Source organism: Anabrus simplex, chromosome 13, assembly GCF_040414725.1.
Source record: "Anabrus simplex isolate iqAnaSimp1 chromosome 13, ASM4041472v1, whole genome shotgun sequence".
In the NCBI taxonomy this organism is placed as follows: domain Eukaryota; kingdom Metazoa; phylum Arthropoda; class Insecta; order Orthoptera; family Tettigoniidae; genus Anabrus; species Anabrus simplex.
In genome coordinates, this window is record NC_090277.1 from 2,690,819 (window position 1) to 2,979,176 (window position 288,358).

Here is a 288,358-nt window from a genome sequence, read left to right on the forward strand (position 1 = left end):
AAAAAGCACGTGAGTTTGTTTCCAAACAAGAGCACGTGAAATTTTTCAATTTGCCGCCACCACATTTCAAACTAAAGAGGGCAGCACTATGCTCTGTTGATTAAAGATGGCGGATGGTAGCTGTCAAAAAAGCACGTGAGTTTGTTTCCAAACAAGAGCACGTGAAATTTTTCAATTTGCTGCCACCACATTTCAAACTAAAGAGGGCAGCACTATGCTCTGTTGATTAAAGATGGCGGATGGTAGCTGTCAAAAAAGCACGTGAGTTTGTTTCCAAACAAGAGCACGTGAAATTTTTCAATTTGCCGCCACCACATTTCAAAGGTATCCAGCTAAAGATGGCAGCACGGTGCTCTCTTGATTAAAGGTGGTGGATGATAGCTAACAGAACTTTTCAAATTGCCCGCTACTACATGTCATAAGGAGGGCAGCACGGTGTTCTGTAGATTAAAGATGGCGGATGATAGGTGATGAAATTGCCCGCAGCACGGTGCTCTGTTGATTAAAGATGGCGGATGACAGCTGTCAAAAAAAGCACATGGCTTTGTTTCCAAACAAGAGCACGTGGAATTTACCGCCACCACATTTCAAACTAAGGAGGGCAGCACTGTGCTCTGTTGATTAAAGATGGCAGATGACAGCTGTCAAAAAAGCACGTGAGTTTGTTTTCAAACAAGAGCACGTGGAATTTTTCAATTTGCCGCCACCACATAGAGGGCAGCACGGTGCTCTCTTGATTAAAGATGGCTGCTGTCACGTGGAATTGTCTGCCACCACAGGTATCTTGCTAAAGAGGGCAGCACTGAGGTTTGCGATGCGAGATGGCTGCTGTCAAAAAGAATTTTTCAAATTATCCGCCACCACATTTCAAAGGTAAGTAGCTAAAGAGGGCAGCACTGTGCTCTATAGATTAAAGATGGCGGATGACAGCTGTCAAAAAACACGTGGCTTTGTTTACCTCGCGCTAGTTAGGTTAAGTTGGTAGCACTAAGGTTTAGACCCGTCAAGATGGCAGCACTGCCGATGACAGGTGACGAATTTTACAGCTACTGCGATATAGAGGGCAGCACAGTGCTTTGTAGTTTAAAGATGGCGGATGACAGCTGTCAAAAAAGCACGTGGCTGTCAAAAAGCACGTGGCTTTGTTTACCTCGCGCTAGTTAGGTTAAGTTGGTACCACTAAGGTTTAGGTCCTTCAAGATGGCAGTACTGAGGTTAGCGATGCGTTGTTGTCTGTCAAAAAGCACGTGGCTTTGTTTACAAATCTGTCAAAAAGCACGTGGCTGTCAAAAAACACGTGGCTTTGTTTACCTCATGCTAGTTAGGTTAAGTTGGCACTACTGAGGTTTAGGCCCGTCAAGATGGTAGTACTGAGGTTTGCGATGCGTTGTTGTTGATGAGAGCTGTCAAAAAGCACGTGGCTTTGTTTACAAAACTGTCAAAAGCACGTGGCTGTCAAAAAGCACGTGGCTTTGTTTACCTCGCGCCAGTTAGGTTAAGTTGGCACTACTGAGGTTTAGGCCCGTCAAGATGGCAGTACTGAGGTTAGCGATGCGTTGTTGTCTGTCAAAAAGCACGTGGCTGTCAAAAAAACACGTGGCTTTGTTTACCTCACGTTAGTTAGGTTAAGTTGGTACTAGTGAGGTTTAGGCCCGTCAAGATGGCAGCAGTGAGGTTAGCGATGCGTTGTTATCGATGACATCTGTCAAAAAGCACGTGGCTTTGTTTACAAATTCAAATCTCCCGCCAAAATTCAAATTTCCCGCGGGCGGCGGCGGCGGCGGCGGAGGAGGAGGCGGGCGGAGGCGTGCGGCGGCGGAGGTGCGGCCGAACTCTCCCATTATACTACTTAGATACATCAAACAGAGCAACTACCGACCAGAGCACAAGCATTGGGAAGCCATAAATGAGTTAATGGTAATTGTCTTTCAAAGCAATGGAAACCCTAGGCAGAATGAGTTGGATACCTCTAGTACTATCAGGTGTAGGGAGCGCAACAGTGTGTCATCGACAATCATTCCACAGAGGCACGCAAAGCAAGGAATAAACAAACACAAGGTAAGCACCAAAGTAGTATAATACAGGGATTCTGCGGCCACCACTACCACCGGGCTCCCAGAGGCCTCCTCCACCTCCACCACAGCCAGGGGCCTCCCAGAGGCCTCCTCCACCTCCACCACAGCCAGAGGCCTCCTCCACCACCCGCGGGAAATTTGAATTTGTAAACAAAGCCACGTGCTTTTTGACAACTGTCATCGACAACAACGCATCGCTAACCTCAGTACTGCCATCTTGACGGGCCTAAACCTCGGTGGTACCAACTTAACCTAACAAGCGCGAGATTTGAATAGGTAAACAAATCCACATGCTTTTTGACAGCCACGTGTTTTTTGATAGCCACGTGCTTTTTGACAGACAACAACGCATCGCTAACCTCACTGCTGCCATCTTGACGGGCCTAAACATCAGTAGTACCAACTTAACCTAAGTAGCGCGAGATTTGAATAGGTAAACAAATCCACATGCTTTTTTTGACAGCTGTCATCCGTCAATTTAAACTACAGAGCACCGTGCTGCCCTCTTTATCGCAGTAGCTGCAAATTCATCACCTGTCATCAGCAGTGCTGCCATGTTGGCGGGCCTAAACCTTAGTGCTACCAACTTAACCTCACTAGCGCGAGATTTGAATCAGTAAACAAATCCACGTGCTTTTCTGACAGCTGTCATCCGCCATCTTCAATCTATAGAGCACAGTGCTGCCCTCTTTAGCTACTTACCTTTCAGATGTGGTGGCGGATAATTTGAAAAATGTTTTTTGACAGCAGTCATCTTTGAGCACCGTGCTGCCCTCTTTAGCTAGATACCTGTGGTGGAAGACAATTCCACGTGACAGCAGCCATCTTTGAGCACAGTGCTGCCCTCTTTGTGGTGGCGGGAAATTCCACGTGCTCTTGTTTGGAAACAAACTCACGTGCTTTTTTCTGACAGCTGTCATCCGCCATCTTGCATCACAAACCTCAGTGCTGCACTCTTTAGCTAGATGCCTTTGAAATATGGTAGCGGCAATTTGAAAAATTCTATATTCTCTTGTTTGGAAACAAAGATACGCGCTTTTTTTGACAGCTACCATCCGCCATCTTTAATCCAGAGAGCACCGTGCTGCCCTCTTTAGTTGAAATGTGGTGGCGGCAAATTCTACGTGCTCTTTAGCTGTCATCCACCATCTTTAATCAAGAGAGCACCGTGCTGCCCTCTTTGTGGTGGCGGTTAATTTGAAAAATTCTATTTGACAAGCTGCCATCTTAAATGAAAAGATCATCACGCTGCTATATTGCGGGTAATTTTTACGTCACAGCTGTCATCCACCATCTTGCATTGCTAACCTTAGTGCTGCCCTGTTTAGCTACTTACCTTTGAGGCGGACTATTTGAAAAAATCTATTTGACAAGCTGTCACCCGCCATCGTGCATCGCAATCCTCAGTGCTGCACTCTTTAGTTGAAATGTGGTAGCGGATAATTTGAAAAAAATCTTTTTTGACAAGCAGCCATCTTTGAACACCGTGCTGCTACCTTTATCGTAGTAGCGAGCAATTTAAAATCTAGATGCTTTTTTCCAACAGCAGTCATCCGCCATCTTTAATCAAGAGAGCGCAGTGCCGCACTCTATGTAGTAGCGGATAATTTGAAAAATTCTTTTTGACAAACAGCCATCTTTATTCAACACAGTTACCGCTATCTTACATCGCTTACCTCGGTGCTACACTCTTTAGTTGAAATGTGGTGGCGGTAAATTCGAACAAGTTTAATCATACATCGGGGGAGCTAGAGTAAGCACGTGCTGCAGTGATGACGTCATCATACATGTTTAGACTTGTCCCTTTTCTTAAGAGTAAGTCGGTGTAAAGGAATGTGGTGGCGGTAAATTCGAACAAGTTTAAACATGCATCGGGAAAGCTAGAGTAAGCACGTGCTGCAGTGATGACGTCATTGTGCATGTTATACCTGATCGTTGACTAAAAGCTTTAGTCTTCGAGAAACAGTGATAGAGTGCCTCGTGAGTGGACTCAAGATCCTGTTTTGTCAGAGCTTCAAACGTGTAGTTTACATCATGAACACGTGAGTTTAGGTAGAAGACCTTCTGTGAGGCAGTGCCGTTCATGTCAACTAATTAAACTGCATCACGGACCTAAAACTAACGAGTTGTCTTCGCTTATTAACACTTATCATGGCTGTGGAGAGAGTAAACAAGGAAAAGGTGAAGAAACGTGCTGGGAAAAAGATGAGGACGCATGTTGGGCGTGGACTCATTAATAGAGTGATTGATCTTCTTTTCTTCGTGCTTCATCTCCCCTGCGGCCCTAGAACACGTTCGCCTGACACGTAGTTACATGCTGCCTGCATAGAGTATGTCGTGTAGCTGTTAAAATCTGCTTCGTAAAGTTATGCTCTGTGTTTGTGTGTGTGTGTGTGTGTGTGTGTGTTATTACCTAGTGCTTTAGCTGCTCAGAAGATAGCATCACTTGTCGTTGTTACTGCAATAAAACGAAAACTGAGTGACAAAGACCGTAAAATAGACAAAAGATAAAAATGTATATATATATATATATTCTAAAATAAATAAGAATTGTCAAAACATATTACAGGTGTTGTTTAATCCTACATCATGTCCTAGTGACTTAGAAGAAAGGAAACGTAGAGGATTAAAAGAAAACACACATAAGATTTAAAGTACATCCTCTTTATTAATCCATGAATTAAAGCTGTTATTAAAACCAAGCCATTTAACATACAGTTTATTGCCACGACGTCGAATAACACGTTCAACTAAATAGTGATCAGGATATTTTGTTTTCTGCAGTTCTTCGATGTAGAATCCTCCTTCAATAGGCTGTCCTCTGAGATCGCGAAGTAAATACGTAACTGGATTAGTAAGCTTAACACTTCTGATTTGAAGAATTTCAGTGCTCCAGTTAGGTATGTATCCTTTTGCAAAGATAGACTTGTGTTTGCTGATGCGAACAAAATCACCTTCTTTAAAGCGATGGCGACGTGGATCAGCTGTTTTAATTACAAGATGAATAGCATCTAGACGAGGTGTATTCTTTGTAACAAGACGTGGCTTTGTTCCGATAGTGCGATGAGGTGTATCGTTGTAGGTAGATAAAAGTCTAGGTAGCAGATCAATCCAACGATACGAACCTTACGCTGTACATTCTCGCCACATCATTGTTTTGAGTGTACGATTAAAGCGTTCTACAACACTTGCCTTGAGATTGCTGAACGTAGAGTAGTGTTGAATGCCAAGTAACTTGAGGTAAGAAGAAAAATCCTTGTTATAAAACTCTTTACCTTGATCAGTTTGAAGAAGCCTTGGGCAGCGTTTCGATTCTTCAACAATATGTTTAAATGCTTCTTTAACTTGAGCTGCTGTTTTAGAACGCATGGGTTGTGCAAAAGCAAACTTCGAGTACACATCGATAACAGTAAGTAGATACTTATACCCCTTATTACTAGAGGCATATGGAATCACTTCTACTAAGTCTGCTTGCCACAGATCATCTTTTCCTCGTGTAATAACGCGTCTGCGACAGTAGGTGCGACGGGCTGGTTTATGTAACTCATGTGCGATGTTTACCTTTACAGGTGAGATCTTCTCTTGACGAGCCATTACAAAATAATACCGGCATAACGTAGTTCTCTTTCTATTTCTAGAATTTCTGATCCGTGACCAGAGTGACCAGCCTCTTGCGATGCTCTTAAAAGTTGTACTCGTTCAACGAGTAAGTTTGGGTCATTCCAGTATCTTACATCCACATACGGCAACAAAGGCTTGTAGATAACATCAAGACTACGTGCAGTCGGAAACAGCTTAGAAATAAACTCACTATACTTGTAAATCTTATTCGCATTTACAGCTTCTGTTCTCTTGTAATTACGTCGTGTTGCGTCAGTTGCAAAAAGTATTGCTTTATATTTTTTAAGATCATCTTGTAAAATTATATCCTTGTCAGGTATTCGTGAGAAAAGAAGTTCTAAGAGTCCTTTCGTAGGTTTATAGGTAACACCTTTTACAATGAGTTTGTTGTTATTAATCTTAACATTTGAATTTCCTATCCAGAAACAGTCATCTTCGTAGCGAATACCGTAGGTAGTGTCAGTTTGTCTTGTAAAACGTTTTTCTATATAAGGCGCAAAGAGAGATCCATAGGTATCTTGAATAAAAGTTCTAAACTGATTGCGATACTCTGGTGTAATCATAACCTCAGACAAAGAAGGTAAATTTTGCGTCGATGTAGTAGGTGTTTCAGCAATAACATCTGTAGTTAAGAACTCAACACGCTTAGATGGTGATGTATCATTAAGTTCTTCTTCTTCTTCTTCCTTATCTTCCTCTTCCTCTTCTTGATCTACATCCTGCTTCTACTCTTCCTTATCTTGTTCATGCTTTTCTTCTTCTTCATGCTTCTCTTTATGATATGATGTTTGCATAGAAGCAAAACTTGAAGTAGACTGCGGTAATGAAGTAGAATTAAAAATTTATTTGAGTGGTGTACTTAGTTGTGTTCTTAAAAATAAATTCGTGTCTGCTTGAATACGTTTAAGCTCTTTAAATTTCCGTCGAATATTGTTTCGAGCTTGGATGATATGTTTTGTGATCTTCTTGCTAAATGTTAACATGATGATGGTTTTTAATCAAGTAGTTACTGTAATTCTGTGTTAATGCATATAAAATGATGGAAACCCATGCGATATCGTCCATACTGTACATCACTTTCTTTATCAATAACTAAAAAGCTGTAACGGTGTAATGACCAACATTTAGCACACATACGTTTAAAGTCATCGAATGTCATATCAGTGTTAACATGATCGTTATACACATGTCGCATGTTGCGCCCATCTTGCCGAAAAAGCACAATAACATTTGCGTTGTCGTGTATCAACTGCTTAGGCACACGAGAATAGGTTTGGCACAAATAGATGCAATCAACATATTTATGCCGACTCATACTAAAGAATGCACGAATAACGTTTTGCTGTTCTGTTGCGACATCATCAAAGATCATAAGAGAATTAGGAAGCACATCGTCTGGTGATGGTACTTGCTCATGCGAATTAAATTTAAAATATCTTATTCCATCTTTAACTAGATCGTGCATTACAGTTTGTAGAATAGTATATAGCGGCTGATAGAGTGACTTTGCGAAAACGTAATATTCTCGAAGCGTACACCATTTACAGAAGTAATAAGTGTGAGTAAAAGATTTCTTTTACCACATCCCGATGGACCTGATATAATACATCGAACAGTGAAAGGAAACAACGTTCCATGACGTTTTCTTGTAGTTGTACTAGAACTAGGTAAGAGATGTGGTACGATGTCGGTAACAGGTAGCGTGTCTTGCTGCTTTATAATCTTCATGATAACTGAATCATAAAGTACGTAATAGTAATATATATATTAAACGAAACAAGAGGCAACGGTTAGTTTATGATTTGCTCTTGACTAGTAAAGTCGTGTACAGCATGGTGAAACAACGATATCCAAACGACATGAAGACGAAGAAGAAAGTAAAAACTGTCGAATGGAAAGATGTTATAAAGGCTGCGCAAAAAGCTATTCGAGGGGAATACAATCATCGTGTAGCTGTTACTAAGGCGTTACGCGCAGCAAGAGCGAGAATTTCTCCAAAGTGCAGAGCAATATTTAGTAAACGTGCACGAATTATTCCTGTACCAAAACGAGGAGGATTTCTTCCTGCGCTGTTTGCTGGCTTAGCAGCTTTAGGGTCATTGCTAGGTGGTGCTAGTGCTGTATCGAGAACTGTCAAAGCTGTAGAAGAAGCGAAACAACAGTTGAAAGAGAGTGAACGTCATAACAAGACGATGGAGGCAATTGCGTTACGAGGCAAAGGTGTGAACATGAAGCCAGCGCCATACAAGAAAGGGCTTGGTATCTACATTTCTCCAAAAAACGTCTACTGAATGCACTGCCACATCGAGCTCTAACGCATGATGAAGTTTTTACGTTTACTAAACAACTAGGAATTCATTATTTTCGAGGAGTGTATATGCGCGATCAACTACCAGCGCGCCCACGTGAACATGCAAGTGTCGTAATTAACTTGGACGACAGTCGTGGACCTGGAACACATTACGTTGCTTATGTAAAACGTAAATCTAAAGTATGGTATTTTGATAGCTATGGAGACTTACCTCCTCCTTTTGAGCTCATACGTTATTTCGAAAGCAGTGCAGACATTGTTTACAATAAAAACCGTGTGCAAAACTTTAATACACGCATGTGCGGACGATTATGTCTTATGTTCTTATATCAAACCCAGACAGTAGAGAAAGTGCATTAGTGTCTACGTGATGACGAACAGTGAAAGAACGTTTGCTGTACGTGGAGAAGGACCTGAAACATCCGTCTATTTTAATCCACCAATCGAACTTGGTTATCAGCCGCATAGTCTCGGACTAGTATCGTTTGAAAGCTACAATGGAAACTATAATGTGCGTGATGGTGCAAACAAGTTCTATTACGATGAGTATGTGCTAGCACTACCCTCAGGTAGTTATACAGTAGACGATATTCACGACTATATTGAAAGTACGTCAATTGATCAGTTTGGGGAAGATAGTTTTAGTAATCATAATTACAAGTTCTCAATCACTATAAGCAACATTACACGTAAATGTGTTATTGAATCATCATTTAAGATTGACTTCAAATCACAACCTGATTCGATTGGACCACTGCTTGGATTTTCATCGAGGGAGCTCCTACCGAACGTACGTTACGAGTCTGATCAGCCTATAAAACTCTTCGATGATTATAATGTGAACATTACTTGTAATATTATTACAGACTTGAATAGTAATCTACAACCTTCGCACGTCCTGCACGACTTTGTTACAGAGGAACGTGGATATACTATTTGTGAGAAACCAGCAGTAGTTCTTTATAATCCTGTGTCTGTAAAACACATTAGCAACATTACTCTTAGACTTGTAAATAAACATAATCAGCTTATTCATTTAGATCAGCACGCGTACGTAGCTTACAAACTACATCTTAAACCAGTATGAAAACCATCTATAAAACACGGTGTACATTCCGAAGACATACTACGTGTGCAGAGACTCATCGAGTTAACAGATACCCATAAGCAGATACTCCATGATTTAGGATATACACTACTAAAACAGAATGGAAGAAATGCTAGACATTACGAATACAGTAGAAAGTCGTGAACGTGTAGTACGAAGTGAGTGATGAAATTCATTTTATTATTAATCGGCAAGATGTATACACCTTACCACACGAAAGCTACCTCTATATTGAAGGACGACTAGAAAAGTCGGATGGAAGTGGACCAAGCACATCACAACTAAACAACCATACTCTAGCTTTTCTATTTTCTGAAGCGCGATATGAAGTAAATAATGTTGAAATAGATCGAACGAAGAACGTTGGTATTACAAGTGCAATGAAACTCTACCCTTCTTTCTGTGATGAAGAAAGTAATCTCTTGCGAATGGCTGGATGGTGTCCAAAAGCTACTAACCACTGGATGATTAATGAGGATGGTACTTTTACGGGTATGTTATCACTGAAACATATTTTTGGATTCGCAGAAGACTTTACACGTATTATAATCAACGCAAAAACAAGAGCTTATTCTAATCCGTGATCGAAGTGATTACAATTCTCTTAAAGCAGTAGAAAATAGCACTGCATAGTATACTGTGGCGGATTCCACATGTAACCTTATCTGATCGTGAAAAATTTCGATTGCTCAAGATTGTAGAAAATGATACACCATTACCTATACGTTTTAGAAGTTGGGAGCTGCAAGAATATCCTGTGTTACCACCTACATACAAGCATAGCTGGGCTGTTTAAACATCACGTTTTACTGAGAAGCCCTTGTATATTATTTTTGGATTTCAAACTAATCGTAAATTCAATCACGAAAAAGATAGCTCACTGTTTGATCACTGTAAATTAAGACACGTTAGATTATATCTCAACGGAATTACGTATCCCTACGAAAACATAGACTTTAACTTTGAGAAAAATGAGTTTGGGATGCTCTATGACATGTTTTGTAAATTTCAATCATCGTATTATCAGAAAGAAGATCGTCCGCTATTTACACCTCAAGAATTTAAAAATAAGGCACCGGTTGTAGTTATAGACTGCTCTTATCATGAAGAATCTGTAAAAGAATCTCCAGTTGATATTCGTTTAGAATTTGAAACATCTGAAAACATTCCTGCTAACACAGCAGCCTATTGGCTTATTATTAAGATGAGTGATGTTACTTACCAACCGCTAACGAATATTGTTACGAGACTATAAATAAGAATAGCTCTTTATCATTTTCATTAATGTGTGCTTCGACATCGTACGCTATGGAACAAAACTGCAAATGTGCATGCTGTTTGCATGCTCATACGCAACATCTTATTTATCTTACACGAGTGAGGCTATTAAGATGTTCTATAAACATAGATCGTCGATGCCGAAACATCTTATTCAATACTTGCCACCAGGATTTTTATCTACGTACGCTGCCTCTTACGTACATAATTTTTTGGGCATCCTTCCTCTACACAGTAAGATGTCGATCGAAGTAGCTTTATGCAGAACTTGTCAACGACATTACAAGCATCGAGGAGAAAATGGTGATGATGATTGGGATGGACCAAATCCGAGGATTGAACACTGTACACAGTGTATGAATGAACTTTCTCTAGTACCTCATGATGATGATGATTCCGAAAAGGAATAACAAGAAGGTAAGAAGTATATGATCTTCTCTGTAAAGCATAACATACTTAGTATAATATATTTCTAAATGTTTTGTTTAATTTGAATGTTGCAGGAGGCATTTCAGAAGCATACGTTGTTAAGAAGCATACTAACCTTGTCAGCAGCAAAAACGAACACTGTTGTAGTACATTTGTAAATACATATTTGATCTCATTCAAAAATGATGTAATTATTGCATTGCTTTACACCGCTTACTTTTAAGAAAAACGATCAGGTCTAAACAAGCACAATGACGTCATCACTGCAGCACGTGCTTACTCTAGCTTTCCCGATGCATGTTTAAACTTGTTCGAATTTAAGGCCACCACATTCCTTTACACCGACTTACTCTTAAGAAAACGGACAAGTCTAAACATGCATGATGACGTCATCACTGCAGCACGTGCTTATTCTAGCTCCCCCGATGTATGATTAAACTTGTTCGAATTTACCGCCACCACATTTTAACTAAAGAGTGTAGCACCGAGGTAACGATGTAAGATAGCGGTAACTGTGTTGAATAAAGATGGCTGTTTGTCAAAAAGTATTTTTCAAATTAACCGCTACTATATAGAGTGCGGCACTGCGCTCTCTTGATTAAAGATGGCGGATGACAGCTGTCAAAAAAAAGCACGTGGGTTTGTAAAGCACGTGGAATTTACCACCACCACAAAGAGGGCAGCACGGTGCTCTCTAGATTCAAGATGGCGGATGATAGCTGTTAGAAAAAGCATCTAGATTTTAAATTCCTCGCTACTACGATAAAGATAGCAGCACGGTGTTCAAAGATGGCTGCTTGTCAAAAAAGATTTTTTTCAAATTATCCGCTACAACATTTCAACTAAAGAGGGCAGCACTGTTCTCTCTGGATTAAAGATGACTGCTTGTCAAAAATAATTTTTCAAATTATCCGCCACCACAAAGAGGGCAGCACGGTGCTCTCTTGATTAAATATGGTGGATGACAGCTGAAGAGCACGTAGAATTTGCCGCCACCACATTTCAACTAAAGAGTGTAGCACTGTTCTCTCTGGATTAAAGATGGCGGTTGACAGCTCTCAGAAAAGCACATGGGTTTGTTTCCAAACAAGAGCACGTAGAATTTGCCGCCACCACATTTCAACTAAAGAGGGCAGCACGGTGCTCTCTGGATTAAAGATGGCAGATGGTAGCTGTCAAAAAAGCGCGTATCTTTGTTTCCAAACAAGAAAATGTACAATTTTTCAAATTGCCGCCACCACATTTCAAAGGCATCTAGCTAAAAGGTGCAACACTGAGGTTTGTGATGCAAGATGGCGGATGACAGCTGTCTGAAAAAAGCACGTGAGTTTGTTTCCAATCAAGAGTACGTGGAATTTCCCGCCACCACAAATAGGGCAGCATTGTGCTCAAAGATGGCTGCTGTCACGTGGAATTGTCTGCCACCACAGGTATCTAGCTAAAGAGGGCAGCACGGTGCTCAAAGATGGCTGCTCTCAAAAAGCATTTTTCAAATTATCCGCCACCACATTTCAAAGGTAAGTAGCTAGAGGGCAGCACTGTGTTCTATAGATTGAAGATGGCGGATGACAGCTGTCAGAAAAGCACGTGGATTTGTTTACCGATTTAAAACTCGCGCTAGTGAGGTTATGTTGGTAGCACTAAGTTTTAGGCCCGCCAAGATGGCAGCACTGCTGACGACAGGTGACGAATTTGCAGCTACTGCGATGAAGAGGCCAGCACGGTGCTCTGTAGTTTAAAGATGGCGGATGACAGCTGTTAAAAAGCACGTGGATTTGTTTACAAATTCAAATCTCGCGCTAGTGAGGTAAAGTTGGTTCTACTGAGGTTTAGGCCCGTCAAGATGGCAGCAGTGAGGTTAGCGATGCGTTGTTGTCTGTCAAAAAGCACGTGGCTGTCAAAAAGCATGTGGATTTGTTTACAAATTCAAAGCTCGCGCTAGTTAGGTTAAGTTGGTACCACTGAGGTTTAGGATCGTCAAGATGGCAGTACTGAGGTTAGCGATGCGTTGTTGTCTGTCAAAAAGCACGTGGCTGTCAAAAAGCATGTGGATTTGTTTACCTATTCAAATCTCGCGCTAGTTAGGTTAAGTTGGTTCCACTGAGGTTTAGGCCCGTCAAGATGGCAGTACTGAGGTTAGCGATGCGTTGTTGTCGATGACAGCTGTTAAAAAGCACGTGGCTTTATTTAGAAATTCAAATTTCCCGCGGGAGGTGGAGGAGGCCTCTGGGAGGCCTCTGGCTGTGGTGGAGGTGGAGGAGGCCTCTGGCTGTGGTGGAGGTGGAGGAGGCCTCTGGGAGTCCGGTGGTGGTGGTGGACGCAGAATCCCTGTATGATACTACTCACCAAATAGGAATAGATGGATAAGGCTTCCGGAAAACACATAACTCCGGAGTCATATAATCAACCCACGTAGTAAAAAAAACCGAGACATTCCTCCCACAATAGTACACCCGATTAAGACAAGAAAGTTAATGAAATACCTCAATTAGATGACTACTGGGAACATGACGCATCAATAAACCCACATCTTACAAAACAAATAGTCCCAAAAGGGACCTCGCCACAACGCGGTTTTAAAAATAAGTGATATGCGCAGATTCACACTGTTGCCCAGACGCAAACACGACCACTTCCCCACAATCAGGAGAGTGGGAATATTACATACACAAGGTAGGTAGCGAAGTTGGTGGTAAAAATTCACCAGGTAACATGTAAAAGAATGGATTAACTCCACTAAGGGATCACTAAATTAATTGGCAGGATGACTCCAAAAGCGAAAGCACATAGGTAGGGAATAACACGCTCAACTATCCAGAACGCAGAACGGAAATCAGATAAATCAACAATATCTCCGGATTTTAGAAAATTAACAGAAAGAAAAAAACACCTGAGGAGGTAGGTTTAATTAACAATATCATAGAAGGAAACAAGGATGATATGAGCTTATGCGGGAAATCACAATTTTCACACACCAACTACACGAGTTGCAGACACATACTACATTATTAATTTCCATCGTCACCAAAACAAAATGGTTCAATCAAAGGTGCACTAACACCCACCAGAGTGCAATAACACAACTAAATCCCACAGAAGCAACGGTAACCCACGCCTAGAGTCAGAACATGAAGACACTCCACAACAACATGCCACACGGCAACTTAACAAATGCATGATGCAATAACTCACCATCACCAAACCAAGCACAAAGGCAAAAGAAGATGAACTTCTCAGGTTATTAATCCATGCACGAACTCAAAATAATATCAACAGATGGAAGATGGTCACTGACAACAGCCCAACTCGCACAGGACGATATTACAGTAGCATAGTAGTGCATGAAATTAAATATCACAAAATCCATGACTTTAATAGTGTACAACCAAATACCACCAAGGTAGAAATTAGTTCTACAACAAGATAAAATTTCAAAATGAAAAGGCTATTTCATGTAAGAAATACATGGAGATTACTTGGGATAGGCATACTACCAACAGTCCCCTGAACAAATACGAAGAGGGCTACACAACCATTAGAAATGAAGAGGCTCGGAAACCAGTAGTTAGAGATGGAAAAACCGTAAAGATCCAGGATTCATGCACAAAGCAAACAGTCTACCAACACCAACACAGATTAACAGGCCCAAAGATTTTGACCAAGACAAATAACTGCAGCGACTGATCAGCAACAGGTAGCAGTATAAATATTCGAAGCTTAAACAACGGTACATAGAGATAGTGATCATCGAAAACCGATAGTAGGCCCCAAATAAAATACAGAATTAGATATTAAACCCCATATCCAAGCAAAATTTTGCTACAAGGGGTGAATGAAGAAACAGAGCAAGAATAATTTTCAAGAGATAAATAAGGATAAGTTTACCAAACCAGAAACAAATCAAAGATATGAACTGATTAAGGCCTACGTTTAAATCAAGCATCCAGTTAGTTAAATCTCAAACTTCTATTTTTTAAATAATATTTTAGAAACAATCACCCAGGATAAGAAATAAAATCGAGCAACCAGTGGTCCAGAAGACTACCGAATGGACACCCTGCACAGGAGGTTAAATACATATGAACAGAACACGGTCATAAAATATTTGCCATACCACAGTACGAGCAGAAAAATGACGAAAGGCAGACCCGAAGAATTCATTATCAAGTCCTACTCATAGCCAAGGCAGATTTGGCATGATAAATAAAAATCTAAACTCAGCAAACTGAAGATATAAGGTGTACAGGTCAGATATATTATTGGTAACGAACCCCCCAAGAAACAGTCATGTGAAAAATTCCACACACCACCAAACCACCATGTTCACACCTGAAACAATAGCAGTACCCAAAAAATAGAAACATATCAAACTTAGGTTAAAAAGTCACAGAAACGTGTACCGAAATGAAAACCGCCAAGTACAACTACATTAAACAGAAAGGTGATAATTTTTCAATTAGCTCACTGAATTGCAGTTCTCAGTTGTATGTCGATTTCAGCACCCAAGTCCTTCACCCAGCAGAATCCTAAAGGCAGGGAAATAGGGGAATAATACTGTACATTAACCAGGCTTAATTTGAGACAGGTGGACAGGCCTAATTCTTTTAGCAACCGGATCACTCACTAACATTGATACTAGGGACAGAAATTGCAATACGGTGCAAGGACCTTGATACCTAGGCGCCAGCTTGGCAGAAAATGTATTAACTGCTTTACTGATGGGGTAACATTTAATGAAGACTGTATCACCAACCTTCACTCTAGTTGATTTCCTACCCAAATTGTACCTTTTCTTGGCTTTCTCATATGAGACGGACAGATTTTGCTTTGCTTCATCGCAAACCTTCCGAACATCATGTGATTTAGACAGATCAGGCAAAAGATCATCAATACCAAGTACATTTGACATAGGGGAATATGGAATGTAAGAAAACATAAGGGACATGGGCGTTTTACCATGAGACTCATGGATAGCCGAGTTGAAAGCATGAGCTAACCAATGTAGACAGGAGTCCCACTTAGACTGATTATTGTGATAATATGCTATCAATGCAGACTTCAAATTTCTATTTACTCTCTCGGCATAAGATGGGTTTGGAATAATGGGGTGGTTGTAACATGTGAAATCCACAACTCGAATAGGTATTTCCTAAACAGATGACTAGTGAACGCACAGGCATTATCAGACACAAGGAACTTGGGAGGGCCAAAAGATGCAAAGATATAATTTAGACAGTTAATAGTTGTCCGAGAAGTGGTAGACCTAGTGGGAAAGATCCAGGTAAACCGTGAGGACGCATCGACACACACAAAAATGTGGGTGCTCCCCAGAGAAGATCGAACCATTGGTCCCACGTAGTCGATGAATAACCCCTCCATTGGGCGAGAAGCTTGTGAGGATGATAACACACCTACACGGTTGTTTAGACTAGGTTTATTGATGGCACAAATTTTGCAAGACTTAATCATGCTTCTGATGTCACTGTCCATCCTTTTCAAAATGAAAAAATGTCTAACTTTCTGCCTTGTTTTGAACATACTTACATGACCTCCAATTGGAGAGTCGTGATAATACTTGAAGATAACCGGTACTAGTACCTAGGGTACAACAATTTTGAAACTACGGTCTCCTCGACCCTTACAACACAGAACACCCTAGACTAGAGCGTAAGGCTTCACTAAGAGTTCCATTACTAATTTTAGTGATGATCTCGTTTAATTCAGGGTCATATTTCTGATGATCTTCAAATTCATGGTAAAGTAAAGGTAGATTAGAAAGGATGGCACTAACTCCGACTACTTTACTTTCATTAAAATTTACAATATTAGATTTTTCCTTAGGACAAGGTTCCGCATCAAGCATTGAGAATTAAAGGCAGAAATCCTAAGTGCCCAACGAGTAATCCTTCCAGTTCTTTTGGGCCGGTTCAAAACCCACGACAAAGCCTGATTATCCATCTCGAGGTCAAAATTTACATGTTCAACAAAGGGCCGAAACTTTTCGAGGGCGAACAGGACAGCAAGGCATTCCAACTCGTAAACAGAGTATTTGCTCTCAAGATCAGTTAGGATTTGGGAGGCATATGCAACAGGCCTACGTCCATCCTCGTACTCTTGCAGGAGTACACCCGCAATAGCCTTTCCAGATGCGTCGGTCTGAACAATAAAGCGTTTAGAAAAATCAGGTATGACCGAAACAGGGGCGTTCGACAGAGCGAGCTTCAACTTCTCAAAAGCTTCTTGTTGGAGAGGACCCCAAAAGAACTTCACATCTTTCCGCCTTAAATGATTGAGAGGTGCAGCTACCTCAGCGAAATTGGGAATAAATTTCCAGAAAAAGTTAACCATTCCCACAAAACGGGCAATGCCTTTGACATCTTTAGGAGGCTGAAACTCACGAATGTCCTGTGTCCTAGATTGATCAATAGAAACTCCATTTGAAGACACAACGTGTCCAAGAAAGGACATACTTGGTTGGGCGAAGGCTATCTTAGATAGCTTAACGGCGAGGCCAGCTTTTCTCAAGCGTTCAAGAACTTCCCGTACATGGGTTACATGTTCTTCAAAAGTTTTAGAATACACGACCACATCATCGAGGTAGTTAAAAACACATTTAAATTTAATATCAGAGAGGATAGAATCAAGCAAACGTGTGAGAACTCCAGCACCAGAATTCAAGCCAAAGGGAAGTCGAAGAAATTCATATAAATTCCAGTCAGTGATGAAGGCAGTAAGTGGTACTGACCTCTAAGATAAAGGGATTTGGTAGTAGGCCTGGTTAAGGTCCAGTACTGTGAAAAACTTTGCCCCAGAGAAACACCCAAAGCAGGTGTGCAGGTCAGGTAACGGAATGGACTGAAGGACCACCTTCTGGTTTAATTTCCTATAGTCCAGAACAGCCCGGAAGCCACCAGAGGGCTTGAGTACAAGGAAAACAGGAGAGGCGTATGGAGAGGTAGAAGGTAGGATAACCCCTTCTGCAAGCATGTTCTCAATATTTTTTTTCAATTCCAGCATACGTGGAGGAGAGATTCTATACGGAGGAGATCTCACAGGTTTGGTACCTGTTAGTTCGATATCATATTCAAGAACATCAGTTACCCCTAACTTACTGGTGAATACTTCAGGAAATTCGCTACAGAGAGCACGGATTTCTTCAGCTTTTTCTTTACAAAGATGATCAAGTTCTAAGTCCTTAATATTACTGATTTCATCCGGTACTGATTCAGAAACACAATTGACATTTAAATTACCCCTAGAACCCTCAATCAAATTAAATTTACAGGTGGGGAAGAATTTAAAGAACAATTTTCTGTCTTGAAGATCAAGCACTAGTCCAGTTTTGGACAAAAACCCAGTTCATAAAATCATACTACACGAGAGGTTAGGTACCACAAGGCACGATATTTTCCAGGCATAATTTCCTATCCTCAATTTCACCTTAGCAGCCCCAAGAATTTCCACATTATTACCGTTAGCAGTAACACATTTTACCTCGGAAGGTTGTAAAGCAGGTAACTTACAAGCACATTTCATTTTAGAATACCAAGCAGAATCGATTAAGTTCACAACGCTTCCCGAATCAATTAATGCAATTAATGGTTCATTGTTTACTTCAGCCCTAGTGAAAATACCTTCAGACACAACATAACCGCATATTTTGTTGCAGCTAAGAGGGCAAATGACCTCATCAGAATTCCCTACATTTCCAGAAAGTAGAAATTTACGAGTCCGGTTATTAGTTCTCAGTCATTTATGGCGTCTTTGAAATGAATTAGGGCAAAAACTTTTAGTATGTTGCTTAGAGCCACAAAGATAACAAACATCATGTTTACGACCTTTAGATGGGCATGAATTCCTTAGATGCTCAGCAGAACCACACACAAAAATGTTTTTAAAATTCACATTACAGGGTACATTAGCATAGCCAGAACAATTAGAACTGGTAGGAGGAGGAGCAAGGTGTACAGATCGAGATTCGTCTCCGTGCTTCACATCCTCTGCGAAAGAACACGCAGCTTCCAATTCAATAAAGGTGGTGGGGCACTTTATTAGGGAAAGATAGGATCTGTACGAGGGGGATATTCCTTTTAGGATACGGCCAACCATTTCCTCTTCAGGGACCGAAATCCTGAATACTTTACAAAAGAATTTCAAGTCAAGGATGTAAGCTAGTAAATTTTCATGCAGGTATTGAGGTCTAAAGCAATGTTGTGGAATAAGGCTAGGAAGAGCTAATGAAGGAATAACTTTTTCAAGAACTAACCCATGAAACTGACTAATACTGAGGTTCTGCGAAATTGCTTCAGAAATCTCCTTTTTCAAAATTCCTTCACAATGTGAAAATAAGGCACGATACATGCCCAAATCATCCACAGAGTTAACATTAGCAGACTCTGTCATTTCCATAAGGAATCTTAAAAATCTATGACACTCCTCGATTGAGTTAACGGAAATTCTTTACACCGTGAAACAGCTCTTTCAAAGAATTATGAGACGCACCACTTAATCGGGATAAGACAGTTTCTAGTACAGGAGTAGTTACGCATCATGCACTTTGGTGAGAAGAAGTAGATAAATTTTGATTTACACTATCATTAACATTATTATTAGGAATAGTAGTCCTATCAGAAACAGACAGATTCTCCATTTCCCTACTTGCAATTATCAAATCAAGATCAGCTGACATATAGAAGCTAGACTCAAAAGTCTGATACATTCACTAATAAATTCTCCATCAGGTTTCAAGGTGAGGAGATCCTGGATGCGCCCAGAAAGGTGGTACACCATAGCCTTGAGCCGACTGACTTGAGACTTGGTAGGTTGTGTTTCAGTAAATTCATTTTTAATTATTGAAATTTCTTTTAAAGATCCATTAATTAAATTTAAAGACTCACCAGTCTTGGAGTAATCAATATTAGAAAGGTTAATCGGCACCTGCAGATGAGTAGAAAGTAAGGAGGCACACTCCGAGACAGTTCCCACAGGTTCTAAACCACGAACAGCAAGTTCATACAGCAACACCGACTTGCGAAAATGATGAGGGTGGATTACCGGTCGGGCCATGACGAAAGACAATATGAAACAAAACAAGCCAAGCATGGAATAAGATGGTTGCAATTCTTCTACAAGCACATATTACACCAGTTTAACACCATGTCCTTAGTTCAATCAATTAGTATCTGATACCAGGCAAAAATAAAAGTCAAGAGAGGACGCAAACAACCTCCAGGTAGATACGAGCAGGGTACATGAATCAATAAACCCAGCTGTACCTACCGCTATACTGACCCGTACGTAGCCAAACCCAGAACACTACGATAAGGGCAGCAAAAGTATTAACAAACAAGTAACTAGCCAGTACACAAATGAGTCAGAGAAAGACCAAGGAAGAGCTGGAAGCGTAATCAGGCCCCCACAAGAACATAAACAAGAAAAGAGTAAATAACTTACCACAAGAAGTAGTAGGGTGACGCATCAAAACATGCCTGGTATCACATATCAAATTACTTAAAAGAAGTACACCAGTGTTTTTCATTCAAAGGAAAGTAGTATTAATTAGATAAATGTAAAATTGCAAATAGTAATTAGAAAACGTCCTCGTAGTAAAATAGAAAATGTAGATATTAAGTTGAAATTGAATTATTACCAAGAAAAATAAACTAATCATATACTAAGGTTATTAGGGGCCCCGTTATACTAGAAGTAATGAGATAATTAAAACAGTATCAGTTTAAAATAAACAATCTTCTTTTAGAAAACGCCAATAACCACATGAACCACCTAGTTCTATCCAAGGGCAGGCCTCGCAGGGAGACCAGTAAGTAAATTCACTATTAACACAACACGCAGGGAGAAGTTAAAAATACCAAATGAATTAGGATAATTCAAGCAGAGGTTTAAGAAAAGGGTAAGGACGAATCATCAATTAAATAGAAAGAAAACACAAGATATCAAGCCCCGAAGGGGAAACTGGGAACCAAAATCATCCACCAACGGATATTATTATTTTCAACAATCACCACACAACATCTGTTGTCATAGGAACAGGCCCACGCCTAAAACAACGCAAAATCAAAGATACCCACGGAAATAGAAGGCAGAAACAAGGGGAAAAACATATATTTAGGCCGGAAGGACCAAGAAGGAAAGAAGGAATAAAACAAGACCCCAAAATAATTAAATAAACCTACCGCCCCTTGGTTAGAGCTAAGTAGTTCAAAACCTGACCAGATTGTGGTGAGCTTAACACCAACGTAAGAATTAGAACACTATCATATTCCTTTTTCCATTTAAACAAATTTAGATTCTAATTTACCAAACCTCCAGAACAATATTACAAGGTTTCAATGACAATTATAGCACGTGATTAAACCAACGTGCACTTCAATCACATCTTATACCAAAGTTTTTTTGGAAAAGTGACCATAAAATTTAGTTGAGAGAGACCGCTTCAACGCAATAAGGTTTTAGACACATCACCTCTTCCGTACAGTCTTTGCTTTGGTTCGCCAATATCGAAAGTAGAACAGAAGCTTGAATCGACGCCACTTCATCCTCTAGTTTCAAATGCAGACAAATAGAGTGGTACATACAGTCTGTGGACGTTCTCCCGATGAAATAAAAACCAACAAATGTAGAGGGGTGGAAGGAGAGCCCTCTCACTTATAATATTCAGCCGTTCTCCATCTCGTAGTTTGGAAAGTGCTCAAGCACTAGACACCAAGTCCACGCACGATGCATCTTCTCCAATTCACCACAGAATAATGGCCGCTCTCACTAAGCAACAACTAGCTCGCCGAGGAAGGGAACTCCGCCAGTGGGTGGAGCGTCGTAGTACAAAGTTTCTGAGTAGATATGAGCACGTACAAGGTGCCTTCATTAGTTAAGATCCTCGCTCACTAGAGCGCCAACAGAGAGTAGTAGCGGAGAAGTTAAACTTGAAGTACCAAGAAACAGAATTGAAAATGATACCGCAAAGGTAGAGTTTATTTGACACATTTTCTACGCAGTTAGGCCACGTCTAAAACGTTGAGAGGAGGAGAAACAACATTTATGACATGTCCATGTCAGCCTCTCGCCCCGAAGCTTAGCTATTACTTTCATATCTGCTGCACAGTGGTCTGAAGTAACCGAAATTTTTTGTCACAGTCCAAGTGGAAACGACCACAAGTACCAAGTCCAACATAGTAAATGACCAGTTAGGTAGGATAATACCAGGAGGTAGATTAAAGTCTAGTACCACCTTAAAATCATGTTCAACAGCAACACAGAGTTCACCATTTTTCACCACATTAGGCGCTTCCGCAAAACATCCATTTACGAATTACACACCACAGTTTCTGTTTATAAAATGGAGCATTAAAGATAATAGGTTCCAAGAAGTACACAGTACATAGTCTGAATTAAATCACATCTTCAAACATTGTAGATTCCAAACAGTTTTGCATTTTGATTGCAATAGTATACACGGTGATGATAAATTCACCATCAGAGTTCATGAAGGATTATACACAACGTATCCACAGAGTTTCCTACCAACAATTAACTTTACCCAGCAATCTCTCTCGGCTGTACATTCAACATTAAGCTTTGAAATTACCATTTCATAGTAAGTACTAGTTTTCGTGTTCCAGGTTTTAAGAAATGCAGCATCTTACTTCCTTTCAAAAATCAGACTAAATGCCCGACAATACGAAGATACCGCGAACAACCAGGGAAACGAAGAGAGGGAAGTACCTCAAGATTGGTGAAAGTTTTTTTTTATAATAACCCAAGACAAAGCATAAATCTCGTAATACAAACATAAATTAGAGATATTATCAACAGACTCAGGTCTAGAGCATACCACCAACCTAAATTACACAAGAAAACAAATTAGGCTAACTAGACTACCCTCGACCAACCTTATCCACCAGCACCAAAAATCACAAGATTACCAAACATAATAGATAGCCACAGGCAAGGTACTCTTAGCCCACCACACACCAAAGGTGGAACATAAATGTCAAGATTACAGTACTTACTTCAATATACAAATAGCTCAAAACACTAAACTTAAACCATGGAGAAGAATAAGAAGTATGGACGGAACGTCCATCAAGATTTCCCACCAATACAGGGAGCCACAAGAAGAAAAACTAAATCATAAGCTCTATCGGAGAACACTAACTGACCCCAAGGTAATTACAATTAACTAGAACAATACACTAAGATACAATTCACAAATTAAACAGTTTTACATAAACGCGAGCAAGACGGCCAAGTTAAGTATGAACAACTAAAAAACAACAGACTGAGATCCACAGATCAGTGAGCCAATCATTCATTTATTTTTAAGAGCCCACCCTAATTCACCCAAAATAATTAATTAAACTCTTAAGGAAGGCAGATTTTAAATCATAGATAATTTACCTTCGCATAACCCAGAAAGAAGAGACTTTTCAAATATAGATAAGTAGTATAATGGGAGAGTTCGGCCGCACCTCCGCCGCCGCACGCCTCCGCCCGCCTCCTCCTCCGCCGCCGCCCGCGGGAAATTTGAATTTTGGCGGGAAATTTGAATTTTGGCGGGAGATTTGAATTTGTAAACAAAGCCACGTGCTTTTTGACAGCTGTCATCGACAACAACGCATCGCTAACCTCACTGCTGCCATCTTGACGGGCCTAAACCTCACTAGTACCAACTTAAGCTAACTAACGTGAGGTAAACAAAGCCACGTGTTTTTTGACAGCCACGTGCTTTTTGACAGACAACAACGCATCGCTAACCTCAGTACTGCCATCTTGACGGGCCTAAACCTCAGTAGTGCCAACTTAACCTAACTAGCGCGAGGTAAACAAAGCCACGTGCTTTTTGACAGCCACGTGCTTTTTTGACAGCTGTCATCCGCCATCTTTAAACTACAAAGCACTGTGCTGCCCTCTATATCGCAGTAGCTGTAAAATTCGTCACCTGTCATCGGCAGTGCTGCCATCTTGACGGGTCTAAACCTTAGTGCTACCAACTTAACCTAACTAGCGCGAGGTAAACAAAGCCACGTGTTTTTTGACAGCTGTCATCCGCCATCTTTAATCTATAGAGCACAGTGCTGCCCTCTTTAGCTACTTACCTTTGAAATGTGGTGGCGGATAATTTGAAAAATTCTTTTTGACAGCAGCCATCTCGCATCGCAAACCTCAGTGCTGCCCTCTTTAGCAAGATACCTGTGGTGGCAGACAATTCCACGTGACAGCAGCCATCTTTAATCAAGAGAGCACCGTGCTGCCCTCTATGTGGTGGCGGCAAATTGAAAAATTCCACGTGCTCTTGTTTGAAAACAAACTCACGTGCTTTTTTGACAGCTGTCATCTGCCATCTTTAATCAACAGAGCACAGTGCTGCCCTCTTTAGTTTGAAATGTGGTGGCGGTAAATTCCACGTGCTCTTGTTTGGAAACAAAGCCATGTGCTTTTTTTTGACAGCTGTCATCCGCCATCTTTAATCAACAGAGCACCGTGCTGCGGGCAATTTCATCACCTATCATCCGCCATCTTTAATCTACAGAACACCGTGCTGCCCTCCTTATGACATGTAGTAGCGGGCAATTTGAAAAGTTCTGTTAGCTATCATCCACCATCTTTAATCAAGAGAGCACCGTGCTGCCATCTTTAGCTAGATACCTTTGAAATGTGGTGGCGGCAAATTGAAAAATTTCACGTGCTCTTGTTTGGAAACAAACTCACGTGCTTTTTTGACAGCTACCATCCGCCATCTTTAATCAACAGAGCATAGTGCTGCCCTCTTTAGTTTGAAATGTGGTGGCAGCAAATTGAATAATTTCACGTGCTCTTGTTTGGAAACAAACTCACGTGCTTTTTTGACAGCTACCATCCGCCATATTTAATCAACAGAGCATAGTGCTGCCCTCTTTAGTTTGAAATGTGGTGGCGGCAAATTGAAAAATTTCACGTGCTCTTGTTTGGAAACAAACTCACGTGCTTTTTTGACAGCTACCATCCGCCATCTTTAATCAACAGAGCATAGTGCAGCCCTCTTTAGTTTGAAATGTGGTGGCGGCAAATTCCACGTGCTCTTGTTTGGTAAACATAGCCATGTGCTTTTTTGACAGCTGTCATCCGCCATCTTTAATACAGAGAGCACCGTGCTGCCCTCTTTATCGTAGTAGATGTAAATTCGTCACCTGTCATCCGCAGTGCTGCCATCTTTAGCTAGATACCTTTGAAATGTGGTGGCGGATAATTTAAAAAGAAAAATTCTACAGCAGCCCTCTCTCGACGCTAATTGCATAAGATGGCGGCTATACATGACTCCTTAAGGGTGCTTACGCAAGATGGCTGCTATACACAGGTTCTTATGAGACGCCCTTGGGATGCTTGCGCAAGATGGCAGTTATACATGGCTCCTTATGAGATGCCCTAGGGATGCTTGCGCAAGATAGCGACTGCTCTTATGGGACGGCTTAAGGGTCCTTGCACAAGATGGCTTGAGACGCCCTAAGGATGCTTGCGCAAGATGGCGGACACAAGATGGCGGCTATACATAACTCCTTATGAGACGCTTTAAGGGTGCTTGCGCAAGATGGTTGCTACTCTTATGAAGAATGCTAGCTTAGAGGCTAACGTGTCGTGATAGTTCGATTCATTAAATTTAGGGCTTAAATGCAAAATGTTAAATATCTCGAAAACGGAGCATCGTAGAGCAAAACGGACAAAATTTTTCCGCCTAATACGTAGGTTCGTAGTATTAGGAACAAGAAAAAACATAGTCTAATGATGAGATCAACGGTTCGATTCCTACTTAAGCCCTTTGGCATTGGCAGCTATCTATTTCTACAAGATGGTGGCTGCTCTTATGAGACACAAGATGGCTTGAGACACCCTAGGGATGCTTACGCAAGATGGCGGACACAAAATGGTGACTATACATAGCTCCTGCATGTGGTGGAGGGAAATTTGAAATTCTATGTGCTTAATCAACAGAGCACCCTGCTGCCCTCTTTAGCTGAAATGTTGTGGTGGATAATTTGAAAAATTCTTTTGACAGCTATCATCTTTAAACAAAGGCGACTATACATAGGCTGTTAAGGCCTTATCATTCTTTTTGCCTTATCATCCTTTTTGCCCTTCTGATAAGATGTAACCCCTGGGTTCCATACCCTATCACGATTTTTTTTCAGCCATATTTATGCGATAACTTGTTCGATTGATTTTTACACACAAGACGAACGATGGAAGGTAAATAATTTGAAGTTATACTTTGGCTATATCGTTTACCGAGCGAGTTAGCTGCGCAAATCATCAAAATTGTACTTTTGCTCTGAACACATCAAACAATGTTCTGATCATATGTTGAGGTTAACAACATCGATTACATTGTTCGATTCTAGTCTTGTTATGTTTCATTCTGATCTTCTTAGAACAAGGGTACCCCCTAACATGTTCTAAACACATGTTGTATTGAGTATAGTGTTCGATTCTAGTCTTGATCACTTATTTCGTGTTCTGAACACATCGATCAATGTTCTGATCACATGTTGTATCGAGTACAGTGTTCGATTCTAGTCATGATCACTTATTTTGTGTTCTGAACACATCAATCAATGTTCTGATCACATGTTGAAGTTAACAACATCGATTACAGTGTTCTATTCTAGTCTTGTTATGTTTCAATCTGATCTTCTTAGAACAAGCGTGTCCCCTGACATATTCTAAACACATGATGTATTGAGTACATTGTTCGATTCTAGTCTTGATCACTTATTTTGTTTTCTGAACGCATCAATCAATGTTCTGATCACATGCCGTATCGAGTACAGCGTTTGATTCTACTCTTCTTATGTTTCGAAAGTCTAAACATGCACAATAATGTTATCGCTGCACACGCTTGCCTTCGCGATGCAGGTTTAAACTTGTTCGATATAAAGCTATGCCTTGACATAAGAGGCGGAGGAGGAGGTAGAGAAGGAGGAGGAGGAGGGGGGATGAGGAGGAGGAGGAGGAGGAGGAGGAGGAGAATGATAAGGCCTTAACAGCCTATGTATAGTCGCCTTTGTTTAAAGATGATAGCTGTCAAAAGAATTTTTCAAATTATCCACCACCACATTTCAGCTAAAGAGGGCAGCAGGGTGCTCTGTTGATTAAGCACATAGAATTTCAAATTTCCCTCCACCACATGCAGGAGCTATGTATAGTCACCATTTTGTGTCCGCCATCTTGCGTAAGCATCCCTAGGATGTCTCAAGCCATCTTGTGTCTCATAAGAGCAGCCACCATCTTGTAGAAATAGATAGCTGCCAATGCCAAAGGCTTAAGTAGGAATCGAACCGTTGATCTCATCATTAGACTATGTTTTTTCTTGTTCCTAATACTACGAACCTACGTATTAGGCGGAAAAATTTTGTCCGTTTTGCTCTACGATGCACCGTTTTCGAGATATTTAACATTTTGCATTTAAGCCCTAAATTTAATGAATCGAACTATCACGACACGTTAGCCTCTAAGCTAGCATTCTTCATAAGAGTAGCAACCATCTTGCGCAAGCACCCTTAAAGCGTCTCATAAGGAGTTATGTATAGCCGCCATCTTGTGTCCGCCATCTTGCGCAAGCATCCTTAGGGCGTCTCAAGCCATCTTGTGCAAGGACCCTTAAGCCGTCCCATAAGAGCAGTCGCTATCTTGCGCAAGCATCCCTAGGGCATCTCATAAGGAGCCATGTATAACTGCCATCTTGCGCAAGCATCCCAAGGGCGTCTCATAAGAACCTGTGTATAGCAGCCATCTTGCGTAAGCACCCTTAAGGAGTCATGTATAGCCGCCATCTTATGCAATTAGCGTCGAGAGAGGGCTGCTGTAGAATTTTTCTTTTTAAATTATCCGCCACCACATTTCAAAGGTATCTAGCTAAAGATGGCAGCACTGCGGATGACAGGTGACGAATTTACATCTACTACGATAAAGAGGGCAGCACGGTGCTCTCTGTATTAAAGATGGCGGATGACAGCTGTCAAAAAAGCACATGGCTATGTTTACCAAACAAGAGCACGTGGAATTTGCCGCCACCACATTTCAAACTAAAGAGGGCTGCACTATGCTCTGTTGATTAAAGATGGCGGATGGTAGCTGTCAAAAAAGCACGTGAGTTTGTTTCCAAACAAGAGCACGTGAAATTTTTCAATTTGCCGCCACCACATTTCAAACTAAAGAGGGCAGCACTATGCTCTGTTGATTAAATATGGCGGATGGTAGCTGTCAAAAAAGCACGTGAGTTTGTTTCCAAACAAGAGCACGTGAAATTTTTCAATTTGCTGCCACCACATTTCAAACTAAAGAGGGCAGCACTATGCTCTGTTGATTAAAGATGGCGGATGGTAGCTGTCAAAAAAGCACGTGAGTTTGTTTCCAAACAAGAGCACGTGAAATTTTTCAATTTGCCGCCACCACATTTCAAAGGTATCTAGCTAAAGATGGCAGCACGGTGCTCTCTTGATTAAAGGTGGTGGATGATAGCTAACAGAACTTTTCAAATTGCCCGCTACTACATGTCATAAGGAGGGCAGCACGGTGTTCTGTAGATTAAAGATGGCGGATGATAGGTGATGAAATTGCCCGCAGCACGGTGCTCTGTTGATTAAAGATGGCGGATGACAGCTGTCAAAAAAAAGCACATGGCTTTGTTTCCAAACAAGAGCACGTGGAATTTACCGCCACCACATTTCAAACTAAAGAGGGCAGCACTGTGCTCTGTTGATTAAAGATGGCAGATGACAGCTGTCAAAAAAGCACGTGAGTTTGTTTTCAAACAAGAGCACGTGGAATTTTTCAATTTGCCGCCACCACATAGAGGGCAGCACGGTGCTCTCTTGATTAAAGATGGCTGCTGTCACGTGGAATTGTCTGCCACCACAGGTATCTTGCTAAAGAGGGCAGCACTGAGGTTTGCGATGCGAGATGGCTGCTGTCAAAAAGAATTTTTCAAATTATCCGCCACCACATTTCAAAGGTAAGTAGCTAAAGAGGGCAGCACTGTGCTCTATAGATTAAAGATGGCGGATGACAGCTGTCAAAAAACACGTGGCTTTGTTTACCTCGCGCTAGTTAGGTTAAGTTGGTAGCACTAAGGTTTAGACCCGTCAAGATGGCAGCACTGCCGATGACAGGTGACGAATTTTACAGCTACTGCGATATAGAGGGCAGCACAGTGCTTTGTAGTTTAAAGATGGCGGATGACAGCTGTCAAAAAAGCACGTGGCTGTCAAAAAGCACGTGGCTTTGTTTACCTCGCGCTAGTTAGGTTAAGTTGGTACCACTAAGGTTTAGGTCCTTCAAGATGGCAGTACTGAGGTTAGCGATGCGTTGTTGTCTGTCAAAAAGCACGTGGCTTTGTTTACAAATCTGTCAAAAAGCACGTGGCTGTCAAAAAACACGTGGCTTTGTTTACCTCATGCTAGTTAGGTTAAGTTGGCACTACTGAAGTTTAGGCCCGTCAAGATGGTAGTACTGAGGTTTGCGATGCGTTGTTGTTGATGAGAGCTGTCAAAAAGCACGTGGCTTTGTTTACAAAACTGTCAAATAGCACGTGGCTGTCAAAAAGCACGTGGCTTTGTTTACCTCGCGCTAGTTAGGTTAAGTTGGCACTACTGAGGTTTAGGCCCGTCAAGATGGCAGTACTGAGGTTAGCGATGCGTTGTTGTCTGTCAAAAAGCACGTGGCTGTCAAAAAAACACGTGGCTTTGTTTACCTCACGTTAGTTAGGTTAAGTTGGTACTAGTGAGGTTTAGGCCCGTCAAGATGGCAGCAGTAAGGTTAGCGATGCGTTGTTATCGATGACATCTGTCAAAAAGCACGTGGCTTTGTTTACAAATTCAAATCTCCCGCCAAAATTCAAATTTCCCGCCAAAATTCAAATTTCCCGCGGGCGGCGGCGGCGGCGGCGGCGGAGGTGGCGGAGGAGGAGGCGGGCGGAGGCGTGCGGCGGCGGACGTGCGGCCGAACTCTCCCATTATACTACTTAGATACATCAAACAGAGCAACTACCGACCAGAGCACAAGCATTGGGAAGCCATAAATGAGTTAATGGTAATTGTCTTTCAAAGCAATGGAAACCCTAGGCAGAATGAGTTGGATACCTCTAGTACTATCAGGTGTAGGGAGCGCAACAGTGTGTCATCGACAATCATTCCACAGAGGCACGCAAAGCAAGGAATAAACAAACACAAGGTAAGCACCAAAGTAGTATAATACAGGGATTCTGCGGCCACCACTACCACCGGGCTCCCAGAGGCCTCCTCCACCTCCACCACAGCCAGAGGCCTCCCAGAGGCCTCCTCCACCTCCACCACAGCCAGAGGCCTCCTCCACCACCCGCGGGAAATTTGAATTTGTAAACAAAGCCACGTGCTTTTTGACAACTGTCATCGACAACAACGCATCGCTAACCTCAGTACTGCCATCTTGACGGGCCTAAATCTCGGTGGTACCAACTTAACCTAACAAGCGCGAGATTTGAATAGGTAAACAAATCCACATGCTTTTTGACAGCCACGTGTTTTTTGATAGCCACGTGCTTTTTGACAGACAACAACGCATCGCTAACCTCACTGCTGCCATCTTGACGGGCCTAAACATCAGTAGTACCAACTTAACCTAAGTAGCGCGAGATTTGAATAGGTAAACAAATCCACATGCTTTTTTTGACAGCTGTCATCCGTCAATTTAAACTACAGAGCACCGTGCTGCCCTCTTTATCGCAGTAGCTGCAAATTCATCACCTGTCATCAGCAGTGCTGCCATGTTGGCGGGCCTAAACCTTAGTGCTACCAACTTAACCTCACTAGCGCGAGATTTGAATCAGTAAACAAATCCACGTGCTTTTCTGACAGCTGTCATCCGCCATCTTCAATCTATAGAGCACAGTGCTGCCCTCTTTAGCTACTTACCTTTCAGATGTGGTGGCGGATAATTTGAAAAATGTTTTTTGACAGCAGTCATCTTTGAGCACCGTGCTGCCCTCTTTAGCTAGATACCTGTGGTGGAAGACAATTCCACGTGACAGCAGCCATCTTTGAGCACAGTGCTGCCCTCTTTGTGGTGGCGGGAAATTCCACGTGCTCTTGTTTGGAAACAAACTCACGTGCTTTTTTCTGACAGCTGTCATCCGCCATCTTGCATCACAAACCTCAGTGCTGCACTCCTTAGCTAGATGCCTTTGAAATATGGTAGCGGCAATTTGAAAAATTCTATATTCTCTTGTTTGGAAACAAAGATACGCGCTTTTTTTGACAGCTACCATCCGCCATCTTTAATCCAGAGAGCACCGTGCTGCCCTCTTTAGTTGAAATGTGGTGGCGGCAAATTCTACGTGCTCTTCAGCTGTCATCCACCATCTTTAATCAAGAGAGCACCGTGCTGCCCTCTTTGTGGTGGCGGATAATTTGAAAAATTCTTTTTGACAAGCAGTCATCTTTAGTCCAGAGAGAACAGTGCTGCCCTCTTTAGCTACTTACCTTTTAGGCGGTTAATTTGAAAAATTCTATTTGACAAGCTGCCATCTTAAATGAAAAGATCATCACGCTGCTATATTGCGGGTAATTTTTACGTCACAGCTGTCATCCACCATCTTGCATTGCTAACCTTAGTGCTGCCCTGTTTAGCTACTTACCTTTGAGGCGGACTATTTGAAAAAATCTATTTGACAAGCTGTCACCCGCCATCGTGCATCGCAATCCTCAGTGCTGCACTCTTTAGTTGAAATGTGGTAGCGGATAATTTGAAAAAAATCTTTTTTGACAAGCAGCCATCTTTGAACACCGTGCTGCTACCTTTATCGTAGTAGCGAGCAATTTAAAATCTAGATGCTTTTTTCTAACAGCAGTCATCCGCCATCTTTAATCAAGAGAGCGCAGTGCCGCACTCTATGTAGTAGCGGATAATTTGAAAAATTCTTTTTGACAAACAGCCATCTTTATTCAACACAGTTACCGCTATCTTACATCGCTTACCTCGGTGCTACACTCTTTAGTTGAAATGTGGTGGCGGTAAATTCGAACAAGTTTAATCATACAACGGGGGAGCTAGAGTAAGCACGTGCTGCAGTGATGACGTCATCATACATGTTTAGACTTGTCCGTTTTCTTAAGAGTAAGTCGGTGTAAAGGAATGTGGTGGCGGTAAATTCGAACAAGTTTAAACATGCATCGGGAAAGCTAGAGTAAGCACGTGCTGCAGTGATGACGTCATTGTGCATGTTATACCTGATCGTTGACTAAAAGCTTTAGTCTTCGAGAAACAGTGATAGAGTGTGGAGTGCAAACATGACGAAAACATTAATAGTTGATGTGCAAGGCTTTAAAGTAAACGGAAACAAATTTGTGTTTAAAGAGGTGGCTGTGTTAGATTGCAGTGTGTTGTGGGCACCAAAACTTGTTAGTTTAGTATTTAGCCCACCGTTCCCTTACTGTTTGCAAACAGATGAAGATAAAAAGCAGACTCAGTGGATTGAAAACAATTTAGGTTTGAAGTGGGAAGAAAAAGGAATACCTTATCGTTTTCTACCTTTAATGACGAATGCACATTTGTCAAGAGCAGATCTTGTTCTTTTAAAGGGTTGTGAAAAGAAAGAATGGTTGCGTGATTTTCTACCATCATCGCGTGAAATTATCGATATGCATGAATTGGGGTGCCCATCATTTAAAACTCTTCCGAAAGAGCATAGTAAAGAAACAAGTAAACAGTCTTTACAACATGTATGCATGCTCTTTGATTGGTTGTGTTGCAGTGCATGCCGGGAAGTGAACAACATATGTAAACTGCAATGTCGAAATAACCTTAGTGTAAAAGAAACATTTGTAGAGTAAAGACATCATGTCATTTCTAACAGATACTAAGTGTAACGCAGTTGAAAAGGCGATCGTAAAGTTTTATGCATGCAAAAAGAAACTAAACACTTTTACTGAAGAAGAGTTAAATGCATTACCAAAGGCATTTTTGGTTAATGTAGCTGCGAATGCTGTAAAGAAGATTTGGGATAAGGTGCCTCGTGAGTGGACTCAAGATCCTGTTTTGTCAGAGCTTCAAACGTGTAGTTTACATCATGAACACGTGAGTTTAGGTAGAAGACCTTCTGTGAGACAGTGCCGTTCATGTCAACTAATTAAACTGCATCACGGACCTAAAACTAACGAGTTGTCTTCGCTTATTAACACTTATCATGGCTGTGGAGAGAGTAAACAAGGAAAAGGTGAAGAAACGTGCTGGGAAAAAGATGAGGACGCATGTTGGGCGTGGACTCATTAATAGAGTGATTGATCTTCTTTTCTTCGTGCTTCATCTCCCCTGCGGCCCTAGAACACGTTCGCCTGACACGTAGTTACATGCTGCCTGCATAGAGTATGTCGTGTAGCTGTTAAAATCTGCTTCGTAAAGTTATGCTCTGTGTGTGTGTGTGTGTGTGTGTTATTACCTAGTGCTTTAGCTGCTCAGAAGATAGCATCACTTGTCGTTGTTACTGCAATAAAACGAAAACTGAGTGACAAAGACCGTAAAATAGACAATAGATAAAAATGTATATATATATATATTCTAAAATAAATAAGAATTGTCAAAACATATTACAGGTGTTGTTTAATCCTACATCATGTCCTAGTGACTTAGAAGAAAGGAAACGTAGAGGATTAAAAGAAAACACACATAAGATTTAAAGTACATCCTCTTTATTAATCCATGAATTAAAGCTGTTATTAAAACCAAGCCATTTAACATACAGTTTATTGCCACGACGTCGAATAACACGTTCAACTAAATAGTGATCAGGATATTTTGTTTTCTGCAGTTCTTCGATGTAGAATCCTCCTTCAATAGGCTGTCCTCTGAGATCGCGAAGTAAATACGTAACTGGATTAGTAAGCTTAACACTTCTGATTTGAAGAATTTCAGTGCTCCAGTTAGGTATGTATCCTTTTGCAAAGATAGACTTGTGTTTGCTGATGCGAACAAAATCACCTTCTTTAAAGCGATGGCGACGTGGATCAGCTGTTTTAATTACAAGATGAATAGCATCTAGACGAGGTGTATTCTTTGTAACAAGACGTGGCTTTGTTCCGATAGTGCGATGAGGTGTATCGTTGTAGGTAGATAAAAGTCTAGGTAGCAGATCAATCCAACGATACGAACCTTACGCTGTACATTCTCGCCACATCATTGTTTTGAGTGTACGATTAAAGCGTTCTACAACACTTGCCTTGAGATTGCTGAACGTAGAGTAGTGTTGAATGCCAAGTAACTTGAGGTAAGAAGAAAAATCCTTGTTATAAAACTCTTTACCTTGATCAGTTTGAAGAAGCCTTGGGCAGCGTTTCGATTCTTCAACAATATGTTTAAATGCTTCTTTAACTTGAGCTGCTGTTTTAGAACGCATGGGTTGTGCAAAAGCAAACTTCGAGTACACATCGATAACAGTAAGTAGATACTTATACCCCTTATTACTAGAGGCATATGGAATCACTTCTACTAAGTCTGCTTGCCACAGATCATCTTTTCCTCGTGTAATAACGCGTCTGCGACAGTAGGTGCGACGGGCTGGTTTATGTAACTCATGTGCGATGTTTACCTTTACAGGTGAGATCTTCTCTTGACGAGCCATTACAAAATAATACCGGCATAACGTAGTTCTCTTTCTATTTCTAGAATTTCTGATCCGTGACCAGAGTGACCAGCCTCTTGCGATGCTCTTAAAAGTTGTACTCGTTCAACGAGTAAGTTTGGGTCATTCCAGTATCTTACATCCACATACGGCAACAAAGGCTTGTAGATAACATCAAGACTACGTGCAGTCGGAAACAGCTTAGAAATAAACTCACTATACTTGTAAATCTTATTCGCATTTACAGCTTCTGTTCTCTTGTAATTACGTCGTGTTGCGTCAGTTGCAAAAAGTATTGCTTTATATTTTTTAAGATCATCTTGTAAAATTATATCCTTGTCAGGTATTCGTGAGAAAAGAAGTTCTAAGAGTCCTTTCGTAGGTTTATAGGTAACACCTTTTACAATGAGTTTGTTGCTATTAATCTTAACATTTGAATTTCCTATCCAGAAACAGTCATCTTCGTAGCGAATACCGTAGGTAGTGTCAGTTTGTCTTGTAAAAAGTTTTTCTATATAAGGCGCAAAGAGAGATCCATAGGTATCTTGAATAAAAGTTCTAAACTGATTGCGATACTCTGGTGTAATCATAACCTCAGACAAAGATGGTAAATTTTGCGTCGATGTAGTAGGTGTTTCAGCAATAACATCTGTAGTTAAGAACTCAACACGCTTAGATGGTGATGTATCATTAAGTTATTCTTCTTATTCTTCTTCCTTATCTTCCTCTTCCTCTTCTTGATCTACATCCTGCTTCTTCTCTTCCTTATCTTGTTCATGCTTTTCTTCTTCTTCATGCTTCTCTTTATGATATGATGTTTGCATAGAAGCAAAACTTGAAGTAGACTGCGGTAATGAAGTAGAATTAAAAATTTATTTGAGTGGTGTACTTAGTTGTGTTCTTAAAAATAAATTCGTGTCTGCTTGAATACGTTTAAGCTCTTTAAATTTCCGTCGAATATTGTTTCGAGCTTGGATGATATGTTTTGTGATCTTCTTGCTAAATGTTAACATGATGATGGTTTTTAATCAAGTAGTTACTGTAATTCTGTGTTAATGCATATAAAATGATGGAAACCCATGCGATATCGTCCATACTGTACATCACTTTCTTTATCAATAACTAAAAAGCTGTAACGGTGTAATGACCAACATTTAGCACACATACGTTTAAAGTCATCGAATGTCATATCAGTGTTAACATGATCGTTATACACATGTCGCATGTTGCGCTCATCTTGCCGAAAAAGCACAATAACATTTGCGTTGTCGTGTATCAACTGCTTAGGCACACGAGAATAGGTTTGGCACAAATAGATGCAATCAACATATTTATGCCGACTCATACTAAAGAATGCACGAATAACGTTTTGCTGTTCTGTTGCGACATCATCAAAGATCATAAGAGAATTAGGAAGCACATCGTCTGGTGATGGTACTTGCTCATGCGAATTAAATTTAAAATATCTTATTCCATCTTTAACTAGATCGTGCATTACAGTTTGTAGAATAGTATATAGCGGCTGATAGAGTGACTTTGCGAAAACGTAATATTCTCGAAGCGTACACCATTTACAGAAGTAATAAGTGTGAGTAAAAGATTTGTTTTACCACATCCCGATGGACCTGATATAATACATCGAACAGTGAAAGGAAACAACGTTCCATGACGTTTTCTTGTAGTTGTACTAGAACTAGGTAAGAGATGTGGTACGATGTCGGTAACAGGTAGCGTGTCTTGCTGCTTTATAATCTTCATGATAACTGAATCATAAAGTACGTAATAGTAATATATATATTAAACGAAACAAGAGGCAACGGTTAGTTTATGATTTGCTCTTGACTAGTAAAGTCGTGTACAGCATGGTGAAACAACGATATCCAAACGACATGAAGACGAAGAAGAAAGTAAAAACTGTCGAATGGAAAGATGTTATAAAGGCTGCGCAAAAAGCTATTCGAGGGGAATACAATCATCGTGTAGCTGTTACTAAGGCGTTACGCGCAGCAAGAGCGAGAATTTCTCCAAAGTGCAGAGCAATATTTAGTAAACGTGCACGAATTATTCCTGTACCAAAACGAGGAGGATTTCTTCCTGCGCTGTTTGCTGGCTTAGCAGCTTTAGGGTCATTGCTAGGTGGTGCTAGTGCTGTATCGAGAACTGTCAAAGCTGTAGAAGAAGCGAAACAACAGTTGAAAGAGAGTGAACGTCATAACAAGACGATGGAGGCAATTGCGTTACGAGGCAAAGGTGTGAACATGAAGCCAGCGCCATACAAGAAAGGGCTTGGTATCTACATTTCTCCAAAAAACGTCTACTGAATGCACTGCCACATCGAGCTCTAACGCATGATGAAGTTTTTACGTTTACTAAACAACTAGGAATTCATTATTTTCGAGGAGTGTATATGCGCGATCAACTACCAGCGCGCCCACGTGAACGTGAAAGTGTCGTAATTAACTTGGACGACAGTCGTGGACCTGGAACACATTACGTTGCTTATGTAAAACGTAAATCTAAAGTATGGTATTTTGATAGCTATGGAGACTTACCTCCTCCTTTTGAGCTCATACGTTATTTCGAAAGCAGTGCAGACATTGTTTACAATAAAAACCGTGTGCAAAACTTTAATACACGCATGTGCGGACGATTATGTCTTATGTTCTTATATCAAACCCAGACAGTAGAGAAAGTGCATTAGTGTCTACGTGATGACGAACAGTGAAAGAACGTTTGCTGTACGTGGAGAAGGACCTGAAACATCCGTCTATTTTAATCCACCAATCGAACTTGGTTATCAGCCGCATAGTCTCGGACTAGTATCGTTTGAAAGCTACAATGGAACCTATAATGTGCGTGATGGTGCAAACAAGTTCTATTACGATGAGTATGTGCTAGCACTACCCTCAGGTAGTTATACAGTAGACGATATTCACGACTATATTGAAAGTACGTCAATTGATCAGTTTGGGGAAGATAGTTTTAGTAATCATAATTAAAAGTTCTCAATCACTATAAGCAACATTACACGTAAATGTGTTATTGAATCATCATTTAAGATTGACTTCAAATCACAACCTGATTCGATTGGACCACTGCTTGGATTTTCATCGAGGGAGCTCCTACCGAACGTACGTTACGAGTCTGATCAGCCTATAAAACTCTTCGATGATTATAATATGAACATTACTTGTAATATTATTACAGACTTGAATAGTAATCTACAACCTTCGCACGTCCTGCACGACTTTATTGTTACAGAGGAACGTGGATATACTATTTGTGAGAAACCAGCAGTAGTTCTTTATAATCCTGTGTCTGTAAAACACATTAGCAACATTACTCTTAGACTTGTAAATAAACATAATCAGCTTATTCATTTAGATCAGCACGCGTACGTAGCTTACAAACTACATCTTAAACCAGTATGAAAACCATCTATAAAACACGGTGTACATTCCGAAGACATACTACGTGTGCAGAGACTCATCGAGTTAACAGATACCCATAAGCAGATACTCCATGATTTAGGATATACACTACTAAAACAGAATGGAAGAAATGCTAGACATTACGAATACAGTAGAAAGTCGTGAACGTGTAGTACGAAGTGAGTGATGAAATTCATTTTATTATTAATCGGCAAGATGTATACACCTTACCACACGAAAGCTACCTCTATATTGAAGGACGACTAGAAAAGTCGGATGGAAGTGGACCAAGCACATCACAACTAAACAACCATACTCTAGCTTTTCTATTTTCTGAAGCGCGATATGAAGTAAATAATGTTGAAATAGATCGAACGAAGAACGTTGGTATTACAAGTGCAATGAAACTCTACCCTTCTTTCTGTGATGAAGAAAGTAATCTCTTGCGAATGGCTGGATGGTGTCCAAAAGCTACTAACCACTGGATGATTAATGAGGATGGTACTTTTACGGGTATGTTATCACTGAAACATATTTTTGGATTCGCAGAAGACTTTACACGTATTATAATCAACGCAAAAACAAGAGCTTATTCTAATCCGTGATCGAAGTGATTACAATTCTCTTAAAGCAGTAGAAAATAGCACTGCATAGTATACTGTGGAGGATTCCACATGTAACCTTATCTGATCGTGAAAAATTTCGATTGCTCAAGATTGTAGAAAATGATACACCATTACCTATACGTTTTAGAAGTTGGGAGCTGCAAGAATATCCTGTGTTACCACCTACATACAAGCATAGCTGGGCTGTTTAAACATCACGTTTTACTGAGAAGCCCTTGTACATTATTTTTGGATTTCAAACTAATCGTAAATTCAATCACGAAAAAGATAGCTCACTGTTTGATCACTGTAAATTAAGACACGTTAGATTATATCTCAACTGAATTACGTATCCCTACGAAAACATAGACTTTAACTTTGAGAAAAATAAGTTTGGGATGCTCTATGACATGTTTTGTAAATTTCAATCATCGTATTATCAGAAAGAAGATCGTCCGCTATTTACACCTCAAGAATTTAAAAATAAGGCACCGGTTGTAGTTATAGACTGCTCTTATCATGAAGAATCTGTAAAAGAATCTCCAGTTGATATTCGTTTAGAATTTGAAACATCTGAAAACATTCCTGCTAACACAGCAGCCTATTGGCTTATTATTAAGATGAGTGATGTTACTTACCAACCGCTAACGAATATTGTTACGAGACTATAAATAAGAATAGCTCTTTATCATTTTCATTAATGTGTGCTTCGACATCGTACGCTATGGAACAAAACTGCAAATGTGCATGCTGTTTGCATGCTCATACGCAACATCTTATTTATCTTACACGAGTGAGGCTATTAAGATGTTCTATAAACATAGATCGTCGATGCCGAAACATCTTATTCAATACTTGCCACCAGGATTTTTATCTACGTACGCTGCCTCTTACGTACATAATTTTTTGGGCATCCTTCCTCTACACAGTAAGATGTCGATCGAAGTAGCTTTATGCAGAACTTCTCAACGACATTACAAGCATCGAGGAGAAAATGGTGATGATGATTGGGATGGACCAAATCCGAGGATTGAACACTGTACACAGTGTATGAATGAACTTTCTCTAGTACCTCATGATGATGATGATTCCGAAAAGGAATAACAAGAAGGTAAGAAGTATATGATCTTCTCTGTAAAGCATAACATACTTAGTATAATATATTTCTAAATGTTTTGTTTAATTTGAATGTTGCAGGAGGCATTTCAGAAGCATACGTTGTTAAGAAGCATACTAACCTTGTCAGCAGCAAAAACGAACACTGTTGTAGTACATTTGTAAATACATATTTGATCTCATTCAAAAATGATGTAATTATTGCATTGCTTTACACCGCTTACTTTTAAGAAAAACGATCAGGTCTAAACAAGCACAATGACGTCATCACTGCAGCACGTGCTTACTCTAGCTTTCCCGATGCATGTTTAAACTTGTTCGAATTTACCGCCACCACATTCCTTTACACCGACTTACTCTTAAGAAAACGGACAAGTCTAAACATGCATGATGACGTCATCACTGCAGCACGTGCTTATTCTAGCTCCCCCGATGTATGATTAAACTTGTTCGAATTTACCGCCACCACATTTTAACTAAAGAGTGTAGCACCGAGGTAACGATGTAAGATAGCGGTAACTGTGTTGAATAAAGATGGCTGTTTGTCAAAAAGAATTTTTCAAATTAACCGCTACTATATAGAGTGCGGCACTGCGCTCTCTTGATTAAAGATGGCGGATGACAGCTGTAAAAAAAGCACGTGAGTTTGTAAAGCACGTGGAATTTACCACCACCACAAAGAGGGCAGCACGGTGCTCTTTAGATTCAAGATGGCGGATGATAGCTGTTAGAAAAAGCATCTAGATTTTAAATTCCTCGCTACTACGATAAAGATAGCAGCACGGTGTTCAAAGATGGCTGCTTGTCAAAAAAGATTTTTTTCAAATTATCCGCTACAACATTTCAACTAAAGAGGGCAGCACTGTTCTCTCTGGATTAAAGATGACTGCTTGTCAAAAATAATTTTTCAAATTATCCGCCACCACAAAGAGGGCAGCACGGTGCTCTCTTGATTAAATATGGTGGATGACAGCTGAAGAGCACGTAGAATTTGCCGCCACCACATTTCAACTAAAGAGTGTAGCACTGTTCTCTCTGGATTAAAGATGGCGGTTGACAGCTCTCAGAAAAGCACATGGGTTTGTTTCCAAACAAGAGCACGTAGAATTTGCCGCCACCACATTTCAACTAAAGAGGGCAGCACGGTGCTCTCTGGATTAAAGATGGCGGATGGTAGCTGTCAAAAAAGCGCGTGTCTTTGTTTCCAAACAAGAAAATGTACAATTTTTCAAATTGCCGCCACCACATTTCAAAGGCATCTAGCTAAAAGTTGCAGCACTGAGGTTTGTGATGCAAGATGGCGGATGATAGCTGTCTGAAAAAAGCACGTGAGTTTGTTTCCAAACAAGAGTACGTGGAATTTCCCGCCACCACAAATAGGGCAGCATTGTGCTCAAAGATGGCTGCTGTCACGTGGAATTGTCTGCCACCACAGGTATCTAGCTAAAGAGGGCAGCACGGTGCTCAAAGATGGCTGCTCTCAAAAAGCATTTTTCAAATTATCCGCCACCACATTTCAAAGGTAAGTAGCTAGAGGGCAGCACTGTGTTCTATAGATTGAAGATGGCGGATGACAGCTGTCAGAAAAGCACGTGGATTTGTTTACCGATTTAAAACTCGCGCTAGTGAGGTTATGTTGGTAGCACTAAGTTTTAGGCCCGCCAAGATGGCAGCACTGCTGACGACAGGTGACGAATTTGCAGCTACTGCGATGAAGAGGCCAGCACGGTGCTCTGTAGTTTAAAGATGGCGGATGACAGCTGTTAAAAAGCACGTGGATTTGTTTACAAATTCAAATCTCGCGCTAGTGAGGTAAAGTTGGTTCTACTGAGGTTTAGGCCCGTCAAGATGGCAGCAGTGAGGTTAGCGATGCGTTGTTGTCTGTCAAAAAGCACGTGGCTGTCAAAAAGCATGTGGATTTGTTTACAAATTCAAAGCTCGCGCTAGTTAGGTTAAGTTGGTACCACTGAGGTTTAGGATCGTCAAGATGGCAGTACTGAGGTTAGCGATGCGTTGTTGTCTGTCAAAAAGCACGTGGCTGTCAAAAAGCATGTGGATTTGTTTACCTATTCAAATCTCGCGCTAGTTAGGTTAAGTTGGTTCCACTGAGGTTTAGGCCCGTCAAGATGGCAGTACTGAGGTTAGCGATGCGTTGTTGTCGATGACAGCTGTTAAAAAGCACGTGGCTTTATTTAGAAATTAAAATTTCCCGCGGGAGGTGGAGGAGGCCTCTGGGAGGCCTCTGGCTGTGGTGGAGGTGGAGGAGGCCTCTGGCTGTGGTGGAGGTGGAGGAGGCATCTGGGAGTCCGGTGGTGGTGGTGGTGGACGCAGAATCCCTGTATTATACTACTCACCAAATAGGAATAGATGGATAAGGCTTCCGGAAAACACATAACTCCGTAGTCATATAATCAACCCACGTAGTAAAAAAACCGAGACATTCCTCCCACAATAGTACACCCGATTAAGACAAGAAAGTTAATGAAATACCTCAATTAGATGACTACTGGGAACATGACGCATCAATAAACCCACATCTTACAAAACAAATAGTCCCAAAAGGGACCTCGCCACAACGCTGTTTTAAAAATAAGTGATATGCGCAGATTCACACTGTTGCCCAGACGCAAACACGACCACTTCCCCACAATCAGGAGAGTGGGAATATTACATACACAAGGTAGGTAGCGAAGTTGGTGGTAAAAATTCACCAGGTAACATGTAAGAGAATGGATTAACTCCACTAAGGGATCACTAAATTAATTGGCAGGATGACTCCAAAAGCGAAAGCACATAGGTAGGGAATAACACGCTCAACTATCCAGAACGCAGAACGGAAATCAGATAAATCAACAATATCTCCGGATTTTAGAAAATTAACAGAAAGAAAAAAACACCTGAGGAGGTAGGTTTAATAGAAAAGAACTTAACAATATCATAGAAGGAAACAATAGCTTATGCGGGAAATCACAAGACCATAACATACTACACGAGTTGCAGACACATACTACATTATTAATTTCCATCGTCACCAAAACAAAATGGTTCAATCAAAGGTGCACTAACACCCACCAGAGTGCAATAACACAACTAAATCCCACAGAAGCAACGGGAACCCACGCCTAGAGTCAGAACATGAAGACACTCCACAACAACATGCCACACGGCAACTTAACAAATGCATGATGCAATAACTCACCATCACCAAACCAAGCACAAAGGCAAAAGAAGATGAACTTCTCAGGTTATTAATCCATGCACGAACTCAAAATAATATCAACAGATGGAAGATGGTCACTGACGACAGCCCAACTCGCACAGGACGATATTACAGTAGCATAGTAGTGCATGAAATTAAATATCACAAAATCCATGACTTTAATAGTGTACAACCAAATACCACCAAGGTAGAAATTAGTTCTACAACAAGATAAAATTTCAAAATGAAAAGGCTATTTCATGTAAGAAATACATGGAGATTACTTGGGATAGGCATACTACCAACAGTCCCCTGAACAAATACGAAGAGGGCTACACAACCATTAGAAATGAAGAGGCTCGGAAACCAGTAGTTAGAGATGGAAAAACCGTAAAGATCCAGGATTCATGCACAAAGCAAACAGTCTACCAACACCAACACAGATTAACAGGCCCAAAGATTTTGACCAAGACAAATAACTGCAGCGACTGATCAGCAACAGGTAGCAGTATAAATATTCGAAGCTTAAACAACGGTACATAGAGATAGTGATCATCGAAAACCGATAGTAGGCCCCAAATAAAATACAGAATTAGATATTAAACCCCATATCCAAGCAAAATTTTGCTACAAGGGGTGAATGAAGAAACAGAGCAAGAATAATTTTCAAGAGATAAATAAGGATAAGTTTACCAAACCAGAAACAAATCAAAGATATGAACTGATTAAGGCCTACGTTTAAATCAAGCATCCAGTTAGTTAAATCTCAAACTTCTATTTTTTAAATAATATTTTAGAAACAATCACCCAGGATAAGAAATAAAATCGAGCAACCAGTAGTCCAGAAGACTACCGAATGGACACCCTGCACAGGAGGTTAAATACATATGAACAGAACACGGTCATAAAATATTTGCCATACCACAGTACGAGCAGAAAAATGACGAAAGGCAGACCCGAAGAATTCATTATCAAGTCCTACTCATAGCCAAGGCAGATTTGGCATGATAAATAAAAATCTAAACTCAGCAAAGGTAAGATATAAGGTGTACAGGTCAGATATATTATTGGTAACGAACCCCCCAAGAAACAGTCATGTGAAAAATTCCACACACCACCAAACCACCATGTTCACACCTGAAACAATAGCAGTACCCAAAAAATAGAAACATATCAAACTTAGGTTAAAAAGTCACAGAAACGTGTACCGAAATGAAAACCGCCAAGTACAACTACATTAAACAGAAAGGTGATAATTTTCAATTAGCTCACTGAATTGCAGTTCTCAGTTGTATGTCGATTTCAGCACCCAAGTCCTTCACCCAGCAGAATCCTAAAGGCAGGGAAATAGGGGAATAGTACTGTACATTAACCAGGCTTAATTTGAGACAGGTGGACAGGCCTAATTCTTTTAGCAACCGGATCACTCACTAACATTGATACTAGGGACAGAAATTGCAATACGGTGCAAGGACCTTGATACCTAGGCGCCAGCTTGGCAGAAAATGTATTAACTGCTTTACTGATGGGGTAACATTTAATGAAGACCGTATCACCAACCTTCACTCTAGTTGATTTCCTACCCAAATTGTACCTTTTCTTGGCTTTCTCATATGAGACGGACAGATTTTGCTTTGCTTCATTGCAAACCTTCCGAACATCATGTGATTTAGACAGATCAGGCAAAAGATCATCAATACCAAGTACATTTGACATAGGGGAATATGGAATGTAAGAAAACATAAGAGACATGGGCGTTTTACCATGAGACTCATGGATAGCCGAGTTGAAAGCATGAGCTAACCAATGTAGACAGGAGTCCCACTTAGACTGATTATTGTGATAATATGCTATCAATGCAGACTTCAAATTTCTATTTACTCTCTCGGCATAAGATGGGTTTGGAATAATGGGGTGGTTGTAACATGTGAAATCCACAACTCGAATAGGTATTTCCTAAACAGATGACTAGTGAACGCACAGGCATTATCAGACACAAGGAACTTGGGAGGGCCAAAAGATGCAAAGATATAATTTAGACAGTTAATAGTTGTCCGAGAAGTGGTAGACCTAGTGGGAAAGATCCAGGTAAACCGTGAGGACGCATCGACACACACAAAAATGTGGGTGCTCCCCAGAGAAGATCGAACCATTGGTCCCACGTAGTCGATGAATAACCCCTCCATTGGGCGAGAAGCTTGTGAGGATGATAACACACCTACACGGTTGTTTAGACTAGGTTCATTGATGGCACAAATTTTGCAAGACTTAATCATGCTTCTGATGTCACTGTCCATCCTTTTCAAAATGAAAAAATGTCTAACTTTCTGCCTTGTTTTGAACATACTTACATGACCTCCAATTGGAGAGTCGTGATAATACTTGAAGATAACCGGTACTAGTACCTAGGGTACAACAATTTTGAAACTACGGTCTCCTCGACCCTTACAACACAGAACACCCTTGACTAGAGCGTAAGGCTTCACTAAGAGTTCCATTACTAATTTTAGTGATGATCTCGTTTAATTCAGGGTCATATTTCTGATGATCTTCAAATTCATGGTAAAGTAAAGGTAGATTAGAAAGGATGGCACTAACTCCGACTACTTTACTTTCATTAAAATTTACAATATTAGATTTTTCCTTAGGACAAGGTTCCGCATCAAGCATTGAGAATTAAAGGCAGAAATCCTAAGTGCCCAACGAGTAATCCTTCCAGTTCTTTTGGGCCGGTTCAAAACCCACGACAAAGCCTGATTATCCATCTCGAGGTCAAAATTTACATGTTCAACAAAGGGCCGAAACTTTTCGAGGGCGAACAGGACAGCAAGGCATTCCAACTCGTAAACAGAGTATTTGCTCTCAAGATCAGTTAGGATTTGGGAGGCATATGCAACAGGCCTACGTCCATCCTCGTACTCTTGCAGGAGTACACCCGCAATAGCCTTTCCAGATGCGTCGGTCTGAACAATAAAGCGTTTAGAAAAATCAGGTATGACCGAAACAGGGGCGTTCGACAGAGCGAGCTTCAACTTCTCAAAAGCTTCTTGTTGGAGAGGACCCCAAAAGAACTTCACATCTTTCCGCCTTAAATGATTGAGAGGTGCAGCTACCTCAGCGAAATTGGGAATAAATTTCCAGAAAAAGTTAACCATTCCCACAAAACGGGCAATGCCTTTGACATCTTTAGGAGGCTGAAACTCACGAATGTCCTGTGTCCTAGATTGATCAATAGAAACTCCATTTGAAGACACAACGTGTCCAAGAAAGGACATACTTGGTTGGGCGAAGGCTATCTTAGATAGCTTAACGGCGAGGCCAGCTTTTCTCAAGCGTTCAAGAACTTCCCGTACATGGGTTACATGTTCTTCAAAAGTTTTAGAATACACGACCACATCATCGAGGTAGTTAAAAACACATTTAAATTTAATATCAGAGAGGATAGAATCAAGTAAACGTGTGAGAACTCCAGCACCAGAATTCAAGCCAAAGGGAAGTCGAAGAAATTCATATAAATTCCAGTCAGTGATGAAGGCAGTAAGTGGTACTGACCTCTTAGATAAAGGGATTTGGTAGTAGGCCTGGTTAAGGTCCAGTACTGTGAAAAACTTTGCCCCAGAGAAACACCCAAAGCAGGTGTGCAGGTCAGGTAACGGAATGGACTGAAGGACCACCTTCTGGTTTAATTTCCTATAGTCCAGAACAGCCCGGAAGCCACCAGAGGGCTTGAGTACAAGGAAAACAGGAGAGGCGTATGGAGAGGTAGAAGGTAGGATAACCCCTTCTGCAAGCATGTTCTCAATATTTTTTTTCAATTCCAGCATACGTGGAGGAGAGATTCTATACGGAGGAGATCTCACAGGTTTGGTACCTGTTAGTTCGATATCATATTCAAGAACATCAGTTACCCCTAACTTACTGGTGAATACTTCAGGAAATTCGCTACAGAGAGCACGGATTTCTTCAGCTTTTTCTTTACAAAGATGATCAAGTTCTAAGTCCTTAATATTACTGATTTCATCAGGTACTGATTCAGAAACACAATTGACATTTAAATTACCCCTAGAACCCTCAATCAAATTAAATTTACAGGTGGGGAAGAATTTAAAGAACAATTTTCTGTCTTGAAGATCAAGCACTAGTCCAGTTTTGGACAAAAACCCAGTTCATAAAATCATACTACACGAGAGGTTAGGTACCACAAGGCACGATATTTTCCAGGTATAATTTCCTATCCTCAATTTCACCTTAGCAGCCCCAAGAATTTCCACATTATTACCGTTAGCAGTAACACATTTTACCTCGGAAGGTTGTAAAGCAGGTAACTTACAAGCACATTTCATTTTAGAATACCAAGCAGAATCGATTAAGTTCACAACGCTTCCCGAATCAATTAATGCAATTAATGGTTCATTGTTTACTTCAGCCCTAGTGAAAATACCTTCAGACACAACATAACCGCATATTTTGTTGCAGCTAAGAGGGCAAATGACCTCATCAGAATTCCCTACATTTCCAGAAAGTAGAAATTTACGAGTCCGGTTATTAGTTCTCAGTCATTTATGGCGTCTTTGAAATGAATTAGGGCAAAAACTTTTAGTATGTTGCTTAGAGCCACAAAGATAAGAAACATCATGTTTACGACCTTTAGATGGGCATGAATTCCTTAGATGCTCAGCAGAACCACACACAAAAATGTTTTTAAAATTCACATTACAGGGTACATTAGCATAGCCAGAACAATTAGAACTGGTAGGAGGAGGAGCAAGGTGTACAGATCGAGATTCGTCTCCGTGCTTCACATCCTCTGCGAAAGAACACGCAGCTTCCAATTCAATAAAGGTGGTGGGGCACTTCATTAGGGAAAGATAGGATCTGTACGAGGGGGATATTCCTTTTAGGATACGGCCAACCATTTCCTCTTCAGGGACCGAAATCCTGAATACTTTACAAAAGAATTTCAAGTCAAGGATGTAAGCTAGTAAATTTTCATGCAGGTATTGAGGTCTAAAGCAATGTTGTGGAATAAGGCTAGGAAGAGCTAATGAAGGAATAACTTTTTCAAGAACTAACCCATGAAACTGACTAATACTGAGGTTCTGCGAAATTGCTTCAGAAATCTCCTTTTTCAAAATTCCTTCACAATGTGAAAATAAGGCACGATACATGCCCAAATCATCCACAGAGTTAACATTAGCAGACTCTGTCATTTCCATAAGGAATCTTAAAAATCTATGACACTCCTCGATTGAGTTAACGGAAATTCTTTACACCGTGAAACGGCTCTTTCAAAGAATTATGAGACGCACCACTTAATCGGGATAAGACAGTTTCTAGTACAGGAGTAGTTACGCATCATGCACTTTGGTGAGAAGAAGTAGATAAATTTTGATTTACACTATCATTAACATTATTATTAGGAATAGTAGTCCTATCAGAAACAGACAGATTCTCCATTTCCCTACTTGCAATTATCAAATCAAGATCAGCTGACATATAGAAGCTAGACTCAAAAGTCTGATACATTCACTAATAAATTCTCCATCAAGTTTCAAGGTGAGGAGATCCTGGATGCGCCCAGAAAGGTGGTACACCATAGCCTTGAGCCGACTGACTTGAGACTTGGTAGGTTGTGTTTCAGTAAATTCATTTTTAATTATTGAAATTTCTTTTAAAGATCCATTAATTAAATTTAAAGACTCACCAGTCTTGGAGTAATCAATATTAGAAAGGTTAATCGGCACCTGCAGATGAGTAGAAAGTAAGGAGGCACACTCCGAGACAGTTCCCACAGGTTCTAAACCACGAACAGCAAGTCCATACAGCAACACCGACTTGCGAAGATGATGAGGGTGGATTACCGGTCGGGCCATGACGAAAGACAATATGAAACAAAACAAGCCAAGCATGGAATAAGATGGTTGCAATTCTTTTACAAGCACATATTACACCAGTTTAACACCATGTCCTTAGTTCAATCAATTAGTATCTGATACCAGGCAAAAATAAAAGTCAAGAGAGGACGCAAACAACCTCCAGGTAGATACGAGCAGGGTACATGAATCAATAAACCGAGCTGTAGCTACCGCTATACTGACCCGTACGTAGCCAAACCCAGAACACTACGATAAGGGCAGCAAAAGTATTAACAAACAAGTAACTAGCCAGTACACAAATGAGTCAGAGAAAGACCAAGGAAGAGCTGGAAGCGTAATCAGGCCCCCACAAGAACATAAACAAGAAAAGAGTAAATAACTTACCACAAGAAGTAGTAGGGTGACGCATCAAAACATGCCTGGTATCACATGTCAAATTACTTAAAAGAAGTACACCAGTGTTTTTCATTCAAAGGAAAGTAGTATTAATTAGATAAATGTAAAATTGCAAATAGTAATTAGAAAACGTCCTCGTAGTAAAATAGAAAATGTAGATATTAAGTTGAAATTGAATTATTACCAAGAAAAATAAACTAATCATATACTAAGGTTATTAGGGGCCCCGTTATACTAGAAGTAATGAGATAATTAAAACAGTATCAGTTTAAAATAAACAATCTTCTTTTAGAAAACGCCAATAACCACATGAACCACCTAGTTCTATCCAAGGGCAGGCCTCGCAGGGAGACCAGTAAGTAAATTCACTATTAACACAACACGCAGGGAGAAGTTAAAAATACCAAATGAATTAGGATAATTCAAGCAGAGGTTTAAGAAAAGGGTAAGGACGAATCATCAATTAAATAGAAAGAAAACACAAGATATCAAGCCCCGAAGGGGAAACTGGGAACCAAAATCATCCACCAACGGATATTATTATTTTCAACAATCACCACACAACATCTGTTGTCATAGGAACAGGCCCACGCCCAAAACAACGCAAAATCAAAGATACCCACGGAAATAGAAGGCAGAAACAAGGGGAAAAACATATATTTAGGCCGGAAGGACCAAGAAGGAAAGAAGGAATAAAACAAGACCCCAAAATAATTAAATAAACCTACCGCCCCTTGGTTAGAGCTAAGTAGTTCAAAACCTGACCAGATTGTGGTGAGCTTAACACCAACGTAAGAATTAGAACACTATCATATTCCTTTTTCCATTTAAACAAATTTAGATTCTAATTTACCAAACCTCCAGAACAATATTACAAGGTTTCAATGACAATTATAGCACGTGATTAAACCAACGTGCACTTCAATCACATCTTATACCAAAGTTTTTTTGGAAAAGTGACCATAAAATTTAGTTGAGAGAGACCGCTTCAACGCAATAAGGTTTTAGACACATCACCTCTTCCGTACAGTCTTTGCTTTGGTTCGCCAATATCGAAAGTAGAACAGAAGCTTGAATCGACGCCACTTCGCCATTTCATCCTCTAGTTTCAAATGCAGACAAATAGAGTGGTACATACAGTCTGTGGACGTTCTCCCGATGAAATAAAAACCAACAAATGTAGAGGGGTTGAAGGAGAGCCCTCTCACTTATAATATTCAGCCGTTCTCCATCTCGTAGTTTGGAAAGTGCTCAAGCACTAGACACCAAGTCCACGCACGATGCATCTTCTCCAATTCACCACAGAATAATGGCCGCTCTCACTAAGCAACAACTAGCTCGCCGAGGAAGGGAACTCCGCCAGTGGGTAGAGCGTCGTAGTACAAAGTTTCTGAGTAGATATGAGCACGTACAAGGTGCCTTCATTAGTTAAGATCCTCGCTCACTAGAGCGCCAACAGAGAGTAGTAGCGGAGAAGTTAAACTTGAAGTACCAAGAAACAGAATTGAAAATGATACCGCAAAGGTAGAGTTTATTTGACACATTTTCTACGCAGTTAGGCCACGTCTAAAACGTTGAGAGGAGGAGAAACAACATTATGACATGTCCATGTCAGTTTCTAAACTAATATGATGTTAGAGATGCCGGCCATGGGGCGATTGCACAGGATGGTGGCTATACATGGGCTCTGATGAGACGACATGGGCGATTGCGCAAGATGGCTGCTATACATAGGCTCTTATGGAAAAAGCTAGCCTAGATGCTACTGCATAAGATGGCGGCTATACATAGGCTGCTATGGCCTTCTCCTCTGTTAAGGCATGTCCCTATCGAACAAGTTCAAAAATGCATCGCGAAGGCAAGAGAGTGCGCGTGTTGCAGCGGTGAGGTCATCATTGTTGTGCATGTTTAGACTTGATCGTTTTCTCAAGAATGAGTAGGTGTAAAGAGCCAAAGGAATGCAATAAGTACAATTTGAATGCAATGTAATATTTATTTACAATGTACTACAACAGTCTTCGTTTTACTGCTGACAAGGTTAGTATGCTTCTGAACAACTTTCTGCGGCATGCGTCCGAAATTGTAAAGCTTTCTGTAACAATGAAATTAAACAAAATATTTAGAAATATATTATGCTAAGTATGTTATGCTTTACAAAGAAGACAATGCACTTCTTACTTTGTTATTATTCATTGGGTTTGTTCCTTTTCTGAATCATCATCATCATCGTTATGTACTAGGAAAAGTTCATCCATACACTGTGTGCAGTGTTCAATCCTCGGATTTGGTCCATCCCAATCATCATCACTATTTCGACGTCGATGCTTGTTATGACGTTGACAGGTTCTACATAAAGCTAAATCGATTGACATCCTACTATGGAGAGGAAGGATGTCTCGAAAATTATTTATGAAAGAAGCAGCGTACGTAGATAAAAATCCTACATCTAAAAGATCTGTCCATGGTAGCTGGTAGTATACATGAATTGTGTACGACTAATGGCAAGTAAATAATAATATCCGAGTGTATAATTTCTAATCCTCATTTACCTCAAGGTGGCTTCGCATTGGCGTTGCTTTCTCCTCACGAATGCCAATTCTCTAATATTTCGAATTCCGTTTTCTGCAGTACGAGGGTATGTCGTCTGCTAAAATAAAATAAAATATTAAATAAAAATTACCTGCTTGTGCCCCTGTGCCGCCCCTCGTGATATTATATTTCACAATTACAAACACTACACACTTAATAGATTTGAGGCTTAACAATTTGTAGACTATAGCACTATGTATTTTGGAGTGTCATCGAGCTCGAAGGGTGCAACTGTAGGTTGCTGAGCGGCAACAATATTATTCTATGCATAAAAGAGAGCAAAGATCTACTTCCTGTGTTGTTTTCTCACAATTGCACTTTTAATGATATTTTCACAAATCGAACATCCAATCAGCCATACTCCATAGTAAGTAAATAGATCATTAAGGGGAACATTTTGGGCAAACAAACTTCCAGGCACAGCAAAAATCCACGACACTTCTCTAGAGAGAGATAAGAACGTTATGTAATAATAACAATAACGTTACTGAATCACACATCCCGGCTGTTGTTTAATGAAAGACCCCTTAGAAAAACGTGGCGCTCTACACATGAAAAATGTGCGGCCTGACACGTGACTTAATGGACTGGTGACATCCACGATTGTACCACTGAGAAAATTGACTACTGTACACATCACTATGGATGGGTGTTAGCCCAAACCATGTTAACCCTACAACAACAGGGTGAAAATCGTAACATAAACGGGCGGGCTTGTTGTGATAGACACAATATCGAAATAACGTTGAAACGTACCATATTACAACATGGGCGATACCGATAGGGTCTAAGTACGTGTTCCTTGCGAGTGTACTAACAACACGGGCGATACCGATAGGGTCTAAGTACGTGTTCCTTGCGAGTGTACTAACAACATGGGCGATACCGATAGGGCCTATGTACGTGTTCGTTGCGAGTGTACTACCAAAAAGAACAAAACACCAAAGATACATAACAACAGTGTGGATGCTCACTAGGATGAGCTACCAGGTCTGTCCGAAAAGGAGTCCTTTGTGTAAACGTTTTTAATTCATTTATTAAAGTAGCTTGATCAATCTGCAGTGTTAGCGGTTGAGTTCTTCTTAAGGTAAGAGTTCTAAGAATCCTACTACCGCACTTATTACACAGAAGCAGCTATTCTGGAGACTGAGTGAGCAGGTGTTTATAATAATTACCACACTCGTTACATGAGTAAGAGAGGTTCCACACAATTCTTCGGATGAACGTAACCGTTGCATACCACAAGTGAGAATATAGAGCTTTATTGCACGCTGAGAAAATTTGACATCACATTGACATCAACAGTGTGATCGTAGCTTGGGATGACGCACCGGATGTTTTCCGAGACAAGCCTCTTCACTAAAGCTTTTACCTCATTGGGAACAATAGTTGAACATTTTCCGTTAAAAGTGACCTGGTGCATTCGAAGACTAGATTTATTGAATAACTTACCACCACGCTCTTTAAAACGTCGTAGGCACGTGTGTATAAAGATGAGATATCAGGGGAAACGCTCACCACAAGTGTGTGGAAGCTCTACAATATCTGTAAGCAGTTGTTCATAAAGCGTGCACTTATCACGAAACCCTTTACCACATTAGTTACGGGAGTTTAGACGAATAATGGTATGCATGATCAGGCGTTCCCGAAAAATATGTTTGCACAAAACGCACTATGACAGTCAAGAAAGGAGTGAATACAGGCGAAACGTTCACCACAAGAGTACGGAAGCTTACAAATGTCTTTTAGCAGGTGCCCATTGGGTGTGCTCTATTCACGAAATTTTGAGCACATTAGATACGAAAGTTTGGGGAACAGATGTTTCCGAAAAACATATTGGCGGAAAAGGTACTATAACCTTCAACACGGGAGTGTGACCAATATCAAATGAGTGTGTGTGTTTTGACAGTACATATATCACACCCTCGCACTGTATTCAGAAGATACATTAGTAACGTCAGTTTTCTGTTTATTGTTATTTTTATTCTTATCATTATTTAATTTATATATTTATTCCTAATATTTTAAACTGGAAGGTATCCATGGAGAAATTTGCTTACAACAAACGGATGGGAAACATGCTCATTTCAATTCGGAGATTTGTATGAGTCATGCGGATATCCCAGGATCCCATGAGGTGGCCTTGTTGATGTAGTCGGCAAGTTCCTATGAGTCATGTGAATAGCCCAGAGTCTGATGTGGTGGCCCTGTTGATGTCATGAGGTCCGGAAGAGGTTCAGGCCCTCCTCTTGACAGGGTCTCCTAGTCGTGATTGGATGGCCAGGATCAATCTAGACGTATCATGTAAGAAAAGGGGGAAGCTGAGGTCTATATAGGCATGTGATCAAACGACGAGAAGCATACTGGACTTGGCTTCATACTAGACCGGACTTCAAACTTTGGTGGAGAAAACTTGACTTCAAACAGCGAACGAGAGGAGATGTAACTTTTGTAGAACCTGGTCTAATTGTGTTGGTGAAGTGTGGTAATAACCTAGAACTGTGGAATGCTTAGGCACTTGGTATTGTATCACTTGTGGCGGCTTGGTATTATAACTCCCTGAGAGCTATGGAGTGCTGTATTTCAGATTTTCCATCATTTATTTTCTGGAACGGCAAGCGTGTGTTGGTCGAGTGATGTATCTTTAAACCGTGTGTTAGAGTCAGTGAAGAGAGTATTATAAAAGTACAGTATCTGTGTGATATAACTATGCCAATAATAAGAATGTGCATGTTATGTTAATACACAGAGACAGTGAAGCGTACTTGTAGATATATATGTAGATATGATTTGTTCAACGGACTGACTGCAAATGGTAGCTTGGTCCTCGTTTTAGGTTTCCCCCTGTTTTTGTTGTTATTGATTATGACGTAAATGTGGACCTTTCCAGCGATATTTGCAAGTTTATTTTATGTATATTTTGGTGTGTTGATGAGGTGAACATTCACGGATTTTGTTCAGAATATAGTTAATGATGTTAGAATCAGTGGAGTTATTGAAGTACCTGGGTACAGTACCTACCTATTTAGCCGTTTTCAGACGGTTAAAGGCTTGCAGAATATGTAACAGTACGCAGCTGTGTGTACACGCACTGGGAGAGAAAGTATTATCATGCTTTACCAAAATTCGAGAGATCCATTCTGGTGAACTCTGAGGCCCATATCACGGACATTTTGAAATATTATTAATTTATTTTGTTTAATTATGTTGGTATTTTATTCAGAGAGATTTTATTTGATGCCCAAGCTGGAGGCGATTAAGTATTTTAAACATATTTTATTTTATTTTAACCTATTGCAATGATTAATTATTAACCCGGCATTACTCGCCAGATCTTTTCGTGCGTCGTTACTCTCTAGTGAGTGCAGCGCTTGCCTTTATGTTCAAAGGCCAGAATATGCTCATATAGACATGGAGGTATTTTCACTACGTCAATGTCCACCTCTGTGCTCTGGTGATTAACGTGATTAGCTGGCACCTCCAGAGCTCCGGGTTCAATTCCCGGCTCTGCCACGAAATTTGAAAAATGATGAGGTCCACTCAGCCTCGAAAGGTTAACTGATTAGAGGAGGGTTCGATTACCACCTCAGCTATCCTCGAAATGGTTCTCCGAGGTTTCCCACTTCTCCAGGCAAATGTTGGGATGGTACCTAACTTAAGGCCACGGCCTTCCTTCCCTTATCCTTGTCTATCCCATCCAATCTTCCCATCCCACACATGGCCACTGTTCAGCATAGCTGGTGAGGCCGCCTGAGAGAGGTAATGGTCCTCCTCCCAAGTTGTATGCCCTGACCCCAAGTTTCACGATCCGGGGCACTGCCCTTGAGGCAGCAGAGGTGGGATCTCTCGCTGATTCCGACGGAAAAGCCAACCATGGATGGTAAACAGATTTAGAAAAAAAGTGGGGAAGAAAGAGTGAATGAATGAAAGAAAAAATAATTTGAGACATTTATTTAGGAACACGAGAGAGTGCAGTGGCCGCGTGTGTTAACGCGCTACGGCTATGGAGACAATCTCTACGTGCGGGAGACGCGAGGGTTCGAACCCCAGCACCAGCTGCCCTAAGAATGACTTCCTGCCGTTTCCCGTTTACACTACATGGCAAACGCCGGGACAGTTCCTATTTATAAGCCAAACCTGAATCCTTACACTTGCTTACCCAATTTCATTCGCTATCATTTTAGTGATCTTCATTAAAGCTCAACTCAGTTTGGCATCAGAAACGGCGTCTAGCTGTAAAACATGCGACGCTATATCCCCGAGGTCTTGTCAAGAAATGGGACTAAGTGGTAGAAAAACAATTTATTTAGGAACAAGAAATAGGAGTATGGACTAACTAATGCGAATATATAATCCCGCATAATAAGAAACAAACATTTTACAGCATTCACCACTTCTGTTGCTTTCAGCATCATTCCTTTAACACAGTTTGAAAATTTTGTTTCCGGGGTCGAACATTTGTAGAGGGAGCATGGAGACCCCACTTGGTAATTCCATTCTTTCCTAAAACGATACAGCCTTCAATCAACGAAGTGCATCTTCTTCTTCTTCTTCTTCTTCTTCAGAACTTGCAGACACACTGTTTCAGAGTTGAAATCACGTTCGTAACCTCATCTGTTTCATTATTATCAATTTCGACGTTCAAGTCCAAGTCCTTCAACGTTTCACCCAACCACAAATGTATCTGATCAGTGTATGCCATTATAACTTAAATAACTTCACTAACAAGAGCCACAAAATAAACATTTCACATTAACTGCAAGCACAAGACAAAGCTTGACTTATTACAATGCACGAAATGTGAGTAGCACTGTTACTCGGTATTGATCGCACCGCTCACCAAACATGCACTGCGCGCCTAATAATGGATTTGCGGTCTTGGTTTTCAAAGATAAACAAAATAACCGACACCTCCGCTTCTTAACAATCTGTTTGAAGGGTATATGGATTTTCAAACGTACAGGTGATGTAATAAACCAACAACAACCAATATACTACGGAGGTGAGTGCCTTGCTCAGCATGCGAGTAACCGCGGGTTAGCATATTAATAATGGCTCCTAGTGTGAGGTGATAAAGTATCTTATTTTATTCATACTTGACTACTTAAACATATGGGAATGGTTATTAATGATTTTAATAGTTATTCACATATATTACAGTGTGTGTGTGTGATATTGTATGTCCAGTAAAAATGAAATGGCGTATGGCTTTTTGTGCCGGGAGGGTCCGAGGACATGTTCGGCTCGCCAGGTGCAGGTCTTTTGATCTGACACTCGTTGGTGACCTGCGCGTCGTGATGAGGATGAAATGATGTAGACGACACATACACCCAGCCCCCGTTACAACGAAATTAACCAATGATGGTTAAAATTCCCCACACTGCCGGCAATCGAACCCGGGACCCCTGTGACAAAAGGCCAGCACGCTAACCATTTAGCCATGGAGCCGGACGTATGTCCAGTTTGCACTCTTCATGAAGTATATCCAGTTTGCACTCTTCAAGAAACTTCATACCACATCCATTTGGCACTATCCAATAATCGCAAATATGTGTTGTCGAATATTAGACTTGGTTGAAATACTACCACACTGGACACAAGGATGTGAACGTGCCTAATAAGCGCAGTCTTTTGTCAGGCAATTACGGCGTATACAAGCTAGTGCATAATCAACCGCACTTTTGACGAAAACTCTTACATACATCTTTCTCAACAAAGTGGGGAGGCTGCAATATATCTTAACTTGTGTTTTCAAAGACTAGATGTGGTAATATTAATTATTTCGTCGATCACAAGATATAGGACGCAGTGCAGTATGGGTAACCATGTGATGTCGATGAAGATCTTTGTTGGAAAATTACTTCGCAGCACCATCACAAGAATGTGGACGCACACATGTATGCCTAAGCAGGTGTTGCTGAAGACATGACTTCCGAGTAAATTTACTACTACATTGATCACAGGAATGTGGACGCTCACTAGTATGTGTAAGCAGGTGTCTCCTAAGACTCGACTTGAGGGAAAACCTAGTACCACATTGGTCACAAGAGAGTGGACGCTCATACGAATGTATTAGCAGGTGTTGCCGAAGAGTCGACTTGAGAGAAAACCTACTACCACATTGGTCACAGGAATGTGGACGCTCTCCAGTATGTATAAGCAGGTGTTGCCGAAGAGTCGACTTAAGAGAAAAACTACTACCACATTGGTCACAAGAATGCGGACGCTCTCCAGTATGTATAAGCAGGTGTTGCCGAAGACTTGACTTCTGAGTAAATTTACTATTACATTGATCACAGGAATGTGGACGCTCACTAGTATGTGTAAGCAGGTGTTTCCTAAGAGTCGACTTAACAGAAAACCTACTACCACATTGGTCACAAGAATGTGGACGCTCTCCAGTATGTGTAAGCAGGTGTTGCCGAAGACTTGACTTCCGAGTAAATTTAGTACTACATTGATCACAGGAATGTGGACGCTCACTAGTATGTGTAAGCAGGTGTCTCCAAAGACTCGACTTGAGGGAAAACCTAGTACCACATTGGTCACAAGAGAGTGGACGCTCATACGAATGTATTAACAGGTGTTGCCGAAGAGTGGACTTGAGAGAAAACCTACTACCACATTGGTCACAGGAATGTGGACGCTCTCCAGTATGTATTAGCAGGTGTCTCTGAAGACTCGACTTCCGAGTAAATTTACTACTACATTGATCACAGGAATGTTGACGCTCACCAGTATGTATAAGCTGGTGATTCCCAAGACTCGACTTAAGAGCAAACCTACTACCACATTGGTCACAGGAATGTGGACGCTCACCAGTATGTTTACGAAGGTGAATCTGAAGATTCGACTTGAGAGAAAATCTACTATCACATTGGTCACAAGAATGTGGACGCTCACCAGTAGGCGTATGAATGAGGAGGTGTTGCCGAAGACTCGACTTCCGAGGAAACCTACAACCACATTGGCCACAGGAATGTGCACGCTCTCCTGTATGTATAAGCAGGTGATCCCGAAGACTCGACTTCTGAGAAAATGTATTACCACATTCATTACAACAGAGTATCCTTTGTGTAATGGGATGGGTTGGCCTCTGTTCATTGTCAGAGGACACGTGTAGGTTGCATTCATTCTGAGTGGGCAAAATGCACATTACCTCACTTCCCTCTTTCAATATTTTGCAGCTACTATTACATGTACCCACTGGACTTCCGGTCATCATTGCAACGTTCCCAAATCTGGAAAACAAAAAGTTATTACATTTTACGCATAAGATAAAAAATCAAATACAATCTCCAAAAGCAAATGCAATATATGTACCAAAATTGCTTCTTAGCACATTACATAGCACTAATTTCCATTAAAGGCTCTAAACGATAAGGCCATATAGTTTCCAATTGCCAAATAAATTAGATTATACGTTTGTACTTCACCACAGCACATCTAAACAATTCACGAAAATCCAATTTGGAAGCAATGATTGTGAGAATGCTTCTCTTAGTGATTTCTTTACGTGCATTCTTCAAAGTTTCTTTGTAACAGAAGCTCGTCATACTTAGTATGCCAAATAATACATAACGTTCTAATAGCTTCATTTTAGTGAGGTTACACCTTGACAAGACTTCTCTATCAACTACGGGGACATTGGCAAGGCCTTCTGGACAATTTGACGTCCAATTTCTGAGATACGCACGTGTCAGGATGAAATTTTTGACTGAAGTTCCTCGGCTACTTCAACTGAGCTAGCACCTCTCAACATCTCAATGTAAAAACAAGAAGATGCAATAGGGTGAGATTCTGTGTGTTCGTCAGCAGGCTGAACTAGAAATCTCGGAGCAAGAAATGGGGCAGATCCTGTAACAGGATAAGGTAGTAGTCCTTGATTCTTTCATCAGAGGATTCACGTCACGCAATATTCTGAAGACTCCTGTGGTTGGGAGGAATTAACACAAATTAGTACATCATAGAAACATCAGCTGAAAGAGTAACAAGGTAAGTTCTGAACCTTAAAACAACAGAAAGGAAGTCAGGCTGAAATTCAGGGTCACCCATTTGCAAAAAGTTCAAAGCCATCCCATTTCAAGATTCACAACATCTGTCAAACTCAAATCTTGGCTTGGTTGTCATGGTAGAATCATTGAGCACATAATGATGCGGCATGTAAATGCTTGATGAGTTAGAAATCTCAAGGGCTGCAATTTCCATGTGTCCCATTTCACTGTATTCACGCATGAAATTTAAATACGGCTCTGGTCGTGGGGGATTCCTTCGTTAGACATGTGGGGAAAGTTTGTGGAGGAAAGGGAACCAGGGTAAAGTGTTATCCAGGAATTAGGTTAAGGCAGATGTTGAGGAAAGTTTCATGTCTGGAAATGTAGCAAGCTTATTTTCACTGTGTTTGAGAGTTCTAACAGCATCATGCCTGGACTGAGCTACAGGTGACGTTTCAGGACAAATACGAAATGTGCAACAAACCTGCCAGAAACATGCATTTGATCACTATTCAAGAAAATGTTCTTCACATGCCCATTCTTCACGAGTAAGAAATGGTTGAGGGAGTTCTTCAAGCTTCCAAAACCTTTCCAAGTTTGTGTAAAGAGAATCAAGATTTACAAGCCCGGCACATCGAACCTTGGCGTTACACTTAACACAAACTCAGGGATGGTGCCTGTAAATCCCCAACCAAATTTGGTCATCTAACAAGGTAGGATAACATTTCTTATGCAAATATTAAAGAAACAAAATTTCACAGTAGACCAGCTCTTAGCAAGATGTAAATAACAGAATGCTGCCTAAATATACCAACACTTAAAATGACGTCACGAACAATATACCAACTGCAACAATCCATTTGCTGTGCAAGAAGTTGGCTTGTGGTCGTATTCATGACTGCACAGTTCAATTCAATGTATAATTGACATGTTAAAGAATGCAACAAGGTTGCATGTGGACCTCCCGGGCGATACATCAGTATTACCTATAACAAATACAGGTAGGGCGCAAATCTTAGTACAAATGCCAAACTTAGTGACAATACACTAACGATAAATGACTCCGCCAGTCCAAAAAATCTTTAACTAGTACAGTCCCTCCTGAACTGTTCTTCACTGCTACACAGGCGGTGCTTAGCTGAATATTTGAGTGGGTGACACAACTGTAGAACTCTAACTTTTATATCATTATTGGGAATTGTTTGTTCTTCACAAACCTATAAGGTGAGGGGTCCATTTTACCGTGGGCACTTGTGTCGCTCACACGGTTTAGATGTTTGAGTCATCAGTCCATAGACTGGTTTGATGCAGCTCTCCATGCCACCCTATCCTGTGCTAACCTTTTCATTTCTACGTAAATATTGCATGCTACATCTTTTCTAATCTGCTTGTCATATTCATACCTTGGTCTACCCCTACCGTTCTTACCACCTACACTTCCTTCAAATCCAACTGAACAAGTCCTGGGTGTCTTAAGATGTGTCCTATCATTCTATCTCTTCTTCTCGTCAAATTTAGCCAAATCGATCTCCTCTCACCAATTCGATTCAGTATCTCTTCATTCGTGATTCGATCTATCCATCTCACCTTCAGCATTCTTCTGCAACACCACATTTCAAAAGCTTCTATTCTCTTTCTCTCTGAGCCAGTTATCGTCCATGTTTCACTTCCATACAATGCCACGCTCCACACGAAAGTCTTCAAAAACATCTTTCTAATTCCGATATCAATGTTTGAAGTGAGCAAATTTCTTTTCTTAAGAAAGCTCATCCTTCATTGTGCTAGTCTGCATTTTATGTCCTCCTTACTTCTGCCATCGTTAGTTATTTTACTACCCAAGTAACAATATTCATCTACTGCCTTTAAGACTTAGTTTCCTAATTTAATATTTCCTACATCTCCTGCCTTCGTTCGACTGCACTCCATTACTTTTGTTTTGGACTTATTTATTTTCATCCTGTACTCCTTACCCAAGACTTCATCCATACCATTCAGCAACTTCTAGAGATCTTCTGCAGTATCAGATAAAATAACAATATCATCGACAAATCTCAAGGTTTTGATTTCCTCTCCTTGGACTGTGATTCCCTTTCCAAATTTCTCTTTGATTTCCTTTACTGCCTGTTCTATGTAAACATTGAAAAGGAGAGGGGCAAACTGCAGCCTTGCCTCACTCCTTTATGGATTGCTGCTTCTTTTTCAAAGCCCTCGATTCTTATCACTGCAGACTGATTTTTATACAGACTGTAGATAATTCTTCGTTCTCGGTATCTGATCCCTATCATCTTCAGAATCATAAATAGCTTGGTCCAATCAATATTATCGAATGCCTTTTCTAGATCTACGAATGCCATGCACGTGGGCTTGTCCTTCTTGATTCGATCCTCTAAGATCAGACGTAAAGTCAGGAATGCTTTACGTGTTCCTACATTTCTTCTGAAGCCAAATTGATCTTCTCCCAACTCAGCTTCAACTTGTTTTTCCATTCTTCTGTAAATAATACGTGTTAAAATTTTGCAGGCATGAGATACTAAACTAATGGTGCGGTAGTTTTCACACCTGTCAGCACCGGCTTTCTTGGGAATTCTCCTGTCTCATACATCTTGCACACTAAATGAAATAACCTTGCCATGCTGGTTTCTCCTAAGGCAGTCAGTAATTCAGAGGGAATGTCAACAATTACAGGTGCCTTGTTCCTATTGAGGTCACTCACAGCTCTGTCAAAATCTGACCTTAAAATTGGGTCTCCCATTTCATCAGCATCAACAGCCTCTTCATGTTCCAGAACCAAATTATCTACATCTTTACCTTGATACAACTGTTGGATATGCTCCTGCCATCTTTCTGCTTTGTCTTCTTTAACTAGAAGTGGCTTTCCATCTGAGCTCTTAATATTCATACACCTAGATTTCCTTTCTCCAAAGGTTTCCTTGATTTTCCTGTATGCAGCATCTACCTTTCCCAAGACCATACAGTCTTCGACATCCTTGCACTTCTCCCTCACCCAGTCTTCCTTAGCTACCTTGCACTTTCTATCCACTTCATTCTTTAATCGCCTGTATTCTTTTCGGCCCTCTTCATTTCTAGCATTCTTGTATTTTCGTCGTTCATCAATCAGGTCTAGTATCTCTTGAGTTATCCACTGATTCTTAGTTGATCTTTTCATCCTTCCTAACATTTCTTCGGCAGCCCTACTGACTTCATTTTTCATGACTCTCCAATCTTCCTCTATTGTGTTTCCTTCAGCCTTTTCATTTAGTCCTTGTGCAACATGTTCCTTGAAACAATCCCTCACACTCTTTTCTTTCAACTTGTCTAGATCCCTACTTTTTGCATTCTTTCCTTTCTTCAATTTCTTCAACTTCAGATGGCATTTCATGACCAACAAGTTGTGGTCAGAGTCCACGTCTGCTCCTGGGAAAGTTTTGCAATCCAACACCCGGTTTCTGAGTCTCTGCCTAATCATAATGAAGTCTATTTGATACCTTCCAGTGTCTCCAGGTCTCGTCCACGTATACAGCAGTCGTTTGAGGTGTTTGAACCAGGTATTGGCAAGGACTAAATTATGATCAGTGCAGAATTCAACCAGCCGACTTCCTCTTTCGTTCCTTTGTCCCAATCCAAATTCTCCTACTGTACTACCTTCTCTTCCTTGGCCTACCACTGCATTCCAGTCTCCCATCACAATTAGATTCTCATCACCTTTTACATATTGAATTAAATCTTCTGTCTCCTCATATATTCTTTCAATTTCTTCATCATCCGCTGAACTAGTAGGCATATAGACCTGCACTATTATGGTAGGCATTGGTTTGGTGTCTATCCTGACGACAATAATTCTTTTACTATGCTGGTCGTAGTAGCTTACCCGCTGCCCTATTTTCTTATTCATTATTAAACCAACTCCTGCATTTCCCCTGTTTGATTTCGTGTTGATAATTCGGTAGCCGCCTGACCAAAAATCCTGTTCTTCCTGCCAACGTACTTCACTTATACCAACTACATCTAACTTTAGCCTATCCATCTCCCTTTTCAGATTCTCTAACCTACCACAACGATTCAAACTTCTAACATTCCACGCTCCGACTCGCAGAATGTCAGTATCCATCTTCCTGCAAAGTACATAGATACCAAAGGTTATCTTCGCTCACAAACATGCGGCGATTATCAATGTTTGTTTGTCTGTTTGAACTTTCCACAATCAGAATTGCTATCATTATCAAGTTTGCAACACTTACAATTAAAGGAAGTGCTCTTGTTTGCATTGTGACGTAAAATATTAAATGAACGACAATGAAAAAATGACCATGAATCCAAAACAATCGGTGGATCCAATTCACAATGCCTTATTTTCAGAGATAATGCTTGTTGTCCATAAGGGTCCAAATCCATGTCACTGCCCCATACAATAGTACTAATTACTGGCAAAGCAGAACCGTGGCCATCCTGCTATAGTGGTACTAATCACAGGTAATATAGACACATGGCATGTCACACATAATGGCACCACTCACAGGTAACACAAACCAATGGTGTTCCCCACATTAGGCTACTAATCACAAGCAATGCAGACCGATGGTGATCCTCACATAGTGGGGCTAAACATGGTCACCGACTAGATCAATGATGATGCTTCTTGTTTAAAGGATCCAACCCGCCAGGTAAACAGACCCTTCAACATGTATTAATTGACAAGCACCTGCAGTGAATGATGATGACAAATTAGCACGAATTTAAAACAATCAGTGGATCCGACTGACAACGCTTTAGTGACGTCACTATGCGCGTAACATTAGAAAGAATTTTGTGATAAAACATACAACTTAGCTTGGAGTCCCAACGCTCAGCCTGTTTGCACCCCGGAGTCGGCGTACTTTCCTCCTCTATAGAGCAAGTTTGCTACATGGTTTTAGGTCATATAGCCAAGAACGTCCAGTCGAGGGACGGTAGGTTCGAATCTGCAGCTCAGAAGATAGTTTTACAGTGGTTTCACAAGTTCATACCAAGCTGCTTAACATAACGTCACTGTAGTGTGAAACTCCTCTTCAAAGACTTCGTAGCGCTTGACGTCCTCCTTATGACCTCTTCCTACTCGGTACTCATTTCCGTTACTAAGTGAGAGTAAACCTCAGATATCTCTCGGACCTCTTAACAGGCAATCAAACGTACACCTTTATCGAATAGACCTAAATGAATTGCTGTTAAAATTATACTTCCTCCATTCAGATTAAAATAAATGCCTTCTTCAACACCACCATAAAGAAACAAACCCTGAAGAGTGAGTTCTGAGATAGAGATTTGAACCCTATGAACTGCAAATTCCGTAGCAGATAAATGTGTTAACACTCGTATTCACTTAGCAAATTGGTATTCATGTTATATTTTGACAGAGAATCCGTTCAACACGAGGTTCGACTATTGAGTAGTATCACTCTCATAATTAAACTTGTCTTATAATGGTCCACCAATACAATCCTATATTACCCAATGTGCATAGACTATATAGTATTGAAAAGGTGGACAATTAAAACGTAAGTTTAATTATTGTGATCACAATTCAATACGGATCAAGACCAAGAAGTTTATATCCTATGACATTGAGTAGTATGGCAAGGCAACTATGAGCTGCGACATAACAACTTCAACAAAAACCAACAGAGAGCACCATCCACGGTGCCCCGAAATTCTACACCACGATGAGGATAGCAAAGTGCGTTGGAGGAGAATGCAGGGAAGCAGGCTAGGAGCCTGAAAGACAGTGATTTTCCAATCCCCAACCCTTACACATTGCTTGCTATTGCTCCACAAGAATACATCACACTTGCATTGACTGGCAGAACACACACACACACCACTCTCAATCAGGCGGCACATCACCTCTCAATATCAGCGTGAAATTCTAGCGGAGTTTCATTTACCAGCTGCGAACCGTTCGTTGGTATTTACGCCATTAAATATCAGGAGTTAAGCAGAGGAAACAAAAACCCCACACTGCTCACATAAAGTACAACAAAGCAGTGGCACAGCAACAAACACCAGTCTTCCTGCCCCATTCTACATAGTAAAGATGAGAAATCTGAACCCGGATATCATCCACTCGTTCACAATCTACAATACAATCACCAAGTTTCCGCCCAATGCAACACGGGATTATTTTCTAGAAATTCAGTAGAGCAAAGATGGCCACACCATCAAAACATCTAGAAAGTTTTACACAGTCCTAGTCAACAAATAAGGACAGGCGCATTTTGGACAAATCCTGCAGCACAGAACCAGGCTCAACAATGCGGTGCAACTAACCACCTTTGTGTCCAGCCTCCACCTGGTCAGCGGTGGAACATGGGGTTGATAGCAGCTACACGGATGACGTTAACGCAGGCCATCTTCAGAGACAGGGACATGAAATATTCCGGGCCATTCGGAACCGGAATACTAACGGACACACCCCGCTGATGTGTATCCTGTCCTGGAATATGGCAACAATGAACCAGGTTCTAAGGGATGGTTTGCTGATCTACGTGAATTGACATCATGTGGAGGCCTCTTGGTCATCTTGACCGCAGCGCGGACACTGCGATCGCTGCCAATTCTATGATCATCCTACCATTGCTTTCTTCAAAATGTATGTGCGATTTGTAGTGTTCAACACACCTGAAGTGCTTGCACAAAAAAGGGATCACTCAAATGCAACACTTGCAGTTAAGATCATCCACGTTTCTCAGTTAAATGCAAGGGTAACCGTCAACTTTCTCCCACTCAGCCAGAAAAAGTGTCATCTACCTACCCCACCCTCCTCTTCCACTCTTTACCTCCTTCCTTTGAGAACATTCTGCAAATCATCATTATGGAGCTCCAGAATTTTCTCCCTTTTTAACGTCCTGATGTTGTGTATCAGATCGTGATGACCTTCCAGACTCACTTTGGCGGAACGTTCTCTGGGACACAAATGCACTGTGCATTATTCATCCACTGTTCTAGTAAATGAAAGTTTATTACGATAACGTGTGTTCTTAAAGGGTCAAATGACGGCTGCCCAAACAGATGTCGTGGAGTGGTAGCAATTACTAACCATAAACCCATCCCTTCAGAACAAAAATATCATTCTTTAAATGAATATCTATCTGAAAACTTAAAAATGGAAATGCAATTGGAAATCCAATAATAGCTTTAGCAACAATTTATACCTCTTGTCTATTCCCCACCACTGATATTTGTAGAATATACCGATCGCTAATACAGTACTTCCATCACGATCACAGATTTTAATATTACGTCATATACACAACAACAAGTTATGTACGATCAACTATTACATGATATCCAGAGTGTTGACTTAAACTTCCCTTCCCGCAACCCGCTCTACATCAAGTAAGAGCCCTGAATTTCCAATCCTCAGCCCTAATCTAGCAACGAACTGTGACATCACCATGCTACCTTCAATGGGACAAGACCATGTCTCTGCCCTACCAAAAATAACAAATGTACTAACAAACCCGAAGCAAAATAACCAACGTCCCCCAACAGTCATACGGTATATGCGAAACTACTGGGCAGCATACAAACAATATTAGCCACAATATGCAATAACGAACCACCTACTTCACAGCAGGAATTGCAAGATAAAGTTAAAAAATTACAATCCCCATTAACTATTGTCAACTGACTCCATATTCCTCACCACATCTCCCATTCTTACAAACCTCCCCTCCCACACTAAGCGCTCCAAACATTAAAATATACCCACGAACATCACAAGGTACCTTCGAATCTGAGACTGAAATATTCAGAAATACTCTTGGAGATGCTTCATCATTCATCAAGGCTATTAAAAAAGCGTGGGCAAATGCTCTGAATTATCCAACACAACTCACACTCGCAAATACCGGAACAAGTTAAAACAACTGACAAACATAAAGCAGCCCTACACCTATTACCTATTAATACATAACAAATCTGCACTCGGTGATAATAAAACAATGACTGTCATCTGTTTAGATCATTATAAAGTAATTTTCATACCATCTTCCTATCCCAATACCTACCATCCTGACCACGATATAATATCGGAATATTCGGGTATCACACAAAATCCTCCTTGCCCAGCCTTTGAATACCCTCCAACTCTTGACTCTGAACATCCCCCAAATGCTCCTATTACAGTCTAAGATATCAAAGACGCACTCAGGACTAGAAATTACACTGCCACTGGACTAGATCAAATTACTTACCGCCAAATAAAAAAAAGCTCCACATCCCTTCCTCCAACTCCAAAATAAGGTATACACTACAATTCTCCATAATGGATTCTTCCCCTCCCCTCAATTGTGTACATACCAATTTTGTTATTTTGGAAACCCCAAGTTCTACCATCCCAATTAAATACATATTGTTCCATATGTCTTCTAACGGAATGTTCTAAAATCTTACAAATCATGTTAGCGCAGTGTATTTACACCTATCTCGACTCCCTCCATCTCATACCTTAGTATCACGCCAGTTTCTGTCTTAGCACTCCATACATGACCATGTCTTTCATGTTTCTGTATCCATCACAAAATGTTTACCTACAAAAATATGCGCAGCACTTACCAGTCTTGATGGTCAGAATGCCTTTCAACGGACTGACTTGTAAACTCCCTCACCTTCCAGTTCCAATGACCATCACCCATTTCCTAGCCAAAATCTGTATCCGTAACACATTGTCCTACACTTTCCCAATATAAGTAGGAGTACCACAAGGTTTTCCTCTGTCACCACTTTTGTATGTCCGGTTTTGTATCAATATTACCCAACCCATACACCCACCTTGATTGTGTCAGTTTGCTGAACACACAGCAATACTGCCCGTTGAATCCAATAGCCGATACTTGAAATCCCGCCTCCAAATCTATTTCAAATAACTCGAACAATGGCCCAAGCTCTGACAAAACAAAATTAATGTAAGCAAAAAAAAATATATATATAATTTTTCCTAATCATAAATGTAGATGCCGTCCGATTAACAGACTCTTTCTACCCTTAAATAATCAACCCTCCGCTGTAACGACCACACTTACCTACTTAGGCATAACGTTTCAAAATCATCTTCAATCGAATGTATATTCGGACCAAACGTATAAAAAGGCATCCCACAGGTTTCACCTCTTCCCCTGGCTGTTGAGTCAAACCTGGGGATTAAAAGCCATGCAAATCACACCTACCAAGCACCACTTCCCTGTTCCGAGTCAGACCATAGATAAATTTAAACTCAATATGGAGTTATGGACAAATAGAGATCACATATCTCTGCTCGAGATTCTTCTTGTTATTTTTATTTCCCTCAGAAATTATGACAACTTGGCTTATTCACACACACATATATATAAAATAAGAGTTTTGTCTGTACATTGCCCAGAATTTGAAAATAATGGTATTTCTGTATCGTTCCTGTCCAAAGTAACAAGGAAATGCACACTTTTTTCTTTTCCATAATTTCTGTCTGTCTGTCTGTCTGTCTGTCTGTCTGTGTGTCTGTATGTATGTATGTATGTATGTATGCACGTATGCACACGCTTCACTAGACAACGGCTAAATGGAACGGAATGAAAATCGGTATACAAAGTCGGGAAATAAGTCGCTACAATCTAAGCCATAAATAATTTTATTCACGCTGAAAGAAATGGCAGTTTAGGGGAAGGCCTAAAATTTAATTTTCAAGTATTTGTTATTAGGGGTCCTATCTTAATAAAAATTGGTATGCAAAGTCGGACGGAGAATAAGTCGCTAAATCTAGGCTATAAATAATTTTATTCACGCTGAGTGGTATGGTAGTTTAGGGGAAGGCCTAAAATTTAATTCTTAAAAACGTACGTTATTAGTGGTCCTATCTCATTGAAAACTGGTATACGGAGTAGGAGAATGAGTCACTACAATGTAGGCTACAAATCATTTTATTCACGCTGAATGATATGGTAGTTTAGGGGAATGACCAGAATTGTATTCTCAAATATTTATATTATTAGTGGTCGTATCGATAAATACTACATAACCAAAGTTATATAGAATTAAATTTCCGACCATTTATGTCTGATACATTTTTGGCGTACCGGCTATAAATACTACATAACCAAAGTTATATAGAATTAAATTTCCGACCATTTATGTCTGATACATTTTTGGCGTACCGGCTATAATAACACAGATATTCATGAATTTGTATTTTTGTTGTTAAGTCCACATCGACGCCGAGCCACGAGAAAATGGGTTAACAGATTTTAATCGGCGAATAAGAAAATACAGTCTAAGATACAAACAATTTTATTCACCCTGAATGAAATTGTAGTTTAGGGGAAGGCGCCTAAAATTACATTTTAATACCTATGTATTATGTATTTGGTCATATCGAAAAATACTGCATAACAAAAGTTACAAAGAATACAATTTCCCATCTTTTGTGTCTTATTCAGTTTTACCGTACCGACTAAGATAAGAGTGGTATTTCAGAGTCGGAAGAAAACTAAATGTGAAGGCCAACAATATCAAGGTCAACAATAACATTACATTGACCATTGTTTGTTGTGATGTTATTTGTCTCTTTTGCTGCCTCTTAACTCCCATAGATCGTATTACTGCTGCATATCGAGTACAATAGCCTGACTGAATACTGGCGGGAAATAGCCGGGGAGTTAGAAAACTTTCTTCTTTAGCATGCCAAACCTCTGGTTGATACATTTTCTGATACAGCTGGTATGTAACACACCGGTTCTTCATAGTATTCCAGTTATTCGATCCATATTCTGACGCGCTGTTTTGAATGAGCAGTGTGCATACTTAAGGCAGAAGCTGACTTAGTAGCAGCAGCAGCAGTAGTAGTAATAGTAGTAGTAGTAGTATGGTCTGTTCTAGAATAACAATTTAGGCCTATTCCAAATTATAGCACTACAATTCACTAAATAACCCACAATTCAACCATTAAAAGAGCCGTTTCTTAACGCAAGCTTCTTCCGACTCATCGGGTACTCCCAGGAAACAGATTCGGAAAAGGGCATGGTTTGTTTGCCTGAGAGTATCCACTATTCTATCCTCTCCCCGCCGAAAATGGACGAAGACATTTCACGAATCATGGCTGTCTGCAGCTTGGTCATTCAATCTCTGGAACTTTGGACTGTTAGATCGGCATTGTAGTCCAGTTCGTTAAAAGTGAGAAACTATGTGGTGTTCCATTTGATCGAGTATTTCATATGAAAGCATTGCTTTTAATCGCGCCATTCGTACTGACGTCATTGTAATGTATGTTCATTTCAGTTGGGAAAACCAATAAGACAGTCTTTCTGAGGATGTAAAAAAGGCAGGTGGAGAGTGTCTACCATTATAATGAAAACTCCCCAACCTGACTGTGACTGATGGCATACAAGCGGGTCTACCATTACAGTGAAAGTTCCCTAACTCAGTATTCACATGAGAATAAGATGTTAATAATAATAATAATAATAATAATAATAATGTTATTTGCTTTACGTCCCACTAACTACTTTTACGGTCTTCGGAGACGCCAAAGGACAGATGTTTGGTGACATCCCCGTCCCGTTTCTGGGGTAACGTTAGGAGCTATGCAATTTAATACAATCTCGCTCACAACGTGTACACTAGAATTCCGTACACAATGTAGAATTCCGTAGCGAAGCACGAGTACATCAGCTAGTTTAAAATATGTATGAATGTATCCAAGTAAAAATATATATTTAACATTGTATCACTATGAGAAAAACAACGTTTTCTGTTATTATGTTTGCAGTGATTCAATACTTTAACAAGAAAACGATTTTTATGTCTGACAATGGGTTTCACAAAAGCAAAAGAAAACATGTTTAATCTACTTACATAAAACCTGTGATATTAGCACACAAACAAACCAAACCCAATGGCACTACAGCCCTAGAAGGGCCTTGGCCTCCCAAGCGACCGCTGCTCAGCCCGAAGGCCTGCAGATTACGAGGTGTCGTGTGGTCAGCACGACGATTCCTCTCGGCCGTTATTCTTGGCTTTCTAGACCGGGGCCGCCATCTCACCGTCAGATAGCTCCTCAATTCTAATCACGTAGGCTGAGTGGACCTCGAACCAGCCCTCAGGTCCAGGTAAAAATCCCTGACCTGGCCGGGAATCGAACCCGGGGCCTCCGGGTAAGAGGCAGGCACGCTACCCCTACACCACGGGGCCGGCGATATTAGCACACAACCACAACTAAAACAAATATCCGTACATGTAATTGGCCAACGAGTCCATTTGTTAGATCGAAATAGCCGGGCTGAGTGGCTCAGACGGTTAAGGCGCTGGCCTTCTGACCCCAACTTGGCAGGTTCGATCCTGGCTCAGTCCGGTGGTATTTGAAGGTGCTCAAATACGTCAGCCTCGTGTCGGTAGATTTACTGGCACGTAAAAGAACTCCTGCGGGACTAAATTCCGGCACCTCGGTGTCTCCGAAAACCGTAAAAGAGTAGTTAGTGGGACGTAAAACAAATAACATTATTATTATTAGATCGAAATAACTGTTAAACTAAAAAGATCACCTCTCTCTGTCATTACGAAAATATCTACCATGAAACAACACACAGATTATATATGCAAGGAACCTTCCTCTGCGGGCACAACAAGAGTGTCGTAAGATGTTGTGTAATGCAATTTTTCGGGTGCAAACACTGTAAAATTCTGTTCTAGAACCCTTCCAATGGCAAACATCATGAAGTAACGTGTAGCGTAGCTACACTGAGAAACAAGTTTACAGAGTTCAAATGTATTCTACCAGATAATTCAACTTATTTATTTATGAACAGTAAACATTCACATTTTTTTTTCAAACTAGTAGAAGAGCTGTGACAATTCTAAATCCCTGGCGTCAGCATTATCTGCTGAATGAATATGCTAACATGGCATGTTCATTAAGTTGATGTTTTCTATATTGCAAAGAACTTGTGTCAGCCTCAGCTCAATTGACTTTTGTATTTCCACGATTGTACCCTAGACGGCAGCTCCGTCGGTCGTGTGCACGGAGGATAGTTCTTTCGGGGAGACCTTTGTCTTATCTCTTTGCAGTTGATTCTTTGCATTGTTATGAGTGCTGAATTTAAAGATGGAGCCCTCGCAGATTGGAGCGGCGTTCTTATGTTATAAATGGGTTTATAACAGATTTAAACATGACCCATACTACCTTGCTTCTTATAATGTAAATTACTGATATGTCAGGTACGTTAATCTTTATTTTAACCATGCTTTTACGGTGTTTGTAAGACATTCCTCACTATCATGCATAGCTGATTGATATGTGTCCTTGCACTCAGAGCGAGAATGCATTGTGTCTGTTGTTGACGTGATAGCACTGTATTCGCGGCTGGGTCTCTGATTGATTTATTTGGTGCACTGCATTATGAAATATCTTGCATTGTATGAATGAATGCCCTGCCTCTCGGCTCGGAGATCCATTTCGGGTCGTACGGAGTGCATAAGTGATGGGTTTATGCGTGACCGTTGTGCCGCACCAAGTTTCCCTTGGTGGCGCACTTCTCTGTATGTAATACATTCTTTGACCGCTATCGACCTTTCGGTCGATTTATTCCCTGGACGTGACGTATGACTCGTTTTCTCCTTGACAGAGTGCGCTTCCGGCCATCAGCCGAAGTGCCCTCTTAGTCAGTCTTGTGTCCGCCTTCTTTGATATACGTTCGCAGGACGGTTGTAGCCGACATGGCGGTCGAGACAACAATGTACTTTTTGAGATACACGATCTTTGACCTGTGCCGTTTACATTTCCTGCAATATATTTATCTACCTGAATGCCCGGCTCTTTATCTCGGTCGCTATTTGGTGACTACCTAATGCTCTCAGCAACGCCCGACTATTAAGGTAACCCTTTTTTGTTGGCTTGCTATGGTTGCGTGGGCGTATTAGTTATGTACATTTTACCGTTAATGCTGCGTTTTGTCTTATTGCCAGTTTTCTCTGATCTTGTGTGTTCTGTTTTTTGTGTGACTTAAACCCGTAAGGATGGAGGATGGTTTTAGTCTGTGGTGTGTTTGTTTGGCGTGTATGTGGTCTGAAGTTCGAGACCTATTGCCATTTATTTTTATTCGTCGATTCTCTCATGGCCGAGCTCTTGATGCGTGACGTTGTGTTTGACGCTATGACTGGTATTCATGTTCGTCCGTGGTGAGGCGATATGAATACGTTGCAAGCGTGATGGTTACGATGAAGCTACTGTGAATATGTGGGGATGTGCCTTGCCTTCATGCGGCAATCCTTTGTTGTTTTACGCGTCTTGTATTGAGCTCATGAGTCCATGAAAGCACTTGTCTTGCTATGCGGACCTCTCTGTGTTCGTTATGTGTCTGGACAAAACTGATTATTCTACCCGTATACATTTCTTTTGGGTCTCTATGGTGTGTGTGTACGTGTGGTTGTGCTGTATGCCTGCCTGATTAACAGCATTCTCCTTTTCTTACAGTGTTATTTTTTTAAGTATTATTTACATTTTCTTATTTTCATTCCTCAGGCTATTTGCTGGCCTAATTATATATTTACGTTTGTTGCTTTCATTTGAATGAGTCTTCCTTCATTGTTAGCATTGTTTACTCGCCTCGTAACTATGGCAGCCATATTTATTCTATATTTTTTTTCTTTCTGGGATGCTGTGCTTTTCAAACGGGGGATTGTTGCGTGATGGATCTCTTCTCTGGGATGCTGGTCCATATACTTGGAGATGTGTGAGATGTTACGTGTATGTTTTTTATTTGATGTGCGTGTAAGTTCTTCCGATGTATGTCCACTGATATTAATTCATTGCGAGGACGAATGTGTCATACGTCGCGTGTATGAAATTATGTGGAGGAAGTAAATCCTATGTTACAAGTTTGTGATTGAAAGAAGCTTGTGTGACCATGTTTGATATCTTTTCAATCTGCCTCTTGATATGATTGGATGAATAACCTATACGATAAGTTTCTACGCATATCTCCGTGAGTAATATTTCAAGCTTGATTTTATTATTTTTGTTTGTTTGATCTCTTTCGCTTTATTTTCATTAATAAACCCCCATGTATTTTCACCCCGTTCTTTCATTTATCGGGAAGGGTTCTGGGTTCTTTCCGTCTCCCGCTCCTCCCTTTAGTTTATTTTGGTTCGAGTCCAGCTCCAGACTGTTTTAGTCTGTTCCAGCCCGTCCACGGCCTCGTCTCATGAGGTAAGTTGGTAAGTATTCACGGACCTGTTGGTGTGTGTATGCGTGCGTGTGTGCGTATGTATGTGTGTGCGTATGTGCGTGTGCGTGTCTACGGTAGCAGAGTGTGTGTATGAGTGAGTGTGCGCGGCGTGCGTGTGGGCGGCAGATGCTATGCAGAGCGTGGTTCGTGGCTGGAAAGTTTCACCGAGGGGCTGATTCTCGGTGGAGCAGAGCTGGATTCTTTTAAAATTAAGTCCTCCTTTTTGTGTTTATACTGTGCCATGAATAATATATATATATATATATATATATATATATATATATAAATTGATGCTATTTCACAGCATATTTTCGTTAAATCTTGTGAATAACTTTGGTTGTGAGTTTGTCATTGTTGACTGTTGCTCTTGCATTATTTATCTTATCTGTAAACAATGGAGAACATACTAGATAATGCGTGTGAAAATCCTCCCAGTGTTGATATGCAAAATAATTCAGGCACGTCTATGGAAGGTAATTCCGTTCATTCAAACTCTGATCACAACAATGCGAGTATTGCTGTAAACAATCGCCCTGATGAGTTTATCTCTAGCATGGATGTTCATACTGTAAATCGCATTACTCAGCCTATTGTGAGTGGGCCATCTCATTTTAATCCTGCGCTTGATGTTGTTCGAAAATGGAATTTGAAATTTTCCGGCGAAGAAAAAGGTTTCTCCGTGATCGAATTCTTAGAGAGAGTCGAAGACGTCGCTGCGTGTGCTTCTATGTCCCTAGACCTATTTGCCCCTGTCATCCCCGGTATGTTAGAGGGGCGTGCAAGTAAATGGTTCCGATTAAATAAATTTAAAGTCAAATGTTGGTCCGATTTCTCGAAGGAACTTAAAATTAGGTTTGGTCTATCAGACATGAATTTTGTTCTTAAACAAGAGATCCTACGGAGAACCCAAGGTCCTAACGAACCTATTGATGAGTATGCGACCGGTATCCTTACCTTGTTTAACCGTCTTGATGTTGACATTCATGAGACTGAAATATTTGATACATTTTACCGTAATTTGGCTCCTAACTACAAACTCTTCATAAAGAGATGTGAGGTAAATTGTGTGGATGATATAATCAATCTAGGGCGGGAATACGAGTCTACTCTTCAACTGAATCACTTATACCAACCCCCTCCTCCGCCCGATACCTGTTCTTTCCCTGATACCGCCTGTCGCTCTGTGTCTAAATCGGTCTCCTTTGCCCAACCGCTCTCTTCAGCGTCATGCACTGATCGTTCTGATTACCGGTCAAAACCTCCTCACTCTTTAAATAAGATGGCAGGCAGTCTTCAAAATCAAAACGTACCCCGTAGGAGGACGTCTAGGTCCATTAAATGCTGGAATTGTGGAAAAGATGGGCACGTCTTCATGCAGTGTAACTCGAAGCCCCCAGTAAAATGATGTCAGTGTGGCCTAGTTGGCGTATTTCGTGATATCTGTCCTCGATGCAATGGAAACCAGGGAAACTGATCCCGCACCCACGAGTTGGCCCGTCGTTGGTGCCCCAAACCTCTTCAAACCGCAAAGTTTGTGGTCTTCCCTTTGCGTCTCCTTGGGCCAAAATTATTTCCGGCTCGCGCTCGCTATATGCCCTTTTGGATACCGGATCCTCGAGTTCTTTCATAAATCAGTCTGTGGTAGAAGGCATGGCTTTGAAACATCTTCGAGATAGTGAATGTTCCGCAACTTACGTGTCTGCCAATGGCCATCGCATGTGTCCCACCGGACGTGTTCGTATCCATTTCAAAATTCACAATTTTTCCTGGGACTGGAATTTTAACGTTGTTCCCGATTTGACTGTCCCCTCATCCTTGGATCTGATTTCATGTTAGCCACCGGGTTATCTATCGATTTTATCAGCTGTTCATTTGCCTTTCGCTTTCGATCCAATGAAAACTTTCATTTCGAGGTTCCTTCTTGTAATAATCCGTTATGCCTTGTATCGAACGGCGTTCCCCTTATCGATCCATCCGATCTTTCCAATGACCAAGTCTCCGTGCTCAATGATCTTCTAAAAGATTTCCCTGAGGTACTTACTGCCAAATTAGGGTGTGCCAAAGAATTTTCGTACTGCATCGAACTGAAAGATCGTACTCCCGTCAGACACCCACCTTTCAGTTGCTCCCCTCCCAAGCTCGCCGCTATGAGAAAGTGTATCAACGAACTGCTGGAGAAAGGCGTCATTAGCCCATCAAAGTCTTCTTTTAGTAGCCCCGCCTTTCTGATTCCCAAAAAGGATGGCCAACCTCGTCTTGTGATTGACTATCGATCTTTGAATCGCAATGTTATATTCGACAGTTTCCCTCTCCCAACCATCGAATCTGCCCTGCAATCCTTCGGGAAGGCCCAGTTCTACTCTGTTTTCGACTTCAATTCTGCCTATTTCCAGATTCCTCTCGACCCTAGTTGCCGAGAATTTACGGCTTTTGCCACCCCCTTTGGCTTATATCAATTTAATAAAGTTCCCATGGGTATTTCAGTAGGCGGCCAAGCGCTGAGTCGCATTCTTGACTCCGTCTTCGGTGATTTAAAGTTCTCTTGTTTATTCTCGTATTTAGACGACGTCGTGATCTTTTCTGACACATTTGAGGAACATGTCGCTCATCTTCGCGAATTTTTCACTAGGTTGAAGAGGCACGGATTCACTGTCAATCCTGAGAAGGCATCTTTGTGTTCTAGAAGGATAAAGTTTTTAGGACATATCGTTTCCGGCTCCAGCATATCTGTTAATCCTGAGAGAGTGAAATGCATTCGTGAATTTCCCAGACCAAAGAACCTACGAGCTGTCCGTAGATTTCTTGGCATGATTGGATTTTATTCTAGATTCATCCCCAACATTTCTGAAATCTCAGCGCCCCTGAACTCGCTGAAAAAGAAAAATGTTCGTTTCTTCTGGAGCGATGCTCAAGAGCAAGCTTTTTGCCAACTTAAAGATGCCCTCTGTCAAGCTCCCGTATTGCACAACCCTGACTTTAACGGGGAATTTGTCCTTCAGTGTGACGCTAGTGATATTGCTGTCTCTGCTGTATTGAACCAAAGACTGGAGAACGATCATCTTGCCCCCATTGCTTATTTCAGTAAGAAATTGCTCGACTCTGAAACCAGGTACTCCACGTACGAAAAAGAATGTCTGGCTGTTGTCCTTGGTGTCGAGAAATTTCACTCGTACCTCGAACACCGACATTTCTGGATTCATACTGATAACCAAGCACTATCTTGGATGGCTGCCAATGTCAAAAGGTTAGGGAGGACTGCTCGTTGGATTCTCCGACTGTCGTCTTATAATTTCACTGTTGTTCATGTAAGAGGTAAAGATAACATTGTTGCCGATTGTTTGTCGCGCATGTTTGAAGGTGGCGAGACAACTGATTACGAGATCGGGTGCAGCCCCGATAATCATCTTCCTGTCTGCATCCTTCGAAACTACCCCTTTAGTTTTACCGAATTGTCTGAATTCCAGAAGAAAGACGATGAATGTATCCGTCTAGCCGATAGACTTTCGAAGAAGGAACAAGATTGGGAATCCTTTGAAATAAAAAGGGGCCTTTTGTGTCACAAAAGTCTTCACAATCGTACTTCTAAAATTTTCGTCCCCCAAAATCTGAGACCCATGATCTTAAATTATTATCACGATTCTCATTTAGGCGCCCATCTCGGTCAGTTAAAAACCTTTCATAAAATTTCCCGGAATTATTACTGGCCGAACTTAAAAAAGGAAGTCTTCGAGTATGTCAAAACCTGTGATGTTTGCCAAAAATGTAAGCCTGCTCAGAATACTCAGATCGGTTTTCATTCCGCCGACGTTGCCAATTCTCCTGGTGAGAAACTATTCAGTGATTTCTTTGGACCCCTAACTCGATCTCAATCTGGCAACGTGGGTATCTTATCTGTTATCGACGGTTTTTCTAAATTCATTTGGCTGTTCCCAGTTCGTAAAATTAATTCTAACGTCACGGTGAATTTGTTAACTAAACACATCTTCGGAGTTTTTGGTCCACCTAGGACGCTTGTCTCTGACAATTCTTCGGTCTTTACCGGCGCTAAGTTCCGTAATTTATGCTTCTCCTGGGGTATAAAACATATCCGTCTGAGCCCTCATCACCCTCAACCGAACCTTGTTGAAAGATTTCATCGAAATCTAAAAATCTGTTTGTCTGCCTTCCATTATAACACCCAATCCCTTTGGGATTGCTATCTCTCTTTTTCAGCCTAGGTTTCAACACTGCCATGCACGAGTCCAGCCGGTTCACTCCTGCCGAATTATTTTTGGGCAGGGTCCCCAACGATCCACTCTCTTTGAAATGGAATGTGGAGTATCTCTACGAACCCTCCCGACGTCTGGATGTCCTGGAGAAATGGAAGATAGCCTCCGAGCAACTGATTAAAGCCAGAGACAGGGTGGCCCAGAGGTATAACAAGGGAAGAATGCCTGTGCCTTTCCGCGTCGGAGATCTGGTCCTGGTAAAGAGGTTCCCTGTCAGTTCTACCATGGATCACATTAGTAAAAAGCTGTGTCGAAAGTGGTCTGAGCCCAGAAGGATCACTGAGTTTCTGGGACCTATTACGGTAAAAGTGGAGGATCTCTCCGGCCGTGTGCAATCAAAGGCGCACGTTTCCATGTTAAAAAAGTATTACTCCAGAAGTTCGTAGCATTGATTTATTTAGCACCTTTAAGATGTATTGGACTTGATAATATGGAGTTAACTTTGACTTGTTGCAAGCACGTATGCTTATATTGTTTTGTGTTTCAGGTAATGATTGCCCTGTGAGAAACACTTGTACGTAAGGAAAAGAAACGTATTGATAGCTCGACCAAATTCCTTCGAAATCCACCCTCAGTGACTGAGAAGAGGTCGGAGTGTGTTGAAGTACTGTGGTCTGAACATGTTTAATTCACTGGATTATTATCGACAGATACATATGTTTGCCTGACTTGCCATAACTCTCCTTGGAGTCAATTATCGCTCGGTGAAAGGACACTGACGCCTGCATAATTCCTAATGAATCTGTGTTTGATAACGAAAGGACGTTTATTATATTGTATATCTTCAAAATAAGGTGTAATTATGACGTGTGCATAGATGTTTTCATATTCTGTTGTCCATTTTTAATGCCTGAAGTTATTGTTAAATTGATACGCTTAGTTATAGGGTGTGTACACACTTAGTGTTAAGTTTCGCCCGTGGTAAAATGAGCCCTTCTTGCCTGATCACCAAGTAAGGACTCATTTTCGAAGGGGTGTGGGGAAGATGTGCCGCACCAAGTTTCCCTTGGTGGCGCACTGCTCTGTATGTAATACATTCTTTGACCGCTACCGACTTTTTGGTCGATTTATTCCCTGGACGTGACGTATGACTCGTTTTCTCCTTGACAGAGTGCGCTTCCGGCCATCAGCCGAAGTGCCCTCTTAGTCAGTCTTGTGTCCGCCTTCTTTGATATAAGTTCGCAGGACGGTTGTAGCCGACATGGCGGTCGAGACAACAATGTACTTTTTGAGATACACGATCTTTGACCTGTGCCGTTTACTTTTCCTGCAATATATTTATCTACCTGAATGCCCGGCTCTTTATCTCGGTCGCTATTTGGTGACTACCTAATGCTCTCAGCAACGCCCGACTATTAAGGTAACCCTTTTTTGTTGGCTTGCTATGGTTGCGTGGGCGTATTAGTTATGTACATTTTACCGTTAATGCTGCGTTTTGTCTTATTGCCAGTTTTCTCTGATCTTGTGTGTTCTGTTTTTTGTGTGACTTAAACCCGTAAGGATGGAGGATGGTTTTAGTCTGTGGTGTGTTTGTTTGGCGTGTATGTGGTCTGAAGTTCGAGACCTATTGCCATTTATTTTTATTCGTCGATTCTCTCCTGGCCGAGCTCTTGATGCGTGACGTTGTGTTTGACGCTATGACTGGTATTCATGTTCGTCCGTGGTGAGGCGATATGAATACGTTGCAAGCGTGATGGTTACGATGAAGCTACTGTGAATATGTGGGGATGTGCCTTGCCTTCATGCGGCAATCCTTTGTTGTTTTACGCGTCTTGTATTGAGCTCATGAGTCCATGAAAGCACTTGTCTTGCTATGCGGACCTCTCTGTGTTCGTTATGTGTCTGGACAAAACTGATTATTCTACCCGTATACATTTCTTTTGGGTCTCTATGGTGTGTGTGTACGTGTGGTTGTGCTGTATGCCTGCCTGATTAACAGCATTCTCCTTTTCTTACAGTGTTATTTTTTTAAGTATTATTTACATTTTCTTATTTTCATTCCTCAGGCTATTTGCTGGCCTAATTATATATTTACGTTTGTTGCTTTCATTTGAATGAGTCTTCCTTCATTGTTAGCATTGTTTACTCGCCTCGTAACTATGGCAGCCATATTTATTCTATATTTTTTTTTCTTTCTGGGATGCTGTGCTTTTCAAACGGGGGATTGTTGCGTGATGGATCTCTTCTCTGGGATGCTGGTCCATATACTTAGAGATGTGTGAGATGTTACGTGTATGTTTTTTATTTGATGTGCGTGTAAGTTCTTCCGATGTATGTCCACTGATATTAATTCATTGCGAGGACGAATGTGTCATACGTCGCGTGTATGAAATTATGTGGAGGAAGTAAATCCTATGTTACAAGTTTGTGATTGAAAGAAGCTTGTGTGACCATGTTTGATATCTTTTCAATCTGCCTCTTGATATGATTGGATGAATAACCTATACGATAAGTTTCTACGCATATCTCCGTGAGTAATATTTCAAGCTTGATTTTATTATTTTTGTTTGTTTGATCTCTTTCTCTTTATTTTCATTAATAAACCCCCATGTATTTTCACCCCGTTCTTTCATTTATCGGGAAGGGTTCTGGGTTCTTTCCGTCTCCCGCTCCTCCCTTTAGTTTATTTTGGTTCGAGTCCAGCTCCAGACTGTTTTAGTCTGTTCCAGCCCGTCCACGGCCTCGTCTCATGAGGTAAGTTGGTAAGTATTCATGGACCTGTTGGTGTGTGTATGCGTGCGTGTGTGCGTATGTATGTGTGTGCGTATGTGCGTGTGCGTGTCTACGGTAGCAGAGTGTGTGTATGAGTGAGTGTGCGCGGCGTGTGTGTGGGCGGCAGACCGTTCCGTCACTAATATGTTGCTGCTAATTGGCTGAGCCGTGCACGCTATCTCTAACATATGGAGACCCCATATTTGTGATCAGGTGAGTCATACGAGATTGTGTTCAGCTTATTTACCGTGCGACTGCTCGTGACATTTGCCGAAGCTGGCGGTGTGTATGTGTTTGTTTGAGTGTGTGGGCGTGTGAAAGGAGAGTAAGGATGACTTCTCGATCAGTTTATTAATTATTTTAATTTTTTCCTGGACCTCATGCCTGTCGTAGGTACGGCTATCCTTGTTTTCCCTTGGTGTCCGTCCTGGCCGTTTGTTATCCTGGAGGCCGCCATGTTGTTGTTTTTTCATTCGGGCTGTACGAATGCCTGTGCTTCTCGCTGGTTTTTGAATTTTAATTCTTTGGTCCAGAGATGCTGCTCTCTGTGTAAGATGTGATCTTGCGTGTTTCTTTATGTTTCTCTGGGTTTATTGTTAACTATTCTTTTCTGCTCCTCGCTGCGCTGGGGAATGATGATGTGTAGTAATTGTCGAGACGATGTGGAAATAATGATAGACGTGTGGGCTTGGAATTTCATTAAGCTCGCTGAAAGAATGATTGAATTAATCCGTGTGGATTGTAGTTGCATCACGGTATTATCTAGCGAGACTACAGTTGAAAAGAGAGAGCGTTATATTAATAATTTCAACCCCATATTTTAAAAAGAAAAGTTGTGGTCGCACATCAATGATATGATTTTCAGTTGGATGGGTATTGAACAAGTATGTGTTATCTCTTTATGATTGGTGGCTTCAATTCTTATTTGTTTTTAATTTTTTCTAATCACTTTCAATAAAACCCTCATTTGAATTTGTTATTTACTGTTAGCAGTCTTAGTGTTTATCCCTTACGGCATCGAAATGAGGGACATTTCCAGTTCAGGGCTGTGTCATTAGCCTTTCCTAGTCGGGGTCCACGCCTCGATTGTCCCGTTGTGTGCATCATTATATGTCTGATATTATCATAAAAGGGAGGGGTTTGGTTCAAATGGTAGCAGACGCATGCTCAATTAGGATATCTCCTCTGGAAAGGAACCGGACGAAATAGAACTCGAAATAGTGTTTTGTGTGCGATATATTAGGTGAGTGCTATTTCCCCTTCGATTTAGTTTTGTGAAGCCAGTATTTTCTTTATCTTAATCCTGTGTGTTATTTGTAATTGATGCATTGTTGTATTCATTTGCATGTGTGTATGTGTCGTCTTTTGTTACCGTAGAAAAAATGGCTGGAATATGGAAGGCGAGATACCTTTAAATATGAGCAAAGAAAGCGAAATTTTTGCCGGGGAAATCGCCGAGCACGAGAAAGAAAAGAGGGATGATATGGATGAGGTTAATGCATTGCTTGTGTCCGGTAGCGATAGTGGCAGATGCCCTGGCGATAGGAATGCGGTTGCTAGTAGAAATTGTGCCCTCGACGAGACCTATGTAGATATAGGTTTCCCCAATTCTAGGCCCGCTACTGACGTCGTCAGAAAATGGAAGCTCAATTTTTCAGGAGAAGGGTATAACTCCAGCGTCACTGAACTTCTTGAGCGGGTGGAGGGCATCGCCGAATGTAGCCCGATACCCCTTGACCTGTTCGTACCCGTCATCCCGGGGAAGCTGGAAGGGCCAGCATTAAAATGGTATAGGCTGATCAAGGCAAATATTCAGTCATGGGACGATTTTACCACTCACATCAGACAGCGACTTGGGTTGTCCGATATGGACTACTGCTTCAAACAAGAAATTTTCCGAAGGACCCAGGGAGTAGGGGAAGGTGTTGACGATTACGCCACCGGAATTTTAACCCTTTTCAACCGTTTATGTGTCAAGCTGCCTGAATCCGAAATTTTTGACCAGTTTTATCGAAATCTAGCCCCTGATTACAAATTATACCATGTGACCTTGACGCGGTGGGGAGGCTTGCGTGTCCCAATGATGCAGATAGCCGAGCCGCAGGTGCAACCATATCGGATGGGTATCTGTTGAGAGACCAGACTAACGAATGGTTCATCGAAAGGGGGGTAGCAGCCTTTCGGTAGTTGCAAGGGCGGCAGTCTAGATGATTGACTGATACGGCCTTGTAATAATACTCAACATGGCTTAGCTGTGTTGATACTGCTACACGGCTGAAAGCAACGGGAAACTACAGCCGTAACTACCTCCCGAGGACATGCAGCTCTCTCTGTATGAATGATGTACTGATGATGGCTTCCTCCCGGGTAAAATATTCCGGGGGTAAACTAGTCCCCCATTCGGATCTCCGGGTGGGGACTACACGAGAGGGGGCGATCATCAGGAAGATGGATACTGACATTCTACGAGTCGGAGCGTGGAATGTTAGAAGTTTGAATCGTTGTGGTAAGTTAGAGAATCTGAAAAGGGAGATGGACAGGCTAAAGTTAGATGTAGTTGGTATAAGTGAAGTACGTTGGCAGGAAGAACAGGATTTCTGGTCAGGCGACTACCGAATTATCAACACGAAATCAAACAGGGGAAATGCAGGAGTCGGTTTAATAATGAATAAGAAAATAGGGCAGCGGATAAGCTACTATGACCAGCATAGTGAAAGAATTATTGTTGTCAAGATAGACACCAAACCAATGCCCACCACAATAGTGCAGGTCTATATGCCTACTAGTTCAGCGGATGATGAAGAAATTGAAAGAATATATGAGGAGATAGAAGATTTAATACAATATGTAAAAGGTGACGAGAATCTAATTGTGATGGGAGACTGGAATGCAGTGGTAGGCAAAGGAAGAGAAGGTAGTACAGTAGGAGAATTTGGATTGGGACAAAGGAACGAGAGAGGAAGTCGGCTGGTTGAATTCTGCACTGATCATAATTTAGTCCTTGCCAATACTTGGTTCAAACACCACAAACGACGGCTGTATACGTGGACGAGACCTGGCGACACTGGAAGGTATCAAATAGACTTCATTATGATTAGGCAGAGATTCAGAAACCAGGTGTTGGATTGCAAAACTTTCCCAGGAGCAGACGTGGACTCTGACCACAACTTGTTGGTCATGAAATGCCATCTGAAGTTGAAGAAATTGAAGAAAGGAAAGAATGCAAAAAGATGGGATCTAGACAAGTTGAAGGAAAAGAGTGTGAGGGATTGTTTCAAGGAACATGTTGCACAAGGACTAAATGAAAAAGCTGAAGGAAACACAATAGAAGAAGAGTGGAGAGTCATGAAAAATGAAGTCAGTAGGGCTGCTGAAGAAATGTTAGGAAGGAAGAAAAGATCAACTAAGAATCAGTGGATAACTCAGGAGATACTAGACCTGATTGATGAACGACGAAAATACAAGAATGCTAGAAATGAAGAGGGCAGAAAAGAATACAGGCGATTAAAGAATCAAGTGGATAGAAAGTGTAAGGTAGCTAAGGAAGAATGGCTGAAGGCGAAGTGCAAGGATGTCGAAGGCTGTATGGTCCTGGGAAAGGTAGATGCTGCATACAGGAAAATCAAGGAAACCTTTGGAGAAAGGAAATCTAGGTGCATGAATATTAAGAGCTCAGATGGAAAGCCACTTCTAGGGAAAGAAGACAAAGCAGAAAGATGGCAGGAACATATCCAACAGTTGTATCAAGGTAACGATGTAGATAATTTGGTTCTGGAACACGAAGAGGCTGTTGATGCTGATGAAATGGGAGACCCAATTTTGAGGTCAGAGTTTGACAGAGCTGTGAGTGACCTAAATAGGAACAAGGCACCTGGAATTGATGATATTCCTTCTGAATTACTGACTGCCTTAGGAGAAACCAGCATGGTAAGGTTATTTCATTTAGTGTGCAGGATGTATGAGACAGGAGAAGTCCCATCCGATTTTCGGCAGAATGTTGTTATACCTATTCCCAAGAAAGCCGGTGCTGACAGGTGTGAAAACTACCGCACCATTAGTTTAGTATCTCATGCCTGCAAAATTTTAACACGTATTATTTACAGAAGAATGGAAAAACAAGTTGAAGCTGAGCTGGGAGAAGATCAATTTGGCTCAGAAGAAATGTAGGAACACGTGAAGCAATCCTGACTTTACGACTGATCTTGGAGAATCGAATTAAGAAGGACAAGCCCACGTACATGGCATTCGTAGATCTGGAAAAGGCATTCGATAATGTTGATTGGAACAAGCTATTTATGATTCTGAAGATGATAGGGATCAGATACCGAGAACGAAGAATTATCTACAACCTGTATAAAAATCAGTCTGCAGTGATAAGAATCGAGGGCTTTGAGAAAGAAGCAGCAATCCAGAAAGGAGTGAGGCAAGGCTGCAGTTTGTCCCCTCTCCTTTTCAATGTTTACATAGAACAGGCAGTAAAGGAAATCAAAGAGAAATTTGGAAAGGGAATCACAGTCCAAGGAGAGGAAATCAAAACCTTGAGATTTGCCGATGATATTGTTATTTTATCTGAGACTGCAGAAGATCTCGAGAAGTTGCTGAATGGTATGGATGAAGTCTTAGGTAAGGAGTACAAGATGAAAATAAATAAGTCCAAAACAAAAGTAATGGAGTGCAGTCGAACGAAGGCAGGTGATGTAGGAAATATTAGATTAGGAAACGAAGTCTTAAAGGAAGTAGATGAATATTGTTACTTGGGTAGTAAAATAACTAACGATGGCAGAAGTAAGGAGGACATAAAATGCAGACTAGCACAAGCAAGGATGAGCTTTCTTAAGAAAAGAAATTTGCTCAGTTCAAACATTGATATCGGAATTAGAAAGATGTTTTTGAAAACTTTCGTGTGGAGCGTGGCATTGTATGGAAGTGAAACATGGACGATAAGTAGCTCAGAAAGAAAGAGAATAGAAGCTTTTGAAATGTGGTGTTACAGAAGAATGCTGAAGGTGAGATGGATAGACCGAATCACGAATGAAGAGATACTGAATCGAATTGGTGAGAGGAGATCGATTTGGCTAAATTTGACGAGAAGAAGAGATAGAATGATAGGACACATCTTAAGACACCCAGGACTTGTTCAGTTGGTTTTTGAAGGAAGTGTAGGTGGTAAGAACGGTAGGGGTAGATCAAGGAATGAATATGACAAACAGATTAGAGCAGATCTAGGATGCAATAGTTACGTAGAAATGAAGAGGTTAGCACAGGATAGGGTGGCATGGAGAGCTGCATCAAACCAGTCTATGGACTGATGACTCAAACACACACATAAAAAGATCTCATGTCGAAAGTGTTGAAGATGTCATTAATTTAGGCCGCGAGTTCGAGTCCACATCCAGTCAAAATAAATTGTGTCGTCCACCTCCAAACCCGTCTGATTGTTCCTTTCCTGACGTTGCCTGTCGTACGCCCGTCAGATCGGTCTCTTTTGGTGCAATGCCTTCTCCGTCTCGCCCCTTTGGAATTCTGGAACGCAGGTCCAGCGTTGTGTCTCCGCCTCGACACTGTGTTAACGCCGTTCAACCCACTAATTCGCCTGTGGTAAACGACACTGCAACATGAAAATGCTGGAATTATGGGAGAGTAGGGCATGTTTCAAAGAATTGTTGGTCTAAGTCTCCTCTGAAATGTTCAAATTGTGGTCTAGCTGGTGTCACTCGACACGTGTGTCCTCGGTGCAACCCTCAGCAGAGAAATTAAGGCGCGTCAGCGTGATGGCCCGTCGTTGGCGCCTGATGTTGGCGTTAGATGATCTGGGGCCTTCCATCCTCTACACACTGGGCGAAGATATATGTAGGATCACATATACTGTATGCCTTATTAGATACCAGTTCGTGCGCTTCCGTTGTCAACCAATCCCTTGTGTCTTCTATGAATTTACAGTATCTTCAAGGCTGTGAGAGCTTGGGAAAGTTCATGTCTGCTGATGGCCGTCGGGTATGTACGGTGGGTCGAGTCAAGTGCCATATAAAATTTCATGGCCTTTCGTGGGATTGGACGTTCAATGTTGTTCCCGATCTATTTGTGCCGGCTATTTTAGGAACTGATTTTATGTTGGCTACCGATCTGTCTATTGATTTCATTACTTGTACCTTTGCCCTTCGATTCAAATCAGGCGTAAGTTATCCTTTCGAAGTCTCTTTCCAACGTGCTACTGTATGCCCCCTCTCGAAATCCCAACTTCCCAACTCCTCGTGTGAATAAACCGATAATCAAAACCTCATGTTGAACAGTTTGTTGGAAGATTTCTCTGTTTTAACTGCTGACTTGGGATGTGCTAAAAATTTCTCCTATTCCATTGAACTCAAAGATGATACCCCCGTTAGATCCACTCCATTCGATTGCTTGCCCCCAAAACTGTCGGCAATGAGAGAATGTGTTAACGACCTGTTAGAAAAGAAAGTAATCAGACCCTCCAAGTCTCCTTTCAGTAACCCCGCCTTCCTAGTCCCTAAAAAGGACGGTAGATTCAGATTTATTATAGATTATCGTAAGGTGAATAAAAACATAGTCTTCGACAGCTTCCGCTAGCCCAACATTGAAAGTATTTTTCAACGTTTTCATAGCGCCGAATTCTTCACCGTTTTCGACTTTAATTCAGCCTATTACCAAATTCCGTTGGACCCCAAAAGCCGCCCTTGCACTGCCTCCACCACTCCTTTTGGATTGTTTGAATTTAATAAAGTACCGATCGGCATCTCCATTGGTGGGCAAGCTATCAGCCGCATGATGGACTTGATCTCCGGAGATTTGAAATTTTCCTGTGTTCAATTTTCTGGAAGACCTTATTTTTTCGTCGAGCTTTGACGAGCATCTGGCTCATCTTCGCGAAGTTGTTAGTCGCCTGCGCAAGCACGGTTTCACAACAAATCCCAAGAAAGTGTCTCTCTGTTCCAAGCGATTAAATTTCCTTGGTCACATCATTCCTGATTCCGGAATTCCTGTAAACCCCGACAGGGTCAAATGCATCAAAGAGTTTCCTCGGCCTAAGAATGTCCATGGTGTGAGGTTTCTTGGTATGGTTGGTTTTTAGAGTCGTTTCATCAAATAATTTTCGGAAATTTTGGCCCCCTTAAACCTTTTTAAAAGAAAAACTGCCGTTTCGTTTGGGGCGAATATCAAGGCCGTGCCTTCGATCGGCTGAAAAATGCCCTATGTCAAGCCTCTGTGTTACACAGTCCTGATTTTTCCCGTGACTTTGCCCTGCATTGTGATTCCAGTGAACTAGCCGTTTCTGCCGTACTTAACCAATCCGATGAGGAAGGGAAACTGGTCCCTATCGCTTATTATAGTAAGCTGTTGTATGGAGCTAAGTTACGTTATTCTATTTATGAGAAGGAATGTCTGGCCGTAGTTTTAGGTGTTTAGAAATTGCGTTCCTATTTGAAGCACCGTCATTTCTTCGTCCATACGAACTATCAAGCTCTATCATGGATGAGTGCCAATGTCAAGCGACTTGGTAGAACAGCAAGGTGGATACTCCGTTTGTCAGCCTACAAATTTACGGTTGTGCATCTTCGTGGAAAGGAGTATGTTGTGGCCGACTGTCACGTATGTTCGACGGGGTAAAATAGTCTGAGTTTGAACCTGAAGAATACTGTGATCAGATTAAAAGTATTGAAGGTATCAATATCCTGCAAAATTATCCTTGGTCCTTCACGGATATTTCTGAGCACCAAAAAGATGACAGTGTCAGGAATTGTTGAAAAGAGTCGCGGAAGGGTCTCTTCGAGACAAGTCGCTTAGTGTCAAAAGAGGGTTGCTGGTTCATCGTAGCCGTAAGAATGTTAAAGGCAAAATTTACGTTCCCCTCAAACTAAGGTCCATGATGTTGCACTGCTATCATGACTCATACCTGGGCTCATTTAGGTCAGTTCAAACCTTGCATCGAATCTTTCGTGATTTCGTTTGGCCTAATCTTGAAAAGGACGTATCAGAGTATGTGAAAAGTTGCGACGTATGTCAAAGGTGTAAACCGGCGCAGTCTCCTGAAATAGGACTCCACTCCGCCGACGTCGCGTCGCACCCCGGGGAAAAGTTATTCGTCGATTATTTTTCTCCCCTCGTGAAGTCAAAAAATGGCAACGTTGGAATACTGTCCGTTGTAGATGCATTTTCTAAATTCGTATGGTTGTTCCCAGTCCGTAAAATTAACTCGAACAGCGCCGTTCTCCTTTTAACTCGGCCTATTTTTGGAGTACATGGCCCACCGAAAGTCCTAGTCACTGATAATGCATCTACCTTCAGTTGCCGTAAATTCCGTCACCTGTGTGTTGGGTGGGGAGTTAAGCATGTTTTCCTGAGCAGCCGCAACCCTAAGCCTTCTCACGTTGAAAGATTTCACCGCAAACGTAAATCTTGTCCAACTGCGTTCAACAGCGCTGATCAGCGCAGGTGGGACGAAAATGTGTCATTTTTTGCTATAGCCTTCAACAATGCTCAGCACGGGTCTCATCGACATACTCCAGCGGAACTGTTTATAGGACGAGCCCTTGCTGACACGCTGCAATTGAAATGGGACACTGCGTGTCTGTCCCAGCCATCGAGGAAGCTGTCGCGCACTTGGTCAGAGCCCGAGACCGGGTGCCTAAAAGTTGCAACCGAAGGAGAAACGTCACACTGGAAGTTGGAGACCTGGTGGTAGTAAAGATGTTTCCCATAAGCTCGGCAGCAAACCAGATCGCGGCCAAGCTGTGTTGTAAGAGGTCAGTTCCCAAGAGAATAGTGAGGTTCCTGGGATCGGTTACTCTAGTTAGAAGATCTTGTTAATAAGAGATTATCCTGGTATCGCTGGTAAAGCCTTACCTTCAACGGTGCACGTAAAACCTTGAGTTTAGTGAACAACATTGTAGTAGTAACATGATTATTCTGTTTGTTATACGACTGCCCTATTCTAAAGTCCTTTTTCTTTCAGGGAAATCACATATAGAGGAGAAAAAGGGAGAATCAAAGGAAATATCGGTGACACTGATTGCAGACGAGATGAAATAAGTAAAAAAAAAACCCTTGGAAACGTATGGATGATACGTAAATAAGACTTCCCCTTGGTTATCTGACGCCGGCTGAAGGAAGTGTTAAATGAATTACTTGACATAGACTGACTGATTGAGCGTAATATTGTTTATGACAGTAATGAACCTCAAATCGAGGTGGACTGCATTCATTTATGCACAGGTGTAATTCCATTGTAATTATGCATATTATAAGTTTTCCTAGTTTTAGTTTCGATTTTAAGGTCTCTTAGTATGTAGCAGTGCACGCACTTTAGATTTAACAATTGAAACATTTTAAAATGTGTCTCCTTCTCTGATCAACAAGACCAAACACATTTTAAACGGGGACAGCGTGAAGATGAAACATGCTAACATGGCATGTTCATTAAGTTGATATTTTCTATATTGCAAAGAACTTGTGTAGGCCTCACCTCAATTGACTTATGTATTTCCAAGATTGTACCCTAGACGGCAGCTCCCTCGTTCGTGTGCATGCAGGATCGTTCTTTCGGCGAGACCTTTGTCTTATCTCTTTGCAGTTGATTCTTTGCATTGTTATGAGTGCTGAATTTAAAGATGGAGCCCTCGCAGATTGGAGCGGCGTTCTTATGTTATAAATGGGTTTATAACAGATTTAAACATGACCCATTCTACCTTGCTTCTTATAATGTAAATTACTGATATGGCAGGCACGTTAATCTTTATTCCAACCATGCTTTTACGGTGTTTGTAAGACATTCTTCACTATCACGCATAGCCGATTGATATGTGTCCTTGCACTCAGAGCGAGAATGGATTGTGTGTCTGTTGTGGTCGTGATAGCACTGTGATCGCGGCTGGGTCCCTGGTTGATTTATTTGGTGCACTGCATTGTGAAATATCTTGCCATCGTATGAATGAATGCCCTGCTTCTCGGCTCGGAGATCCATTTCGGGTCGTACGGAGTGCATAAGTGATGGGTTTATGCGTGACCGTTCGGTTACTAATATGTTGCTGCTAATTGGCTGAGCCGTGCACGCTATCCCTAACATATGTGAGACCCCATATTTGTGATCAGGTGAGTCATACGAGATTGTGTTCAGCTTATTTACCGTGCGACTGCTCGTGACATTTGCCGAAGCTGGCAGTGTGTATGTGTTTGTTTGAGTGTGTGGGCGTGTGAAAGGAGAGGAAGGATGACTTCTCGATCAGTTTATTAAATATTTTAATTTTTTCCTGGACCTCATGCCTGTCGTAGGTACGGCTATTCTTGTTTTCCCTTGGTGTCTGTTCTGGCCGTTTGTTATCCTGGAGGCCGCCATGTTGTTGTTTTTTCATTCGGGCTGTACGAATGCCTGTGCTTCTCGCTGGTTTTTGAATTTTAATTCTTTGGTCCAGAGATGCTGCTCTCTGTGTAAGATGTGATCTTGCGTGTTTCTTTATGTTTCTCTGGGTTTATTGTTAACTATTCTTTTCTGCTCCTCGCTGCGCTGGGGAATGATGATGTGTAGTAATTGTCGAGACGATGTGGAAATAATGATAGACGTGTGGGCTTGGAATTTCATTAAGCTCGCTGAAAGAATGATTGAATTAATCCGTGTGGATTGTAATTGCATCACGGTATTATGTAGCGAGACTACGGTTGAAAAGAGAGAGCGTTATATTAATAATTTCAACCCCATATTTTAAAAAGAAAAGATGTGGTCGCACATCAATGATATGATTTTCAGCTGGATGGGTATTGAACAAGTATGTATTATCTCTCTATGATTGGTGGCTTCAATTCTTATTTGTTTTTTAATTTTTTTAATTACTTTCAATAAACCCTCATTTGAATTAGTTATTTACTATTAGTAGTCTTAGTGTTTATCCCTTACGGCATCGAAATGAGGGACATTTCCAGTTCAGGGCTGTGTCATTAGCCTTTCCTAGTCGAGGTCTACGCCTCCATTCTCCCTTTGTGCGTATCTTTATATGTCTGATATTATCTAAAAAGGGAGGGGTTTGATTCATGAGTCAGCACCCGAGGTCACTGCCCCCAGCCAAGGTCACTGACCCTACGACGTCATGACCACGTAACCGTGTCGTCTTATTTTAAACTAAGCCACGTGCTTCTGACAGCTGTCATCTTGACGGACCACAACCTCACTTTTTAAGCACGTAGGCGCTGCTAACCTCAGTGCTGCCATCATAACCGGGCTTAACCTCATTGCTGCTACCTTATGCACGTCGAGGGGCGGAATTTAAAAGCCAGGTGTTTTTGATAGCTGTCAAGGTCCTAACCACGAGGGTATTGCTAACCTCACTGCTGCCACCTTGACAGGCCCTAACCTCATTGTTGCCACTTGATGGACGTACGGTCGCGGAATTTAAAATCCATGTGCTTTTTTGACAGCTGCCATCTTTAAGCACGTGGGCGCAGAATTTAAAATCCATGTGCTCTTTGACGGCTGTCAGTTCCTAACCACGTGAACAGTGAACGCATCTAACCTCACTGTTGCCATCTTAACAGACACTAAAATCATTATTGCCACCTTAAGCACGGAGGGGCGCGGAATTTAAAATCCATGTGCTATTTGACAGCTGTCAGGGAGTAACCACGTGCACTTGTTTTGCCGCGGAGTTTAAACAAGTTAACATGGCTAACCTCACTACTGCCATCTTAGCAGACCCAAACCTCACTGCTGCTATCTTAACAATGTAAGGGGGCGCGGAATTTAAAATCCACATGCTTTTTGACAGCTGTCAAGTCGTTTGAGCATGTGCACGCGGAATTTAAACAAATGAACCTGGCTAACCTCAGTGCTACCATCTGTACAGTGCCAAACCTCACTGCTACCATCTTAACCATTTAGGGAGCAAGGAATTTAAATGATCTTGACAGGATTTAGCCACGCTGCGAATTTTTCTTGAACGATCCTAAAGCCAGGGGTTCTAATCTCAGAGTTTCACGGCTAGCTTCCTTTCTCGACATACCCCTTCCCGTTACCATCTTGGAGGTGACTAAGTTTTAAGGCAGTCGGCCTTTCTCGACATGAACCTCCACGACATAGTTTTCATGCAAGATGCCCTTCTCGACATGACCCGGCATAGTTTTCATGCAAGTTACCCTTTTTGACAAGACCCTTCCCGATAGTTTTCATGCAAGCTGCCCTTCTCGGCAAGACCCTTCCCGACAGTTTTTTGCTATTTGTTTTACGTCGCACCGACACAGATAGGTCTTAAGGCGACGATGGGATAGGAAAGGCCTAGTTATGGAAAGGAATCGGTCGTGGCCTTGATTAGGGTATAGCCCAAGCATTTGCTTTGTGTGAAAATGGGAAACCACGGAAAATCATCTTCAGGGCTGTCGACAGTGAGGTTCGAACCCACTATCCACCGGACGCAAGTTCACAGCTGCGCGCTCCTAACCACACGGCCAACTCGCCCGGTCGACATAGTTTTAAGGCAAGCTGCCCTTTTCGACATGACATTATATTAGATGGGGCTTGATTAAGGCTAGCTGCCCTTTTCGAGAATGTAACGTTACGGACGTCAGGTAAATCTATCCTCCTCCGACGGAACAGAGTCGCGTTCCTCCTCCTCCTCCTCTTCCGACGGGACATAGCCGTGTTCCTCCTCCTCCTCCGACGGGGCATAGCAGCATTCTTCCTCCTCCGACGGGACAGCCGTGTTCCTCCTCATCCTCCTCGTTACAGTTACTCAGGTTAGCTCAACCCCTCCTACTCTTCCCAGTTATGGAGGTCAGCTCAATCCCTCCTCTTCCTCAACAGCTATGACGTCAACGCAGTTATGCATGTTTAGTCGTGATCGTTATCAAGGTTACCCTCTAGTAAACTCATGCCTTTACGAACGGTGTAAACGGAGTGCGATATGTAGAACGTTTAAAGTTTAATAAAATATTTATTTACAAACTACTACTACTTGTTTATCCTATTTCTACATGTAATGTTACAATGATATCTTTGTTGTAACTAATGTGCGCCTTTACACAATAATCCGCCTACGATATAAATCGTCTTCTATTTCTTGAACCTCTCGTTCATACACTGTGTATCCAGCATCTTGATAAGCTCTTAGGAGTTTTAATCGTTCAACGAGTAAGTTAATATCTTTACTGTGTCTTACATCTGCATAGGGTAACAGAGTTTGCTAAAACGTATAGACAGTTCATGCGTAGGAAACGGAAGAACTTGTTTTGATGTAGTATGTGCTTCCGCAATGTTATCAGTAGATAAACACTTAAGACGGTTTGATTGAAAAGGAGCGGTAAAATCTTTATTTTTCTTCTACTACAACTTGCTTCTCTTCTTAAGTTGATTGCACTGCAACAGAACGTGTAGTCGGCTTAGAAAAGCTCCGATGGAAAAGAATGCTGAGTTCGTCTTTTTTTTCTTATGCATTTCCTCTTTATCTCGTTATGTGAGGTTAGTAATAGAACTTGTAGTAAGCTGAGACGATGTTACATCGTTTCGATCACGCTTCCTTATATCGCGCTTTCGACATTTAGTCAATGTTCCTATGCGTTCTACTGGTAGATTACTTAAACAAATGTGTTTAGAATTTACATGTCGTGTAGGATTATCACGTCTGTTGAATATAGCAGTGCATTGTTTGCAAGCATATATTCCGAAGTTATCCCTTACAGCTTAATGTCTTGAAAAACTCACACTACAAAGATCACACATAAACATAATAAACAAACTACAAAGATCACACATAAACATAATATATGTTTTACAGGTAGATATGATGTATAGTTTTAGACTACAACCGGCAAATAACAACTATCTATCTATAAAATTGTACCAAATAAGGAGGAGGGAAAGGGTATCTGATAATAAAACTAGATAAGGAAGAGGCATAGCTCCTTCCCTCCTCCCCCTTCTTATTAGGCTCAGGTTTACGGATAGATGTCCCTTCCCTCCTCCTCATCTGCCGTAGCTTTACGGTCAGATATCCCTCCCCTCCTCTTTATATGCCCTAGTTTTACGGACAGATGCACTTCCCTCCTCGTCTAGTTAATGCTAGGAAGCCTTTCAACTTACGAGCGAATGCATGTGACTGGGTTCGATGCTAAAAACCACATAGTACTTTACCAAAATTACGAGGTGTCATGTGGTCAGCACAAAGAACGCAGGACGCCAACGAGTAGCGCAACAGCCCCCAGAAGGGTGCCTTGTCCTACCAAGCGACCGCTGTTCAGCCGGGTGACCTGCGGTATTATATCCTCTTGCCACATAGCAACAAGTCCCCTCCTGCTAAGGGACCTAAGTAGGTGCGATCCTAGCTCAGTCCAGTAGTGTTTAAATGTCATCAAATATAACAGAATTGCGGCACCTCGGCATCCACCGAAATGCGTTAAAAGTAGATAGTAGAATGAAAAGCCAATAACGTTATTATTAAATAACTCGGAATATCTCATTTACATGTTCGTTGTGCTAATTACATAGCCAGGTACAAAAGCCCCATCTAACTGCAAAGATAAGAATTGTGCTGTTCTAGCAACGATCGGATAGGAGATAAAGGCAAGCGACCATGCTCATAATTAAGGTATAGCCCCTAGCATTTGCAGTGGCTCAGATGATGGCGGCCTCCATACTCATCCCTCCATATGCCTGGTGTGATAATAGGAAACCATCTTCAGGGATGAGATAAAGAACACCTAGTCTCCGAGCTGAACTTAGAACCCACAGCCCTCTGAATCACAGATCAGTACGCTTACCAAAGCTGCTTCCATACTCATCCCCAGCAACTGCCTGGTTTGATAATAGGAAACCATCTTCAGGGATGAGATAAAGAACACCTAGTCTCCGAGCTGAACTTAGAACCCACAGCCCTCTGAATCACAGATCAGTATGCTTACCAAAGCTGCTTCCATACTCATCCCCAGCAATTGCCTGGTTTGATAATAGGAAACCATCTTCAGGGATGAGATAAATACGTAGTTCCTGAGCTAAGAGAATTAAAACGTTCGATCTGATAGAACCCTCGGTCCTCTAAATCACAGACCAGTACGCTTACCAAAGCAGCCTCTTAGCCATGAATAAATCTAATATCATTGGGTTCAATTCTGTTACAGAGGGCATGGAACATACTGTTCTTATCTTACAGTAAAGATTTCAGTCGACGCTTACAACAGGTGCTTAGAACACTGAATGTTTGATTGTAACATTTGAAGTTTATAGATTTGATCACTAGAGACATTTAATTGCTACGGTAATGTTCACATCACTAGAATCGAACTGTAAACATTGTATGAATAGATGTTCTTTCTAGATGTATTCAATGTTGCGTGTACGAAAAGAAGTGAAGTGAGATTAAAAACTTAGTCTCCGAGCTAAACATAGAACCCACACCCCTCTGAATCACAGATCAATACGCTTACTAAAGCAGCTTCCATTCTCATCCCAGTGTTGCCTGGTGTGATAATAAGCAATCATTTTCAGGGATCACATCAGACTGAGTATAGAGGCTGCTTTGGTAAGCGTACTGGTCTGTAATTCGGAAGGTCCCGGTTAGTAGGCCAAGGCCATTCGGGGCTTGAGCCAGGACGAACCCCACGGTCGGCAGCCCCGATGATGGGTTTCCGTGGTTGCTCATTTTTACACCAGGCAAATGCTGGGGCTGTATCATAATCATGACCACGGTCGCTTCTACCGTGCGGCTTAATTCACGCAGCTATCAGCTTGCATTCGGAGATAGCGGAGTCGAACCCCACTGTCGGCAACCTTGAAGAAAGAACCCGCGGTCCTCTGAAACACAGACTAGTACGCTTACTAAAGCCGTTTCCATACTCATCCCTGCATTTGCCTGGTCTATGTGACACGTGGTCGCCAACTGCATGCCTATAGGGCACTGTACCCGGAGGCTAACACACTCTTATCCACAGAAACAGGAATAATAATACTGAGCGAGAGTATTGATCACATCAGATTGAGTATAGAGGGTGCTTCGGTAAATAGTAAGCATACTATCTTGTAATTCGGAGGGTCCCGGTTGGTAGGCCAAGACCCTTCGGGGCTTGAACCAAAATCATCTTCCGATAACCTGCGAAGGAATCGAACTCGGCCTTACAAACTATCCCATTCCAGTAACGTGCCAGTGATCAGTAACCTTAATCTCTGGGAATGTAATTAGCTGTTTACATTAATCATATGATTCAATGTTATTTCAATTGGAACTGGATGTGATAAGCGCCTGCCCTACTTGTGTCCCGACAAGGTCACGGACTACTCGAGTATTTGCTGTGTTCTTACTTCCGCTCATGTTAGCGAACAATGTACAGGCAGTATGTGTTTCGTTCATGTGTTCTTATGACTTCACGCAGTCTACACGTCTGCCAACAAAAATCTGAAGAAAAAAAACTGATATCATCTGTTCCTCCTTTATTACATGTAGGTCTGAGGTAATCAAAACTATACTAAAAATGCAATTACTGTATCTGTGTGTGGAGTGAATTAAAACTTGTGTGTTAGTGGCTCGCTCACAGCATTTGCTTGTCGTACAATCAATTCCGTGTGTGCTGTTCTCAGATAATCAGAATGTAAATGGTAAAATAAAGTGTGTGCTACCTCACAGCATTTGCTTGTCTTATTTTTGCGTGTGTTCGGTTTTACGATAGAGTGTGATATGTGTGCGTATCTTACACATCGGAGAGTATCAGTGTACAATTCTATGTAATTCCTTTACGGTATCTTTGTCGACAGCACATAAAATAAGGAATGAGGTATTTTTATTCACGGTCTCAGCTATGTGCCCCGTAGTACCGTCGTCTATGTAAGTATTGATAACCTCAGGTAATGTGTATACGTGTGTTTTACTATGCGGAGTAATAGTTGTGATTATTATGATAAACAACTCCCGTGTAAAAATCTTCCAATACCTCAACGTCTTCGTGAACCGTGTAGGAACGTAAAGTCGATGTTTTCTTAACGCGTTCGACCGTCACCAACCCGTTATGCAGTTTCCTTAAACTGTAAAATGTAAAACTACGGAGGACTTTGGCTACCAAGCGACTGCTGCTCAGCCCACAAAGGCCCGCAGATTACGAGGTAATGTGTGGTCAGCGTACATCGCTCATCACGACACGCCGCACGTGTGTTGGCCGTGCGGTTAGGAGCTTACAGCTTGCATTCGGAAAATAGTGGGTCCGAATCCCACTGTCGCCATAGTCCTTATCCAGGAGACAGTAGAAGCTGGTTACATGATGTTCGATACCCGGGGCTGGCAGTAAATCTACCGACATGAGGCTGTCTTATTTTACCACAGGACTGAGCCAGGCTCGTGTTGTTTTATACGTACATTATGTAATGCGGAACTATCTTGTTAGTTCGCTTTAAAGCCTGTTTCTAGTCATTCAGGGATAGAATAAATAAAGCCCCATCTTGTGGCGATGATAGGAAATGTGTCAGCTGCCGAAGCCTGTTGCACTCCTCTAAATAACTCAAAAATAAAATATTACCCCGAATACACAGGGCTAAGTTTTACGGACAGATGCCTTTCTCGTTGTCATTTTGGAGATTCCCAAAAAATAAGGTATTTAACGTGCAAGTAAATGTCTTGGTATTGGTCTCTAGATGACTTTGTCACGATTGAATCGGAGCATTCAGGGAGTCATTTTATTGAAACCCGGTTTGAGCAGCGGTCGCTTGGTAGGTCAAGATCCTTCAGCTCGTCTTCCTTTATTCTTAACCTCGCAAATGTAATACTATTATTATTATTATTATTATTAATATTATTATTAACTAGCGAGGTTTCGTAATTTAATAAAAATTACCTGTTTCTCGGTACTGCAGTAAGACACTGTCTGTAAATCCCTAAAGTATAAAAACTCACGCAAAAAATTGTATTTCATTTACCCCAGAACCTCTTTTTTTTTTTTTTTGCTAGGGGCTTTACGTCGCACCGACACAGATAGGTCTTATGGCGACGATGGGATAGGAAAGGCCTAGGAGTTGGAAGGAAGCGGCCGTGGCCTTAATTAAGGTACAGCCCCAGCATTTGCCTGGTGTGAAAATGGGAAACCACGGAAAACCATCTTCAGGGCTGCCGATAGTGGGATTCGAACCTACTATCTCCCGGATGCAAGCTCACAGCCGCGCGCCTCTACGCGCACGGCCAACTCGCCCGGTCAGAACCTCTTTGTACACACGTTTGTTGCATTGCATTTTGGGGCCAAGATTACCAGGCTACTGGCAGAGCTAAACCTGGAACATGCGATATGTGAGAAACAGTCCTCTTTCATGTCGAAAAAAGAAGTTTTCTTTATTTCTAAAGGAGATTCCAAATACAAACTTTCACGTCTGTAATATCTTAGTTTATGAGATATAAGTATCCTCATAAGGAGAATTCAACTCCTCCTTCACTTATTTTCAATCCCCAGCTTAAGTTGGTTTTCCGAAAACAAAAAGTGCGTGTTACTTTACCTTTAAAAGAGACTACAAATACCAATTTTCACGCCTGTAAAATGTTACGTTTATGAGATATGCTCATTATAAAAACTGCCCCACTCCTTGTTTGAGTGGGCAGCGTTGAGGTCTTCGGTTCACAGGGTTCCGGCTTGGATTCCGGGCAGGGTCGGGGATTTTAATCGCGTGTGATTAATTCATCTGTCTCGGGAACAGATTGTTTGTGTTCGTCCCAACACTCTCCTCTTCATAGTCACTCAACACACCACATTACCAACCACAACACGAACACGCAATAGTCATTTCATCCCTACACATACGGTTGCCGTCAGGAAGGGCATCCAGCCGTAAAACAGGGTCAAATACATACATACATACATACATACATACATACATACATACATACATACATACATACATACATACATACATACATACATACATACATACATACATACATTACATACATACATACACATGTATATATATGTGTGTGTGTGACACAGTTCGCACATTTCGCATAAGATGTAAATGAAACAAACGTAACGGGAGAATGAGGTGCGGACCGCGATTAGGGAAGGCAGAAAACGGCCCTGAGCTCAAGATGGGCCTCGTTATTAACCAACGAGGACGATTATAGAACACTACTATAAATGAAACGCCGAATAAACATAAGGACAGGGTTTATTAATAAATTAATAATAGAATCAACACATGGAAAAAGAAGCCAATCGAATAACAGAGAAGAAAACTAAAGACACAAACATACCTTCACAAGCGTCCCTGCCGAGATCGTGGAGTGAGCTCAACATAAATTATCATAACACACACCAAATACTTCATTATCAGCTCACTGATACAGTAGTGACCTCATTACCATTAGTATTTCGATTAAATTTGCCGTGCGCACGGTAGTACAGGCAATATCCTTCTTTCACTTCAGATTACATTATTCACAGCGCATATCTTTCCATTCTCAATTCGCGAGACAACAATAGAAGCCTCCTACTACAAAAACATTCTTACCCACGTGACCAGAGAGATCAACATAAGACGCAAGGAGTCAAGGAAGGAATCAGCCAAAAGCGCTGAGTACAGCATCTTTGGTCCAGCAATATAAAACAGGCATGCGCAGAGATACGAAAAATAAGAATACCAACATGGCCGACCGGCGGTTAGGCCGAGCCCAAACAAACACATGGCCAAGTACATAACAAATCTGTACCAAGAAAAGAAAATGGGGTACCAAAACAAAATCGAAATGAAACTGAAATAAAACATGAATAACCCAATCGATAGCCCATCTTTTACTTGCATCAGACACCAGCATTCACACGAGGTACAAATACACATCACATGACTCACCTTAACACAGCTCCAGATCTCGCATATTCAACTAATAACGTGCACTATGGGAGCACAATATAAGAGTATATGTATTTTATATAATCGGGCAAAACAGGCAGGATCGTGCACCAAATCACATTAAGCTTGAGTTTCGTACGACTTCAAATAAAACTTTCTCGACACGAAAGTCGTTGCTTCGAAGACGGCCAGGTACAACCAAAACAAATGCACCAAAACAAGTGCACCAAAAATGAGATGGGTTCGAGACCAAATTTCCAAATCAGCAGTAATCATAATATTAACCTCTCACAGTCACACACGCCATTTACACGAACCGAAGTAGAAGATGCACATCGACCGGTCATCAAGGATCGTGAAAAGAGTTATGCAAACGTAGAAATAATAAAGTGACGACTAAAGGCACATACCTGTTAAATCAATACATTACTTACGACATGAATGGTGGTAAAGGCTCATTTAAATAAATCAAAAATCCACCTAAAGCAAAGGAAGGCGATTCCACATCGTCTAGCCTCCATTGTTAAAACAAAATCACGAGTGAGGAAGGCAAAGATATGCGTCAAAAGATGAAAACAGTAGTCTCGTACGGCAAAAGATCGTCAATACACATCACGCAGAGTGCTGCGCTCTGTGGCCTATCAAGGGATATACACAGGTTTTTCCTCGAACTGAGGTCAACAAAACTTGTTTGAGTAGTTAAACATAACATATGAGAAACATACTAAAGGAGCATGGTTCAAGCGGTAGAAGAAAAAGATACTCATTTTAAAAATTCACCCGCTTTTTTATTCTTTTCACCCCATTAAGTGGATTTAAAAATGTGTGTTCATTTTTAAAGGAGATTCTAAGTACCAATTATAATGTTTGTAACATCTTCATTTTCTGAGATATATGTATCCTCCTGTAAATAATTCAACTCCTTCCTCACTTCTTTTCACACTCCCTCCATAGTGGATTTTCTGAAAACGAACATTTGTGTTCTTTTATTTTTAAAGTGGATTCCAAATACCAAATTTCATGTCTGTAACATGTTAGGTGTTTGTGATATATTGTAGATAATTTCGTTGCTGTAGAATCCTGAAGCTGACGCTGCCATGGTTTCGGCATTCCATTACTTTATCCAATTCTTAGAGCAGGGGTAATGTGGTGCCTATATACATAAGGGATGGATTTAGGGCCTTTAAACACGGTTTTCGGGCGCCTAGGGCTTACCGAGTTTTTTCTTTGCGTCGTAGGGATTAAATTGAGGTTTGTCTCGTCCTTGTACGGCAAATTCGATATTTTGTCTATGTTAGCCTATCGTTTAACATCCCCCAATCCTTCATCTCGAATCGTTTTGCAAATAAAATACGGCCCATGTTACTCAATGACAATGTAGCTTTCTGTAGGCAGTTGAAATGTGGATGTGGAGAAGAATGCAGGCGATAAGTTGGAATGAAATGAAGAGCAATACCGAAGTCCTCAGAGAGCTAAGAGAAGAACGGAATCTGCGGCATGAGGAGTTCCTTTGTAATATCATCGAAGGACAAATTGCTGGAAAAAGAGGAAGAGGACGACCCAGAGTGTCTTACTTCAAGAACCTGCTTCTGACGATGAAGTGCAAAACCTAAGCTGAGTTTAAAAGACTGGCTCAAGATAGACAACTGTGGCTGCAGCATTTAGAATATGATGGTGAGTTTTTGAGTCTATCCGCTACAAACAAATATACAAATTTTTCCTCATTATAATATTAGTATAGATATTGGCAGCCTCTGCCGAGTTTTGAACCCGTTACCCTTGAGCTGAGCAGCGGTCAGTTGGTAGGCCAAGGTCCTTCCTACGTGGTTAGGACCTGTCAGCTGTCACTTTCGCCTCCCTACAGGGTTATGATGGCAGCAGTGAGGTGTCTTAATTCAGCACCCCCGTGGTTAGGACCTGCCAGATGTCACTTTCGCCTCCCTACAGGGTTATGATGGCAGCAGTCAGGTGTTTTAATTCAGCACCCCCGTGGTTAGGACCTGCCAGATGTCACTTTCGCCTCCCTACAGGGTTATGATGGCAGCAGTGAGGTGTCTTAATTCAGCACCCCCGTGGTTAGGACCTGCCAGATGTCACTTTCGCCTCCCTACAGGGTTATGATGGCAGCAGTGAGGTGTCTTAATTCAGCACCCCCGTGGTTAGGACCTGCCAGATGTCACTTTCGCCTCCCTACAGGGTTATGATGGCAGCAGTGAGGTGTCTTAATTCAGCACCCCCGTGGTTAGGACCTGCCAGATGTCACTTTCGCCTCCCTACAGGGTTATGATGGCAGCAGTGAGGTGTCTTAATTCAGCACCCCCGTGGTTAGGACCTGCCAGATGTCACTTTCGCCTCCCTACAGGGTTATGATGGCAGCAGTCAGGTGTCCTAATTCAGCACCCCCGTGGTTAGGACCTGCCAGATGTCACTTTCGCCTCCCTACAGGGTTATGATGGCAGCAGTCAGGTGTCTTAATTCAGCACCCCCGTGGTTAGGACCTGCCAGATGTCACTTTCGCCTCCCTACAGGGTTATGATGGCAGCAGTGAGGTGTCTTAATTCAGCACCCCCGTGGTTAGGACCTGCCAGATGTCACTTTCGCCTCCCTACAGGGTTATGATGGCAGCAGTGAGGTGTCTTAATTCAGCACCCCCGTGGTTAGGACCTGCCAGATGTCACTTTCGCCTCCCTACAGGGTTATGATGGCAGCAGTCAGGTGTTTTAATTCAGCACCCCCGTGGTTAGGACCTGCCAGATGTCACTTTCGCCTCCCTACAGGGTTATGATGGCAGCAGTGAGGTGTCTTAATTCAGCACCCCCGTGGTTAGGACCTGCCAGATGTCACTTTCGCCTCCCTACAGGGTTATGATGGCAGCAGTGAGGTGTCTTAATTCAGCACCCCCGTGGTTAGGACCTGCCAGATGTCACTTTCGCCTCCCTACAGGGTTATGATGGCAGCAGTGAGGTGTTTTAATTCAGCACCCCCGTGGTTAGGACCTGCCAGATGTCACTTTCGCCTCCCTACAGGGTTATGATGGCAGCAGTGAGGTGTCTTAATTCAGCACCCCCGTGGTTAGGACCTGCCAGATGTCACTTTCGCCTCCCTACAGGGTTATGATGGCAGCAGTGAGGTGTCTTAATTCAGCACCCCCGTGGTTAGGACCTGCCAGATGTCACCTTCGCCTCCCTACAGGGTTATCATGGCAGCAGTGAGGTGTCTTAATTCAGCACCCCCGTGGTTAGGACCTGCCAGATGTCACTTTCGCCTCCCTACAGGGTTATGATGGCAGCAGTGAGGTGTCCTAATTCAGCACCCCCGTGGTTAGGACCTGCCAGATGTCACTTTCGCCTCCCTACAGGGTTATGATGGCAGCAGTGAGGTGTCTTAATTCAGCACCCCCGTGGTTAGGACCTGCCAGATATCACTTTCGCCTCCCTACAGGGTTATGATGGCAGCAGTGAGGTGTCTTAATTCAGCACCCCCGTGGTTAGGACCTGCCAGATGTCACTTTCGCCTCCCTACAGGGTTATGATGGCAGCAGTGAGGTGTTTTAATTCAGCACCCCCGTGGTTAGGACCTGCCAGATGTCACTTTCGCCTCCCTACAGGGTTATGATGGCAGCAGTGAGGTGTCTTAATTCAGCACCCCCGTGGTTAGGACCTGCCAGATGTCACTTTCGCCTCCCTACAGGGTTATGATGGCAGCAGTGAGGTGTCTTAATTCAGCACCCCCGTGGTTAGGACCTGCCGGATGTCACTTTCGCCTCCCTACAGGGTTATGATGGCAGCAGTGAGGTGTCTTAATTCAGCACCCCCGTGGTTAGGACCTGCCAGATGTCAAAAGCACGTGCCGCATTCAAAATTCTACGTCAGCACGTGGCTAAGTCCTGTCATGATGACAGCAGTGAAGATAGTGTCGTTCTCTTTTTCAAAATTCCGCGCCACATATCTGTGAAAAGCATGTGACGTGCGGCTAAGTCCCGTTAAGATGCGCACGTATACCAGATGAGCTTACATTCTCTTATACCACAGTGTGCAACTAATGTTAATCGACGCATGCACATCGACAATCGAAACATTTCAAAATGAGCTTATAATTTTTTACCCGAGATTGTAACTATCGCCAGCATACGTTCATGCATCGACAATCGAAAAGCATCGAGAGGAGTTAACATTTTCTTTTACTAGAGTGTGCAACAATCGCCTCATAATGCGCGCGCACTCCATGCTGATCTGTGCATCCCCCCACCAACTCAAAGTTGGTATAAATACAACTGCAATTCGTAGTTCTACACGGTTGCCTCGTAAGAGATGGTCGTGCCTTGGCATCTTAGCCGGGGAAATACATCGCTACGGCGGTGGAACTCTAGGGAGAGAGAGCACATCTCTCACTCACCCATCCCCTATTTCTGGTAAGGGGAGCTGGGAAAATAGGACTACCTCTCTACCCTCTCCCCCGAGCCTTGCACACTTGCGCGCCTCAGCTCGCAGGTAACTCCCGTCTATTAGGTTAGCCTTGCACACTTGCGCGCCTCAGCTCGCAGGTAACTCCCGTCTATGAGGTTAGCCTTGCCTACTTTTCCTATTCAGGGCCCCCTACGTACCTAAGGTTTGGCCCTGTTAAGATGGCTGCGGTGAGGATAGCCACGTTCACTTGTTTAAATACAATGCCCACGTGGTTACGACCTGTCAAGATGACAGCTGTCAAAAGCACATGGATTTCAAAATTCGCGCGCTCCACGTGCATAAGGTGGCAAAAATGAGGTTGGGCCCTGTTAAGATGGCAGCAGTGAGGTGAGTGAAACTCACGTTTCCGAAAAACTGAGGCTAGGGTCCGGCAAGATGGCAGCTGTCAACTTGACTGCCGTCAAAATCCATGTGGCATCGTTTGCAAACAATGTGACGTCCCGGTCACGTGATCATGACGTCAATGACCTCGGGTGCTGACTTAGCAGAAAAATGCTGACGCCTGTGATTTAGAACTGTAACAGCTCTACTACTCAAACTCTCCTTCATTGTCTAGATTTACAACAAGTTCTGTTCCTATGCTCACACCTCAAGAGGAAGAAAAAGAAATTCTCAATGATATTTACCATCAGAGTTTTTAATTTTATTCCATTCCCTAAGCGTATTACAATATCTATCGCAGTGCAAACATCTAAGCAAGGAGAGAAGCAGGATGAGGTACATAATGAAGAAGGCGATGGTAAAGACGACACTCGAGAAGGTCTCAATACCTTTTACCAACAAAACAGTTTAAATAAAGTTTTCTGCATATCAACTGTCTGCACAAAGTCTGAAATGTAAACAGCAAGCCTCTGTTGCCATATGTAGATGCAAGATCCAAACCTACTCGTAGAATGATTGTAACAGATAAAAGCTGATCAAGATTGTCGTTACACAATGTATGAAGCAGAAATAGAGCACGAATGACACTGTGTGGGTGTTACTGAGTAACAGCTTTTACAGTACAGTCAGCACAGAACCTTTCCTTTTTCTGTAGCATACAGTACACTATAATGTTGCAGAATCTTCAATAACCTACATCTCTTAGGGTGTTATCTCCAACTGTATCCGTAGAGCAGGTCTCAAGCCTGGATAAGGCAAGAGAGACACCCGAAATAGTAAGCTAGCTAAACTAGTACTTTAGTGGGAAGTATAAAATTTAATTCTTGTATAACAGCGTTAGTAGTGGTTCTATCGAAAAATGCTACATAACTAAAGATGTAAAACATAACATTTCTAATAATTTTTGGCCGAACTTGAGATTTCGAGTTTTTATACAGCCTATATTACCACAGATATTCATGAGTTGTAAGAAAATGGTTAAATAAAGTGTAAATAAAACTTGTAATGCACTCCTCATTAATCCGCACATTTTAGTCACAGCTCATTAGCCTGCACTCATTAGTAATTGCCAACAAGCCCTTGTTCCATGGCCCCCTATCATTTGCAATTACTAATTAGATCCTGCTCATTAAGTCATGCTTAACTGACACTTGCTCATTAGCAACTGCACATTGCTGATGACCACACAGTTTTCAAGTCGTAACCCTCACCTAGGCAGTTTACCAAACTTGGAAGACGGATGTGTGTTTGTATCATATTTAGAATTAATAATAATAATAATAATAACAATAATAATAATAATGTTACTGGCATTACATCCCACTAACTACTCTTTTACGGTTTTTGGAGACGCCGATGTGCCGGAATTTAGTCCCGCAGGAGTTCTTTTACGTGCCAGTAAATTTACTGCTCAAGCCTGATGTAACTGAGCACCTTCAAATAACACCAGACTGAACCAGAATCGAACCTGCTAAGTTGAGGTCAGAAGGCCAGCGCCTCAACCATCTTAGCCACTCAGTATTTAGAACTAATGACATCTTCTCAGCCTAAGTTAGTCTATATAAACTTGATACTCCACTAAGTTTTTAAGTACAATTCTGGCCATCATTCTTAAATCAGCCTTTTATGCTGATGACAGTGCAATTTTTAAGACTCGAAAAGCTAGCACTCAGCTCCTAAGTTAGTTTTAGTAGTCTACACAGACTTATAGCTATCTTTCACCACATTTTTTAAGTTCTGAACCCAAATATTAAATCTCTAAGTGAAGTAAATATTATGGTATGCAATTAGAAGTCTCTAAAATTCACATCTATACGCTCAAAAAGTTAAAATCAACAAGTGAGTGACTCCATGGTCGCTCAGTTCTGAGACCCTGAGATCGACCTCCATTACGCCCATGTAAGCAATTGTAATTGCTAGCCGTTAAATCATCTCCCTAGTCCCATATAAACAATGTATACTCACTACCTTGTATATAACTACAAGTTCAACTCCGAGTCCCCCAAGATGCCTTCCTTTACGCCCCTATAAGTATTAAATGTGACACCATTTCCCTAGTCACATTAGCAAAATGTGTAGTCCCCATCTTGATGTAAGCCTAGCACCGAGCACAGAATAACATAGAGATGGCAATGCCGAGTTTTGCGCGCATCGCGAGTCTGTTATTTTAAAACAATTCTGTAACGCAGTAGAAAAGTGTCTTAGTCATAATGATAAGCACGGGACAGTCCAGAACACTGTTTAAATCGCAGTACCGGCAGTTTTAAATTCGGAAATATGAGCTCAAATAGCCTGTTATTCCTCCTCTGCGAACCATGTGACCTTGCCGCGTGGGGAGGCTTGTGTGTCCCAATGATGCAGAGAGCCGAGCCGCAGGTGCAACCATATCGGATGGGTATCTGTTGAGAGACCAGACTAACGAATGGTTCATCGAAAGGGGGGTAGCAGCCTTTCGGTAGTTGCAAGGGCGGCAGTCTAGATGATTGACTGATACGGCCTTGTAATGATACTCAACATAGCTTAGCTGTGTTGATACTGCTACACGGCTGAAAGCAACGGGAAACTACAGCCGTAACTACGTCCCGAGGACATGCAGCTCCCTCTGTATGAATGATGTACTGATGATGGCTTCCTCCCGGGTAAAATATTCCGGAGGTAAACTAGTAACTGAGCACCTTCAAATAACACCCATTCGGATCTCCGAGTGGGGACTGCAAGAGAGGGGGCGATCATCAGGAAGAAGGATACTGACATTCTGCGAGTCGGAGCGTGGAATGTTAGAAGTTTGAATCGTTGTGGTAGGTTAGAGAATCTGAAAAGGGAGATGGATAGGCTAAAGTTAGATGTAGTTGGTATAAGTGAAGTACGTTGGCAGGAAGAACAAGATTTTTGGTCAGGCGACTACCGAATTATCAACACGAAATCAAAAAGGGAAATGCAGGAGTTGGTTTAATAATGAATAAGAAAATAGGGCAACGGATAAGCTACTACGACCAGCATAGTGAAATAATTATTGTTGTCAAGATAGACACCAAACCAATGCCCACCACAATAGTGCAGGTCTATATGACTACTAGTTCAGCGGATGATGAAGAAATCGAAAGAATATATGAGGAGATAGAAGATTTAATTCAATATGTAAAAGGTGACGAGAATCTAATTGTGATGGGAGACTGGAATGCAGTGGTAGGCCAAGGAAGAGAAGGTAGTACAGTAGGAGAATTCGGATTGGGACAAAGGAACGAAAGAGGAAGTCGGCTGGTTGAATTCTGCACTGATCATAATCTAGTCCTTGCCAATACTTGGTTTAAACACCACAAACGACGGCTGTATACGTGGACGAGACCTGGAGACACTGGAAGGTATCAAATAGACTTCATTATGATTAGGCAGAGATTCAGAAACCAGGTGTTGGATTGCAAAACTTTCCCAGGAGCAGACGTGGACTCTGGCCACAACTTGTTGGTCATGAAATGCCATCTGAAGTTGAAGAAATTGAAGAAAGGAAAGAATGCAAAAAGATGGGATCTAGACAAGTTGAAAGAAATGAGTGTGAGAGATTGTTTCAAGGAACATGTTGCACAAGGACTAAATGAAAAGGCTGAAGGAAACACAATAGAGGAAGAGTGGAGAGTCATGAAAAATGAAGTCAGTAGGGCGGCTGAAGAAATGTTAGGAAGGAAGAAAAGATCAACTAAGAATCAGTGGATAACTCAGGAGATACTAGATAATGAACGACGAAAATACAAGAATGCTAGAAATGAAGAGGGCAGAAAAGAATACAGGGGATTAAAGAATCAAGTGGATAGAAAGTGCAAGGTAGCTAAGGGAGAACGGCTGAAGGAGAAGTGCAAGGATGTCGAAGACTGTATGGTCTTGGGAAAGGTAGATGCTGCATACAGGAAAATCAAGGAAACCTTTGGAGAAAGGAAATCTAGGTGCATGAATATTAAGAGCTCAGATGGAAAGCCACTTCTAGGGAAAGAAGACAAAGCAGAAAGATGGCAGGAGCATATCCAACAGTTGTATCAAGGTAACGATGTAGATAATTTGGTTCCGGAACAAGAAGAGGCTGTTGATGCTGATGAAATGGAAGACCCAATTTTGAGGTCAGAGTTTGACAGAGCTGTGAGTGACCTAAATAGGAACAAGGCACCTGGAATTGGTGATATTCCCTCTGAACTACTGACTGCCTTAGGAGAAACCAGCATGGTAAGGTTATTTCATTTAGTGTGCAGGATGTATGAGACAGAAGAAGTCCCATCCGATTTTCGGCAGAATGTTGTCATACCTATTCCCAAGAAAGCCGGTGCTGACAGGTGTGAAAACTACCGCACCATTAGTTTAGTATCTCATGCCTGCAAAATTTTAACACGTATTATTTAGAGAAGAATGGAAAAACAAGTTGAAGCTGAGTTGGGGGAAGATCAATTTGGCTTCAGAAGAAATGTAGGAACACGTGAAGCAATCCTGACTTTACGTCTGATCTTAGAGGATCGAATCAAGAAGGACAAGCCCACGTACATGGCATTCGTAGATCTAGAAAACGCATTCGATAATGTTGATTGGAACAAGCTATTTATGATTCTGAGGATGATAGGGATCAGATACCAAGAACGAAGAATTATCTACAACCTGTATAAAAATCAGTCTGCAGTGATAAGAATCGAGGGCTTTGAAAAAGAAGCAGCAATCCAGAAAGGAGTGAGGCAAGGCTGCAGTTTGTCCCCTCTCCTTTTCAATGTTTACATAGAACAGGCAGTAAAGGAAATCAAAGAGAAATTTGGAAAGGGAATCACAGTCCAAGGAGAGGAAATCAAAACCTTGAGATTTGCCGATGATATTGTTATTTTATCTGAGACTGCCGAAGTAATGGAGTGCAGTCGAACGAAGGCAGGTGATGTACGAAATATTAGATTAGGAAACAAAGTCTTAAAGGAAGTAGATGAATATTGTTACTTGGGTAGTAAAGTAACTAACGATGGCAGAAGTTGTAACGTTCCAGACGTCACAGTGTAATTATGTTAATTTTATTATGTGTAATTAATTCAGGAATTTAACGTCATGATATTTATCTTGGTATGTAATTTTATTATAATTCATGTCTAATCATTTGCTCACTATCATTTCATTACTTTGTAACTACGACTTGTAAACGAGGGCTGAATATCCTAATATTCACTTAGATTCTTGCGACATTCGTTTAAATTTAACTTGCAGTAGATTTCCTCTATCTTGCCACATCACCGAGGAAGAAGGAAGGACAAATTTAGACATCAAATTCTGGGAAAAGCGAGCACGTGTTCATGCGTTGTAACGATAGCTACCGTATTTCGACCAGAATAATTCAAACTGATCACCGCCTATATTTTCAAAGGAGCGTCATGTTGCCATGGATACTGAGTGAAAGGGCTAATAGAAGAACAGTTGATATCATGGTTAAGACCCATCAACTCTAATATCTGGAGTGGGGAGAGACGTGTCATCTGATTGGACCACGTGTAGCGACCTGTGATTAGAGCCAGAGAAGGTTATAAAAGGGCGTGTTGGAGCTCTTGGCTTTCTTCTTCTTTTGATTCTGCATTCGTATTCTACATTAATTACTTCATTACCACGACGTGGTACTTAGGAATTTCTGAATGAGGGGTGTATAGCCACTCTCATCAGGAAGTCCGTACAGCTCGGCTACTAGACCGGTTTGAACCAGTCTAAGACAATAGGTAGTATTAAACTAGATAGAAATGAAACTTCAGAGCACATTTTCAGTAAAGTTGGAAGGATTATTAATTGAGTATCCTCTCCACATAACCCAAGGAGGTTTTTCTAACTATGACTTAGGGCTCATCTCCAATATATGGAATAGAGCATAATAGGGAGTGTTAGTGTTGAAGCCATCTTCCAATTAGTGGGAGGTGCACTTAGCAAGGCAGGAATGGTAATGAGCTGCAGATGAAGATATCTCAAAGACGACCGGTGATGTTCCAGCTACAAGGATGGAAGCTTTCCAAGGACCAGCAGAACAAGACTACATGGTGAGCAAGCGAGTTAAAAATATTGCAAGTTTTCGCGAAGTAGAGTCATTCAACTTTTTGTTAAATTCATTTTCTATTTTAAATTCAGTTCTCGTTAAACCGTCGTCATTTATATTCAATATAATAAATAGTATTTTCCTAGTTCACTTTAATCAATCTGCCTTAATTAGCCTTTTGATTTCTAATTCTCCTGCTTAATGATTAGTGCACTATCACCCCACCCCTGTGATAAGAGTCCGTCCAAGCTTGATTATAAATTTTTATCTTTAAGTCATCAACTTAAAGATTGGCGCCCTTAGCTTGCATGGTTGCATTTCTCGTTCAATGATTGTTCAAAGAGGGGAAGTCACATAAATGCCGCTCCAACGTGAGGCGAGAAAATCATTAAGTACGGAGCAGTTAATGACAGTAACGATATCAGTATTCGTATTATGGGCAAAATTTGGATATCCACGTTGCATTAGGAGTGTTTGATTGTGGGGAGGGTCATGGCTGATCAGACGAAAGAGGAGAGGATGTTGCGCAGTGGACGGGCGATAAAAGGCAATAACGTATTGAGTTCAGAGGAAGAGTTGTGTAGTCTAGTAGAGGAAATTGAAGATAGAAGTGTAAGTAGTATGGAGAGTGAAGGCAAGCAGAAAGAAGTCAGTATGGAGTCAGATGATAGTAGGATGGGGGGCGAAGCGGAAGTAAACACTAACAATGAAAGTAATAATAATGTTCAGTTAATGGGAATGATGCAGTTAATGTTGAGTAAGATAGAGGACAGTAAATCTGAAATTAAAAGTGAATTAGAACAAACTAACACTAAAATTGAGAATATTAAATATGAACTTAAAGAACAGTTAGAGCAAACTAAAGCTGAATTAAGCAGGGAGATGAGAGAAAATAAGGAGGAAGCGAATCGGAGAATGGACGAACACAGTAGGCAGTTACGCGATCTGGTGGTAAAAAATGAACATTTTAATAAGCGATTAGAGGAACAGAAAAGTGAAAGTGAAAGGCAAGGGAAAGAGGTAGAAGAAAAGTTTGCGGAGCAGAGAAGTAAATTCCTGGAATTAATGGGGAAGGAAAACAACTCTAGTAGGGAGGAAGTAATGAGGCAGGTCACTAGTATTGATAAGAGAGTTGAGACTCAAAAAGGAGAAATACGGGTATTCAAAGACCACGTCCAACAGGAGATTGACACAGTAAAGCTTAGAATAGAAGACGAGACCCGGGCAAGTGAAGAAAGGTTTGCGATAGCTGAAGAGAATAAGATTGAAATTGGGACATTGAAAGAGAAGCAGGTTAATTTGGAGAGCGAAATTGATAGGAGAGACAAAGATGTAGAATGCCGGATGGAGAAAGCAGAAAATCAGTTAAAACATGTGGGAAAGGATAAACAGGTTTTCACGGGAAAGCAATGTCTAGGAAATAGCTACATTAGGGAAATTGAACTACCTAAATTTAATGGGAAACAAACGAACCCGCTAGATTTCCTTAAGATGATAGAAAAACGATTTGAAAAGCGTCTAGAGGAAGGGTCTATGGACTGGGAAGACGTTATGGAAAATATTGACCATGCTTTTGTAGGAGAAACTCGGTCTTGGTTCATGGTATATAGGCAAACGATGACGAACCTGAAAGAATTCAGAAATAAGTTTCGAGAGAAATTCTGGAATGAAGCGATACAAGCTCGGGAGAGAGAAAGGGTGGTATTTGGGAGGTACAAACAGCATGAGGGAGTCACTATGACCGAATACTTCCTGGCCCATGTCATGATTTGTCAGAACTTAGATGGTATAACCGAGGGGTCTGATGTAGTTAGACTACTTTTGAGACATTTTCCGGACAGGGTGAGAGAAGCGGCCTGCATGCAAAGAGTTGGTACTATTCAGGAGATGGAGAACCTACTAGGCAGTTTTGATGCTTTAGGTAACCTTAGGAGTAGAACGGAGAATATACAGAGCTTTAGTCATCACAACGGAATGAGACATAACGGAAGAACACAGAATCACGAAGCTCGCAATCAGTTCAGACCTCAGCATAACAGTAGGAGCGGAGCACCTGAATATAGGACAGGAAATTCCCAACGGGGGCCAGAGCAATGTACTAATGAGTCCAACGTCAATACACAAAGGGAACCTTTAAACTAACTAGAGGCTGTAATCTTAGGTCAGAATTCCGGCCTAGTACGAAGGTAGCGAAGTGTCTTGTCATGAAAGTGTTACCATATGACCTAGATGTTAGAGACGATTTGTTGTATGAACCCGAGCAGAATAATGGAGATTCAAGTAATAAAGTAGTCAATCCCGTTGTTAAATTGAAAGTTTGGGGGGCGTGGGTTAAAGTTTTGATTGATTCTGGTAGCCAAATATCATGTATTAGTTCGCAGTGGTATGAGTCATTAGTGAAACAGGGTATTCAGTTGGAGGAAATGCCTGTTAAGTCTACTTTCATCATTACGGCTGTTGGAAAGAGGTCTAAGCAAATTTGTAAACAAGTAGTTGTTCCGATCTGTATTAATAATTTTATTAGCGTTCAGATATGTTTGGTAATTCCGCATTTGATATTTGATCTTATCTTGGGATCTGACTGGTTAACGTTAAAATTGGCTCAGTTAAATTACTATGATTCAGTGCTAAATTTGAGGTGGAATAATGAGGATATCAAGGTCAAGTTTGAGGAGGAAATTCAGACGAAAACGGAAGTTAGTACAGTGTGGAGAATGAGAGAGGTTTCTAAAGTTAATGAAGAGGCTAGTGAGGGCCTGAAGTTGTGCCAGTTATGGATTAATGAGGATAAAATATGTGGCTTGAAAGAAGCCGTAAGTAGAAATCAGTTAAATGAAATCCAGAAGGACAAGTTATTTGAAGTGTTATGTGAACACATGGAGATTTTCTCTGAGATACCTGGTGTTACCCATCTGTACGAGCATTCTTTTTCTGTGCTGGATAAGAGTCCATTCAGCGGACCGCGGTATCCGATACCACACAAATATGCCATAGCCGTAGAGGATCAAATTCAAGCTATGTTAGCAGACGATGTGATTGAATTATCAAACAGTCAATACGTTAATCCCTTAATTGTCGTGCCTAAGTCTGATGGATCAATACGTCTGTGTATTGAATGCGAGAGCGAAATGTATGGTTCATATACCATTAGTAGTTTACGGAGATACCTGTCGTGTGAGGTGGCTGAACCGGATTGTGAGATATAGGTCAGTAACACGGGGAAGTTGCTACCTGTTATGTCAGACTACGAGCGGAATGAGTTTACCTCTCAATTGTGGTGGTATTTCCTAGTTGTGTTTGTAAACAAAGGAGGTGTTTGTGTGTAGCGGTAGATTTACGCTCGTTCATCGCCGATAGATCGTCTGTTTTCTGTATGTGAGGCCATGAAATTTTATATCTTATCTGTTTTCTGAGATGTTACCGAAGGCTAATTAAAGCTGACGACGGCAAATAATTAATTTTCCCGTATGTGCATTTCTAACTTGCAATAATTTTACCGTGAGCTTAAATCGCGTGTGTATTTGTGTGAAGTGTATTGCATACTGCTTCAAGATAAGGTTGAAACATTCGAGAGAGTGATTAAAGTGTAAATTGTTTATATCATTTGTTTTCCATGGTTTTAATGTAAGAGATTGGAAGAGAACGTGTTACTGCTATCTAGCAAAGAATTTCGGAAAGATGGAGAGTAAAAGGACTAATAGACACTCGGGAGAGTTTGTAATCTGAATTGTATATATATTATGTTATATTCTCAAAGATAATCTTGTTTTAAAAAATGGAAAGTTGCTCATGTGGGGCATAATTTAGTATCTAAACCTCAAGATGAACTGAAATAACAGACATTCGCAATGGTAAGCAGTCTAAGAGTGATATGGAGACAGTGAGATATAATTAATTGTATGAAAATTATGTCGCTCGTAATGGGCAGGTAATAGAGGTATTTGAAGTCAATGTGGGAGTAAATGTGTGAGTTCTCAACACATGTGATATTTGTTAAGAACTCATGGGGGCGTATGTAACGTTCCAGACGTCACAGTGTAATTATGTTAATTTTATTATGTGTAATTAATTCAGGAATTTAACGTCATGATATTTATCTTGGTATGTAATTTTATTATAATTCATGTTTAATCATTTGCTCACTATCATTTCATTACTTTGTAACTACGACTTGTAAACGAGGGCTGAATATCCTAATATTCACTTAGATTCTTGCGACATTCGTTTAAATTTAACTTGCAGTAGATTTCCTCTATCTTGCCACATCACCGAGGAAGAAGGAAGGACAAATTTAGACATCAAATTCTGGGAAAAGCGAGCACGTGTTCATGCGTTGTAACGATAGCTACCGTATTTCGACCAGAATAATTCAAACTGATCACCGCCTATATTTTCAAAGGAGCGTCATGTTGCCATGGATACTGAGTGAAAGGGCTAATAGAAGAACAGTTGATATCATGGTTAAGACCCATCAACTCTAATATCTGGAGTGGGGAGAGACGTGTCATCTGATTGGACCACGTGTAGCGACCTGTGATTAGAGCCAGAGAAGGTTATAAAAGGGCGTGTTGGAGCTCTTGGCTTTCTTCTTCTTTTGATTCTGCATTCGTATTCTACATTAATTACTTCATTACCACGACGTGGTACTTAGGAATTTCTGAATGAGGGGTGTATAGCCACTCTCATCAGGAAGTCCGTACAGCTCGGCTACTAGACCGGTTTGAACCAGTCTAAGACAATAGGTAGTATTAAACTAGATAGAAATGAAACTTCAGAGCACATTTTCAGTAAAGTTGGAAGGATTATTAATTGAGTATCCTCTCCACATAACCCAAGGAGGTTTTTCTAACTATGACTTAGGGCTCATCTCCAATATATGGAATAGAGCATAATAGGGAGTGTTAGTGTTGAAGCCATCTTCCAATTAGTGGGAGGTGCACTTAGCAAGGCAGGAATGGTAATGAGCTGCAGATGAAGATATCTCAAAGACGACCGGTGATGTTCCAGCTACAAGGATGGAAGCTTTCCAAGGACCAGCAGAACAAGACTACATGGTGAGCAAGCGAGTTAAAAATATTGCAAGTTTTCGCGAAGTAGAGTCATTCAACTTTTTGTTAAATTCATTTTCTATTTTAAATTCAGTTCTCGTTAAACCGTCGTCATTTATATTCAATATAATAAATAGTATTTTCCTAGTTCACTTTAATCAATCTGCCTTAATTAGCCTTTTGATTTCTAATTCTCCTGCTTAATGATTAGTGCACTATCACCCCACCCCTGTGATAAGAGTCCGTCCAAGCTTGATTATAAATTTTTATCTTTAAGTCATCAACTTAAAGATTGGCGCCCTTAGCTTGCATGGTTGCATTTCTCGTTCAATGATTGTTCAAAGAGGGGAAGTCACAAAGTAAGGAGGACATAAAATGCAGACTAGCACAAGCAAGGAAGAGCTTTCTTAAGAAAAGAAATTTGCTCACTTCAAACATTGATATCGGAATTAGAAAGATGTTTTTGAAGACTTTCGTGTGGAGCGTGGCATTGTATGGAAGTGAAACATGGACGATAACTAGCTCAGAAAGAAAGAGAATAGAAGCTTTTGAAATGTGGTGTTACAGAAGAATGCTGAAGGTGAGATGGATAGATCGAATCACGAATGAAGAGATACTGAATCGAATTGGTGAGACGAGATCGATTTGGCTAAATTTGACGAGAAGAAGAGATAGAATGATAGGACACATCTTAAGACACCCAGGACTTGTTCAGTTGGTTTATGAAGGAAGTGTAGGGGGTAAGAACGGTAGGGGTAGATCAAGATATGAATATGACAAGCAGATTAGAGCAGATGTAGGATGCAATAGTTACGTAGAAATGAAAAGGTTAGCACAGGATAGGGTGGCATGGAGGGCTGCATCAAACCAGTCTATGGACTGATGACTCAAACACACAGCCTGTTATTATATCAGATTGTATTTAGCTCAAACGAATTGCCGAATTGCAAGGTGCAGCTAAAAATAATAGAACATTTCCACAAAGACCTATCTTAGAGAAAGGATATGGACCATGAATATTTATATAGATACCATATACAGTATACATCCACACACAATATCATACACAATAAAAGTATACACAGCCTGTAGGCCTATAAAAATAATACATGGTCAATAATAAAGATATCCAGGAAGCCCAGTAAGTATGAGGTAAATAGGCCTAATTATTATAGAACTGTTAGTCTAAGTAAATCATATAAAAAATAGAGAAATATTTTTACATTACTGCACTTGATAAAATTTATTAATTCATCTCAAGGATTATTTTGTAACTAGCGAATGTACCCGTGCTTCGCTACGGTATTCTACATTGTATTCGAATATCGAAGTAAATAGTGTACATGCAGTAAATAAGATAGTTTTAAAATTGCATGTCTCTTAGCGTTATCCGAGAAAGAGCATGGGGAGGTCCCCGTACGTTTCCAATGTAAAGTGTTTGTTACCGATTTGTGATATAACGGCAGGCTCACTTGCCTACTGGCATTCACAATCAGGTTGGGAAGTTTACATTATAATTGCAGGCCCCATTGCCTACTATGCGGACAGAATCGATTTGGGGAGTTTTCGTTAAAATGGCAGCCCCCCTTTCCTGCCTCCAGACAGATTACAGTTTTTATTATAATGGCAGGCAATTACCCTACTATCACTCGAAATTGAGTTGTGCAGTTATCATTATAATGACAGGCCCCTTTTCCTACTGCCAGCCAGCGTACTGCCAGTCACACCAAGTTGGTGAGTTTCCATCAAAATAGCAGGCCACTATGCCTAATGCCAGTCACATTTTAGATGAGTACATTTCTTTATAATGGCGGGCACCCTTGCCTACTGCCAAACACAATCGGGTAGGGGAGTTTTAAACAAAACTGCATGCTCACTTACCTTCTGCAAGTCAAATCGAGAAGGGAACTATTCATTACAATTGTAGGCCTTCCTTACTAATGACAGTTACACAGGAGTTGGAGAAGGAACCCTTTCCTACTGCCAGTCAAAGTCGGTGTGGGGAGTACTGATTACAATAGCAGACCGACCCTTTCTCGATCGCTAAATCGACATCAGTGAATATATATAGATCGACATACGAAAGTATATGCGTGTTTACAATATTGAAGACCTTCATTTACAGATTAACTGCTACTAAACGTACGTCATATCGACAAAGGATTATACCATAAGACACGCCGGATTTAGTGGCCTAAATGGCTGGTCCAATGATATGTCATCTATTCTTGGGTCAGATTTAGAAACGTGGAACAGGGTAAAGGTTTTGTAAGATCATCTCACATTACATTACTTTTCGGATAATAATGTGACAGGTACATACGTAGCATTTGGCTCACATATGGCTACTGAGTGGGCCAATTTTCGTGAAGAGTTTGATGATTCTGTATTTCATATAAGTAATTGAAAGTATGAATAATGCATGTGAAAATTCCAAATTGACTTAACATCGATTAATAGAGAAAAATCAAACGTAAAAGGGATACAGATACGGCATAAAGTCATAAGACCAAGGTTGTAGATCATTCCAAATTGAACGGAGATTGTGCAATCCGTTACGTGATAGGAATTTCCGAAGGTCTGCACCATCATTAAAATTGCCTGCATATTTCGATATTCTTCGGGGATAAAAAATGAAAAATTTAATGATATAGGATTTTTCATTCGTTACAGGCTAAAACGTATAATTTTGTCAAATTTCAATTATCTTCTTATTCTTCTGGCAGATTATGCCACAATGTGGATTTTGGGCGAGGCGGGTAAAAATTAGGACTTTCAGGAAATAAAAAATTATGGAGATTGTTATTATTACCCCTTAAACGGAAAGCTGTACGAAAATTTCGCCAAAATAGTCAGTGTAGAGGTACACAGTCGTTACGATTTGATTTATATAGATAAGGAATCTGCTCCATGTAAAACACCTTTTGGGCTATGTCCGCTGGACTTAACCTGCAAAAGTGACCATTCATGATATCTCCCTTATTAATCCTCCTGACGAAAAAATGCACATGAAAAAAAAGGTTTAGAGGTGGAATTCCATCAGGTTTGGTCGATTTCCAGTCAGGTTGGTCTTGTTCTGTATATATTGTGGAAGAGTAAAATCACCATTTCGGTTCCTTATAAACCGCCAGTCCATTCCGGAACATGAAATGTTATTTACGTTTAAAACCTACCTTTGGACAGGTGGATGCTAAATATAAATTTTGTTTCGAATGTCTTCAGTAGTTTTCAAGTTGTAAGGAATACGCTTTACACGCACCCGCTCGTGAGTTAAGTCCGATGGGACTTGTACAGAAAAACGGTCCTTTAATGATATCTCCCTTATTGATCCTCGTATCGAAATGATGCACATGAGAAAAAAAGGTTTAGACATTAATTTCTACCAAGGTAGGTAGACTTCCATAAACTTTTGTTGTGTATATTTTTTGGAAGTGCAAAATCACTGTTTCGGTTTCGTATAAACCCCCAGTTAGTTCAGGGATTTAGAAACAATATTTGCCCTGAAACCTATCAAGGACAGGTGTATTCTAAATACGAATCTTGGTGGAAATGCATCCAGTAGTTTCTAGCATTCACGTACATACGGCGTAATTAAGGAAGAAAATAATACAGTTAAGAATGTTGAAACTAATAGAAAATGGATTATAACTGAGGACAGCCGGATAACGACAAATAAATAAATGCCGTGAGTTATGGATATAATAAAGCGCTAACAGAGGAGAAATTTAGGTTCAGTGATTCTTAGGTAAACAAATATGAAGATGACTAATGGTGTTATTACTTAATCTATTCGAGGGCGGTTATAACCTCCAACGATATTCCGCCAATATCCCGCAGATGAGCCGATTGATGCCTCTCTTGCCATCTACCCAAGGAACAACCACGAATTTAAAAGCATGATGAGGAAAATGGCAATACGTTACTTCCCTACTGGCATGCAGTCAGAGACGTTGCCATGGTAACCTGTAGGTTCGTTGTCGGTCTGTCGGTCACTAAATGCAGAGCATGATACCAGCAGAAAATTGTAAATTTCTCCGTCATGTGAAGAGTAAGGTAAATTATGAACATAACGAAAGTTGTTTATAATGAAGAGACGTTTCACGTACGGTAAACGAAGTTTACAGAAAATCAATAGTATAAGAGAAAATAGAGGAAAACCACTGTGGTTTTCCTATAAACACCCCGTCTATTCAAAGATTTTAAAATTATATGCATATCGGAACCTTTCCTGGGATGAGTATACTCTAAATATGAAGTTTGGCTGAGATCTATCCAGCCGTTTCGACGTGATGGTGGGAAAACCACTCTGGTTTTCCTATAAACCCCCGTCTATTCAAGGATTTTAAAATGATATGCATATCTAAACCTTCCCCGGGATTAGTATACTCTAAATACAATGTTTGGTTGAGATCCATCCAGCCGTTTCGACGTGATGGTGGAAAAACCATTCTGATTTTCCTATAAACCCCCCATATATTCAAATATTTTAAAATGATATGCATATGGAAAACTTCCCCGCGATGAGTATCCTCTAAATATGAAGTTTGGTTGAGATCTATCCAGCCGTTTCGACGTGATGGTGGAAAAACCATTCTGGTTTTCCTATAAACCCCCTGTCTATTCAAGGATTTTAAAATGATATGCATATCAAAACCTTCTCCGGGATGAGTATACCCTAAATATGAAGTTTGGTTGAGATCTATCCAGCCGTTTCGACGTGATGGTGGAACAGACAAACAGACAGACAAACAGAAACAATTTTATTTATATAGATTTTTACACTCGTTCTTCACCCCCTTTCCATCCCCGCCCAAAGGAGTCCTATGAGTGCCTTACACAACAGTATATTTTTTTCCCAGATATTAAGTCTTATTTGTACCTATTTTGGTTGACAGCTATGCCCAAACGTACATGCATAATCTCACTGCTCTAGAACCCTGGAGCTGACGTTGCCATGGTTACGGCAGTTCATTTCTTTATCCGATTCCTAGAGCAGGGGTAGTGTGGTGCCAATATCTCCGTAACGGTTGGTTTTAGGGCCTTAAAACATGGTTTTCGGGCCCGTAGGGCTTACCGAGTTTTGTTCTTTGCGTCAAGAGGATTAAATTGAGCTTTGTCTCGTCCTTATACGACAAATTCGATATTTTGCCTATAATAGTATAAGAGAAAATGGAGGAAAACCGTTTTTCCTATAAAACCCCCGTCTTTTCAAAGATTTTAAAATGATATGCATATCGAAACCTTCCCCGGGGTCAGTATACTCTAAATATGAAGTTTGGTTGAGATCTATCCAGCCGTTTCGACGTGATGGTGGAACAGACAAACAGGCAGACAAACAGACAAACAGAAACAATTTTATTTATATAGATGTATACATACATAAATTATCATTATACACTTATGCCTTTCAGCATTTAGTCTGCAAGCCTCTGTGAATTTACTAAACATCGCCACAATCCTCTATTTGCAGCTAGTGTTGTGGCCACATTTAGTTCTATATCTTTAAATCGTTAGAAACTGAGTCTAACCATCGTCGGCTTGGTCTCCCTCTACTTCTCTTACCCTCCATACCAGAGTCCATCAATTTCCTAGGTAACCTATCCTCCTCCATTCGCCTCACATGACTCCACCACCGAAGCCGGTTTATGCGTACTGCTTCATCCATAGAGTTCATTCCTAAATTAGCCTTTATCTCCACATTCCGAGTACCCTCCTGCCATTGTTCCCACCGGTTTGTACCAGCCATCATTATCTCTACTTTCATGTCTGTTATGTCTAACTTATGAATAAGATATCCTGAGTCCACCCAGCTTTCACTCCCGTAAAGCAAAGTTGGTCTGAAAACAGACCGATGTAAAGATAGTTTCTTCTAGGAGCTGACTTCCTTGTAAAAGAATACTATTGATCACAACTGCGAGCTCACTGCATTAGCTTTACTACACCTTGATTCAATCTCACTTACTATATTACCATCCTGGAAGAAAACACAGCCTAAATATTTGAAATTATTGACCTGTTATAGCTTTGTATCACCAATCTGACAATCAATTCTGTTGAATTTTTTTACCTATTGACGTCAATATAGTCTTCGAGAGGCTAATTTTCATACCATACTCATTGCACCTATTTTCAAGTTCCAAGATATTAGACTGCAAGCTTTCGGCACCATCTGCCATTAAGACCAAGTCATCAGCATATGTTAGACTGCTTACTAAATTTCCACCTAACTGAATCCCTCCCTGCCATTTTATACCTTTCAGCAGATGATCCATGTAAACTACGAACAGCAAAGGTGAAAGATTACAGCCTTGTCTAACCCCTTTCTTTTTTTTTTTTGCTAGGGGCTTTACGTCGCACCGACACAGATAAGTCTTATGGCGACGATGGGATGGGAAAGGCCTAGGAGTTGGAAGGAAGCGGCCGTGGCCTTAATTAAGGTACAGCCCCAGCATTTGCCTGGTGTGAAAATGGGAAACCACGAAAAACCATCTTCAGGGCTGCCGATAGTGGGATTCGAACCTATCTCCCGGATGCAAGCTCACAGCCACGCGCCTCTACGCGCATGGCCAACTCGCCGGGTAGCCTGAACCAAGAACTCATTCTCCCATCAATTCTCACTGAAGCCCAATTGTCAACATAAATGCCTTTGATTGATTTTAATAATCTACCCTTAATCCCAGAGTCCCCCAGTATGGCGAATATTTTTCCCTCACTACCCTGTCATGTACTTTCTCTAGATCTACAAAACATTAACACAACTGCCTATTCCTTTCATAGCATTTTTCAATTACCTGGAGCATACTGAAAATCTGATTCTGACAGCCCCTCTGTGGCCTGAAACTACACTGGTTTTCTTCCAACTTCCTATCAACGACTGATCGCACCCTCCCCTCCAAGATGCCAGTGAATACTTTGCCTGGTGTACTAATCAATGAGATACCTCGATAGTTGTTGTAATGAAATGAAATAAAGTAGCCATACCTTAAATAACTATATGGACTTCAAGTGAGATACAACAATCACAAATATTACACTTTCAATGACATTCACATCATACAAGATAATGTACACATGACTAGGCCTAAAATCTTACTGGTCAGAACACACAAAATACATTCTAATTAAATAAATTTCAGTATGTGTGTCGCATACCAGTAGACAAAGAATTTATTTTTCCCTACTGTCCAGAAAACAATACCACTTTGGTAAAATGTTGGCGAATTTGAGAGGGATGCATTTGATCATTGTAGTTTCTATAAAAGTGGAGAAACCTTATGATCAAATATCTGTTGGCAATTGCTTCAATTAGCAATAGGAAATGATTAGTTTCAAGTTCCTGGTAAAGCAAATGGCTTTTAATATCCCCTAAAATGTCATTTCCTATGCACTCATGTAACACTTTACAAACTGGATGCTTGACCTTAAATGAACTCTGAGGAGAAGGAACTTTCACATCCCTAATACTCATACTTTTCCTGAATGCAATTACAAAAAATTTACAAATTTTGCAAACATCTTGTGATGGTTTCACTAAGCCACCCCTATCTTTGACTGAAATAAGACCATTTAACTTGTCACTAGTGTCTATAAGGAAGCTGAGACATTCTGGACATAGAATCTTACTTTCTAAACTCCTGACTACAAACCCTGCAATGTACTCAGAGATGTCCCATGTTATATCATTGTAGTTTGTCTTTCCAGGTAATACAATATAGTATAATCCAGAAGGCGATGTTGAAGGGATGTTTAGGACAATACCCCAGATGAATACTCTAGCATTCCTGCTTTAGGGAATGATGCATTTATCACATCCTCAGGAGACTTGGTCTAAGTGGTCAAAATACTGATTTCTTTCCAGTGCGAGAGCGTTGGGATTTCTGGATTCATGTAACTCAGAACTAATTAATATTTTCTTCATGCAGCAGGGAATTGCCTAACAGCAGGGTTATTATTATGTGCAACCTTGAGATCTAATATAACTAAACAGTCTCTCAAGATGGTCTTGACTTACTTTATGCAGAGGAAAATACCTCAGTGGAAAGTTTTCTGATTAGTCCCCTACAAATATATCGTACATTGAAATGGTGCTCTCAATATCAATTTAAAACCCCAAAAATACTGTCTTTCTGGTGGATAAGTACACGGACTTGTCACTGAATCCCTCCTGTAGCTGCACAATGTACTGTTTGGCCCTCAAAAGGAATCTTTGATTTCAGAAATATTCTGTAAATTCAGAGCTTTCTTAAAGTATTTACCCCTTATACTCCTAGAATTTAGAACATCAAAGAGAATGTTAAATATCTATATAAATTCTGCTGTAGCCTCACAACCCTGGAAACCTTCAATTTGTTTACTTGAACAATACAGCAGAACATCACTAACAGACAGACTTAAAACCTGTGCAGCTAATTTGACCTTCATTTTCATTTTCCTATAATGTATGTGTGAATTCCTAACTTTGTTCCCTAGACACATACCTTCCTTTTGTTGCAACTCGTTCAACATCTCAATAAAATTCGACTCTATTACCTCACCTGACCCATTATGTAAGTATTTCTTGTCACCTAAAGTCTTCCTAACCAATTTCAACATGTGGCAGCATCCAGGTAAAACAAAAAATAAACTGGCTGTTTGGTAACTGGGTGGAGGAAATGAGTAACCATGTTACTTACATCAAAGTTACAACCCAGGTTTTCAGCTGAAGCAATATTTGTTGCAGCACCATCACAAGTCCATGAAGTCACTGTCAAACCAGAATCTTGCAGCAATGTCAAACACTGTTCTGTAAGAGCACTTTTTTGTGCAGCATTTATGCCATGCACAAAAAAGTGTCCTAAAGGAATCTTTCAGGAATTATTCACAAATACTAAGTGAAAAACTAAGGCTTCTGAAGCTAATGGTGCTGTGTCATCTTCCTTATTGATCCCAACATTTATAGACCCATGAAATTTATTGCCATCTCATTCCAAATGTTTCCTTATAGCCATGGAATCAAATAAAATAGCACAAATCTTAGTGCCTGTGTATGATTTAAGTACCTGAAAAGCTTCAGCACAGAACCCAGGATTACCATCTGCACTTTAATACCATTGAGATAATGTTCTAGGATGCGGAAGACAAGTGTTAAAAGTGTTTCTCACAAAAGAATATGCCTTTGAAGAAAGAAAATGAAGAGTAATCGCAAATGCTCTTAACTTCTCATCATACAACTTTTGCACTTTGTTACATGAAGCCTTATCTTGTTGTCATTTATACAAACACAATGAGGAATCTGACGAACCACTTAACATTTCAGAGTACTCATTATCTATCACAGCCTTCTCTTTAAGACTATCTACAACAGTACTTAGTTCAGCCACCTTTTTCTTCATTCGCCTCTTTTTCTGGTGCAATAATTTTATTTTCTTTCAGTACGCAATTTTTGTGGTTTTTATATGATCTATTTGAGCACTAAAACACGTTTCTGCACTTTTATTACAGTAGATTTTTCCACAACAGGTACTTCCTGGACTGCTGTAGAGGAGTCTTATGAAGGCATTTCCACAGTCTTCATGATTTTAAGGACCCTCCTCTCCTGTAAAATAAATTTAAGAAATAGTAGGCTTACTCTCTAAATATGTATTTCAACATATTTCTCACATCAAAAGCTAAAATGAAGAGAAACTAACCTTTGATTGTATTTGTAGGTATCTTGGGAAAGCAGCAAACACAGACGGCACAGCCCATTCCCTCAACCTTACCACATACAATGAAGTACCGGTACAATCAAAATCACGTTCAGTAAAGTGAGCTGAACATATGGTGCTCAAAGGTGTGGGGGACCAATTTTCCCTCCGTATAGCTCTTATTCATTTCTTCTGTCATTCATATCTTTAGGAAAACTGTAAATGATAAAGGGGCTTCTTAACCTATACTGCATGTGCAAGGGAAAAACAATTCGGCACTGAATATTCGCAAAAACATATTGCTTACCTGTGAAAAGTTATTCCTGGTATTTTCTTTGAAGCTCGTTTTGCACAACCATACGCTACACAAGTCGGCATTTTAAAATCATAACACAAACTTCCTTTACTTACTTCACACGTGGTGCACTGTTTACTTACTTCCACTAACTGATCTCCAATGTTTTGGTATAAACAACATGGCGGCCGCTTGTGTCCACTGACTTCAACTCAGATGGCACATTGCCATCTCTAAGTTATTCTGTGCTCGGTGGCACCGAGTCCTGAAGATCACCTTCCAATGCTTCCCCTGTATGAGTAAAGCATACGTACTAAGCTATACACTATATCTAGTCTCACTAGTACAAGCTTTAACTGCCATTACATTCCTAGGTCCACTTGTGGGAGCTAATGCTTCTGCACATTGCTCAAAGGTAATTGGAGGTATGTTGTCACGGTCTAAAGCAGCATATGGTCGAGTACTTTGTAGGCTCTTAATTACCTCGATATCTGTGAAGTAAAGGATGGAGAGGGTGGTAATGGCTCAGCTGTGTTTGAGTACATATTTGTACTTTTCCCTGGCTCATTATTACCCTCCTTAAATTTTTCACTTTGTGATGATTTGCTGTCTGTGCTATTAAGGTATTAACACATGTCTTTGCTGTTGTTACTTATCTTGTTTATGTAGTTTATATATGCTTCGTGAATGATTTTCTTGGTGGTATACCTCACGCATTCATATTTCTCCAACATAAGGTTGCTTGCATCCTGTTTCTGTTTCCTGTAAAGCATGTTCCTTTTGCATACCATTTTGAATCTTTCTTTTGTGATCTATGGAGAGTTTTTCTTGGTAACAATAGGTACATGGCTCCTTAGAAGTTATGGCACCAGTTAGCAGCCGGTTTACTTGTGGTAATAGACTTCTCCATTATATTTTTTACTGGTGGTTTCTTGTATTTTATGGTAGCTGTAACTGCTAGGTGTTTGGAGGAACAGAGGATTACTTCTGTTTGGCTGGAGGGTTAGTAAGGACAGAAGTTTTCAATAAACGGGTAGGTTCAGTAATTAACTGTTCAAGGAACACACTGTAGAACTCTACAACAAAAGTTGCTGCTAATGGACAGATGGGAAGAGGCAGGAGGTGAGGGTGATCATGGTGCCTGAACATTTCCAAGATAAAATCACCAGCTATCTAGATACTTTTATATCAATGTTGTATATTTTGCGTACGGTTTGGAGACAATAGTAATTCCTCATTGATGTCACCGGGAGGAGTTCAGAGCCCAGTACATGGAACCCGAAAGGAGCTTGCTTCCAGCGCATGTGAATTCCACCCAGAGAAATTCTGCCTTTGTTTGCAGGTGCTCAAAGAGCAAAGGGTTGAATTCGGGTTTCGTGGCTATAAGTGTTCCTCCCCCTGAATTTTCTAAATACTGTGTATGTCATAGACTGACGGATTTAGCCTGGTTTCACTAAAGCACACAACTGGTGGGTCTAAAGCAGCAAGAATGCCCAGAACTCCCTTTTACACTTCATGTATTTCAGGCTGTGTGCATTAAATCAAAATACAGTAACTGTCCTGTTATGTGCAGTCTAATATTCTGAATTGCTAACGTCACTATTTACACTGCATGATGTCATGTTAAGAATGATTCTGAGATTGAGGAGAACTATATTTCCAACATGACCATGTCTGCACTCCCGAGTTAATTTTTTACAGTAGAGACGTATTAATCATTGCACATATCACCTGGACTGGCGAGTAATATAATGTACACATCACAAATAGCAGATTCACTTGATTTTTAGAATTACACATATTATATAGGCATTTGAATGAGACTTCTGAGTTAGGTCCTGGATTCAATTCCACATCCCCACTAAGTGCAACTGAACACATCACAAGGTGGGGAAATGATACGGGCAGTTTGGCAACATTGATCCCTCCAGCAATCCTCCAATCCCCCAGATGTCCGATACCCATTCTTGCGGTGGAATCTGTACACAATTCTGTTTTTCAAGGAGTACATTGATATTAATTTTGCTAATGTTATTACACTTTATGCCAATAAAACATGACACAAACTCGGAGAACTCGTATCACTACAGAGATGCTTACCACCATCTTGAACTATCTTCTGGTTATTTTATTGTGATAAGCTGCAGATTTTAATATTCGGGAATAACATTGTTGCAAAACCAAACATGTGATTCCTTCACTTTCATCCAACACAGCCAGACAAGGGGCAGTGTTTCCAACATTTCTATCACAGAATGTACTTTCCACCTGCCTGAACACTGAGGATCTGAGGACAACCTCTTGCTCTGAAACACCCCCAATTTTGCTTTTGTTTACTCACTTAATTTATCTGTACAAGGATGCATTTCTCAAATAGGTTGCTTACCTGTCACTCAAGATGGTAATTCCGTTTTACTGATTTGACAGTCCTTGGAAAATTGTGATGAGTGTGTGAGTGGTGTTTTGAATTTATACCATACATTGCCAGTGATCACCAGTGTGTGCAGAAATCAGCCTACTACTTACAATGTAAGATGTAAGAACAAGGATTGTGAAAGACCGACAGGAGGCCAAGTTAAATGTCCCAGAGCAATTAAGACTTGACACTTAGGCAATTAAATATCTCCAAACTGCATGGAGCAGTGTTTATAATGAGGTGCTAGAGGTGAAGAAGAATAAACTATGTAAAGGTGATGTAATATAACACACCAGCCTCTGTGGATCATTGCTGTATTTTCAGCCACTGAATCCCAGGATCAAATTTTCGAAGGTCAGAATAAATTTTGAGCATGGAAGGAAATTGAGTACACAGTCATCACACTGCAAATAATCATGCCTTGAAATATAAGAAAGATTCCAGGCAGGGTTAAAATGTTATTCTTCCATCTCAAACAACATTTAAAAATAAGTACCTAACAACAGCAAGATAAAAATCTACAATGCCATCATACAAGCCTGTGTATTCTATGGCTTTGAAACTTAACAAGCCACTGAAGGTGACAGTAAATATATCGATATCACAGAATGAATTTTCTGTCACTAATAAAAGAAATTGAGGATTCGAAGGAGAAATGCAAAGATATACACAGGCATAAAAGGAGACAGAATCAAGTGCCTAATTCACAGCAGGTTGATTCTCTTGCCTGGTCATGATGCAAGAATGACAAAAAGCAAGGTCATGGTCAGCAAGACAACCCAGGAAAACCTATCACAATATGGAGAAATAAACTGGGATGGTAGTATTAATAATCATTGTACTGGATCAGATACTGAGTGGTGCCAACTAGGCGGCCTGCTGATCTCTAGATGCTACAGGCTGACTAATTTTAACTTTGTGGAATTTTCTCATGAGCCATGATTAAACCAACAAGTTCGGACCAAGAGTGAAGTACAGGAGACCGAATTCGAGAATGATATGGATGGACCTGTGCTCGCCGTGAACCCACAATATTGTGATATCGAGGACTTCACTCCACCTCTTGACTGCAGAGGGAGCTACTGAACACATAAATAGCAAATTCCATATTGTCGAGGATTAGAGGTGTAAAATCTAATAAAGCTAAACAGTACTTACTTGTCTTCTTCCTTGAAGCAAGCGACCAACTGACCTACTGTTTGTTCATCTACGCATATTTCATCCTTAATATCTGTGGAAGGCTGCAAAAACAAATATGCAAAACAAAGTAACAAATGTAGAGTAAGCAGATAACTAGAGAAAGAGTTTATAAATATACACGACACAGCTGACAAAAGTAAACCGCATAGCTGCACAATAAAGATATCAATTTATTCTCCCAATGTAAAAAGGAAATAAACAAGTGTCAAGTCAAAATAATGTGAAAAATGGGAACAAGAAAAGGCATTCATAATAGGATAAAGAGGACAGCACTGGAAGAGAGAGCAAAAGAAGAAGAATAAAACTTTAAAGACGACAATAATCTCTGCAATTTTTCTACAACTTCCTACAACTTCATTGTGTTCATCCTATTATGTGTTCTCAAATGACTGGTCACTTGTTTGTTTCTTGTGTTCCCACAGATGACTCTGATTGTCAAAGAGACATACATCGGATCTTAACCAGAGAAAGATCAATCTCTTGCCTACCATGTTCAAGTATGTACAACAAATAGTCAGTTGTTGGACTATTCATTGACTCTAGACAATCTGAATGCTTTATTAACATAGATTTACAACATTTACATTCAGATTTTAAGGGGCAATGCTGACCGTGTTTTCTACAGATAGAAAGAACACCACATACCCGGAAGCCCCAGAATTGACTCTCAGACAAGTCAGAGGTTATTACCAGAATCTGATGGCTAGTTGTTGGCCCAGTCAGGGTATATGGGGACAACGAAGGTGTTAATTGATAGAGAGGTAGAATCCTTAGTCTAAAAAGCCAAGAATAATGGCCAAGAAAATTTGTTCTCCTCACCACACATCGACTTGTAAACTGCGTGCCATCATCAGGCTAAGCAGAGGTCGCTTGGCAGGGTAATGCTCAATAGAGCTGTAGAGCCACGGGTACTGGTTTGGTCTTAAAACGGCTCTTTTCAGGGAGTTCAAAACTACCTAATATGTTTCCTGGACATGAGCAGAAATGCCTAAAATTTTTATAAATTATCATTCAACTGACGAGTCTACACTTGACATAGTATGCAATGTTAGATTAATGTTATCTCTCGGGCTTTTAGAAAGAGAGAAACCTTACACTTTGCTTCCTCACAAGTCAACTTTCCACTGTTCTAACAAAGGTGAAGGGATTCAATTTAGTTAACTGTCAATGTGTATTTCATCAATAGAGCAATATTCAAATGAATTCATTAATCTAAACCTTACTAATGAAAGATAAAGGATCATAACTAACGTCGTATATTTTGAAAGGAGCAGCCAGCAAAAGAGAAGAAACTCCCATTATCTAGTGTAGCAAATGCTACAAACGGAAATCAGGGATCCTCAGTACATGGGTAACAATGCCCTGGAAAATCTCAAGACTCATTTCTTCCCAGATGAGCCTCTTCAAGATCGGCTGCATCTATGGATGTGCCACGTAGCACATGTACAATTATATTGACTTTACTGTAAAATCTTATACCGGAAAGCAAACCCCATTTATTCACAACAACAAAGCTTTAAACAACAATATATATTACCTTCGTGAGAAGAAACATGCTTGAAACAGGCGATTCACCAGATATATCCACAAAATATTCTGAATGGACTGTTCATATGAGGATTAAGTAGGCCACAGGTGGATGAAAACAGAAATAATTAGCCCTAGAATATGAAGACGAACTGAAGTATGGTAAGTAGTGTCAACAATGCTGCAGAGACGCCATGCAATGGAATCTAATAATGTCACTGACAGCACATTCTGGCATCACACGCGTGCAACCTAGCGTAATGAACAACGCGTCGGGTTAACTGGCAGTGTTGTCACGATGTTTTGAAACAGGAACGATGGAATTGGGTGAACATTGAATGTGCCAGAGGCAGTGTCCTCGAGGTCTTCAACAAGCTTGCAGCAAAACTGCATAGCCTTACAGGACAGTGGCACGCTGGGTAAAAGCCTTCAACGAGGGACGCCAATTAGTGTCAGACGTGTGTCAGCCAGGTCATCCTGGTGTCAGTGAAGGAGAAGTGTTTACTCATGCCGGGTTAATGGACATTGGCCGATGTCTTATGATACGTGAGCTGGCCCGAGACACCGGGTTAGCCAATACGACTCTGCTTCATATTGGAAGGAACACATGGGCATGAGAAAAATTTCATCAAATTGGGTTCAGCATGATTCAAGAGAAATGCAGAAATGAGTACGATATGATGCTGCTCGTAACCATTTGGAGTACGAAGAAGAGGATTGCTAATGCCATATTGTTACGCTGTATGAGATATGGGCTAAACTATATGAGCCACAGCTGAAATGCTGATTAAAATAATTGCATCATTGGGGGAAACCACAAAGACTGACAGTTCATGAGAACCCCAGCCATGCAAAAGTTTTTATCCTAGAACACTATGTTCCTCCACAGCATACCGTCAGACAACGCTCAGCCACACACAGTGCATACATGGCTGATTTGTTCGGTCAATGGGGCTGCGAATTGCTGTACCATACACTATAATCCACAGATTTAAGCCAATGTGACTTTGACTTGATTCACAAGATGAAGGAACCACTTCGGGGCCTTTGCTCCAGAACTGTTCCAGAGATTTCTCAGGCAGTAAACTGCCCCATTCGTACTACCAAATTAACAGGTGCTGCAACAAGTCCACATCATTGGCAACAAGATGTACACAATGCTGGTGACTACTCTGAAGGACAGTAAATCGTGGTATAACATTCATATTATTTGTATGAGTTGTAACTGAATATTTGTTCCAACCCTTGTATATGTCCAATAAGTTTCTATTTACAACTTGCTTCATGGTGCTCCGGCACAGATAGGAAAGGGCTAGGAGTGGGAAGGAAACAGCCTTGGCATCGACTTACGGACACGTTCTTTACGCCGCCAATTTGGACCGAACTGTTCAGTACCAATCTATAAACATTTATAGTTTAAGTTACTAGCAAGTGATAAGTCTCGTGCCGCATGTAGATTACTCCTTGAAGTTCAGTGAAACTTCTAAATTGAATTCACCCTTCTTAGACCACAGAATACTGTATGAATAAACAAAATGCTATCTGCTTGCGTTTGTTGGTAAACAAACATGGCTGATGATTATGAAGATATCTTAAAGTGGTTAGAATATTATGACAATTATTTTTCTTCAGAAGACAGTGCTATTTCCTACATTAACACTGAGAGTGTTAGGGACAATGATTCTAGTGATGACGACAGCATGGACAATGTATATGCCTAAATTCGTATTTCTAAATTTACTTGGAAAGTAAAACTGTTTGTGGCTAAGCACTTGTCTTGCCCCATTATATTAGGAGCAGACTTCATATCCTCTAGCGGTCTGGTGCTCGACATTCAGAGCAAGTCGTGCACCTTCAAATTTGCTAATAATTGTAAAATTCCCTTGTTAAAATGTAATTCTGTGTCATGTTCATCGGTTTCGCCTAGCCAGGATGAGATGTTGTTAGACCTTAGACATCTACCTGAGGAGCACGCTGATAGTATTCGTAAGTTGTGTCAGTCGTTTCCAGATGTTTTCTCCGATACTCTGGTGTTACTGCCGGAACAGACAGGTCCATCTAGTATTAACTGAACAAATATTCTTAAGATCCCTCCCAAAGACCAAGCAACACATCAACAGGAACAATTTTCACACAAGACTGTATCAAGTGTCTAGGATGTTTCTTCCCAATTAAGCAGCAGCCTAAAACTATGAAACAGCTAAATATTGTACTCTTGTCAATTCCTTGACGTTACATGAGACCCAAAGTCAAGACGCTAACAGTTTCATTCACAACGTTTTTGACCAGTCTACCTAGAACAATCGGCTTTCAAATCTCCACTTGTGCTGACAACACATTTAAATATTAGTTATGTCAAGAACATGAAAATGAAAATCGTGGGTCAAACAAGCTCCAGTTTTAATATCACCCCTTCTCAAGAAATAAGAAGGTCCGTTTCATTTTATTTTTAGTTTTGAACACTGTAAGTTAACCAGAATAGAACTGCCAAGTTAAAACACATTTAATTTAAATTTATATTTTCAATCTTGACCAACCTACAATCAGTTCAAATCTCCACTTATTGTTGACGACACATCCTGTCACCAGACACGATACGTCAAGAACTTAATATGATATAGGGGTCACATAAACCCCGATATGCAATCCTCTTCGCCGAAAAGAAGATCCATTTTAGTTTTGGACATTTTCCATATTAGATACATTAGGACCAAAAAACTTAACTGTTTTGACTTATGTTTGTATATATTGTATATAATGTATATGTTGTATATAGTGTATATATTGGTATGTTTATATTGGTTAAAAAGGTCCCAAACCTTGACCTAAAGGTTGTTTACAGGCTGAAGATGCCCAAAATAATGGGTGAAACATGTACCTGACCAAATAAGTCTACATAAAATCATGTAGATAATAACCACATTAAACGTGGAAAGTATTGAATAGGTGGTTTTTTATTAAATTATCCTTGATATCTATGCCTAGTTACTAACCTTATCGAATACAAGATTGAGGTTATGGATTCGATCCCCGTTAGGTTTCCACCTTATAGGTTATCTCCACCTAAAATGAAGGCTCTCAAGGAGATCATCGATCAAATGCTAAAAGATGGTATAATTCGATCCTCTAAGTCGGCGTATTCATCGCCTATTTTCCTGGTTCCGAAACCCCATGGTGGCTTCTTTTTTTTTTTGCTATGGGCTTTACGTCGCACCGACACAGACAGGTCTTATGGCGACGATGGGATAGGGAAGGCCTAGGAGTTGGAAGGAAGCGGTTGTGGCCTAAATTAAGGTACAGCCCCAGCATTTGCCTGGTGTGCAAATGGGAAACCACGGAAAACCATCTTCAGGGCTGCCGACAGTGGGATTCGAACCTACTATCACCCGGATGCATGCTCACAACCGCACGCCTCTACGCGCACGGCCAACTCGCCCAGTCAAAGTGGCTTCATGCCTGTGACTGACTATAGGACATTAAATCGTAAGGTGGTGTTACAATCTGTGCCTCTTCCCGACCTTCACTCTTGTTTTTCATGGTTTCGGAAAGCTAAGTTCTTTGCCATCTTAGACCTTAATCAGGCGTACAATCAGATCCATCTAGCTGAGGAAGCCAAACATCTCACAGCTTTTGCCACGGATTGGAACTTGTACGAGTACAACCGCGTGCCTTTCGTGCTCCCCACGGGGGCAGTTGTGTTAACGATACTGCTAGATAGGGTATTCTCCGATATCAAATTTGAATACTTATACCATTATCTTCATGATATCGTCGTATTTTCTGAAACCATTGAAGAACATCTAGATCATCTGAAAGAGGTCCTTAATCGCCTTCGTAAGGCAGGGTTAACTGTGAAGTTGTATAAGGTTGCTTTTGCTAAGCCTTCCATGTCAATCCTAGGGCATATTGTGTCGCCCGATAGTGTTGCTGTTGATCATTCCAGAACACAGGCCATCCGTGATTTCAAACCTCCTAAGGACATCAAAGGTATTGACAGATTCATCGGCATGGTCAATTTCTTCAGGAAATTTATTCCTAACTTCGCTAACAGAGCGCCGCCCTTGAACTTACTTCGTAAGAAAGGCGTCAAATTTGAGTGGGGGCCTTCTCAACAAGCCGCTTTCGAAGACCTGAAATTAGCTCTTTGTAACGCCCCTGTCCTTGCTATGCCTGATTTTTCGAAGAAATTCATCATTCAAACCGACGCGTCGTCGGCGGTGGCTGCTGTGCTTCTTCAAGAAACTGAACTCAGAAGGCGACCCATCGCCTAAGCATCTAGGACACTATCGGCTCAAGAAGCCAAGTATTCCATCTACGAACTTGAGGGTTTGGCAGTCTTAAGGTAATCGCCCACTACACCGCGCCGCGCCGCGCCGCGCAGCCGAGAAGAAATTTCCGTGGTCTGCTTCTTGTGAAATGAAATGGCTTAACGCCCACTGCAGGGAGCCGCGCCGCGCCGCGCGGAACAAGCTTGTGGAATTTCCGCACCAGAAGCCTCCAGGTTTCTGGAACGGAACTTTTTCCTTTCGGCGCGCTTGTATGGGCGAGGGTAGAAGGAAGGAATAACGGAAAGAATGTGGTTTCGTGGCGTTTCGGCAGTCCTCGTGAGTCCTCGACTAGTGCCAGCACGCTCGTACCTTCACGCGGTTAGTGGTATTGTGCACTGTACGCCTTTCTCGGCGAAAGGTGATATTATTTGCTCGCTCTACACACGGCTTTTTTCTTTGCTAGTTGCTTCACGTCGCGCCGACACAGATAGGTATTATGGCGACGATGGGAGAGGAAAGGACTAGGAGTGGGAAGGAAGCGGCCGTGGCCTTTATTACGGTACAGCCCCAGCATTTGCCTGGTGTGAAAATGGGAAACCACGGAAAACCATTTTCAGGGCTGCCGACAGTGGGGTTCGAACCTACTATCTACCGAACACTAGATACTGGCCGCACTTAAGCGACTGCAGCTATCGAACTCGGTACACACGGCTTAACTAGGTTCAATAGTTCATAGAATTTTTCTTGGGACATACGAAAGCAGTGGGAAAATTTACTTCGGCCCTTTAGTAGATCAGGAAATAAATGGTGAAACTCTCCGTACGTTTCCCTTTTTTCATAAATGTTGTGGACCCAACCTTTCCTTTCGCGTTTTTCTTCTTCCTCATTTGCAAATATCGCAACCGCAAATAATAAGTCCTCCTCGGAACTGGAACTCATATCTCTGCGTGACCTGCACTTCCCCAACTGGAGAGAGGCGGCGCGGTGAGGTGTGCTGTATGGGCGAAGTCTCGGAAAATGGCCCGTGGAATGTTCCTCAAGCTTGTTCCGCGCGGCGCGGCGCGGTTCCCTGCAGTGGGCGATTACCTTTATTTGCACTAGAGAAGTTCCGCCTCTATCGACTTGGAAACAGATAGCCAAGCCTTAAGTTGGTACGGGATGTATAGCCCGATGGGCCATCAGGATTTCGGCCTTCCAGTTTGATGTTAGGCACATTAGAGGATCGGAAGATGTTGTTGCGGTTGGATTAAGCCGCATGTTTGCTCATGATGTGGAGACCTCCGAACTGAAAGATTGCTCTTCTATTCCCACGTCAATGCCATTCTAACTGATGCCCCCATGTTGTTTAGGGATCTTGAAAAATATCAACTTGAAGATCCTCTGCTGGCCCCTATTATGGAAACTCTTTCTTCTGGGGAACATGTCATCTCTTATGTGTTGAGCAAGGGAGTTTTATGTTGCCCGTCGCGGCATGATCAAAAGATGAAAGTTGTGGTTCCAGCTGTTCTTGTACCTATGATCTTCAAGTACTACCATGAGACCCCATTAGGGGGGGCATTTGAGCATCTTCAAAACTCGAGAAAAGATCCGAGAGATGTTTATCTGGAAAGATATGGACGGTGAAATTCGTGAATTGGTAAAAGCTTGTAAATCTTGTTGGCTTAGTAAGCCCACCTTGTCTACTAAGCTAGGTCTATTGTCTTCTCATCAACGCCGCGCCCCATGGAACGCCTCTATATCGACTACGTAGGACTCTTCCCCCAAATCAAAGGGGAATGCCAACAAATTCATTCTTGTGTGTGTCGATGGTTTCACAAGATTTTCCTGGTTATTTCCGACTAAGCTGGCAACCGCTCAGTCCACCATTTCTTGTTTAAATACCATCTTTGCTTCTTTTGGTCCGTGTCAATATATAGTTTCTGATAATGCTAAAGCCTTTACCTCCAATCTCTTCCATAAATTCTGTTTTGGTCGATCCTTCTCTCATGTAACTACTTCGGCGTATTATCCTCAACCATCTCTGGCTGAGCGGGTCAATCGTAATCTGAGATCGGCGCTCATTGCATTTCATCACGATGATCATTCCAAGTGGGACACATCCCTGCACTGGTTGGCCTTCACTTTGAATTCGGCGGTTCATGAGTCACATAAGTTCACTCCAGCTTCTTTGATGTTTAAATTTGTGCCTAACACGCCGCTCTCTAACCTTTGGTCACTTAACGATATCCCACCAGAGTTAATAGATCCCGATAATATCAGGGATCTATGGAAGAAGGCTAACGCCAATCTTAAAGTTTCCCATGAAAAGGTTAGGGAAAGATATGATCGTGGACAGACGCCCACCAATTTAACAGTAGGAGATCAAGTCATGGTAAAAAACTTTGTTCCCGTGGGCAAGCTTGACCCCAGATTTCATGGGCCGTGCATCATGTTAGATTTTGACTTCTGTTACATTATTGGTGAGGAACCCAGGCACCGAGAGGATCTTTAGGGTCCACATTTCGCAAATAAAGCCTGTGTAATGTCCTTGTTTACTTAGTCACCAACATTTTGCTGGAGCTTTGAAGGTTATATTTACTTTAAATCTAAGACCTTCTGCACTTTGGTTGTATTTTATCTATATGCATACTAAACGTACGATCTTTCCCTCCCGTTTTCGGCTGTCTATTCCAGAGTGGCCATTACCAAACCCCCACCTCCTGAAAATCCACACACTGGCACGAAAAATCTTCCACGCCGCCCGGCCCTCAGCATCACCAAAAAAGATCATACCCTATTTTCACAAGGCAACAACAACACTTTTATGTCGCCGAGATCTTACTGTTTCAGTGTCCCCGCAGCCGTTTGTCATGTACCGCCACTGAGGTGCGGTATGGGCACACTCCACTCCCGTGATGTCTACCTGTGTACGGCGCGCTGGAGTCCATCTCCCGGCAAAGGCTGAAGTGCGGCAACCCTACCGCCAATTCATCTGGGGACTGTACATACACTTCTGATCTGCGGCGTCCTTCACCACGACTACCCCTCTCATAGTAGCGGGAGAGGTGTATCTGAGAGTACTTGAGAGGTCCGGGCGACCTAAACTGGATATCGGCAGCGGCGGCAGGTCTTGCCGTCAAAAATATTTACATGTATTTCACATTCTGCAGCAACACAGACACTCAAAAGCTGAGTTTAACTAGTTGCTACCTGACTACTTCAAAAAAAAATTAGAATTTTTTTCTCTTCCAAGCTAAATGATAATTTATTTAAAATTCTTCTGCGTCACCCCTTGGAAGGACATTTGGGGGGAGAGGTCTGTACCGGGAGGTACACCTCTACGCCGCACATTTAAATCTTGCGCCAATAAAACCTCCTCTACAGGAGAAACACTGAACTTAAAACTAGACCTATTTATACTTTTACTCAGATGATGTCACTACCTTAATTTTTGTGATTGTGAAGTTTACAGGACTGTGTGAATTTCAACTTGTTTTATTCTCCATTGATCAAGAAGTGTGAACATTCTCTTATAGATGTCTCTGCTAAAAATCTATGATCATGCACCCTGGTGCGAAGTGAAATAACTTTTTGAAGAAATTTTGTATTCATGTTTTCTCTTTAGTAAATTTAATTCATTCATTTTTGGTTTGGCAAATTTTATCTTTTCTTTCCGCCTGTTTTGAATCCAACCAATCCCATATTTCTTCTTCGATTTTAAGTGTGACTTTTGATTTTAACCAATAAATTCTGTGGATGTGCCTTGATTATTTATGAATGGTCTCGAACTTGCGCCGAGGGTTTATAAACTGCGGATTTCCACGCCTCTTGATCAACATCTACTAAGTGTGTGTACGTAAAGCAGGAGGCGGGAGGTGCCTCTTTCATCAAGCAGCAGTACTCCAACAAGGTATGGCCACTTAACATCTTCACCCTTTGCTAGCTCCGCAGTTTAACCCAAGGGAAAGGTCCGATACTTTAACCATGTAACCTACTTTTATACAAATGTAATTTTCTGCCGGCTTATGTAAAATCTTCATTAAATCTTTAACTGTAAATCGGGGAGAGAGAGTGATGCACCCTCTCGCGCTCCCCTTCATTTTGGTTTGAGGTGACTACGTTTTGTAACTGATTTTCTTCCTTTCCGTAATGTGTTAAATTTCTTTATTATACGAGTCCCCTCCATAGTTTGGGATTAGCCCCTGTTTCATCGGCCTAGTGCCTTTCAGGTTTTAAGAATGCATATTTAGGAGTGCAAGTACACACCTCCATTCAATTTGGTGTTTCGGGCCATTTACTTAACCTGTTCTTTTCTGCTAAGGCCCTATAGATTGGGTACGAGATACCCCTGTTTCAGTTCGTAAGCTGAGCCTTGGGAGGCCAAAAGAGTGTAAGATATTTTTGGTGTTGCCTTGAATTGGCTTGATTTTGAGAGCCTATTTGCTCTTTTTAAAGTAAGATTACTGAATGCCTTTTGAAGGCTAGATACTGTGAGTTGGGAGCCAGCGCTCCATGTAGTAGGGGATTTCTGCCATTGTGTAAAATAGTAAACTTTCGTAAAGTCGAACTGAGAGCTCAGGAAATGTAAAGCGAGGGCTGGAAGCCCGGATTACTAAACTGTCACTAAATTCTGGATGTACTTGCCTTGTATAAACTTTGTCATGGTACCCGGTATGTCATTGTTATTTCACTAAGTGAAAAGTTGTTAAAATTTTTGTGTGTTGTGAAAATATAACGTTTGTTAAAATTTTAAATTAACTTTGTCTTTGTAGTTAGACCCATTCATCCCAGCACCTTCTTTCACCTCTGCTGGTCCACAGGTAACCCCATAACAGAAAGAAAGAAAGAAAGAAAGAAAGAAAGAAAGAATGTCCATTTACTTTCAAATGTTGATAAGGACTTGGGCCTTGATGTGGAAATTTAAAGAAAATGAGGCGGAGGATAGGATGTTGTGATAAACCCCATGGGTATTGGAAGATACAACCAATAAATGACTGCAGTATGTCATCAAGACCAAGTCCTTGCATGTTTCCCCATAACACGATGGACTATCATGGGTTATAAAAAGATAATGCTGTATCAATTGGATACGGCTATCTTACATTCATGCATTGTGTTCATGAAGGTTACTGGCAGGCGGATACATTATACAGACTTTCCCACAGCATTTGCCGAGGGATTGTTATAGTGTTTTGCTCTCCCGCCTAGGACAACAAAAAGAAGAACGCCCAGCCAATAGAGCTACCTGCAGCTTCAGGCAAATGTAGGGACACATTTTTCAGAGCCTATTCGTCCAACACAAAGGAAGAACCATCCTTCTATGCCTGCAACTTTTGCAAGGGTCATAAAATAAGGTTCAAAGTGAGGTGACTATGTGAAATATGTTTTTTCCACTCCACCTAGAGAGTTCCTTCAAAAAATATCACACAATGATTCACAACTGAAGACTGGGAAACACTTCAGGAACATTTAGGCATTGACCTGTGAAGTAAATAGCTTTGAAAAAGTGCCACTTTTTTACCAATCCTCAATAAACAAAATTAAATGATAATTTTGAAAATTAATAAAGTTTTCTGTCCCTGCAGGTTAGACTATTTGTCAGGTTCCAATGGGTTAATTAAAGTATAGTTTCAGAATTTGCCTCGTTTAAAAGTGAGAAACCACAGAAAACCATCTTTGGAAAAATAGCTGAAACAGAAGTGCAAGGCTGTTGAAGGTTTTATGGTCCTAGGAAGGTAGAAACTGCATGGAGTAAAATCAAGGAAGCCATTGGAGAATGGAAAACTAGGTAAGAAAGTGTAGTGATGGGTGATACGACAATGCCGATGGATTGGATATGGAGGAACATAGTCAATTGCTTGTTGATAATCCTATGAAACTGCAGTCCAACGATTGGGCTCATTTCATATGTGAATCCTTCCCACTGTATCCAAGCAAATCCACTCACCAAGAGCTCAGATGGAAAAAACTTCTAGGGGAAAAAAGACAAAGCAGAAATATGCCAGGAACATATACAACAGCAGTATCAAGGTAAGGAAGTAGATTATAGGTTTTTGGAACAATAAGAGGCTCTCCTGCCTGATGAAATGGGAGTCCCAATTTCGAGGTCAGAATTTGAGAAAGTTTTGAAAGACCTCAGTATAAACAAGGCACCAGGAATTGTTACCATCAGAATTACTGACCGCCTTAAGAGAAACCAGCATGGTGAGGTTATTCCGTTTATTGTGCAAGATGCATGAAAAAGAGGAATTGCCATACAATTTTTTGGCACAATGAAGTTATATCTATTTTCATGAAAACTGGTGCTGACAAGTATGAAAACTATTTCACCATTAGTTCAGTAAGGAAAGACAATTTGAAACTGAGTTGGAGGACATCAATTTGGCTACAGAAGGAATGTAAGAACACATGAAGCAATCCTGACTTTACGTCTGATCTTAAGAGGATTGAATTGAGAAGTACAAAAAGTAGAAAAACAAAAGGCATTCATTATCAGATACCGAGAAAGAAGAATTATTTAAATTCTGCACAAAAATCTGTCTGCTGTGAGAAGAATCGAAGACTTTGAGAAAGCAGCAGTATTCCATAAGGCAGTGAGGCAGGAGTGCTGGTTCTCCCTGCTTCAAAATGTTCATATAGAAGAAAGAGACAGTAAAGAAAATCAGAGAGGAATTTGGAAAGGGTATCACAATCAAAGGAGAGGAAATCAAAGCTCTGATATTTGCTGACGATATTGTAATTTTATCTCAGTCTGCAGAAGATCTGAAGAAACTGTTGAATGGTAAGACAGAGTCTTGAGGAAGGGGTACAAGATGAAAATAAATAAATCCAAAACAAAAGTAACGGAGTGCAGTAGAACGATGTCGGCTGACACAGGAAATATTAGATTAGGAAATCAACTTCTAAAGGTAGTAGATGAATATTGTTACATGGGTAGTAAATAAACTAACGACAGCAGATATGAGGATATAAAATGCAGACTGCAGGCTAGCACAAGCAAGGAAGGCCTTTTTTCATAAAACAAATTCGTACCTTTCAACATTGATAAACGAATTACTTAGATGTCTACGTACACACTTGTCTGGAGTGCAGTCTTGTATGGACGATAACTAGCTCAGGATGAAAAGAGGGTAGAAACTTCTGAAATACAGTGTTAAAGATGAATGGTGTAGGTGAGTTGGATAGATCGAAACACGAACGAAGAGATACAGAATTAAATGGGTGAGAGATGAATGTGGCTAAATTTGACAAGAAGAGATAGATTGATAGGACATATCTTAAGACACCCAGGACATGTTCAGTTGGTTTTTGAGGGAAGTGTAGTCGGTAAGAACAGTTGGGATAGACCAAGATATGAATATGACAGGCAGATCAGAGCAGATGCAGTATGTAGTAGTTAAATAGAAATGAAAATGTTACCACAGGATAGGGTCATATGAAGGGCTGCATCAAACCAGTCTTTGGACTGATGACTCAATAACAGGTGAGAAATAGTGTCCTGGATAACAGGGACGGCAATTCCTTTCCAAGAGGACATGCTGAGAACCCGGTTATATTCGTTAATCAGGATGAACAAGCCAGTACAGTGCACTTGTAAAATATACTGTATTTAAGCTAAACATGCTCATACCATATTACACCTTTCTCCATATCACCCAGAATTGAATCCCATTAAGCTGATATGGGCAAGTGTCAAGAGTGGCATTTCTGAACATAATGTGATGTTCAGAATGGAAGCATTACTATAATATACGGTGAATGAATTGATTCTATTAAAAAATGAGGACTGGAAGTAAAATTTGTGAGCACGTAAATAAATTTGAAGATCAGTCATTTAAAGTGAATGTTTAATGGACCATGGTAAACATAAACGTGTGGAGTGAAATGAACAGAAATAGTGACAGTTACAGAAGCAATACTGAAACCGCAGGAAGAAGTGATAATAAAAAGACAGACACTGGCAGCGGAAGCGAAATAGACACGGATATGATGAAATAGTGGGAGGGGCATTCTCTAAGAGATTTACTATGCCTAGCAACATTGACAGTCTTCCAACAAGTGATTAACATACTGAGTTATGTGTAATGTGCAGATATGTAATTATTGGAAGGATTTTTGAAAGTTTTCTTAACAGGAATACTACAATTCACGATAAGATTGTATGTTTGATAAGGCATGCATTGTACAATATCCTCACTTATCCTCTTCAATCCCGGACTGAATACTCCGGAAACAGAATTTTTATACATGCCATTTCTGAGAATATGGGTCACTAGTAAGCAAACCATGCAATAAAATTTTTCTTCGTAACGTGCCCAAAGGGCATAACTGAGGGTCCTCATATGTGGACCTCAGGTCTTTGTTAACACATTATGGATTACACTTCTCTTGATTTAGCAGATGGGTTTTTTGGAAACAATATGCGTTTTCATTTCAATTATGTACTTTAATTACTTAAAAAAACCAAAACCTATTTTAAAACACTCTCATAACATGGAAACTGTGTATTACTAACATAAAATAACCAACACCTATTCTAAAACACTCTCATCATAATATAGGAACTCTATGCATACATAGAAACTAAATATATACATAATTGAACAATTTCTCACTACACAAGTCATTCTACTCATTACTTGGTGTGATAATCCCAAAAGCAGTTGTTTTTTAAAGCGCAAAGGTACATACCACATTTTGTACAGACTACCCTCGTTTTGGAACGACATCCAGGCCTTCTGCATTTCGGGGCATTCTTTGCATCAACAAATTTTGCTAAGTGGCCTATATTGTCAAAACGAACCTCTGGAATGGGTTGGCTCTGAACTCTTCGTACTTTCACCACACCTTGTTTGTCCATGTCATCCTCGGAGTCATCATCTTCGTCAACAGGGTTAGTGGATGCTGAGGGAGGCCGTCCTCGTTTCCTAATGTTTATGTAACCAATGTCCTTAAAATTTATCAATGCCTTTCCTACGTGCATTTTGTAATCCAGTCATGAGAGTCGTTTTTGTCTAATAATACCACTACCTGCACACCATCTGTGATACATTATCCAACAATTAACAATTATAAGATCAACAAAGTGGTTGAACATACGCACTGGCAATTTGTTGGTATGAATGTAACACCTATAGTACGACATGAATCTATCACAAAGGTCTACTCCACCCATTTTTTCATTGTAGTATTTAACAATCAATGGCTGAGGAATAACAACCTTTTTCTTTTCCTCCTTCGACCATCTTTTGCATGTTGTAGGTGGCTCACTGCCAACACATGAAGACAGAAGAAGAACACTTCTGTTGTCCTTCCACTTTACAATGCACATTTTTTCATCTTCCCTTACCCACTCCTCCCATTCTCCCCTTTTCAGTTCCTTATCGGTTTTCAGTTTTTGTGACACTGATCCGACCCTGTTTTTCATGACAGTCCCTGTTTGGTATATATGTTTCTCTGCAGTAGCATGTCAACTGATTTTACACTGGTAAAAAACCTATCAGTGTAAACACAATGAGTTTTATCTTGTGGAATACTTTCTGTCAAAACCTTGACAATAGCACCACCAAGACCATATTCTTTTTCGTCCTCAATCGATACTGTACCTGCCCCTGTGTAAAACAAAATCTAAAACTAATCCATCTGGTGCTGCCAAAATGAAATTCTTCAATGCTAATGGGTTGGGTTTTGAAGGGACAAACTGCCTAAAGCCACACTTGCCTGTTCATCAAGTGATACATGCTTCGACCGTGGGAGAGATATGCATTTTTGTTTCACGCAGTCAAGAAATGGTTTTGACCTTCCAGAGTGGTCCCTCACGTTCCCCTTGATTGTCAACAAAATGCATAAAATTCCTCAGTTCAAAAAAACGATCCCTGGACATAAACTTAGAAATTATCGGCACCTCAGTATCACGTTGCCAGTGGATAACCCAGCACACCCATCATCACATGCACACCAGCCAAATGCATCATTTCGTCCTTAGTAGTATTTACGGATTTCAAGTCGCGCTTTTGAACTGAATAGAGGTTAGTTTGTTCCGCGTGTTGTTCCCAGAAACTAAGAGGTAGGTATTCCAAGAATGAATCTAAAATTCCCTTTTCATTGTCATAGTCTGTTAAAAATACTTCATCATTGCAGGGGTCCTGTAAAGTCATAGATTTCTTTCTCCATTTCATATCGCGGGTCTTAGTAGTTGGAGGTGTAAGCGCCTGAGATACCACCAATTCCGTAGATCTGTTTCCTTCGTCTTCGTTGTTGCCAAGCACATCATTTTCTCTATTTAGGACATATTCATTTCCAAGACCTTCACCTTCATTTACATCACCGTCATTATCGTACACAGAAGATGAGTCAAAGTTAGTAACATCAGTAACTGAGAATTCGTCAAGCTCGCCCTCGGACAGATCCGCATCACTTTCATCCAGAAAAGCCCATATATCGCTTTCCTTAACAAATCTTCCTTCTGTAAAAAAAGAACTAAACATAAAGTAAGTTATTTTGCCATAAAACAACGTATTTCCTGTAGTATCATTCGGTAATTGTGATGCTATTACTTATCACTCCCACATCAAAACCTACAGAAAATATAATTCAACACTCAACTGAGGTCCACGTATGAGGACCATCACATTATGCGATAAATATCAGTACCACTTAACAATATTGATAAACTGAATTAATTCACAGACTCTACAAATGCTACACAACACTGAAAAAAATCAGCTTAGCAAGATTCTGAGTTATTTACTGGGAAATATATACTTACTTTCAGCATGATGGGAGGAAGCCATCTTCTCGCTCACCACTCTTTACATTTAAATCTACCATGACAGTTAGGAGTAACACAGCGTTCCTGTGGCAACAAGGTGAATTAAGAGGTCCACAGACGAGGACTGCGGTCACTACGCAACAAAATCCGCATTAAAACACACGAGAAATTAGCTCTCAACTGAGATGTGGACCGTCGTTCTACTCTCCTATGTATGCTCGAACCTAGTCCTTGTCACCTTCCAGTACAGCGCTCTTCCTGTCATGCACTTAAATGAGTGCTTTCCACAATTAGCACAAGCTGTACCCATAGATTGTGACTTTGTCCTCAACACAACAAAAGCAATGTAAAAAGGAAACCTACACTGCCGGATATCTTTCTGATGTACAACATACAGGCAGCCAGGGTAAACAGGGTATATCTAGGGAGTAACATAGAACCATTCTGCTGAAATCAAACGCTGGGTAGAGAAAGCAGAGTCCATCTTCAACTCCAATCTTGAAACGATCTCAGAATAAAGCTCACTAAGAGAATAACGAAGTGCTGTGCCCTCTCCACCCTACTAAATACTGTAGTGCCCTATGTACATTATTACCCGCAACTTTCAACATGTGTATATAATTAATGGCAAATTGTATAATACCTGTGGGTCATGCTTTTGCCGACGATGGGATAGGAAAGGGCTAGAAGTGGAAATGATGTGACCGTGGCCTTAATTAACCCCCATTTGACCGTGTGTGGTACCTGGGACTTGTGACATTTGTTATATCTCTGGGAGTTGAATGCTTTATCACTGATTTACTCCTCCCCCACCCAGTACGTTTCTACAGTCACGCCAGTCAGACTACGGTGAGAAGACGTGCACGTGCGGTTGCTTGGTAGGTGAGAATTTAGATACCCGCGGTCAGTGGGACCACACAAGAGCAGTTATTCTTAGTGTAACGTGACATAATGGACCATTCCAAACCTGACCCCAGCTGGATAAATGTACGATCCACGGATTTCCAGACTGTTGTTGCTGATTGGCAGCAAGCAGATGATGAAATCCAACAGAATGTGTCCCACTCGGAAGAACAGATAGGTACCCATGTTCTTCCCATGTGCAACATATTTCAGAAGAAGAAGGGGGGATGAACGTTGCTCACGTCCACAGGATTTACCTCCTCATTGCCCTGCACGTGTCCCCTGGGTGGTGCTAAGCGAGCAACAGAAATAGGCAGCCAGTCTATCCTAGGATCTCCTGGCTTTCAAATTATGTCAAAGACACCATGTGGAAACAGCTCTTCTCAGAGCTCTTTAACAAGAAACATTGGTCCCACTATTCGTATTTTCCAACTCAATATAGAGAGTATCAGCAGAGCAAAGTGTGATTACCTCTCAAAAGTACTCAGAGAGAACAACATAGATGTTGTTGTCCTTCAAGAGACGCATGTTGCTAATGAAGAACAACTCCGTACTAGAGGTCGTATTGCTGGGTACAAGGCACTAGGAGCAACCTACCATGAAGCATATGGAGTGGCCACATATGTCCGTAATGACATCGAAGAAGCTGAGCTACTATCTCAAAGCACAGAAGAAAATGTCCATCAGGTTGTCGTCCGACTGAATAATGTCTCGATCATCAACATCTACAAACCACCATGCATTTTATGGCCTCAGTATGTTGTACCAACTGCAGAACATCCTGCGATTTATGTGGGGGATTTCAACAGTCATCATGAACTCTGGAAGTATTCTAAAACAGATGATTGTGGACTTAAATTAATGGACTGGTGCGAAAGTAATAACCTCCATCTAGTATTTGATGCTAAAGATCGAGGAACTTTTCGATCAGCTGCATGGGGTAGAGATTCAAATCCAGATTTATGCTTCGTCAGCTCCAATATAAATGGAATTCCCTCGCACACTACACGCAAAGTGATGGGAGATTTCCCTCATAGCCAGCATAGACCAGTAATACTCGAATTTGGTGTCACAATTCCAATTATACGTTCAACGCCACATCCCCGATGGAATTTCCAGAAAGCTGATTGGTCTGCATTCTCTGTAGAACTAGATAAATGCATTCGTTGGATTCCCCAAAATCACCAAAGTTATCAACGTTTTGTTGGCGCAGTTATATCTACTGCTAAGAAATGTATGCCCAGAGGTTATCGGAAAGAATATGTCCCTGGCTGGAATGCCCAGAATGAGGAATTATTTAAGAATTTCCAACAAAACAGAGATGCGGAAACTGCTAACAAACTTCTGGCTAGCTTGGATGATCGTCGAAGACAAAAGTGGGTTGAAACTGTCGAAAGCTTAGATTTTACTCATTCTAGCAGAAAGGCCTGGGGCCTTCTTAGAAGGCTAGGAGAAGGTGCGCCAGTAGTGAAGGGTCAACCTCAGGTGACACCTGACCAAATAGCTTCCCATATTGTAACAACTTCTCGAGCTCCAGCTGATAAGAAGCATACAAAGTATGTTAGATGCCAGCTTCGTTCTCTGAAATCATCAGTACCTCGCATTTCTAGCTATTCACGTCCCTTTAGAGCCCTTGATGTTCAAGAGGCCCTCAAAGAACTAAAACCTGGTAAGGCACCTGGATTCGATGGAATTCATCCAGAATTCCTCATACATATGGGAGACAATGCAAAGAGATGGATGGCACAGTTCTACACAGACATTCTTCAGACTGGACAAATCCCACCTGACTTCAAGAAGGCTAAAATTATTTCCATATTGAAGCCTGGAAAACCTGAAAACAGACCTGAAAGTTACAGACCAATAGCCCTCCTTAGCTATTGCTACAAACTGTTTGAAAGGCTTATCTACAACAGAATTGGATCAACCATTTTAGAACTCATTCCTGTGGATCAGGCAGGCTTCAGACCTAACCGAAACTGCTGTGATCAAGTACTGTCATTAACATCTTACATTGAGGCCGGATACCAGCAAAAGCTTAAAACATCTGCTGTCTTTGTGGACCTTACTGCTGCCTTTGATACCATTTGGAGGGAAGGATTGATTTATAAATTACTCAGAGCTATACCCTGCAGAACGATTGCACAGCTTATCAACAACATGATCAGTGACAGGAAATTCCAGGTCTGTTTAGGTGAAAAGAAAAGCTCAGTGAGAAAACTGCATAATGGTTTGCCCCAAGGATCAGTTTTATCGCCACTACTGTTTAATCTGTACATCTCTGATCTTCCAGAAACAATATCCAGAAAGTTCTGCTATGCTGATGACTTGACCCTGGCCACACAACACAAGATCTTTGAGAAAACTGAAGACATTTTGACTCAGGACTTATCCACATTGGCAGAATATTTCAGGAAATGGAGACTCAGACCCAGTACAACCAAAACGGAGGTTTCTTGCTTCCATTTGAGCAACCGGCTCGCTAACTTAAAACTAAATATTACCTTCTCCAATCGAGTACTTAATCACAATAGGTGTCCAAAGTATCTCGGTGTTACCTTGGACCGGACTTTATCATTCATACAACATCTTTTGAACTTGTCGAAGAAATTGAAAACCCGAAACAATATTATTCAGAAGCTAACTGGTACTACTTGGGGATCTACTGCAAACATCCTACGCTCTTCAGCCTTAGCACTGGTTTTCTCTGCTGCTGACTACTGTGCTCCACTGTGGATTAATAGTCCGTATACAAAGTATATTGACCCACAATTGAATACCAGCATGCGTCTTATATCTGGCACCATCAGATCAACTCCAGTTCACTGGCTCCCACTGTTGTCAGGAATAATGCCACCTGACTTACGAAGATCCAGAGCTCTTGTTCGAGAGTACAACAAGATCTGCAAGAATCCTCTGCTACCTGTTCTAAATGACATACCAGCTCTTAGTCTCAAAAGACTGAAATCACGACATCCACCCCTTTGTGACGCTGCTCTGAAGACGTCCACCAACTTCAATGCTTTGGAGGAGTGGAAAAGCCGCTGGAATAACTCTCCCGACGTGCTCCTGCATAACATCTTCAGAGGGGAAAATATTGTAAATGGATCCCAACTGCCATGTGCAACTTGGTCCAGACTGAACAGGATCAGGACAGGTCATGGAAGGTGCAGGGATTCTCTCTACAAGTGGAATTTTGTACCATCTCCAGAATGTGACTGTGGAGCCCCTCGCCAGACTATTCCCCACATTGTAAGCGAGTGTCAACTACGGGCATATCCAGGTAGTTTGGAAGACTTCCTATCTCCAACAGTGGAAGCACTACAGTGGATTGATAAGCTGGACATTCAGATATAAGAGATAACACTAATGCCTGAAGTGAATCAATGTTTTTTGTTATTGTGTATATATTGTATATTATGTATATAATTTCCTTGCCATACGCTAATAATAATAATTCAGAAGAAGATTTTTCAGACCAAGATGGTGCCAATTACAGACCTAGTAATCAAGAAACAGGTAAGTGTTTCAGAAAATGAAGGCACAGAGGCTGAAGATATGGACGTGGCAAGTGAAGAACGTAACCCAATGGGACAGTGTTTCTATTATGGAAAGAACAGATTCAAGTGGGCTCAAGATGAACCAACTAGATATGATAGGACGCCATCGCATAATATTTTGAGACTGCCGACTATTCGAAGTTCAGCGCGGCATGAAGAACTACTCAGCCTAAAGAAGATTTGACCTGATTTTTGATGAGCGTATGCTTACAATCATTACGACAGTGACAAATAGAAAGCTCGACCTGATACGACAAACAATTCATAGCGATCATAAAGGTGAGATGAGTAAAGTGCGACCTCTCACTTTTCTTGGCCCTCTAATTTTCAGCTCTGCTTTCAAATCAAACCATGAAAGTATTCTGTCCTTATTCACCACGGATGGCACGGGCAGGGAGGTATTCAGAATGATGTTATCAGCGAAGAGATTTTATTTACTGCTGTTGGTTTTGCGACTTGATGACGTTGAGACTCGTCACTTGCGTAAACAAGCAGATCCAGGTTGTGCTGAAATTTTGAACTTGTTTAACGAAACTCTCAGAATCATTACTCTATAGGAGGGAATACCGCAGTTGACGAAATGCTCATCACCTGCCGTGGAGGCTGTTTATACCCAATAAACCGGCCAAATACGGCTTGAAACTTCAGTGCCTAGCAGATGCTAAGACTTACTACATCCTCAGTGTCTACTTGTACACAGGGAAGGGTTCTGATGTGATGACCCTTCCTAATGATGAAAAGAAGTATTCTGCACTAACACAAGCGGCTCTTCTATTATGCAATCCCATTTACTATTCAAATCGAAATGTCACTGTGGACAACTTGTACTGCAGCTTATAAATCTCATGTTTATTCCGTATTGGCTCAACACAACTAAGGTTAAGTTAAGAGTAAGTTCCCACCTTCCAATACTTAACAATTTCTATATAATAGACTTATTAATTACATAATATAATCCATATAACCTCTAGTACATGTTTCGTTCCGATATGGAACATCTTCAGCTAAAATTGGTAAAATGGCAAGACAATTAAAATACATTGATGTTAAGATGATACATAAGCTAAAAGATATGATAAAATGGCTCGAAAATTAAAACATATGATAAAGATGATGAGATAAAGTTCATTCATGTTGGTTAAAAACACAACAAGTCAGTTTTCAAGTGGCGAATTAAAAACAGCGATAAGGTTCTTCATGTTGGAGGCGTGTACATTTTGATCTTGAAAATAAATTGAAGAATACAGGATTTTCTTATATGTGATTTATCGGGGAAATCTTGATAAAATAACCGTAGTTGAAGTTGAGTTTGGTAGGATTATTAAAATGTGTCTGAAACGAGAAAAGGAGAAGTGAAATAGAAAATATTTTGAGGAGAAAACCTTGTTAAAAATGTATGTTCGCGAGAAAGAAGGATAATAGAGTTGATTACCTTATAGTCAGTCTTGTCGTATTTAACGTCCTCCTTTACGCCGTGTTGTTAACTGACTGAGTCCTGTGTACGTGTGTGAGGTGCTTGCGGTGGGCGGGGAGTATTGGAGGGAGAGGTAAGTGACGTGAGGAGAGCGGGTGAAGTGTTGCGTAGGGTGGAGCTTACTGAGGAGTGGTGTTGTGATAGGCTAGGGGAAACGGACGGAAAGGTAGGGGGACAATTATGTAAGGTGGAGCTGTTCGGAAGGAGGTGTGTTGGTTGTTTGTTGGGATTCTTTTTGATGGTTTTTCTGGATGAGTCTAAATTAGTAGCCTCTTCTAATAATATATTTATGTTTTCCGTAATTTCGTTAACATTCTGGTTGGGATTTCGCTTCTGATCAATTTCAATATAGATATTTTCAAGGATATTCATTAATTTACCTTTGTTTAGCGTTTGTAGAATGGTTAAGTCCCTTTCTATTGATGTAAAATTGTGTTTATATTCGGTCATGTGAAGACTCATGGCCGAGTACTTCCTGTGTTTTTCGGCATTAATATGTTCTTGGTATCTTACTGAGAAATTGCGGCCTGTTTGTCCGATATAAGAAGTGGCACAATTTGAGCATTTAAGCCTATATATCCCGGAATTTAAATATTTGTTATTACTTGCAATGCTTTGGTGATTGAAAATTAGCCGTTGATTGTTGTTATTGGTGCGGAAAGCAATATTGAAATTAAATTTCTTAAAATGTTAGTAATCTGGTAAATATTCCCGTTATTATAAGTAAAGGTGGCGTAGTTCTTCTTTTTATGTTCTTTTACTAGCTGCGTTTGAGGTTTATTCTTCATTTTATTCACTAATCTATCTATGTAGTGTTTTGTGTATCCGTTGCTTATCGCTATTTTATAAATGAGATTAATTTCTTTTTGGAGGTCGTTTTTAGATAAGGGAATGTTGAAGGCTCTGTTTAACATGCTTAAAAAGGAACTCTTTTTATGTGCCTCAGGATGGTATGAATCTTTTCGTATGGTATTTATAGTTTGAGTCGGTTTTCTAAAGATTGTAAAGGCCAACTTTTCTTCTTTCCTTTCGATTGTTAAATCAAGGAAATTTAGTTTTTTATTGTTCTCAGTTTCTAATGTAAATTTTATGAAAGGGTCCAAACTGTTGATTTGGTCTAATAAATTAGTGCTACTATTGATTTGTTCATCTATAATTGCGAAGATGTCGTCGACAAACCTTAGCCAGATAATGATGCCTTTTTCATCATTTAAAATTTTATGTTTTTCTAAGTGATCCATGTATATTTCAGCAAGGATACCTGACGCTGGAGATCCCATAGGAAGACCACTTTGTTGGTATACTGTGTTATTGAAGGAAAAATAATTATTGTTAAGTGTGAATTCTAGGAGTAACATAAATTCTTCTATTTCATGGTTACTAAGTTTTCTGTGTGTCTTTAAGTTGTTCTTAATTATATATAAAGTTTCTTTCGTGGGGATCGTAGAATACATATTAGTGACGTCGAAAGAGTTCAAGGTGAAAGATGATTTTAATTTTGTGTTCTTGATAATTTTACAAAATTCTATTGAGTTATTGATTGTGGTTCTGCTTTGGAAAGTATAGTACTTCTTTAGGAAGGTATTGATAAATTTAGAGGTTTTGTAGGTGGGGCTATTTCTAAAGTTAATAATTGGTCTAATGGGTGTGTCAGGTTTATGTATCTTAGGCAAAGCCCTTGCTGTTGGTAGTCTTGGATTCATATTAATTAGGTTTGATATTTCGTTCTCATTAAGGATGAAATTAATGTTTTTAAGTATTTGTTTTAATTTTCTTTGGACAGAGTTAGTCGGATCTTTTTTAATTTTTGTGAAAGTATTATCTGAAAAAAATGCTTCGGTTTTTTCTATATATTCTTCTTTATGCATAATAACTGACACATTGCCTTTATCCGCCTTTGTGATTATAAGGTCATTATCTTTTATTTTTTGTTTTAGGCCTTTTATATCTGTAGAAGGTAAATGGGGTGTGTTAACTTTCTGATCTTTAAATAATTCTACAAGTTTCTTTTTGACTTCGAATTTAGTTTCGAGTTGTTGATCTACTGGAAGTTGAGCTATGACCTGTTCTACTTCAGCAATGGTTGTTATGTATTGCTTTTGGTTGTATGGATTAGACCAATTATGTTTGGGTCCTTTGTTGATAATCTGCAATTCTTTGTCCTCGAAAACAACGTCAGTTAGATTCTTAGTCGGAGGGTGAAAGGTTGAATTGGGTTCAATGTTAGTGGAGGATTCTTTTGACTGATTTATGTTTTTTTGATTTAGAGTAAGACCGTGAAGTTTTTTGTTCAAGATTTCTTGTTTCTTATCCAAGATATTTTGAATTTTTGTATCACCATATTTCAAAAAGGAATCCCATTCAATAGGGGCCATAAGGGAGGAAGCTTCTAGATGAGCGTTATATAACTTAGAGTTTAAAAAAGACTTTTTTCTGTATAGAAATTTAATTTCATTTTTGAGCCATAAGTCGTTAGTTTTTTCCTGAGTAGCTTTGTGCCATAAAATTTTAAATGATGAAAAAGGCATCATTATCTGGCTAAGGTTTGTCGACGACATCTTCGCAATTATAGATGAACAAATCAATAGTAGCACTAATTTATTAGACCAAATCAACAGTTTGGACCCTTTCATAAAATTTACATTAGAAACTGAGAACAATAAAAAACTAAATTTCCTTGATTTAACAATCGAAAGGAAAGAAGAAAAGTTGGCCTTTACAATCTTTAGAAAACCGACTCAAACTATAAATACCATACGAAAAGATTCATACCATCCTGAGGCACATAAAAAGAGTTCCTTTTTAAGCATGTTAAACAGAGCCTTCAACATTCCCTTATCTAAAAACGACCTCCAAAAAGAAATTAATCTCATTTATAAAATAGCGATAAGCAACGGATACACAAAACACTACATAGATAGATTAGTGAATAAAATGAAGAATAAACCTCAAACGCAGCTAGTAAAAGAACATAAAAAGAAGAACTACGCCACCTTTACTTATAATAACGGGAATATTTACCAGATTACTAACATTTTTAAGAAATTTAATTTCAATATTGCTTTCCGCACCAATAACAACAATCAACGGCTAATTTTCAATCACCAAAGCATTGCAAGTAATAACAAATATTTAAATTCCGGGATATATAGGCTTAAATGCTCAAATTGTGCCACTTCTTATATCGGACAAACAGGCCGCAATTTCTCAGTAAGATACCAAGAACATATTAATGCCGAAAAACACAGGAAGTACTCGGCCATGAGTCTTCACATGACCGAATATAAACACAATTTTACATCAATAGAAAGGGACTTAACCATTCTACAAACGCTAAACAAAGGTAAATTAATGAATATCCTTGAAAATATCTATATTGAAATTGATCAGAAGCGAAATCCCAACCAGAATGTTAACGAAATTACGGAAAACATAAATATATTATTAGAAGAGGCTACTAATTTAGACTCATCCAGAAAAACCATCAAAAAGAATCCCAACAAACAACCAACACACCTCCTTCCGAACAGCTCCACCTTACATAATTATCCCCCTACCTTTCCGTCCGTTTCCCCTAGCCTATCACAACACCACTCCTCAGTAAGCTCCACCCTACGCAACACTTCACCCGCTCTCCTCACGTCACTTACCTCTCCCTCCAATACTCCCCGCCCACCGCAAGCACCTCACACACGTACACAGGACTCAGTCAGTTAACAACACGGCGTAAAGGAGGACGTTAAATACGACAAGACTGACTATAAGGTAATCAACTCTATTATCCTTCTTTCTCGCGAACATACATTTTTAACAAGGTTTTCTCCTCAAAATATTTTCTATTTCACTTCTCCTTTTCTCGTTTCAGACACATTTTAATAATCCTACCAAACTCAACTTCAACTACGGTTATTTTATCAAGATTTCCCCGATAAATCACATATAAGAAAATCCTGTATTCTTCAATTTATTTTCAAGATCAAAATGTACACGCCTCCAACATGAAGAACCTTATCGCTGTTTTTAATTCGCCACTTGAAAACTGACTTGTTGTGTTTTTAACCAACATGAATGAACTTTATCTCATCATCTTTATCATATGTTTTAATTTTCGAGCCATTTTATCATATCTTTTAGCTTATGTATCATCTTAACATCAATGTATTTTAATTGTCTTGCCATTTTACCAATTTTAGCTGAAGATGTTCCATATCGGAACGAAACATGTACTAGAGGTTATATGGATTATATTATGTAATTAATAAGTCTATTATATAGAAATTGTTAAGTATTGGAAGGTGGGAACTTACTCTTAACTTAACCTTAGTTGTGTTGAGCCAATACGGAATAAACATGAGATTTATAAGCTGTAATTTAGCCAACCAGGCAAAAAAACAATCAAATACCTATTTGAACTTAAAGATTAAATTGTCAAAAATTGGCAAAGACATAAATTTCCTAAAACAATGTTTACATCAAAAACTCGTTCCTAAATTTCTAAATTCAGTACAGAGAAAACCTTGTACAACAAAATGGCACAAAGCTACTCAGGAAAAAACTAACGACTTATGGCTCAAAAATGAAATTAAATTTCTATACAGAAAAAAGTCTTTTTTAAACTCTAAGTTATATAACGCTCATCTAGAAGCTTCCTCCCTTATGGCCCCTATTGAATGGGATTCCTTTTTGAAATATGGTGATACAAAAATTCAAAATATCTTGGATAAGAAACAAGAAATCTTGAACAAAAAACTTCACGGTCTTACTCTAAATCAAAAAACATAAATCAGTCAAAAGAATCCTCCACTAACATTGAACCCAATTCAACCTTTCACCCTCCGACTAAGAATCTAACTGACGTTGTTTTCGAGGACAAAGAATTGCAGATTATCAACAAAGGACCCAAACATAATTGGTCTAATCCATACAACCAAAAGCAATACATAACAACCATTGCTGAAGTAGAACAGGTCATAGCTCAACTTCCAGTAGATCAACAACTCGAAACTAAATTCGAAGTCAAAAAGAAACTTGTAGAATTATTTAAAGATCAGAAAGTTAACACACCCCATTTACCTTCTACAGATATAAAAGGCCTAAAACAAAAAATAAAAGATAATGACCTTATAATCACAAAGGCGGATAAAGGCAATGTGTCAGTTATTATGCATAAAAAAGAATATATAGAAAAAACCGAAGCATTTTTTCCAGATAATACTTTCACAAAAATTAAAAAAGATCCGACTAACTCTGTCCAAAGAAAATTAAAACAAATACTTAAAAACATTAATTTCATCCTTAATGAGAACGAAATATCAAACCTAATTAATATGAATCCAAGACTACCAACAGCAAGGGCTTTGCCTAAGATACATAAACCTGACACACCCATTAGACCAATTATTAACTTTAGAAATAGCCCCACCTACAAAACCTCTAAATTTATCAATAGCTTCCTAAAGAAGTACTATACTTTCCAAAGCAGAACCACAATCAATAACTCAATAGAATTTTGTAAAATTATCAAGAACACAAAATTAAAATCATCTTTCACCTTGAACTCTTTCGACGTCACTAATATGTATTCTACGATCCCCACGAAAGAAACTTTAAATATAATTAAGAACAACTTAAAGACACACAGAAAACTTAGTAACCATGAAATAGAAGAATTTATGTTACTCCTAGAATTCACACTTAACAATAATTATTTTTCCTTCAATAACACAGTATACCAACAAAGTGGTCTTCCTATGGGATCTCCAGCGTCAGGTATCCTTGCTGAAATATACATGGATCACTTAGAAAAACATAAAATTTTAAATGATGAAAAAGGCATCATTATCTGGCTAAGGTTTGTCGACGACATCTTCGCAATTATAGATGAACAAATCAATAGTAGCACTAATTTATTAGACCAAATCAACAGTTTGGACCCTTTCATAAAATTTACATTAGAAACTGAGAACAATAAAAAACTAAATTTCCTTGATTTAACAATCGAAAGGAAAGAAGAAAAGTTGGCCTTTACAATCTTTAGAAAACCGACTCAAACTATAAATACCATACGAAAAGATTCATACCATCCTGAGGCACATAAAAAGAGTTCCTTTTTAAGCATGTTAAACAGAGCCTTCAACATTCCCTTATCTAAAAACGACCTCCAAAAAGAAATTAATCTCATTTATAAAATAGCGATAAGCAACGGATACACAAAACACTACATAGATAGATTAGTGAATAAAATGAAGAATAAACCTCAAACGCAGCTAGTAAAAGAACATAAAAAGAAGAACTACGCCACCTTTACTTATAATAACGGGAATATTTACCAGATTACTAACATTTTTAAGAAATTTAATTTCAATATTGCTTTCCGCACCAATAACAACAATCAACGGCTAATTTTCAATCACCAAAGCATTGCAAGTAATAACAAATATTTAAATTCCGGGATATATAGGCTTAAATGCTCAAATTGTGCCACTTCTTATATCGGACAAACAGGCCGCAATTTCTCAGTAAGATACCAAGAACATATTAATGCCGAAAAACACAGGAAGTACTCGGCCATGAGTCTTCACATGACCGAATATAAACACAATTTTACATCAATAGAAAGGGACTTAACCATTCTACAAACGCTAAACAAAGGTAAATTAATGAATATCCTTGAAAATATCTATATTGAAATTGATCAGAAGCGAAATCCCAACCAGAATGTTAACGAAATTACGGAAAACATAAATATATTATTAGAAGAGGCTACTAATTTAGACTCATCCAGAAAAACCATCAAAAAGAATCCCAACAAACAACCAACACACCTCCTTCCGAACAGCTCCACCTTACATAATTGTCCCCCTACCTTTCCGTCCGTTTCCCCTAGCCTATCACAACACCACTCCTCAGTAAGCTCCACCCTACGCAACACTTCACCCGCTCTCCTCACGTCACTTACCTCTCCCTCCAATACTCCCCGCCCACCGCAAGCACCTCACACACGTACACAGGACTCAGTCAGTTAACAACACGGCGTAAAGGAGGACGTTAAATACGACAAGACTGACTATAAGGTAATCAACTCTATTATCCTTCTTTCTCGCGAACATACATTTTTAACAAGGTTTTCTCCTCAAAATATTTTCTATTTCACTTCTCCTTTTCTCGTTTCAGACACATTTAATAATCCTACCAAACTCAACTTCAACTACGGTTATTTTATCAAGATTTCCCCGATAAATCACATATAAGAAAATCCTGTATTCTTCAATTTATTTTCAAGATCGACAAAATGTACACGCCTCCAACATGAAGAACCTTATCGCTGTTTTTAATTCGCCACTTGAAAACTGACTTGTTGTGTTTTTAACCAACATGAATGAACTTTATCTCATCATCTTTATCATATGTTTTAATTTTCGAGCCATTTTATCATATCTTTTAGCTTATGTATCATCTTAACATCAATGTATTTTAATTGTCTTGCCATTTTACCAATTTTAGCTGAAGATGTTCCATATCGGAACGAAACATGTACTAGAGGTTATATGGATTATATTATGTAATTAATAAGTCTATTATATAGAAATTGTTAAGTATTGGAAGGTGGGAACTTACTCTTAACTTAACCTTAGTTGTGTTGAGCCAATACGGAATAAACATGAGATTTATAAGCTGTAATTTAGCCAACCAGGCAAAAAAACAATCAAATACCTATTTGAACTTAAAGATTAAATTGTCAAAAATTGGCAAAGACATAAATTTCCTAAAACAATGTTTACATCAAAAACTCGTTCCTAAATTTCTAAATTCAGTACAGAGAAAACCTTGTACAACAAAATGGCACAAAGCTACTCAGGAAAAAACTAACGACTTATGGCTCAAAAATGAAATTAAATTTCTATACAGAAAAAAGTCTTTTTTAAACTCTAAGTTATATAACGCTCATCTAGAAGCTTCCTCCCTTATGGCCCCTATTGAATGGGATTCCTTTTTGAAATATGGTGATACAAAAATTCAAAATATCTTGGATAAGAAACAAGAAATCTTGAACAAAAAACTTCACGGTCTTACTCTAAATCAAAAAAACATAAATCAGTCAAAAGAATCCTCCACTAACATTGAACCCAATTCAACCTTTCACCCTCCGACTAAGAATCTAACTGACGTTGTTTTCGAGGACAAAGAATTGCAGATTATCAACAAAGGACCCAAACATAATTGGTCTAATCCATACAACCAAAAGCAATACATAACAACCATTGCTGAAGTAGAACAGGTCATAGCTCAACTTCCAGTAGATCAACAACTCGAAACTAAATTCGAAGTCAAAAAGAAACTTGTAGAATTATTTAAAGATCAGAAAGTTAACACACCCCATTTACCTTCTACAGATATAAAAGGCCTAAAACAAAAAATAAAAGATAATGACCTTATAATCACAAAGGCGGATAAAGGCAATGTGTCAGTTATTATGCATAAAAAAGAATATATAGAAAAAACCGAAGCATTTTTTTCAGATAATACTTTCACAAAAATTTAAAAAGATCCGACTAACTCTGTCCAAAGAAAATTAAAACAAATACTTAAAAACATTAATTTCATCCTTAATGAGAACGAAATATCAAACCTAATTAATATGAATCCAAGACTACCAACAGCAAGGGCTTTGCCTAAGATACATAAACCTGACACACCCATTAGACCAATTATTAACTTTAGAAATAGCCCCACCTACAAAACCTCTAAATTTATCAATAGCTTCCTAAAGAAGTACTATACTTTCCAAAGCAGAACCACAATCAATAACTCAATAGAATTTTGTAAAATTATCAAGAACACAAAATTAAAATCATCTTTCACATTGAACTCTTTCGACGTCACTAATATGTATTCTACGATCCCCACGAAAGAAACTTTAAATATAATTAAGAACAACTTAAAGACACACAGAAAACTTAGTAACCATGAAATAGAAGAATTTATGTTACTCCTAGAATTCACACTTAACAATAATTATTTTTCCTTCAATAACACAGTATACCAACAAAGTGGTCTTCCTATGGGATCTCCAGCGTCAGGTATCCTTGCTGAAATATACATGGATCACTTAGAAAAACATAAAATTTTAAATGATGAAAAAGGCATCATTATCTGGCTAAGGTTTGTCGACGACATCTTCGCAATTATAGATGAACAAATCAATAGTAGCACTAATTTATTAGACCAAATCAACAGTTTGGACCCTTTCATAAAATTTACATTAGAAACTGAGAACAATAAAAAACTAAATTTCCTTGATTTAACAATCGAAAGGAAAGAAGAAAAGTTGGCCTTTACAATCTTTAGAAAACCGACTCAAACTATAAATACCATACGAAAAGATTCATACCATCCTGAGGCACATAAAAAGAGTTCCTTTTTAAGCATGTTAAACAGAGCCTTCAACATTCCCTTATCTAAAAACGACCTCCAAAAAGAAATTAATCTCATTTATAAAATAGCGATAAGCAACGGATACACAAAACACTACATAGATAGATTAGTGAATAAAATGAAGAATAAACCTCAAACGCAGCTAGTAAAAGAACATAAAAAGAAGAACTACGCCACCTTTACTTATAATAACGGGAATATTTACCAGATTACTAACATTTTTAAGAAATTTAATTTCAATATTGCTTTCCGCACCAATAACAACAATCAACGGCTAATTTTCAATCACCAAAGCATTGCAAGTAATAACAAATATTTAAATTCCGGGATATATAGGCTTAAATGCTCAAATTGTGCCACTTCTTATATCGGACAAACAGGCCGCAATTTCTCAGTAAGATACCAAGAACATATTAATGCCGAAAAACACAGGAAGTACTCGGCCATGAGTCTTCACATGACCGAATATAAACACAATTTTACATCAATAGAAAGGGACTTAACCATTCTACAAACGCTAAACAAAGGTAAATTAATGAATATCCTTGAAAATATCTATATTGAAATTGATCAGAAGCGAAATCCCAACCAGAATGTTAACGAAATTACGGAAAACATAAATATATTATTAGAAGAGGCTACTAATTTAGACTCATCCAGAAAAACCATCAAAAAGAATCCCAACAAACAACCAACACACCTCCTTCCGAACAGCTCCACCTTACATAATTGTCCCCCTACCTTTCCGTCCGTTTCCCCTAGCCTATCACAACACCACTCCTCAGTAAGCTCCACCCTACGCAACACTTCACCCGCTCTCCTCACGTCACTTACCTCTCCCTCCAATACTCCCCGCCCACCGCAAGCACCTCACACACGTACACAGGACTCAGTCAGTTAACAACACGGCGTAAGGGAGGACGTTAAATACGACAAGATTGTCTTTAAGGTAATCAACTCTATTATCCTTCTTTCTCGCGAACATACATTTTTAACAAGGTTTTCTCCTCAAAATATTTTCTATTTCACTTCTCCTTTTCTCGTTTCAGACACATTTTAATAATCCTACCAAACTCAACTTCAACTACGGTTATTTTATCAAGATTTCCCCGATAAATCACATATAAGAAAATCCTGTATTCTTCAATTTATTTTCAAGATCAAAATGTACACGCCTCCAACATGAAGAACCTTATCGCTGTTTTTAATTCGCCACTTGAAAACTGACTTGTTGTGTTTTTAACCAACATGAATGAACTTTATCTCATCATCTTTATCATATGTTTTAATTTTCGAGCCATTTTATCATATCTTTTAGCTTATGTATCATCTTAACATCAATGTATTTTAATTGTCTTGCCATTTTACCAATTTTAGCTGAAGATGTTCCATATCGGAACGAAACATGTACTAGAGGTTATATGGATTATATTATGTAATTAATAAGTCTATTATATAGAAATTGTTAAGTATTGGAAGGTGGGAACTTACTCTTAACTTAACCTTAGTCAACTTGTACTGTTCGATGGAGCTACTGGAGGTACTACAATCTAAATGGCTCATAATCATTGGCACGTTGCGGAAAAACAAAGAAGAAATTCCCAAGAATAATTTGCCCGAAAACCTGTGGGATCTTCTATCTCCGGTTTTAACAAAGATGGGACGCTAGTAAGCCATGTACCAAAGAAGAACCGAGCCGTCATTCTACTCTCATCTATGCATCATTATAAGGGCATAGATCCCGTTGCTGAGAAGCCTAATTTGATTATGGACTACAACACCACCAAAGAAGGAGGAGGTGACTCAGTAGCCCAGAAAACATCTATATACAGCAGCAATTGACACACAAGAAGATGGCCGATGGCTGTTTGGAAGCGAGTGCTGGACTTTAGTGCTGTCAATGGTTTTGTGATACGCGAAAGCCAAGCAGGAATGAAAAATATGTCACGCCTTGATATTCTGAAGCATTTAGCTAGAGACTTATGAGAGCTACAATTGAAAGAGAGAATGTACAACAAATGGTTGCCGAGAGAAACGCGCCTAACCATTGCCCGTAATCTAAAATTAAATCTAGATCCCGACAATGAGGCATCAGAGGAAAAATGGATCGCAACAAACGTAAATGTTGCTCAGTGTGTCCGGCGAAGAAAAGAACGAAAACCGCTTAACTCTCTTACAAATGTAAGCTACCAATCTGCTTAGCGCCCAGCAAGAAAGTTTGCAATGGCTGCATCAGTGAAAAGAATTAGGACATACTAACCCTTTGCAGGATTCTTTTCTTTGTGTCTGATATAATTTTGAATTTTAATGACATTTAGATCATACATTTTTGTGTTAAGGTGCATTACTTTAAATGACCAAACATGAAAGATGGTATTTTTTTAAAGCAAAGACTGAAACCTCACAATTTTATTAATATTTGGATTTTGTGCCATTAGCAGCTTGAATAATGTATATTGCAATAATATGGATGTATTTACAATGTTATTTAAATCAATAAAAAGAAAACTATATTGTTTTCGAAATACATATTTTTTTCATTTTCCTGGTCCATGGGACCACACGAGGTTACTAGTGTGAGTATTTTCCACGAGGCTAATCAAGGGTTAAGGTACAGCCCTAGCATTTGCCTGGCGTGAAAACAGGAAACCACAGAAAACCATCTTGAAGGCTGTCAACAGTGGGTTTGGCCCACTATTTAACAAATACAAGCTCACAGCTGTACGACCCTAAACGCATGGCCACTTGCTCAATACAGATATATTGTCCATTGTGACTGGGCTTCATATGAATTGAGAAGGAAAAGGTCAGATTGTTGTCTCAAGAATGTATGTTCAGCTGCAGTAATCAGTGCAACTAGTCCAAGGATACATTTTGTTTCAACTAAGTATTACTGAATTATTTCTGACATTGCTCCTATAATCCCTGTTTGTAATTATACCCATTTTAAAGTTTACACAGAGAAAGTACTGTGAGACACAGTTATTATTTAATTATGTTCCTGATTTCCTTTTTAAATACCAAGCAATTAACTCAACATTGGTTTGCGAGGATGAAAAGAGACAAACTGTATCCCACCCAATACAGTCACTTCTGCTCTCAACACTTTGAAGATATGTTCATGTATCGAATGACCAGCGGCGATTACTGACAAATGTGGTTCTAACCATACATTATATTCCCTTACATCTGCAAACAAAGAAAACAGAGTGTCCACTGGCAATAAAACATAATGAAGAAAACCCACCAGAAGCAATTGATGAGGAACATCCTGTTCAGATCAAAGTATATAAAGCGGGGACTATTAAATAGTTTATATAGTTTCTAATTATTTATTCATAATCACTTGCTACTCTTATTTATTGTGCAATATAAAACTGTAGTGATCTGGATGCCATTGTTTTAAATTAATTTATATTTATCCTTTAAATTACCAAACCAATAACCTCAACTACAGCTTTTAACCCAGCCCTAAGAAAATAAAACAGCAATTGGTGCAGGCTAGCAGGAAAATAAAACAGCTGAAGTCATGGCAGAGCAAACAAAGAGGAACAGGAGGATCGTCTTCCATCAGCAACAAATCACTAAAGACGGTCATAAGAAACTTGATGATTCATGTCTCAATGTTTTGGGAAGCTATTTCCAAGAGGTGATCCAAGACTTTGTTATGCTTCAGGCCAACCCAACTGTGCATCACTATCCGCAGTATCTCTATTGTACATCAGGAAGATTTTTACAATACTACATCGTCAAAATCTTTGTCACTGGGCAACATCTAATGTTGGCAGTCCAGGTTAAGAGGAGAGTTTTTAAAAGAAAGAAAATAGTTAGGACTATTTCAGAACCAATCCTCGGAACTTAGATGTTTGATGAAATGGCTGTGAAGAAGGTCTTGGTGTGGGAAGATAAACAGTTTGGTGTGTATGTTGACTTAGGTCAAGGATATTTAGACACTGGCGAGTATGAAGTGGCCAAGGAAGCACTAGACTTTATGGTGGCAGCACTGAATAGAAGCTCGAAAATACCACTGGGTGGAGGGCCCCAAGAAGTGAAGTAAACTTTGGTGAAAGAGTATTTCAGAAAACAGCAAGACACAAGTACAAAAAATCATACTGTCAACAGTGGTATAGTTGGGGACAAAACATGACGATCTCAGTTCTTGGAAGCGACCTGGAAGCCAGCTGTAAATCCTACCCTGCACCCTGCTGAGTTAATGAGCTCACTGTGATCCTTGCTTGGTATGGAGAGGTTCCCAAACCACTCTCTTCAGTCTTGACTCTTTCTTCTTGCAGAGTGCAGTGCAGTGACCTCGTGAGCATTATTAATAGTAAGATATGAAATAACTGATATTTGTAATATTTATAACTTATCAGTTTAGCACAAGAGCAGTAATATGCCGATATTCATCCAGCTGTGGGGTAAATCAAGAATCACGGTGTAATGAAGCGGAATTAAATAAGCTGTCTGAAACTCCTTCTTCTCCATCTTCTTTTTCTTCACCAAGAACTACAACTAAAAGTGACAAAAATGTGATTGGCAGAGGTGTTAAATTATGAAAACAAACAGTGGTTTGGTGAGGAATATTAAAAATTTCTTACGAGGTGTTTTAGGAAATGGCGGTGTTATACCTGGTAAAAATTTTAATAATTTAGCATCGGACGTGACAGGAACCTGTGTTACTCTGGTGAAATGAAATGTCGTATGGCTTTTAGTGCCGGGATATCCCAGAATGGGTTCGGCTCACCAGGTGCAGGTCTTTCTACTTGACTCCCGTAGGTGACCTGCACGTCATGATGAGGATGAAATGATGATGAAGACAACACATACAACTAGCTCCCGTGCCATTGAAATTAACCAATTAAGGTTAAAATCCCGGCCCGATCGGGAATCGAACCTGGGACCCTCTGAACCAAAGGCCAGTACGCTGACCGTTCAGCCAACAAGTCAGACTGTGTTAATATGGTGAAGAGAAGATACTACGACACTTAGAAGGACCATCTATAATAGTTACAGATAATGCCTCCTACCACAGCCGTGTATTTAACCCTAAACCCAATCAATCCTTGAAAAAAGATCGAATCCTTAAATATATGATCGATAAAAATATTCCTGTCCCTCATCCTGTTCGTATAATTCAAGTACTCCTCAAAATTATTATGGGGAACATGACTATTGGAGAAAGGAAAAAGTATGTTGTAGACGAATTGACAGCCAGATGCAGGTCTTTTGATTTAACCCCGCAGGGGCAAGAGGGCCATCCCAGCATGAAATCACGCCAGCTACTTAATGTAGGCCTCAATCAAAACACAAGACACAGGACTGGAAAACGATGTAATCTGGGCAGAACCAAAGGTTAAAAGAAACTCATCAGAGGGTAAATCCAGGGGAATAGGATAGAGCAATTCATGTGAAATACCATAAAATACTAAATCGTTTCAACTACATTAAAATTTAATAAATAAGAATATTTAAAAAAGGAGAGTAACACCCACAAGTAATGCATTAAATTTAAAAAACAATGAAATTAAAATAAATAAATAAAATTAAGAATGAGAAGAAATCAATTCATTCACTAAAACCATTTTAAATGACAAATATTTTAATATTACTCAAAATATTTTGCACACGAACTGCAGTTCTTTTTTTAACCTTTAAATTGATGGTCATATGACTATACCAGTGTGAGAGCTATCAATAACGATTTGTAAAAAAGAATGGGGTACCCCCTTTTGTGGACAAAATTTTCTACTAGAATACTGAAGTGCATAATAATAACTCCATTTAAAGGTCACACAAGAAATAAAATAAATATAAAGAAAATAAACTAGAAGGGAAGGTGAAACATCTCGACCAAGAAATTCAAAATACCATGAATGGCAGAAGGCAAAGTTGGTAATAAGAAAAATTTACAAATTTGCGACATGTCTAAACACGATATATTCACACCAAAAATAATAAACTTCACCAAATCACATCACAAATTAAACCAAAGAAATATCGTAGATATCACATTCCTTAAATCACCTCGACAATGTTACTTAACGAGAGGTACAACTAACCACAGTCATCAATCGAAGACTTGACCTCTACACCACACAAGTGTCTGACCCACAATGCAACCCAAAAGACAATGAACTCATAAAAGTGACGCAATGCATATCTTATATCTTATCAATACCCATCATCTTGACACAACAATGACATAACCATTGAAAGATGATGCAACAACAACAATAGCAAGAATAAAAGTTATGAGAAACAGAATAAAACCATAGAACAAAGAAAGTAAAGCTCCAAAAGGATGATAATAGCTACTTCAATATTCTATAAAACATGAGTTAGCTACCAAGAAAACCTACTAAAAAAAAATATAAAAAATTTAAGTAGAACACATCTGATAAAGACAAATTTAAATTTTAAATGATAATAATAATCTATGAGACCTTAGCTGCGCTCAGAAGAGTCTTTTAATATAATACTAGAAACTAACACTTCATTACGGACACTACAGATTTGATATTGTTTTAAAGCCGTCAAAGTACATACTGAATATCACCCTGAATTTAGGGTAGAACACTTTTAAACTACTTCAAATAATATTTTAACTGATAAACTCAACTTCACTCAATACCACAGAAACTAACAACGCATCGCCTTTGCACTGTATAGCCAATAATTCAGTTGGACATGTTTAAACTGGTGGGAACTCCTTGCGCCAACACAGTCATGGTAGGCGAGATACCTTCACCGATGTATGAAGTTTACAAAAATTACCGACGAAGAGGTCCATAAATAATCTTTTCATGCACATTTTATAAAATAATATTACAACACAGTTAGGTTATAGAGAGAATTTAAATTACACTGTACTAATCAGCCACTTTAAGAGTAAATTAAAACAACCAAATAACTTATCACCGTAGGTTCTAATAAGCAAGAGGTGCCACGGCCACTTCAGTCCCTTAACTAGGGTGGTAAATAATCATTTTGTTTAGCCATAATGGCTAAACAGAGCGTCGCTCCAAATAGTCATTTTGGAGATGACCAGCTGCAATCTCGCAGTTCACAGAATAGGTCCCCAAGACAATGCACATCAAAAATTGACTATCGCACAGAGGAGTCAAGGAATAAAAGCCATAGAAATTACTCCACGTCATCCAATCAAGATATTAGATGCATCACAATTAACAAATTACAGCCAATTGCTCTCTTGCAGTTCATGGCCCATTGTTAAATGATACACTTTAAATACCACACACACTAAAAGTCATAGATGGCAGCTGTTATAAAAATCCCCTTTAAATTATACCACCACTAAATTCATGCCATCCTAAGGGCAAGGGAACCAAGGTAGCAAACAGATATTCCAACAAGCCCAAAATCGGTACTGATATTGAAAACTGTATAAGTAATCTTAATAATATTCGGCTAACTGATGATTCATCCCTCTGTAACTCTAAGAAAATAACTGCAATGAATGGTATCATTCCTTCCCACTATACTTCAACATTTCAGGTCTAATTCCATCTATTCCTGATGCTTTATGACAATGGACTTTATTTACCATCCTTTCCACTTCCTAAGAGTAATTTCACAAACATCATTGTCCTCTTGACACAGGAGTTGAGAAACAATAGGTATTACTAGTAATATATGGCACATGGATGTTGCAGAAAAAAGACTATGTTCTATGACTGAGAAAATTATTTGTGAGAGTCAATTTGAAGAACATGATGCTGTACTGCAAGAATGGGCTAAAGATGGTATTGCTGAAGAGAGACATTATGGCCTAGAGGCAAAGTATACATTCTACATCATCGGCGTGTATTTAATGACAGTGCAACTATGCAAATTAGACCCACATTCGCTGCATCCAGTAAAAGGAAGAGGGAGTTGTCACTGAATGACAGTATGAACAAAGGTGCGAAATTAATCAACATTTTTCTCTCTCAGGTTTAGAGAGATGTCAACGGGTGTGATCTCGGATATAAGAAAGGTGTTCCTACAAGTGTCAGTAAGGAAGGTAGATCGATTTCTACGGTGGGATTATCATACTCATAATAATTCCAAGGTTTTTCGTCATTGCCAAGTGGATGGGAAAGCAGCATGATTTTTTTAGGCACAGAAGACTCGGTCTCTCCAGTACAGGGGATGCTAGGTCTTGTCACTAAAAATTGTAAAATTCATAATGAACCTGTAAAAAGAGCAAAGGTTTCTCTATCTGTCAGGGCGCCTTTGTCCCCATTGGTTTCCCCTGTCCTGTGACTGATGCCAAAGATTCTGTTGCAAGAGAGTTTGGAGAGGAGAATTAGTTGGGACAAAGAGGTACTACCAGAAAAAAAAAGGCATCTTCATAAAATGGAATAATCAATTACCTCAGTTAGCTTGTACCACTATGCTGAGTCAATTTACCTTGGCTGACTGTAAGGAAATCTTAAAACTTCTTACATACTGTGATGCCAGTAAATATGCTTATGCTCCAGTTATATTGTTGAGAAGAAATCATCACGATGAAATCAGTCTGCAGATAATATTCACAAAAGGGAGGATAGCACCATTTAAGAGAACTATAACACCATGACTAGAATTACTTTCCTGCTGTACTGGTATTTGAATGTTAACGACTGTAAGAGACAGTCTCAGGCCCATTGATGTGCAATGCTATATTTGGACACTACATTAATATAGATAAAGAGCATCTTTGTACGAAACAGAGTGAAGGAAATATTGACTTTCTCCCACAGAGCAGAGTTGCGGCATTTACAAAGAAGAATTAATCCAGCTGATTTGCCTTCATGAGGTTGTAACATGCATGAGATTTAGAAGAATCCAAGTGGTGGGAAGGCCCTGTTTTGGTGAAGATGGGAGACGAAAAGTGCCTTGTTTTGAAGGTGCCATGCAAGAAGAGGAAGTCAATCGTGAAAGAGATAAGGTAAATGTGACGTATGCAGCCCCCTCTGGGAAGCCTCCTTGGTATCTGTAATATTCTTCTTCTATATCAAGATTGCCAGAATGGTCACTTGGAAGTTGCAGTTTACTATTAACAAAAGAAGGAATGCAAAAGAGAGACTGGTTGGAGAGAGAACCATGGATAAAATATAGGCATCAGAAAGATTACCCATTAGTTTTGTTCAACAAGATGTTTCTGGGGAAGAAGAGATTTCCATCTGTAAGTCACTTTGCACATTCGAAGACTGTTAAGGAAATTTGTGAGTAAAAACAAAGATCATTGAAAGAAAAGATAGTGGGGACTTCAGATGACCAACGGTACTACCGAGTAAACATAGTCTGGTGCAACTTCTAATTCATGTGGAACATGTTAGAATGTTGCACGTTGGCACTCACATGTTACTTTTGGACTTCCGAGAAAGATTTTCGGTTATAGCAAGACGAACGAGCAGCCAGGCCATGCTGTCAAGATGTTTGAGATGTAAATTGCACGAAGCGGTACTTGAGGTGACAGGTGTAGACATTTCTGGACCTTTGATACTGAAAGGAAGAAGAGGGGGATGAATTGTGCTTTTTACATTTGCCATATATAGGGCAATGCACATGGAACTGGTTAGCAGTTTCATAATGAACATATTTTTCTGAGTTTTTGATGGTTAAATGCTCAATGAGGAAGTCCAAAAGATGTCTACAATGACAAAGGAACAAATTTCACTGGTGCAGATAATTAGTTTTGAAAATTTCAAACTACTATCACCTTCATGTATTTTGCAAGACAATCTCTGCATGAGCATTTTAGATCTAGATAAACTGGATTCTGTGAAATTACACAGGAGATTTTTATTTCTGTTACAGATGCAGCAAGATTTTGAGAAGAGTGCCTACATCAGTTAAATTAAGAGGCAGAACAAGATGTCTACAAACACTGCAGAAGGGGATGTGAAGAATGGGAAGAATTGGACCAACTGGTCATTAACATGGGTGCTGGAAGTGGGAAAGAGATGGAAGAGTTGTAAGGTTGGAAACATTGACAGGTGATGTGATTAGTCCACATCAGTGAATTCTGAAACTGCAGAGGATGCTGACGACTGCCCCAGTAGATTTCACTCTCAGGAACAGTATGACTCATCAGACTCCTCAAAGGGAGTAGTGGTAACCATGAGTGGTCAACAAGTGAAAATGCCTAATAAATTAAGTTTATGAATTCTTTCAATGCTTAACTTCTTATTTTTAGAGATTACTTTAGGTGAGTGACTGAAATGACCAGACAGTTTGATACCCATAGTACTTAATTTTGATTTGTGCAACTCTTTCCAAATAGGGAAGGATATGAAGAACAATATGTTGTAAATATTCTGTTTCGTTTTCTCCTTGGAATTACTATCAATGAGTTTACACACCATGAGTGTGTATTCCTTGACATTATGACTGCATGTCTACTGTTTCATCTGAATATAAAAACTTATTCAATATAAGTGATTTATAAAAATGGGAAATTCCCTTCAGGTAGAAAGAATGTTCCTCACAGTCTTAAGTGCTCTAGGAATAAAGACATTCTGTTAAAGACAACTCCCTTATTAATCCTCCTATTAAAATAGTCTACATGAGAAGAAAATTTTAGAAACAGATTCCCAGTAAGGTTGGTAGAGTTCAAATAAGATTGGCCATGTATATTTTGTGGGGGAGTAGAATCACTGTTTTAGTCTTCCTAGAAACATCCAATTTATTCTTCGATGTCAAAATGACACTGAACCTAAATCTATCCATGCAGAAGAGGATTCTGAAGGTGGATTCAAATATATTCTGTAGTTTTCCAGCTATAAAACTCAAAAACAAAAAAGACAGGCAAAACTTCAAAGCTAAAATATATGTAGGTATCATTGTTGCACCTGAAATGGATAATTATAAGAAAATGTTGCCAAAATAATCAATGTATAGATACACAGTTGTTACAATTTATATAGATTACAGTCATTACTAATATGCTTGGCTTATCAGTCAATGGAGTAGAATGATGCAGCTTTCCATGTCAATTTATCCTGTCCCATCTGTTTCTTCTCTAACTAGTGCAGTGTTTTCCCCAGGAATTTTGTCAGCCAGGTATCAGGAATGAATGGCCAGGCGGGCAATACTGTGTAGCAAAACGGATATAGAAAAGTTCAATTTATTCCCCTCAGGGCATTCATATTACAAGACAGGTAACATTACATGCCAAATTGAACTATATTAGTGTTATTATGAACAAGGCTATAGAGTATTTTGAAATTGTAGTGTTCTACTGCTTGTAGGGTCAGTCAGGGTAATTATGAGACAGACAAAAAAAAAGGGAAAAAATGAGACACTCAAATTTCTCAGCTCTGATTAATGATCACAACCCTTTGCATGGATGATGTTATATATTAGTCTTATATCCATTATGATAAAATAATTGAAAAGTCTCTGAATTATATATCTACCAGCAGACAAGTTTTTCCTGAGTGGTGTTTTTTCTAAAAAAATTTCATGCATTGCACTTTGTATTTTGTTACTCTGGCTCAATCTAAAAGTCCAGGAAAGTGTTTGTGGTTTTATTTGGTAGTGTAAGGAAAATCTTATTTTTCAGCTTGAAAACACAATTTTACGTGTTTGATTTGAGAAGAAAATTCATTGTTAAAAAATGGGGGTAAATATGAGACATCATGAGGGTAAAAGTGAGACACTTCTAGGGGAAGAATGAGACACTTAACAAACTTGTTTCTGTGCCTAAATACTTGTCCTACTTTCAAAAATCAAACGCACTGACAAAACCATGATCAAGTGAAAAAGAGTGGACCCAACAGCAAAGGTGATATCATCTGAAGAGTATTCTCAGCTTGCGAGAGAAAAGCAGAAACCAGTTCATAAGAAGAATAGAAAGGGTACTGGTATTCAAAAGGCAACAGTTTTGGTAGTAAAACCTCCATCTAAGACAAGAGCAAAAGTTGACTCAGCTTCAAGAAAGATGAAGATTGGCGAGGTAGCGGTGGCAGTCTTGATGAAGTTGGTCTACTCTACACAGATGAAGTAAATCCGGGTGACTGTGTACTTCTACATTTTGAAAGTTGAAAGTTGTGGAAAGTGGCATTCTTTTCAATATAAATATGTTGCCACTGTTCAGAAAGTTCTGGAAGGTGGAGACAAGCAAATTATGTTTCTCAATTGTGTGGACAATAACAAAACTGCGTTAGGCGTAACGAAAATGACATATCCGTTGTGGAAAAGTCAAAATTACTGATGAAATAGCCTGTTCCAATAATAACAGAGAAAGATAGAAACATTATATTTGCATTCCCAGAAGTAGTTGATGTTTTTGAAAAAAAAAAAAAACTAGAACTCCAAGTTTCTGTAAACCCAGCTTTTAACCAAGTGAAGTGTCTCATTTTTTCACCATTCTGATTACAATGGGCACTATGTATTTATTTAGTATCATTAAAATGTAACATAAATTCAGACATAAAACTCAGGTACCATTTAATTAGATGGTATATTGTCAACTATCTATACTACATAAATTTTGTCAGGAAAAAATGTATAAAAATATATCTCAAGCCTAAATTTTGTGTTATCGAAACATGGTCATTTCGTTCCTATAATAAAACTGAAGAAAGTGTTGCAAACTATTATACCCAGATTTTTCTCTGTCTTTGTTTGACCCTAAACTGTCTCACAGTTACCCTGTTAACTCCCCAACATGATTTTACAGTCTGCTACAATACTGTCTCACTTTTTCCCTGAGTTGTCTCAGAATTCCCCCTTTTGTGGGTTAAAAATGAGACGCACATTTATATTCATCTTGGAGCACTGTGTCAAAAACATTTTCGCAGGTTTTGACATGAATACAAATGAAAGCAGATTATTAAATAAAATTCCAACAAATGTTGCTTGGATGCAGGAAGCACAGGCTAAGTGACAAGAATGTTTTAAATTCCCTTATGCGATACAATGATTGCTTAAGGCAATTTAATGGTTAAAAGTGGTACATGTTTCGTATTTTATCAACATCTTCAGCCACATAACACTGTTTAGATGAAAAATATATAAAATTGACAAAGTAATGCTTAAGAGGAAGTGTCCTTAAAATTAACATAAGATTGACAACATTAAAACAAACAAAAACTCAAGAGAAAATATATAAATTATTACTACAATTGAAATCAGTTGTCAAGGAAACACTTGTACAATATTCCATAGAGTGTATGTCCTAAATGAATATTCTTTTCTGAATAATTCATGAAAAAAGGTCAAATTATAAATTATACAGTTTATAGGTAATTGCAAGTGATAAAAATCATTGTTATCCGTATTGAAGATACTGAATGTAGGATGTTAAAAGGTTTTTTTTTTTTTCACCTATTCAATACATATAAATTTTATAAATTAGGAATTTATTGTAGATTCCACTTGAGACATGTTTCGCCCTTCATTGAGGGCATCATCAGTCAAAATTTCACCTCAAGGTAAAAAATCAGGTAACTGGTTAGTAATAGACATGTACAAATTAATACATATTATTAACAACATACAAAAATTAAGTATGGGAAATAGTTGCACAAAAGTGATGGTTGAACATGTAGGTTTATAGATGAAAAGTCAGCACCAATGCCTAAAAATAACATAGTAGAGTTCTGCAGTGGTGCTCTGGAGAAACAGTTGACGCAATCATATGAAAATAAAAAGTTTAAAAATATTTACAATATAACAATTAAGGGAGAAAAGGTGTAGTGTTTGGTATCAATGTTAGTAACCAAAAATTGATGTCAAAGGTTGGCAACTATACAGTATTTACATTGTTCAATTGAACAGTTGAGATAAAGTTTTTTTTAAAATATTTACATTTAACATTCAGCGTAAATGTTTGTAATAAAAACTAATGTTAATGATTGGTAACTATATAGTAATTACATTATCTAATTGAATAGTTGAGAATTTACAATTATATACATATTTACACAAGAGCAGCTGGTGCACATGGATAAAAAAAATTTTTAGTACCAAGTGCGTCCCGATGTTTTAGAGGTTGGAAGAAAGAATTAGCATTGACATTTCAGAAATATGTAGAGCAGATTATTTAGTTAAAAATCACTGGGGCTAGGGGAAATTTTCATAGCCAAATGAGGTTTTATAGGCATCAAGCTGAAAGTTTTCCGGTTGTAGCGCCGCATGTGCGTATTACCGACTGAGCCTCCTTCTTAGTCCACCAATACTCATCAACAATTACCTCTCAGCGACACATCAGATAACTTCCACTTCATACAATACAACTTTCAACAACTCGCCGGAACCCAGCGCACATCGGCACAAATATGGCGGGCCACTACGGCTCCTCTTCGCAGTCAGAATAAGAAGATGCCTCACCTCAGCTTTAACGCTCTGACTCTGCAGTTGCCGTATACATTCTAATCTCTCCACAGTTGTCCACAACACAAGCAACTCTATTCTATCTCACCAGACCAGTAAGAACAACAACTTCATCCCGTAGTCCGCCTTACTTTATTCCACGGAACAATATCATTTTGTCTCACCGGCATTTCACACCGATGTCTTCACATCACAATTGATGCTACAGAAGTCAACTAAAAGAATAAGCGGAAGTTTCAACCCACAACATTTTTCCTAATTAGCAATTACCCACTTTAACTGTCACCATTGTTGCCGTTCAAACGCACGGATTACCCATGAATCTCCAGCCACACTGACCAGTCTCCGTCCCGACCTCGGCGCTACAACCGGAAAACTTTCAGCTTGATGCCTATAAAACCTCATTTGGCTATGAAAATTTCCCCTACCCCCGGTGATTTTTAACTAAATAATCTGCTCTACATATTTCTGAAATGTCAATGCTAATTCTTTCTTCCAACCTCTAAAACATCAGGACGCACTTGGTACTAAAAAATTTTTTTATCCTTGTGCACCAGCTGCTCTTGTGTAAATATGTATATAATTGTAAATTCTCAACTATTCAATTAGATAATGTAATTACTATATAGTTACCAATCATTAACATTAGTTTTTATTACAAACATTTACGCTGAATGTTAAATGTAAATATTTTTTAAAAAACTTTATCTCAACTGTTCAATTGAACAATGTAAATACTGTATAGTTGCCAACCTTTGACATCAATTTTGGATACTAACATTGATACCAAACACTACACCTTTTCTCCCTTAATTGTTATATTGTAAATATTTTTAAACTTTTTATTTTCATATGATTGCGTCAACTGTTTCTCCAGAGCACCACTGCAGAACTCTACTATGTTATTTTTAGGCATTGGTGCTGACTTTTCATCTAAACCTACATGTTCAACCATCACTTTTGTGCAACTATTTCCCATACTTAATTTTTGTATGTTGTTAATAATATGTATTAATTTGTACATGTCTAATACTAACCAGTTACCTGATTTTTTACCTTGAGGTGATATTTTGACTGATGATGCCCTCAATGAAGGGCGAAACATGTCTCAAGTGGAATCTACAATAAATTCCTAATTTATAAAATTTATATGTATTGAATAGGTGAAAAAAACAAACCTTTTAACATCCTACATTATAGGTAATTGTCGAAAAGAAGAAAACCAGATATCACAATGTGGTTCTTATTATTAATGCAGATGAAAATATAACTAATTCTTAGTTGTCAATTCTTATTAAGCCTGCTTTCCTTTGGAACAGTAACTCCTGTCCTTCTTTCACAGTCTTGTGTCTGGTGTAATATTGATGATGCGTTCTTCCTTGCTCTTGCACCTGAGGAGGTGGAGGAGCGGGGGATATAGGTGTGTTAAGAACCTCCTTCCTGCCACCTATAGCTTCAACTGAGGAGGAATAGAGAAATTCCAATTCTTTTTTCGTGATCTTTCTCAAGCATTTTCAAATATACTAGAATTTGATAATATAAAGGATTCTTATATTCTACAGCCTTTATATTATCAAATTCTTATATTCTACAGCCTTTATATTATCAAATTCTTATATTCTACAGCCTTTATATTATCAAATTCTGGTATATTTGAAAATGCTTGAGAAAGATCACGAAAAAAGAATTGGAATTTCTCTATTCCTCCTCAATTGAAGCTATAGGTGGCAGCAAGGAGGTTCTTACCACACCTATATCCCCCGCTCCTCCACCTCCTCAGGTGCAAGAGCAAGGAAGAACGCATCATCAATATTACACCAGACACAAGACTGTGAAAGAATGACAGGAGTTACTGTTCCAAAGGAAAGCAGGCTTAATAAGAATTGACAACTAAGAATTAGTTATATTTTCATCTGCATTAATAATAAGAACCACATTGCGATATCTGGTTTTCTTCATTTCGACAATTACCTATAAACTGTATAATTTATAATTTGACCTTTTTTCATGAATTATTCAGAAAAGAATATTCATTTAGGACATACACTCTATGGAATATTCTACAAGTGTTTCCTTGACAACTGATTTCAATGGTCGTAATAATTTATATATTTTCTCTTGAGTTCTTGTTTGTTTTAATGTTGTCAATCTTATGTTAATTTTAAGGACACTTCCTCTTAAGCATTTTATATATTTATATATTTTATATATTTTTCATCTAAACAGTATTATGTGGCTGAAGATGTTGATAAAATACGAAACATGTACCACTTTTAACCATTAAATTGCCTTAAGCAATCATTGTATCGACTAGGTGGAAAATAATAAATACTTAATTGTGAATCTATTGAAGTGCGATACGGACCATGAAACTGATTTTATGTAATTCCCTTATGCTGTTGGAGCTGCAGACTGTACTCATGTACAAATTTAGAAGCCACATGTTCATGGGAATTACTACGTTTACAGAAAAGATGTCCCAAGCATTAACATACAGGCCACTTGGAATGGAAAGGAAGAGTTCAACCACGGCCTGGCTTTGTCCACGACTCCTGAATCTGGAGGAATTCCGATGTCTTCAGAGTTATGATGCCTCTGTTGGAAGTCGAAGAGATGTCAACTCCTGCAGATCTGGCTCCTCAAGAAAATAAATTCAATTGTCAATATACCATTTACATCATAAATAACTTTTGTCATTTACGTTATACTACTGTCCTCAATTTATTACTGTCTTCATTAACAGGCTATATTTTCCTACCTTTCAGATGGCCCCCTGCATTAAATTCATCAGCCACTTATCCCATTATTATAACGATATGGGTTTGTTTCCAGTACGCTTTAATTCTACTTTATATTCCATTCTTATGTTCATGTTTTGTAAATTTTTACCAACAGTTGTTGGACCAAAATAGTTATGTTAAATTTAGCAAGAAGTTCACACTGAACTGCATTTATTGCACTTACTTTCTTGTGTTTCTTATCTGGTAACTGCATTTATTGCACTTGGTTCCTTGTGCTTCTTATCAGGTAACTGCAGGGTTCCCAAGCGTCCCAGATATTACGGGACAGTCCTATATTCATTCTAAATGTCCCGCTCCCCAAACGGTTCTTATCTGGGATGGCCGCTGTCTCGTATTTTCAAGCATTTTGTAACTCGAGAGAAATGAGTCAGTTTTCACATCTCTGGTATAATATTTCCTTCAAAAATCTCTCTTTTCTTCTTTCTGTCTGATGTTTTCATTGCAAAGAGGACTTACTCTCACATATTTGTTCGCAAAGACCGAAGAAACTCTTTGGTTCATTGCTTACAATTTTGGCGAGTTTCAGGTTGGCCAGCGTGGTAGATATAATGGATAAGAATGAACAACTACCGTCAGTGCCGCATGCACCATGCTCTTTCCATCTGCAATATTTTTGACTCTAGAAAAAGAGATATCCTTCTACGATATTAGTGCCCTTATTTGTAAGTTAAACATACGGAATGTGATTTTTTTTACAATTGGCTTAACATCGCACCGACACAGATCGATCTTATGAAAATGATGCGACAAGGAAGACCTAGGACTGAGAAGGAAGTGGCTGAGGCCTTAATTAAGATACAGCCCCAGCATTTGCCTGGTGTGAAAATGGGAAACCACAGAAAACCATATTCAGGGCTGCCGACAGAGGGGCTCGAACCCACTATCTCCCAGATGCAAGCTCACAGCTGTGCGCCCCTAAACGGATGGCTAACTCGCCCGATAGAATGATGTTGATGTAGATAAAGTATATGAGGGGTATTCAGTTATAAGACCCTATTTATCAGTGACACAAGCAGATAGTAATTTGCCTGTAAGTGAAAAGTGGATATAAATATCCCAAAGTGTAGGGGCATATGAAGTAACAAACTTTGTGAAAATGGTTTCTTTTTGTTTGAACATACTTGCCTCAAATTCTTTCATCGGGAGGGTTATTTTCACCTATGAATGCAAAATGTTTGGATGTGAGAAACAGATGTTCTGTGTAAATTTTTTTTCAGTTTCATGCTACGACTATTTATTACAATCGGTCCAAAGATATGCTGAATGACACAGTATCGGCACGGAAATAAAATGTTTGTTTTGGTATGTGTACCATCATTTATTAATAAACTGCTCTGTGATGGCATTTCACTTCTGTAAAATTAGAAGTTCACTAGTTGTCGATTATGTCACGCACTGATATCCTCAAAAACACACCTGTCCCTTAATTTATTTTCAGGAATCTGGCAATCTGGGTAACATGACTTTGAAAACAGAATCTATGTTCCTTTAAAATGGAGATAAAAGCGGACTGGAATTCCACACTGTCTTCTGCCATGGTGAGCAGTGAATTATCCAGAAGTCATTGAAGTGTTATCTACATGGCATGTGCATGACCTTGATCAGTGACAATGTGCGGTTGCTCCAGACACTTGAGTTTACACTATGCTTCCGCTCTATATTATTATTTACCGCAAATGGAGAGTGGAAGACACTCAGCGAGCAAACGCGCACTTCCTTGGACTCATTTATATTCACACCACCCAATATCATGGTGGGGAAAGTGGTGGTCAACAATTTTGCCCTTAACTGGTTTTTCAATTCAGTAAAATGTGACTTTTTATTTCTATAGAATATTTAACAATCTCATTATCCTCATGAGACACATAAATTCCTCGCCCCAACAGGGAATAAGAATAGTTCTGCTCTAGATTTATCTATCTGTGCAATCTCAAAAGCAAAGGTGTAGGAATCCTTAACAGTATGGAGTCAGTTATATCTTATCTTGAAGCATGGCAGTAGTAGGTGATTTCAAAGTTCCGACAAGTTGGGACTCCCATCTTACCGATGAGTAGAAATCGTACTGCTACCTGGATGACTAACTCTCAGGCCGCTGGATTGGACTCACTAATGAGAACGACCTGGTGATGTTTACATATCCTTCTAAGTTGCATCACTTTTTCGTTGTAGGGACATGTTTAACCTTTACCCTCAAATTAAAGTTCTCTGTGTTGCCTCTACTACTCATATCTTAAATGTACATTTTTATCTTATACTAGCAGTTTCCCGCTGGCTCAGCCCGCAATGTACAAAGTATGGTGTTGTTCATTACTATCCTCATGGATGCATTTGCAAAGTTTCGAGTTAATGAAATAAAGCACATGATCTGCTGTGGTAACAGAATGTAGTATTATGTCAACAAAATACTTGAAAACACATCACACAAAGAAATTTAATTAAACATTCCTTGGAACAACACTACGCGCCGAACTGTTAAAAAGTCCTTCAAAGATATTCGTCATGGAGACAAGTGTACTCATAATTTTTCTCAAAATCTACCAATTTAAGTAGTTATTACCTCAAAAGAAAGCGCTTGATCCGTTGAGTGTTTTTATACCAAAACAAACTACGTACCTCAATTAGAACGAAAGATATGATTGGTTCAATGAGAAAAAAATGTTGAAGAAATGAGAAGTCAGATTGAATGTGCACTCATAACCTTCCTCAGAATCAACCAATTTGAACAGTTAAGAGCTAAAATGAAAGAGCTCGATCCACTGAGTGTTCTTAGGCTAAAACGAACTCCATACCTGAGTTGGAACCAAAGATATGATTGCTTCAAAGGGACAAAAAAAAATGAAAAAGTCAAATAATATGAGGAAGGTGGTTTATAGTACCTGATGACAAATCTGTGCATGAATATCTTTCAGTTAAAAAAAGAATGAAGGAAATCGACCAGTTAGAATGGCCGGAGTGACTGACTTTAGTTTTCATAAAAAAATTTAATATATAGATGACCTGTATTAATCTTTAACGATTTTGGAGATAGCACTTGCTTTCAAATGATGTAGTCAGGCTGTACAAGTTTACAGCAAGCTATACGGGAGCAAATAAAAGCAATATGTGGAATCTAAGACTAATGTTTTTGCATTTTTATTATTATCATTAGCGCATACCAATTGGTTTTGTTAATAATTTAGAGTACAATTTATCGCTATAAAGCAATTGAAAAACTATATTCAGTCTCTGTATCAATTCCTCATGGTAGTTTGTAGGCTGAAACCACTGTAAATGGCGATTTCTTGAAATATGAATCTGTTGATTTATAATTGTGCCAGCTGTCAGCATCAGGTACATGTTGGGTTAGGGTACACATACCGACCATCGTCAGTTAACTATTAGGCATCGTGAAATGCTACTAGATATATTCATTAGGAGCAGAGGTGCGAAAATACTGTGGTTTCGTGTGTTGCCTGCAATATACAACATATATATGACTAGAAGACCACATGGCGACCATGTTTGTTTACTATTGCTCGAGCTTTCGTGTACATGAGTGGACAGCTGACGGCTACCCTGTTATCTAAATAATAGATTTTTGACTGACTGTCAAAGAGTATCTGGATTCTACAATGTTTCGCGAGGAACCATGAGATGGCAGTACAGTATATCGTGTATTTTGTCGACTAAGTGACGGCAGGCGAGCGGTGGGCGATAAAATGCCATGTCGGGTCTCCCCCGACATGTGACCGGAACGGGAATATCATGTCGGGTCTCACCTGACAGACAAGTGGTAAGGGATAAGGCATTCTTCAAGTACCACTACTGGGTATTTATAACTGCAAGGACACTAATTTCAGGAACTCGCCCAACCGCTGCATCTAGCAGTGCCGTCAGAATTTCTAACATGTAGTGACCATCCTGAGCAAGGCACAGATTGTTCAAGTAGAGGAGTATAAATAATCATCATCCCCCTTCCATAGCTCTCTCACACATTTTTTTTTAAGTGGCTTTTATGACTCTTGGATGTACTGGATATTTTTCATGAATATAATTCATAAAAACTGAACATGATGGTTCATAGTAAGGTTAGTGTAGTTATGACCTTAGAGACGGCTGCACAAATGTTAAAATCAGTAGTAAACAACTTCATAAATAAATTACTGATACCAATAAAAAGGAGAATATAAATTAAGTGGAAGCAGATGGAACACAGCATGAGAAATTGTAGAAAAACAACTAAAATCTTGAAAACATCAAAATAAAAATTTCCCTCCATGATCACACAGGCCTTTTATACAATGAATTGGAAAATCCAATTATCAAAGTTGACCATCAATGTTATGACATCTATTCGATCAGGAGAAAAGATGAGTAAAAATCAATAATTAGCAAACTCCCCATACACATATTAATATAAACCTGTTGGTGACAAAGAATGGAATAATCAATACTGCAAAAATGAACCTGATCCTCTCATGATGGTAGGCAAAAAGGACCTGACCAGTCACAATCAGTTTCTTCATGAACATTGACCTAAATGTCACTACAGTAAAACCTCGTTAATTCGAAGTCGTTGGGACTCAAAAATCGGACTTCGAATTACGTGATTTCGAATTAACCACCAATTCGCAATTCAGAAGTACCGGTACCAACCCTTGCCGCGTTTCAAAATATTCTAAGGCCCGTTACTGCATGCAGTTAACCTTGCTTCACAGTTTATACCTTTCAAATGCGACGAAAAAAGAACTATTTCCAAAATGTATCCAAGAAGGTGCATTTACAGTATTCAAATAATGCACTCGGATATCTCACTGGTAAACATAACCTCACGCAACGAAAGAAGGAAAAAAAAAAAAAAAGCACGATTCGAAGACGAGGAGAAATCTGTGCTGGCTTCCATGTGCAAGTGCTTTATTAATTGGATTACTATACTTTATGCATTTTAGATGCCTTGTATTTACACAGAAAGTACCCGATGCCTTTAAAATCGAACTTTCCTATGACTCTATCCTCGTACGATTTCCCGCCATGGCACTTCTCTCGAACTTCAGAAATGTAAACACTTGCCGCGTCACAAACTATTCTACGACCCATTAATGCATGCATCACCTCGATTCACAGTTTAAACCTTTCAAATGCCATGGAAAAAACTATTTCTGAAATATATCCAACAAGGTGCATTTACAATGTTCAAATAATGCACTTCGATAAATCACTGATAAACATAACCTCACGCAACGAAAGAAAAAAATCGCACAATTCAAAGACGAGGAAAAATTATGCCGATTCCCCTGTGCAAATGGATTATTTTTTTGATTTCTGTACTGTTTGCATATTTAGATGCTTTGTACTGGCATGGAAAGTGCCCGATGCCCTTAAAACATTGTAGCTTATCGAACTTTCCTATGACGAGGGGATAAAGTATTTCGCTTCCATGTGCATTGCAACGCACTACTATGACGCCCATCCCTCACCCTTGTACATTTCCCGGCTGGCAATTTCTCCTTTAAAACCATAAGACCATTTGGGCTCGCATAAAAATAAAGCAATGCAGTTTCACCGGCAATGACTATATTGTTCCGTGCCTACGAATTTATTATATGAGCCACGTTTTTTCGTCAACTGTCCGTATCGCCAGTGTTCGCGGATTCTGTTTTCCCGCACACTGCCTGTTGTGTGATATTACGGCGTTCCTTAAAAGACTGAATTCAAAAGAATTCCGAGTTCATTCAACTTAGCAGTCATGAAGCGCACTGTAGACCCACCGAAGTGAGTGTAAGTGCGGAAAGCTACCCCTCCACGTTCTGGAACGCGCGTTCTATTATGACGCGGAACGGATAAATTTCGAGTTGAAATTACTCTGTAACATACTATGTTTTAAAATGTAAAGGCAGTTTCGAATTAAAAGTCTGAATTTCGGTAATGGGGCCGACATTGTGCTTCGAATTACGAATTATCCGTATTTCGAATTAAACAATTGAAATAACATGCAAAACTATATCTCATGTTTCCGGGAACGAGAGCTTCTTCGAATTAGGCGGGATTTTGAATTAACCGATTTCGAATTATCGAGGTTCTACTGTATAGTAGTTTTACCAAATTAAGAAAAATTCCATAGCATTGATAGGATTCCTAACCAACTCTAGGGTTCAGGTACTGATATCTCAAACTCACTGGAAATCTTACTGGGGCCCTGTAGGTAAGATGAAGGTGTTCATTCTCTACAGAATAGGACCTGCTCAGTTAATTTACACTGAATATTATTAGTGTTATGTAGCCAACCATTAAATAATCCATGGGGGAAAATAAAGAATATAAGGTTCCAATGTCAACAACTATCCAATATTTCCAATAACAATGAATGACATCCAGCACGCCATCACCACTCATCTGATGGCCACTGACAGCCACAACATACAGCACACCTACCAGACTAACACCTAGATATGTCATGCTATGAAAGTAGAACAAAATGAAACATCTGACAAAGTACATTTTAAAAGTTGGTGAGTTTCTGCCTCATGTTATGCACTGAATATTTGTCCAGGTGAAACACTCTGTAACCAATAACTCTGAAATGTTTTAAATATCACTTAAATTCTGATCACTATTAAGTGATCAGGAATTATACTTACAAAAGATGTACTTGCTGTGCCTTCAAGCCGAACAGGTTCCTCCTTGATCTCTATTTTCTTGCCCATTTCACACTGCAACGGAAGTCATTGTATGAAAATGAGCCAAAAATTACTTCCATTGACATTTTACTGAAAGAAAGGTACTGGAAAGGTATATTTATATTAACATCATGAGCGTGATAGTTTATTTACCTTTGAAGTGGTAGGCAGCCCTGTAGCTCTGCATTATTTTCAATATTTTTATCACAGTCACATAGCCTCTAGTCTTCCATGAAAATCAAATCACAGGTACAAGGCCTTTATTTCACACATACCAAAAGCACTGGCTGAGACTGACTGATAGCAGTACATATTTTTTTTAACGGAGAATTCACTTCTCCTTCAGCAGGTAAGCAATCCCTATTTGCTAACATTGCAGGACCATGCAGTTGGTCTACCACTACTAAGCAGTCTTCGAGAGGCATGGCAATCCAACTGATGATCCCAATTGGCACATCTGGGCGAAGTTCTCCAAATGCACATAGCCTAACCGCCCATAAGCTGGTTCTATTCCCAAGATTTTAAATTCTCTCCAACTTGAATGTAACTGGCATTAGGAAAAGGGGCCTGTCTTTATATTGAAAACTCCCCATCTCTATTGTTAATGGCAACTGGCAACTGAGTTAGCCATTATGGTACAAACACCTGAAATCTATTGTGAATGGTGGTAGGAAACGTGGCCTGCCATTATCAACAAAACTCCGCAAAGCCCACCTTACATTGGAAACAAACAATTTAATATAACCTTACTCATTGTGTGTACAGTAATTTACACAGAAATCCATATAAAATATAGAATACTGTAGTGAAGCATGGGTACATTAGCTAGTTAGTAATATTTCTTCAAGGAATGCTTCAGATTATGAAACCACACGTGTAATTGTACGCCACATGCAATTTTTTGGAGCTACTCATTTCCATTTTTTGTCATTAATATCACCGTTTCCTTCCTTTATTTATTTTATGTTTAATGGGTAACTTGTATTATTATCAAGGCAATCTTTTATTAACCTCATACCTTGGAGTGATGAGGCAATCCCTAGATTCTTGATTTCGTTGCACTGCACAATTATTTTGCACCCGTGTCTCTCCTTCTAGGTATTCCAAGTTTCATATCTTCTGCATCACTCCATGACTGTTGCATGTTGGTGATGGTTTGTTACTTTTGTTTGCAGTGTGTTGTCATCCTTGCAGTTCAGTCAGATTTTCCCTCACCTTGCAGTTTGGTACATTAGTATTTCCGGAATTGTTGAATAATGTAAAAATACAGTATTGACTATATTTGAAAATACTGAAGTATGATTGTCAAGAATGCAAAGAAACTGTTACAGTGGATAGATCAAGTGGAAAATTGGATAAACAGGAAGGAAGAAGCAGCTGAAGATATAGATTATGTAATTGACATTTGCTGTTATAATGTTGAACAAATTAAACCAAGTTTCCTGGAATTGAAATTGAACCTGTTGTTCAAAAATTCTGACCAAGCAGTACAGAACAAACTCTATACACAGGGAAAGATGAATGAACCACATGGGAAGTATACTGCAGAAACACGGCACTTAATACTACAATAATAATTAAATTTATGTTTTAATGGTTCACCTTTTCAATGCTATATTATGCAATGTTTATATTATATTTGAACCTTGTTTGGAACTAGTTTCAGCCTTGGCCGCCCATCATCAGCCATAATATAAAACAGTACAAATACATCTAATGACTAAAACCAATGCACAAACACAAATGACATTAAAAGGTAATAAAAGGATGAACTATGTGCAAAACACGTAAAATATGAAGTTAAAATAAGACTAAATTACTTGGGTGCACTGCATCGCGTTAAAATGTTAGCGCTTCTTGTTAAAATATCTTGAAAAGTGCTAATGGAGATTGTAAAGAATGGCACACAAAGGTATGATAAATAGCTGGTAGTTCATAGAATGCAGTTGGTGGAAATTTGCAATTCAATGTGGTGTCCATGAAGTTGACCTAAATAAATGATAGTCAAAATTAATGAACTAAAAGGAAAGAGAGTGAAAATCAAATGGCATAAGTTATATGAGACTTACCGTAGGTTACAGCATGTGGTGTGTGGCCCACTGTGTGCCTCACTTATGGGGAGGACTAGAGATAGGATCATGAGATTCAAAGGGAACACAGCAAAGTAAAGAGTGGGTGCAAAAGGGAAAGGAGAGAGCTGGGAAAGGAAGGGGGGAAGGGGTTTAAGGCAGGGTCAAAGGATGTGGGAAAACAGATGGCTGCTGAGTGAAGGTGCTGTGAATAGAATAACTTGAATTATGAATTTTAGGTTTGATGTTTCCAAAAATAGGAATCAGAAGGTCAAACAGGATATTTGTCTTTTCAGAAATATCATTAAGGTTATAATTTGGGTTGAAATATTGATCTATGTGCATGAAGCAGCTTTCTGTGATGTTAAGGAGGGGTCTTTCGTTCATGACTTTGAGAATTTCCATATCTTGTTTTTAGTCCGTGAATTTGTGATTATAGTCATGCTTATGCTGTCTCACAGCCAAAAATCTATTGTATTTAAGGACATTAATGTGTTCTGAGTATCTTATATTAAAGCTCCTTCCAGTCTGTCCAAAGTAAGAAAAATTACAGCAGTACTATGCAGAGGAAACTTGTGAGACATCTACCAAGTGCCAGATGGAAAGCACAAAATGAAAATTCCACAAAGGAAGCATGGCCTTTATTTTTCCCTGCAGACACTACAAAGCTAATAGTGCATTATACCAATCTCTAATTGGCAGATGCATAAAAGAGATGTTCGTGATACCAATTAAGCAATGTAGAAATCCCTACATTCGTAATTAAAATAGCGTAAAACTACAACAATTCTTATGAAAATAAATACAGAAAGCTTTAATTAACCAATTAGATCTGGAATTGTATTATAAAGGTTACATTTATTTTGCGCGTGAGGGAATTTCTTATCATGTGCCTACTTCTGTCCCTAGTGACCTCATTCCCTCTGCCAGCTTAAGTAATGAAATTATATATTAATTTAGTAAATTCCATGTAATGTTTTCAGTCATTCTGAATCTCTAATAACACTATGTTCTTATGATTTTATTGCATTCAGGATATGCTTCTCCTTATCATGTCTACCCTTCTTTTCTTTGGGGACTGCGTTTCAATACATATCTGACTTCCCACTGTTATTGTATACTATCTTCTTGAGTTTTTATGTGTAGATTGCCTTTTATTTACTGGAAATAAATTGTTAATAGGGACTGATATGTTTATGATGGCTTATTTCCTTAGTTGTGGGATCTGTTGTAAGTTTTTTCCAGGATTTAGATTTTGTAAACTTCTCTTTATTATATTATTCAATTATAAATAATTTTCTACTAAATAACATTTTTATTTATTTGTTCCTTATTCTTGTTCAGTGACTTGGGAGCTTATAAAGGATTCTCCATTTTAATGTTCAACGGATTCTAACCATGAGTTGTGAATTATGTTAAAATCCAACTATCTTTAATTATATTTTATCAAGAGATCCCTAATCATTATCTTAATTTAAAGGAAATTTATTATTTTCATCATACTATTCAACTTATCATGAATCATGTCATGTTTTACCATTTCAAATGTACTATTCAAGTTATTTTAATTTATAAAATCTATTGTTAACGGTAATGGGTGATCTCAAAACTTCCACTCAGGCAAAGGTACAGAACTTATTATAATTCATTTTGCGTACTTGTTCACACCCTCTTTGTTCTCCAGGGAAAGGGCCTGTTTATACCATCACCTGAGTTGGGTATTTCTAGATTTTGGTTGCCATCAAAGGGTATGTCTGTTACATGATGTTCCTTGTACTAGTGAGTTTTCTTGCTTTTCATGTTTATCATGTGATGAATTTCTTCTGTTTTGATGGGCTCTGTTTTGCTTGTCCTGCCTTACACTGCCTCTAAATATCATGTTCACACACAGAGCAAGTGAGAGGTAATATCATAGCCCATAGTGCCGGCCTGGTACAAAATAATGCTTTAGCATAAGGGATGAATGACACTGTGTGAAGCTAATAAATGAAGGAAGAATATGATAAATCAATTATAACTTCTTGCCATGAAACAGAGAAAATTAACTATGCGATTTTTCTTCCTATATTACCAAGAAAATGTTTTGCTCATAGACGGTTGCCAGAGATAGATAGCTTGAGAAAGGAGGTCAATGTATCAAAATAAAAAATGAAAGGATGTAGTAAATCTACTGACACAAGGACGATGCCTTCAAATACCACTAGACTGGGCCAGAATAGAAACTGAGTCAATCAGCCTGGCATGAACAACAACAGATCACTAGAAAAGTAATATCAAGTAACTGAACTTGAGCAACATAGGTGGAAACAGAGGTAGAGGATGCAGTGCACGCACTATACAAGTCCGCACCAGGTGGTATTGATGACTACATAATGAAATAAACACACAACTTCTGGATGACCCTGTTCAACAAGTTATCACTTTTCGAATGTTTTCCTGTATTCCTTATTCTTAACCAACTATATTTTATATTTATCTTATGCTTCCTCCTTTTTCTTGTATTTTTGTGCCTTTCTTATCATCGTACATTTCCTGCATCAAGAGTGAAGAACTGTGAAGGAGGCCCCTCAATGAGTGCTGATGTCTGCCATCCTGATCAAGCTGAGAAGCAAAAACCAGCCTGATGGGGCTGAAAAGAGAAGGATGTAGAATTGGGATTGGCGAGGAGAAAGCCTGAGGCAGTGTACAAAAAAGTGGAAATTGTCATCATCCTTTTGCGTTTTGTGTTCATTTTCATCTCCTCTTTGTGTTGCACCCTCTTACACACACACACTGGACTGTCATTATGTTCATCCTATTAAGAGTTCGTTTCCACATGACACTTGTTTGTTCCTCTCCAATAACTATTGCACCTTTTGTGTTTGTCCTGTGTTTCTAAAATGTTTACCTCCTCTATTTTATCTTTATCTTATCTTTCCTCCCTGTTTATCTTGCTTCCTGCTTTAAGACTGGAGATCTGTCAAGATGGCACCTGAATGAGTGGTTATGTTCTCCTTGATGCTGAAGCTGGGAAGGAGAACTCATCGTGGACTGAGAAAACATGGATGTAGAAGAACTGGGATTGATAAACTCTCCTATCATGTGTTCCCCTGCCCTCTCTGCCTTTATGAGTTGATCTGACAATTGCTTGTTCATTTCCAATGCTTATCCCTCCATCTCTTGATTGCTACAGATTAGATTGAAGACAAACCATCAAGTGACCGCTCCCACTATCCCTGTAGACTCCCAAGCAGCCTTGACTGTCATCTCAAACAGACACAGAATGCATCTGCTTGCTCTTGCTATCAGAAATAAAACCATTCATGTAAATAACCTCAATAACATTCACTGGCTCAAAGGGCAAGAGAAACTTTGAGGGAATGAAAGAGCAGACCGCAAAGCAAAAACTGCACCCAGCTATCTACACATCATTTCTTATAGTACAATACCAATGACAAAATGCAGGAAGTTCCTGAAACAATGAAAATATATAGCCTTTTGCCAGTCGTTCAACTTGGTCACGAATGAAATGAATGATGCTGGCATCTAGTGGCAAGGATAGGAACCGTGCCGGCTGCCAAAGCCTGTTGCCCTCCTCTGGAGCAATTATTAATGACTGACAGTTGAAATGAAATGATATTGAGGTGAAAGATTACAGGATAGGTGAGAGAACTGAGAGAAGAGCTTGTCCAGTAAAAATCTCAAAATCTTACATGGACTGACCAGGATTTGTACCACAGAACCCAGCTGTGAGAGGCCAGCATGCTGCTGCTTGAGTCATGGAGGCTTTTTGCAAAAAAGATTACACCAAATGTGGACTGACACATGTCTCACCTCACAGAGTGCTTCTCACACTAAACTATTCATTCCAAGTATCTCCCATAGACATTCCGTATATTTCGTGCTTAATTACATCCACATGCATTTCTTTATAAACCAAGGCTGTTTTAGATCAACCCTTCACAGAATAAACATAATTACTTGACCAGTGTGTAACAGCCCAAAGAATACAAAAGAAATGTCTCACCACATCATGAAAGAATGAACCCTCTTTGCAAGGGAATATCCTACTCTACCATAGTCTCTTCGCCTATCTCATAAGCAAACATCACATATAAACTCCCAGCATTTCAAGCTTCACCATATCAATCTTCCATAAGATTCTAAAATAATATGACTGCACTCTAATATACAACTCTGTAAATACCACTGGTATATCAACACATCTCCTGCCAATATAACACTATTACAATATTAAACTATTAGCAATATCATATTTACAATATAGCAGGTCATGGTTTCTGGAAAAAAAAAATCACTGTCGTTATCATTATCAAAGGGTAGAGAAAGGCCACAACCTATTCAATACAATTAGATTAATATTTTACCTTATATAATTGGCACTTGTTTCAAATTTGCTACATTAGGTCATCTTCAGCCTTAATCAAATTGGAAATACATGCATACATATAACCACCAATAAAAAATTGCATATTGGTATGTCTTAAGTAAAACCTATATCCACAACAGTGATCAAGTGTCTGACTACACATTTAAAATTGAAACTAAAATAACACATTAAAACTGTGATGATGATGCTTGTTGTTTTAAGGGACCTAATATCTAGGTCATCGGGCCCTGATGGTATGAAATGAAATATTAAAAGTTTTAAATCAACCACTGGCCAAAATGGCACGAAGAATGATTGGATATGAATTTAAAACAATCAGTGGATCCTACCCAAAAACTACCCTAAAAAAGTATAACTGACCAAGAGACCACTTCTAAAGCACAATCCTGAGTCGAGGATGCTTGTTGTCTAATGGGGTCCAAAATACAGGTCGACGGCCCCGCATAATGGTACTTATCGCTAGTAAGGGAGAACCATGGTATTTGTCTTGTTGGGGTAATAATCAAAAGGAGCGCATTATGGTACTACTAACAAGTATTGGACGTCATACAGTTGACGCAAACCTATGGTGTTTCTCACATAATGGTGTCACACATAGCCAATGCAAACCAAAGGTGTTCCTCACCTAGGCCTTCTAATCACGAGTGCTGGTATTGCCGTGGTTTTTCTCACACAGTGGGTACTAAGCACAGGCAACGCAGACCATTGGTGCCGCAGATATAGTGGTACTAATCACAGGTAACGCCCAGACCCCTGCTGTTGCTCACAAGGGTACGACTCACGGGTACTGGAAACCCACAGTGACTCTAATATAGTGGTACTACTTGCAGGTACAGGCAACCCATGGTGTTCCCTGCATGATGGTACTAATCAAAAGTAGTTTCATGGTTCTAATACAATCATCCCTTGGTCGCCTCTTTTAGTCGTCTCCCATGACAGGCAGGGGATACCGTGGGTGTATTCTTCGTCTGCATACCCCACCCACAGGGAGGTAGACAGAGAATGAAGAAATAAGAAGGGATTCGTCACTTCAAAAAAATGAAGCAATGGACAAAGAAAGGCAAAGGCCACGAAGTGCGTGAAAATGAAAGACTCCCTAGGCCTCGAATGCTCTAATACCGTCGGGGTCAGAAAAGAACAAGAGTTGACCAAGGGAGGTCGGACAGGATAGATGAAAGTGAGGAGCCTAGCACAAGTAAGTGGAAGCAATGCCAGGTCTCAGCTAAGGGCCCCGTGGTCACCAACCCACACTCCCAAGTTCAGAGCCCCTTGGGCCCCTTTTAGTCGCCTCTTACGACAGGCAGGGGATACCGTAGATGTACTCTACATGTGCATTCCCCACCCACAGGGGGTCATTAAAACTATTGTGACTCATGTTGGACAGGAAAGGTCTAGGAGTGGGAAGAAAGCAGCCGTGGCCTTAATTAATGTACAGCCCCAGCATTTGCCTGGTGTGAAAATGAGAAACCACGGAAAACCATCTTCAGGGCTGCGAACAGTGGAATTCGAACCCACTATCTCCCAGATGCAAGCTCACAGCTGTGCACCCCTAACTGCATGGCCAACTCACGTGGTAAACAGTTTATATATAGCTTTGAAAGGGACATTCACAACCTGAATAAGTGGCCTCTCCATCAGGTGTAATGATGTATTGTTTTAATCCAGTGAAAAGTGAATGCCCCAGGTTTCTAGTAATTTATGTGCACTCAGCACTGACACCAACACCTGATTGGCTGCCAAGAGAGAGCGGAGGCATAATTACCTTTAATAATATTAATATAACTGTATCATTATTTACCCCTTGATAGTAATCAATTGTCGATACAGACAATAATGAAACTCGTAACTTATTTGTTATCATTATTGATTCCATGTCATGCAAACTAGCTGTATGTATTTCAAAACACTAAGATGACAGAAATTGTTCCCACAAGAGGCTGATGTATTTGAGCACCTTTAATATCATCAGAGTGATAAAGGATTTAATATTACAACTTGAAACCAGAAGGCAAGACCTCCACAGCCTGAGCCACTCAGACTGCCATTTTTCCTGACAAGCGTTACAAAGCAAAGGGAGATGGAGACAAACCCACTTCTCCCTCAAAACCTAATGAATGAATTCAGCTTTCAGACATGCTGTGCAAAATAAAGGTGGCATACTTGTAAATTCTGCATTTATGTAATTATTAAAAAAATATCTAGTCAATTTGAGATCTGTATACAAATATATAATATGTAGAATTATGTAACCAGTCAAACTCAGGTGACAGTTAAGGGTTTAATTGTAATCACTATTAATTTATCTGGAATGATACTTACACATGAAGTATTTGATGTTTCCTCAAAGCCGATTAGTTCCTCTTTGATTTTTACTTCCGAGTCCATTTTATATAGTGTTAGATGGTATAGACAGACCTTGCACTGAAACATGAGCAACCAACAATATTATTGCTGTTTTCTTGTCAAACCTGTAGTTTTAGGCGACTCCAGTTTTACCTGGAAACTGAACTCCAAAGGTAAACAATTTTACTGAAAAAACATCCCACACACCCAGATTGGGATTAATTTGCACACCCCTTGTGAAAAGCCTATGACTATGGAACTTACGCACCGCCTACTACACTGAGATTCTAGTGATGGGTTTGATGTACATCCCATACAATCCTATCCTGTGCTACGCTGTAGATGTACTCTAATTTGTTCATTATATCTTGTCCTCTACACAACAAATGACATTTTTATTTACAGTTTGTTTAACATCACAATGGCACAGATAGGATTTAAGGCATTATGGCTAAGACTGGGAAGGAAGTGATCTTGGCCTTGAGTAAGATGGTGTGCAAATGGTTAATTTAATTTCGTGTGGCTATTACTAGCCGATTGCAGCCCTTGTAAGGCAGACCCCCGATGAGGGTGGGCGGCATCTGCCATGTGTAAGTAACTGCATGTTATTGTGGTGGAGGATAGTGTTATGTGTGGTGTGTGAGTTGCAGGAATGTTGGGGACAGCACAACACCCAGCCCCCGGGCCATTGGAATTAACCAATTAAGGTTAAAATCCCCGACCCGGCAGGGAATTGAACCCGGGACCGTCTGAACTGAAGGCCAGTACGCTGACCATTCAGCCAATGAGTGGGACGTGCAAATGGTAAAACACTGGAAACTGTCTTTAGGGCTGCCATGGCCACTTCCTACCCACTTCTAGCCCTTTCCTATCCTGTCATCACCATACATCCTGTATGTGTCAGTATGATGTAAAGCCAATAGTAACAAGCAAAAAGAAATTCTACAACCAAACCTTCAAAACTATTCATTTCTTGCTCAACTTGCAGGCCAAATGATCTGCTCCTAACCACTGTCCCTGTCCCTCTGCTAGCTCTATAGGCTATGAAAAGTCTGTACTGTACCATATAAACCTCACTGTCTTTAGACTAGAGTCCAGAGGTGATTTAGTTGCAATATACATTTGAAAGTCACTATTACGTATATTCTGGTATAGTTCATTCAGTTTTGTTTTCAATCCACAAACATTTGGATAGTAAAAGGAGAGCCCAGTCTTATTCATCACATTTACTAATTATGTAAATCATCCTGGCTATTAATGACAACTGTGTGCAAACCCTGTGCCTTATGTATTTTAATAAGCATAGTTGTTGTCTCAACGCACAATCCTCACCTGGGCCAGCATGCCCTTTAAGAGCTACCACACAATATGTTGAATTCAGTAGCAGCTTAGCCAAATTCCTTATTGAAGACACAAATTATTTGATAAGAGCCAGCCAGGTACTCACTGGTAACTTTATACAAAACGTTAAAACCATTATTGATTACGTTACAATATTCACTGTATGTCTGCCAGGCGGTTAGGGGCACGCTTGCTGTGAGCTTGCATCCAGAATATAGTGAGTTTGAATCCCGCTGTCGGCAGCCCTAAAGATGGGTTTCTGTGGTTTCCCATTTTCAAACCGAGCAAATGCTGGTGCTGTACCTTACTTAAGGCCACGACCACTTCCTTCCTACTCCTAGGCCTGTCCTATCCCATCATCACCATAAGACCTGTCTGTGTTGGTATGACGTAAAGCCACTAGCAAAAAAACCAACAAACAGTTCCGAACTGGCTATGAACTCCTTTCTTACAACAAACCATTCCGAACTACTTATGAGCTCCCTCGTTACAAAAAACAGTTCCGAACTGGCTATGAACTCATTTGTTTCACCAAACAGTTCTGAACTGGTCATGAGCTCCTTCGTTACAACAACCTCTTCTGAGCTGGCTATGAACTTCTTTGTTACAACAAACAGTTCCAAACTGGTTATGAGCTCCTTTGTCACAACAAACCACTCCGAACTGGCTATATACTAGTTCCGAACTGGTCATGAGATCCTTCCTTACAAAAAACAGTTTCGAACTGGCTATAAACTACTTCATTGCAAGAGTTCTGAACTGGGTATGAAATTCCTTCAAAATTATCTTAATGAGAATATGCAAATCAGAATGCTTCTAGAACTGATTGTTAATAAAGGTTTGTTAGAATTGGTAAGTGGCAATTTTTTTTTTTTTTGCTAGGGGCTTTACGTCGCACCGACACAGATAGGTCTTATGGCGACGATGGGATAGGAAAGGCCTAGGAGTTGGAAGGAAGTGGCCGTGGCCTTAATTAAGGTACAGCCCCAGCATTTGCCTGGTGTGAAAATGGGAAATCACGGAAAACCATCTTCAGGGCTGCCGATAGTGGGATTCGAACCTACTATCTCCCGGATGCAAGCTCACAGTAAATGGCAATTGTCAACCGTATGAACACCATCTACGAATTGTTAAATAAACCTTTAATGACGAATGATGGAAGAGTACACTATTCAGCTATTTGCTTTACGTCGCACTGACACAGCGATGATGGACAGGAAAGGGCTACGAATGGGAAGCGGCCGTGGCCTTAATTAATGTACAGCCCCGGCATTTGCCTGGTGTGAAAATGGGAAACCACAGAAAACCATCTTCAGGGCTGCCGACAGTGGGGCTCGAACCCACTACCTCCCGATTACTGGATACTGGCCGCACTTAAGCGACTGCAGCTATCGAGCTCGGTCACACTATTCAGATGAGAAGTACTGTATTTAGTCACATCACAAACTAAATGAATTATATGTGCATGTACAGAAAACGGAGCCCCTGGTATTGAATGAGAAGTGCTGGCATTGGCTCCGAAATGGTGACACAGTTTAGGACCAGTTTTGAATTTCTGTTGGAACAGCATGTATACTATTGCGCATGAGCAGGCTATTCAAAATCAATTCGGTACCTACCATGTTGGAACAAACTTGCATGTAATCTCACTAAGAACAGTACCGGTAGGTGGGTAACATTTAATGTAATCAGCCTACAGTAGGCTGAAAAACAAAATTACCTGCGCCTGCTCTTGGTGAGTTTAAATCCGAACTTAACAATAAAGCTTTCCTTACTTCCTATGACGTATCGTACGCTATTACGTTCCTTATGGAGAAGTAGAAGACTGAGACTCCAAATTTATAAAAAATATGTTGAAAGGTTTAGACACAGTGTAAAACGTAAGAAACTGCAATTACCTGACAAAGAAAATCTTGAGAGCAACAGCACAATCCACAGAACAAAACCTACACAGTCTGCCGCAATATGTCCGAGATGCACAATAGAAAACAAATGAATACGTACATTAAATAGCAAGTCAACCACTTCAAAAGTAAACCAGTAATAGCTAATAGCAGTGCTCACAAATTTATAACCAGTGCGTTGTTCCTCGGCTGTATACATACAAATCCGGTATAATTCACTTAACTCCAACTAACTACTGTACATGGATAGAAGTCGTAAGTCATATGGGACAACATGACAAGAGAAGTAGGAGGGAAAAGAGAAGGTGGTAGTGATTCACGTTGGTACTAACAACGTAAGACAGCAAGGTATAAGCAAATACAGTAGAGACAATACACGACACTGAGCGAGATATCGAGGGACAGCTATTGGAGCACAATCTAGCGGATAGACCTGAACGGTACTGATTCTGTCATAAGAGCACGTGTATTTTTGTGTGAAGTTTTTGGTGTTACTTATGCGTTTTCATTGAGTTGACATAATTAAATAGTAGCGTGTGTCATTCCTTGATATCTCCTCTCAACATGAGGGGAAAGGTATGTGCTGTGTTTAGCTGCAGTAATTACGAAGTAGAGAAAAATGCGCGCTCGTTCTTCAGGTTCCCTCGTGACAAGAACATGTAAGTAATATTGTGTTTGCATATATATTCTTCCAGTGACAGAGATTTTTATAGTACTTCATAATCTTCTGACCTGCTCGACCCATGTTTTAACGGGCTTAAAATATAATACGCATATTTTATTGTATAGTGCAGCAGTTAACCTTCAATACCGATGTGTTGTTGTAGGTGTGATCTGTGGGTTTTGAAATGTCACAGAAGTGATTTGGATAAAGTGTACAAGAAAGAAGGGACGTTACGCTTGTATAAGAATTATAAGATCTGTTCAGATCATTTCCAGGCCAGCGACTTTAAAAATCCTCGACTATACAGCCAAGGGTATGTTACATTTTTACTCTAATTGTACGTAAATATTCCTCAAAGCATCACTATCGACAACATTTTCAAACTTTTCTTTCTTTTATCCCTCTTCTCTGATTAAAGCCGGGATTTTATAGATTTTCTTTCTGTTAGTAGGCTTCATGTTAAGAGGAAAATTGTCCAGCTATTAAATGTTAATTCATTGCACCATATGTGTAAGGAATGTGCCGATATTTTTATTGACAAATGTCTTAATGTGATGATACATTGTTTTTAAATGAGGAAGAAAGACAAATCCAACGATAAGATTTCAGGCAGGTATGCTAAAGCTAAAAAAGTAATGCATAAATGAAAGATCAAGCCATTTCACAGCAGTCCATTTCACACCTTGTTTATATGTCTAATTTCAGTCTTTGAATAATAACCTTTTAAAATATCTTCATTCATTTATCCAGAATTGCTTTAGCAACTTCGAAGTTAATATCTCAATACCACTTTCTTTCTAGACGTAATTTATTTATCCATTTCCGTATATACATTTCCATTGATATTTGAATTTAGCGCGATTTGTTCAGGTCAAGTCACTAGGAGCGCCACCGTCGAATTGTCTCCCATTTTAGCAAGGCGAAATCCGTAAGTGTCGTGTATTGTCTCTACTGTATTTGGTATAAGCAAGGTTAATAGAGAACAGTAAGGTTAGTCATTCCGCGTTACGGGCTGCCATTGGCTGTCGCTGTGACGTCACCATGGAACATCGCTGGTAGCCGCTGACGGCAGACTGTATTAGCGCGCGGGTAATGTTTCACATTTTAATAATATACCGAAGTGATATTTTATATTTTTTGAACGTCATACAATGTATTCTATAGAAACATACATTCTGTACAAGATAAAGTACGTATAACATCGTAGCGCTACAAAATAAGAGGTACCTAGAAGTGCGCGATATGTTAGGTTTAAATCAACAGATTCGGGACAAATAAGACTATTTTTATTTACTGTTATTCACTCTTACCTCAGTGAAGATGATGTTGACGAAATGCATGGAATCTGCACCTCACTCTGACTGACAGATGGGTTTTGTTTTATATCACAAACACTGTTAATTTGTTCAACACTTCACGGTGAAAACTTACAGGATACATTGCGATATGTAATAACTTCAAGTCTTGGAACACTAGCACCAAATAAACGGTTTGTCTTTCTTTCCGTTAACATAAGTCTAGAAGAGTATCACAGTCTAGTATATTCACTATCTATCCGATTTTCATCAAAAGGGCTACAGTTCGAATCGTAGTCAATAAAAGCGAGACAGGGTATGAAATAAGTTCTTTACCGAGTTCTGCGCATAAGGCAAAGGTCCCGTGGCTTTGCACACGAAGTTTAAAACAACAAATACAACGGTAACGAACATTTCTTGACATTTACTTTGGTGATAAATGCCACATTCTCGTTTTTCGCTTACGGGCAGCCTCTTTGCCGGCTGAATGGCTCAGACGGTTGAGGCGCTGGCCTTCTGACCCCAACTTGGCAGGTTCGATCCTGGCTCAGTTCGGTGGTATTTGAAGGTGTTCAAATACGTCATCCTCGTGTCGGCAGATTTACTGGCACGTAAAAGAACTCCTGCGGGACAAAATTCCGGCACCTCGGCGTCTCCAAAACCATAAAAGTAGTCAGTGGGACGTAAAGTAAATAACATTAATTAATTAATTATTACGGGAAGCCTCTATTTTTTTATTTCTGTTTTGCAGCCAACCAACGCAAACGGAGTAAGGTTCGGATTTTAGCACATGATTTCAAGACTTGTGGATGGAAAACGGCTTTTCAACTTCACAAACATATTGTTCACAACTTCTGGTTCCCTGTTCAAATCTGTTCGTCCGTGAACTTCAGCAAATATCAGTTCGAATTTAGTGATAATTTCCATAAAACTATCGGAAGGGACGAGCAAACCTTCCCGAAACAACACGTGTACCCACCCCAGACTTGGGTCATCAGGTGGTATCAACAACCCTCCTGTAGGCGTGCCCAGGGACCTGTCAAATTTTCGGTAGCGATATGCGATGAACCCTGCAACGTATTTGAATCCCTCCACACTACAGTAAGTATTTTCCTGTACGGATAGATCATCACTATCAACAGCTGGCAATTCAATGTCATTAATATCCTTGTCACCCTCAGTCATCGCCAGAGCTTGTCATATCCGGGAGGATGTTGCCAAACATAGCCGATGTAACAAATTCTCCTCCTTCGGCAGGAGCTATAGGTGACTCATTGGAATGAGGAATATCGCTGAAATTGGCTCCTACAACAACAGTCTGATGCTATTTTTCACATCAGGTGGCGATGGATGATCGTAAAAATGCCCAAGACCTCTTAGGCGCCAAAAATTTCCAGGCAATCTTGATTCAAACTGGCTGTGAGAATGTATTTAATAATAATTAATGTTATTTGTTTTACGTCCCATTAACTACCCTTTTACGGTTTTCAGAGACGCCAAGGTGCCGGAATTTAGTACCGCAGGAGTTCTTTTACGTGCCAGTAAATCTACCGACACGAGGCTGACGTATTTGAGCACCTTCAAATACCACCGGACTGAGCCAGGATCGAACCTGCCAAGTTGGGGGAGAATGTATTTAACGCCGAAAGATTCCATGTATTTGAACAACACAAACAAAAAAAGAAACTAGGTCCTCTGACACTCTTTTAAACACCGACGCACTTTAAAGGTAAACAAATACATCCGATACATGTGATAACTGAAGAATTTGCCTCGATCTACCCTGGTCCTGCGTGGCTAGCTGTTCCACCGTGACGTCATGCGCTAAGCGAGGAAAATGCAACACCTTCTGCGCACGGCTGAGTGCACCCCACTGGGTATAAGTACCAACGGAGTTGGGAATGTGTGGGACCTGGTGAATGCAGCACGGGTGGAGTTTAAGGAAGCGGAGATTCTCATCAGTGGAATAGTTTGTAGGAGGGATACTGACTGGAAGGTGATTGGGGATTTAAATGAGACTATGGAGTGGGTATGTGGTAAACTGGGAGTGAGATTTCTAGATCCTAATGGGTGGTTAGGAGATAGGGATCTGCGTTCAGATGGCCTTCACTTAAACCGCAGTGGTACATATAAGTTAGGAAATTTGGTTAGAAGGAGTATAGGGAGATACATTCAGGGAAGCAGGGTGTTCTAGGGAGTGAAGCTAAGGAAACAGGAAACTGGAATCAAGTAGGGATGACATAAAACTGTTAGTGCTCAACTGTAGAAGTATTGTAAAGAAAGGAATAGAATTAAGTAATTTAATAGATATACTGGTAACTTATACTTACCAGATATTGTAATACGAGTTGAATCATGGCTGAGAAATGATATAATGGATGCAGAAGTTTTCTCACGGAACTGGGGGGTGTATCGTAGAGATAGGATAGGAACTGTAACAAGGGGAGTATTCATTCTGGTGAAAGAAGAAATTGTAAGCAACAGAAAAGCTAAAGATGTCAAACACGAAATTCTAAGGGCAAGGCTCATCTCTAAAGATATGGTAAGAGGCAACTTGATGTCTTTGGAGTGTACAGACCAGGAAAGGAAGAGTAGGTAAGTTATAGGTAATTTACAGCAGAAACAGATTCGAAGAAAGGCATTCCAGAAGTAATTAATGAACAAGGGGAGTGCGTATGCGAGGATCTTCAAAAAGCTGAAGTATTCAGTCAGCAGTATGTAAAGATTGTTGGTTACAAGGATAATGTCCAGATAGAGGAGGTGACTAATACTAAGGAAGTATTAAAATTTACCTATGACAGCAATGACATTTATAGTAAGATACAAAAGTTGAAAACTAGAAAAGCAGCTGGAATCGATAAGGTTTCGGGGGATATACTAAGGACAATGGGTTAGGATATAGTACCATATCTGAAGTACTTGTTTGGTTATTGTTTGCATGAAGAAACTTTACCAAATGAATGGAGAATTGTTATAGTAGCCCCTGTATATAAGGGAAAGGGTGATAGGCATAAAGCTGAAAATTACAGGCCAGTCAGTTTGACATGCATTGTATGTAAGCATTGGGAAAGCATTATTTCTGATAATATAAGACACGTTTGTGGAATTAATAACTGGTGTGATAGAAGGCCGTAGGAAAGGTTATTCCACTGAAGCCCAACTTGTAGCATTCCAGCAAGATATAGCAGATATCCTGGATTCATGAGGTCAGATGAACTGTATCACGATTGACCTGTCTAAGGCATTTGATAGGGTAGATCATGGGAGACTACTAGTAAAAATGAGTGCAACTGGACTTGACAAAAGAGTGACTGAATGGGTGGCACTGTTTCTAGAAAACAGAACTCAGAGAATTAGAATAGGTGAAGCTTTATCTGTCCCTCTAATAATCAAGAGGGGAATTCCTCAAGGTAGTATTACTGGACCTTTATGTTTTCTTATATATATATCAATGTGTAAAGAAGTAGAATCAGATATAAGGCTTTTTGCAGATGATGTTATTCTGTACAGAGTAATAAATAAGTTACAACATTGTGAGCAACTGCAAAATGACCTCGATATTGTTGTGAGATGGGCAGTAGGGAATGGTATGATGATAAACAGGGATAAAAGTCAGGTTGTGAGTTTCACAAATAGGAAAAGTCCTCTCAGTTTTAATTACTGCATTGATAGGGTGAAAGTTCCCTTTGGAGATCAGTAAATACCTAGGTATTAATGAAAGGAAAGATCTTCATTGGGGTAATCACATAAATATATTTGTAAATAATGGGTTCTGTACAGATCTCTGCACATGATTATGAGGGTGTTTAGGGGTTGTAGTAAGGATATAAAGCAGAGAGCATATTTGTCTCTGGTGAGACCCCAACTAGAATATCGTTCCAGTGTATTGGGCCCTCACCAGGATTACTTGATTTCGGAACTGGAAAAAATCCAAAGAAATGCAGCTCGATTTTTTCTGGACGATTTCCGTCAAAAGGGTAGTGTTACAAAAATGTTGCAAAGTTGGGCTGGGAAGAATTGGGAGAAAGGAGACAAGCTACTCGACTAAGTGGTATGTTCTGAGCTGTCAGTGGAGAGATGGCATGGGAGGACATCAGTAGATGAATAAGTTTGAGTGGTGTCTTTAAAAGTAGGAAAGATCAGAATATGAAGATAAAGTTGGAATTCAAGAGGACAAATAGGTGCAAATATTCGTTTACAGGAAGGGGAGTTAGGGATTGGAATAACTTACCAAGGGAGATGTTCAATAAATTTCCAATATCTTTGCAATCATTAAGACAACAACAGATAGGAAATCTGCCACCTGGGCGACTGCCCTAAATGCAGATCAGGATTGATTGATCTATTGATTGATTGAATGAATGATTGCACATGACGTGAGTACATAATTGGAGACACACTAGTAATGTGCGCAAGTGACGCTTGGACTCGCGGGAATCGAGTTTGGCGAGTCCGAGCCTCTCCTAGCTTAGCCTACAATGAATACAAAGCCTGCTCACTCGCAGTGCTCTCTTCAGAAACAGTGTCGGCCTGGCAGTGCGCGTCTTGACCGCTGCAGCGCTAGTATACCACCTCACATCAGCACTCGGTAGCATTGGTAACGGGAGTTAAAACCAGCACAAACTTATCTCTACACTATACTTCCTGTATAGTATATACGTTACTGAGCAGAATGAAGTAGAAAATAATAAATGTTCATCTTTTACCCCTAGGAGTTCAATTCAGCTGTGGATTTTCATTTCAGATAACACATATAACTGTCGAAATGTATGTGTGGCATTTAAAAGGATATCAGGTCTGCACTAGATATTTTTACTACCGCACCGTAGATTTTCAGTGAAAAGCAACAACTTTATCTATTTTCTTTGATATTTTCTTCTCATAAATTGTTTTTCTTCTCGAGAAGGATTCTCGGCGATACTCATCTGTCATGCCATTAGCGTAGATAGCGACAGAAGGGTGCAGAAACTTTTGCAGTATTATTCTGCTTTGTTCCTCAGGATGATCACTTTTCCCACACTGTAGAATAGGATTTTTAGCAACACGTGGCAACAGTATTTCGGTTAATGTTTTTGCTATTTTTGGACTACCCAGCGTTACCGATAACATTTCGTCCCTTACTTGCCCCAGTTTCATCAGCAGTGAAACAAAACTTGGCTTTGGATACCTGAGACGTGAGACCACCACTGTCTTTGATTTTTGTTAATGACGTTAGTGGAGATGGACTCTGGATACTACTCATTTTATCAACATTGACATGGCATGTGGTCTTCGACAACTCTTAACAAATGCCCTCCAATATATGCCATTGCAGCACTCGATGGAGCGGTCACTAGGGTTCCATAACTTATCCTTGGTACCACTTACACAACAGAATAAGGAAATTATTATCATCAGAACAGGAGCAATAATGATAAGTAACCTAATTTTTGCTGTCACATGGTCTGCGTATTTACTGCTCCATACCTTGTCTGCTTATTGCTTTAATCCATAATTCATTAGTTGGCTCTTAGCAAGGGAATTCATGGAAACTAGTTCCAGAAACTTTATTTCTAGAGCCTTGTTTACAAAACGGAACGCAGCAGTACACCAGTCTAATATGATTGACGTATTTTAACAATACCTTTTTCCCATTTGGTCAGTGTGTGAATTAAGCCGAAAGTGTCAGGTTCCAATTCATCCTCAATTTACAGGTGTTTACCCGTTTCACACTGGATGGTAAAATTATATTCTGCGACGTTTGCAGCAAGAGGTGAGTGAAACTTGTTTTATATTTCCCCACAACGAATAATTATCAATTTAGCAAAATCAACATGGTATTTTAAATAATGCATGTTAAGATACGTAGAACTGCAGCTGCCTAAAGATATTGTAGAGCCTATTTGAGAGTCTGTTTTAGGCAGCTAATATAACATTTTAGCACCTAAAACTCCGAGGTCTAGTAATCACTATATCAACAAACACCAGTCCCTGAGCCAGAAGAATTAATTCGACGTGATTATAATCACCCATTCGGACGGCAATCGAACCCGGGACCTTCTGAAACAAACGCCTCAACGCTGACCATTCAGCCAAGGATTCGGACAAAACAAAATCATTATTGAGTTTCATTATTTCAATCAGTATTCACATTCAACTTTCGTCACCAGTAAGCATACAATGAGTAGAAATACCGCCAACAGAGGTGTTCATGTGAGGGTGAATTGCAGCGCCTCTAGCGGCAAATATAGCATCCACAGGGAGGACAGCTATGAGTGGCTATTGAGCAGGCTTTGCATTCCTTGTAAGTAGTATAATAAGCGGGTTCGGCCGCCACCTCCACCTCAGGCTCCCAGTGGCCACCTCCACCTCCACCTCAGCCAGAGGCCTCCCAGTGGCCACCTCCACCTCCACCTCAGCCAGAGGCCTCCCAGATGCCTCCTCCACCTCCCGCGGGAAATTTGAATTTGTAAACAAAGCCACGTGCTTTTTGACAGCTGTCATCGACAACAACGCATCGCTAACCTCAGTACTGCCATCTTGACGGGCCTAAACCTCAGTAGTGCCAACTTAACCTAACTAGCTCGAGATAAACAAAGCCACGTGTTTTTTGACAGCCACGTGCTTTTTGACAGATTTGTAAACAAAGCCACGTGCTTTTTGACAGCTGTCATCGACAACAACGAATCGCTAACCTCAGTACTGCCATCTTGACGGGCCTAAACCTCAGTAGTGCCAACTTAACCTAACTAGCATGAGGTAAACAAAGCCACGTGTTTTTTGACAGCCACGTGCTTTTTGACAGATTTGTAAACAAAGCCACGTGCTTTTTGACAGACAACAACGCATCGCTAACCTCAGTACTGCCATCTTGACGGACCTAAACCTTAGTGGTACCAACTTAACCTCACTAGCGCGAGGTAAACAAAGCCACGTGCTTTTTGACAGCCACGTGCTTTTTTGACAGCTGTCATCCGCCATCTTTAAACCACAAAGCACTGTGCTGCCCTCTATATCGCAGTAGCTGCAAATTTCGTCACCTGTCATCGGCAGTGCTACCATCTTGACGGGTCTAAACCTTAGTGCTACCAACTTAACCTCACTAGCGCGAGATAAACAAAGCCACGTGTTTCTTGACAGCTGTCATCCGCCATCTTTAATCCAGAGAGCACAGTGCTGCCCTCTTTAGCTACTTACCTTTGAAATGTGGTGGCGGATAATTTGAAAAATGCTTTTTTGACAGCAGCCATCTTTGTGCACCGTGCTGCCCTCTTTGGCTAGATACCTGTGGTGGCAGGCAATTCCACGTGACAGCAGCCATCTTTAATCAAGAGAGCGCCGTGCTGCCCTCTATGTGGTGGCGGCAAATTGAAAAATTCCACGTGCTCTTGTTTGGAAACAAACTCATGTGCTTTTTTTGACAGCTGTCATCTGCCATCTTTAATCAACAGAGCACAGTGCTGCACTCTTTAGCTAGATACCTTTGAAATGTGGTGGCGGCAATTTGAAAAATTCTATGTGCTCTTGTTGGGAAACAAAGCCACGTGCTTTTTTGACAGCTGTCATCGGCCATCTTTAATCAATAGAGCACCGTGCTGCGGGCAATTTCGTCAGCTGTCATCCGACATCTTTAATCCAGAGAGAACAGTGCTGCACTCTATGTGGTGGCGGCAAATTCCACGTGCTTTACAAACCCATGTGCTTTTCTGACAGCTGTCATCCGCCATCTTTAATCCAGAGAGAACAGTGCTGCACTCTATGTGGTGGCGGCAAATTCTACGTGCTTTACAAGCCTATGCGCTTTTCTGTCATCCACCATCTTTAATCTAGAGAGAACTGTGCTGCACTCTATGTGGTGGTGGTAAATTCCACGTGCTCTTGTTTGGAAACAAATTCTACTCGCTCTTCAGCTGTCATCCACCATCTTTAATCAAGAGAGCACCGTGCTGCCCTCTTTGTGGTGGCGGATAATTTGAAAAAATTCTTTTCGACAAGCAGCCATCTTTAATCCAGAGGGAACAGTGCTGCCCTCTTTAGCTACTTACCTTTGAGGCGGTTAATTTGAAAAATTCTTTTCGACAAGCAGCCATCTTTAATCCAGAGAGAACAGTGCTGCCCTCTTTAGCTACTTACCTTTGAGGCGGTTAATTTGAAAAATTCTATTTAACAAGCTGCCATCTTTAATGAAAAGAGCATCGTGGTGCTATCTTGCGAGTAATATTTTACGTCACAGCTGTCATCCACCATCTTGCATTGCTAACCTTAGTGCTGCCCTCTTTAGCTACTTACCTTTGACGAGCTGTCACCTGCCATCTTGCATCGCAAACCTCAGTGCTGCACTCTACGTGGTGGCGGATAATTTGAAAAAATCTTTTTGACAAGCAGCCATCTTTAATCAACAGAGCACCGTGCTGCCATCTTTAGCTACCGCCATCTTACATCGCTTACCTCGCTGCTGCACTCTATGTGATGGCGGTTAATTCGAACAAGTTTAATCACGCATCGGGCAAGCTAGAGTAAGCACGTGCTGTTGTGATGACGTCATTGTGCATGTTTAAACCCGTTCGTTGACTAAAAGGTTTAGTCTTCGAGAAACAGTGATAGAGTGTAGAGTACAAACATGACGAAAACATTAATAGTTGATGTGCAAGGCTTTAAAGTAAATGGAAACAAATTTGTGTTTAAAGAGGTGGCTGTGTTAGATTGCAGTGTGTTGTGGGCTCCAAAACTTGTTAGTTTAGTATTTAGTCCACCGTTCCCTTACTGTTTGCAAACAGATGAAGATAAAAAGCAGACTCAGTGGATTGAAAACAATTTAGGTTTGAAGTGGGAAGAAAAAGGAATACCTTATCGTTTTCTACCTTTAATGATGAATGCACATTTGTCAAGAGCAGATCTTGTTCTTTTAAAGGGTTGTGAAAAGAAAGAATGGTTGCGTGATTTTCTACCATCATCGTGTGAAGTTATCGACATGCATGAATTGGGGTGCCCATCATTTAAAACTCTTCCGAAAGAGCATAGCAGAGAAACAAGTAAACAGTCTTTACAACATGTAGGTATGCTCTTTGATTGGTTGTGTCGCAGTGCATGCCGGGAAGTGAACAACATATGTAAAGTGCAGTGTCGAAATAACCTTAGTGTAAAAGAAACATTTGTAGAGTAAAGACATCATGTCATTTCTAACAGATACTAAGTGTAACGCAGTTGAAAAGGCGATCGTAAAGTTTTATGCATGCAAAAAGAAACTGAACACTTTTACTGAAGAAGAGTTAAATGCATTACCAAAGGCATTTTTGGTTAATGTAGCTGCGAATGCTGTAAAGAAGATTTGGGAAAAGGTGCCTCGTGAGTGGACTCAAGATCCTGTTTTGTCAGAGCTTCAAACGTGTAGTTTACATCATGAACACGTGAGTTTAGCTAGAAGACCTTCTGTGAGACAGTGCCGTACATGTCAACTAATTAAACTGTATCACGGACCTAAAACTAACGAGTTGTCTTCGCTTATAAACACTTATCATGGCTGTGGAGAGAGTAAACAAGGAAAAGGTGAAGAAACGTGCTGGGAGAAAGATGAGGAAGCATGTTGGGCCTGGACTCATCAATAGAGTGATTGATCTTCTTTTCTTCGTGCTTCATCTCCCCTGCAGCCCTAGAACACATTCGCCTGATACGTAGTTACATGCTGCCTGCATAGAGTGTAGCTGTTAAAATCTGCTTCGTAAAGTTATGCTGTGTGTGTATATGTTATTACCTAGTGCTTTAGCTGCTCAGAAGAATATAGCAGCACTTGTCGTTGTTGGTGCAATAAAACGAAAACTGAGTGTCAAAGACCGTAACATAAACAAAGGATAAAAATGTATGTATATAGTCTAAAATAAATATGAATTGTCAAAACATATTACAGGTGTTGTTTAATCCTACAGCATGTCCTAGTGACTTAGAAGAAAGGAAACGTAGAGGATTAAAAGAAAACACACACATAAGATTTAAAGTACATCCTCTTTATTAATCCATGAATTAAAGCTGTTATTAAAACCAAGCCATTTAACATACAGTTTATTACCACGACGTCGAATAACACGTTCAACTAAATAGTGATCAGGATATTTTGTTTTCTGCAGTTCTTCGATGTAGAATCCTCCTTCAATAGGCTGTCCTCTGAGATCGCGGAGTAAATACGTAACTGGATTAGTAAGCTTAACACTTCTGATTTGAAAAATTTCAGTGCTCCAGTTAGGTGTGTATCCTTTCGCAAAGATAGACTTGTGTTTGCTGATGCGAACGAAATCACCTTCTTTAAAGCGATGGCGACGTGGATCAGCTGTTTTGATTACAAGATGAATAGCATCTAGACGAGGTGTATTCTTTGTAACAAGACGTGGCTTTGTTCCGATAGTGCGATGAGGTGTATCGTTGTAGGTAGATAAAAGTCTAGGTAGCAGATCAATCCAACGATATGAACCTTGCGCTGTAAATTCTCGCCACATCATTGTTTTGAGTGTACGATTAAAGCGTTCTACAACACTCGCCTTGAGATTGCTGAACGTAGAGTAGTGTTGAATGCCAAGTAACTTGAGGTAAGAAGAAAAATCCTTGTTGTAAAACTCTTTACCTTGATCAGTTTGAAGAAGCCTTGGGCAGCGTTTCGATTCTTCAACAATATGTTTAAATGCTTCTTTAACTTGAGCTGCTGTTTTAGAACGCACGGGTTGTGCAAAAGCAAACTTTGAGTACACATCGATAACAGTAAGTAGATACTTATAGCCCTTATTACTAGAAGCATATGGAATCATTTCTACTAAGTCTGCTTGCCAGAGATCATCTTTTCCTCGTGTAATAACGCGTCTGCGACAGTAGGTGCGACGTGCTGGTTTATGTAACTCATGCGCGATGTTTATCTTTACAGGTGAGATCTTCTCTTGACGAGCCATTACAAAATAATACCGGCATAACGTAGTTCTCTTTCTATTTCTAGAATTTCTGATCCGTGACCAGTGTGACCAGCCTCTTGCGATGCTCTTAAAAGTTGTAATCGTTCAACGAGTAAGTTTGGGTCATTCCAGTATCTTACATCCACATACGGCAACAAAGGCTTGTAGATAACGTCTAGACTACGTGCAGTCGGAAACAGCTTAGAAATAAACTCACGATACTTGTAACTCTTATTCGCATTTACAGCTTCTGTTCTCTTGTAATTACGTCGTGTTGCATCAGTAGCAAAAGGTATTGCTTTATACTTTTTAAGATCATCTTGTAAAATTATATCCTTGTCAGGTATTCGTGAGAAAAGAAGTTCTAAGAGTCCTTTCGTAGGTTTATAGGTAACACCTTTTACAATGAGTTTGTTGCTATTAATCTTAACATTTGAATTTCCTATCCGGAAACAGTCATCTTCGTAGCGAATACCATAGGTAGTGTCAGTTTGTCCTGTAAAAAGTTTTTCTATATAAGGTGCAAAGAGAGATCCGTAGGTATCTTGAATAAAAGTTCTAAACTGATTGCGATACTCTGGTGTAATCATAACCTCAGACAAAGATGGTAGATTTTGCGTCGATGTAGTAGGTGTTTCTGCAATAACATCTGTAGTTAAAAACTCAACACGCTTAGATGGTGATGTATCATTAAGTTCTTCTTCTTCTTCTTCCTTATCTTCCTCTTCTTGATCTACATCCTGCTTCTTCTCTTCCGTATCTTCTTCATGCTTTTCTTCTTCATGCTTCTCTTTATGATATGATGTTTGCATAGATGCAAAACTTGAAGTAGACTGCGGTAATGAAGTAGAATTAAAAATTTCTTTGAGTGGTGTACTTAGTTGTGTTTTTAAAAATAAATCCGTGTCTGCTTGAATACGTTTAAGCTCTTTAAATTTCCGTCGAATATTGTTTCGAGCTTGGATGATATGTTTTGTGATCTCCTTGCTAGATGTTAACATGATGGTGGTTTTTAATCAAGTAGTTACTGTAATTCTGTGTTAATGCATATAAAATGATCGAAACCCATGCGATATCGTCCATGCTGTACATCACTTTCTTTATCAATAACTAAAAAGCTGTAACGGTGTAATGACCAACATTTAGCACACATACGTTTAAAGTCATCGAATGTCATATCAGTGTTAACATGATCGTTATACACATGTCGCATGTTGCGCTCATCTTGCCGAAAAAGCACAATAACATTTGCGTTGTCGCGTATCAACTGCTTAGGCACACGAGAATAGGTTTGGAACAAATAGATGCAATCAACATATTTATGCCGACCCATACTAAAGAATGCACGAATAACGTTTTGCTGTTCTGTTGCAACATCATCAAAGATCATAAGAGAATTAGGAAGCACATCGTCTGGTGATGGTACTTGCTCATGTGAATTAAATTTAAAATATCTTATTCCATCTTTAACTAGATCGTGCATTACAGTTTGTAGAATAGTATATAGCGGCTGATAGAGTGACTTTGCGAAAACGTAAATATTCTCGAAGCGTACACCATTTACAGAAGTAATAAGTGTGAGTAAAAGATTTGTTTTACCGCATCCCGACGGACCTGATATAATACATCGAACAGTAAAAGGAAACAACGTTCCATGACGTTTTCTTGTAGTTGTACTAGAACTAGGTAAGAGATGTGGTACAATGTCGGTAACAGGTAGCGTGTCTTGCTGCTTTATAATTTTCATGATAACTGAATCATAAAATATGTAATAGTAATATATATATTAAACGAAACAAGAGGCAACGGTTAGTTTATGATTTGCTCTTGACTAGTAAAGTCGTGTCCAGCATGGTGAAACAACGATATCCAAACGACATGAAGAAGAAGAAGAAAGTAAAAACTGTTGGATGGAAAGATGTTATAAAGGCTGCGCAAAAAGCTATTCGAGGGGAATACAATCCTCGTGTAGCTATTACTAAGGCGTTACGCGCAGCAGGAGCGAGAATTTCTCCAAAGTGTAGAGCAATATTTAGTAAACGTGCGCGAATTATTCCTGTACCAAAACGAGGAGGATTTCTTCCTGCGCTGTTTGCTGGCTTAGCAGCTTTAGGGTCATTGCTAGGTGGTGCTAGTGCTGTAGCGAGAACTGTCAAAGCTGTAGAAGAAGCGAAACAACAGTTGAAAGAGAGTGAACGTCATAACAAGACGATGGAGGCAATTGCGTTACGAGGCAAAGGTGTGAACATGAAGCTAGCGCCATACAAGAAAGGGCTTGGTATCTACATTTCTCCAAAAAACGTCTACTGAATGCACTGCCATATCGAGCTCTAACGCATGATGAAGTTTTTACGTTTGCTAAACAACTAGGAATTCATTATTTTCGAGGAGTGTATATGCGCGATCAACTACCAGCACGTTCATGTGAACGTGAAAGTGCCGTAATTAACTTGGACGACAGTCGTGGACCTGGAACTCATTACGTTGCTTATGTAAAACGTAAATCTAAAGTATGGTATTTTGATAGCTATGGAGATTTACCTCCTCCTTTTGAGCTCATACGTTATTTCGGAAGCAGTGCAGACATTGTTTACAATAAAAACCGTGTGCAAAACTTTAATACACGCATGTGCGGACGATTATGTCTTATGTTCTTATATCAAACCCAGACAGTAGAGAAAGTGTATTAGTATCTACGTGATGAGGAACAGTGAAAGAACGTTTGCTGTACGTGGAGAAGGACCTGAAACAACCATCTATTTTAATCCACCAATCGAACTTGGTTATCAGCCGCATAGTCTTGGACTAGTATCGTTTGAAAGCTACAATAAAATCTATAATGTGCGTGATGGTTTAAACAAGTTCTATTACGATGAGTATGTGCTAACACTACCCTCAGGTAGTTATACAGTAGATGATATTCACGACTATATTGAAAGTACGTTAATTGATCAGTTTGGGGAAGATAGTTTTAGTAATCATAATTACAAGTTCTCAATCACTATAAGCAACATTACGCATAAATGTGTTATTGAATCATCATTTAAGATTGACTTCAAATCACAACCTGATTCGATTGGATCACTGCTTGGATTTTCATCGAGGGAGCTCCTACCGAACGTACGTTACGAGTCTGATCAACCTATAAAACTCTTCGATGATTATAATGTGAACATTACTTGTAATATTATTACAGACTTGAATAGTAATCTACAACCTTCGCACGTCCTGCACGACTTTATTGTTACAGAGGAACGTGGATATACTATTTGTGAGAAACCAGCAGTAGTTCTTTATCATCCTGTGTCTGTAAAACACATTAGCAACATTACTCTTAGACTTGTAAATAAACATAATCAGTTTATTCATTTAGATCAGCACGCGTACGTAGCTTACAAACTACATCTTAAACCAGTATGAAAACCATCTATAAAACACGGTGTACATTCCGAAGACATACTACATGTGTGCAGAGACTCATCGAGTTAACAGATACCCATAAGCAGATACTCCAAGATTTAGGATATACACTACTACAACAGAATGGAAGAAATGCTAGACATTACGAATACAGTAGAAAGTCGTGAAGGTGTAGTACGAAGTGAGCTTCATTCCTATCAACCTTTTACGTTTGGATTAAATAACAATGATGAAATTAATTTTATTATTAATCAACAAGATGTTTACACCTTACCACACGAAAGCTACCTCTATATTGAAGGACGATTAGAAAAGTCTGATGGAAGTGGACCAAGCACTTCACAACTAAACAACCATGCTCTAGCTTTTCTCTTTTCTGAAGCGCGATATGAAGTAAATAATGTTGAAATAGATCGAACGAAGAATGTTGGTATTACAAGCGCAATGAAACTCTACCCTTCTTTCTGTGATGAAGAAAGTAATCTTTTGCGGATGGCTGGATGGTGTCCAAAAGCTACTAACAACTGGATGATTAATGAGGATGGAACTTTTACGGGTATGTTATCACTGAAACATATTTTTGGATTCGCAGAAGACTTTACACGTATTATAATCAACGTAAAACAAGAGCTTATTCTAATCCGTGATCGAAGTGATTACAATTCTCTTAAAGCAGTAGAAACACCTGTAGAATCGAAAATAACACTGCATCGTATACTGTGGCGGATCCCACATGTAACCTTATCTGATCGTGAAAAACTTCGATTGCTCAAGATTGTAGAAAATGATACACCATTACCTATACGTTTTAGAAGTTGGGAGCTGCATGAATATCCTGTGTTACCACCTACAAACAAGCATAGCTGGGCTGTTAAAACATCACGTTTTACTGAGAAGCCCTTGTACATTATTTTTGGATTTCAAACTAATCGTAAATTCAATCACGAAAAAGATAGCTCACTGTTTGATCACTGCAAATTAAGACACGTTAGACTATATCTCAATGGAATTACGTATCCCTACGAAAACATCGACATTAACTTTGAGAAAAATAAGTTTGGGATTCTCTATGACATGTTTTGTAAATTTCAATCATCGTATTATCAGAAAGTAGATCGTCCGCTATTTACACCTCAAGAATTTAAAAATAAAGCACCGATTGTAGTTATAGACTGCTCTTATCACGAAGAATCTATAAAAGAATCTCCAGTTGATATTCGTTTAGAATTTGAAACATCTGAAAACATTCCTGCTAACACAGCAGCCTATTGTCTTATTATTCATATGAGTGATGTTACTTACCATCCGCTAACGAATATTGTTACGAGACTATAAATAAGAATAGATCTTTTTCATTTTCATTAGTGTGTGCTTCGACATCGTACGCTATGGAACAAAACTGTAAATGTGCATGCTGTTTGCATGCTCATACGCAACATCTTATTTATGTTTCACGGGTGAGTGAGGCTATTAAGATGTTCTATAAACGTAGATCGTCGATGCCGAAACATCTTATTCAATACTTACCACCAGGATTTTTATATACGTACGCTGCCTCTTACGTACATAATTTTTAGGACATCCTTCCTCTACACAGTAAGATGTCAATCGAAGTAGCTTTATGCAGAACTTGTGAACGACATTACAAGCATCGAGGAGAAAATGGTGATGATGATTGGGATGGACCAAATCCGAGGATTGAACACTGTACACAGTGTATGAATGAACTTTCTCTAGTACTTCATGATGATGATGATGATGATTCCGAAAAGGAATAACAGCAAGGTAAGAAGTATATGATCTTCTCTGTAAAGCATAACATACTTAGTATAATATATTTCTAAATGCTTTGTTTAATTTGAATGTTGCAGGAGGCATTTCAGAAGCATACGTTGTTAAGAAGCACACCAACCTTGTCAGCAGCAAAAAACGAACACTGTTGTAGTACATTTGTAAATAAATATTTGATCGCATTCAAAAATGTTGTACTTATTGCATTGCTTTACTCCGACTTACTCTTAAGAAAAACGATCAGGTCTAAACATGCACAATGACGTCATCACAACAGCACGTGCTTACTCTAGCTTTCCCCGATGCATGTTTAAACTTGTTCGAATTTACCGCTACCTCATCCCTTTACATCGACTTACTCTTAAGAAAACGGACAAGTTTAAACATGCACAATGACGTCATCACAACAGCACGTGCTTACTCTAGCTTGCCCGATGCGTGATTAAACTTGTTCGAATTAACCGCCATCACATAGAGTGCAGCAGCGAGGTAAGCGATGTAAGATGGCGGTAGCTAAAGATGGCAGCACGGTGCTCTGTTGATTAAAGATGGCTGCTTGTCAAAAAGATTTTTTCAAATTATCCGCCACCACATAGAGTGCAGCACTGAGGTTTGCGATGCAAGATGGCAGGTGACAGCTCGTCAAAGGTAAGTAGCTAAAGAGGGCAGCACTAAGGTTAGCAATGCAAGATGGTGGATGACAGCTGTGACGTAAAATATTACTCGCAAGATAGCACCACGATGCTCTTTTCATTAAAGATGGCAGCTTGTTAAATAGAATTTTTCAAATTAACCGCCTCAAAGGTAAGTAGCTAAAGAGGGCAGCACTGTTCTCTCTGGATTAAAGATGGCTGCTTGTCGAAAAGAATTTTTCAAATTAACCGCCTCAAAGGTAAGTAGCTAAAGAGGGCAGCACTGTTCCCTCTGGATTAAAGATGGCTGCTTGTCGAAAAGAATTTTTTCAAATTATCCGCCACCACAAAGAGGGCAGCACGGTGCTCTCTTGATTAAAGATGGTGGATGACAGCTGAAGAGCGAGTAGAATTTGTTTCCAAACAAGAGCACGTGGAATTTACCACCACCACATAGAGTGCAGCACAGTTCTCTCTAGATTAAAGATGGTGGATGACAGAAAAGCGCATAGGTTTGTAAAGCACGTAGAATTTGCCGCCACCACATAGAGTGCAGCACTGTTCTCCCTGCATTAAAGATGGCGGATGACAGCTGTCAGAAAAGCACATGGGTTTGTAAAGCACGTGGAATTTGCCGCCACCACATAGAGTGCAGCACTGTTCTCTGGATTAAAGATGGCGGATGACAGCTGACGAAATTGCCCGCAGCACGGTGCTCTATTGATTAAAGATGGCCGATGACAGCTGTCAAAAAAGCACGTGGCTTTGTTTCCCAACAAGAGCACATAGAATTTTTCAAATTGCCGCCACCACATTTCAAAGGTATCTAGCTAAAGAGTGCAGCACTGTGCTCTGTTGATTAAAGATGGCAGATGACAGCTGTCAAAAAAAAGCACATGAGTTTGTTTCCAAACAAGAGCACGTGGAATTTTTCAATTTGCCGCCACCACATAGAGGGCAGCACGGTGCTCTCTTGATTAAAGATGGCTGCTGTCACGTGGAATTGCCTGCCACCACAGGTATCTAGCTAAAGAGGGCAGCACGGTGCACAAAGATGGCTGCTGTCAAAAAAGCATTTTTCAAATTATCCGCCACCACATTTCAAAGGTAAGTAGCTAAAGAGGGCAGCACTGTGCTCTCTGGATTAAAGATGGCGGATGACAGCTGTCAAAAAACACGTGGCTTTGTTTATCTCGCGCTAGTGAGGTTAAGTTGGTAGCACTAAGGTTTAGACCCGTCAAGATGGTAGCACTGCCGATGACAGGTGACGAAATTTGCAGCTACTGCGATATAGAGGGCAGCACAGTGCTTTGTGGTTTAAAGATGGCGGATGACAGCTGTCAAAAAAGCACGTGGCTGTCAAAAAGCACGTGGCTTTGTTTACCTCGCGCTAGTGAGGTTAAGTTGGTACCACTAAGGTTTAGGTCCGTCAAGATGGCAGTACTGAGGTTAGCGATGCGTTGTTGTCTGTCAAAAAGCACGTGGCTTTGTTTACAAATCTGTCAAAAAGCACGTGGCTGTCAAAAAACACGTGGCTTTGTTTACCTCATGCTAGTTAGGTTAAGTTGGCACTACTGAGGTTTAGGCCCGTCAAGATGGCAGTACTGAGGTTAGCGATTCGTTGTTGTCGATGACAGCTGTCAAAAAGCACGTGGCTTTGTTTACAAATCTGTCAAAAAGCACGTGGCTGTCAAAAAACACGTGGCTTTGTTTATCTCGAGCTAGTTAGGTTAAGTTGGCACTACTGAGGTTTAGGCCCGTCAAGATGGCAGTACTGAGGTTAGCGATGCGTTGTTGTCGATGACAGCTGTCAAAAAGCACGTGGCTTTGTTTACAAATTCAAATTTCCCGCGGGAGGTGGAGGAGGCATCTGGGAGGCCTCTCGCTGAGGTGGAGGTGGAGGTGGCATCTGGGAGGCCTCTGGCTGAGGTGGAGGTGGAGGTGGCCACTGGGAGCCTGAGGTGGAGGTGGCGGCCGAACCCGCTTATTATACTACTCTTGTAGGCTAAGTTCCTAGTAACCGTGCGAGGTTCTCGAGTCTCGACGGTGACGTCACGATCCGTAACTGCCACCTGTTGCCGAGCAGTCGGAATAAATACCTACTGCAATCATTAAGTACTATTACAACAGCTAAGGTGACCATAACGTGAAACACGCGAGTGTAAGACCACAACATATTTGTTTCGAAAAGCCATTCGTTTAGTTTGTCACACAATGACATTCTTCTTTTTCTCCCTCGTCTATATTTAGTTGGGCTCTTTCATTACAGCGCCTCTGTAGTGTAACGGTTAGTGTTATTAGCTGCCATCCTGGGGGCCTGGGTTCGATTTCGGCTACCGCCACAAATTTTAGAATGTAAGGAGGGCTGTTATGTGGTTGAAATGGAACACGCAGCTCACCTGCAATGGGGGTTTTCCTGAAAAGAGCTACACAACCTCGGGATGAGACATGAGTTTCCATTTTTTCCTTAGGGCTATATCGCCCATTAGGTTAGCTTTTGGTAACTTGAGATACGGAGTGAAGATTAGGAACATAATTTAACTATTAATTGTAGGTATTACACACTTCCTGCAGGGTGGTGGTGGTGATTGTTTTAAGAGGAAGTACAACTAGGCAGTCATCCTCGATATAACACTAATCAGGGAGAAAAAATGGAAGGGATCCGAAACGTCGAAAAATTAAGGTATTGGCCAAAGGAATTCTTCTTAATCTGCTTACCCTTTAGGGTTGGATTTTCCCTCGGACTCAGCCAGGGATCCCACCTCTACCGCCTCTAGGACAGTGTGCTTGAGCCTGAGACATTGGGTCAGGGGATACAACTGGGAAGAATGACCAGTACCTCACCCAGGCGGCCTCCGCTGCTATGCTGAACAGGGGTCTTGGTGGTTGATGCGAAGATTGGAAATGAGAGGCAAGGAGGAGGGAAGGAAGCAGCCGTGGCCTTAAGTTAGGTACCATCCCGGCATTTGCCTGAAGGAGAAGTGGGAAACCACAGAAAACCACTTCCAGGATGGCTGAGGTGGGAATTGAACCCACATCTACTCAGTTGACCTCCCGAGGCTGAGTTGACCCCGTTCCAGCTCTCATACCACTTTTTAAATTTCGTGTCAGAACTGGGAATCGAAACGGGCCTCCGGGGGTGGTAGCTAATCACACGAACCACAACACGACAGAGGCGGACCCAAAGTAAGTCAAGAGCGTAAAATAATGCCCTTTATAATAGAAATAGATTAGTCGAAAATGTATTTTTGTCCTGCCTATTCTCTAAAATTTCACACTGTGCGCCGGTAAAATTAAATGGCGTATTGCTTTTAGTGCCACGAGTGCCCGAGGACATGTTCTGCTCACCGGATGCAGGGTCTTTCGATTTGACACCAGTGGGCGACCTGCGCTTCGTAATGAGGATGAAATTATGATGAAGACAACACACACAGCCCCTGTGCCAGCAAACGTAAGGAATGATGGTTAAAATTCGCGACCCTGCCGCGTATCGAACCCGGGACCACTATGACCAAGGGCCAGCACGTTAACCATTTAGCCATGAAGCCAGACTGTGCACCGGTGATATTGTGGTACATAAGCACCTGTGTCCACACGTTCCTTAGTTTACGTTGCAATAAGGATTTGTTGTGTAGGCCTATACATTCATGTAAATATGGCATAATGTACGTGTTCGGCTGTATATCTTCTTGTGCAGCAGAACAACGCATGCACTAGTTCAACGTCCACAACTCCGGGCATTTGGTGAGGTATCCAGTAATAACATAATTATATTGTTTCCACCTCCGGTATTTTGTCCTGCCGTACAATATCGTAAGGAACTGTATGTATGCTTCGGGATTAACGACTGTTTCAAAGGGTGACTGTGTACACACTTCTTTACAGCATCGCAACATTAGTTTGTACATTGTATCACTGTGCATTATTGAGAAACGGAACCAATACTTGTCCTTGGCCTACGTACAATATTATACATCATGTTGTTTCCATACACAGCCCACAGATAACGCTGCCAGGGTCCTCGGCTCGTGTCCGCGTTCGAGTACCTCGAGTTTTACGGTCCCTGACTCGATTCTTCGCGAGTACATTCGCAGCCCATCACTAGCGGACACTGCTTCCTCTTCTACTTCAATATTGAGTGGTCTTGTTCCTTATTTCGCCCTTAGGTTCGCCTTTTTTCACTTGTAATATCAGTTAAGTTAGGAACATAGTCGCACAACTCACTGTATGGATTAAATACTTCTTCTTCTTCCTGTTGGTTATGGGCTCCTATAATTTTGCCCGGTAAAGAAAAACCTGATTTATAATGTATAACAAAACAATATTCTACACAACATCTGTTAACTGTTGCATTCACACACCTGTAGCATTTCAATGTATGTGTCGTAAACTCAGTCGAGGCGAATACACTGTAACACCAGTGGAAGCAGGAGTATAATGCCATACGTAATAGGTATGACAGTACATGTGTTATAATGCAAGTTTAGAATCATCATTGATCGCGTCAATCGGATCAGCGGTAGGATTACGGTATGCAACAAACAGGAAACACTGGTAGGAAAAGGATGTTTAAGACGTGCAAGACTGCGGAGAAGCTTCTGACGTGCAGACAGGGTTAAAGAGCGTTGAAAAATCAAGTGATCCGCATCTCCATCTGTCATCACACGTACAGTAAGGCAAATTAGCCAGATGAAATCGTAATTTATAATGGGGAGTAAGAGCATGATTACAGCGCAAACGAATGATATTAGTAATATGTCGTCATCAGTATGACCCTCTCGTGAACCAGGATTTCTGTGGAATGCGTGCTTGTAAATGATAAAAAAGCGACCTTTGACTTGAGCAGTATGTTGCCATTCCTCTTGCCAATCATTATGGAGAGTATATTTTTATCAAGGGAATATAACCTGTGGGGAGAGTCGCTACACTAAGTGGAGTCGAAAACCTATGTGACTTAACAGTGATCTGTTCTTTCTATTCAATAATGTGACTTGTTAAAATTCATAATTACAAGATTAGCTGACCCTGATCAAGAAAATGTGTAATTGCATTAATTATTTCATTAGTAGGTTGATAAAATAAATAAGAGATAACATACTTGTTGGAAATAGAATACGTAATTGAATTAATTTCCGAATAAACTTTCTACGTGGTAGTTTATAAAATTTACATTGGAAAAATATGATTTTCGTCATCCTCGCAATCACCACACACAACACGAGAAGGAGTCTAGAATATGTCCTCAAAGTTTGTTCTTAGGAGTTAGAGGATGATTAAACCTTAAACGTATAACATTAGTTATACCTCTTCTTGTGCATACAATTTTCTTCCAAGTACCACGGTTTCGTACAATTATTGGATTGAATATTATAGTACCGGTAATATTTTCCTTTGGTTCTGGTGGATGATTTCCAATAATCATCCCACTGCTGTTGACTGTGTTTTCTTAATAAACTTAAAGATTAACTTAGCTTAATAGGTGTTGTGATATCACGGTAATTAAAGTTTCATCACCTGAAGCAGCTTCCTTCGCTAGTTGGTCTGCTATCATATTTCCTATTATACCGCTATGGCCGGAAATCCACACTAGTGTAATGTATTGAGACTTCATTTCTAAATCATATAATATTTTTTAACGTTGTAAACATACCAATTTGTGGATTCATTGATTGAAACTTGCGACTGCAGTGCGCTTAACGAGTCAGTGAAAATTGTTACCTACCTTAATCTGATTGGCGTCCTTAATGCATAGAAGTGCCTGACTGATGACAAAAATTTCTGCCGTAAACATTGACAATGAGGAGGGTAACGTAAACTTATGTGAAGTGGTGAGTTTGGTAATACAGAAAGCAGATACACGGCCGACTGGATCCCTCGCTCCGCTCCTTATACCGGCCTTGACATTGAAGCCCAGTATAAAGCTGTAATTGGATAGATTCACCATAATGCCGCTGGAGCGCTGGCCTCCTAAGTCACTGACAGGATGCTCAATACCGCAAATTACCGCATTTCCAGTTTCATTTATATAGTTTTTCTGTTGAAAGCGTTGGTAATGTGTTCGCAATGTGTATGTTGCCTTGTTACTGAGAGCTGAGAATTATGGGCTAATTAGCATATTTTTTATTGTGTACAGTGGTGATTTGATTTTTAAAATTGTGTTTACAAGTCTTGGAGTATGCGATATTGTTGTGCGCTTTTCTGTACTCCGAACAGAAATTTTCTGCAAACAAGAAAAATGTCATGAGTGGTTCAAAGTGGTTTCTCTCCGTAACATTATCCTAAAAAATAACTCGAATTTATGCGCAAATTCTTTTCTTATTTTTATTGTACAGTAGAGTGATTTGTTTTTCTTTAACTTTGTTTGGAAGTATTCGAACATATATTGCTGTCTGCCTTTTTTGTACTTCGAACACGAAAAACAGCAAATGAACACTATCATTTCACAAATTCCCTGTAGACCAGGACAAAACTAAGGAGAGGCTCAAGGCAATTTCTAGGGATATCTTTGTCCCTAACACTAATTCTGCTTCTTCTGTTCTTTGTAGCCTTCATTTCAGGAAATTACTCCAAAGTTTTTTTCATTTTTCAGAAATTACTTATTGCCTTCCACCACAACAAGCTGACACAAAGCTGTAAAAATTACGTTGAAATCTATGGAAACATTTTCTGATGACTTCTGATATTGTTGAGATTTACTCACAAACTCATTTTCAATTGTCAGTTTCACTGTAGAGTAACTAGCGCAAAGCGAAGATATGCCTGAAGCAGAAATGACATTTCAAGCACAAGCTCCCAACTACCAGAAGTTTCATCTTACTTTTCCGTTTCTGTTTTCGGGTATTTATTACCCCTGAAAATGTCCTTTAGGTGGAGTCATATTGCCATATGACAGCAACTCAACACATTTTTTTCCAAGGTAACCTGAACATTAATATTTAAACACTGGCAAGTAAGAACCATTACTGTTACGAGAGTAAGGCCAACGTATGAAGCTAAGTGTTACCTGTAGAATGAACAGTTCGCCAAGTATTTCTTCAAATTACATTTCTTTCATTGAATTCTTATTGAAAATTCTAGTGCAAGGTATAAGAGAATTGTAATCTCAAACTGTATATATTGAAAATTAAACACGTTTAAGTCAAAATATTTGTTATCCATACACCGAATACTTAATTAGGAAAAGACAAGACTTTTATATTTGGACCACGCCCTCTTACTGACATCAGCAATTGAAGAATTTTAAAACTCTAATTGAACAATGAGAGCCTCCGTGGCTCAGGAGGCAGCGCGCCGGTCTCTCACCGCTGGATACTGAGCCACACCCTCCCCATCTATCACTACATAAATCAGCGATTCAAGCAATAACTTAGTGAAATATTCATGGGGAACAATATTTGAGGCCCGGATCGTGTCGACCGGGCAAGGCACATACATAACCCTGAGCTGAAAACCCCCCCTTGTAATCAGGTAACAAGGGCAAGACTACATCTATTAGAAATAAAAGAAGAAATGGTTTAAACCAGGGGATTTATTAAATAAATATGAGAGAAAAATTAAAGCAAGAAAAGAAAATCACACAAAATAAATAGGGAAATTCATCGTAATACTGATGGACATACCTTGTTCTTTCTCACATAGTTGAAACATGGCGTGAAAACTCACTAATACTCTTTAAAAAAATGATACGTAATTTAAAATGCTCACTGCTCCTTGACACATCGCTATTACAATACCAGCAGCTTCCTTTCATCATAAACTATTCAACTAGGTCGCCCGTTCTACCAAGATTCAAATATCCAAGGCACTGCATCATGTATTCATTAGGCAACTAACAATGCGAAAACTTCGCATAACAATAAGCCGTGCCGGGGAACAAAAGGCAGATAAGAATAACGACAGATGAGACTGGGCACAGCCTCCATGGACCAATCAAAGCCAAGACAAGACCCAAAGAATACAATAGGTACGCCCATGCGCAAATATGAAACCAACATGGCGGGTACTCAAGCTGAGCATCAGCCATGAATAATAAATAAATATAGCTCTGCGCTGAAAACCAAACAAGGCGCAGAATTTGAAAGACAAATACAACAGGTCAACCGGCATATCAACCTTTCCTCTCCCACACATTCGAACTCACATGCATACCACATTCACGCACACACAATGAGGGTATCGGGAAAATAAAACACGAACGGCCGTTCAGATTTCGTGGTCAAATACAAACCATAAATTATGACTCCACGGTCATTATCAGTGGGTCTCACGTACTCAAATGTTTGCGTGCGGCGTGCAATTACACATAAGGTCAGAATTGGACATTACTTTATTCACATCACTGGCATGTTGCGCCTTGTACAACCAGGATTGGTCTCTCCTGCGGTCGAGACAAGGGGCACATCATGAGGATCACGCAGTATTAAAGCACGCAGCGCACCAAATCATAACCACAGAGACCCTTTTTCAATCATAACAACAAGACCACAAATACATTCATTCAAAGCACATCGTATGACGGAGCGGAAAGATGTACGCCATCGACCGTAACATACGGGAATAAAACGTCACCAAATTTAAATATAAACCAACTATCACGTACCTGTGATTATCAATGGTAAAATCGAATAGCAGTTAGCGTGAAAGGTCCAGGCTTGAACACATTGAATGAATATTTGAGGCATAAAAATGCCACACCGAACATAGCGGCAGCCATTGTTAGTATCTGCCCCACATAGAACAGCAAAAGAACTCCACAGAGTAAAAATTATCGCTCAGCAAAACGAACGACCTCACAGATAAAAACATAGCGTGTGCTGCTCCCTACTGGACGTCATTAGACTGACACACAAAACTGAAGGAAGCTATTTACATAATTAAATGTCAAATCGTGGAACATGCGATAAGCATGGTTCAAATATCCAGCGGCACCGCCTTTTAAAATGCTCCGAAACTCGTTGATCAGACGAGTGGACGCATTTTAAAAGAGGTCCATAACTTAAAACTACGAGCGCGCGCCCACTTAACCTAGGTACTTATGAACTACTTATATCTACAATTATTTACGAACACATGAAATTTACAAGAACAGTCACCACATTATACATTTTAAATGAGAAAGTCTGCCTCATGGGAGGTCTGTATTAGCTTGTCACGTGCAACGCTGATTTACATCAGTCCATTATTACACTGTTTCATTCGCGCACTCAGGTTGAAATCTAGGCATTCAAAAGTCAAGGCGGTTGGGTATAATATTCCCATGCACTCAGGGATCTGGATGTGAATTCAGTTCAACTCCAGCAATTCGAACCACTTCCCTTTTTTTTCTATTTCCTTTCTTTCCTTTCTTTCATTTCCGTTCTCATTCATGAAACACGATTTTTACCTGAAAGAAAAGGCATGTTAGAAAATTGGGAATTCATTAAGGACAGGGTTAATATACACCACTACAGATACGTAAGATATGGAAATATACGAGGTTTACTGGCTTCTTTGATGGTAAGCCTTTACCATCGAGACGTGAGCTTTGCTCACCCTCTTACTTACTACGTCTTCCAGTTCTACTGTCACAGGTCCCAGGAATCTGGTTACCTTTTTAGGCTGAGACCATTTATAACATAATTTGGCCGTGACTTGATTTGCCGTTGAGCTCAATGGAAAAACTTTCACTACGACCAAGTCTCCAACTTCAAGCTTTACTCTCTTTCTGTTCCGATTGTACCTCTCAGCCACACGGTCTCGAGCCCTGGTTAACTGTGTCACTGCTTCCTTCCATTTGGCCTCTACGTCCATCGTCCTGGACGGTTTGGACAGATACCCGATATTCCACTTCAACTGCAGTGGGTCGACAAGATCCCTGCCTAGAAATAGAGCAGCCGGGGCTTGCCGGTGCGACTCATGTACACTGCTGTTGAATGCTAAAACAAAGAAATCAAGATTACAGTCCCAGCTGCGCTGGTCAGCGTTGTGAAATGCCGTCAAGCAAGCTTTGAGATTTCGATGGAACCTTTCAACGTGCGAGGGTTTGGGATAGTGAGGGCTTAAAAACACATGCTTTATTCCCCACCCAAAGCATAAGTGTCGGAGCTTACGACAGTTAAAGGTGGACGCATTGTCGGTCACTATCGTCTTAGGGGGTCCGTAAATTCCAAAAATGTGCCGGGATAAGAAATGCACAACGTTGTTCGAATTTATCTTGCGCACGGGAAATAGCCAAACAAATTTTGAAAATGCATCAACGACGGACAAGATCCCAACGTTGCCACTCTTGGACTTGGTGAGGGGGCCAAAATAGTCAATGAATAACCTTTCTCCGGGGCATGTTGCTATGTCGGCAGAATGGGGTCCAACGAGAGAAGACTGCGCGGGTTTAGCCCTCTGGCAAACATCGCAACTTCTTACATACTCCAAAACATCTCTTTTCAAGTTAGGCCAGAAGTAGTCGCGAGAGATTCGATTTAAAGTTTTATATTGACCTAAATGAGCGCCCAGATAGGAGTCGTGATAAAACTGAAGTAGCATGGGCCTCAATTTCAAGGGTACGTAAATTCTGTCACTACCATTTTTCCGACATCGACGGGACAACAATCCTCTCTTAACACTATACGACTCGTCTTCAAGAGAGCCATCCGCGATTCGTTTCAACAACTCGCGACACTCGGAGTCGTCCTTCTGGTGTTCGGAGATATCCGTAAAGGACCATGGGAAATTTTGCAAAATACTAATGGTGTTATCTTCTTCGGTTGGGACACGGTCTTCCTCAGGTTCGACCGCACTCTCCTTCACTCCCTCGAACATGCGCGACAAGCAGTCGGCTACAACATTGTCCTTTCCACGGACATGTACGACAGTAAATTTGTACGCAGATAATCGGAGAATCCATCTGGCGGTTCGACCAAGTCTTTTCACATTAGCGCTCATCCACGAGAGAGCTTGATTGTCCGTGTGGATGTAAAAATGGCGGTGCTCAAGATACGAGCGAAACTTTTCGACACCCAAAACTACTGCTAGGCATTCTTTTTCGTAAATGGAATACCTCAGTTCAGCTCCATGTAGTAGTTTACTGAAGTACGCGACGGGGACTAGCTTACCCTGCTCATCGGCTTGATTGAGCACCGCGGACACAGCGAGCTCGCTGGAGTCGCATTGCAAGATGAAATCGCGGGAAAAATCCGGACTATGCAATACAGGGGCTTCACAGAGTGCCTGTTTCAATTGTTCGAAGGCCTGGGTTTGATCATGGCTCCAGACAAAGCGACAACCTTTTCTTTTCAGCAGGTTTAAAGGGGCCGAAATCTGAGAGAAATTTTTGATGAACCGGCTGTAAAATCCTACCATACCAAGAAATCTTCGCACACCGCGAACGTTTTTGGGCGGGGGAAAATCTTTGATGCACTTAACCCGATCAGGGTTTACAGCGATTCCAGAGTCAGATATAACGTGGCCTAGAAAATTTAGCCGTTTGGTACAAAGAGAGACCTTCTTTGGGTTGATCGTGAAGCCGTGCTTGCGCAACCGACTGAGAACTTCGCGAAGATGGGCCAGGTGCTCGTCAAAGCTGTGCGAAAAGATCAGAAGATCGTCCAAAAAATTAAATACACAGGAAAATTTGAGGTCACCGAAAATTGAGTCCATCACGCGGCTAAGCGCTTGTCCTCCCACAGAAATGCCCATCGGGACTTTATTGAATTCGAACAATCCAAACGGAGTGGCGAAGGCAGTACAGGGGCGACTTTTAAGGTCCAAGGGGATCTGATAATATGCGGAATTGAAGTCAAATACAGTGAAGTACTTGGCGCCATGAAAATGCTGGAAGGCACTTTCGATGGTGGGTAACGGGAAGCTGTCGAAGACAATGTTCTTGTTGACCTTTCTGTAGTCTATCACGAATCTCAGCTTGCCGTCCTTTTTAGGGATTAGGAAGGCGGGACTACTAAAAGGGGACTTGGAGTGACTGATGACCTTCTTGTCTAGCAGGTCGTTGACATATTCCCTCATAGCGGACAACTTCGGGGGCGAACAACTGAACGGAGGGGACCTCACAGGAGTGTCATCTTTGAGTTCGATGCAGTATGAAAAATTCTTGGCACACCCAAGCTTATCGGTCAAGACGTCGGAAAACTCCTCTAACAGGCAGTTCAACATGAGATTTTGGTTTTCGCTGAGCTCACATGAGGCATTGATAAGAGGAGGTTCCGTCAGAGCGGACACAGTGGGACGCTGAAATGGTGTCTCAAAGGGGTAACTGACATCAGATTTAAAGCGAAAGGCAAAGGATCGATTAATGAAATCGAGGGACAAGCCGGTAGCCAACATAAAATCGGTGCCTAGTATGATCGGCGCGGACAGGTTGGGCACAACATGAAACGTCCAATCCCACGACAAACCATGTATCTTGATATGGCACGTGGTTCTACAAATGGGACACACCTCACGTCCATCGACAGACACGTACTTTCTCGTGTTCTCACTTTCAGGGAGATACTCTAATTTCATAGAAAGCACCAGGGATTTGTCTACAAGAGAAATACACGAGCCGGTATCCAACGAGCCATACAATACACGAGACCCAATATAAACTTTGGCCCATGGGGTAGATGACGGAAGGCCCCAGATCCTTTTATTGAGACCGACCTTAGGCGCCAACGGCGGGACATCACGCCGGCGCGCCTCTAGTTTCCCTGCTGAGGGTTACAACGAGGACATACGCGCGCTGTGACACCAACAAGACCACACTGAGAACACTTTGCAGGAGGCCTGGACCAACAGTTCTTTGAGACGTGGCCTAATTTACCACAATTCCAACATGACTTGACTCTACCACCCTTTACAGGAGCTGTGTTGGATGGTTGGGTTGCATTGACATAAAGCGGGGGCGGAGTTTGAGGGCTGGGCCTGCGTTCGGGGCTACGGACGAGACGAGACGGAGGAGGGGAGGCACCAAAACTAACAGATTTGATGGGCGTACGACAAGCGACGTCAGGAAAAGAGCACTCGGATGGGATGGGAGGCGGACGGTATTGTTTGTTTTGGCTAACTACCCCCTCGAATTCGCGACCCAGGTTGATGATGTCGTCGACGCTCTGAACTAGAGACCGTTTAATGTGTAGCTTGTAGTCGGGGGCAAGATTTCTATAGAATTGGTCGAAAATCTCGTCTTCGGGCACCTTAACATTCATGCGGTTAAATAACGTCAAAATCCCAGTGGCATAGTCGTCGATGCTTTCACCTACTCCTTGCGTTCTACGGAAGATTTCCTGCTTCAGACAGTAGTCCATATCAGATACCCCGAATCGCTCCTTTATGCGGCTGGCGAATTCACTCCACGTTATGATACTCCCTTTAATAAGCCTATACCATTTTAGAGCAGGCCCTTCCAGCATTCCCGGGATGACGGGCACAAACAAATCGAGAGGTAACGAGCTACACTCAGCTATGTCCTCAACTCGCTCCAAAAATTCAATTACACTGGAGGTTTTCCCTTCACCAGAGAAATTTAACCTCCATTTTCTCACAATTTCAAACACGGGGTTCACTTCAGCATGCCGGTCGGAACTGGGCCTAGGAGATGGGGAAGTTAATCGCTTACGATTTTCGTCAGGAATACGATTACGAAAGGTAATGACATTGTTATCGTCAGGGCATGAATTACAGCGGTTGCTTCCTGCGGACGAAACATGGACTTCATTCGTCCCTTGCTCCATTTCACTTTCCGGGTTAGGCATGTCGCTAGTAATACTATCGTTACGATTATTTATTTCTACAGCCTTCTGATTATCCATATCGCAACCCAAGTTTCAAAGGTTTGAACACGAGACACATACACAATATAACAACAATGGATTTGAATTCAACAATGGACATAAATTATAGATCACACTTAAAATTAGGGCCAGAGACTAACTGAATCATGAGATTAAATTAAAGCGACCAGAACTGACTTCGAATGGGTTTCCAGCTCTACTTCGTCCGATTTCCTTTCAGAGGAGGTATCCCAGTCGAGCACGCTACTGCTACCATTTACTGAGCCACACCCTCCCCATCTATCACTACATAAATCAGCGATTCAAGCAATAACTTAGTGAAATATTCATGGGGAACAATATTTGAGGCCCGGATCGTGTCGACCGGGCAAGGCACATACATAACCCTGAGCTGAAAACCCCCCCTTGTAATCAGGTAACAAGGGCAAGACTACATCTATTAGAAATAAAAGAAGAAATGGTTTAAACCAGGGGATTTATTAAATAAATATGAGAGAAAAATTAAAGCAAGAAAAGAAAATCACACAAAATAAATAGGGAAATTCATCGTAATACTGATGGACATACCTTGTTCTTTCTCACATAGTTGAAACATGGCGTGAAAACTCACTAATACTCTTTAAAAAAAATGATACGTAATTTAAAATGCTCACTGCTCCTCGACACATCGCTATTACAATACCAGCAGCTTCCTTTCATCATAAACTATTCAACTAGGTCGCCCGTTCTACCAAGATTCAAATATCCAAGGCACTGCATCATGTATTCATTAGGCAACTAACAATGCGAAAAGTTCGCATAACAATAAGCCGTGCCGGGGAACAAAAGGCAGATAAGAATAACGACAGATGAGACTGGGCACAGCCTCCATGGACCAATCAAAGCCAAGACAAGACCCAAAGAATACAATAGGTACGCCCATGCGCAAATATGAAACCAACATGGCGGGTACTCAAGCTGAGCATCAGCCATGAATAATAAATAAATATAGCTCTGCGCTGAAAACCAAACAAGGCGCAGAATTTGAAAGACAAATACAACAGGTCAACCGGCATATCAACCTTTCCTCTCCCACACATTCGAACTCACATGCATACCACATTCACGCACACACAATGAGGGTATCGGGAAAATAAAACACGAACGGCCGTTCAGATTTCGTGGTCAAATACAAACCATAAATTATGACTCCACGGTCATTATCAGTGGGTCTCACGTACTCAAATGTTTGCGTGCGGCGTGCAATTACACATAAGGTCAGAATTGGACATTACTTTATTCACATCACTGGCATGTTGCGCCTTGTACAACCAGGATTGGTCTCTCCTGCGGTCGAGACAAGGGGCACATCATGAGGATCACGCAGTATTAAAGCACGCAGCGCACCAAATCATAACCACAGAGACCCTTTTTCAATTATCACAACAAGACCACAAACACATTCATTCAAAGCACATCGTACGACGGAGCGGAAAGATGTACGCCATCGACCGTAACATACGGGAATAAAACGTCACCAAATTTAAATATAAACCAACTATCACGTACCTGTGATTATCAATGGTAAAATCGAATAGCAGTTAGCGTGAAAGGTCCAGGCTTGAACACATTGAATGAATATTTGAGGCATAAAAATGCCACACCGAACATAGCGGCAGCCATTGTTAGTATCTGCCCCACATAGAACAGCAAAAGAACTCCACAGAGTAAAAAATTATCGCTCAGCAAAACGAACGACCTCACAGATAAAAACATAGCGTGTGCTGCTCCCTACTGGACGTCATTAGACTGACACACAAAACTGAAGGAAGCTATTTACATAATTAAATGTCAAATCGTGGAACATGCGATAAGCATGGTTCAATACCGTGGTTCAAATCCCGTTCACTCAATGTGAGATTTGTGCTGGACAAAGCGGAGTTTGGACAGGTTTTTCTCCGGGTACTCCGGTTTTCCCTGTCATCTTTAATTCCAGCAACACTTTCCTCTATCATTTCATTTCATCTGTCAGTCATTAATCATTGCCCCAGAGAAGTGCGACAGGCCTCGGTAGCCGGCACAATTCATATCCTCGCCGCAAGTTGGGGGCTTTATTCATCCCATCCCTGACCCGGTCATTGTCAGGAAAACAGGTTGTAGGATTTTGTAGGTTTTAATTCAAGTGAACAATGTAATGTTAATCTCAATATTAAATCAGAAGACAAAAGTAAGTTCTAATATGTATCTACATTATAAGGACAATAAAAACAATTACTATTAATCCTCACAGTTATGGAACGTCAGTTGGACTACTCCATCTCTCCGCAGTTTCATTCCACGATGTTATTTTGGCAAATATTAACGAAGATAGCCTTCACGGTTAATCCATTTAACAGTATTAATCAATGTAACATAGCCCTTCATTCCTCTAAATTAAGATAAATCGGAAATCAATGTCAAAGTGAGAACGTCAGTTGGAATACACCACCTCTCTGCAGTTTCATTTCACGACATTATTTTGGCATATATCAACGAAAATATTTTCAGGATTAATTATTTTAACAGTATTAACCCATGTAACATTCTTCATACCTTTAAATTACGATAAATAGGCAATGGCAGTCAATTTCCGTCCACAGAGAAGAATGCATTTCTAGCGCAAAGACGTAAGTCGAAAGCGCCACGTGTCGAGCAATGAAACTACAGCGATTACAGTGCGTGAACCCTATTGTCAAGGCCAGTAAGGAGCTAGCCAGAGTGACGCATTAGGTCGGCCTGTCAGATCCTAATCTTTGCTGATTTTTAAGCCTTCTGTATAAATATCTCTATGAGACAAACGAACATGTTTATAGGTGCTATGACAGAATTAGGCTCTTTTATTGATAATGTACCGGAGGTACTTCCGCCCCGTGCATTTAAATTAAGCTCCTTTTAGAAGGCCATCTGTAACTCGAACTTCAAACTATGTGGTAGAAGAAGTTTGAACGTTCTTCAACAGAGGTCTCTACAGTCAACCTAGATGCTCCCTCTGTTGAGAGGATGCAGAATTAGATTTCAAGGGAAATTTTGTAAACAATATTTGGTGAAATTGAATTGTTTGTAAATTGTTCCTTGCGTTCTAATGTCATCAACACTTCTACCTCTTCCCGCCAACTTAATATTGTACTCAATAGGGAATTCGTACATTTATTTGATTCACCATGAGAAAATTTTAATATTTATTTGATTGTCGAATAAAAATTGAGGGTGTGTCAGGGCTTCGGCCCAGAGAAATCTGGAACATTGCTCTCCCCTATAAAGCTGGGACCGTTCGGGCCAGGTTGTCTCCAGTCCAGCAGTAGCGTGTGTTAGTACAGGAGGCAGGGGAGGGCTTGCCTCGTCCATCTCCGGCAGGTCCATCAGCTCAAGGTAAAGGCAGACTCCGTTTAACCATGTGTTAGTTTTTGAAAGCTACCTCGAGGGGAAGGTTTCAAATTCCTTCGTAGTGCAACATTTATTTTCTCAATGTAAATTCTCAAACAAGTCTAAAGGACTTAAGGTCACTTAGGGGTTTAAGAGTGGGAACCCTCTTGTGTTCCCCTTCAACTTGGCATTGAAGTGACTAATATTTTGTAACCTTTAAAATCTATCTCGTAACTAAAGAAATTTCCTTTCATCTAGTCAGCACCGTAGTATAGGCTTAGCATCTGTAACGTCGGGCCATAAGCCCACATAAGGTTTTAAGTATTTTCATGTGAATTTAAAGGAGTGCAAGAGTTCGCCTCCTAACATTGTGATTTTGTTTTTAACTAAGGTCAGGTAGAATGAGCACGTATTTCCCTGTTAGAGTTCACTATTTCCATTCTACTTCCTATTTAAATTCGACTGTTGTCTACTGTTTGTGTTTGTGGTGCCTTCAATGGGCGTGGACTTGAATAGTCTCCTAGAGAATAATTGTGCAGAGCTAAGACACTCTACTATTGTTTATTTCCGGGCTCCGTCTCGTTGAGTATATATTAAAGGGAGCAATGGTGGGGCTTCAAGCTCATGTTGTTAAATTGCTGTTATCCGATTATTCTAGACTTTCTGAAATTGTTACTCAAGCTTACGATCTAAGCACCTGTACTTGATTATTTGTTACTGTCCAGCCATGTTTAAAATTTGAAAATAATCAAAAGATCTAAGAAAGAAATATAATCACAAATTAAAGTTCCAAATTATTATTTATTTTTTTCCTCTATCCACCCATTCAAGCGCGAACCTTCTTCCACCTCTGTACACCACGATATCCCCTTAACAAATAATATTATAGAACGACTGAATGGAAGGTACAATAATCTTTGGTGTATAGTATGATATAGTAAGTGGAAAGGCAAGGCTAGGAAGTGCTATACCGAGTTCGATAGCTACAGCCGCTTAAGTGCGGCCAGTATCCAGTATGCGGGAGATAGTAGGTTCGAACCCCACTGTCGGCAGCCCTGAAGATGGTTTTCCGTGGTTTCGCATTTTCACACCAGGCCACGACCGCTTCCTTCCCACTCCCAGCCCTTCCCTGTCCCATCGTCGCCATAAGACCTATCTGTGTCGGTGCGACGTAAAGCAACTAGCAAAAAAAGAAAAAGGAAGTGCTATACATTGAATAATTGGGTTATGGTATGCAAAATTTGCTCATATGCAGTAACTAATGCAGGCTTTGAAATATGACTCACTTTGTTTCATTGACTGTATTCATATATGAGCTGAATTTTGGGTACAATTGCACTTCGTGTTATAGACATTTTTAAAAGGTATTTTTCGCTAATATTAATTGCCATATATTCAATCGTTGTTCGCCGGCTTCAACTAATAATGCGTCCGTTGGTGTTGTTCTGAGGGCACCAATTCAAGGGCGGATACACTGAATTGGATTAAATGTCTAACTTTTGCAGATTGGTCTTAGAATCAGTTTCAAAATTATGAGCTCCATATTCCAATCTCGTTTTATATAGTGATACCGGTAATACTGGTATGGGATCAGCGTCCCATTTTCGCCTTACAACTGATTTAATGATATTCATATAATTAATGGTCTTCCATTGAAGTTTATGAAATTGGGTTTTCCGTTGTAATGCATTGCCAAGAAATAATCCAAAATAATTATCTCTTTGTAGCAAGTTGTAATCCATTGTTCACCAGCCCGGAGTTGACTTCCAGCAGAGTGTACGATATTTTTGTCTACATATATATCTATTATTTAATGGCTAGTATATATAAGAAAATCATCAGAATATACTATGATTCTCTCTAGATGATCTTTGTTGTAAGTCCTGCAAAACGTAAGCCACGTTGAGGTAGACCTCGAAAGGTATATCGAGTTTCAATCGTTTGGCAAAGCGCTTTGATGATTAGTCTTCTTTGTGTTAATAACTGCCCCACTCTATTTATAAATCTATTAGAAAATTTGTTGTTCTGGAGTTTCCTTAAAATATGATTCAAATCAAATCAAAATCTCTTTATTTGCAAATGAGGTGTCTACCTCGGTGGCAAATGGTACACTAAAATACATTATTGTCAAGCACTAAATTTTAAATTAACAGGAGACGAAGAAAATTTTCCTAGAATACAATATTATATAATTTACACTAATAATTTTTTTCTCTTAAACACACACATCATCCTTAATAAATTTATATTGTTTACAAAATTCTACTTATAATATCTTACAAACATAGTCAACTCATATACAGTACGGTATGTGAAATGACTTCTAATAATACTATACAACTGGTATAAGATTAAAATTAACATTGAATTTGTTTACATATTTATATTTTACCCATTTTGGAACCTAAGTAGCATAACGACCTGCTGCGTCTTAACCAGAGCCCCTTTTGCCACCACTTTTCAGAGTTCCTGAAGGGCCTTCACAGCTACCGTAGCGGTCCCAGGGCCCTCGAAGTCCCCACTGTACTTCACCCCTACAGGCAGTCCCCTACTTGGGCTGTCCAAACTCCTTAGACCAGGGGATGGAATTAATTTAATCACACACATTTATTATTTACAATATCCTGCACTGGTCGAATGCCCTCTAACATTTAATTTATTATCTCTGTTGTTGTTTATTCTCTTCTTGAATATCTGTACAGATTTTGGAAAAGGATCAAACACTACCCCTGGTAAACTGTTCCACTCCTTCACGCCCTTCCCAATGAAAGAAAATTTACCCCAATCGCTTCTGCTAAAATTCCTTCTAATTTTGTACTTGTGGTCAGTTCTACCAATACAATTATTTTCCAACCGAAGCCTCTCACGGATATCTCCCCATGCTTCTTCTCCTGTATAGGCTCTATATAATCCTATAAGTCTACTTTTCTCCCTTCTCTTACTTAAAGTTTCCCACCCAAGTTCCTTTAACATTTCTGATACACTACTCTTTCTCCTGAAATCCCCTGTTACAAACCTTGCTGCTTTCCTCTGCACACCATCTATTCTTTTATTAGGTATTCTTGGTGAGGATCCCAAACACTGTTTGCATATTCCAATAATGGACGAACCATACTTAAGTAACTTTTTTCTTTTAATTCTTTGTTGCATCCTTTAAGTAGCCTCATTATGACATGTAACGATCTGTATGCTTTCCCAACAATGTCATCAACATGACCCTTCCAGTGCAAATTACTTTCAAATCTCACACCTAAGTATTTCCACTTGCCATCTTTTGGGATAACTACCTCATCCAAAGTATATTCAAATTCAGTTTTAAAGCTCCTGTTTGTAAATGTTGTAACAGTTGATTTGCCTCCATTAATCTTCATATTATTTTCTTCAACCCATTCTTGGATACTGTCAAGGTCCCTTTGTAATTCTGAACAATCCTCAATGTTATTTATTTCCCTATAAACAATTATGTCATCTGCATACAATCTTATTTTCGATGTTATATTGTTCCCTAAGTCATTTGCGTATATTAAGAAAAGTAACGGACCGATTATACTACCCTGTGCAATTCCCTTCCAGACTTTCTCTTCCTGTGATATATTATTTCCTACTTTGACTTTCTGAACCCTTGAATTTAGAAATGTTCTTATCCAACGTATAACCCTTACGTCCAATCCTATTCCCTCCAATTTCTTTAATAATATTCCATGTTCCACTCTATCAAAGGCTTTGGAAAGATCTATGGCTATGCAATCTAACTGGCCTCCCGAATCTAACTGATCTGGTATGTCCTGCTGAAATCCCACCAGTTGTGCCTCGCAAGAAAATTTCTTTCTAAATCCATACTGGCTCCTCATGAACCAATTTTTATCATCACATATCCCTCTGATGTACTTTGCTATTAAACTCTCCAGTATTTTACAAACTATACTGGTCAGGCTGATTGGTCTGTAGTTCTCTGGTTTCCTTTTATCACCCTTTCCTTTATAAATTGGTATTATTATAGATTCCTTCCATTCCTTTGGTATCACACTATTATTTATGACATAGTCAAAGAGAAATTTTAAATAAGGCACTATATACCACCCCATTGTCTTTAATACCTCCCCAGTAATTTGATCACTTCCTGCTGCTTTTCCTTGCTGAAGCAGTTGGATTTCTCTGAAAATATCTTCATTTGTGAATGAGAAGCTTCTTGCTTCCCTCTGTGTCTCTCCCTCTCTATCTTCTGTTACGGTTTCCAAGTCCTGACAATCTTCTACTGAATCTCGGAATTCCCTACTAAAGAGGTTTGCTTTCTCAGTATCTGTTAAATAATGTTCACCCCCTTCTCCCACCATTGTAGGGATTTGGATTCCTTTTCCTTTTTGATTCCTAATATATGAATACAGCTTTTTCCATTTCCCTTTGTGGTCATTACCCTCTTGAAGAATGCCATTCATATAATTCTCTTTTGCTTCCTTTTTCACTCTATTCAGTTCCCTCATTAGTTGTTTTCTAGTTTCTCTATTCTCCCTACCTTCTTTGATTTTCCTGTTTCATGTGTACATTATCATAAACTCCTTTGATATCCAAGAAGATGGCCAACGTGCTATGCTTCCTTAATTTAGCTAGGGGGATATCTGTTTTGAAACTATTATGAGCATCACATGGACTTCTTCCTTCGATGAAAGAATGTTGGTGTTTGGGGAAAACATCGTAGTATTCCAGACACCAAAATTAAACGATTTAAGTGTATTTTTGTAAATACTTTTCTAATACGAGATCCTAGAATAACTCCTCTACAATTGGGTAGTTCAGTGGATCTTCGTTATTTTTCTGCATTGGAATTAAGAAGCAATCATTCCATTCAGAAGGATTGTTGGGTTGAAAGCACTATACAATTAGGGAAGACTACTAGGATGTTTTAGCTGCATAGGGAAATAAAAGGATCATTGAAAATGTAATGTAATTTTGTCCAGGCGATAGAGTTTTTTCTTGTTGATACTGGCATCCAGTTTGCTTGAATGTATTAGCTGCGTTAATAACCCATATTGATTGCTGCATTCCTGCATAGTTAATTGACAATCACTATATCAGGTATTAAATTATTATAAAACCCTTGGCGTTTATCTGTATCAATGATGTTAGTTTTGTAGTTATGACTGATCTTAGTCAGTGATCGTTGGCTGTTCATATATCTCTGGAATTGGATGATATAGATAACGATGAGATAAAATATTTCCAGGCTTCTTTACGTTTATTATTGATTTATCTCCTTTTTGCTGTACTACCGTATATGCTTTTTAGGATTTATGAAATTTTATGGGGTTAGGTCAGGCCGAAATTCTCTGAAAAGGTTTCTTCTTGTAACAATCAACTTTGATGGCATTGATTATCCCACCAATGTGTCCTAGCCACTGTATTTACAATTGTAGGTATTTTTTTCTAATAACGGATGATATTCATCCATATATTGTCGAATAATCAATTGAATATATGTTACTTTGGAGACTTCTAAATGTTGGATATGAGACAAAATGTAGTAACTATAAGAAATGTTATTACAATGTTTTAGTGATCTAGTATAAAATCTATACTTGTCCATCACAGAGTTGCTTACACCTACTGCAGTGTAGATGGGATAGTGATCACTCATACGTGTATCCTTGATAGTTTGCCATGTCATTTTGTGAGCCGTGAAAATGTTACACACAGTCAAATCTCCTGCACTAGATGGAGTTCGTGGTGGCGTTATCTTTGTAGGAGACCCATCATTCAGGATAATTAATTGATTCTCACAGGCAGCATTAGGAATATTATTACCTATAGGTGTGTCATCCCCAATCCGTGTGATATGAATATTGAGTCCCCAGCTATGATTAAAGATTGATATTCTGAAAATTGTTGGAAACATGCATGCCACTGCTGTCTGATGGACAATAGGTATTAACTAAACATATTGTACCAGGAGCTGTTTAAGCCAGGTACATTATCTTAAAGTTGCCGGAATATTCGGAAAAGGACGGCACTAATATGTGTTCATGTGGCCGACATCTTATATAAGCTCGATACGAAGTTCGTCGTGGTAAGCAGGACACGTCACGAGCGATGAACCTGCGTGTGACGTCAGTGCCACATGTTGTATGCCTTTCTCTCGAATGTACTGGAAAATAATTTCTAACTTTTTAACCGATGAAGGTACGGAAATGAGAAATACCTCATCGTGTAGCTAGTGTTCTGAAGGCAAACATACGTCAATCTCAATAAATTCCATCAAGGCATTCAAGAGATATCAAGCGAGAAAGAAACCACATTCCTTCTCGTAACGTGGCGAGTACCTTGGCCATACGGAATAAAAGCCGCGGTCCGGGCCGAAGCAAACCAGTTCAAATTCTTCGCTCAGAGCTGGCTCGTCAGTCATGCTGCTCGCGACAAGTGAAGTCGAACTCAGTGTTCATTCTACGGGAACGTCGTGATACTTGTATAACTTTCGACAGCAAGTTGAGACTTAGTTTATGTGAACACCAGTGAGTAACCAGTGGATTTTCTTGAGAAACTGTTGGACTTACAGTTCGTCAGGGATATTTGAACTTCGGAATTTAAGGTGTTTATAACCTCGAAGCTATAAGACTTGTAATATTTCGCCAATATTGGAACTTATAAAATACCTCGATTTCCGTGTGAATAACTTTAACAAACTTGAAGCTAGCTTGACTACTTTAAATTTTAATGATCATGAACTGTTTCAGCGTAGAACATCGTGAGTGTAGGTTTACAACACATTAACACTTGTGCATAAAGACTGTTTAATAATTTTCGTAACAGACTGCACCATCTGAAACCAATTCGTGTGAATAGACTGTCTAATGAACTGTAAATACTTCGTAGTACATTACGCATACTTCGTAATTCAGTGACATTGTGAATTATAGGATTCGTACACGAATACTTGAGGAACTGTGACAGTGAGAAGGAATATTACGATGTATTACGAGAGAGAGAGAGAGAGAGAGAGAGAGAGAGAGAGAGAGAGAGAGAGCTATTTATTTCTTTACTGTGAAAGTGAGTCATGATAAACTGTGCTTCGAATAAGAGTTATTTCTGACAGCACGAACGGTATGCAGTGAGTGTAAAGAAGAACTATGGTTAGAAATGTGATTTTCATTTTCCAATTATCGCAATTTACTAAAAGAAACAGTGCTTCCACACATTTCTCATCTAGTGAATGGCGAGAGTTCTAACACCACAAATCAAATTGGGCTCGTTTCAACATAAGACACTATCAGTCAGATGGACTTTCTTGTGTTAAAACAACTCTTTTATCAACATGAGAAATCCTGACTCAAGACGATGCAGTTCGACGTAGGACGAAGGAGATTGACGGAGATTGGTGCAGATCAACGTGGAATGTGGACTTGGTACTACGAGGAACGGTTCCCGGTATGTGGTACTATGGAACATCTTGGTGCTTGCTATTAGCTGAGTTCCAGAGTGCTGCTTGCAGAGCAGTATTCAACAATTCGAGCTTAAAATGAAGACATAATTCAGGTGATATAAGTGTCTTTTCTTTCAGAAACATAATTCTGCTTTCAATAGAACTCTTATAGACAATATCATTGCTGACAAAGAACTTTATTTCAATTCAAAAGCTCACTTACCTAATATTTTGACGAACAATTTTTAGCAGGTTATAAACTTTAAAAATTAACGTTGTACAATATTTAAAATGCATACAGAGTTTTGGAAGACAGCTCACGTAATATCGTATGCTCTCACTTGTTGGAACTTTAGAATTTCAATTCAGTGCTTTCTTTATAGTGAAGGCGTACAATAATCTCTTAATTAGCAAGGACAATACTTAGAACTTTCTACCAGAAGATCGCGTTTAATTTCAAGTGTTTTATATTTGAATATAAATAGTTCGAGAAGTTCGCGATATGAATTACAAAATTTACTTTGTTTAATTTACGTATAAAACATACTCTGAAATTACAAGTGATGATAGAAATTACTTTAGGATTTCGTTGAAGTGGAATATTAACTTACTTTTAACATGCTTTATTATTTTACATCAAGAAAATCATGATGGACATAACAGGTTGAAATTAACATTATTCATTTGGATTTTTACACGATCAACATAATTTTCTTGATATTTTGTTGTTCGAAATGGAATATATTTCCCAATAAATATCTATGATCATTACAATTCAGCGATATAATAGGGTAACTTTTCATAGATTGAAAAATGAGGGAAAGTTATGATATCTATTATTTCGCCTTGCGATCCTCCCTCTCTGTACCCTCTCCTAAGGACTAGGCAACCCTCAGAACGGCCTCATGCACTTTGACATCTATTTTTCCTGATACAATACATAAGGAAAGATTATTCCTGGTATATATATAAATGAGTAATATTCCAATTTTTTGCACAATTTGACATGACAAAATCTTGGCAATTAATATTTCTATACTATCATAGCCTTCGCCATTGAGTCTCTGTTTTGTAACTATTTATATGAAATTTAGTCGTTGGTTTTAACCATGTTTCTTTTATAATGACTCTATGTAGGATATATTCCAGTATTAGTAAAATTAATTCGTATCTCTTGCTTATTATACTTCTATTGTAGGATTTTAATCATATGAGGTTAGTACATTGGTCAAATTATCTCCCAATTTATGTACAATATGAGACCTTTGAATATTCGTCCTCAATAATTGGGTCAGTTGTAGGACAATATTGTTGATCTAAGTTTGCAGATGTTGTTTTTGCTATTGAAATGAGGAATGTTGCGCATTTCCTTGTGTTTGAGCATTTGTAAGGTAAGATGAGGGAGAGATGTTATTGTCATGTAGCACTTCATTGACTTGGGAAGCAGTTGAACTGGAAGTGTGGGTGTACGAATAAGATTGAGATAGCACTCACGACCGTATCCTGGCAAGGGTGGTAGACGACGTTCTCTAACTGTGAAAGTTGTGAACTTCCTTTCTTCGGGGGCTTAAGTTGGTGACTGAGAAACACTAGTTGAAAACGGGAGGAAAAGTTGGGAATGTAGTTGGGGATTATACTCAGGAGGTTTTAATTTGCCACTTGCTTCCTTATATGACATATTGTCAGTACACATAACATTTTTAACAGCCACTTTGGCGAGCCAACACTGAACGCCTTGAAAATGAATACACTGAAAAAGTGCTTGTTGAAAATCTTTAGTTAGTTGTTGTAATGAACACCTACAACATCTTAGAACTCGGCATCGACAATTAACTTCCAAATGACCTTATCTTTGGCATGTTTGGCAGATAACAGGATTAAGGATAAAATGTTAAATTTCCAAAAATAGGCTGACATTTGAGACCTGGGTGGGTAATTGTTCAGATCTAAAGACAACTTCGAATGATCCTGTGGGAATATATTGCGTTCTATTTTCAGTGAACAATCTTCTATTTAATATTTGTACACTCTTAGTTGGAACTGGCGACTTAATATGTTCCTGAATATCTTTGCTAGTTAGTGATTCATCAACACCTTGAATTAGGCCTACTCTCAATATATTCGATGATGGAATAAAAGCTTTGTGTTTTTGTCACGTTAGAATAGGATGCCTAAAGAACTAATTTGCTGGAACAGCATACTTGAAGAAAACTTTGCCCCATTTCTTTCCCTCTTGACAATAGATTTTATGCCCATAATTTTATTTGTGATACAAAATTATTATAATTTTATTATAGACCACCTATTCAATACATCATAAGCTAATGTGAAATTACATCCTTATTAAATTGTTAACATGGTACATGTTTCGCTGCTTTTAGTGAGCATCATCAGCCAATGAACATTTACTCAAGGTTTGATAAGATCATGAAATATTCTATTCAGCTAAAATATCGTCGCTGCCGGGACAAAACTCCTACGTGATAATATTTTTGAGATATAATTACCCGCAGCACATACACTATGAAGAGTGAGAATGCCTTAACAATATTCGCACAATATTGCACCTTAGATGACAGAACCTTACCAGCGAAAGTTTTAAGGTAAAACATTTCACATAGGAGGTTTTGTCCCGGCAGCGACAATATGCTTTACAAGCATGAGTGACAAATCTTACAATATTTTGCTCATCATGTGACAATAAAAAATATGTCTTCAGTATAAACAAAATTGTCTAAAATCTTGGCGTTGACATTGCCTTTTAAAAACTTCTAGACGAAACTCATCTATTAACCATCTACTTGAAACCTTTATATGTGATCTGGCTAATTGTATTGATTCAATATTCTTCAAATGTACAATTGTCCTTGAACCTTCAATGTATGCTTAACGATTTTATGAAGCTGATAATAGCCTGTATCATAAACTATTATCGTATTCCCAATATTACTGGAGTAACACAAGGACAATATGTATTGGCTAAAAATCAAAATGTTTGTCATTACATCAGTCCTGTTATTCATAAATGAACTTGTTAGTAAAATATAAACGTTCAATGTGAAGTAGGATTTGAATGAACAACGCAGATTACAAATTGAGCATGTTGATATATCCGTAAATAAAAAATATGTATAAGACTTCAAATATAAGTCTGTATAAACTTCTTAGTGAGAGAATTATCACTTGCCCTTTCTGGTGCTGCGTAATTGTCTAGTGTTACCCACAACTTCGAGATAACTGCTTGTTGTTCCGTTAATGCTGCTTGTATTTTATGAGAGAGTATGAGTGAGCTTGTGTTTTGGCGGGGAGAGGGAAGGTGAAGCGAAGGTAGACAGTGCATTGAAAGCTAATGTAGATGGTGGAGGGGAATGCCTAGGGGTGGTAAGGAGAGGAATTGAGTTTGATTGCATCAATGAGTTTCTAACTTTTGTTGGATTAAAATTATTATAGAATTTATTCATATCAGATTTAAGTATTTGTACTAATTTCGGTTATTATTCGAAGAGGGGGTTCTTTATATCGATTTCATGATTAGGTTCTTATTCTATTGCTGATCTAAGTGAATGTATATATTTTCCTATTCCCTCATTACTCTTCCCTTTTCTATCCCTCTTAAAATTCTTAAATCCCTCTCAGTTGTTGTGAAACTGTGTCCAGTTTCTTGCATGTGTGCACTCACTGCGGAATGTTTCTTGCGTTTCCCTGCATTGACGTGTTCAGGATATCTTTTAAGAAAGCTTCTGCCAGTTTGGCAAACATACGAATAATTGCATTCTGCACACGCAAGGCTATATATTCCTTATCCTTGATACTGATTGCTATTTATGCTAACATTATTATGATTGAGAATAGTATTTTGGTTCGTGTTTTGGATTTTGAAGTCGATATTAAAGTCTAGTTTCTTGATGGTATTAGTAACCCGGTATAGGACTGGCTTAGTGAATGCAAAAGTTGCAAACTTGTATTTCTTATTTTTATCTTGAATGAGGTTTATGGCCAGTTTTATTTTCACTTTGTTAATTATATTGTTAACAGTCTCTATTTTATAACCATTACTGAGTGCGAGCTCCTCATTCTTTAAACTATTGTTGGCAAGTGGAACTTTTAGGGCTCTGTAAACCAAACTTAAAAAAGCTGCTTGTATGTGAGAATTGGGGTGGAGTGATTCGTTATTGGGGCAAATGTCTGTTTTCTATAAATTTAAAAGTCAAGTCAAGGATCAGGAATCTATAGGCTTGCGTGTACAGAATGTAATTTGAAAATCAAATACCTTGTATTAGCAGCTTCGATATGTAGATATTACGATTGATGGACTTTGGAGGACTTATTTCTATGAATAACATGATCATTCCTCCATCTATTGGCAGACTTAAGGACAATGGGTCGCGGTATCGCGTAGTTGCGTGTAGGAAGCCTATGTGTTACATTTATGTGGTACTGCTCAATCCGTGTCTCTTTGTTCACCCAGAGATGTGATGGCATCATCAATAGCTTCATCTTTCATTTTACTAATGCAGAGCACCTCTAAATTACTTGACCTCGAATACTGCTTCGTCCACCTCTGTGGTGTAATTAGCTGCCACCCCTGGAGGCCTGGCTCTTCCACGAAATTTGAAACTAGTTCGAGAATCGGAACGGGATCCACTCAGCCTCGCGAGGTCATTTGAGTTGACGGGGTTCTATTCCCTCCTCAGCCATTCTCGAAGTGGTTCTCCGTGGTTTCCCACTTCGTCTCAAAACCACGGACGCGTCCTTCCCTCTATCTTGCCTATCCCTTCCCATCCCCAAAAAGGGCCCAGGTCATCATACCAAGATGGCCGCCTCCTTCCCAGTCAGGCGCGCCGACTTCGGGTAACTGTCGGGGGAGCATTGTTAACATGAACATAGATGTGAAAATGACGAATAACTATTAATGCAAACATTCCTATACAATAACAATATTCACAAACTAAGAGAAAAACAGACCAATGATATAACTTGTTCCTCAAATAGAATTTTTGAACGAATCTTATGTACGAAGTTTTCAGTAATATTCACAAGTAATCAGAAAAATAGAACATGGATCTTAAATACATACCATCAATGTCTTACGGTCTGCATTCACCAACGCGGGACGCGGGAAGCTGGAGCGGGAGTGAAAAAGACAATCCCGCGTCACTGAGAAGTTCGCCCTTGTCTTCACACGGGAGCGGGAAAGAGTACCAGTAGTATATGGGCCCATCCAGGACCCTTGAGACACATTTGTCATCGTACGCAAAATGCACAAAACACATAATTTATTTTCCTATTTGTCCTGGATGGGCCCACGAAATAATATAAAATAGCAGTCATTTATGACTATTACTATTATTATTATTATTTCCTAATTATCCTAGGCGAACCTATGAAATGAAAAGTGGTTAAATGCCTACAATGTATGACCTTTATACTAACATTACAATAATAATACGAAGGAGTATGATTTCTTTTTATTCTATATTTTTGCAATATATGTTAATATAGGCTAAACAATTTATCAGGTTTGAACGTATGTGCCTGTAATATTAACCTCAATTGCTCATAATGTTACGGAAATGAAGCGGTCTTGTTGACCTTGTTCGACCGCGGGCAAACCTGATCCTTCCTCTGAGAAGGTCTCTTACACAATGACGATAGCAATCTACAGCAAGCAAATTTAAATGACCATCCGGCGTTCTGCAATGGTGATGCAATCGGATAGTGCATTTAATTAATAGCAGCGCTCTCCTGCAATGGCAGGCGTCTACATTCGGTGAATGTGGTTCTATCTTGTAGATACTACTAGCACTGTACTGGCCGAGGATGACATCGCTTAGACAAGACTGTTTTAAGAGCACTGATATGTACTTGTATTAACATCACAACATATATACAGTTAAGCCGACCTTCATTCAACAGTCATCGTCGCGTAGTTGGTTAAGTGTTTGGCAGGCAATCTAAACCTTTGAGGTTCGAGTACTTCTTTCGCCGAGAATTTTTGAAATATATTCAACATTAAACTTTACATATATCCGCTTACTTCAGCAAGAATCTTCGTCTTCCACGTTAGCTCAGGTTTAGAGGTGTTGAAAATGTCTAGGTTTCGTGCTCTTACAGTCGAAGAGCCCACGGCTGTATGGTTCGAATCTCTCGTTCAATAAAAAACTGAGCAAAAATGAGAGAAAGAGATGTAGTGGAACGAGAGGCCTCGCCGCGTGGTGTACGTCCTTACAGATTCTCCGAACAAAGTAAGATAGTAGAACGGAAGAGAAATAGAAGGAGGGAATAAAAAACCCGGGGGTTAGATCGAAGGAAAATATGGAAAACCAGCGCTGGCTTTTGAATATACCCCCAGGGTTTCTCCGAAAAGCTCGGAGTTTTGCAACATAAAAACAGTGCTGGTCTTAAGGTCAATGGCATGGTAGAAATACCTGTGAACCTTAAGTCTGTGTATATGTTACGGCCTCTGGCGTGGCATAACTGCTCGTTAGCCTGTGTGAATGAAGACCTCTAGAGAGATAGAAATATCCGTAAGTCAGTGTGAATGAAGGCCTATGGCGAGGTGATAAACACCCTGTGTGTTTTTTCATATTGTATATATGTTAGTATAACAACACAACTAAATGTATGCTATTCTACTTTTTATATTTTTAAACCCTTTCAGTACACAGTAATTTTTTATATAAAAGAATTTTAGTATTTTTATTTACGGTCTGAAATCAATAGCCAAACGGAACGGTATCATAATTAGGAAGAACCACTCTTTTATCTTACGCAAGTGAAAATTGTTTCATTACGTTCTTATTTGCTGAAAGTTTTAGTTTTGGCATCTCTGGATATTTGATTTTATTGCAGTGGAATATTTTCTTTTAGTTCACTTTCAATAATTTTTTCATAGCTTCTCCATTAAGCCGCTGTAAATGTTTCCAGTTCAGAGTAAACCCTTTTATTTTGATAATATCGGCAGTGATATTTTTCTTCAAATATTAACTTTTGGCCCTGTTGAAGCCCACTCAATGCCGCAAATACCATTTCCCAGTTCATTTGTCCATTCACCTAACATACAACCTGCTTCATGTATACTATACTATCCGTATCGAAATATATCACGGCTTCTCCTAATTTATCTAACATCGGATGCAACCGTAGCCTGGCATTTGAAGTTGTAAACGCAGCGATCAAGACGTTTTTTACAGTATTATTTTTTATATAATAATCTTTAAAGTTGTATTTAATTTGAACCATATTACCGCTGAGAAAAGTTGCATCTATTTTGTCTAACCTATCGTCTAGAAGAATTCCATAGAATCTATCTAGTGTAGTCAGGTATTCTCTTTTGGATATTTTTTGTTTTTGACCGAACTTCCTCCACAGAGAATGTAAGCATGTTTTTGATACAGGGCGTTTTCCCGGGTTTTCTTCAATTTTATCTAAATCTAGGTTAATATCTAATTTTTCTTTAACTGTATGTATGTAGTGTTCCTTACTTTCGAAATCATCCTTCCAAGGACGTGTTTTTCCAGTTTGATTTTCATAAAATCTTTCACATACGGTACCCTCTAAATAATGTATTGGTCTTGTTTTCGAAGTGCTAGACTGCATATATATTCAGCACTTTATGTCCCATTTCTATTCCTTTGTTGATCTCATCTGTCGTCCATGTACCTACAAAACTTCGCTCTATTTAGGAATGGTTACAGCATTTTATTTGTTCCTCTGGACTCTTGTAACATAGAGGAAATAATAATTTTTCATTCTTGTCAATTTTGATTTTTGCAGGAAGGAGAGGATGATCTAATTTTCTTGGTGCTGTAACTCTGCATTTTATTAATCCGTACCAAGTATGATCATGGTAATCTGGTTTATATATTTTTATTGGATGCCCAATCGGATAGTAATCATAAAATTGAACTGTTGGGTAAAGACTGCAAACATCTATGTATTCTATTTTTCCATCAACTCTACGAACTGTAACTCTTAGTTTGGTGGCGTTCGTTCTTCCTCCAAAGAAGGCATCTCTTGGATTAAGAGGTTCAATAATGTCACTCAGGTTTTTGCTCCTTTTCATCGTTTTATAGTTTGAGAAATTTTCCATTCACCTTCCCAAATCTCAATTTAGTTATATCCAGCATCTCGTATTTTATACTTCGCTCTAATGTTTTTTGAAACAAATCAATCATAGTTTCCTGATTTTTATTGTTAATACTTCCAGATTTAAAGCATCTTTGACAGCCATGCCAGAAACACCCGTGTAACTGATAAACTGTATTATTTTCCTGGTCGAAACCGTCAAATTTTGCACCTACAATTCTAACTTCTCCTCCGTTCAAAGCATGCTGAATATTTTTCTCGTATTGACTTTATAACCACGCAATAGATTCTTTACTGTATGTTTCATTTTGTTCTTTGTCTAGTACAGCGATTGTATTTTTTGTAGATATTTTGAACGATATATAGCCATACAAACTCCAGCTATGGTGAGATAACAGAAAGGATAAATATTTACAAATTCTAAAAATTGTCTCCGTAATTCAAGACATCCACTTCGCAGAATATCAACGTCAGAATTGCAATATTCGTTAATTACTTTTTCATCTTGAACACACAATTCTCTTCAACTCATTCCTTGTGCCATTTCAAAAAGTTTAGCTTCATTGTATCGATGCAATAATATTTTGTATCTGGAATAGAACCTGTATAATTTTCATTTTTTCGAGTATTGAACAGGTGAGGAAAGTATCCTTTTTTCAGTTCTTTCAAGCCAAATGTTTTTGGAAAGGCACTCAGAGCACCTTGTACAAAATTACTACTGTCAATAATTTTGGGCCTGATACTCTCGACCCCAAGAAGGATAAGTTTTGTTCCAATGTGGACAGTATTTTATTTTCAAAGCAATATATCAAAATAAACTGTGAATCGTAGGCCTTAGCATAATTAGCTATAAATGTGTAACCCTTATGTTCTTTAGAAATCATCCACTTACAGAATTCTTCATTTGTTTTGAAACGGTAAAGTGTATCACCACTGAAATTTTGAACTATTATTGAATTAGGTATATGAATACCTGTTTTTTGCTGTGCCTCGTAATCAAATCACATGTACTTTTCAGTATAGTCACATTCAATCTTAGGTTTTAAATATATGAGATTTTCATCGTCATTACAACACTTGAATTCAGAAATATTAACACCTTTTACAAATTTTTGGCATTTTGAGAATTCGAAATAATAATAAGGAACACGACCAACATTTATTCTATCATCGGTGGCATCCAATAAAGTCGAACCCTCATTACTGCATTTAGGACAACCTTTAGCTCTTATCTCTTCTTCCTTAATTCATCTCGTACATATCCCACCCCGTTGTTTTCTTTGCATCATGTAACATTTGTGATTTTTAATCTCTGCCTCTTCTCTACAGTTTCTTCGCCTTTAAAATCCACACTTATATTCTCTATTTCTAAATAAAATTTTGTTACATCCTGTCCATTTGAAAACCAACCGACAATCTCCTTTTAAGTGATTATCTAAACAATCTTCATTGTAACAATATCTATTACATCGGCGACAATATATTTTATCCTCTTCCGTTTCATGCTCATCTTCATCACACAATATACATCTGGTTTTCCCCTCTTTTCCTCGATATATATGTGTATCTTTATTATTGTAGGGTTTTTGCATTTGTCACAGAAGTAGGACGAATCCAGGAAAGCCTGCATACTGTTGATTATATCGAAGTGAATTTTATATTTATATAGATATATTTTGGTCTCATTTTCCTGGCCACTGTAAATAATCGACTTAAAATTGTCGGCACATACAACGTTGATTTGAATATTTAATAACTCTTCTGTGTTTTTATATCAATCAACGTAAAGCCTTCTTCATTAAATTCACCCAATCTGTTACACAATTCTAGAGCAAGTTGATCCTGTAGTTTTCTTCCCTTTCTGATATATGTTATTTCATTAACACTTAATTCACGGTCAAGAATTGTTTTGGTGTGATAAGTTAAAGCCACAATAACAGCTATCGGACAACATAAATTATCAGTATTGTTGATATGAGTTATGCACCCTTTTGTTCTCACATCTTTACTTAAATTTATAGTTTTCCTTCCACCACCAGCACCTCGAGGCATTGAAATTTCTCTGATGTCAAAATTAGTTTCAGCAAAGTCAACAGTTTCGTTTGAAGTTAAAATATGTGCTATTTGTTCACACATAGAGTGAACTGATTCCTTGAAGCTATTACATTTCTAAAGTCCTGTAGAGATGGGATGATTAAAAGAGATTATTAGCTACAATACACATATCGTCTCTGCGTAGATTAGTTCTCTTTGCAACTAATTTTAACATTCTGGTTAGTGTGTCTTCAATTATGTTAACATCAGTACCAACATTAGTGTTGTTATTGATTTCAAAACTGTAATTAATTTCGTAGGTTTTATACTTCTGGTTATACCTTATACCTTGGTTTTCTTTCTCTCTTGGGCTCTTCATTTCTTAGTCGATCTCTTGGTTTCTTTAACAGTTTATTGTTAGTTTTGTGGTCTCTCTCTACTGGTATTAAATAATTCATTATCGAACTGATAAAAGTAATTTATATTTGGTACATTCTTTGGTCTTGGTGTTCTTGGCTGTTCAAATATATCGTTACTAAACTGAAGGAACGGGCTGCTTATGGATTCTTCTCGTTGCATGGGATTTTGAATTCTTTGAATGAGGTCACATTTTCTTAATCTAGAATAATTCCTAACGCCTCTTGTTCTAACTAATGCTCTCAACTCTATTACATTTAGACGGTTCAAGTTATTATTGTTAACTGGTGGGACCTCTGGGGAATTTTGAATTCTTTGAATCAGATCAGCTTTTCTTAATTGAGAATAATTCCTAAGACCTCTTGTTCTAGCTAGTTCTCTCAGCTCTCTCACTGACAGAGTACTCAAGTTGTCCATCTATATAGGAAAATATTATGAATAAAATTTTCTTGTGAAAGAGACTACGCAGTTTCTACTTATATATGCAAAAATTCTTAATAAAAATAAAAAATAAAAAATACAAGAATATCATGTGAAATTTATGTGGTAATTTTCTCATGATAAGGTAATTTTAGATGACTCCTCATACTACATCTGGAGAGAACCCTACCACTAATGCATACAACTTTCTCTGTTAATTTTGGTTGGTATTTGTCATAATAAGCCTTGGCACACTCTTTACACCTATGTTCACTCGTACAATTTAAGCAACGTCTCTCTCTTGTTGGTTGATAACCACCTTTGTGACTGTATCTGTTTCTTCATCGCATATTGGACATGTAATGTTTTTGCTTCCAGTTACGTTCGAGTCCCTTAATGTGTTCAAAATGTTGCTCTCTATACTCTTTTTGTTTTTCTTTATACATTCACAGCACCCAATTTATGATGGTAAATTTTTCTGTGCTTTTCTCTTTATGTATCTCTTTCTCTTGTTTACACAAGTGACAAATAACCATAGAAACAGTTTCCATTTATTATAGAATATAACATCAGTAAGAGTCGCTAAAAGAAAATCTAGTGCATAATTATATTTTTAATTTTTATTTTCTAACCGAACTAAAATATTCTTTAAATCATTTACTATTTCTGTAAAGGTAGAAGACTTCTTCGGACAATGTATAACAAACAGTTCGAGATCGAATTTTCCTGCTTCTGTTAATGAATTTGAAACTCATTGTACTCGTAAATGATCTTGACTTTAAAAAATACAGCATACCATTTATGTATCGAAACGCTAAGTCTATTGCTGAAGGCAAACCGGTAAAACTTCTCGAAATTATTCCGTGACGATTAGGCTTAAAGGTACATTGATCTGTTTCAAAAAATGCATGATTGTAGAAAATATAAGTATGGCCTGAGTAAGTATTCAGTACCGAATGTATGTTTGTATCTGACCTAATATTCCTCACAGACATAGATTTTAGATAATTGTTTACTAACGTTAAACTCGGATAGCCCATCATGTGAATCTGATTGTTGATAACCATGCCTTTGATAAACAGCTGTGATGTTTTGGAAATCTTGAGCTGAGGACGTGTATTTGTTATACCTGTCGAATTATCAAGATCTACAAACCAGAGCCGTTTTTCATAAAGTATATACATTAGTTGATTGACAATTAAAAATGTGTTTACGTTCAAATCACATAATTTAGGCCCTGTCTTTCGTAACTCATGTGCTGGTGTACTTTCAGGTTCATTACGGCTAGTAGCTTTTCCATATAACATTTGAATAGCAAGAATATTATCTTGGTGAAGTTTTATTTGATTTTTATTGTATGCAAATATGATAGCATCTTGATTATTTGAATGTGATATTCTTAGATTCCTAGTGCATGACCGATTTCATGCAGTAAAACAGCGTAGAAGTTAGTCTGACTTTCTAGCGTATTTTCATCAATTTTCAAGTACCAACTTTCGTCTTGATCAATATGAATTTCAATGGGTGAATTCATGCTATTTGAATAAAATACGTGAGCCAGTGTTCCCCCTTTACCATGTAATCTAGGCAGAGCATTGTCTACCAATTTTATGATTTCGATGTGGATTTCCTTGCTTGTTAGAAATAATAACATCTGGATTCCTAATATAATTTTCAAACTCGAGATCAGCATGTTGCTGCCACGCTTCAAAGGCAGCTTCTGTTATTCCTAGCACTTGTTGACTAGCTAATGCATAATGCCACTTTATCTTTTTATCGTTCCATTTGTATTTTCTTATACTGAAATGAATTTCATCGTCGGAGCGCCACATCTCGGAGTTTTGATTAATTCTAATGTTGCTTGATCTAATTTTCCAGTAACATCGAGATTGTAGTACTCTTGGAATAATTTTAGAGCTTGTTTGGAAATCGTTAAATTTACTTCTGAAATTTGTTGTTCACCAACACCTGATATATAACCGAACTCATGTAAATAATTTATAGTACATAAAGTCAGATTTTGCGTTGATATTTGGATTTCGCGTACTACTGTCATAAAGGCTGAAAGTAAGATTATTCTGTTCATTTATAAAATAAATTTAAAAATATATAACAAATTATGACACTGTAACACTGTCTTTCGGTACCCAACTGTTGTGAGAATTATCGAACCCACGCCACTTGACATAGACATGATCTTTTTTTCGTAGCACCTTTTCAACCAAGTAGTGATCAGGAGGTTTTGTTTTCTGTAGTTCTTGTTCATAAAATGTACCTTTAATTTCTTCTCCGTTATAGTCTTTAAGAAAATAGTAGATCGGATTCTTTGTAAAAACTTTGTAAATTTTAAATATTTCTGTCGACCAATTACCTGTATAGCCTTTCTCAAATACTCCTTTCATTTTGCTTACACATACATAATCACCTATTTTAAATATTGGTTTCTAATGTATAGAGGGCTCATACAGAGGATGCAAATTTTCATATACAACTTCTTGTTTTTTAGACATTTTTTGTGCGATCTGCTCTGTTATTGTAGTCATGTAAAAATTTTGCAAGCACGTCTAACAATTTATAATTTCCTTGCAGAGGAAACTGCTTCCATTTTTTTCTTTCAGTGTTCTATTGAATCTCTCAACAACAGCTGCTTTGAACATTGAAAACGTAGAGTATGTCTTCAAGAGATCTTCTACATCCTTGTTATAAAACTTTTTACCTTTATCTGTCTGTATATTTGATGTTTAAAATCTCTACCACATTTGCTTGATTTATCTCTAAGTGGAATAGCCCAAGCGAATTAGGAAAACACATCGATGATCGTCAGTAAATATTTATTGCCTTTATTTATTTTTGAAGTTCCTTTCAAGTTACCAGAATCCATTTCTACAAAATCAGCCTGGCATAGATTGTTGATAGCATATGTGATAGTTTTTCTGCTAGGATACTTTCTTCTAGCTGGTTTTTGTACTTCTTCGATAATGTCTTCTCGTATTCCCTCACCAATCAATACTTTTTTTTTACAAATCGACTTTTCTTTGCACCACATACCGAACATATACGTGATATTCTGTCTCTTCCATTTGCTGTTTTCGCTCGTTGAGAATCAACTGTGTTTGTTTCTTTCTTACACTTCAGACACCAGCACTTATATCGTAAAACATTCTCAGCCTTATTGTAACTCTAATATTATGGTGGTCGTTGAACTCGATCAAGTTATCATTTTCATCTGCTATCTTGACATGTATAATTTGAATTATATCATATATAGGAACAAACAGAGGGTATTGTGGTTCGTAGATTATTGCTCCACCAAATTCAAAATCCGACATAAAACAAGCAATAACGTTTGATTCTCGGTGATAGTGGTGTCCATCTTTTTCAAACATTCCATCGGCTAAATTAAAGTGAAATTTGATCATTTTGAATGGAATCATTTTGGCAAGCCATGGGCTAGTTAGTGTTTTTGTTTTTGGATAGACGATTTGATCATTAAATCCTAACACTGACCCGATACTCTCTTCTTTATCAAAATACAGTTTAAAGTCGCTTTTAATTTCAACTCTATTCAGCTGTTTATTATATTTATATTGGTAGTATTGAAAGGTGCTTGGCTCCAAACTCTCTAATGAATACTGTTCAGGAGGAATAATCATCATGGTTATTGCATGTGCTCCATCATCCGATGATCCAGGAACAATTTTCATAATGTAGTTTATTGTTTTTTGAAGTTATATTCGGTGTCAAAAATCTAGAATAAAATCCAACGAGTCTAACTTTCTTAAACTCATTACTGAAGGGTACTGTTAGTCTCTTTTCTAGGATAGACGAATCTCCACTCAACTTAATAATCTACCCATTTATTAGAGCTAAATGAATGAAGACCGATTGGGACTCTAAAATAAGACTTCGCGAAAAGGACGTAAAACCTAAACATGGAGAACCTTTACCGAATTCTATTCGTTGTGCTATCATTGGTTCAGGTGGATGTGGAGAAACTACACTTATGATGGATAATTACACCTTAGCTCCAGGATGGCTTAATTGGAAAACAATCAATCACTTGTACGTTTATTCAAAGAGCTTAGACCAATCAATGTGTCAGGATCTCATAAGAACATGAAAGAAAATTGAAGATAAAAATGATCTTTCGGTAGCTACGTTTATAGATAATAATGAAGATGCTATACCTTTAGACGAGTGTGAAGACTGTTCCATAGTTCTATTTGACGACTTCATTATAGAAAATCACGATATCGTTAGGGAATACTTTACTAGAGGAAGACACAAGAATATTGACTGTCTTTATTTACCTCAGACTTAATCCAGAATTCCTAAACAGTTGGTTAGAGATAACTTGAAGTTTTAAAATATATTCAGACAGAATGACACCAACTTAAATCACATTTACCACGAACATCTTGGCGGAGATATGAAACTTGATAAATTTAAAGACATGTGTAGTAAATGCTGGAATCAAGATACTTCCTGGTTTTTAACTATAGACGTGACTCGTAAGCCACAAGATGGTAGATACAGAAATCAAATCAAAACTTTCTTGTAAACAAACGAACAAGCAAACAAACGCACAGAAAAGTCAAACACAGAGAACAGACAAACACACAGAATAGACAAACACGGTTCTCCTCGTTATGTAAATGTTAGCACATTACAAGTCTATGGCAGCTAAGCCAAAGAAAAAGAAGACAACCAAACAGACAGAACAAGAGATGTCGAAGGAATCGAAGAAATCTAAAGCTCTCAAACAAGCAAAAGTAAATATTAGAAAGGCACAAGAATTGAAAGAAGCTCGGAAGAGAAAATCCATTGCAGAATATGAAAAGTACAAGAAAGATCAACCTGTTACAGATGCCATTAGTATGGTTACTAATAAATTATAAACACTAGAAGATAGTGTTGTTAAAGCTATAGAAGAAAGCAGAGAGGTTGAAAAGGATTAGTACCATACAAACACGATGACTTTAATGATTTATTTCCGATACTCCAAACATCTGAAGAAACATCGTTTGAGAGAAAGTTATTCCTAAGTGACGATGAATCAATTTCTTGTCCACCAAAGTCTGTATTATCCCCTCTAAAAACTGGTACAGGATTTGTAAAAAGTACACAGAAAAGCCTGTATAATATGTTCGGATGAACGATGTTCGAGATTTGATTGACAGACTCGCTGTCATTTATGGTGAAGAGAATGCTGGTAACAATAAATTTTTCAATGAAAAGTTTGGAATCACTCAAATGCTAACGAGTAAGTTTAATGACTTCATTGTGAATGATCCTAAAGGTACTCCTTATCTTATTCGGTTCTTGAGTATTCTTCCTCATACTTTCTGGAAATCTGAAAAGCATGGCAAGGGAATAATAAACTGGGCATTAAACAATTTACCTCTTCCAGAAATGCACATCCCAGGATTTTCGTGCTGTGGACCCTTTACCAAGTTAGAAGAGCGAATAGCTCGAGGTGATAAAGGAATAAATCCTGTCGACGAGGCATGTAAATCTCACGATATTGTGTACAGAGATCATAACGATTTACAATATAGACATGCAGGTGATAAGGAATTACAACAAGCAGCAAAAGAGAGAATGTATAATAAAGATGCTGATATGAAAGAACGGTTGGCTGCTACAGCTGTTAGGGGAATAATGCACTTTTGAAGAAAATTAGGCATGGGTATAGAAGTTGATGAGAACGGCTTAGGATTGTAATATATTTTTATCTATGTCAATGAGTCCAATTAGTATTAACTATACAACTTCACCAAATGGTATACTTAAACCCAAATCTGTTTATATTAAATTTCCAAAAGATAAGCTAAAAGAACTCAATAGCATCGATAATTACTCGTCTATGACACAGAAGACGAAAAAAGGAAATCAAATAAAGAAAGGTGGTAACTTACTATTGGGGCCGACAACAAGCATCATCATGGTAACTTACTACGAACATTTAATAAAAGAGAGGGATCGGGTCTAACAAAACATGAAGGGGGAAGTTTACCTCTTGGGAGCTCTCAGTGCACTAGCTGGAGGAAAAGAATGATGCTCAACTAGAAGGACAAAAGAGACATAATCTAGCCACTGAGAAAAAAGGCACTGGTCTACCAACAATTCTTGGATCACTTTTACTCAAGTACGGGTTAGAGAAAATTACTGGAGCACATGAAGAAAAGAAAACTGGTCAAGGGATTTTTTGAGAAATAGCCTAGATACTGATACTTTTAATTCATTAATCAATAAATATCCACATCCGCTAAGTAATTTTGCCATTGAAAATTTAGTTAAAAATTGAAGATAAAATTTTTTAGAGGAGTGTTTATGATTGATGAATTACCAGCTAAATCTAATAAAACAATTGAACCAGGAATTGTAAATCTATACTTCTGATCATGTTGGTAGGCACTGGATTTCCTACTTCAAGAAAGGCGATGAAAAATTTGTATTCGAATCCTACGGTGGTAATATTCCTAAAGAATTGGTTGATTACCATAAACCCGAAAATTTATTCTTTAACGCATACAGAATAGAAAACTATGACGAATACATCTGTGGTCACTTGTGTCTACTTGTTTCGAAACTGCTTTTAGAAGGACACGATAATCGGAGTGAAATTTTAGAGATAATAAATGGCATTAGACGTTTTCGGAAATAGACTTCGAATTAAATTCGATGTTACTAAAGATGAACTAGATGTAAAAATCAAGAGCCTCTCAGTAGTATAATGGGAGAGTTCGGCCGCCTCCTCCCGCGGGAAATCTGAATTTTGGCGGGAAATTTGAATTTTTGGCGGGAAATTTGAATTTGGGCGCGAGATTTGAATTTGTAAACAATGCCACGTGCTTTTTGACAGCTGTCATCGACAACAACCCATCGCTAACCTCACTTCTGCCATCTTAACGGGCCTAAACCTCAGTGGTACCAACTTAACCTAACTAGCGTGAGGTAAACAAGGCCACGTGTTTTTTGACAGCCACGTGGTGGCTGCAAATTGAAAAATTCCACGTGCTCTTGTTTAGTAAACGTACTCACGCGCTTTTTGTCTGCTGTCATCCGCCATCTTTAATCTATTGAGCTCAGTGCTACACTCTTTAGGTACATACCTTTGAAATATGGTGGTGGATAATTTAAAAGAAAAATTCTACATCCGCCATCTCTCGACGCTAATTGCATAAGATGGTGGCTATACATGACTCTTTAAAGGTGCTTATGCAAGATGGCCGCTATACATAGGTTCTTATGAGATGCCCTTGGGATGCTTGCGTAAGATGGCGGTTATACAAGGCTCCTTATGAGACCCCCTAGAGATGCTTGCGCAAGATGGCGGTTGCTCTTATGAGGCGGCTTAAGGGTCCTTGCGCAAGATGGCTAGAGTTGCCCTAAGGATGCTTACGCAAGATGGCGGCTATACACGACTCCTTATGAGACGCCTTAAGGGTGCTTGCGCAAGATGGCTGTTGCTCTTATGAAGAAAGCTAGCATAGAGGCTAACGTGTCGTGCTAGTTCGATTCATTAAATTTGGGGCTTAAATGCATAATGTTAAATATCTCGAAAACGGTGCATCGTAGAGCAAAACGGACAAAATTTTTCTACCCAATACCTCAGTTCGCAGTATGGGGAACAAGAAAAACATAGTCTAATGATGAGATCAACGGTTCGGTTCTAACTTAGGCCCTTTGGCATTAGCTCTGTTTCAGCTCGTAATGAAGCAAGTCTTCGTAACATGATCAGGTCTAGCTATGGTAGAGAGTATAACGTACCGTGCAGGTTCGATTCATTACATTTGGGGCTTAAATGCAAAATGTTAAATATCTCGAAAACGGACAAAAAATTTCTACCTGATACCTAGGTTTGCAGTATCAGGAACATGATAGCATAAGAAAAACATAGTCTAATGATGAGATCGACGGTTCGATTCCTACTTAGGCCCTTTGGCATTGGCAGCTATCTATTTCTACAAGATGGCGGCTATACATAGCTTCTTATGAGACAGCTTAAGAGCGCTTGCACAAGATGAATGCTGCTCTTATGAGACGCCCTAGGGGGGCTTGCGGGAGGTAGCAGCGACAGGACGATGACTGTACACAGCTGCTTATGATACGGCCTAGAGGTGCTTACACAAGATGGTGGCTGCTCTGATGACTAAAGCTAGCTTTGCATCGTGCAGGTATTTTTACAGCACTAAACCTCATACCTTTGAAATGTGGTGGCGGGTAATTTGAAAAATTCGACGTGCTTTTTCATAAGCTGTTAAGGCCTCCTCTTATGTCAAGGCATAGCTCTATCGAACAAGTTTAAACCTGCAGTGATGACGTCATTAAGCATGTTTAGACTTGCAAATCACAGAAGAAACGTAACAAGGCTGGAATCGAAAACTGCACTCTATGCCGTGATCTATGTGATCGGAACATTGATTGAAGTGTTTAGAACACTCAATAAGTAGAACCGAACACTGTACTCGATACAACATGTGTTTAGAACATGTCAGGGGATACTTTTGTTCTAAGAAGATTAGATTACCGCACATTCCTTGTAGGGCTAATAGGCTAAAGGGCTAATGGGCTAAAGGGCTAAAGGAGCAACAACCTCATCGATCGCTATCAGCAAGAACGCTTGTACTTTGTTAAGTGTAGAAAATTAATCTTTATTTGTAAATGGTTTCATGTTCAGAACAAGGAATGGAACCTAGGGGTTACGTCTTACCTAATAAAATCCCCGAGGTGCGATGAGTTACGTTTTTCGAACTAGTGTTTGGAACACTGAACTTTTCAAGATGATAGCAGAGAGTTTATCAATGTTCTGTTGTTGGATTATAAATTCCGCGCTACAACATGCATAAGGTGGCAGCCTTGAGGTTTACCGCCGTAAAGATAACAAGAGTGGGGTTAGCAATGTTCCGTTGTTGGATTTTAAATTCCGCGCTATAACATGCATAAGGTGGCAGCCTTGAGGTTTACCGCCGTAAAGATGGCAGCAGTGAAGTTAGCGACGCTCTATTGTCCTTCAAAGTGAGGTTAGGGTTCGTCAAGAAGACAGCTGTCAAAAAAGCACGTGGCTATGTTTACCAAACAAGAGCACGTGGTCGTGACGTCACGGTCACGTAATCAATCCTTAGCTCGACGTCGTTAAGAGCAGCATTAGGATTAGCTATGCTTAAAAGTCTTGGGAACAGAGCAGCAGTATGAATTGCCATGTTTCAAAGCGTGTACACATCACCTATCGATTTTACATGCATCGACCATCGTACTAAACTTCATCCGCTAGATAGTGCTGCTATCTTAGCATAACCTATACCCATAAAATTAAAGTACAATGAACAGCCATGTTTCAAAGCGTGTACACATCATCTATCGATTTTACATGCATCGACCATCGAACTAAACTTCATCCGCTAGATCGTGCTGCTATCTTAGCATAACCTATAACCATAAAATTAAAGTACAATTAATAGCCATGTTTCAAAGCGTGTAGACATTACCTATCGTTTTTGCATGCATCGACTCTCGTACTAAACTTCTTCCGCTAGATTGTGCTGCTATCTTAGCATAACCTATACGCGTGACCTTAAAGTACAATGAATAGCCACGTTTCAAAGCGTATACAGATTACCTATCGACTTTGCATGCAACAAATATCGTACTAAACTTCTTCCGCTTGGTTGTGCTGCTATCTTAGCATAACTTATACACATAGCTTAAAGTACAAAGAATAGCCATGTTTCAAAGCGTGTACACATTACTTATTGATTTTGCATTCATCGAATCTCGTACTCAATTTATTCCGCTAGATTGTGCTGCTATCTTAGCATAACCTATACCAATGAACTTAAAGTACAATGAATAGTCATGTTTTAAAGCGTGTACACTTCAACTATCGAATTTGCATGTATCGACTCTCGTACTAAACTTCTGCAGGTAGATTGTGCTGCTGTCTTAGCATAACTAAGACGCATGAACTTAAAGTACAAAGAATAGCTATGTCTCAAAGCGTGTACACATTACCTATCGATTTTGCAAGCATCGATTCTCGTACTAAACTTCTTCCGCTAGATTGTGCTGCTATCTTAGCATAACCTATACGCATGACCTTAAGGTACAAAGAATAGCTATGTTTCAAAGCGTGTACACATTACCTATCGACTTTGCATGCAACAAATATCGTACTAAACTTCTTCCGCTAGTTTGTGCTGCTATCTTAGCATAACTTATGGACATGAACTTAAAGTACAAAGAATAGCCATGTTTCAAAGCGTGTACACATTACTTATTGATTTTACATTCATCGAATCTCGTACTGAACTTCTTCCGCGAGATTGTGCTGGTATCTTAGCATAACTTATACACATGAACTTCAAAGTACAAAGAATAGCTATGTTTCAAAGCATGTACACATTACCTATCGATTTTGCATTCATTGACTCTCGTACTAAACTCCTTCCGCTAGATTGTGCTGCTATCTTAGCATAACCTATACGCATGACCTTAAAGTAAAAAGAATAGCCATGTTTCAAAGCGTGTACACATTACCTATCGTTTTTGCATGCATCGACTCTCATACAAAACATCTTCAGGTAGATTGTGCCGCTATCTTAGCATAACTAAGACGCATGAACTTAAAGTACAAAGAATAGCTATGTTTCAAAGCGTGTACACATTACCTATCGATTTTGCATGCATCGAATCTCGTACTAAACTTCTTACGCTAGACTGTGCTGCTATCTTAGCCTAACCTATACGCATGAACTTAAAGTACGAAGAATAACCATGTTTTAAAGCGTGTACACGTCACCTATCGATTTTGCATGCATCAAATATCGTACTAAACTTCTTGCGCTAGATTGTGCTGCTATCTTAGCATAACCTGTACGCATGAACTTAGAGTACAAAGAATAGCCTTGTTTCAAAGCGTGTACACATTACCTAATGATTTTGCATGAAACGAATATCGTACTAGACTTCTTCCGCTAGAGCATGTAGCAATCGCTTTTGTGTATCCCTAACCCATGTGCACGGACTTAAAGCACAAAGAAGAGCTATGTTCTAAAGCATGTACACATCACCTATCGATAATGTATGTATCGAATATCGTACTAAACTTCTCCTGCCAGAGCGTACGACTATCGCTTGTGTGTGCACGAACTTAAAGCATAAAGAATAGCAAAGTATAAAAATCTTGTAAACAAAGCAGCAGCATTACGTATAGTCAAGTTTAAATGCGTGCACATATCATGTATCCATGATGCACACAGTACTAAACTTATTCCATTAGAATGTACAAAGTTCGCATGTGTTTGTGCTGCTATCATAGAATAGCCTATGTGCATGAACTTAAAGCATAAAGAATAGTTATGTGTAAAAAATCTTGTGAACATAGCAGAATGTTTACTACGTAGGTGTAGACATTGAGCTTTGCATGATGAGGCAACATACTACGTGACCGTGACGTCACGACCACGTGCTCTTGTTTGGTAAACATAGCCACGTGTTTTTTTGACAGCTGTCTTCTTGACGAACCCTAACCTCACTTTGAAGGACAATAGAGCGTCGCTAACTTCACTGCTGCCATCTTTACGGCGGTAAACCTCAAGGCTGCCACCTTATGCATGTTATAGCGCGGAATTTAAAATCCAACAACGGAACATTGCTAACCTCACTCTTGTCATCTTTACGGCGGTAAACCGCAAGGCTGCCACCTTATGCATGTTGTAGCGCGGAATTTATAATCCAACAACAGAACATTGCTAAACTCTCTGCTATCATCTTGAAAAGTTCAGTGTTCCAAACACAAGTTCGAAAAACGTAACTCATCGCACCTCGGGGATTTTATTAGGTAAGACGTAACCCCTAGGTTCCATTCCTTGTTCTGAACATGAAACCATTTACAAATAAAGATTAATTTTCTACACTTAACAAAGTACAAGCGTTCTTGCTGATAGCGATCGATGAGGTTGTTGCTCCTTTAGCCCTTTAGCCCATTAGCCCTTTAGCCTATTAGCCTTACAAGGAATGTGCGGTAATCTAATCTTCTTAGAACAAAGGTATCCCCTGACATGTTCTAAACACATGTTGTATCGAGTACAGTGTTCGGTTCTACTTATTGAGTGATCTAAACACTTCAATCAATGTTCCGATCACATAGATCACGGCATAGAGTGCAGTTTTCGATTCCAGCCTTGTTACGTTTCTTCTGTGATTTGCAAGTCTAAACATGCTTAATGACGTCATCACTGCAGGTTTAAACTTGTTCGATAGAGCTATGCCTTGACATAAGAGGAGGCCATAACAGCTTATGAAAAAGCACGTCGAATTTTTCAAATTACCCGCCACCACATTTCAAAGGTATGAGGTTTAGTGCTGTAAAAATACCTGCACGATGCAAAGCTAGCTTTAGTCATCAGAGCAGCCACCATCTTGTGTAAGCACCTCTAGGCCGTATCATAAGCAGCTGTGTACAGTCATCGTCTTGTCGCTGCTACCTCCCGCAAGCACCTCTAGGGCGTCTCATAAGAGCAGCAGTCAGCTTGTGCAAGCGCTCTTAAGCTGTCTCATAAGAAGCTATGTATAGCCGCCATCTTGTAGAAATAGATAGCTGCCAATGCCAAAGGGCCTAAGTAGGAATCGAACCGTCGATCTCATCATTAGACTATGTTTTTCTTATGCTATCATGTTCCTGATACTGCAAACCTAGGTATCAGGTAGAAAAATTTTGTCCGTTTTCGAGATATTTAACATTTTGCATTTAAGCCCCAAATGTAATGAATCGAACTAGCACGACACGTTAGCCTCTATGCTAGCTTTCTTCATAAGAGCAACAGCCATCTTGCGCAAGCACCCTTAAGGCGTCTCATAAGGAGTCGTGTATAGCCGCCATCTTGCGTCCGCCATCTTGCGCAAGCATCCTTAGGGAATCTCTAGCCATCTTGCGCAAGGACCCTTAAGCCGCCTCATAAGAGCAACCGCCATCTTGCGCAAGCATCTCTAGGGCGTCTCATAAGGAGCCTTGTATAACCGCCATCTTGCGCAAGCATCCCAAGGGCATCTCATAAGAACCTATGTATCGCGGCCATCTTGCATAAGCACCTTTAAAGAGTCATGTATAGCCACCATCCTATGCAATTAGCGTCGAGAGATGGCTGATGTAGAATTTTTCTTTTAAATTATCCACCACCATATTTCAAAGGTATGTACCTAAAGAGTGTAGCACTGAGCTCTATAGATTAAAGATGGCGGATGACAGCTGACAAAAAGCGCGTGAGTTTGTTTACTAAACAAGAGCACGTGGAATTTTTCAATTTGCAGCCACCACATTTCAAAGGTATCTAGCTAAAGATGGCAGCACGGTGCTCTCTTGATTAAAGATGGCGGATGACAGCTAACAGAACTTTTCAAATTGCCCGCTACTACATAGAGGACAGCACGGTGCTCTGTAGATTAAAGATGGCGGATGACAGCCGACGAAATAGCCCACATGATAGCAGCACAGTGCTCTATTGATTAAAGATGGTGGATGACAGCTGTCAAAAAGCACGTGGCTTTGTTTCCAAACAAGAGCACATAGAATTTTTCAAATTGCCGTCACCAAATTTCAAAGGTAACTAGCTAAAGAGCGCAGCACTGAGGTTTGTGATGCAAGATGGTGGATGACAGCTGTCAGAAAAAAGCACGTGAGTTTGAAAAGCACGTGGAATTTGCCACCGCCACAAAGAGGGCAGCACGGTGCCCTCTTGATTAAAGATGGCTGCTGTCACGTGGAATTGCCTGCCACCACAGGTATCTAGCTAAAGAGGGCAGCACGGTGCTCTCTTTATTAAAGATGGCTGCTATCAAAAAGCATTTTTCAAATTATCCGCCACCACATTTCAAAGTTAAGTAGCTAAAGAGGGCACCACTGTGCTCTATGGATTAAAGATGGTGGATGACAGCTGTCAAAAAAGCACGTGGATTTGTTTACCGATTCAAATCTCGCGCTAGTAAGGTCAAGTTGGTAGCACTAAGGTTTAGGCCCGTTAAGATGGCAGCACTGTGGATGACAGCTGTGACGTACATTTCAAAGGTAAGTAGCTAAAGAGGGCAGCACTGTGCTCTATAGATTAAAGATGGCGGATGTCAGCTGTCAAAAAAGCACATAGCTTTGTTTCCAAACAAGAGCACGTGGAATTTGCCGCCACCACATTTCAAAGGTATCTAGCTAAAGAGGGCAGCACTGTGCTCTGTTGATTAAAGATGGTGGATGACGGTTGTCAAAAAAGCGCGTGAGTTTGTTTCCAAACAAGAGCATGTAGAATTTTTCAAATTGCCGCCACCACATAGAGGGCAGCACGGTGCTCGCTTGATTAAAGATGGCTGCTGTCATGTGGAATTGCCTGCCACCACAGGTATCTAGCTAAAGAGGGCAGCACGGTGCTCTCTAGATTAAAGATGGCTGCTGTCAAAAAAGCATTTTTCAAATTATCCGCCACCACATTTCAAAAGTAAGTAGCTAAAGAGGGCACCACTGTGCTCTATAGATTATAGATGGTGGATGACAGCTGTCAAAAAAGCACGTGGATTTGTTTACCGATTCTAATCTCGCGCTAGTGAGGTTAAGTTGGTAGCACTAAGGTTTAGGCCCGTTAAGATGGCAGCACTGCGGATGACAGGTGACGAATTTGCAGCTACTGTGATAAAGAGGGCAGCACTGTGCTCTGTGGTTTAAAGATGGCAGATAACAGCTGTCAAAAAAGCACGTGGATTTGTTTATCTCACGCTAGTGAGGTTAAGTTGGTAGCACTAAGGTTTAGGCCCGTCAAGATGGCAGCACTGCCGATGACAGGTGATGAATTTACATCTACTACGATAAAGAGGGCAGCACAGTGCTCTGTGGTTTAAAGATGGCGGATGACAGCTGTCAAAAAGCACGTGGCTTTGTTTACCACGCGCTAGTTAGGTTAAGTTGGTACTACTGAGGTTTAGGCCCGTCAAGATGGCAGTACTAAGGTTAGCGATGCGTTGTTGTCTGTCAAAAAGCACGTGGCTGTCAAAAAACACGTGGCTTTGTTTACATCGCGCTAGTTAGGTTAAGTTGGTACTACTGAGGTTTAGGCCCGTCAAGATGGCAGTACTGAGGTTAGCGATGCGTTGTTGTCGATGACAGCTGTCAAAAAGCACGTGGCTGTCAAAAAACACGCGGCCTTGTTTACCTCACGCTAGTTAGGTTAAGTTGGTACCACTGAGGTTTAGGCCCGTTAAGATGGCAGAAGTGAGGTTAGCGATGCGTTGTTGTCGATGACAGCTGTCAAAAAGCACGTGGCTTTGTTTACAAATTCAAATCTCGCGCCAAAATTAAAATTTCCCGCCAAAATTCAAATTTCCCGCGGGAGGAGGCGGCCGAACTCTCCCATTATACTACTCCTCTCATATACCTTAAATAAGAACCGCTCCAAGATATTCAAGCCCTACGATAATTACATTAATTTTCTCAAGAAAAGATTAGTCAACGTAGCAGAAGCTATAGATAAAAGCGATGTTGTTACCAAAGAATATTTAGAAAAAAGCAGTTATCAATCTCAAGCACGAGTAAAGGTACACCTTGTCTAAAGAATTATTACACAAAAGAAGAAACAGAGGCAGTGTTTCGAGATTACTTTACAAAAACAGAAATTGCACCTTTAGCCAATAATATTCATAATCTAACTAAAAAATTGATATATAGCAATAAGAAGGTTTACGAGAAGATAGAAGTCAACGCTGAACTTAAAACTAATACTGCCATTATCATTCATGCATTTTGGTACGAGTGTTCATTAAGAAAAATAGTTATTGTTTAAAAAACATCTTGGTGTAGATATATACTAAGATTCTCAAATAAAAGAACGATTAGATGGTTACATCAACGATAAAGAAAATAAAATATATGTGACTGTACTTCCTATCAATGTTAAAGCAAGATATGTTCTACATTTTCTTCCAAAAGTTAGTGCAATAAAACAAACGTATATTCAAGTCATTATTTTTGGAGAACTAACTGTTGATCATCCAATATAATCATGTGAAACAGTAAATCCCGACGAAGGCATTGTGTAGATGATACAATATTTTATTTTATATAAATGGAGAAAATTGAAAGCTATCAGTGGTATTCATTCCCAGTGAAAGAAAGAACTAAAAATAACGTTATGGTACCAAACAAAGTCACCGAAATAGAAGTTAAAGTTCGTGATGGTTGGGAAAAGAATAAGTTCCAACTATTCATGAATTTATATGTTACTCACATTAATGCTACGGACTATACAAATTACGAAGGAAAATCGAACGTAAGGCTCATAGATAATTATCCAGCATTCTTGTTCTCTGCAGTAACTGTTAAAAAAGGTAACAATGTTGTTTCTAGAAGAGAACATCCGGGCAGTTTTGCCTCTGTATTGCATCAACTCCTTTCGTCTTTAAGTGACGAAGTTAGATTAGAATCTAACATTGTCAACAATTGCAAATTGCAATCAAAATCAAATCGAAGTACTGTATCCGTTATAAAAGTTAGGTGGATTCTTTAAAGATTATTAGGAGATTGGGCAGGAAGGTAATTATACAGTTAGTTTCACTTGGAGTCCAAACGCTGGAGATGCACTGTATAGATGGAAATCAATAAAAGGAAATGGAACATTGGACGATGCTTCTCTTCCAGCAGAAGGAAAAGTAACTATTACACAATTACAGAAACGCACCCCTGTTGTCAAGTACGAACCAAATCATGAAGTTGAGCTCAGAGAGCAAATATATAAAAATCCACAAAGTCTCATCTCATTTTTTGACCTACAAGCACATGAATTTTCGTATATTGTTGGAAAAATGAACTTTGAGATAGATATTACCGATTACTATCAGTCCATGGAGTTTGATCAGCCATTATTTAATTTTGTAGCGTTCCAAACCAACAGAGAAAGAAATCAGCTGTTAGATTCGTCTCTCTTTGACCATGTACAGCTTCAGAAAATGTACGTAAATTGTGCTCGAGGTGAGATATTTCCAGAAGAATCTTGGAGTCTTGACCCTCCAGGAAAATTCTTAAAAGCTTATGATGCGTTTATAGATTTCAAGAGAATAAGTCAACTAAGCACAGATGTAGGTATTAGTCTTCGTCAGTATATTAAATCATATCTTGTTTATGTTATTAACATGAGTATACGTTGAAATGTTGTAACTGCTACAAAAACAAGTATGAAGTTGTGTGCAACATTTAATGCTCCTATACCAGATAAAACATCAATGTATGTAATCATGTATGGAAAAAAGAATCTAATCTTCGATGCTCAGCATAGACTAAAATTTTAAGCTATATAAATGAATAAAGAACTACAAAGCATTCTAGAGTTGATTGCAGTATGTTTTTCATCCTTAGTTAAGTTTCTAAGAAAACGCAAGAAGAACAATCAATTATTATGTCATTCTTTTATATTTTGCAGGGCACATCAAGGACAAATAGGAAAAATATAATATGCTCGTATAATAGTCCTAAATTGTTGGGTATTTAACCACTTTTTATCTTCGTGGGCCATCCAGGACAAATAGGAAAATAATAATAATGTTAATATATTTGTCTTTCAATTGGTGATCTTTTGTCTTTCTCATGGGCCCATCCGGGGCAGATAATTCATGTTAGCATATAAAAGTCCTAAATTATACGTATATAACAATTTTTTCCATTTTAGGTATTTAAACGATCTTTTTTCGTCGGGCCCAATTAAGACAAATAATTAATGTTAGTATAAAAATCTGAAATTATAGGTATTTAAAGAAATTTTTGTTGGGGCCACCTAGGACAGAAAAAGTATAATAATAATAATAATAATAATAATAATAATAATAATAATAATAATAATAATAATACTTTTTTCGTTTGGCCCGCTTAAGACAAATAAGAAAAAATAGTATGCTAGTATATAAAGGATTTAATTGGAGTATTTCAACAACTATTATCGATGTGCCCACCTAGGACAAAATAGGAAATAATTATGTGTTGTGCATTCACGTGCAATCATAGAAAATATCTCTAGTGTCTTAGTTGGGCCCAGGTACTATTAACGAAGTGTCTTGCCCCACCAAGCGACCGCTACTCAGCCCTCAAAACATTCCCAACGGCGTATCCAATTCGTTTATCAAAGTTGTATTGTTGTTCAGAACACAGAATGTCGCGACTGTGGACTTATCGATGTGCCTTCCCTTACCAACCGACCGCTGCTCAGCCCTCAACACGTTCCTAACCGCGTAGCTAATTCTCTTAATAAAGGTGTGTTGTAGTAACAAATGCACAGGTGTTTAGAACACAGAATGTCCCGACTGGGGACTTAACGATGTGCTTTGCCCTACCAAGCAACCACGGTACAGTCCTCAACACATGCCTTATCATGTAGGTAAGTTGTAGAAATAAGGTTGTGGTAACAGAGTATTAATATGCATGTGTACTAGATAATAATCTTAACTCGGTAGATTATTCGTCCGTGAACCAAGACAAGCAGTCGACGCACACTGCTGTGTCTTCAGTAATTTAACACTTATTTCGTGTCGCGAGAGACACGTGCCAGCTATAGCTCCCTGCAAGCAAATAATCACTTCGAATGTACTGCGTATTAAATGCAGATCTCTTGCTGTTCTTATTTTTCTAATTTTTCCTTTCAATATGTAAGTACTGTTAATCCCAGGTAAGCGCGCCCGTGCGCGTAATTTTGTACAGTGCAGAGTGATAGTGATACTGATTACTGATTTACACGTCAACGACATCAAAAACCGACTGCGTCTATGTCTGTGTGTTCGTGGCGATTATTGATATTACGGAACACCGCAAAGCGTTCGATAACCGACTGGACCTATAACCTCTTATTTTAGGAGCACTTGTGTATGCGTGTGTAGTCTTTACGATGTTGTGTGATTGTCGGCAGCCCTGAAGATAGGTCTCCGTATTTTCTCATTTTCATATCAAGCAAGTGCTGCGGCTGTACCTTCAGTAAGATCACGGTCGCTTCTACTGCGCGTAGCTATCAGTTTGTGGCTGGTCCGGACCGCACTCTGAAGATATGTTTCCGTGGTTTCACATTTTCACGCCACGCAAATGATGGATGTTGCATCTTACCGTAGTTGTAATCATATTTTCATAATGTAAAGTAGCGTTATGTGGTAATGCCAATGCAACACCGAGCGAATTGGCTACGCGGTTAGGACATGTGTATTCAAAAGTAGGTGTCCGGGACTTCCATGAATATAAACCGTCACGCAAACCGAATTTTTTTATTGCACACGACTGTAGTTCTTGAAAATAGCCGGCGGTTGCAAGCTGTGTATGTATAATGAATGCTTTTGATATTGTAGTCAAAAGAGATATATCCCTTACCTTAGACACACGAACCTATCTCTTGTTCGATTCTAGTCATATAACCATTACAGTAGGCCATGAAATGAGTCTAGTGTTTAAATCTGTATTCATAAAATATTTCAATCAAACATTCAGTCTTCTACACACTAAACACCTGTTGTAAGTGTCGACTAAAAGTCAACCAGTCTATACCGTCCTACTATGAGGCTAGGGTTTCTAATATGAATATCGACAGAAGCTATAGTTGCAGAAAATCGTATTGTCCTGCGTTAGGTCAGCGCCGTTCATCTCATTCAACGTACTCTCCACGTCAGGAAGGGCATCTCACAGCAAAAATGAGGTTAGGTCCCTCAAAGATAGCAGCAGTCCACGTCGGGAAAGACATCCCACAGTAAGACTGAGGTTAAGGCCCTCCAAGATAGCGGCTGTGAGGTTAGGCATGCTCTCTTATGTAAAATCCGCGCTGGGGAAGGCAAACAGCCATTGATGTGAGGTTAGACCCCTCCAAGATAGCGTCTGTGGAGTTAGACTTGCTCTCTTATACAAAATCCGCGAAACGGCCTAGCCATACTGCTATACTACAGGTCAATACACATGGGTCAATGACCTCGGGGTCAGAACCCTCCTAGGTCATTGACCTCGGGTGCTGACTCTGAAAAAAATATGCCAACGCTATGTTCCAGTACCCCTATTGGTCTTTTACTCAAATCATAGTTACATCTTAACCCTATCTGCAGGTCACCTAACCGATTCGTGGCTCCTCCAATGGGCCCACCCGAGTCGATTCCTCCATTGTGGTGTGATTAGCATTACCCTCCTACATAAGGTTATGGCGTCATAACCTCACCTTGTAGTAAAAACACACCAGGTTGGCCAGTGAGGTTAGCATTGCCCTCGCACGTATGGGTATGACGTCATAACCTCACCTAGGGGTGAAAAGCACCCCAGATCTTTCTTTGACCAATTAGGCGCCCAATGGAGTCTGTGAGGGTAGACTTGCTTTCATACGCTACGTTATGACTTTATTTCGCGTCTTAACTTCACCGAGGTCATTGAACCCGGGTAAGAACCTACACAGCTTTACTACTAGGTCAATGACCTAGAACCGACATTGCTTTACTATTAAAAATTGTGGTGAAAAGCTGACTCAGCACCCATAGTTTTAGAACATACTTTGCCCATCTATTCCAGGACCATATTTTATATTGCAAAGCTTATCTAATACATACCACGCTTCTTGTAAACTTTAGTTCCCTGAGAACACCTAAATATGTAGATATTTAAGGAAAAAGGATGACGTGGGAAATCAAATCGTGTGACGGTTGTTTTTTGTTTTCTAAGAAAGCCACACATTTTCTCCTGTAAAATAACATTTCAATACACAGCACATGAAAATGTCCATACAAACTGAAAGCAATATTCAGTTACATTCTTTTGGAATTCATTCCCTCTTGTAGAAAAACAATATCCTGGTGAACTCAAATTATTCTGAAACACATTACTGCAATTGACACTTTCAATGTATCAATTTAATACATCGTCCCTGATTTTGTATTCAGAAAAGTCTTCTATTAATTACCGATCTAATACAACATCCATGAATGTGTCAAGTACTTAACTTTTTTTACTGTCCTGTCTCCTGCAGTCTACAAGCCACGAGTGGAGGAATCAGTCGGGAGACCTCGGCTGTGTAGCGGTGCTGGATACGGTGAAGAGTTCATCCTGCTACGATCGGGAGACCTTGGATGAGTAGTGCTGTTGGACGGCAGAGGAAGAGTATATTCGGCTACGATAGGGAGACATTCCCAGTACGTCAAAGCTAGATGGCGGTGGGTGAAAACTACATTCGAACTAAGCACCGCCATATCTCGTTCCTGATGGAGGACCCACGGCATCAGCTCACGAACTACCTCGTTCATTTGAACGACTCGAACTGACGAAAGGTATCGAATGAACTGGTGATATGAGTGATCAAGGACGAGTTCCGCTCACCTGGTTATTGTTTTATGAGACACCATTGGGAGATCTACGCGTCTCTGAGTGAGAAGATGATGATTATCGATAGCCTCGCACTTTAACTTCCTGATGAAATTGGCCACAGCGGATTTTTTTATGTTGAAGGTTGGTCTGTAGAACTTTCAGTACCATCCTTGCCAATGCTAGGTTTTGTTTTTCCCATAATTAATTGAAATTTGATCTGCCCGAGTCCAAACATAGCCTAAAGGCCTCACTTCTTGAGCTCTTCAAACTCTCATTCATTAAGGGCCAAAGCAATTGTCCTTCCTGTGTCATCAGTAGTTGTTGCATTCAACACACTCCACTATTTTGTCGGAAGTTTGGTGTCATGCTGATGTATCCTGACAAGCACACCGTCTACCTTCATCTTGTCAAATGGAGGATGAAACTAGGTGATGACCATTGTAATATTCAGCACGTTCTTGGATTCTGCCACCTCCAAATTCTCCCCTTTCCAAAGGTTACTACTGTCCAATGTCTCTTCCGAACAGCTTAAAGTTTCTGGATTTCCACAGATCAGTACCATTGCTCCACTCTCCAGCCTTGAAGACTCGGCATCCGTCCGACAGCGGTTTCATTTGCGCTGTCAGAGCAGATGGAAGTTCCTTCACGACTTCCTCCTTCAGTTTTCTGTCTGGAAAGGTTTTAGGTCATATTGTTACCTTGACTGAAGTTAGTCTTTCCGAAAAGGACATGATCGTTTCTTCTTTCTGTTTCTTGTCGGGCGGTTTCGTAGCCGAACTTGATGGCCTATTATCCCGCAACCTTGGCCTTTTGGGCGTTGTCGGAGTGACAGCCTCTCGCCGATCCCTGTTCAATTGCTTCCTCTCCGTCCAAGTTCGTGCCAATATTTTGGCTTCCTTCCTCGCTCTCTTCCTTTCCTTGTAATATGCACTGTTGCGAGGTGGTATGTCGATATGAAATCTGTTGATTTACGATGCAGAAATCTTCAGTTTTCCCCCTATGGAGTTCCTGGTTTGCTTGCGGTAGCAGTCTGCTCTACTGCAGCGTCTGTTGACATTTCTTGTTTCGAGTCGGCGACAGCTTATCCAATTGGGACTTCTGTCTCCATTTCTTCATCTTGGGCTTGCTTCAGGATCTGCTCTACTGGAGCTTCGATGGCTTCCCTTGATGTCAAAGTTTTTGAAAGTGGTTCTTCATGAGCATTCATATTTTAATCCATCATAGGTTTATTGACCCTTCTAGGGTCCTGAGCGCCTTTCTCACTATTCGTGGTGAGGAATACACCCAGACACCGTCGTGCCGCAACTCAGGCTCTCCGTAGCTGAGACAACGCCCCTCAGTCTTCCATCCACGGGTCCGCCCCTGGCCGAATCCTAGAAAGCTTTGTTACCCCTTCAGTAGGCATAATCATGTGGTCTCCACTTGGCATTATCACGACTGAGTTCACAGCCGTGACTTTCCCTCTAGGCTGAGATCACCCCTTTCCCAACCCGCGGCTCGTCCAGGCTACGCACAGCAAAGTGATGTGTTGGTTACAGCATCCTGCAGTGAGCCTTCACGTGAATCACCAGCCCCAATTCAGCTGAACCATCGTATCACACACGTGGAGGAACCATGGATGCATCTCTAGCATGTGTGGGCGAGGCCTCCACTTCCATGCCTTGAATTGGGGTAGTAACAAGAGCAGGTGTTTACTAAAATTAGCCTTTATAATGAACCACCCAACAAGTTAGTCACAAGAGTAGGGAGATGTGTGAAAACATTTAGAAAATTCGTCACAACAGTGTGAGAGATATGTATGAGAACATTTCACAAAATTCCGTAGAACAACGTGTCTGTTCCACAGCACAAATCAGTATACGTAATTGCATGCTTGAGAAAATTACAGTACGACCGTAGCTTCGGATGACTCACCAGATCTTTTCCAAGACTAGCTCTTTCACTACGCATCTTAACCCATTCGTAATAGTGTGAACATTTTCCGGCATAAGTGACCAGGAACATTTTTTGCTACGGGCTTTACGTCGCACCGACACAGATAGGTCTTATGGCGAAGATGGGACAGGAAAAGCCTAGGAGTTGGAAGGAAGCGGCCGTGGCCTTAATTAAGGTACAGCCCCAGCATTTGCCTGGTGTGAACATGGGAAACCACGGAAAACCATCTTCAGGGCTGCCGATAGTGGGATTCGAACCTACTATCTCCCGGTGCAAGCTCACAGCTGCACGACTCTACGCGCACGGCAACTCGCCCGGTCCCAGGAACATTAAAAGATCACGTTTCTCCATTAACTTATTATCACATTCTCTACAAGTTTGTAAGCGCTCAATAGTTTGAGTGCTCAGGTGTGTTTGAACACGAGATATCAAGGAAACGTTCACCACGCGAGTGCAGAAGATATAAAATATATTTGTCCCTTTAAGCGTGCTCTTTTCACATATCCTCTTAACACAGCAACTCCAACAACGTCGGCGCTTTTGAAATTGCACAAAAATTTGTTCTCGAAAAAATGATTTGTTATAAAATATTTTTACATCATTAAACATAATAATGTAGACGCTCACTAGTAAATGTAAAAAAGCGCCTCCTTTTTCATGCGACCTACGGTACCTGACGATTTGCGGTACACATACACAAGTGCCTATTAAACTCAAATGTCTTAATACATCATTTTCAACAATGGGCCAACTGCATTTTGTGTCAGCACGTGACACAGGAGGGAATATATGCTGGAGATTTAACATTACATTCGTAGCAATATTATGGACACCCAGTAGTGTAAATAAGGTTGTGCCGTTGAAGATACCGCTTGGTAGAAAAGTTTTTGCCGCATTGATCATTACGATATGCGCACTTCAGTATGGGTAAAGTGATGTCGTTGAAGACTTTGCTTGTTAGAAAGTTTCTTACCGCATTCATCACAGGAATAAGGACTCTCATCAGTATGGGTCTGCAGGTGTCCTGCTAGATGTTGATTGGTAGAAAACTTCTTACTACATTTCTTACAGGAAAATTGCCCCTAGGCAATATGCGTAAGCTGATGTTGTTTAAGATGTTGCCTGGTAGAAACTTCCTTACCGCATTCATCACAGCCGTACGGACGCTTATTGCTATGAGTAAGCAGGTGGCGTCGGAGATTTTGATTGGTAGAAAACCTCTTCCCGCATTCAGCACAGGAATATGGACGCTTATTAGCATGGGTAAGCAGATGTCGTCTTAAGTATCGCTCGGTAGAAAAGTTCTTGCAACAAAGATTGCACGAATATAGACGCAAGGCAGTATGAGTTAGCAGATGCTGTTGAAGATTGTGTTTGGCAGAAAACTTCTTACTGCATTGACTACAGGAATGCGGACGCTCCTGAGTATGGATGAGGAGATGCTGTTCATAACTTTGCTTGGTAAGAAATCTTTTTCCACATTGACCACAATGATAAGGTCGCTCTTCAGTATGGGTAAAACGGTGTCGTTGAAGACTTTGCTTAGTAGAAAGCTTCTTACCGCATTCATCACAAGAAAATGATCTCTCTTCAGTATGGGTAAGCAGGTGTATTTGAAGATACTGATTGGTAGAAAACTTCTCACTGCAGAGGACACAAGATAGTGTACGCTGATGAGTATGAATAATCTGGTTTTGAACATTTTGCTTGGTTGTAACCTTACTGCATTCATCGCAACAATATGGACGCCCCTCGGTGTGGGTAGACAGGTACGTGTCGTGATACTGCTTGATAGGAAAGTTTTTGCCGCATTGATCGCAGGAATAAGGACGCTCATCAGTATGTGTCGATATCCCTGTTCGAATATTTGACTTCTCTGAAAACCTAAGAACATATTTAATTTATTGCTTGCTACAGGATTTTCATCCCAATTACAGCAGCTTTATTTGTGTTACACAGAAAACACACAAATAATTACTACTTAATATTACCTAGCCTAACATAAATCTATTCTAAATTTATTTTAATCTAATCCTTTTAACCGAAAAACTGACTGAATGACTGCATTGCCATAATAACAAGTTTAACTACGTACTTTAAATGAAAGTGTCACAATAAATAACAATAACACAGTATACAGTTTACAGCATAAACATTTGGAAAAACAATAAAAAATATCAAAGAACAATACATTCCTTATTATAACATTAAAGGGAATATAAAGGCTGGCGGGTGTGATGCTCCATTCCGACTGTGGGATCGATTACATGGCCTTTCTTGCTGTCATGAATTTTTTTAAAATATTGTTATGTTTGTACTGAAATCAAAAGCAATATTTTTGCAAGATGCACATTTATAAAGGTATAGTCTTTGGAGTGGTGTATTTTGATGGGAAATATTCTCGCTGTCTTATTTGAAAAATGTAAAATGAAATCTTGAATTTGAGCAAGGCAGAAGGAAATTCAAGAGGGAAAGAAACTCAGGATTATCAATTTGCTAATTTATTATAGTATATATTAACTTTGCCGCAACCTTCTGCCTTCGATCTTCTAAACTCTCGAATCTAAATTTAACAAAAGCTCATTGTACGAAACCATTTAGTATACGGTGATGTTCTTTTAAAATGTAATCATTTCAAGAATTTCTTTTGCACTCTTTCAAGTTGGTACACATGTATTTTGCACCTAGGGCTCCAAACCACACTCGCATATTCCAGCTTTGACCTTACCAAGTTGTTCTAAAACTTAATACACGTTCTTATGTTTTTAAAAGGTTTCACATTTGTCATCACTAATCCTAAAATTCTATAATCTTCAGTGACCATTTTCTCTACCTGAGGTGTGAAGGTCAGCTCCCGGTCTAATAACACTCCGAGGTCTTGCCATTCTGTTATGGCTCATCCCAACCTAACTTGTAAGTGTGGACAGAGGGTGCTTTACTTCGGTTGAATGACATGGACACACATTTTGGTATGTTCAGATATAATTTCTTTCCTATTGCCCAGTCTGTTATGTCATTCAGGTCTAAGTGGAGATGTTCATTGTCACTGACTGTTGAAACGGCTTTCAATACTTTGAAGTCATCAGCATATAGTAGGTAATCAGAATAAATCACTGGATCATATAGTTCATTTATAAATGCGAGAAATATTAACAGGCCCAAATTAGATCCTTGAATTAATCCTGATTTTACCACATATCCTTTAGAATTAAATATTCCATATGACACAAACTGTTTCCTTCCACGCAGGTAGGAAGAGAAGAAACATAACAATGGATGAGAAAACCCGAAATTATTTAATTTATATAAAAGTATATCATGATTAATTTTGTCGAATACTTTCTCAAAATCCATCAATATGACATCCATCTGATCGCTGGTGTCGAGACCTGTGGATACTGGCTGCATGAAATTAACCAGATTTGTAACTACATCATTTCAAAAATATCCATGCTGTTTTGCTGATATTAAACGTCTTTTGTGTTCTCCATTCTCTCCACTAATGGACACTTTGGCTGATCACTTATTTTTAGCTAGTTGCTTTACAGATAGGTCTTATGGCGACGATGGGACAGGAAACGGCTAGGAGTGGGAAGGAAGCAGCCATGGCCTTAATTAAGGTACAGCTCCAGCATTTGCCTGGTGTGAAAATGAGAAAAAAAGGAAAATTATTTTCAGTGGGGTTCGAACCTACTCTCTCCCGAATACTGGCCGCACTTAAGTGACTGCAGCTATCGAGCTCGGTGGTAACATTTTAAAATATTTGTTTCTGTTATGGTTGTGTGCTAATTTTACACATTTAATGGAGGTAAGCATTAAGGCAACGTTTCCTTTTCCTTTGTAAAACACATCATCAGAAGTCTTTTTCTTGTTACAGTAGTGAATCACTACAAACATAATAGCAGAACATAAACAGTGTGTTTATTGAAGTGAAACAATATCACTTGAGGACATGGTCATATAACTGCAAATAATCCGACCTTGAAATATAAGAAAAATTCCGGGCAGGTGTCCGATGATATTCTTCCATCTGAAACAACTTTAGAAAATATGTACGTAACACTACAAGATAAAAATCTAGTATGCCATTATACGAGCCAGTATATTCTATGGCTTTCAGAGTTACCAAGCCATGGAGAGCAACACTAAATATATTGATATCACAGAAAAAAAATATCTGCAAAATGTCACAGTGTCACAGAGACAGAGATATTAAAGGAGTCAGAATTGAGTGCCTACTTTAAGGCAGCTTGATTTACTGGACTGGCCATGTTGCAAGAATGGCCGAAGCAAGGACATAGTCAATCAGACACCCCAGGAATACCTATTACAAAATGGAGAACAGAACTCAGGTGGTAATATTAATAATCCTTGTAGTGGCTCAGATACCAAGTAGTGCCATCTAGGAGGCCTGCTGATCACTAGATACTGTGGGCTGAGTTATTTTAATTCTGTGGAATTTTATCACAAGCCATGATCATACCAACAAGTTTAGACTGTGAGTGAAGTACAGGTGATGGAATTTGAGATTGATCTGGACTGACCTGTGATCCCGTTGAACCCACCCACAATTGTGGGATATCGAGGACTTCACCACTTGTCTGTACAGAGCACTACTGAACACATAAAAAGCAAACTCCATATTGCTGAGGATTATGGATGTAAAATTTAAATAAGCTAAACTGTACTTACATGTCTTCTTCTTTGAAACAGACAACCAGCTGACCAACTGTGCCTTCATCCACACATATTTCATCCTTCATATCTATAGAAGGCTGTAAAGAACAAATACACAAAGCAAGGTAAGAAATGTAACTAGAGTGAAAGTTTGATGATGATGATGTTTGTTGTTTTAAGGGGGCTAACATCGAAGGTCATCGGCCCCTAGTGAAAGTTTGTACATAGACATGACAGAGATGACAAAATAAATTCCATAGTTGCAAAATAAAAATATCAATTTATTCTTTGAATGTAAAGAGGAAACAAACAAGTATCAAGTTATAATAATATAAAGAACAGAAACAAGAAAAGGAACTCTAAATAGGATAAAGAGGACAGCACTAAAAGAGGGAGCAAAAGAAGAAGAAAAACTTGTAGAGCAAGAATAATCTCCACATTTCTTATCTTCCCTTCCCTCAACATCCTGTCACCATGTTCATCCTATTATGTGTTCCTAAATGACCTGTTTCTTGTGTTCCCACAGATGACTCTGATTGCCAAACAGACACACACTGGATCTTAACCTGAGAAAGATCAATCTCTTGCCTACCATGTCCACGTTCGGTCAACTCTTCATTGAATCTAGACCATCTGAAGCCTTCATCAATATTTACATTCAGGTTTTAAAGGACAATACTGGCATGTTTTCTAGGGATACTGAGTACACAACATCCCTGGAAGCCCCACAATTTCTTCTCAAACATGTCAGGAATTATTACTAATCTAGCAGGTAGTTGATGGTCAAGTCAGCCTACATGAGAACAATGCAGGTGTTAACTGATCGAGAGATACAGTCCTTAGTCTAAAAAACCAAGAATAATGGTCAAGAAAAATTGTTGTGATCATCACACATTGACTAATAAATTGCAGGCCACCAGGCTGAGCAGAGGTCGCTTGGCCGGGTAATGATCATCAGAGCTCTAGCACCATGGGTCATGGTTTGGTCTTTAAAGGACTCTGTTCAGAGAGTTTAAATCTTCTTAATATGCTCCCTAGACATGAACAGAACAGCCTAAAAATTATCAAACAAGTGATGTACTCTACACTTGACTTGGTATGCAGGGTTGGATTAATATTATCTCTCAGTTTTTGAAAGAGAGAATCCATACACTTTCCTACCTCAGAAGTGAACTTTCAACTGTTCTAAGAAAGGCAAAACAATTCAATTTTGTTAACTTTCATCGAGTATTTCACCAACAGAGCAATGATCAAATGATTTCATCAATATAAACCTTATTAATGAAAGTCAAAGGAGCATAACTAAAGTGGACTACTGTACTTCGAAGCTAGCAACCAGCAAAAGAGAAGAAAATCCCAATGTCTAGTGTAGCAAATGCTGCGCACATAAATCAGGGATCCAAAGCAGATGAGTAAAACTGCGCTCGAAACTCTCAAGGCTCAATTCTTCTGAGATAATTCTGTTCAGGATCGGTTGCATCTATGGATATTCCACATAGCACAGGCAGAAATATACTTATTTTAATGTAAATTTTAATATTGGAAAGGCAACCCCAATTGTTCAAAACAACAAAGCTTCAAACAACAATCTTTATTAACTTCATGAGGAAACACATGCTTCAAACGGGCAATTCTCCTCATATATCCATAAAATGTTTTCAATGCACTGTGATGCTTTTAAAGGACTGTACATATGGGGATTAAATAGGCCACAAGTGGATGGAAAACATAAATGATGGTCAATCATCTCCAAAAAATGAAAGCAGACTGAAGTATGGGAGATAAGAAGGTTGTATCTTTAATAGAGACAACACTGGAGCAGAGAGGCCATGCAATGGAATCTAATAATATCACTGACAGCACACGTTAGTTACATACCTACCTTACCTCAGAGCATATTGTACCAGGAAATGCCTATGGCCTGGAACATAGCTTTTGATACAGGAATATTGCAACGGGACGACTCAAACGTATACGTAGAGTGCACGAGGTAACGGTATGGCATAGAGCTGCGAGCAGCGAGCGAGATACGTCACCAGCTGCAAGTAGGCGGATGACGCAACTATTACGTGAACTTCACCTGATCCTCTAGAATATACCAGAATAACTTACCAACATCTAAACCTTTTGTGATATTGAAAAATGACATATATCATCGTGTAGCTCATTATCTGAATGTTAACATGCCATAATTTCATGGAAGCAGGTCCAGGGATTTTCAAGTCATTCAGCTACAAAGAAAGTGCATTTTTTCACGAGGAGAAACGGCTGACCTCGACAATCTGGATAAAAGGATAGGGTCTGGCAATACATATTCAGTTACAACCTGCAACTCACAGCTGACAGACTGTCATGCTCGTCTCCGCATACGGGTCTGCAAGAGTCAAACCCGGTAGTCTTGTCGCATAATATCTTCGATACAATCTTCGTCGTACTTGTAAAAATTATATAGTATTTTGAAACTAAGAAAATTTTCAGTCCTTCAAGACAAACTTAAACAATTTACGGTACTATTTCAGAACTTATAATAAATCTGAGATTCACAAACTTAGTATTTTTTGTGCTAGAAAGTGAACAACTTTACTTAATTTAGTCTTGTGCTAACACTGAAACGTGATTTACTTTGAACTCTTATAGTGAATAAGTGGGTGAACATTAAGGCTATTTTATGACAATTTGGCTGAATAATAACCTTATTCAGTGGAAATAATCCAAAGTATGTATTAAATTGGTGTGTGACGAATATTTAGGAAAGTTTGAACTAAACCAGACCTGTGTCGTGACTGAACTACATTTTACACTTCATAGCATGATAGTCATTTAAACTTGTATTCGATTAGAATCCCAACATTTGTTATACATTGAACTAACTTTCAATTATGTGTGCAAATAGTATAAACTGTGTATCATAAACGGTACTTCGAACTCTACTTCCAATTATTATGCTAGTGACTTAACATTTTAAAATTGTACTTAGTAAAATCGTGCCCATTTGACACTAGTAACCCACACCATCCGTTGAACTTTCTCATGTTCGTGAAATTCATTAGTGACACCAGAAACCCTGACCGAGTGCCGTTTTCACCGTATCAACCTGATCTTCAAGTCAACGTGGTACTTAATATTGTACATCGCTGGAGATGGTACGTGGTACTATGGTGGACATCACAACATTGGTTGCAATGGAGTTCCAAATGCTGCTCGCTGAACAGCATTTTCCAGTTCCACTTTCAAGACTGATCAGGTGATATAAGTGCCTTTACCAACAACTTTTCTCCCAAAGATTGAACTTGAAGACAGTGATTTTTTCATTTTTGATGAACTATCATTGCTGATTGGAAGTAACATAATTCACAGAATATTTCCAAGTGTTGGAGAGTACTTTCTAAATAGAACACAACACTAAACTTGTAAGACCGGGCGAGTTGGCTGTGCATGTAGAGGCGCGTGGCTGTGAGCTTGCATTCGGGAGATAGTAGGTTCGAATCCCACTATCGGCAGCCCTGAAGATGGTTTTCCGTGGTTTCCCATTTTCACACCAGGCAAATGCTGGGGCTGTACCTTAATTAAGGCCATGGCCGCTTCCTCCCAACTCCTAGGCCTTTCCTATCCCATCGTCGCCATAAGACCTATCTGTGTCGGTGCGGCGTAAAGCCCCTAGCAGAAAAAAACTTGCAAGAAGGTTAACTTTACGTTCTTTTAACAAGAGACTGTAGGAATTTTGAAATAACTTTTAGAGAGACTATACGATTTTTCATTCTCAAAGTGAAGTGATATTTATTTTCACATAATATTTTGTGTTATTTCTCACGACGAATTTTATGAATATGATAAAAGGAATTATTAATTTTGAATTTCATTTATTACAAACATTCATTGAAAATTTATGACAATGCTGGAGTAGAGTAACATTAAATTCAACAGAAGTTATTTAAATTTGATATCCTATTTTCAAATTTGAAATAATAGACGAATTATTCATTCTTTTTTACAAGTTGAATAAACTTGAGATTTGAAAGTACCATCTATTACTTTGCACTGTCGATACCACACTCTGTACCTGCTCTAAGAACTGAACACTGCTTAGTTAAGTCTTATGCCCCTTTTCCTTTGACTTTTCCTGGTACAATATGGATTCTCCCTTCTCACATGACAGGCATGCAAACTGGCACAAGGAATACAGCCTTGGGTTAGCTGGCATGGAATATAGTGTTGTCACGACGCTTTTGAAACAGGAACAATGGAATTGAATAGATTGAACGTGCCAGAGGTCGTACAGCATGACAGTGTCATCAAGGACTTCAAGAGGCTTGTGGGAAATCTGCATTGCCTTACAGGACAGTGGAACGGTGGATAAAAGCCTACACAAAGGGTCACCAATATGTGGCAGATGTGCATTAGTGAGGTCATCCTAGTGTCAGTGAAGGAGAAGTACATGCTCTTGCTATGTTAATGGACAGTGGTCAATGTCATATTATATGTGAGCTGGCCTGAGACACCGGATTAGCAAACATGACTGTGCTTCATATTTGAAGGAACACCTGGTCATGAGAATTCCTATGGATTCCGCATGACTCAGCGGAAATGCAGAACTGATTACGATGCGATTCTGCTCGTAACTATTTGGAGTACTATATGTGCAAAGAAGAAACTTTCTCATGCCATATCATTATGTTGGATGAGACATAGGCTAAATTGTATGAGCTGTAACTGAAATGCCGATTGAACTAATGGCATCACTATGGATTGAGATTTTGTGAGAACCCCAGCATGTGAAAGTTTTTGTTATTCTCATGTACAACTGTGATGATTTCATCCTAACACTTTATGTTCTACAGCATTCCATCAATTCATATTACCCATCATTTTCCATGACCATGCTCAGCCGCATAAAGCGCAAACTGTGGCTCATTTGTTCAGTCCATGGGGTCGGGAATTGCTGTACCACACAGTATAATCCATGTCTTTAAGCCCTTATGATTCTGACTTGATTCACTAGATGAAGGAACAACTTCGGGGCCTTTGCTTCAACACCGATTCAGAGATTTGTCAGGAAGAAAACCATTTCAACTGTAAACACAACTTGTGCTGCAATAGATATCACATGACTTCCGCATCGCTGGTAACTGCTGGTGACTGCTCTGAAGGGCAGTAAATCCTGGTATAACATTCATCTCTTTTGTATGAGTTGTAATTAAATAGTTGCTACTATTAAAGTTCCAACCCTTGTACATCCAATGACTTTCTATTTACAACTCGATTCATTGCACACCAACATAGATATGTATATTGATGGGATAGGAAAGGGCTAGGAGTGGGAAGGAAAGAACCCTGGAGTTAATTGAAGTATAGTTCCAGTATTTGCCTGGCTTAAAAGTGGAAAACCATGGAAAACCACTTTTGGAAGAATGTTTGAAAGAGATATGCAAAGGTGTTCAAGGCTTTATGGTCCTAGGAAAGGTAGAAACTTGGTAAGAATGATAAGTGATGGGTGACACGATAGTGCCGATGAATTGGATATGGAGGAATATAGTTAACAGCTTGCTAATAATCCTATGAAACTTCAGTCCAATGATTGGGCTCATTTCATTTGTGCATCCTTCCAACTGTGCCCAAGCAACTGCCCTCAACAAGAGCTCAGATGGAAAACAACTTCTAGGGAAAGAAGACAAAGCAGAAATATGGCAGGAACAAATGAAACAGTAGTATCAAGGTAAAGATGTAGATGATAGGTTTCTTGAATAACAAGAGGCTCCTGATGCTGATGAAATGTGAGTCCGAATTTTGAGGTCAGAATTCGACAAAGTTTTGAGAGATTTAAGTATGTACAAGGCAACAGGAATTGAAGACATACCCTCAGAATTACTGACTGCTTTAAGAGAAATCAGCATCGTGAGGTTATTCCCCTTAGTGTGCAAGATGCATGACACAGGAGAAGTGCCACCTGATTTTTGGCAGAATGATGTTATACCTATTCCCACAAAAGCCAGTGCTGACAAGTGTGAAAACTATCGCACCATTAGTTTAGTATGGAAAGACAATTTGAAACCGAGTTGGAGAACATCAACTTGGTTTCAGAAGAAATGTGAATCAATCTTGACTTCACGCCTGATCTTACAGGATTGAATTAAGAAGGATAAGCACACATACATTTTGTTCATACAACAAGAAAAGGCATTGAATATTGTTGAATGGATTAAGCTATTTGAGATTTTGAAGGAGAACATATCAGATATCGAGAAAGAAGTATTATTTAGAATCTGCTAAAAAATCAGTCTGCTGTGATAAGAATCAAAGACTTTGAGAAAGCAGCAGCATTCCACAAGGGAGTGAGGCAGGGTGCATGTTCCCCCTCCTTTTCAATGCTCATATAGCAGATGCAGTAAAGAAAATCAAAGAGGACTTTGGAAAGGGAACCGCAATCCAAGGAGAGAAAATTAAAACCTAAAAGTTTGCCAATGATATTGTTATTTTATCTCTGTCTGCAGAAGATCTGGAGAAATTGTTGGTAGGTATAGACAGAGTACTGCTAAAGAAGCACAAGTTGAACATAAATAAATGCAAAACAAAAGTAATGCAGTGCAGTAGAATGAAGTAAGCTGACACAGGAAATATTAGATTAGGAAATGAAGATGGACATTGTTACTTGGGTAGTAAATAAACTAATGACAGCAGAAGTAAGGAGGACTAGAGGCTAGCAAAAGCAATGAAGTCCTATCTGATGAAAAGAAATTTGTACTCTTCAAACATTGATAAATGAATTACTTAGATGTATTTGAAAATATTTGTCTGGAGAGTGGCGTACGGAAGTGAAACATGAACGGTGATATAAGGAATTAAATTGCTGAGAGATCAATTTGGCTAAATTTGACAGAAGATATAGAAGGATAGGACGTATCCTAAGAAACCCAGGACTAGTATAGTTGGTTTTTGAGGGAAGTAAGGACAGTAGGGGTAGACCAAGATATGGATATGACAATCAGAACAGATCAGGTGTAGGATTAAATAGTTATCCAAAAATGAAAAAGATACCACAAGGTGGGTGTGATGAAGGGCTGCATCCAACCTGTCTTTGGACTGATGACTCAAACAATAACAAGTGAGAAATTGCATCCTGGTTAACAGAGACTGGAATTCCTTTCCAAGGGGACATGCTGAGAACATGGTTATTTCATTAATCGAAATGAACAAGCCAGTCCAGTGCACTTATAAAAGATTCCCTATGCCTGGAAATAGTGACGGTGACTGATCCATAGCTTTCTGTCAA

General features: G+C 39.7%; 1 protein-coding gene across 1 annotated transcript; it reads right to left on the reverse strand.

Annotated features, from left to right (window-relative positions):
* Positions 1-59,476: 59,476 nt before the first annotated feature.
* LOC136884814 (uncharacterized) lies at positions 59,477-198,878 on the reverse strand. The gene is made up of 5 exons (XM_068230001.1): positions 198,739-198,878; positions 195,654-195,755; positions 186,837-186,908; positions 131,135-131,217; positions 59,477-59,602 (listed from the first exon to the last, which is right to left on the reverse strand). Exons 2-5 carry the CDS (start codon positions 195,717-195,719, stop codon positions 59,581-59,583), a joined length of 243 nt encoding a protein of 80 aa, XP_068086102.1. The 5' UTR covers positions 195,720-195,755; positions 198,739-198,878; the 3' UTR covers positions 59,477-59,580.
* Between the last annotated feature and the right edge of the window lie 89,480 nt (positions 198,879-288,358).

Coding starts and splice junctions, on each gene's coding strand:
- LOC136884814 (XM_068230001.1), bottom strand. CDS start 195,719: ATGGACTCGGAAGTAAAAATCAAAGAGGAACTAATCGGCTTTGAGGAA. Junction 186,909..195,653: donor AAACATCAAATACTTCATGT/GTAAGTATCATT, acceptor CTTCCGTTGCAG/TGTGAAATGGGCAAGAAAAT. Junction 131,218..186,836: donor GCACAGCAAGTACATCTTTT/GTAAGTATAATT, acceptor TTGTTTTTGCAG/CCTTCCACAGATATTAAGGA.